Source organism: Labrus mixtus, chromosome 14, assembly GCF_963584025.1.
Source record: "Labrus mixtus chromosome 14, fLabMix1.1, whole genome shotgun sequence".
Taxonomy (NCBI): Eukaryota; Metazoa; Chordata; class Actinopteri; order Labriformes; family Labridae; genus Labrus; species Labrus mixtus.
In genome coordinates, this window is record NC_083625.1 from 22942765 (window position 1) to 23189977 (window position 247213).

Here is a 247213-nt window from a genome sequence, read left to right on the forward strand (position 1 = left end):
TTCCCATGTGCTGATAATCTCTCTGATGTTTGACACCTTCAACACGTTCATGAGCATGTGAGGTTTGAACGAGGAGACGCTGGTTCAGGGGTCACCCTGCTCTGTACCTTAACCAGAAATATATCATCTGGATAGAGATGCACCGATCCACTTTTTTTCAGTTCCGATCTGATTCCGATACATGTGTAGTGATACTGATATTTTTATTATCATAACTAATCGTGTAGGTGTTGTTGGTGGTTTTATGTGTGAGGCTACACAAAACTGTTTTAAAGGGAAGAGTAAGAGTGTGTACTTTTGATGTTACAGAAGGAGCTGTTTCATCTCGTCTGAGCGTCGTCATGGAGACGACTTCTTACAGTTCAATCTGAACGTCTTCAAAGTGAGACTGCGAGTTGAGAAGGCTTTAAGTGCCCGACCATATTTCTTGATCAGATAAGTAAATTACTTTAACATCGGACTTGATACCGATATTAGATCGGATCGGTCCCATCTTTAAATAGGGATGCGCAGATGCATCGGTTAAACATGTATCGTGGTAACAGACATCAGCTCGACCCTTTAACACTTCACCTTGACTCTTGTCACCTAGAATCAGACTTCTCCTCTTTCACACTTTCTATTAGGGATGCTCCTGTTCAACATTGGTATCGTCTCTGATGACAGACAGATGTTTATCTGTTATGCCAAATCAATTTAACGCTGACATCTAGAACACCTGACTGCTGATTGAGATAAGAGGTGTTTGATCGGGCAGATGAAGTCACCTGTCGAACAAACTCTGACTGGTTTTTAGCGTCAAAAAGTGGGAGAAAATGTTGCATTGTGGGAGTCTGACACCAAAAAGAAGTCATGACACAAACATCGGTATCGGCCCTGATGTTCCCCGTCGGTGCGTCTCTAATCTGCATTTATATATTTTGCATGTTTTATTCCGACTCGCGACATTCTGCTCAAACCACGACGTGAAGCACGACGCGGCTCGTCCTTCGTGTGAGCTGGCGACTCCGCTTCATTGAACGGTGAATAAACATGAGAGTTTTTTTTTTAAACTTCCTGCAAAGGAGAGTCAGATAGTCAGTGAAACGATCACACCACAGGAACGGCTTCACATGTCAGGTACTCAAGAGAGTGACTCATCCTTCCTGCTTCAGAGAAGCTCATACACAGATACGATCCCCGTCCTGCTCAGGGTGGATCTAAACTTATTTATCAAACCAGGCTGGTCACATTGAGATCCAGAACCTGGTTTTAAAGGTAGGCAGCACAAACACAGAGTTACACACAGAGACACAAAGTCAAAATCTTCTCTGAGAGTCAGAGAGACGTTCAAGCAGTCCAGCTCAAAGCATCGAGCATCATGCAGAATCTGCTTCCAGGTCATTTAATTTAGATTTTAAAACATTTAAGGACTCCGGCCCCTTGAGTTTTAAGTCGCTCTGCAACAGATTCCAGGCTGAGGCCGCAGAATACCCAGAAGCCTTTTCTCCAGTTTGTGTGCGAGCGTTTATACCTCGTGTTCTCTAGTTCACAGAAAGTGTTTTCATCTCTCTCCTTTTTAATCACCAAACTGAGAGCGAGTTATTCATGACCTCACCCCGCGCAGCAAAGTATCATTTAAGGTTAAAAAAAAAAAGGAGCCAGTTTGTTTAAAGAGTCGACGTAGACAAACTGAAGCATTAGAAGATGGTTAGAATGTTCACATGTAAGAGCGTTTTGTGTTACCCTGATATTTTGTGTCATAACGAAGCCGTGTGCGGTTTGTACAAGTTGCTGTTGCTGTCAGCGTTTTGAAAAAAAAAAAAAGAAGCTCGAGCAGGAGGTGAAGCCGGAAGCCGAGAAGAGAAGCGGCTGTGACTGTTAGAGCGTTTCCTGTGGTTACGTCACGTGGCCGTGGAGGCCTTCAAAAGGAGACGACTTCTTCTTCTTCAGCCGCTCAGAGGACGCACAGAAGACACCTGCCAGGCTGCCGGGCGGACGCCGCTGACGAGGAGAGACACAGAGCGCTGACGTTTGGGTGAAGTATCACGGCTGACATCCAGTGGTTTTATGCTTTTACATTGTTCTCGTTTTTTTTAATTTTGAATTTTGTCCTGTTTTAATGTCGGTCGATGGTTGATTTTTTTTTGCTTTAAATTTGACTTGATTAACTCTGAGTTTCTCTCATTAAACTCCTGGTCATATTCTCGACCTCTCGAGACGTCTGTTTGGAAATTAGGTGGAAAAACGTTGAATTTTTTTTGTATCTTTTGCTCTTTAAGTCTCACTGTCACGTCTTAAATGCATCTGTTCGATATTTGCGTTCATTTGAATCTGTCGCTGATGTAAAACTCAACGATCTGTCTTTTTAATGTGACGTCGAAAATGTACAAACTGATCCGTTTCTCCACAGAAAAGCTTACTCATGGTCGCCAAAATGGCTTCCTCAAGATAGCGCTTCCTCTGTCACATTTCCTCTGTCACATTCCCTTTCAGACTCAGCCTCATAAAAGTGCACAGAGGGGGGGGGGGGGGGTGTTGAGTCCTTTGGGTGGGGTTTTGTCTCGTTTTTTTAAAAGTGTTTTCTTAGATTTGAACAAACCTGTGTGTTAAAACTGTGAATGCAAATGTTTAAAGACGAATCAGGAAGTGTGTGTTTTCTGGGTGTAGTGCTGGGAGGTTTCAGTTCAGTGGGTTTTTGGGTTGGGGGAGGGGGGGTGGTGGTGTGTGTTGCAGGTGCAGAAGAAGAAGAAAGAAGTTGGACGAGGAGCGCTGGATGTACAGTGCAGTCATCCATAAAGTAGAAAGCACTACTAAACTCCTCACCAAAGTGTAGTGTTTCCTACTTTATGGATGAGTGTACTGTTTTCTTCAGGGAGAGAAAGAACCCGGACGTGGAGCCTGCTGTGCACGCCGTCTAAAAGGAGGAAGCTGCTTTGTCTCACGAGGCCGCACGCCACCCACAGTGTTGCCCCAGTCTGTCCACGTAGGCGGTGTGTGGCATGGAGCACAGATCACAGCGCCTTCTCATGCTTTTATCACAAGTTGATCTTTGTTGAAATGTCCTGAGAAAGAGAGAGATGATGCAGTGTGTGTGTGGTTTTAAATAAAGATTGAAGATTGAAAAAGCATTCTGTGGTCACTTCTGTTCTCGAGCAGCACAAACTGTGAGCGACAGCCAAGAGTTTCTGTGAAAATAGACGTTCTTTATTCCTGTAAAAAGATCCATCATGAAAGGAAACCATCACAAGTTCAAGTTCCACGAGTCACCTGTGTTCTACATCTTTAGTCACTGAAGCTCCGCCCACAAAGTCTGCACATGCAAAACAATCAAGAAACTGAAAAACATCATTAACAAAATATTTACACATGAGCTTCCAAAAGGGTGATAAAAATGTGAATATATAAAAAAGGGACATTGTACACTGGTTTTCAAACGATGAGTGCAGGAAAGACAAAAAAAAAAAAAAAAGCAACCAAATCAAAGAGGTTTTTCCCGCTCTGTATGAAAATATAACACAACACTGTTCATTATTTACACACGTCTCCTCCTCCTCCTCCTCCTCCTCCTCCCACTGCACGGAGCGTCTGCAGATCCAACACGGCAGACGGAGCAGCGTCCATCAACGCCCACATGACAGAAACATAAATAAGGCCGAACATGGATCACATTGGTATGCATGCAGTCAATAAACATCCTGTAAACAACATATTAAGACTAAACAAGGTCTTCTTGTAAGGCTAAATATGACGCGCTGAGCTAAAACCACGAGCTACATGAAGTCAGTCCACAGCCGAGCCGCCGCCGCCTACTCACTACACAGCAGGTCGAGGAATACTTTGTGCATTAAAGGCCGTCAAATACAATGAGAGTACAAATATTTTCTGTACATTTCGGCAACTTTTGAGCATTCACTCCCCCTATACAAAACACAAAGAAGAATATAGAAATAAATTAGATTTACAGTACAGCCTTAGTGTTGCTCTGTCCCGGCTCGCTCACGTGTAAAGTGTCTCTGCCGACCCGCCCTCACGTCCATCTCTCATCCTTGGCATCGTCGTGCTCGCTTCATTAGCACTGACGGACAAAACAATCACGACATTAAAGGAAACAATCAGACTGCGTCCAAACTGAAGCAGACTGAGTGATGGGTATGATGTTTAGGACCGGCCTCAGCCCGGGCTCGTCCTCCACGCTGCTGCTGCTGCTGGACGCTTGGTTTCTCGTTGCTATGCTAACAGGTCAGCACCTAAGATTTTGGCATATTCTGCTTTTTTTATTTCATTTTATTTATTTATTTTTTTTACAGCAGAGTCACAGGTGGCCCAGCGTTCATAAGAAACTACAAGTAAGAACCTGAGAAGTTACCTGAACAGCCCCGTATCACACTGCTGAAGTGAAAATCACTGCATGGCGTCTCTGAGCAGGAAGGTCGGGTCCACACACTCACGCCTAAACTGAAGAGCTGACTGTAGATACAGGACAGCTCTCTCAATGGGCTTTAGCTAACGCTACTCTGAATTAGCTTTATGAACAGTCTACAGTTTAATAATGTAAACATGTGGACACGTGAATAAATAAAAAGTTTCACCAGTACTCTTCATGGGCTCATGAACATGGCCGATCAGTGATTAGCTCGCCTAAAGCCGGCGCACACTGTACGATTTCAGACCCATTTAGACACGACCTATTCATTTCCGTCTTGTCTTCAAGTGCACTACTACTGCACACACTCTGAGAGCAGACCCATTAGACGATTCCCCGACTTCTGTACTTTTTTTTGTCCCGATTTTACCTGCACATACTGACAGACGTCACCATGACAACAGCAGGTATGCCTATTTAATCTGTCCTCCCTCTCATATCGAGAGAAACGTCGCAGACAGAACATTTGTTTTGAGTTAGCTGATAGTTAGCTCGTGTTTATCGGCGGTTAGTGTGAGAGAGAGCGAGCCTGTGGGAGTTTTCATTCACAGCTGTGAATACTCCGTCCTGTTTTAACTCGTTCTCTCAGGTCATACCCGACAATCAGGTCGTACAGTGTGAGCTCATAAATTGTCATGTGTCGTAAACGATTCAGTCGTACAGTGTGAGCAGACGCACTGTTCTGCAATCGTACGGTGTTTCACACACTACAAGTCAAATCTTTTACATGGAGGCAAAAGACAAAGTGACATGAAGAAGTTATTGCAGTCTATTATAGTGAGTGGTGATAAAAATGCTTCAATTCTACTGAGCGATGCTCCTCTTATTTAAACGTGTTAAATAAACATCCAACATGCTACGACCATACATCACTGAAGCGCTGCACGATCAGCATCACGCTGCACGTTTAGCATCAAGCTATATGTTTAGCATCATGCTGCATGATTAGCATCACGCTATATCTTTATCATCAAGCTGCATGTTTAGCATCCGCTGCACGTTTAGCATCACGCTGCACGTTTAGCATCACGCTGCACGTTTAGCATCACGCTGCATGATTAGCATCAAATTGCACGTTTAGCATCAAGTTGCACGGTTATCATCAAATTGCACGTTTAGCATCAAGTTGCACGGTTATCATCAAATTGCACGTTTAGCATCAAGTTGCACGTTTAGCATCAAGTTGCACGTTTAGCATCAGGCTGCCTAATCCAGAGCTCGTCATAATCTCAGAGGTCAAACACATACAAACATGAAATCCAGGAAATAAGAGCTGCAGAAGTGGCCTTACAATCATGGTACAGTGCACACAGGAGCTGCTGCTAGATAAATCAAAGTTATAGCCCAAAGTCTTTTTAGGAGCTTTACGTCCAAATCCGACAGTATTATACTTCAAATAGAAACATAAAGGAATAATAATAGCAGTGACATTATTAACGTCTGTCATGTTGCTTACAAGTCTTACGTCAGCGTAAATTAAATCCATTGATGCTCTGACGATACAGAGATAACTTTTACATACTGTGATGATCAGCGTCTGCAGCTTTTTGTTGTTTCATGGACCAAATGAGTGATTGAAAGAATTATAAAAGATTTTCAAGGAAGTCAACAGTTGCAGCCTCATTAGCTTGCAGATTAGCCTGCAGAGTACACAGCATCCCTCTATCTATCCCACACACTCAGAAAATACTTTGTATTGAATCTGGCTGTGAGTGTTGTCACAAACATGAAGAGTTCCTCTTAATGCCTCTGTTCACCAGTGGACCGGGCGGCTTCATCTACACGCACGCACGCACACGCACACGCACACACACACACACACACACACACACACACACACACACACACACACACACACACACACACACACACACACACACACACACACACACACACATCAGAGAAGGTCACACCTTCACATTCAGAGTCCACTGTGAACCTCCAACTACAAACTTAGATCAGATCTAACGAGCACACATCAAAGAGGATGATGATGATGAAGATGATGATGACTAACCTGCCATGATGTCACTTCATGCATCGTGGCCATGGTCAGGCAGGAGTCTAACACACATAAATAACTGTACAAAGTCACGTATAAATACTTCTGAAGAGGAGAAAACATGTGAGGGACAAGCGGACAGATATCTAAAAAAAACATCCAATCAGGATGGTTAGTGCATTTGTTTAAGTCCCACAGAGGAAGAGATGCTCGAATGAATAAAGTGGCACCAGTACGTGAACGTTAAAGCTAATGTCGTATTAGCCTCGTCTGCTCTGCTGTTCTATCTCCTTCTCTAACAGAGAGCTCCAAATAACCCTGATCCAGTTCATTAATGTTTCATATTCAGCATTAAAGCCGACACTGAGCAGAGAGTTTGTAAATGCTTAGATAATTAGGAAGTATTCAGAGAATATGTTTGCACACCTAAACATGCTTTCACACATGCTCTTGTGGTGCAGTAAGCTGCATCTCAACGTTTGAACATACTCTAAATGCATCAGCTGGTCTAGCAGGTGCTCTAAGGCAAAAGTACTATTTCTAAAGCATCAGTAATTAGATGTGATAGCTGCTAACCGCACAGACTACCGCGTGAGAGTGACAGAAAAAGTGCTTTCAGTGTGATGCGAGTACTTTGAGCCTCATTCTTTCTTGCTGGATCCCAGTTTTTTAAACAGCTTCTTGCCTTTGGAGAAAAAGCTTTTCTTCTTCTTGCCTTGGGCAGAGCAGTCTGTCTGTGTCAGGCTGTCTGCTGGGAGGGGGGCTGATGGGGGGCAGCAGGCCTCCGCTGCAGCCGGACCTGGAAGAGCCGGACCTGGAGCTGGGCCCAGGTCCGACGTGGGGCTGTCGGTCAGGGTCGTCGGTTCAGAAGGTAGGTCTGTGCGTGCAGTTGTTTCAGGAAAAGAGGGATCTGTTTGGGGGGGCGGAGCCTCCTCTTTCAGAGGGGGCCCAGGATCTGGTGGCTCTGAAGACGACGTGCAGGTCTCCTTCAGGAAGAAAGCAACAACATTAGGACAGGCATGATGAATGTTTTCTACAACTAACGACTTAAATAATGTAACCTTTGTGATAATAAAAACACAACACGAGTATGCACACAAAGGAGGAGGCAGAGGGTGTGACTCTCAACGTTTAAACCTTTGTTTAAAACAACCAGAGCCAGACTGAAGGTAAGTTCTGGATCCTACACAGAGGAGGAGTTCAGAACACTGAAGGTCGAGGGAGAAGGACGTTAAGCGCTCACTGAACAGGGGACGCTAGTTTTAAAAAAAGGGCTTTAATACACCTACAGAGAAAGACTTACGATCACGTCTCAAAGTGCACAGATCGTTTTTGTTTCTGCAAAAGGCCATGCAGGAAACGTTGAGGAAAAACAGAGGTGACAGTTAAAGAAACGGAAGAGAAAACAAAAGAAAGAAACATCTCAACGTTAGGTTTAGAATAAAAAGACACATATTGACAGTACAGTAGTGCATAACTCCGAGCTACCTGTGCCTCTTTCTTGGGTTCCGGTGCAGGCTGAGCAGAGACGAGCTCTGCTGGAGCGTCTTCTGGGACGGCCTGCAGGAAGTTAGAGGGGACTAAACCTCTTTGTCCATTCAAGTCTCCCTGGAAGAGAAATTATACATCAAGACATGAGGGCATTGGAAACAATACACACTGATGCATCGGGGGGTAAGGTTGGTGGGGCTCCCTCCTCTGGGTCTGCCTCACCCCCCCAAAGCTTGATCCTGCAAATGGCAAGTCCACTCCTGAGGGTCTGGGGGCTGCTGTTTCAAGACCCGACCAAAGACAAATGGTAGCATCAGCCTCTCCCTCCGTCCTACTCTACCTGACATTTTTTGTATCTTGTACTTTTTGCACATCTCATAGATTTAAATAACTGCGGTGCATTTTAATGTATAAATCATATTAAAGCTGTTTCAAGTCATCCTCCCGTTTTCCTTTGGTCCATATTTTATTGGTGCAGATTACAACTATGGCAGATCACACAGCTGCTTCACTCCCCAATGTGCACAGTAAGTAATTAAGTAAAGTTTATTCATATCGTACTTTTCACAGACAAAGGAAACAATCAAACATAGATCAGTAGGTTCACTGGTTGGACCTGATTACTCATAGGCCGGTCTAAACATTAATGTTTTTAACAGCTTTTTAAAAGACTCAAAAGTTTCAGAAAGACGTAGGGAGATGGGAAGGGAATTCCAGAGGATCGGTGCTAGGCCTCAAACACACGATCACCTCGACTCTTAAACTGTGTCTGCGGGACAGACAGCAGGTGTAAGGGTGTTTGACCTTAGTGCAAGGGTGGGTGAATACGGGCGATTGAGTTCTGACAGATATTCTGGGGGATAACGGTGAATATCTCTGAAAGTGAAGGATTTAATCCTATACGCCACAGGGAGCCACAGGGCTGTGAGGGCACGCTCATTGCCGCTTTAATTCTGATTCTGTTTGTCCATCTTTTCTTCTCTTGTATTAATTTTGTCCCTCAGGGGTCTATCATTTCTTATATTATTTGATGTATTTGAAGGTGTGTTGATACTTACGTAAAAGAAACCATCTTCGTCCATGTCACCGAACACATGTATGATGTCACCAGCACTGAAGGTCAGCTCGGCCTGAACGGTCATAAAACACGAGGCACATAAAGAACAAATGAATACACGTATGATACGCTCACTGTGAAAAAAAGACTTAATGTGTGTGACTGTCTGACCTCGACGTCAGTGTTGGGGGAGCTCTCCCGTGGATCATAATCAAAGATGGCGACCATCCTGCGAGCCCCTGGGGTGGGGTTTCCTGCAGCTGCAGGTGCAGCAGGGGTAGGAGCCTGACTGGGATCTATCAATCAAACAGAGAGGGGCGAACATGAAGTCTGACACCCTGATAATCAAAAGAGAGACACGCTCTCTGCATGTCCTCTCAGCTCAGCTGCATGCAGCTTGTCGTGCCTGCGACTCACTCAGCAGCGTGCGAAGCTGAGCAAGCGTCACACCACTGCAGTCTGACACTTCAAAAGAAGAACAGTGGGGGGGGGGTAGGGTAACGGGTGAGAGTTAGGATTAATTTTTTAACATCAATCACAGCAAACATCTGCAGTAGGATGAAGAGTCGATGATAAACTAAATGATGATGAGAGAACGCCACATGAACTGTGAAATGAAAAGAGGAGTTAGGAGGAGGGACTGCTTGACATGCACACCACGGGGTTCATGATGAACTTCAGTACATCAGATTGACACTTTGATTTATCATCAGACTCTCAGAAAAAAAGATGATCATGATGAGTGCTTTTTATAAAAATATTCCTCCAAACAATCAAACAGTCCCTGATGAGCATGACAGAAGGTGTTTATGTACAGCTCGAACATATTCACACGGTGGCCATTTTCCTCTGACATCACGCTCTGGTCCAGCAGAGATCGCCAAAAGGACGATATCCTACTGATGTGGAACAGGTTGCAAATGGGATAACTTTAGAGAATCTAATAAGTCGTTATGAGAAGATCACTTTCAGATTAATCAAATGAGATCCATTAAAGGAGGAGATCAATCATTATCACTTTGACCATTAATGATGTCATTGTTGGACTCCTGTTGAGTAGCGTTGTGAGATGTGTCGCTCCTGATTTATCTGATAATGGTGTAAGTAAAATCCTTAATTTCAGCCTCTGCCTGAAACACTTTATTTCACCTGCTGCCTCTGAAAGGCCCCTCCCTCCCCACTCTCCTCCAAGCCACTGTTTCCAGTCGCAGGGAAATTTTAATGAGCTTCTTGTGTCCTTGAAAGAGCTGCCGAGGTGGGTGTGTCTTACAACTTTTCTCTGACTCGTTCTGCAGACGTCAACCACATACGGGGATTACACCAACAACTGTATTGCGTGTGTTAAAAAAACGTTTCCGCGGTTTAGTGTGGAGCTTCCAACATCGTAACATTAAATGCATTTATTTAAATGTGGATCAGTAGGATTTTAGCAACAGCCAATAAAAGTTGTACGATCGGTGGTTGAGGTGGTCAGTGCAGACTTTATTGTCTTTGCAATTGATGATCAATTAGGAAACTGTGAAATACTAATGATCAGATTCACTGTTTATACAACTTGTAAACCGGAAAACAAAGTCAGACATAAAAGCATTTGAGCCTCCCAACCTTTAACACACTTGAAAATGGCCGCTGAGTGAATATGGTGGGCTAAACAAAAAAGAGCACAAAGAATGAAAAATAAATGTGTTAAATCTCATGCTGTTGTCCAGCAGACGTTGAAAAGGCTAATCATGCAGGTGCAAACAGAGCGTCAAACGCTAACGACAAACCTTGGCTGTCCGAGTCTAAACTCTCCTCCCATAGCGCTGCAGACTCCACTGGAAGAGAGATTAGGTGTGAGGGGGGGAAAGGCATAAGTAACTCAATGATATGAGAATAAGCAGGCCTGAGGATAAAGTATGTCTCAGTCAACACACACACACACACACACAAAGTCAAGGATGGAGATCTGAGGGGATGGATGCTTTCACAAAGTAATCTTTGGATGATTATGTAAGGCATCTGTGGCATTGAGGCAGAATTCTGGCAAAGCACACTGCTCAAAATAATTAAGGGAACACTTCAATCACTCATCGGATCTCGATGAATGGATTATACCATTTCGAAATATTTACCGATGTAGATTGTAGAATTTGTTGAGAACAAAATAAAGTTACAACGGTCGACGGAAACCAAAATCATCAACACATTAAGGGCTGGATTCAAAATCACACCGAAAAACAAAGTAAGACCTGAAATCACATCATAACATGACTATGATCCCCACATATGTCTGTATGCACTCCTGAAAAAAGGTCACTCCTGGGCACACTCTTTCTGAGTTGATGGATGGTGTCCTAGAGGATCTCCTCCCAGACCTGGATCAGGCCATCAGAGTGCTGGAGGTCATTTTGTAACGCTCTGGCTGAGCCCCTCTTGTTTCTCCTCGCACAAAGCAGCAGATAGCGGTCGTGCTGCCGTGCTGATGCACTTCTACGACCCTGTCCAGCTCTCCTGGTATCTCCTCCCTGCTCCTGAGAGTGTGTCTGGAGACATAGCACACCTTCTTACAACCTCTCATACGGATATGCTATCCTGGAGGAGCTGGACTACCTTTGCATCCTGATTGGGCCTCATGCTACCAATAGTGACGAGGACAGAAAACTAGAGAGGAATCAGTCAGGCAGGAGAAGGAGAGAGAAACTGTCTGTGGACACCACATGTAAAACAGTTCCCTTTGTGGTGGGTTGTCTTACTTTTTCCTCTTCATTGCACCTGTTGTCACTTTCATTTGCACCGAAGCAGCTGAAACTGATTCACCATCGCTTGAGCTTCCTAAATGGACACACTGAACTGACTCGCTGTTAAACTGTGATCATTAAGTGTTCCTTTAAGTTTTTGAGCAGTTTACTTTTATCTTACAATAATCAATAATAACCAAGATAAGGCCACATTCTGTTGCCATGTGTGCAATGAATTACATGAATATCCAATGAGAGCATGTGTAAATGTAAATCTGAATCAAAAGAATGAGGACCTGTGGAAAGATGTGGAGCCTTTGAGCCCTTAACTATAAAGTATAAGCCTCGGTCGTAATATGAGAATGTGAAGGTGCTTTACAGTACTTCACAGAGTTTACAGTTTTTTCCATACTACTGATTTCACTAACACAGTGGCTGACCTAAAAATCCCCCCAGGGTGCTGAGTGAGAAAGCAGCAACTGAAAGAGCAGAGGATTGAGTAAATGGAAGAGAAGCAAACCGGAGAAGAGAATAAAGGAGGGAGGCGAGAGGCCACACTCTGCAGCGAGACACACCTTTCTTGGATCGTCTCGGTTTCGGCGGTGGAACAGGGCGACGCGGAAGCTGTGCGTGTGTGCGAGTGCCTTAATGGAGTTTTAGAAAGGAACACCACAAAATAAAGTAAAAAAGAAACACAGAGGTGGAATATTTTGAGAGAAGCAGACAAGACAAAGTAGACAATGAGAAGCAAGTGAACAGCATTTTTTTTTTTATGACAACCAGTGAGCAGCAGACACAGCAGTGAGAACAAGTGGAAGTGAAAGGGTTAAACCATCTGTGTATACCACTCTGGGTAGAAGGCAGGAAACAGAAGCAAAGTGTGACTCGCCACAGACTTTGGCTTAGTGTTTTTAGACACCTGCATGAGAATACTTAGAATATGTCGATGGTTAGGATCCCCTTTACATCAACACAGTGAACAAGAATCTACATGTTTGAGCTCTCTGCTGACTCAAAGGTCAAAAGGTCAGGGATGCTTTAGCTGTTCTGCAATCAGAAGCAGATAAAAACATGTGCAGTGTTTCAGTTTTTAAAGTTGGCCAGCTCATAGAGAGTTAAATGAATTATTCATTAACACTTGTGCTGCTATTTTCACTTCCCACTTGAACATGAACAGCAGTGATATCATGAGTTAAACATTACAATATAAAACTCATGTAAAGCATTGCTACATGTGATAGTCTCTAGCGCTCAGAACAGATTTGATTGCACACCACTTTAAGAGATTTTAAAGAGATTTAGGTAGATGCTAGAATATTTATCAACCTACCTATCTTGTCCATGGAGGCAGCGGTGGACAAGAAGCCCTGCTGCAGTAGCTGCTGCCGCGTCTCCTCGTCCTCCACCTGGATCTCAGACACCATGTTACACGGCACAAAGCCCAGGCGACCACCAGACTCTCCTCGGTAGAACCCGTCTGGGTCTTTATCTCCAAAAACCTGGAGAGAGGAGTGTAAGAAATGTCACTTATCAACTGTTTCACACCCACACACACACAGGTTAGCATGCATAAATATTTTAGTTTTTTATGGTCATGTTTGAGGTGTTCGGGGACGCACTTTGATGATCTGTCCTTCGGTGAAGGGCAGCTCCTCCTCAGCAGCATCGGGATTGGGAGACATGGTCGAAGGATTGTAAGGGAAGAGGGCTACAAAGATCCGTATGTCGCTGTCCGCTTTTGTCTTTGTTGAATCAACACCACCTGCAGAGACAAGTTCATGCGACTATTAGCTTATATTTAATGTTTTTTTTAACTGGTTGTAATGTGGTACTACAGCCAGACGGCTGCTGTAAGACATCTGAAAACTGTTTGCAAACTACCATTTAATAACGAGAGAAGAAGAAAGCGTTAGGACTAGATGCTGGTAAAATGTGTGTGCTGCTGCCTGATGAGTTCTGGGCGGAACTCCTTTAACAAATATAAGAAATAAAGGTCTAGTGCAACAACTATGCAGTCATTTGAGAGTGAAGCACCCAGCAGGAGTTCCATCCAGAGAACAACAGACAGAGGTGAGCTTTATCACCAGAAGAAGAACGCTTATTATAAGTTCACAGTTTATCAAACAGGTATTTATGGTACACACTTGAAAATAAAATCGACAGAGTTGACAGTTGTGCTAGAGTTAATGGCTCTGTCTCTCTTCCCTTAAGTTCTACATTTCTGCAATTCATTTATCAGATGCTTTTATCCAAAGCGACGAACATCAGAGAGTAAGAACAACAAGCAAGGATCTAGAGAAAAGGAAACAACGTCAGGAAGTGCAAACAAACAGCAATAAGTCTGATGTGTCTGCATGTGTTTGCACAAACAACGACAGGAAGTCTTGATGATACTGGCATGTCATTGGTCACAGCTGAGCCAGGAGGTGGAACCTTTTAAAAGGGTTAATAGGGGGGCAGCGATAGACTAGTGGCTAAGATGCACGCCTCATGTACGGAGGCTATAGTCGTTGTCGCAGCGGTCGAAGGTCAGCTCTTTGCTGCACGTCATCCTCCCGCTCTCTCCTCCCAATGCTTCCTGTATCTCTCATCAGCTGTCCTCTCTAATACGGCAAAAATTGCCAAAAAATATAACTTTAACATTTTTTAAATAAAGTATGTTTTGCATGGAACCAAAGATGAAATCGTTTGCTCACTATTTGTAAAAACAATATTTTAATACCACTACCAGTGACATCTGAGGGTCCCTGCAATCCGTAGATGGATCAGCTTTGACAGAGAGCCAAACTGATAAATCCGATACCTTACATCTTGAAACATGAGCTTTATATTGTGTGCGTGCATTCTCCTCTCTTGATTCCCTCCCTTTGTAAGCTTGAGAAAATTAAATTCAATGTCATCACTGTCACACCACTTCTGTATTTTGCACACAGGCCAATGCATAGCTTGCAACACGCTCTGAAAATAGCTTAGCCGGGCCCGCCCCTCCCCCGCTGCCTGCAACCCGATGCTATGAACAGCGTTTGCAGAGCGCAGGCATGTCCTTAAAAGAGGTAATCAAGCTAAACCACTGATCCTGAGATTAGTGAGCTGTTTGACAAACGGGCACTCCTTCATGACCTGAAGGAACAAGCAACGGAGAAAGCAGCGTTCACGCCATTTTTTAAAATAGATTGGAGGACACATACAAGAGGCATAACAAATCACATTCAGTATGATCATCTGTCCCATGTCACAGCTCAGGCAAAGCAGCCTTTTTCATCAAACATGACTTGAAGCACTTCCTACAGCATGATATCCCTGAGGTCCTGCATGAGACTGATGAGGCTCAAAGCTTTACAACTGTTTGACAGCTAGCGACAATTTTGAAGAGCTGTAGTGACACTTTAAGCTGCACTGAAGAGACGAGTTCTCGATCTCATTAAGAGAGAATCAGCCCATCTGTGGCAAGAGTCACAGGCAGCACACTTTCACATCCTCACTGATATTCTAGTAGATAGGACTGAACTTCTCCCTGCACCCCCCCCCCCTTTTTTCACATGTATGCTTTTGCATTTGTGTGTAACAAGCAGAGCACCCACACATGTACCTCAGAGGTTTTTGGGGTTTGTTGAATTGAGAATGCAGCTTGTGAAGAAAAGAGAAAGAGAAAGAGAAGATGTGGTGGGAGGGGGGAGGGGGGCGGTTGGGGAGAGAGGAAGGCTTGCCCGTCCACTCTGTAGGCCGCTTGTTTGCTGGCTAATCGAGGTTACTATTTTAATGTCTGTCACTTCCTCCGGTCATGACAAGCCACTTTGGGTTAAGCCTGTTCTCAGCTTAGCGGGCTCTCTCCCACTTCATCACTGCAGCTACAGCACCTCCCCCTCCCTCCCCTACACAAGGTGCTAATCTGACCACCATCGTTTGAAAGAGTGGAAGACTTGCCAACAGAAACCAGAGGTGTGTCAGAAGCACTTTAACATCTAGCTGTTGCATCTTGAAGATTAGAGAGAGAGAAAGAGACTGAAGAAACAGGAAGACAAAACAGGAAGCGTCTGACCTCTGGGTTGCCTGGACTGCGGGCACCCTGGTTCAGCCTGGACTCCCCACGATGGACCCGCCTCAGCTGGAGGCATTTGGCTGGGCTCCTGCTCAAAGTATTAAAATAAGAAACAAGGCATTCAAAAAAGCTTCTACTACAGACACACAGTTACTGATAAGATGAAGGGGCATCTCAGGGTTCAAAGAAAACAAACAGCCACTGCAGCTGTTTCTTTTTTTACTTTCATATTCAATAACTAACTCCTTATAAAATGATTTGGCATAATATTTGTTAACTACAGGGCTCCGACTTATTTTTCATTTTTCGACTCAAATCCCCCAGACTACTTGGCAGGTTTTTCAGATCATTTTTGACATCAGAGTAAAAACAGCTTGATGAGTTTTGTGTAAATCTAAATGTATATTTACAGTCAGACTACTTATGTTGTTATGTTGCCAGACTTTGACTCTCATGACGCCAGCAGAAAATATTTTCTAATTGTGGCCAATCAATGCTGAACATCTCTGCACCAAAAAGAAGAAAAAACTAACAGAGCAATACTAGTATCATTTTCCCATAACTGATGAGTTAATATTTGTAATGCCCTGTATATATGCAGCTACCTAAACAGGAAAGAGGCGTTAGTCTGGTCACACAACAAGTTTTCCTTCAAATGTGTTTTTTGCATCCTCCGTGCAGGAGCCCTGTACTTATTTTATCAGTCAAGAGAACCCCCAGAGTTTCCTTCATGCTGCTAATTTAAAATAAAAAGGTTGTTTTTATCTTATGCTTTGTGGTGGTTTTAGTACAGCAGGAGTAAATACATCCACTATGACCTGATACAGAACACACTAAGAGTGCAGGAAGAGAGAGGGAGCTCAGATTCACTTCAGCCTTCATGAAATCCAATGTTTTTTGTTTTCCTTTATATCATCTAAATATGACACTAAATACACAGCCGAGCTCCCTCTGTCCTCTGCAGTGATGATGAGAGTAAAGGTGGGATGTCTAAGTGGTACTTCAGAGGGTTCGACCTACAGTGCTACAGGAGATAGGAGGCAGGGTTTGGCCTGCAGCAACATTTACCGGGAGATCTGCCTTCAGGCCTCGGCGGAGAGGAAGTCTGCAGTGCTCCACATTAGCCCCCTCTACCCACCACTCAGCACTCATCTGCTCCACCACCACCTCCCCAGGAGGGTACTGTGAAGGCCCCTCATTGTCGTCTGTGCCGTACTCCACGTCAATCTCCACCTCGCGACCAACAGGTGACCTCACAGTGCGTACGGTTTTGCTGACCGGGTAGGGTCTTGGCTGGGTAGGACCATAGCCAGGGTTGGCTGCTACAGCCACAGCCTTCTGACTCCTGAGCATGGCCTCCCTCCTAAGGCGGTCCCCTAGCCCTCTGAGCAGTGCTTTGCTGGTGGGGTTCAACTGGGGAGGACGGCGGGTTGAGACCCTACTGCTGGTTTGACCCTCGTATAAATTCTCATCTTCTTGTCCAGGATAGCTGATGGTGTCGACTGTGTCTGCATAGTGCACTCTATGCTGTGTTTTAGGCTTTACCTGCAGGGGTCCCTGTCTTAGTGAAGGCTCTTTGGCTAGAGACCTGGGGTCCCTGTTAAAGTGATGATGGGTAGGGGGGACATGTGAGTGTGGGTTAGGGTGATACAGGTGTTGCTGGGGGGCATGGTGAAGGTAGCCGGGCCGTGTCCGAGGCTGACTGTAGTGGCTTAAAGGCTCTTCTTGACTGCCATCGTCCTCCTCGATCACCTCGGGGATGCTGAACAGATGCTTGTTGTGGATCACCTGAGGAGGCAACTTAAGGATCCTCTCAAGAACCTCCTCATCACTGTCGGGAGTGTCCACTTTACGTGACTATGAGGACCACAAGTCAAGAATGCACGAGTGGGTCGATGAAGGTGGGGTGCGATATAATGTTTGGTACAAATGAGGGAGGTGCAGACAACACAGAGGGCAAACCAGCCATGCAAAGGAAAGAGAAAAGAAAGAGGAAGAAAAACAAAAACAATCTCAATCAAGCATCATAAAAAAATAACAAGAAACAAGAAGTGAGATCTAAACCATGCAAGACAAACGGGAAGAAACGCTGCTCACAAAGTGCATGTTTAAATGTAGTCGAGCATGGCAGCAAAACATGAGGAGCTATAATTCCCTTTACCCTTCTAGCTGCACAAGTGTAACCCCTGGCCTGTACTTCTCCAAGGTGGTCGGAGAACAGGTCCTCCTCCTCCTCCTCCAAGATGTCCGACAGATCAGAGCGGCTGTTGTCTGCGTTGTAGTCACTGGGAGGCTCCACGAGCCCTCTGCTGTAATCCTGTAAAAATAAAAGATATTCTTACACATTTTGTCCTCGATGTCTGTACCTAATGTTCCCTTTTTGAAGATCCTGCTTTCTTTAAACTGTCAAATTCATCGGTCATCGACCCCGTGAATCTCTGTCTGACACATCCTTGCAGCAGTAGTTTCAGCCATTAAAAATAACTACCTAGAAACAGTCAACCTTGTTGCTGGTGGTCTCCTTTGAAGAGGCTTCAATAACATTTTCAGTCCGTTCAATAACCAATTATGAATGACAAATTCTTCTTAGCTCAGATTTGTTTCTTTATAAATCTAAACCTGCCCACTTTTGCTGATTGAAACTCTCTTAAAAGGACTGACCGGTCCAGTCACAGTCCAGTTCCTGTAGAGCACTCCGCTGCTGCAACCCCCCATCCCCTCTATTATAAGATGACTGTTGTCACGGTACCTGTACAGTCACAGTAACAGTCCAGTCACAGTCCTGAACTTGATGAAGGCCACAAGCCGAAACGTGACGGTCTAATTTGTTAATAAAGTTGATCTTCGTACTACAAGTGTTGCTGGAGCTTTTTGACCTCTTCTAAGCCTTTCACTCTTCATACACCTTGGAAGTTGGTGAAGTTGTGCCAGAAAATCATCTGCTTCTTCAGTTCCTCTCCAATCACAGTTCAGTAACAGTCTACCAACAGTCCAGTAACAGTTCAGTAACAGTCCACCAACAGTCCAGTAACAGTTCAGTAACAGTCTACCAACAGTCCAGTAACAGTTCAGTAACAGTCTACCAACAGTCCAGTAACAGTTCAGTAACAGTCTACCAACAGTCCAGTAACAGTTCAGTAACAGTCTACCAACAGTCCAGTAACAGTTCAGTAACAGTCTACCAACAGTCCAGTAACAGTCCAGTAACAGTCCACCAACAGTCCAGTAACAGTCCAGTAACAGTCTACCAACAGTCCAGTAACAGTTCAGTAACAGTCTACCAACAGTCCAGTAACAGTTCAGTAACAGTCTACCAACAGTCCAGTAACAGTTCAGTAACAGTCTACCAACAGTCCAGTAACAGTCCAGTAACAGTCTACCAACAGTCCACCAACAGTCCAGTAACAGTCCAGTAACAGTCTACCAACAGTCCAGTAACAGTCCAGTAACAGTCTACCAACAGTCCACCAACAGTCCAGTAACAGTCCAGTAACAGTCTACCAACAGTCCAGTAACAGTCTACCAACAGTTCAGTAACAGTCCAGTAACAGTCTACCAACAGTCCAGTAACAGTTCAGTAACAGTCCACCAACAGTCCAGTAACAGTCTACCAACAGTCCAGTAACAGTCTACCAACAGTCCAGTAACAGTCTACCAACAGTCCAGTAACAGTCTACCAACAGTCCAGTAACAGTTCAGTAACAGTCCACCAACAGTCCAGTAACAGTTCAGTAACAGTCTACCAACAGTCCAGTAACAGTTCAGTAACAGTCCACCAACAGTCCAGTAACAGTTCAGTAACAGTCCACCAACAGTCCAGTAACAGTCTACCAACAGTCCACCAACAGTCCAGTAACAGTCTACCAACAGTCCAGTAACAGTCTACCAACAGTCCAGTAACAGTTCAGTAACAGTCCACCAACAGTCCAGTAACAGTCTACCAACAGTCCAGTAACAGTTCAGTAACAGTCCACCAACAGTCCAGTAACAGTCTACCAACAGTCCAGTAACAGTTCAGTAACAGTCCACCAACAGTCCAGTAACAGTCTACCAACAGTCCAGTAACAGTCTACCAACAGTCCAGTAACAGTCCAGTAACAGTTCAGTAACAGTCCACCAACAGTCCAGTAACAGTCCAGTAACAGTTCAGTAACAGTCTACCAACAGTCCAGTAACAGTCCAGTAACAGTTCAGTAACAGTCCACCAACAGTCCAGTAACAGTCCAGTAACAGTTCAGTAACAGTCCACCAACAGTCCAGTAACAGTCCAGTAACAGTTCAGTAACAGTCTACCAACAGTCCAGTAACAGTCCAGTAACAGTTCAGTAACAGTCCACCAACAGTCCAGTAACAGTTCAGTAACAGTCTACCAACAGTCCAGTAACAGTCCAGTAACAGTTCAGTAACAGTCCACCAACAGTCCAGTAACAGTCCAGTAACAGTTCAGTAACAGTCCACCAACAGTCCAGTAACAGTCCAGTAACAGTTCAGTAACAGTCTACCAACAGTCCAGTAACAGTCCAGTAACAGTTCAGTAACAGTCCACCAACAGTCCAGTAACAGTCCAGTAACAGTTCAGTAACAGTCCACCAACAGTCCAGTAACAGTCCAGTAACAGTCTACCAACAGTCTACCAACAGTCCAGTAACAGTCCAGTAACAGTCTACCAACAGTCTACCAACAGTCCAGTAACAGTCTACCAACAGTCTACCAACAGTCCAGTAACAGTCTACCAACAGTCCAGTAACAGTCCAGTAACAGTCTACCAACAGTCTACCAACAGTCCAGTAACAGTCCAGTAACAGTCTACCAACAGTCCAGTAACAGTCCAGTAACAGTCTACCAACAGTCCAGTAACAGTTCAGTAACAGTCCACCAACAGTCCAGTAACAGTCTACCAACAGTCCAGTAACAGTTCAGTAACAGTCCACCAACAGTCCAGTAACAGTCTACCAACAGTCAACCAACAGTCCAGTAACAGTCTACCAACAGTCCAGTAACAGTCCAGTAACAGTTCAGTAACAGTCTACCAGCAGTCCAGTAACAGTCCAGTAACAGTCCAGTAACAGTCCAGTAACAGTCCAGTAACAGTCTACCAACAGTCCAGTAACAGTCTACCAACAGTCCAGTAACAGTTCAGTAACAGTCTACCAACAGTCCAGTAACAGTCTACCAACAGTCCAGTAACAGTCCAGTAACAGTCCAGTAACAGTCCAGTAACAGTCTACCAACAGTCCAGTAACAGTCCAGTAACAGTCCAGTAACAGTCTACCAACAGTCCAGTAACAGTCTACCAACAGTCCAGTAACAGTTCAGTAACAGTCTACCAACAGTCCAGTAACAGTCTACCAACAGTCCAGTAACAGTCCAGTAACAGTCCAGTAACAGTCTACCAACAGTCCAGTAACAGTCCAGTAACAGTCCAGTAACAGTCTACCAACAGTCCAGTAACAGTCTACCAACAGTCCAGTAACAGTCCAGTAACAGTTCAGTAACAGTCTACCAACAGTCAACCAACAGTCCAGTAACAGTCTACCAACAGTCCAGTAACAGTTCAGTAACAGTCCACCAACAGTCCAGTAACAGTCTACCAACAGTCCAGTAACAGTCCAGTAACAGTCCAGTAACAGTCTACCAACAGTCCAGTAACAGTCTACCAACAGTCCAGTAACAGTCCACCAACAGTCTACCAACAGTCCAGTAACAGTCTACCAACAGTCCAGTAACAGTCTACCAACAGTCTACCAACAGTCCAGTAACAGTCCAGTAATAGTCTACCAACAGTCTACCAACAGTCCAGTAACAGTCCACCAACAGTCTACCAACAGTCCAGTAACAGTCTACCAACAGTCCAGTAACAGTCTACCAACAGTCTACCAACAGTCCAGTAACAGTCCACCAACAGTCTACCAACAGTCCAGTAACAGTCTACCAACAGTCCAGTAACAGTCTACCAACAGTCTACCAACAGTCCAGTAACAGTCTACCAACAGTCCAGTAACAGTCCACCAACAGTCTACCAACAGTCCAGTAACAGTCTACCAACAGTCCAGTAACAGTCTACCAACAGTCCAGTAACAGTCCACCAACAGTCTACCAACAGTCCAGTAACAGTCTACCAACAGTCCAGTAACAGTCTACCAACAGTCTACCAACAGTCCAGTAACAGTCCACCAACAGTCTACCAACAGTCCAGTAACAGTCTACCAACAGTCCAGTAACAGTCTACCAACAGTCCAGTAACAGTCCACCAACAGTCTACCAACAGTCCAGTAACAGTCTACCAACAGTCCAGTAACAGTCTACCAACAGTCTACCAACAGTCCAGTAACAGTCCAGTAACAGTCTACCAACAGTCTACCAACAGTCCAGTAACAGTCTACCAACAGTCCAGTAACAGTCTACCAACAGTCCAGTAACAGTCTACCAACAGTCCAGTAACAGTCTACCAACAGTCCAGTAACAGTCTACCAACAGTCTACCAACAGTCCAGTAACAGTCCAGTAACAGTCTACCAACAGTTCAGTAACAGTCTACCAACAGTTCAGTAACAGTCTACCAACAGTCTACCAACAGTCCAGTAACAGTCTACCAACAGTTCAGAAACAGTCTACCAACAGTCCAGTAACAGTCCAGTAACAGTCTACCAACAGTCCAGTAACAGTCCAGTAACAGTCCAGTAACAGTCTACCAACAGTTCAGTAACAGTCTACCAACAGTCTACCAACAGTCCAGTAACAGTCTACCAACAGTCCAGTAACAGTCTACCAACAGTCCAGTAACAGTCCAGTAACAGTCCAGTAACAGTCTACCAACAGTCCAGTAACAGTCTACCAACAGTCCAGTAACAGTCCACCAACAGTCCAGTAACAGTCCACCAACAGTCCAGTAACAGTCTACCAACAGTCCAGTAACAGTCCACCAACAGTCCAGTAACAGTCTACCAACAGTCCAGTAACAGTCTACCAACAGTCCAGTAACAGTCCAGTAACAGTCCAGTAACAGTCCAGTAACAGTCTACCAACAGTCTACCAACAGTCCAGTAACAGTCTACCAACAGTTCAGTAACAGTCCACCAACAGTCCAGTAACAGTTCAGTAACAGTCTACCAACAGTCTACCAACAGTCCAGTAACAGTCTACCAACAGTCCAGTAACAGTCCAGCAACAGTCTACCAACAGTCCAGTAACAGTCTACCAACAGTCCAGTAACAGTCCACCAACAGTCCAGTAACAGTCCACCAACAGTCCAGTAACAGTCTACCAACAGTCCAGTAACAGTCTACCAACAGTCCAGTAACAGTCTACCAACAGTCTACCAACAGTCCAGTAACAGTCCAGTAACAGTCCAGCAACAGTCCAGTAACAGTCTACCAACAGTCCAGTAACAGTCTACCAACAGTCCAGTAACAGTTCAGTAACAGTTCAGTAACAGTCTACCAACAGTCCAGTAACAGTCCAGTAACAGTCCAGCAACAGTCTACCAACAGTCCAGTAACAGTCTACCAACAGTCTACCAACAGTCTACCAACAGTCCAGTAACAGTCCAGTAACAGTCCAGCAACAGTCCAGTAACAGTCTACCAACAGTCCAGTAACAGTCTACCAACAGTCCAGTAACAGTTCAGTAACAGTCCAGTAACAGTCTACCAACAGTCCAGTAACAGTCTACCAACAGTCCAGTAACAGTTCAGTAACAGTTCAGTAACAGTTCAGTAACAGTCTACCAACAGTCCAGTAACAGTCTACCAACAGTCTACCAACAGTCCAGTAACAGTCTACCAACAGTCCAGTAACAGTCTACCAACAGTCCAGTAACAGTCTACCAACAGTCCAGTAACAGTCTACCAACAGTCCAGTAACAGTCCAGCAACAGTCCAGTAACAGTCTACCAACAGTCCAGTAACAGTCTACCAACAGTCCAGCAAAAGTCCAGTAACAGTTCAGTAACAGTCTACCAACAGTCCAGTAACAGTCCAGCAACAGTCCAGTAACAGTCTACCAACAGTCCAGTAACAGTCTACCAACAGTCCAGTAACAGTTCAGTAACAGTCTACCAACAGTCCAGTAACAGTTCAGTAACAGTCCACCAACAGTCCAGTAACAGTCTACCAACAGTCCAGTAACAGTCTACCAACAGTTCAGTAACAGTCTACCAACAGTCTACCAACAGTCCAGTAACAGTCTACCAACAGTCCAGTAACAGTCTACCAACAGTCCAGTAACAGTCCAGTAACAGTCCAGTAACAGTCTACCAACAGTCCAGTAACAGTCTACCAACAGTCCAGTAACAGTCCACCAACAGTCCAGTAACAGTCCACCAACAGTCCAGTAACAGTCTACCAACAGTCCAGTAACAGTCCACCAACAGTCCAGTAACAGTCTACCAACAGTCCAGTAACAGTCTACCAACAGTCCAGTAACAGTCCAGTAACAGTCCAGTAACAGTCTACCAACAGTCTACCAACAGTCCAGTAACAGTCTACCAACAGTCCAGTAACAGTCTACCAACAGTCCAGTAACAGTCCACCAACAGTCTACCAACAGTCCAGTAACAGTCTACCAACAGTCCAGTAACAGTCTACCAACAGTCTACCAACAGTCCAGTAACAGTCCACCAACAGTCTACCAACAGTCCAGTAACAGTCTACCAACAGTCCAGTAACAGTCTACCAACAGTCCAGTAACAGTCCACCAACAGTCTACCAACAGTCCAGTAACAGTCTACCAACAGTCCAGTAACAGTCTACCAACAGTCTACCAACAGTCCAGTAACAGTCCAGTAACAGTCTACCAACAGTCTACCAACAGTCCAGTAACAGTCTACCAACAGTCCAGTAACAGTCTACCAACAGTCCAGTAACAGTCTACCAACAGTCCAGTAACAGTCTACCAACAGTCCAGTAACAGTCTACCAACAGTCTACCAACAGTCCAGTAACAGTCCAGTAACAGTCTACCAACAGTTCAGTAACAGTCTACCAACAGTTCAGTAACAGTCTACCAACAGTCTACCAACAGTCCAGTAACAGTCTACCAACAGTTCAGAAACAGTCTACCAACAGTCCAGTAACAGTCCAGTAACAGTCTACCAACAGTCCAGTAACAGTCCAGTAACAGTCCAGTAACAGTCTACCAACAGTTCAGTAACAGTCTACCAACAGTCTACCAACAGTCCAGTAACAGTCTACCAACAGTCCAGTAACAGTCTACCAACAGTCCAGTAACAGTCCAGTAACAGTCCAGTAACAGTCTACCAACAGTCCAGTAACAGTCTACCAACAGTCCAGTAACAGTCCACCAACAGTCCAGTAACAGTCCACCAACAGTCCAGTAACAGTCTACCAACAGTCCAGTAACAGTCCACCAACAGTCCAGTAACAGTCTACCAACAGTCCAGTAACAGTCTACCAACAGTCCAGTAACAGTCCAGTAACAGTCCAGTAACAGTCCAGTAACAGTCTACCAACAGTCTACCAACAGTCCAGTAACAGTCTACCAACAGTTCAGTAACAGTCCACCAACAGTCCAGTAACAGTTCAGTAACAGTCTACCAACAGTCTACCAACAGTCCAGTAACAGTCTACCAACAGTCCAGTAACAGTCCAGCAACAGTCTACCAACAGTCCAGTAACAGTCTACCAACAGTCCAGTAACAGTCCACCAACAGTCCAGTAACAGTCCACCAACAGTCCAGTAACAGTCTACCAACAGTCCAGTAACAGTCTACCAACAGTCCAGTAACAGTCTACCAACAGTCTACCAACAGTCCAGTAACAGTCCAGTAACAGTCCAGCAACAGTCCAGTAACAGTCTACCAACAGTCCAGTAACAGTCTACCAACAGTCCAGTAACAGTTCAGTAACAGTTCAGTAACAGTCTACCAACAGTCCAGTAACAGTCCAGTAACAGTCCAGCAACAGTCCAGTAACAGTCTACCAACAGTCCAGTAACAGTCTACCAACAGTCCAGTAACAGTTCAGTAACAGTCCAGTAACAGTCTACCAACAGTCCAGTAACAGTCTACCAACAGTCTACCAACAGTCTACCAACAGTCCAGTAACAGTCCAGTAACAGTCCAGCAACAGTCCAGTAACAGTCTACCAACAGTCCAGTAACAGTCTACCAACAGTCCAGTAACAGTTCAGTAACAGTCCAGTAACAGTCTACCAACAGTCCAGTAACAGTCTACCAACAGTCCAGTAACAGTTCAGTAACAGTTCAGTAACAGTTCAGTAACAGTCTACCAACAGTCCAGTAACAGTCTACCAACAGTCTACCAACAGTCCAGTAACAGTCTACCAACAGTCCAGTAACAGTCTACCAACAGTCCAGTAACAGTCTACCAACAGTCCAGTAACAGTCTACCAACAGTCCAGTAACAGTCCAGCAACAGTCCAGTAACAGTCTACCAACAGTCCAGTAACAGTCTACCAACAGTCCAGCAAAAGTCCAGTAACAGTTCAGTAACAGTCTACCAACAGTCCAGTAACAGTCCAGCAACAGTCCAGTAACAGTCTACCAACAGTCCAGTAACAGTCTACCAACAGTCCAGTAACAGTTCAGTAACAGTCTACCAACAGTCCAGTAACAGTTCAGTAACAGTCCACCAACAGTCCAGTAACAGTCTACCAACAGTCCAGTAACAGTCTACCAACAGTTCAGTAACAGTCTACCAACAGTCTACCAACAGTCCAGTAACAGTCTACCAACAGTCCAGTAACAGTCTACCAACAGTCCAGTAACAGTCCAGTAACAGTCCAGTAACAGTCTACCAACAGTCCAGTAACAGTCTACCAACAGTCCAGTAACAGTCCACCAACAGTCCAGTAACAGTCCACCAACAGTCCAGTAACAGTCTACCAACAGTCCAGTAACAGTCCACCAACAGTCCAGTAACAGTCTACCAACAGTCCAGTAACAGTCTACCAACAGTCCAGTAACAGTCCAGTAACAGTCCAGTAACAGTCTACCAACAGTCTACCAACAGTCCAGTAACAGTCTACCAATAGTTCAGTAACAGTCCACCAACAGTCCAGTAACAGTTCAGTAACAGTCTACCAACAGTCTACCAACAGTCCAGTAACAGTCTACCAACAGTCCAGTAACAGTCCAGCAACAGTCTACCAACAGTCCAGTAACAGTCTACCAACAGTCCAGTAACAGTCCACCAACAGTCCAGTAACAGTCCACCAACAGTCCAGTAACAGTCCACCAACAGTCTACCAACAGTCCAGTAACAGTCTACCAACAGTCTACCAACAGTCCAGTAACAGTCCAGTAACAGTCCAGCAACAGTCCAGTAACAGTCTACCAACAGTCCAGTAACAGTCTACCAACAGTCCAGTAACAGTTCAGTAACAGTCTACCAACAGTCCAGTAACAGTCCAGCAACAGTCTACCAACAGTCCAGTAACAGTCTACCAACAGTCCAGTAACAGTCCAGCAACAGTCTACCAACAGTCCAGTAACAGTCTACCAACAGTCCAGTAACAGTCCAGTAACAGTCTACCAACAGTCCAGTAACAGTCTACCAACAGTCCAGTAACAGTCTACCAACAGTCCAGTAACAGTCCAGCAACAGTCTACCAACAGTCCAGTAACAGTCCACCAACAGTCCAGTAACAGTCTACCAACAGTCCAGTAACAGTCTACCAACAGTCCAGTAACAGTCTACCAACAGTCCAGTAACAGTCCAGTAACAGTCTACCAACAGTCCAGTAACAGTCCAGCAACAGTCCACCAACAGTCCAGTAACAGTCTACCAACAGTCCAGTAACAGTCCAGTAACAGTCTACCAACAGTCCAGTAACAGTCTACCAACAGTCCAGTAACAGTCCAGCAACAGTCCAGTAACAGTCTACCAACAGTCCAGTAACAGTCTACCAACAGTCCAGTAACAGTCTACCAACAGTCCAGTAACAGTCCAGCAACAGTCCAGTAACAGTCTACCAACAGTCCAGTAACAGTCTACCAACAGTCCAGTAACAGTTCAGTAACAGTCTACCAACAGTCCAGTAACAGTTCAGTAACAGTCCACCAACAGTCCAGTAACAGTCTACCAACAGTCCAGTAACAGTCCAGTAACAGTCTACCAACAGTCTACCAACAGTCCAGTAACAGTCTACCAACAGTCCAGTAACAGTCCACCAACAGTCCAGTAACAGTCTACCAACAGTCCAGTAACAGTCCACCAACAGTCCAGTAACAGTCCACCAACAGTCCAGTAACAGTCTACCAACAGTCCAGTAACAGTCTACCAACAGTCCAGTAACAGTCCAGAAACAGTCTACCAACAGTCCAGTAACAGTCTACCAACAGTCCAGTAACAGTCCAGCAACAGTCCAGTAACAGTCTACCAACAGTCCAGTAACAGTCTACCAACAGTCCAGTAACAGTCTACCAACAGTCCAGTAACAGTCTACCAACAGTCCAGTAACAGTCCAGTAACAGTCTACCAACAGTCCAGTAACAGTCTACCAACAGTCCAGTAACAGTCCAGTAACAGTCTACCAACAGTCCAGTAACAGTCCAGCAACAGTCCAGTAACAGTCTACCAACAGTCCAGTAACAGTCTACCAACAGTCCAGTAACAGTCTACCAACAGTCCAGTAACAGTCCAGCAACAGTCTACCAACAGTCCAGTAACAGTCTACCAACAGTCCAGTAACAGTCCAGCAACAGTCTACCAACAGTCCAGTAACAGTCTACCAACAGTCCAGTAACAGTCCAGTAACAGTCTACCAACAGTCCAGTAACAGTCTACCAACAGTCCAGTAACAGTCTACCAACAGTCCAGTAACAGTCTACCAACAGTCCAGTAACAGTCCAGCAACAGTCTACCAACAGTCCAGTAACAGTCCACCAACAGTCCAGTAACAGTCTACCAACAGTCCAGTAACAGTCTACCAACAGTCCAGTAACAGTCTACCAACAGTCCAGTAACAGTCCAGTAACAGTCTACCAACAGTCCAGCAACAGTCTACCAACAGTCCAGTAACAGTCCACCAACAGTCCAGTAACAGTCTACCAACAGTCCAGTAACAGTCTACCAACAGTCCAGTAACAGTCCAGTAACAGTCTACCAACAGTCCAGTAACAGTCTACCAACAGTCCAGTAACAGTCCAGCAACAGTCCAGTAACAGTCTACCAACAGTCCAGTAACAGTCTACCAACAGTCCAGTAACAGTCTACCAACAGTCCAGTAACAGTCCAGCAACAGTCCAGTAACAGTCTACCAACAGTCCAGTAACAGTCTACCAACAGTCCAGTAACAGTCCAGCAACAGTCTACCAACAGTCCAGTAACAGTCCAGCAACAGTCTACCAACAGTCCAGTAACAGTCTACCAACAGTCCAGTAACAGTCTACCAACAGTCCAGTAACAGTCCAGCAACAGTCTACCAACAGTCCAGTAACAGTCCACCAACAGTCCAGTAACAGTCTACCAACAGTCCAGTAACAGTCTACCAACAGTCCAGTAACAGTCCAGCAACAGTCTACCAACAGTCCAGTAACAGTCCACCAACAGTCCAGTAACAGTCTACCAACAGTCCAGTAACAGTCTACCAACAGTCCAGTAACAGTCTACCAACAGTCCAGTAACAGTCTACCAACAGTCCAGTAACAGTCCAGCAACAGTCTACCAACAGTCCAGTAACAGTCCACCAACAGTCCAGTAACAGTCTACCAACAGTCCAGTAACAGTCTACCAACAGTCCAGTAACAGTCCAGTAACAGTCTACCAACAGTCCAGTAACAGTCTACCAACAGTCCAGTAACAGTCCAGCAACAGTCCAGTAACAGTCTACCAACAGTCCAGTAACAGTCTACCAACAGTCCAGTAACAGTCCAGTAACAGTCTACCAACAGTCCAGTAACAGTCTACCAACAGTCCAGTAACAGTTCAGTAACAGTCTACCAACAGTCCAGTAACAGTCTACCAACAGTCCAGTAACAGTTCAGTAACAGTCCACCAACAGTCCAGTAACAGTCTACCAACAGTCCAGTAACAGTCCAGTAACAGTCTACCAACAGTCCAGTAACAGTCTACCAACAGTCTACCAACAGTCCAGTAACAGTCCAGTAACAGTCTACCAACAGTCCAGTAACAGTCCAGTAACAGTCTACCAACAGTCCAGTAACAGTCCAGTAACAGTCTACCAACAGTCCAGTAACAGTCTACCAACAGTCCAGTAACAGTCCAGTAACAGTCTACCAACAGTCTACCAACAGTCCAGTAACAGTCTACCAACAGTCCAGTAACAGTCCAGTAACAGTCTACCAACAGTCTACCAACAGTCCAGTAACAGTCTACCAACAGTCCAGTAACAGTCCAGCAACAGTCCAGTAACAGTCTACCAACAGTCCAGTAACAGTCCACCAACAGTCCAGTAACAGTCCACCAACAGTCCAGTAACAGTCTACCAACAGTCCAGTAACAGTCCACCAACAGTCCAGTAACAGTCTACCAACAGTCCAGTAACAGTCCAGCAACAGTCCAGTAACAGTCTACCAACAGTCCAGTAACAGTCCAGTAACAGTCCAGCAACAGTCCAGTAACAGTCTACCAACAGTCCAGTAACAGTCCAGTAACAGTCTACCAACAGTCCAGTAACAGTCCAGTAACAGTCCAGCAACAGTCCAGTAACAGTCTACCAACAGTCCAGTAACAGTCCAGTAACAGTCCAGTAACAGTCTACCAACAGTCCAGTAACAGTCCAGCAACAGTCTACCAACAGTCCAGTAACAGTCTACCAACAGTCCAGTAACAGTCTACCAACAGTCCAGCAACAGTCTACCAACAGTCCAGTAACAGTCTACCAACAGTCCAGCAACAGTCTACCAACAGTCCAGTAACAGTCTACCAACAGTCCAGTAACAGTTCAGTAACAGTCCACCAACAGTCCAGTAACAGTCCAGTAACAGTCTACCAACAGTCCAGTAACAGTTCAGTAACAGTCCACCAACAGTCCAGTAACAGTTCAGTAACAGTCTACCAACAGTCCAGTAACAGTTCAGTAACAGTCCACCAACAGTCCAGTAACAGTTCAGTAACAGTCTACCAACAGTCCAGTAACAGTCTACCAACAGTCCAGTAACAGTCCAGTAACAGTCTACCAACAGTCCAGTAACAGTCTACCAACAGTCCAGTAACAGTCCAGTAACAGTCCAGTAACAGTCTACCAACAGTCCACCAACAGTCCAGTAACAGTCCACCAACAGTCCAGTAACAGTCTACCAACAGTCCAGTAACAGTCTACCAACAGTCCAGTAACAGTTCAGTAACAGTCCAGTAACAGTCTACCAACAGTCCACCAACAGTCCAGTAACAGTCCACCAACAGTCCAGTAACAGTCCAGTAACAGTCTACCAACAGTCCAGTAACAGTCCAGTAACAGTCTACCAACAGTCCAGTAACAGTCCAGTAACAGTCTACCAACAGTCCAGTAACAGTCTACCAACAGTCCAGTAACAGTCCAGTAACAGTCTACCAACAGTCCAGTAACAGTCCAGCAACAGTCCAGCAACAGTCCAGTAACAGTCCAGTAACAGTCTACCAACAGTCCAGTAACAGTCCAGTAACAGTCTACCAACAGTCCAGTAAAAGTCCAGTAACAGTCCAGTAACAGTCCAGTAACAGTCCTGTAACAGTCCAGTAACAGTCCAGTAACAGTCTACCAACAGTCCAGTAACAGTCCAGTAACAGTCCAGTAACAGTCCAGTAACAGTCCTGTCTATAGCTTGAGAGATAACATGTTAAAACCTTGGTAAATTAAATCTGAGGGTGCCGGGGTGATTGTTGATCATCAGTTTAACACACAGTTCATATTGTGATTGGTGATTCATAGAATAGAAAATAGTTGATTGTCTTCCATTTCCTTATTTCGGTTTCACTGTGCAAGGACATACAATGGATGTGCACTTATGTAATCTAACTAATGTAATATTGTCATATTGAGACCCAAAGAAGAGTAGCTGCTGTTTAATCCAGAGGCTAACAAACAAACCAACAAACATTCTGGCACCTGTGAACCGCCTTTCAGCTCAGTCCTCACCATTGATCAGACTCAGTTAACTCTTAAAGTTACAGACCCTTCTGCAGTTTGCAGTTTCAAATGGTACTACACATTGTGACTGACCTGCTGCCTGCTGTAGAACTCTGGCTCCTGGTCCTGTCGTAAGAACTCTTCCATGGACACCAGACGGGTATTCTCTCGCTCCTCCTCTGCCTCGGACTCCAGCGGTGAAACAGGGCGTCGGTGGAGGTTAGTGTCCTGAGGGTTAAGGAGGTCTGTGATGGGGGCTTTGGGCGGAGTGGGGATGCGCTCAGGGATCTCGAGCTTGGCACTGGGGTCCTCGATGAACTGTGTGATGGATGGGAAAGGGCGTATTGTTCCAGGGCTGTCAGTGTCTCTGCGCTGCTGCAACGCTACTGCTGCTTCTGTTACTGCCGATGGTGCAGGAGCAGTAGGTGCTGCTACTGGACATGGTGGAGGCGCTGAGGTGATGGGGGAGGTCACATGAACCTGGAGACAAGAAATAGGGACAATTAAGCCCTATGAAATAGAAATGATCCATGCAGAACACAGATTTTAAAGTTTGGCAATGTCTGCCGAGAAAGAAAAATAATATTTAAGTATGTTTAATATAGAAGCTTGTTCACAATGGAGAAAGAAGATACCTATAGAAAGAGTAACTGAAATATGGGCATCATGTTTGTGTTCAGTTCAAATTTTAAAAGAACCTTCAAGTACAGAAGCTTATGTTTGAGTGGCACCTTGATTTTCTCCCCAATGACACCAAACAATACAGAATGACAAGCACCAGTGCCTTTTGGCCAAAAGCTTGAAACTAAAGACTAAACTTATCTCATATAAATGCCAGGATAGCATACCATGGGAGTAATGGTGGAGGCCATTGGTAATGAGGCCTCACACGTAGCCAAGGCAGCAGCAGAAGACGGGTTGGCCCAGGCCCTCACATATGAGGTGTATAAGAGACGATCTTCTGAGTGGAGAGCATTAGGAGGGTTGGCATCAGCCTCTATGACGAGGCCTGAGTAATGAGAGTCTGATGGCATAGAGCTGGGCAGCACAGAGACTTTGGCAGCAGAGTTCCCGTAGGACGGCGGAGGGGGCAGGTTGCTACAGCCTGCAGGGGTGCAGGGTAGGGGTGGCACGACTGGGGTGATGACGGCTGGACCTGACATGATGGCAGCCAGCTTAGAGGGCACATTGACAGGCATAGAGTCACAGGACTCCCCATGGGCAGACATTGTGCGGACAGTGAGATCCTGAGCTGCCTGCAGAGACTGGATCTGAGAGGGGCCCAGCAGGGCACTGCCGGCTGTTGGGGAAGACACCTCCAGCACCTTTGATAGGAGAACAACAGATACCTTTTTTAATTTACCACATCACAATGGCATTGAAAAACAATAGATCTTAAATTAAAACACAATGCATTGCTAGGTATAAAAGGAATGTTAAAGTGCAACAAAAAAGTTCTTGCCTTTTTCCTGTCAGCATAAATAGTGTATCCAGTTACACGCACTCCATTGGAGGTCCCAGCAGCATCTATAGTGACCGGCAGCCAGCTGACGAGGGCAATCCCAGGGGAGGGTCCCTGCTCCAGCTGCAAGTCCAGAGGAGCATCAGGGGGGCCTACAGGTATCCAACGCATCACAGCACAGCCAGGAACATGCAAAAGACAGAGAAATGTTTCAATGAAGGACCAAGTGATTAAATCATATTGAAGGTACAGTACTCAGAATAGGGGGATATTATCACGATGGGCATGTGACTCTACTGAGAATAAATAGTAACTAATAATCTAAAAGAACATTGAGAAATTCAGAAAACCGAATACCTGAGTTCCCAGACAGTTGGCATGAAACTTAAGCAAATTTGAAATATTATTTAGAGAAACACAAACCTGGAAAGACACTCATCACATGTAGTATGCATCTATAGGGGTCTGAGTTATTCAAGAAAAATATGTAAAACTGCATATTTTACTGCAATTACTTTTGGGAAGGAAGGAAAATATCAATATCTTTAGATTGAAAAGCTTCCTACAGTAACAGGACAGGACTCGTATCCTCGGTAGAAATGTTTGATGATGTTGGTGTGGAATCAGTCAACATGACCAATCCAGTCTCCTGTTTGACTTCCCTTTGATCCATCCTGTATCAAGGTGCTGTAGCTGTCTAACTAAGGAGAGGCAGGCTGGAGCAGCTCTCATGAACAAACAGATGTCCGTGTGGGAGATACAGAATCACCATCACTGATTATAGAACATCTAATTTGGAGGTTGTTGGAGTCAACAGCTCATTTGCTAACATAGGACTGTGCAGGGGGCCGGATAGCCTAGCAGCGCCCCTGTAGTCCTCATTGCGGCGGCCGTGGGTTCACATTTGGCCTTGGCCTTTGCTTCATGTCACCCCCCACTCTCTCCTCCCAGTGTTTCCTGTCTCTTGTCAGCTGTGCTATACAAAACCGCCCAAAAATACAACTTAAAAACAACAAAAACATGGAACTGGGCAAAGTGAAGAACCTGTGAGAGCAAAGATGAACCAGCAGTGGACTGTAAGACAGTCGCAGTTACATGTTTTACTTTCCTTTCATAAAACCATGAAACTTTGTATACTTTGTATATTGTCAAATTTGGGGAATCAAGCCATTTTCCGACATGGATCCAGGCTAATGGTGGCCATTTTATCTAATGATCATATCTCCTAGAATCCACATGAGATTACAGAAAAGATGGTGTCTACCTTTATGTTTGCATGGTCAGTGATTACAATGGTTCAACCTAATGAAATGTTTCAGTGAGTAGTTCATGGCAAAATAAGAGACTGTGTGAGAACTGAATCCCATTCTCTGAGAACGAGGGCTAGAATCTGGAATATTCTGTCAGAAACAACACATGGGAAACCAATTGGGACCTTGGATCCTCTCATTTGTAACTTACTAAGGTTACAAACTCACTCTCTCTCTCTCTACTTCAGAGACTATGCTTTAAGGATAATTAACCCTAACCCTTTTTTTGCCCAGAAACACTTTGAAATGCGGACTGAAGGTGCGGAGGATCCAACTGCTGATTTTAAGATTAGTGGAGGATTAGTAGCAACATCTTGAGGTAACACCTCTAATCTACACACACCTTCAAGCACACTTTACACAGCCATCAAAGGGAGTGCTGTACAGATACTGAGCATCAGTGACGAGTATCTTCTCTATTGAAACGTTTTGTTCAGTTGGTGACACTGGTGATGTCATGAGTTTGTAAATCAATGGGAGTAATTTGTGACTGTGGCATCTCTTAAGATGAACACCTGCTGCACAGAGCGGTTTACCAGGGAGGACAGTGTTGCACCATATATGCCTTTTCCATGGATTCAAGACATTTGAAACCATTTAACTTAACTCTTTCAGTTAATGTGATTTGCATAATTAGATGGACATAAGCTGAATTCAGGCATTTTTGCAAAAACCCCATTGGGGGAAATGTTCAGGGCCCCCAAAAACACAAGCATACCAAGTTTCACACTTATATGAAAAAGTAAACGTGAGTTTCACACATCAGCTAGACGTTGTAGGAACATTCGAGCATGGGAGGGGGTCACCATGTGGAACTTATGGTGAATGTGATCGCCTCAATGATCACAAACTTTAAGCACTGTAAATGTCTATAAAGTAAGCTGAAAACACTGTCACCACATGATGGTTAGAAGTAAAAAATATGTTAAGGAAATCGCTGGACCAAGCAGCTGAAGAAGATCCTTTATGTATCTACTAAGATCTAACTTTAGTCACTTATTCATGACCGATACATTATGTGTAAGGGCAGCTAGCATGTTAGAGAACATCTCATAATAAATAAACCACTGAATCCTGACCTGCCATCAGCGTATTGAAGGTGATTGTAGCGCTTCTGTGTTCACGTCGCTCCACAGGTAGCTCCCATGGCGTGCGGTGCGGCCGCGCCTCCACTTTGACTGTGTACTGCAGGCTCGGCAAGAGGTTATTGAGGCACAGCGAGTAGCAGCCAGCCTTCACCAGCTCACACTCCTCCTCATTCAAGGACACAATGTGCACATAGTTACTGTTACTGGGCAGCCAGGTCAGGTTGGCAGAGGTGGCAGTTATCCTTTCCACACGCAACTGCGTGGGCGCCACACAAACGTCCCGACCCACCAGCATGCTGCAGCGCAGCTGGTCTGAGAGGCCCTTCTCCGTCAGGCTCTGCACTGACACACGGTAGGCCTTGAGGTTTATGTCCAGCCGCTCAAGCACTGCTTTGGTCTGGGAACCGAAGGGCACATTGAGCCTCAACTCCTGGTCCACATACACATTATAGCTCCACACATTGCCCCACCCAGCCGGCACCAGCGGAGGGTCCCAGCCAATGATGATGCTCTTGGCAAGCTGCTTTATGAGGGTGAGTTTTCGTGGGTAAGGCACAACGTCCACTCCCACCTCCTCCAAATCCAAGTCCAGGCCGTTAGTGAGGGGGGCTGGGACAGCCAAGGCCGATGCTGAGTCTGAGGGGGCTGAGGCAGGGCCAGAGGGAGTATGGGCCTCTGTTCTTCCTGAGGCGCTGACGCCCAGGTGGAGGTGATGCTGGTGGCTGGCACTGTGCAGGCTGCTGTCTAGCAGGGAGTTGTGAGTAGCGTCTCCTGTCTCTGTGTGGTGGGCGCCGCTCATCACATCGTCGTCCGACACACGTTCCACAAAGTTAGAGGGGACCAGCCCTCTCCGACCGTCCATGAGCTCACCTGTAAGGGACACAAATGAAACAATGAATGCATTGTAAAGACAGAAATATTAGATTATAGAGTCAACAAGTCAAACTTCAGACTCACCTTCATAGAAGCCATCATCGTCCATGTCTCCGTACACGTAGATGTATTCTCCAGCAGTGAGAGGAAGCTCCACTTCAGGGTTGTCATTGGGACCATCATATGGATTATAGCTGTTGAAAAGAAATACAACAGGAAGTTATCTTCCTCAGATATTAACAGTCAGCTGATGAACTGAGTTTACTTACCTGTATCTTGCGATGAAAACCTGAAGCTTTGCCGCTCCTCTGCTGGCTGTGTAAGGTGCTGGCGCCATGTCGATGTCCAGCTCCTCCACTTCACTGGCAGTGTCCACCTGAAAACACCAAGAGCAAAAAGTGAATCTCACAAGTCTTTAGCCCATCCTTACACTGCCTGTGTTGTTTTAAGATCAACTTGTTTGGATTTTTTCCAACTTTAAAACTTGTGATCAAATGTGGTTATGAACACTTTAAAAAAGTCTGGACTGTGGGCTGTAAGTAGCTCTTGATTCCTGATCACAAAGTGGATCAAATCGGACTCAGTGTTGTAATTATTAGGAAAGGTATGGCCTCAAGAGTCCCCTCCTGTTTTCCAGAAGTAGTTATATCGACTATGCATGAGTGTTCACATGTTGAGTGACTATCACAGATGCAACGATCCACTCTAGTGACTATCAGTGAGTCACAGTGGTGACTACAGGATCACCTTGATGTTTTCACTCATAGCTGTTCCACTAAATACAATGAAAGAGATTTATTTATAGCTCGCTTGGGAAAACCTTTTTAAGGATAATCACTTACAACTACTACTGTGTAACCTTCATAATCCACAGAGGCGAGTGGATTATCTCGCTAAATATGAGCTTAATTGAACAGTGTGCAGACTAGAGGGAGAGACCACCAACCTGTCTGCTGTGCGAGACCACACCCTGACTCTAAAAAAACATGGCGACAGACTTGTGTCCTGACTGAGCAGAGGAAGCGTTGGTTTATATTCAGCTACAGTGTGTACTCGCGTGTGATGACAGAGAGGTTAAGGAGGGCTTTTTTAATCCATTAAATCCACACAATCAATGTGATCGTGCATGGCTGTCTTGGTAATCTTGATGAGCAATCTGCCTGCCTATGTGGATACAAAGAAAGAGCTGCAGGCAGGAGTTTCTGCACAGTGACATAAGCGGAGAGAACACAGAGAAGAAAGCAGCTTTTTTACAAACCTACAGCCAGGGTTTAAAGTTGACACAAATATGAAAATACACACAGTAAATGCAGGTAAAAGAAAAATCATTTCAAGAATGGCTGGAGGCTTTTAGTCGTACAGTGGCAGTCATTTAAATGTTTAAAGATGAAACTCAATTTAATACAGATTCCTCTTCACGATATTTAAAATCATGCAGCTCTTCAGCTTACAGATCGACTACTTTTAGAAGGGATTACTTTTGTAGCCTGTCGTTGTGTCTGATTTGTACGGAGTAATTCACAGCACACAGGATGCAGAGCTGCTGTTTCTATTCTGATCAACGTTTCACGGAGAGTCGAATGCGAGGCTGCTGAAGGAAAGAAGAACACAGTCTTCACAGGGTTGGCTCAGCAAAGAAACTACAACCTACAGCTTTCATCTTCAAAATCTATGTTTATGATAATCAGAGCTGTGTTGTAAAAGATGGTGGATTCATTAGGTCATTAATATCAGCAATGTCTTTTACTTCGTAATAATTTCTTCTCCTATAAGTTAAGATTTAAGTTTAAATATGAGTAATACGACAGTAACACGATTAGCTCTCAGGGAAACACAACACACAACTCCTGAAAACAGGAAGTTTCGTCTGAAATCATTGATTTTGTCATCGTTTTTTTTCTTTTTAGCTTTTTAAAGTCGGTAGTGTTTCATGTCTGAGCGTCTGTGTCAGAATATCACGAGGCAGAAGGAGATGTTTGAAAGTGATTCATTTCAATTGTTTAGAAATGATGAGTAACTAAATAAACCACTTGTAAAACGTGGATGACAATATTTTAAATGTATAATAAAACTCATTTCTGACGCTGTTTGGATGCCTAGTACAGTATAATGAAAAAAATATTAAATTATAATGTTGGAGGATGTTGTGGATTTATTTTGTACCTCGTGCGTTGGGCTTGATTTGTGTGGGCTGAGATGGGTGTCAGACTTGGGGGTGAGGTGTGTGGTCTCTGACTTGCTGGAGGTGGAGCCTGACTTGCTAACGCTGATGGTGGGCAGCTCTCTGTGCTTGGTGACGGGCGAGCGCTCCACCCTGGACAGCCCTGCAGCATGGGGGGTGGCCCCCATCCGCAGTGCAGCTGCCACATCTAGCAGGAGAGAGAGAGAGAGAGAGAGGAAGGGGATAAATACATAATCCAAAACTTTTACAGACAACCCCAGCCCCTCTCAGTGGTTAACCTGGAGCAAACCATGAGCAGCTAGGTGGGTGAGGTCACCGGTCGATATGCAGGAGGCGGCTCAAGGTTGACCCTGGCTGATTAAACAGTGGAGGAAAAATCCTTTCTCCATCTGTCTGAGGTCAGAGGTCACAACACCTTGTGTCACACCAGCACTGTTAAGGGGCTTAACTGGTTCATTTCTCACTGCAGACCACGAGCTGCGGCTCTCAAGAGTGTTTTAGAAAAGCTCTGTTTTAGAAAAGCTCTGTTAACGTGCTGGACTGTGACGGTGAGATGATGTGTGAGAACATGCCATGCTGACTGTGACAGTGCCTACAACCACAGAGACAGAACCGAGCGGATCATTACCCTCAGGGCAGGAGAGAGTGTCACCTCCCTCGAGACTCCAGAAAGCTATTTCACCCAGGGACACCATGTCCCATGAGCCCTCAGTGCAGTCTAAAAACACATGAACAGCATAGAAGAAACAGAGAGAGAAAGCTGGAGAAGCTACATTTGGACTGTTGGAAGCAGAATGAAAGGTTAAGGCCCCGTGTCCACCTAGCGTTTTATTCTGAACGCCAGCGTCTTTTTTCTATGATTTTCATTTTGATGAGGAGAGAGCGTTTGCAGCAGCAGGCGCCCAGCGTCTTTTCTCCAGGGCTCTGCCTTTTTTGTACAGCCGCTCCGAGCGCTCAAGTTGAAAATCTGTCAACTTTTCAGAAAGGTGCTGTTGACGTCACCGCGCGTTTTTGAAAATGTATGATATTCCCTGTATTTAGCCACCTACGGATTGTATCTTGTACCCACATCCTCCTCGCTCCGTGTCTGATGTCAAATATCAAACATGCAGTAAAAATTAACGGAGCAGTGTCGGTCATACAGCGGGTGTTGTCAACAGACTGTTGTCATAGAGACAGGATGGATGTTTAGAACTTTTATTCTCAACACTTCATGCAAACTCTTCCAAGCGCACAGCCAGCGCCTTTCTGCCTGGAAAAAAACACTAGGTAGACACGGGGCCTCAGAAGCATTATTTTGTCTGGAATCAAAGGAATGTATAACGCCTTTAATTAAAGCGTCAGTAAAGAAAGCCAACTTGGGAACTTGCAGCATTAAAACATAAAAGATCGAGCCTTGTATGTTTTACACAAAAGAAGACTTTTCCCAAGCGACGCAGTGATTCGTTCACAGGCTCCATTTAATGATGAGTTATAGAATCATGTTACAACTGAATGAAATATAAAAAGATGATAAAGTATGATTCTTGTTTTACCTTACATATCATAATGTATAACTCAATAAAGCTGGAATACAACCCGTGCTTCTCTTCTTAGGGTCATTAAGAGCCGACACTAAGCTAATTAGCATTTTGTTAATTAGCACTTAAAGAAAGGAGAGCATGACTTTTATATTTTAAATAAACACAAAACAAACATCAATTTATCCTAAAAGTTTGAAATATCCAGAGAAAAATATAAATTGACTACAATGTAAAACTGTAAAAATGTATCTGAAATGAAACTGAGACAGCCAATAGAATCCTCTCACGCTCAACCAAAAGCCATGGTCAAATTAAAACACTCTGGACTGTGCAGGCTTTTATTTTGGTGATTAAATCCACAACTTGGCGGCATGGCTCACCTCGTTCTGTAGTCAGGCCCACCCCATTGGTCAGAATAGAGATGCTGGGGTTGTTGAGGATGCTACAGCTGGCCAGGTCCACCTTCGATGCCTGCAGTCGAAACTTCTCCAGCTCTTGGGACAGCAGGCCAAACTGTTCGCTCTGACTGCGGCATTTCTCCTCCAGCTCACGCACCTTTGACTACACATGGCGTCACAGCCAGGGGACAAGAACACACGTAAAAATATCTTAAAAATATACAAAAATACATAAATAAATCTTTATATAATAAACATGAAAATCCCCCTTTTGAATACTATAACATACATTGTATGTGTACATGTGTGATGAAGCTTTAAATATGCGTAAAGAGGAGTGTTTTAATGTCGCTCTTCAGCCATAAGGAGCTATCTATTCCTGTTCGAGGTGCAATGGCCAACTCATGTAACGTTACAACTGCTCAATATTTGCCTCACCTTATACTCCACTTCACCTGCTTGTGTGGTATTTTGTCCAGAGTTGAGCACAGGGTGCACAAGTGGACAGGTTCAGTCAAATGAAGCGGTGCAGAGCAAGTTTTATTTTTAGTGTTTTTGGGGGAAAATGAGTCGTAGATGTTTAGTTTGGAACAGTGATGTATCAGAAGATATCAGAACCTGCTACGTTTGCGTTCACATTAATCTTCTCTGCAGTCTGCACCATCCAGACAAATAACTCACAAAGCTGATTGTTCACTCAGCAATGGCACAGATAATGTGACTCGCTGAGAGCATATTTATTCATCACCCCCCAACCACACATTTTAATAAGTATAATCATGGAGGGTGGGTAGCCTAGCCTAGCGGTTAGTGCCTGCCCCATGTGCGGAACGTGCAGCCTGGGTTTGAATCCGACCTGCATGTTGTTCCCCACTCTCCCTCTCTCCCTGATTTATGAGTCTATCCACTGTCCTATCTTTACAATAAAAATATCCTTTAGAAATATATTCACCTCCCCTCGACCGGTTTGCACGTTTTGCTTCTGCATGTTTATGAACCACAACAATAAGAAGAGCTTTTTCAAGCTGCCTACACAGCGTCAGAGCCTTTGACCTGCACTTCTGTTTGCCTTATATAGTCATAGCCTAGTTTATAAAAGGTCCCTTAATGAAACAGTGTCATGCAGACACCTCTTATACCTACATGACCACTAACTAGGTAGCTATGGAAACTAATCACAGGTAAACACAAACTACATTTCAGGACTGACCCTACTTACATAACACATATTAAACAATGGAGAGTTACAACATGTTGTTAGGTTACTGAGAACAAGGCGAGATAAACTGTTAGCTCAAAAACAAAAGAGTCCAACCTTCAGAGGAAAGAAAAAATGAAGGGGAAATAGAGACAGGTAGTTTTCTGGTAAGGTGGGAAATAGGAGTAAGAACACGTCAAAAAAGGGAATCAGAGGTTATGAGAAGTTTCATGTCGGGCTTCTGTCTTACACTGCGTTCACTACACAGCAGCAGGGTTTCTTTTCTGGAACACTACACAACTCTTGAGTTTCTATATGTGGCTTATTTCACTTCAGGTTGCGGTTTGGAGTTTCCTGGCAGGCCTCTGCACGAAACTGTGTGAACAACATTTCCTGTCAGCTCTCACCTCTGCAGAGCCGAAGTCTGCAGCCTGTTGTTATCTCGCCTCACTGAGCCGAGATGAAGACTCGTTAACAAAACAGCGTCCAGACTCGGCGATGAGTACAGTTTACAGTAATAAAGATTATATCTATCCAATCACAGCCCTCGTGATAAGTGTGCTCGGTGGAGCTTGGAGTGAGTGAGCGTTAACTGGCCTCATGCAACTACATTTACTTACAAACATCTTTCAAGGTCAATGTTTATACATGCATTAAACTTTAAAGTCACTCTGAACAATCCTGGTGAGCGCTGGATTACTCTGATCACATCACAAGTTATCTGTTCCTGCTCTAGCTGCACAGGGCACCCATTGATCCTCGACTTACGACTTACTTAAATACAGTGGGGAGAACCTACACAAATGCATCATACGGGTCTTTGTGGCTACATGTAGCATTTTGAAAGAGAGCAGGCCTGTTAGCCCTTCGTTCAGTGTAAGTATTTCTACATAACACGATTGGAGGATTTGAGTAAAAGCTGTTGGGTTTGGTGGTTCTATCTACAGGAGCTGGGGGGGGGGGGTTCATGACAGGAGCGTATATAGTTTGGAAAAGGAGATCTGGCAGGCTAGGTTAACAGTACCTGCATGCAGTCCAGTGTACTCTGGTTAGCAAAAAGGATAACACAAAAAAAAGATAACCAAGGTAAACACATGCTTGAGATAGAGTGGATCTGGGAAAAGAAAGAACATTAGATATAAAAATAGAAACACAGCAATCGGAGAGTTAGCTCTGTGAGAGGAATCAGGTAGGAATCAGTATCAGCACAGTGAGTGGTGGCCCCCTTCAACACCTGCTTCATGACTGCTCAATGATTATGATTTATTTTTAACTGATTGTGAAATTGCAGCGTGTTGACCTGGTGCCAAAGTTCAGATTCCCAGGAGGGGGGAGAGAGAGAGAGAGAGACTTTCTCCTCGTGTTTAAATAGAGACAGAAAGCGAGAGAAGCAAACCAACAGAGAGGAAACGAGCAGTCTTTAAAAAAACAGGAGCGACTATACTCTACCAGCTCCCTCCGCAACACAAGCTCAGTCACCTCCTACAATAAAAGGCAAACTTCATTTAGGGTGAATGACATTACAGCGTGGAACGCGTAGACACAGACAGAACACGTTCATATAAAGTCATCAAGTGTGGATTATGACATGTTTGAGGTCTCCCCCCCACCATTTAAAATCAGCAGCCAATCAGGAAGTAGGAGATCTAAATGACTGCCTCAGGTTCTTTTGAATTCAAAGTGTGTAACGCTCACATTGAGAACAAGTGAAAAGGTTACACATCAGCAGAGACGCCATCTGTTCTAACGGTTTTCACGGAGTGCTTTGCAACGTATTTTCTCCTGCAGCGTCTCTGTCAGGTGTTTGGATACGAGTTAAGAGGCCTTTGTTCTGTTCGAACATGCTGCTGCAGTGTCAATGGGACCTCCTTTGTCTGCTAAACACAGGACGATAATAAACTACATCTTAAGGAGATTCATGAATAATTAACTACTCTGTTCTGTAATCTGGTCGGACATGGAGTCAGTTGGACACACACTCCTCTCTCTGACGTTTGGGCCGAGTGTACTGATTTCTTCTCTCTTTTGTGTTTGTAATAACATTCATTCATTCTGCTCCAATTCATGAATTCCTGAAAGCCCCTCAGAGAGTAAAAGTAGAAAACTCATGAACTTGTTTCCTTCCTCTTTAGTCACTGTTTTATTACACACTCACCTCAAGCATCTGAACCACTCCCTCATGCTCCCGCTTGGCAAATAACTGAGCCTGGTGATAAATAAATACATTAACGTTAGTGTAACATTGGCTGTTCATTCATATGAGTCTAATTCATGATGCAGGACGCTCTGTTTAATTCAAAAGCTTAATTGGTGCTGAAAGGATGCCTCCTGCTGGACAAAACCCCAAATATCCCCAAATCAGTCTAAAAGCAGCCTCAGACACATGAGGGTTGGAACAATAAATAAATCTTGTGTGTGTGTAGAACAGAAGAGGTCATTACCCGCTGTAAGCGTTTGATCTCATCCTGTTTGAACTTAAGGATAGCCAGTGCCTGCTCATGTTCCAATTCCAACTGCTGCCTTCGCTCAGCGACCTCACGCATATGCTGTAACAAAGGATTTATTTTTGTTCAATCACAAAACAACAACAAAGTGACATCTACAACAACACAAACACAGAATTTTTGACACAAGCAGCACCTTTAGGACCTGCTCTAGGTTCTCCAGTTTGGCACGGAGTCTCTGGTTCTCCTCGAGAACTGAATTGTGTTGAGCGGTCACTTCAGAGAGATCTTCCCTCAGCTCCTCATTCTCAGCCCGAGTCTGAAATGTAACAGCAAGTTCTCTCATTTAGTGAGTTTGAATCATTATCTTTGTAACGTGGACATCTTGTTCCATAACTCTCTGGTCTTTCTTGACAAACTGGGCTCATTTCTAAAAACTTTGGACAAGCAGGAGGAACTGACCTGGTCGAGCAGCAGTGCCTTCCTCCTGAGGAGATCTGCCTCCTCCTTCAGTTGCTCATTTTTGCTTCGCTCATCCTCAAGCTGGCTCTCCTGTAACCAAAGCACAAGGTGACATTCAGGTAAAGACTCAGGAAAAAGTCCACTATTCTCATGTTGAATGCAGACTGGAGCACAACGAGAGAGAGAGAGAGAGTGTGTGAGAAGAAAACACTGGAGGAAGAGGAGTTCTTACCAAATCCAGACATCTCTTCTGACGCTTCTTTACTTCATGCTCAAGGTTTTCACATTCTTTTCTCTTCTTACTCAGCTCACTTTCCTGAACAAACATGAACACAATGAGAAGACAGTCTCACTTCATCCTTATTTTCAGTTCTATTATGACTAAATTTACTGCATCTTAAAAAGCAGGTTAAACTGTTATACATAAAGGAACAACATCAGAAACACAGACAGACACTCCACAGCTCGAGTGAAAGGAAGGCTGAAACAGTTCAGACACATCACACAAAGACACATCGAGTGCTGTGCAGAACGTAAGATAAATAATTATAATGAATATCATGAATGACAAGTGATGTGTGTTTACATTTTGCAATGCTGAGCACACCAGCTCTAGTTCTGTATTGACCTCCGACATCACAGCAATGAGGTATTGCAAGCTTAGCATCCTTTAATTATTCTAAATGCAGCTTACATACAGGAGCAGCATCGGAGAAATCAGCTTATTTCAGCATGGCCTCTGGGCCTCCATCAAGTATTACCACTGTGAGCGTGTGGGGGAGGCTGCAGGACACGCAGGCTAATTGTCGACCACCAGCAGCTGACTGGAGGAGAGAGACAGAACTCTCTGCGCTGATCGCTCAGCCAGACAATAACCATAATTAAACTGCAATCTGTGTGCTGTGCTGCTGATTTGCTTGATTGTTTATCAGTCATGGTACTAAAGAGCTGGGACTGAGCTCTCTTTATTGGGGGATGATTCTTTGTTGCTCCCTGACAGTCCTGACTGTGACGCTAACCTTTAAAGACGTTTGCACTCATTAGAACAGAAATGAATTCACAGCTGTTTCACAATAAAAGAAGAAACTTTTTACTGAACGTCTGATTAGTCCCTCTTCATTTTCTGTTTCCTATGAAGTCCCCACAAGTTGCTTTGCATTTGTTATTGTTGTCCTAACCACACACATAAGCACTGGGACTGGGACTTTTTAAAAAGTTTCTCAGATAAACATTTGGCAGATTGGCCTGCAGCGGATGAAAAAAATCTGCGATAACATTGTACAAAATTGCGATAAACAGTGGTGTAGTGGTGCCTAAAGAAGTGGGTATACTCTTAATCTTTCCCCATAATCGTTTTTAAGTGTCCGGTCCAGCAGAGGATAAACTGCCTCTGATATAAATGTGACATGTAAGCTAACATTACACTACTCCTGCATATTTAGTCAGAGTGCAGGCAGAGTGGCCAATTACAGGCAGAGAAGGCACATGGGAGGGTCACCCCTTCACCATCCTAACCCTAACCCTAACCCTACAATAATTAAAGCATCCCACTGAATATTGTCAACCAATCATTGGTGTGAATCAGATATTTAGAGGTTGGTATACCCTGGCCTGCACTACACCACTGGTGTAAATAAACAAAATAAAGAGTGCGTATTAGCTTTACCTCACAGTTTCTATTTCTATCTAACGCCTGTGTTTGCAACATGTCTCAACATATCCTCAAACTGTTTTTATTCTCCTCTAAATTGCCACTAATTAACCTGAGAGAGAGTCACTGATAGTTAGCTGTAGCTTCATACGACTACATTGAAAAGGTATGACAGCATGTTCATGACACACAGGCCTCTGGACAACATAGATACATATAAACATGCCGAGAGAGGCAGCGTTGTTTTTTTTATTAATCATGATAAATTCAGACTGTTGCGATGTGTTTAATGTGAATACTCATATAGTGATAGGGTTAAAAATGGTTATTATTATGCGTCTATTCAAAGTCTATTAACCTCTGGTGCACTTTGTTTTACTGTAACTCATTGAAGCCTCCTCCATGAAATGTTCTTTTCTGCATGTTCCCCTTCTAATCTAAATATATGATGCTCAAATAATTAAATAAAGTTCCTCCACATTCAGACTTTACTTCATTTGACCTTTTGCTTTGACCTTTTGTAGACTACTCTCCGTTTTGTCTGACTGTTGATGCTCTTTCTGTTATATTCCTGAGTTCCTGTCTTTGCTATGAAATAATTATAGTCGATTCCACATTCGTTGACATACAGCAGAACCCTCACTCATGTAAGCGACATACTCGCTCATTGCCTTTATCATTTTTGTGCAGATCTAATCAGGATTTTGGTAAAAAATAAAGAAAAAGCTGCGAGTGCAAAAATGATGCATTTGAGCACACCATGTGAGGACAGTTTGAAAACAGAACGTCATAGCAGCACATCAAATTCAAAGATCAACATCTGCACGTTAAAACAGCTCATTAAAAACTGAAATATCGGCTTCTTAGTGTGAGCACTGGGAGAGGAGTGGATACGAGCTGTGAAAATGTGCATGCACGGTGGAGGGCAGAGAGACATGCAGCTTTTTACTGTTACTATATAAAATCTAATGGATGTACGATGTCAGTGCTCTAACATACAAAAAAATCAACATCACTTAATGTGTCCAATCTCCACTTTTCATCCTGAAAGAGCTGAGAGGGAATGTGGCCTATGTAAGCCATGAGACCCTCTTGTAGAATCAGAGAGGGCAATATACTCTCCTGTTTCCAAGGGACCAGATCAAAATAATCCCAGCATTACATAACAAATCTGACCATAGTTTTTCCTTCAGTGGCAGGCAGCTCAAGCACAGCACAGCAGCACTGAATTAGAGCTTCGGTTTCACATGTAAACGCAGAGTGGAGAGCAAATGTTTGCAGGTGTTGTTCTCAAGTGGAGTCAAGGACTCTCATATAAAGGACTGATTTAAGATCTGAGCCTCTTCTTTACTTACTGAACCATTTAGATTTCACATCATTTTTTGTGTCTTTGCTATCTTAAACAGAATCCAATGCTTAAATTATACATCAAAAATAAAAGAATGGCATGTTAGCACTCAGTAAACGATGTGAGGCATCCGCTCCGTGTGGTAATGTCCAACGCTCTCACCAGAAACTGTAGGTGCTGCTCCTCTGTGTGGTCCTCCTGATGGGAGGGGGTCGGGCTGAGGCCCGGTTGGGGCGTCACTTGCAGCCCCGACTCCTCCTCCTCGCCGGGAGTCCTCTCACACCTGGATGGAGCTTCATCTAACACCACACACGGGGTCTCTCCTGCAACCTGAACAGGACATGCAGTCACATTCACAGAGATAATCTTCAACAGTTAAGATCTAAGGTAAGCACGGAAAAGCTCCGGTTCTTATGCTAAAAATGTGGAAAGCTGATTGTATGTGAGATTGTAATACTGCACAGTAATACTGAGAATCACCCCCCAATCCCTCCCACTGTGAGGGAGAGATTAGCAGCAAGCCTTCTTCCCAGTGGTCCCACTATAATCAATGAATAGGGGGAGGGGAGTCCCTCCAGCAACACATAAGCAGCAGACTTCTGTTCTCTAATTAGGTTGAAGGATAAAGACCTAAATGTTTGTGTTGCTTTTCATAAGCGATAACTACAGTACATTCATTATTATTTCTTTATAAATGGTATGATTGGTCCACCTCAGACCCAGGTGGGGGTCAGGCTGACATTGGTTCAGGGTTAAGAGTCGGGAATCAGGATCTAATTTTAGAGCAAACCTACTTATGCTCAGAGTAAAACTGTGCTAGTGCAGCCAAGGCCATGACCCAGTAACAGGATCAAGGGCGCTCTGCCACGTGCTGCAAAGGGGATCTCTCCTTTACCTTTTTGTAATTGTTAGTCACTGAAAGGTGTATCCCACAAGGAACAGGAACACTGTGAGGAAACACCTCCCACAGGGAGGAAATGATCGATATACTTTCTACAAAAATCCTTTATAGGAACGATCAAACCAACGCAAGAGTTAAAAGTGGAAGAGGTGAAGGAAACACTGTTTTTTTTAATGTTCTTCCTTATAAGGAAGATCAAATTTTCCGTTAGATTTACACATCACAGAATAAAAAACGAGTCTGTCACAAAGGAAATGAACTTCAACGCATCTTAAAAATGACTTTTACAGAAACAAACAGGTCTTAAAAATGTTTTTTATAGGCAGAGTATCGTCATTAAAGAGTCAATTGAGGGAAACTTTGAACCCAAAGAAAGGTCTGGTCCTGAAGGTTTTCTTTTCAAAGTGGGTTCAGAGCCTCGGTACAATTTTAGTACCAGTTAGGAACTGAAGCTTGATATGACCCGATATTAAAAAAAGGCTTGTTTTCCCAGTCATTTCAAGTCGTCTGTATAACTTGTACTAGCAGTTTGAAAACCCTGTGAAAGTTTCCTGGCGTGGATCCATCCATTGGTTTGATTGCTTTCCTTACAGGGGGTCAACCCAGAGCCGATCCAAGCTGACATGCAGGGGCTTAAAACCTGGAGGCTTGTCTCTTTTCACACGTGAAACTCCTCGCAGCAGGTGTGTTAGTTACCAAGACTCTGTGTGTTCAAGCAATTTGGTGGATACGGTAGACCTGGGTTGTGACAGTTTGGCAGTGGCTCAGCGGCCTGTCTGTGGAGTTAGGTGAGGCTGCCTGGTTTATCTTTTGGACAGGAGACCATATGGTGTTAGTAGTGGTGACGAAAGGCCGGCAGGAGGCACTAATTCCATTGGCCCCTTTACAAAAAACACACAGTGCACAGGAATGAGAGCTCTGGACAAGCGCTGTGCTGATTTTCTCTTCCTGGTGGTCATCCTGTCAAATCCATCACAAGCTAAGTCGTGCCAGGTGAGCTACACTTCCTGGCAAACTGCCCACGATTGTATTCGTCTGGTCACAGTTAAATCAGTCGGCCTCCCTGTGACTCTTCATTAGTCCGTAACACTTCATACCCATTGAGTGGGTCGGCTTAAGCGAGTGGAGTTTGCAGCTACAATCTGGCAGCCGTGAGACAGAAGAGTGTCACATTCAGAAAGTAGTGGAAAAACCTTTGTCTTTCTTCTACAGCGTTTACAATCTCTGCATTTAATAATCTTCACAGACACACCTGCCTGGCATCGAGAGTTGATGTTTGACCCAAGAAATAAAAAAATAATACTCATAATGACTTGATTTGTCTTGCACCTTTGCAGCACAAATAGAGACGCAATAAAAACTAATCTACGAGGATGTGGAGGAAAATGCATGGTTCCTGGTTTGAATCCCTGTCTGACACATGTGTGGGTTCTCTCCAGGTACTCCGGCTCCCTCCCACAGTCCAAAGACATGCTTGTTAGGGTAACTGGTGACTCTAAATTGTCCGTAGGTGTGAATGTGAGTGTGGCTGGTTGTCTGTCTCTACATGTCAGCCCTGTGATTGACTGACGAACAGTTAAGGGTGTAGCCGCCGAATCGGCTCCAGCTCCCTCCCCCCCTCCCCCCTGTGACCACGAACATGAAAAAGGTTAAAGATAATGGATGGATGGAGGAGGAAAGCGGGCGTAAAATCAGGAACAAATATAAAGAGTGTGATGTATTTCATAATATAAGTGAATCAAGTAAAGTCTTCTGTATTTAATGTTGTTTCTATTGTCTGAGTCTATGTGCCTGTATCTCTATGTGTTTCTTGTTTTCACCTGGTTTGACCCTCTGGGAGAAGATTCAGGTATCTCAGACTCTAGACCGACCCGCTATAAACGTTCATGTGTGCCGATGTCGTTTAACATTCTGAATGAGAGGTGATGTAGGATGATGTGCCAAAGGGGCTGTGCAATATGTCATCATGTGACTGCTGCAGGAAAGTAGCAATCGCTAACAACAATGCTAGCAGTTTAGTTTAGTCTCAGGTCTGTTCATGGAGTGTAATATTGGACCAAAAACGACTCGCTTTCATTTTTCTATGCCCCCAAAGAGGCTGATTACAAACCAGGCTGCTGTGAACTATAACATGGTAAACATTACTACGGTCATATTCATCCAACGGTGGAACTGTGTTAAATATCATCCTCATAGTGAAAAATCTCAGCCCAAGCAGGGCACAGTTCAGAGGTCTTTGGTGTGATGTGATTAGCTGCAGCAGGACTGTAGCTGTGAGACACCTGCCACTGGCTTGTTGAAACCACATTTTGAATTCAGCGCTCGAGTTTGCAGGAAAAACTGAAGCTAACAAACTTTAATCTGGAAGCAAAGGGGACGTGAAGTAGATTGAAGTATTTATTTACTAACAGCTGTTACACCTACAAGTTCAAGGTTCAAGGTTCAAGGTTCAAGGTAAACTTTATGGTTACTTTAAGTAACAAACAATGGAACTTGATGTAATTATCCTTTTATTCATCTGTAACCAAGGAAGGGTGAAGAGATGAGCTGGGTTCGATAGAGAGTAACGATACCTATTGCAACGCCTTGGCAGGAATCCATTATACACATGTACACACACAGTAACACACAGTATCTCTTAAGATGATACTGTGGTTGGGAGCTACTTTTAGCCTTTCATTTAAAAATGCTGTGTAGCTGATGGACCCTCAGTGATTCCCCCATTAGGCCCCCTCTCTGTTGACGATGAATAACAACAGGTTGGACCAATGTGCTCTCTGCTCTTGGCTCTTAACGGTCGAGCTGCAGAGCTGAAGTCTCTCTGTATTTTTCTTTCCCGGTTCGGCCGTTTAAAAGTGCATTTCAGTGATCGAGTAGACTTTAAAAAAAGGCAGAAAAGCATTCATTTAGTTTTGGAATGGTCGTCCTTAAGGTGTGTCTATGAGGTGAAAAATGTTAGTTTTCTCTTCCTTATTTATGTTGTATGTACAAGTTTACAGTAGTTTTATGAATCACTTCAAAGGTTCATGTGCCAACAAAGCAAACTTAAAAAACTCTGTTCAGATCAACCAGTAAAGGAAAAAAGATTCTGCTGATGGTCCTACAGCCAAACGTAATTTTCAATACTCTTGATACAATGGGCTTTTTGTCACATGTGCTGATACTGAAGCTGGGTTAGAGGTGCTATAGTTAGTAACAGCTTTAATGGTCCCATATTCTCTTCACCATGTTTCTCTAACTCTAATATGTGTCTCTAGTCTGTCTACAAATCCCCCAATTATAAGAAAAGTCCATCCTCTCTGTCTTTTGTCTGCTCCACTTTTCAGAAAATGTGTGCTCAAACAGGCCGTTTGGAGATGTTCCCTTCATGACATCACAAAGGGCAGTAACCCCTCCCCCAGGTGGGTGACACTCCCACAGCTAGGTGTTTGTTCTGCCCTCTGAGTCTGCCTTCTCACCGTAAACAATAGGGCATGGAGCGAGAAAGCCAGAGACACCCAAGTCCTTCCAGAGAGGGGGCGTGGTCAGACACAGCTCATTTACATATAAAGGTACAGACACAGAAACAGCCTGTTCTGAGCAGGGCTGAAATAGAGGGGTTTATAGACATGATCAAATACAGGATCAGAGTGGATTTAGAAGACACTTCACACACATGTTTTTAGGAGCTCTGAGAATTATTTAAACTGGTTGAAGAGGAGGAGGATATGTGACCTTTAAATCTAAAGTTTCAGTCACTTCAGCGATCTGTAGAGATGATCATAAAGGTATTTGATGTTTATCAGTTGAGTCCTTTTCTGTACATCATGTAACAGCACGCGGTCAGTGGATAATTAGGAGATATAACTTTGAGATATTATAATTTACTCGTACTGCCAGGATTCATGTGCAGGCCTTGTTGAGCTAATGAACAAAAACAAAGATTCAAAGAGTGAGCAAAGAGAAACATGAGTGCAGATACGATGCCAACATGTTTTCTCTGTTTATCAAACTTTCGTTCCCGATGTTGAGGCCAAAGAGGTCAAATTAGACCATCAATGACAATGATTTGGTTTGCTGAAGTTGGCTGCAACTCTGATTCAACATATGCTGACTCTAAAATTAAAATTAAATAATAATTAAATTGATGACTCAGCTAACAGTCATTAATAATCTACAGATAAAGGCTAAAGAAGGAGCTGGGATCAGATACCAAACACAACACTTCCTGACTTAAACATAGACGCAGCACTCTGAAAAGGGTTTACATTAACTCAGAGAATATTCATCTGCAAAGGAACATAGTTCTATTGAAGGTTAAATGAGTGAAAATGGGCTTTAACATCGAGCACCTGCTTATCATGCATGACTCAATAGTTCTAAGTTTGGCTAAGTATAAACGCATAACAACAATAACAGACGTTTATGTTTGGAGGAACGGTTCACGTTTACTGAATGTTTCAATGTTCAGTTAAATGTCACAGACTGCAGCTGATGGTCAGAGATCTCTGCAGCTACAAACTTCAGAAACACTTGTTCCTGTTGTGTCTCCACTCCAAAACTTAAAAAAAAATTAGATGTTCAAATAGACGTCATGATTAGAACCTTCCGTTCTCAGAGCTGAAATCTTTTCTCCGTTATATTGGTGCTTACTCTCAGAATCAGCAGAATGATTTCACTCATTGTTGGCTTCTTAGAATATTCATGAAAACATAATAATGATAATAGTTCTTCTTATTATAAAGCTAACACTGAAATCCTACAGGACGGTCAGAGAGGGTTGTGAATGATGGCTGTTGATGGAGCAGCCATGTCAAGAGATCTATCGTCATGTCGAGGCGGCGTCAGCAGCTGCGATGACGTTCTAGCTTTCAGGCTCACCTCTGCTCTACTCACATCTAATGTGTACACTTCAAAGCGATGTGGTCAACGTATACTAAAGGATCACGTACACCTTGGGCCCATGCGTACTAAAGCAGGTTCAGTTCTCATTCAGCGGGGCCCTGGATGCCATAAGCACATTGGTGTAATCCCTGCAGACTACCGAAACGGGTAACTGGATCACTTCTTTTAAAAGCACCTTAATGGATTGGCCTGGCCGTTGATTTTCCCTTTTTAATACAGAGCATATCGATGTCCACCAATCAAACGCTGTGCCACCCTGCTCCTAAATCTGTCGCTCTAAAATCTGGATGCTCCAAAATATGACCGTTATAAAACCCTGTTTCTGACAGGTTGCCCTTGACTAGGCCTCATGCACGTCCCGTCTTTCAAATGTGTAAAAAAGTGAAAGACTTTCAAAAGTGGCAGTCCAACCGAAGCTACCGCCGGATTTTATCACCGGATTTACTGAAATGAATATTACAAAATAACTGCTAAGAGAAATATCCCCCCGAGCTGTGTCGCTAAACTAACATGCAGAATGTAAGATAGAAATAATCTTTTAAATAAGCTGCTGGATTTACAATCTAACGCTCGTGCAACACTCACAAATTCCCTCACACTCCCGATTTGTCATGACACTGATTAGTTTTCGCAGTGTTAAGTCTTAACTTTGGGTCCTGCATGGCTTCAGTGTCACAGCCAAGCAGACGGGAGGTTAACCACGGAGACCTGCAAGGACCACTGACACCTCTACACACACACACAGTCAACAATATCAGAAGACCACCTACCCCTTTGGTGTGATTTGTGGTAACGTCAAGGCGTCCTCTGGCCTGCTAGTTATCCAGAGCAGGGCGAGATAGAAAAGTCTTTAGTGCGGCTGGAGTCTTACCTACCACCCAAAACCCTCTCACCGCTGCCACAGCAACAGAGAGCGGATTACTGGACTGTACCATTCTGTTGTTAGAGGGGATTAGAGTTCACACAACATGGCCCCTTTCTGGGTTTGCGCGTGTCACTGGCAGTGCGTGTGTGCGTCCCACAAACGAGAGATTACCACAATCGGCATTCTCATTTGTGCTCCACAGGCAGAACATCATAAATATGATGTATGCCTTTCTTCATGTGAACTCCTATTTAATATATTTAAGATGCACACCACATACATGACATTTTTCCTCTTTAGTAAAAGTTCAGTGGTTTAGTCTTCATCTTTTTCTCCTCTTTATTTTATTATCTATTTATATACGTTGAATTTGTGCTATTTTTGGGTCATTTTTACTTTTTTGGCCGGTGTAGGACATGTCAGAGTATCACTGACACATGAAGAACTTCCTCCAAGAACTCAATAAAAGAGACGGGATCAGTATAAAACACAGAGAGAGGATCAGATGGTGTGTGTGACTCCGGCATCTTTGATCAGGCCCAAGTTCAAGACTGGGAATCACTCATTATGGCTTGTGGCAGATTAGTATCGGGTCCAACGACAAGCGATTATATAACGGTGCAAAACAGCATTCATGCCAACATAAACACACAGCGTATTAGAAAAACTGAGTGGGCTGAACTCACATCACAAACTGTAATATATGGCAAACTTTCCTGTGGTACCAGCTCCTCCTACAGTCCTCCTACAGTCCTCTTAACCTCCTTTTAGTAACAAACGTAACCTTAAATAACCTGAAAGTATCACACTCTGTTATTTTATATTAAATGCATCACTTTGTTCTTTAAATCATCCAAATAAAAATGATCCTTCCTGCACTGTAAACATAATGAAATGTCACCTCTTTGTTATTGCTGCTTTAATCTCCTGCACAGTTGACTTGCTGTTATAAGCAGTGCAATAACATCAACACGGTAAGAGTCACTTGTCACCCACAGGGGGCAGTGCAGAGTTGAGCTGTGCTCTGATATGAGGGAGTGAACTAACCTGTGCTTCAACTTCTTTCTTCTCTTCCCCCTCCAACTCTTCCTTCTGAATGTCATCACTCCTCTCTGGTCCACCGGGGTCAGGAGGACTTTGGTTGTTCTGCTGTGTGGTTGAGGTGACGGACAGTTGTCTCTGGAGCCGTAGCACCTCCCTCTGAGATTCCCTCAGAAGCCTCTCGAATTCCTCCCTGCAAGCTGAAACAGGGGAGCCCTACAAGGACACATGGGATAGGACAGTAACATCTTCAATTTAGCACGGTATTCATTTCACTCACTTTATTTACTTAAAGTAGTAGAGCAAAGGATTAGAGACAAATGAGAGCAGAAAACAGAAAAAATAATAATTTTTGTTTGTCTATAATTTGAGAATAAAGTCAGACTTTCAGTTTGAATGTAAAGCAAAATTAAATTATTGTAGAATCAATTCTTTGACTTTCATTTCAACACATTTTCAATCACATGGCTGACACTTGCACTTATGAGTGGTACAGTATCTGATATGTTCTCTGGGGTCACACCAAAAATATCAATAAGGAGGCAAAGAGAAATGTTTAAAAAATATACATACTGTATATTATAGAGAATAAATTAAAAGAACGAGGACCAGAATCGACCCAGTTTAGAACATTCACAAAACATGTGATAAAATGGTTGCAAGCGCGATTTTGCACCTGTCACACAGGAAGTCTGTGTACAGGTATAATCTAGACAAGGCAGATTGACAGTTATGCCAGGCCAGGCGATGCTCAATATTATGATTTTAAATACCAAAATAATTTTTCTCTATAAATTCCAGGCACTTTAGTGAAAGACTGAGTTTGTCTTCATAGAGGTTATGAAAAGTAATTATTGTCACTGTATAATGAAAACTTCTTCTCAGCGTGTAGAAGAGCTCTTCACCATCCCTGCCCGTCAGCTTGACCACATGGTGAAAAAATGTTAAGGGTAAACATGGGATCAAACACAGACTCTCACTAGATCAATGCACAGCTCACCCTGTAAGACCCTTTATTATTAAAGCCAACAGATGTTCACATTCAGGAGAACGAGCCTCTATGTCACATGACCAGTCATTAAAAACAGGCAGTTAGAAAGGCAGCCTATTCCTGCACTGTCATGCAGTCATCAGCAGTGACGCAGCCTCTGTCGAGTGGGGCTTAGGGGAGTCAGGATGAGCAGTACACATGTTGTCCAGCAGAGGGGGAGCTTGAGGCGTTGTGAGAGAGGCAGGGATGATGATGGAGCATTGGGGCTTAAACTTGGTGGATAAGTGAAGATCAGAGTTATGTTAAAAACATCATTGGTCTATGAGAAATCTGCCCCCCGGTACGGCCGAAATCAGTGTCTACAGATGAAAGCAGGCTGAGTAAACTTTACCTTTGTGGTGCCGAGCCCTGCCTCCAGCTCTCTGTTTTCTTGCTGTAGGGCAGCGATCTCTTTGTCTTTTGACAGCAGTACATCGGCGTGCTGGGCAAGGTCACGAGCTCTCTGCCGGGCAAACGCCCTCTTGTACTGCTCCACCGACCCGGGCCTCATCAGTGACGGGGAATTGACCTGTAGAAGAGCAGGAAGGAAACACCGTTTAGTCACAGGAAAGGGTTTCAGAAGAAGAAGTCTGTAAACGTTGTTGTTGTTGTTGTTGTTGTTGTTGTTGTTGTTGTATATGTTTAAAATGAGAGAATAATTTGTGATTATAAAAATAAGGAGAGGTTAAAATATAACTAAGATTCATCAGCCGGCTGAAGACAGTAGTTACACTCAAAGAAAATCTAAATATCATAAAGTGGCAGCTGTCCTAAAAAAACACTCCAGAGAGGTTGTCAGATACCACTGTCAAGCTTCTGCCTGACTATTTTCAGAGGTTTTTGAGGAATTCATGTCTCTCACTTTGGCTAAAAGAAGAACCAAATTGGTTAGAAGAGGTCTAAAACCAGCTGTTTACCAGAAGCTCCTGAGCCACAAGTTTTGGACGTTTCTCTTAATATATATATTTATATGTACTGTATATATATGAGCAGCAGGACAAGAGGGGAGTGTAGCAGTGAGGGGTTCCTCCCTCTGTCTTTTAAACAGGTGCGCTCAAAGGTGCGGCCCTAAGTGAACCTGGAAGTCCTCTCTAAAGTCTGCTAAAGTGTGCAGTGTTTCTATTCGCCCCCCCCCGTCATAACCTCGGGGGCCACACTTTGGGAATCACTGGCTTAAGGGATTCATCCAGTGAATGACTAAATGTATAAGCTATGATTGTACTTTTTCTTTTTCATGTTTTTAAACTGTTCAGGTTGTCATCCCTGACCTTCTTAGATGAGTCTTCCTGGACTGTCTCCTGAAAACTGAGTATTCAAGTATTGTATCAAATTATTCAACACGAAGCTGCTGATAATCGTCAACAAGACTCCCACTTACCACATGCTGAATCACTCCATATAACTCGTTACCAGATATAACGGGTTTGAGAACGAGTCACTGGGTCAGAGTGACTCATTATTACTCTGATAAAACTGTTCAGGATATTTTTTCTTTGTGCCATACCACTCTGAGGTTGGCCTCCTGCAGTTTTCTCGCCCTGTCTTCCAGCCTCTTAGCGAGAACAGCCAGCTCTGTGTTCTTTCTCCGCAGCCGTCTGACCTTCTCCTCGGTCTCTGGGGCGCTGCTCTTCCTCTACACACACGGGAAACAAATACCATCATCGGACACTGCCTGCAGCAAGTAACACCGACACAGTCATGATAAACATTAAAGGCAAAATAAAGTAAGGGAGGCTTATTTATGGATAGAAAAAAGGAAACTGTCACAGTAATTATCCACTGATAAAATGAATAAAATGACTTGGTGAAGTAAAAATACCTATCTGAAACAATGCTCAGTATTAATGATTTGTTCCACCTTTCTTTGCACCTGGCCTACTTTCTAGGAAGCCTTTAGTCATGACAATAAACGTGGTTATTTTTAGTCTCACCAGCAGGCCATTCTCCTCCCTCAGTGTGGAACAAGTCTTCTCCAAATCATCCAGGGCTCGCAGGAGCTCAGAGTTCTGACGCACCAGGAACCCGTAGTCAGTGCCATTCTAGAAAAAAAACCAAGCAAACAAGAAACAGATACAGGGTTCAATACCAGCTTCGATACAAATTCAAGAGTATCAAGGTAACTTCTTTTAAAAAAACTCAAAAAAGGGATTGATGTTTTGTTCACGTCTGAATTATAGAAATGACTTCCACAGCTGTGGGCTAGTGTTTACATCGTGCTATCTAATAGTGTCAGACAAATGACCGCACAATGAAAAGGCTTTTCATTAGACCAGCTCACTCAGCCTTTCACTGGCACACAACTCCTATTACAACACACTAACTCAGCAGATGAGGGAGGAGAGCTGGGCTTGCATATTAGATATGGAGAGATGGAGAGAGATACACAGGGGATTTCCTATTTTACACTTTCATATATTAGTCACTTTAAATCAATGACTTGTCTGGGCGCAGATAGCCTAGCGGTTAGGACGCCGCCCCATGTGCAGAGGCAATAGTCCTTCACGTAGCAGCTGTGGGTTCAAATCTGATCTGACCTTTGCTGCAGATAATCTCCCACTCTCTACTCCTGAAATGTCCTCTCTCTCTTCAGCTATCTTAGCCTAGCAAAAAGGCCCAAAAACATCTTTAAAATGCATCCTTTGATGACATGCTCGTCTTTAAAATAAAAGGCTATATCCTTGCAGACAACAACTCAACTCAACATATACTTGGTTAGACTCTAGCTGCTCGGGACAGGAGACAAATAAACCTTCAGTTTTCTTCACTCTTGCTTTACTGAAGCGCTTATCTGGTGAAAGTAAGGATTTGTTGCAGGCCTCGAGTCTGAAGGTTTAGATGGTGGACTTAAATGTAATGCATATTTAATGACTGCAGTCAGCTGTCATGTATTGGCATTCATGAGGTTATTTATGGTGGAATACTCCTGGGGGTTTCACAAATTAGCTTGTTATCTTGAGAGCTGTTAGTGAAGCTGTCGATGTGGCAGACAGTGGACGTGGCAGAAAGTCAATGTGGTGATCACGTCTGTCAGTCACATTGGAAAACTCAGGTTGTTTTTTTAATTTGAGTGGAAGAGACGCCCCCCCACCTGTGAGTGTGACACCCAGGATAGCTTTAAATACATAAGAAGGAGTGCACATATTAATTTAAGGGCTGTAGTGACAGCAGAAGGACAAACGTGGATATTAGAAAGGCAGAGAGTAAGAGTGTGAACAAAATATCATCAGTAAAGAGAGTAAGTTAGGGTAAGGGTAAGTGTTTATTGTTTCGTTACATCACTGTCAAGAAGCTTCCTCCATGTGTTAATCACGTGTTGTAAGAAACGTATTCATGTGGGAAAAAAACTAAACCTTTATGACGAATAAAACATTGATGAAGAGGGAGAGACGAGAGAAGGGGCGAGCGGCCTTGTGCAGAGAGCAGAGTGCGTGTTTGTGTGTTTGGAGAACAGATTAATGTAATTTATGGATTCACTTTTTTAAAGACATTTTTTGGGCCTTTATTGGATCGGACAGCTGAATAGACACAGGAAATGTTGGGAGGAGAGTGTCGGGGACTACATGCAGCAAAGGGCCGAGGTCGGATTCAAACCCACGGCCGCTGCGCTGAAGACTAATACCGCCTTACATGGGTCGTGTCATAACCGCTAGGCTATCGACGGCCCAATTATGAATTCACTCTTTATGTGAAGAACAGATTAAAAATGCAGTGAATCTACCTGTAATGCAATCCTTCTGAGATTATGGATTTGTGTGATTTATTGGGTTGTATTTATAACAAAGACTGTAATGTTTTTTACTGTTTACTGTTTTTTTCTCACACACACACACACACACACACACACACACACACACACACACACACACACACACACACACACACACACACACACACACACACACACACACACACACACACACACACACACACACACACACACACACACACACACACACACACACACACACACACACACACACACACACACACACACACACACACACACACACACACACACACACACACACACACACACACACACACACACACACACACACACACACACCTCACAGCATGACAGCCGCACACAGATGGCTCCACATGTGAAGCACCAGTAAACCCGTCATAATGGACTCCATTATGTCTCTATAACACACTTGGGATCTCATTATCAATCTGAACAAGCCCGATGCCACATCGACACTTCTGTGACATCGCAAAGACTCATTTCTATATTAAAAAATCCAGATGAAATGCTGACCATGAGATTGTGTTGCCTTGGTAACAGCAGAGGATGAGCAATCTGGGAGCTCTCCGGGGGGTTTGGTGCTACTTTACCTGTTATTTAAGTCAACACTAATGACCAGCTGTTTACTAAACAGCAGCTGAGGCCTCTGTAAATTCATCTTCACTGTACAACTGTAAAGTGGTAACATTGAGTGAGAGGGCTGTCAATTGTCAATTCTTAGATTAAATACGAACATGTATCCAAACCTGGGGGAGAAAGTTCACATTCGAACTGTAATGAGTCGTTTAAATTCAGAATCTGAAGTCTATCAGCGCACCAGGCTGTCTGAAGTAGTTTGAAGAGGTTTTTAGTGAGTTGCAGATGTTTGCAAGGGGGGGGGGATGAAATGTGACAAAAAGTCTGTTTATTCATTCTCAGTAGGTGGTGGTAATGCACTGTTATGCAAAGCTAGTCATCTGCCATTAAACATCAAGAGAAGAAGACTAAGTTTGTTTATATGTTGCCAGTTAGCGTTGGTAAAATGCAAATATGACCCCATAAATATGAGTTTTCTTACATTGAGGACAAAAAGGAACAACAGAAACCTCAGTGTGTTGTGTTCAATGAAGTCCTGACACATGAACACATGATGTCATCAAAACTGAAACAGCGTTAGAAACCCAACACTCACATTTACATATATATACACTTAAGCTGTTTTCACATATTCACTCCTGAAGGACTGCTACGGAGATTCTCCTGACCTGCCTGTTCACATATGCTGCTCACAACGGAAGACAATCCTGGGGCGGGGGGTCTCCAGAGGTAAGTCATGACGTAAAAAAACAACACAGAAGTAGCGGACAAAGTAACAGAGTCAGCTATACGATGCAATAATGAGAATATTTGTCTTTCGATCAATGCTACGTGTAGTTGAACAGAATCACAATCTGAACTAAAGAGTGGAGAAGAACATACTGGAGAACAGGAAACATAATGCAGCAGGTTCATTAGAGCACAGAGATCGTAGCGGTCGTGTGTATACACTCACTCGGACTTGCTGTGGAAAAGATACTAGGGGTCAGGCAAGAGAAACACCGGGTGAAGTCTGAGTAAAAAATATGGCTGTTTGCATTCACATATACAGCTCCTCCTTGAAATCTCCTGAGTTTTTCAGGAAAAAGCTGTAAACCTAGGGGAAACACTGATTATTATAAAGACAAACCTGCTGGCTACTTTCAAAGACCACTGTTGTACTGTCAGGTTTTTAGATATTGACGTACGGTGATGTTTTGTGAGTTCTCTCCAAACAGCAAACATTTTCATTGAATACATTTTAATGGTTGAAAATGAAATTTAGAACTCATTACACCTCTTAGACCTCACAGCACAACCTAATGTCATTCGATGTCGGCTCAAATGCTACAAGTAGAGACTGGTGCTGCCTTTTTATTCTTGTAAATTGAAGCAGATCTGTTTCTATAAAGTGGGAATTCTTTAACAGCCAACAGACAGTTAGCCTCAGCTCCCACATGAGCCTTTGTGTCCTTGAGTCTTATTTTGTCATCAGTTAGAGGACTCAGCCGGTCCCAATGCCCCGGTCTTCCTCCCCGGAGAACGATACTAAAGCCTAATCAATCACCTCAGCGGAAGGCCAGCCAGAGTGAACTCAGCCTCCGCCGGCCTCCATTCTCATTCTAATGATCTTGGAGTTCATCCATGTCTTTAATTGTTTCCTGGGAATCACACTGAAACACAGGAAAGGCTTCTCTGTAGGCATGAGGCAATGAGACTTACATGCTCAATAAGAAACGCTCTTGTTTCTTTTGCTGAAACAAAAAAGAGCTGCAGGTGGTGAGATCCACTCGAGGCCTGTGCATTAGCATTCAGACAGTTCTCCTCTCTCACAGTAATGCTGGTTTTACACGGGTCTGGCTCACTTAGTAAGGCAGATGCAGCTCAGTAGCAGGACGGCAGGGGTCTGCACACAAACGTCTGTCAGGAGAGCCTGAGCCTAAGGCAGGGCAGACGGGCCTAATGGAGTCATTTCCCTGTGCTCTGTTTGAATCTGTCTGCAATAACTGTGGCTACAAGCAGATAACTGATGGAGTGCTGATTATAAATGACATCCTCACACACGCGCACTGCAGTGACACAGGACTTAGCATAATTGTACTATCTACGTCGTGCAGGGACTTGAAGACATCATCATATACAAATGTTTTCTAATCCATCATTGTACTGTTTCACAGAAATGTCAATATGGGACAATAATATGGGATAATTCTTTTGGACTGTTAAGCTGAGAGAAAGTTTATTCTTGGCCCCTAAAAACGACGACAGAATGTAACAGAAATTAAAAGTAAGTCTTGACGAAGCATTTCCTAAAATGAACTGCATAGTCAGCCAAAGCTGTCCACTCCCTCCATATTAGACTGAGTTGGTTGTCAGAGGTGTTGTGTGACTGCTGCTGTGAAAAGTAGTGTGGTGTATGTGCAGAGAAAGACCTCTTCTGCATTTGGGTCAGCTGTTCATCACAATGTCATTCTCTGGTTGCTTTCTTTACCTCAGAAGAGATGTTGAACACCTTTGGGTTTCTCAGATTACAACAACAAGAAGTTAGACTTAACGTCCCGTAACAGGTCAAGAGCCCCTTTCACATGATCACTTTGGACTCTATTTTTCATATAAGGGATCTCTAAGTGCCGTTGAACATTTTAAGTTTAAATTCCACAACGCTGCAGGTTCCTCCTGTGGAAGCGACCATTGCAATCTAAGAGCCTGTCTCCCATCACAGGGGTTTTAAAATCATAACTGAAATAAAAAATGTAGTTTACAAATTGCACATTAGAACAACCTCACACATAAACTTGTCTCTGTTTTAAACTGACGACAAAATGACACACACTAAAGGACATAAGTAGGATTTAACGTGTGTTCCAGTAGAAGCAACATACAACCTCACGTAAACTAAACCGTGATCGAATGGGTGCAACAGCTTTCTGTGGTGTTGCTTTGCAGCGAGAAACAACACAAACACAAGGTGGAACAAGTCCAGAAGAAAAATGGTGAGTGTGGTCAACCCAGGAAGAACAGGAGGATTTGAGCTAAAACGTATCATAGAAATATGCACTCTGCAATTAACCTAAAAGGCTTTAACAAGCGTCGTTTATTTACACTCTCTCATTATATTCTTCTCTCCTATTGGCTGTTGTTGTACTTCTCAAAGCAATGATGGAACAGTAAATCTGCCTAAAACTCCTGTAGTCTGAGCGTGTTGTAAGGACTCTCACTGAAGGGCAGACTCGAGCATCACAGGCTGTCACAGTTTGGCAACACAGCAGGTTGTTCCAGCACCGACATATGTTACTGACCTTGTTAGTAATGCAACCGAAGCAATGCAGTCACTTTAGTGCCATCTATCTTATGAGTAAGTTTTAGAGGTCAAACTCGAGTCCCAAACTATAATAAAAGACAAACAACATGAGGTATTACTAATTCTCTTCTTGAAATAATTAGATGTCTTATAACAAGCTGACACCGACAACACAGAGGACAGTGAAGAGAGCTGGCTAAATTGCCTCTTGATTATCTGGGTTAGTTGCTGTTTTAAAAGCCTCTGGGGGGACTGAAGCAAAATGGCTAAGGGGGTTTCCTGGAATTCCTCCCCCTACCTGGGCTGCGAATAAAGAAACCACAAGCAAATACAGAAACACACTGAAAAAAGAAAAAGTGTACCAACACGGCAATGTAAAAATATATCTTTAAGTATTATTTATGATCATTTGGCTGAATGAAAATCAGACAGAACTGCAAGTTGGTTAAAAGTCCTTTCTATTTAAAGGCTGTAAGGAAAAAGCTGATGTATTATTTCCGACACAATGGGGGATTTAAGTAACCTATCAACAACGATTTGAATAGATCATTAGATGTCCATGGCAGACTTATTCTTACATATTCATAAGGTCTCACAACCCGATTATCTCTTTGTCTGGTGAGCTTTTGTAAGGCGTATAAAAATGTCTACAGCCTGGTTTCACGGAAACACCATCCTCAGCATTTTTATCTGACAGCTAGAAATCCCCCCACCATACAAGGAGCCTCTGAGGAGACTGTGAGACAAAGACGCAGACATGTATGTCGGCACACACACACACACACACACACACACACACACACACACACACACACACACACACACACACACACACACACACACACACACACAACAAAAACAAATGATCATAGGGTCTGAATGAAGTGATAGTATCAGACCTCCAATTTAAGATTGATGCAGAGACTTTAAAGTTCAGTTTTGATGCAATAACAGGGTCTACTACTGAAGCAATACATCAGTACACCACTAATTACAACCCACTGTACACTGGGACTTTAAAAATACAGGAAAATATCTGCAAAGTTGGTTGCCAATGCTCCTTGCTCCTTTACTATTTCCATTGAAACAGCATAAATCTGACTCTTGTTGCAGCCTGGATGAAGAAAAATTACAATTTCTGTTTCCTGCATATTTCAAAGAAGCAGTAAGACATTCTAGGAGCATTAATGGAGTACAATAGTCAATGTTTTCATTGCAATATGAAGTCTGTTTGTATAACACCTACTGTTGGCTGCTTTTTTCAGAGAGGCGTCAGGATTTGTCCTTCAGTTTCTCAGATATTAAAACTTTGGGGTTAAGATCATCTCACTGTTTTGCCAAGGTTGTTCAGAAATAAATCAGAACTATTTTTTAAAAATGAACAGCCTGCGATTGCTTGCTGCTGGACCGCCTCCACTAGTGATGCTCAGAGGATTTGCATAAAAGATTCAGTCTGCTGAGTCTGGAAATGTGCCTTAATTAATCGGAGCCTTGTCTGCTCAAAGCAATAATGGAAGGGGAAAGGCCTCCTCCTCCTCCTAAACTCCACATGGTCAGGGAAACAACTGCTGTAAACCATTTTAATCTCAAGCAGAGGTGAGTAACAGAACCTAAGTACAGCAGTGAATAAGAACGACCCCCCTCCCACTGTGGATACGAATTGGATACTAATGGACTTCACAGTATCAGTGAAGCACGACATTTTACAGACAAATCAATGACTCTCTTTATCTCTCTCTCTCTGTCTCTCTCTCTCCAACATCAGGGGTTTTTCTAATGAGGTGTGCTGAAATGCTCTGCTGTCAAACATCCTCAGCCAACACCAGAAAAGGTTGGGGGCCTTGGGGCTGAGGCTGCAGGGGCGCTGGTAGCCTAGTGGTTAGTGCATGTGCCCTAAGTACGCAGGCTGTAGTCCCCCCAGCAGACGGCCCGGGTTTGAATCCGACCTGTGGTTTTTTTGCTGCATGTTATTCCCCACTCTCTATCTCTCTCTCTTCGATTTCTGACTCTATCCACTGTCCTATCTCTAAATGAAGGCGTAAAAAGCACAAAAATAAACCTTAAAAAAAGGAAGAGGCTGTGGTCCATTTTTACTCTGAGGCTACCTCTGTCCTTTGCAACCTACCTCCCTGTGCACATGGATTTGTCTCTGCAAAAATGCTCATAAATATTTATCGCACACGCCCAAGCCAAATCATTCCTTTATATAATCTTCTTAGTGATGAAGTCTAACTACAATCATCAAGGTAGAAATTTCCACCTTCACCATATGACAATAAACAAAACCTCTGCAAAGCGCTTAAACTGACTTGAGGTCTTGGCATTAAACACGTATTATAAGAGAGCAGGGAGGCTGCCAATAAAAAACTCCCTTTAAAAAACTACACACTAAGCTGCTTGTGGCCCGAGGTATTCTATAAGCAGCTTCTCTCTCCCTATACTCATATATAAGTCATGAAGAAGCCCTCTTAAGTGTCCTCTCCAATCCCCTCCTGTATTTATCACGACTCATCTCCCCCAGGGTACCTGATGGTGACAGATTAGGGGGTCTCTTCTGCAGCGCTGGAGAACAAAGAACCAGCACTAGACGCCCCTTTGCTCCCCTCAGGCGTCCAGCAAACTACCTCTTCCACCTCTTGTACAACCTCTCCTGCATTTGTGCAGAAATCACTTGTACTGACTGGAACTGCATGTTACTGTTTGTTCGTTAATGTATGCATAGAATACACAATGTGCATGCGTTTCTGAATATAACCTTTACAGGGGTGTAAACATTGGAAACAAGGAAGTAATTCTGCACAAATGAAGTGAGTCTCTATCGGCTTTAAATATGGGCAATAAACATTAGATCTTGTCATATCATAAAGTATACCTCAATGTCTCAGCCTACTGATCACGTGTCTATGACAGCTTGGAGCTTGTTTCTTAACAGTTATCACAAGTACAACACTACCACACATATTATTTAAAATCTTTACAGGCATGGCTGCCCTATCATCTCTAACTCCATAAATGAAAATGTCACAATCCCCCCCAAGGCTCTAATAAGGTGTCAGACATGCAGAGAACATCTGGCTCTTTCAAAAGTCAAAAGATGAACAGAAGGAGGTGCTGCAAAATTATTCTGTTTAATGCAGTGTCAGCAGAAACAAGGAGAGGGGTAACAGCATCGGGAAGATGATTTGTTTCTCCCTCCACCCAGCACAGGCTGAACCCAGAGAGCTTCAGAGGAAAATACCCCTTTATCTTGTCAAAGTAAATTACATATGCATACAGGCCCCTGACCCGCGCTGCTATCACACGAGCAGCAACAATTTAATTAACGGCCCAGCACAATAGACATACTTAAAATGTGTTTTACTGAATCTGTTTCACATTTAACATTTTAAACCACATAAGTCATCTTAATGGGGAAACAGGCATCATGTGGCTTCTTTAAGTGGGAGGCGGACATATTCAAGTGCATGCTAAATGTACACACTTTCTGCATTACAAAACTCTGCTTGGCTTATGCACTGCAATGGACTATTAAATCAAACAGTGGATAGTTTTACTCTGAAAACAAAGAGATTGAGACGTAACATGTAGCCTGTATCGTTAGCAGTGTCATCATTGTCTCATGTTCAGCAGCTTTAACGGCTGCAGAAAGTCGTCTAACCCCAGTTATGTCTCAGGTTTGATACGAATAAATCAATAAATCCATCTGACACCAAAACAACATCTCTTTCCTCGTCCATCTTCAAGTTAGCTTTTTAAGTTTAGAACCTTACAAACCTATCTCAACTAGCATGTAATACATGAGCCTCTCCAAAGTAGACATTTAGCCACAGCCTATAGTCATCATGATAACAGGTGAATACACATAGTCCACATGCTAACAGTTAGCTAACAACAGGCTGTAGACGCTAGCAGAGTCAGATTTGCACAAAATCTGGTAATATTACTGTTTGGCTTTACACGACATCTTTGCTGACTTCACCACCCTCTGATTGTCAACAAATGCACGTTGTCTTGGAGGCAGAGGTGTAAAAGCACTGTGTGTCTTATGACAAACCAAATTCCTACATATTGTTGCTTTAAAGAATATTTCAAAAGGGGTCCATTATTGAAAGTAATTGAGAAACACGGATCTAGAACAAAGCTGAGACATGAGGCTGAAGACACATAACACGTTCTTATTCTGGTTGGGCGAACCACACTTAGAGCCAGTTTCCTGAAGACAACACACACACGCACACGCACACACAGTCTAGGACAACAAAGCGGAGGATCGATTCAGTCAATAAGTCTCTGACAACAATGTGGCAGCACTCAAATTCATATGTCTGAACACAATTACAGGGCTCTGCCACAAACCTTTTCAGTGTCATATTCAATAAATGCACATCTGTCGTAGAGGCACTCCACTAATGAAATGCCTCAACGACCTTTCCTGACATTCAGTGGTTCAACTAAATGAGTCTCCATTTCCTCCTTTAGGCAAAAAGCATTTCCCATAATGGGGGGGGCACATGTAATCGAGGGTTAGAAATGTCACAGACTGCGATAAACCCTTGGTGGATGCCAAGTATGTAGTGGTCTGCATTCAGGCTTGGATGTAAATGTGAGGCTGGAGAGCTGGACACTCTTCGCATCAGATGAGCTTAAATTGCCAACAAAGGTTAACACAAACTATTTGACACCATGTAATTACTGTGTTGTTTATTGTTCCACAGTGAATTAGGTGTCGTAATTTAGGTTTATGGGAGTATTAGGAGGTGCAGTGAAGACAGAAGCAATGAAAGTGCACTTCAACAGAACCCATTTAGTTAATAAGGGCCATGGAGCACATGTGATGGTTGTCAGGATTGGTAAAGACAGATGACAGAAATATGATGTTGTGTAATAAATGTTTTATTTTATAGCTCATCTCATGTTCAATATATATCGTAGATTTTTCTTGTGTTTAAGTTAGGGCTTGTTGCAGCACTCATAACCAATTTGTATACCATCACGCAAGAATATGGCTTACATTTTTGTTTTGTTTTCATCATCAATTAAGTCTTTGTCATAAAAATGTTATATTGCAATACTGAGTTATGCTTGAGAGTTAATATATGTTTTCCGTGCTTCACATATACAGGAGGTATAAGGAGCGGTGTAAGGTTCTCACAGCTCGACAGAGCAGTGAAGACAACGTCCTGTTCCCTGTTCCCTGGAGAGAGTCTGCGTCTCGCTGCAGACTGACACACAGAGATGTTTGGGCTGGTACATGCTGGAGACCAACACTCCAGAGACCCCCCTCTCACTGCTCCATCAATTATTCACCAGTCACTACACGGCTGGCCAGAAACAACACTCCAACATTATACACATGTGCACACACATACATACAAATAAGATGCTGTAGCTAAAAAGGAGCCACAGCAATGGGAAGTATTCTTGCACGTTATTTAAACTGTATTGTTAAATGACATGACACTGGTTACTGTGTCCTTTTTAACTAGACTTTCTCTGATCAGTCTATTAATAGATTATGTGATATGCCTAAAATGTGTCTGTATCTGGAATGAGGATCAATAAAAAGCCCAGATTATAATGTGGTTGCAGCTCCTCCAGTGGGAGTGGGCTGTTAGTACGAAAACACGAGACATGTTCATTTCAAATTATACACTAGGCTGAATATTGGTCAATATTTACTAAACTTATATGAACTAAATTGTTGTTTTGTCAGTTGACTATTTAATGATTACTATTGTCTGCTGAAACATTGATATTACAATCTATTTAACCAATTCCCTTGGCCCCCGCTGCAACGTGGTAAGTTGTAAACAAGCACACTGAACTGAGCAGACCCTGAGCAAAATGAGCATCTCAGGCTGATGGATTAAATGTGCCTCCTTTGTGAAAACACACAACTTTCCCTTCATAACCCGTTACTTGTCGGGCTAGCTCCAGCATGTTAAACACCCACAACTATATATGCAGTAATAGATTTGTACCCAACCTGGCATCACTACAGCTTTTTACTCAGAGAAACTGTAGTGCACTTTTTTGCACTGTTACTTTTAGCTGGGTAAAACAGCTCCAGGATCTTTGCTGACCATCAGTTATGTCTTCATGTTCACAGCAGGGGAGATTTCTTTTACAGGGTTACAAAGTCGATATTTACAGGCGGTAAAACCAAGACGCTTATCAGATTGAGTGACAAGTATTCTTACGTTTGGGTTGTTTGACACGGCAGGAAAGGCCACACTAACAGGATTAACCAAAGTGGAGGTATCCCTGTATGAAGAGAAGCATCCAAATGTAAATGGAGAAGCTTGAGTATTTTGAGTAAAACAAACTTAAACATTCTTGAAACATCACCACTGTGGCCAGAAAATAATAAAGCATCAAGAATAACTGTGTTCATTGACAGACTGAGCAGCTACAATAGCTCAACTGTGTGTCAAAGCTACAGAGACCCAGAGAGAGACCACTTTCAAAAGATCCCAGACTGGCTGACTTTGCTTCATAAACACACAACCGCTCTATAAGCGGTCAATATGAAAAATAAGTGAGAAGAGACCCAGCATTTTGTTACCACACCATCTCTATGTAGCTCCATTTGGAACTCCTTGTGTGTAAAAACTAACAATCATTAAACAGGCTGCCATATGGTATCCAGACAGGTGTTAACGGGTTGGGATCACAGAGGACCACACAGTCAACAAGCTCATTAGCCTTCACAGGCGCCATGCTTCTCTTTTCATTGAGGTGAAAAGACCGACAGACAACTGCTGCTAATTTGTACTCACAGACGGGTTTCTCTATAAATGCATAAACAGGTTATTTATGACGGCTCTATCGACAGATACAACCTCGCCCACTGGATACTCATACCGGGCAAATGAACACATTTTACATCAACATCTTTAAGCCTTATCTCAATGCTCATAAGCTTTGAGGCCTCTCAATAACAGAAGACCAATTTGATGATACTATGAAGTAGCATGGGATCATGGGAGTTGGTGTCTTCATTGTCAAACAGCCAGCATTGCAGATGTTTGTCTATTTACAGAAATCACATTCATGACAACAAAGCTGTTTGAGCCATATTTAATTTTGTTACGTATTATTCCAATTAAAAAAGACCAGAAACATGTTAGCTAACATTAAGAGTTAATAGACCTCCCTCCTCCCTGTTCTGAAGTTTTAACAGCTGTTTACCATGTTGCCCATATGGACCAGGCACCAAACAGACACACAATCGTCAATCTCTCTCTTTCTTGATGTCAATGCTTGACCGCAAGTTTAACAAAAAGCTTTTTTCTACCCCAATGAGCATGCTTGTCTCCCTAAGAATCTCCATTCCTATCTTTTCAAAGTTTGTGTCTTTGTAGCCCCAGAATGCTAAAAACCTGCTGATACACATTTCTTATTATAGGAAGGTAAAAGAAGAAAAGGTAAAATGTGATTCTAACAGTCACAGCAAAACCAGCTATCTTCTACTCCATTTATAACCCAGCCAATTCCTGAGGGAATTAGTTGAGCTTGATACCATTTTCAGCTTCACTTTCACACACTTTCCCTTTGCCCTACACTACCTGCTTCTCGCAATGATGTTTCACTCTCCTTGATGAAGCATTTCGGAGAATAATTATATTCATTAAAATTCTTCCTGCAGTACAAACACAGACACACACCAAGCACCATCATCAATCATGGGTGGAAGTGATGATAGGAAAAACAAAAGGACAATCATGGTACCCCCACTATAAATAATGGTGTAATTATGAACAATCTGAGTGACAGCCCCCTGTGAAAAAGCACTCCAGCAGCCCCCCACTGGTCCAAAATGGGCAAATGATTATTCCAATGCATCACTTGATGCTCTCTTCCCAGCTTCTCTCGCAGCAGAGTTTCTCCCATGTTGTTGTCGACAATTTATTAAAGGTTTTTAATAAACCGTTATTGTTGTGGTTGGGTAATGTATTGTGGTGGTGGGTTGGAACAACAGGCTATGTTGCACACAGATTACTACCTTGGTTAAATGATGAAATTATGCCTCATTTATTGGATAAATTCAAACCAGCAAATAAAGGACAAGAAAGGAGTCAGGTTCTATTGTTGGCTGAACAAGGACAATATGGCTGGAAACTTTGAGCTGGCATTCATTTATAAACTGTAAATTAAAATATGATAGCCTACCCAAAGTAAGCTAAGAATAAGTGTAATTAACCTATGATTTAAAAGTGCACATACCAATACAGAATATTTTCCAGATAAAGAGGGTGAACACTCCTTACAATGGTGTCTCCACTGTTCATGTCAAATTGGCATCAATATATTACATGGAAAACTCAATGATTCCCCAGTGATTTTCTATTGGCTAACAGTAAGTGGATGTTCTGCACACACTAACAGGATACACATAGGTGTGAAATTGTGGACAAGGTCACAACTCGGCAGAATAACCCGCCAACCCTCTCTTCTAACAACATCCGCTGCAGCAACATTCCAGGGATGGTGTTTAGAACAAGTTTAGTGTTCGTGTAATCCAGCAAGAATGCACAATCCAACAACATCTTTTCAGATGTATCCTACATACTCCTGTTACTCTAAAATTTCTGTTTTCAAATTTGAATAACATCCTGATTTGAAGAAGAATGGTATTCTCTTCATACCCTATACTTCATAAACTAATCTTTGTCTTTACTTACAGAACATCAAAAACATTGTCTCTTCTATATGACTGAAGTATTCATCTTTATGCAGATGATACAATTCTTTATTGTTCTGCTGACTCTGTTCAGCTCACTGTCAATAAAGCACAACTCTCTCTACCCTTCGGAATTAACCAATTATCCATCACCCCAGTGCCTCATGCCAGCAAAACAAAATGCATCCTTTTCCAAGGTTAGAAATAATTATTTAACTATCCACACTTATTGTAGCAATATGAAATGAGTCATACTGTATACATATTTGGGATTTGGCTTGATCTTTCATTTGTAACAACTAACTGGAAAAAACTTTATTTTTGTATGGAAAAAGATCAACTTCCTGCTTAATTGTAGGAGTTAAATTGAAGTCTTTCTTTCAGTCCTTGATTATGATAAAATTATCCACAGACATGCTGCTGCTTTCACTCTCAAAATGCTAAACTTAGTGTACAACTCTGCTCTACCAGAGAATAAAGGGTAAGATGACGCTCATCATGAATTCTAAATAACAAAGCTAGATGGTGTTTGCCAAATCGGCGTGATAAAAAAGTATATCTTTTTATCTCTAAACCTCGTAAAATCTTACGACTACGGTCTCAACTGGACCACTTGACCATCGTGCTCTATGAACACTCTATGCTACAAGTCCTGTGTGTTTACTCTGAACATGGAAAATCCTCCATTACTTTTAGTGCTCCAAACATTGAATGATTTACAACTCGTCTCAAGATCATAAAAAATTTGATCGCAAACCACTTCATTTCAGTGTGCAACTGTTTTCACTAAATGCTGTACTTTCTAGTTTATTATAATAATTTTTTCTGAATCTTGACCGAACTTTAAAAGAAGGACAGTTCAACGGTTGTTTGAAGTATAAATAAAGGTTTGATTAGTTATTAGAGAGAGTACAGGATGCCGCCTGCATGCCTCAAGGACATTTACATGTCAACCATTAAGAATTGTTCTTGAAGACTCAAAAAAAAGTTTCACACCTACCTTGCGTATACCTTCTGCCTCAAAACCATTGAGATTTGCATAAAGGGAGTGGTGCCTTTTTCCCAACAGTGATGTAGAAGTCATATTGGCCGTGGTTGGGGCCGCCTTGTCTGGGAGCCCATTTTGCTTGTTATCTTGCTCTTCTGACTTCCTAAACTCCTGCTGAGCGTCGGCCACATCATGGCCCTCCATCTCTGCGGGTGCCAGTGCAGGCTCGGGCTGCTTGGGCCGAGTGCACAGGTCATACATCACTTTAGGTCAAAGTCACACAGCATGGATGGGATCAATATGACCAACTGATGTATCCAACTGAGACAGAGCCATCACAGACTTTTCATTTGTTAAAGGAGAGTAACAGGGATCAGCTGTGGCAGGTTGTGGCAAAATGAAGATTAAGTCATTGTCCTTTCTCTTTCCATCAGTTCATGAGAAGGAGGGTTTTTTCACAGTTGGGGAGAGGTATCTGAAACCCGGTGAAGAACTGTTTCAGCCATGATTGTCAAAAATCCAGCGTCAAGCCTAATATGTGCAAATCCCCATAAAGTGGGGTTTAGGCAAACAAAAACAGAGCAACTGAAGGTGTCACAGCTAGATGCTGTTTGCCATATATAAGAGAAACCAGTTAGATATAAACCAGCAGTCATAAAGTACCTCTTTCCTCCCTCTGCGGCAGTTTCTAAAATGAGGACAACCACTTCCAAAAAGGAGATTAAAGATCCTCGGCTTTCGCTTATGGAGGCAATTTAGTGAATGTGATCGTCCTGGTAGCATTCTTGAACATCCTGTGGTTTGTGTTTTAGATTTAGAGTCCTGCTCACCACACTGGACATGGCCAGTTTCTTCATGCCTTCATGCCCTGTCGTCCGATGTTTGTCACAAAAACATTTCCTGAAACGGGAGTCAGTCGACTTCTTACCCGACGAATCACTAAACAGGCGCATGCAGGCCCAACTGAAATAGCAAACAAGAAGAGACGTGCGATGGGGAGAAAAACAAGACAGCGATCGCACTAACAGGTCTCCAGTCCAGTCCCCGTTCTCTCAGTGAGGCTCAGATGTGGGTGGCATGTTGACTTTTCAGCCGTAGGTCTGTTGATGCTGCTGTGTCAAAAAGCATTTTATCCAGATTCAATAGGACTCGACAGTCTGCTTAATCCCATCTGAGTTACAGCGTCATAAAGGTGAAGAAAGAGGACGAAGGGAAAAATGTGTGTGTGTGTAAGACGGTGAGTGTCGCTGGGAGGAGGGGGTAGGGAGGACTGCTTCCCCTCATCCTATCACAAAAAGGCAGGCTTTGAGACGGGGCCCAATCATTACCGCGACTAGGGCTCGTTTCCATGGAGATGACGCTGGAATGATGTTGCCTGCCTATTGATCGTTCAAGAGGCAGTGCACACTGCAACACAGCGGAGGCTGCAGGAGCAGGCAGGGGAACAAGTGTGTCCAGTCCAGACTCATTTGAATGTTTTATTGCAGATGTCTGACAAGTTGATGAATGTTTTAGTAATGTATCCTTAGAAAAGGGACATTTACAAAAGGTAAAGCTGTAGTCTGCTGCTACAAAAGATAAACTACATCACCACTTAATTCTGGTTAACTAATTAACTTGACATTTAGCCCTACTCTGACTAATTATTAAGAAAGGAAAAGTAGTACAGCAGCTTCATAAATCCCCTTAACGAGCAGTGATCTGTTCATCTACTCGAGAAGAGGAGGATTGGTTTTTAAGTGATTTGTGATTGTGTCCGGTTAAGTTCTTACAAACTGTTAATCCTTTAAAAACACAAAGCTTTCTAATTCTATCTATGTAAACCATTTTAACAGAGCATTGTGTAACAGCTGCAGTTACTTACTGAAATTCTAAGTATAAAACAAATATCAATGAGAGCAATTATAACCTTTAAGTAATAAATTCCAAAGTGGAGGGAACCAAGATCACAGCTGTGCCCGCCTTTAAGCAATGTCTGTCTTCTATATTTTTAAATGGGCAGCAGCAGGACAAGACTTCACAGTTATAGGAAACAGCTACATCATATCCTGCTAACAACATTTGTATTGATGAAAACCTTATTTACAGTGTCCTGGTTGAGACAGGCAGCAGCACATTAAACAAGTTACAGACCCAAAACACAGATCAACATGTCCTGAGTCACAGAGCAGAAAGTCATCAGTCAAAGCATCTACACCCTGAGGCATCTTCCACCAACACCTTCAATCTACTTTTAAAAAGATTTACAGAGACCAGCTCCCCCAGATCCAGATCAATCTGCTGCAGGAGCAGCGTACCTGAAACTCCTTTTCCTCATCTCAAGACGCAATTTGGGAACAAACAACAAGAATGGCAGCCAAGAAGGAAGCATGAAGCTATAGCTGAGTAAGTGTAACCTTAAACATTAAGCATTGATTGATAAAAGCATAGAAGAGGGGAACTGTATTAAATGCGGATGGGTCATGGGATGGCCGACAGCTACACTACTGAATAAGGTCAGCGTGGTACACACAACGATAGGGACCGGATCAGTGCATCTCAACAGTGCATGGCAAGTTGAGAAAAGTTCAACTATAATCAACTCAAGTGGAAAAAGAAGTCATGTTGACACAAGCAGCAGCACTCTGGCCTTGCAGGTCTTTATCTGCTGATGTGATAGTGTTTCAGTCCTTCATCTTTCATATTTTTCACGATTTCTGATACTTTGTGCCCGCTCTGTTGTACTCACAAAACCTGAGGCTTGAAAGTGGGGTTGCTTTCTTTAAGTGGAGCAGTCTACCGGCTGTTCCTTTAAGGGCGCGGTCACACTGGCCATCTGTACCGTGCCATACTCAAGCACGACTGGCCCCCCGCTGCGCCATTCCCACGCTGGCCGGCATGGCCCGCGGTCACACTACACCGGATTATCCGTGTTTAAGCACGATTACCTCTTGTACGACGTAATACAACGCATGCACGCTTTATGTTATTATGAAGTTTGCTCAGTTGACAAACAGGCGGACTCAAGAGAGAGAGAGAGAGAGAGAGAGAGAGAGAGAGAGTTTACTGACTTTGCGGCTATTTTTCAGCCATTTTAATCAGACACAGCCATAAATAAATTAAAAAAATAAATAAAACTTCTGAAAATCTTCCTGAAGTTTTCCGTGCTGAGCTGCATGTCTGAACACAAACAGCTGAATGTTTCTCTCTTCACCCAGAGTTTCTCCTCCAGCCTCCTCGTATTTATTCTGCAGAAAGTCAGAGTGAGCTGATGTGAGAACGCAGCAGGATATAATCAGGAGAATTCACCTGGAGCGAGTGGGAGGGGGTGGTGATGTTTATTCCCTGTGATCGCTGCACGACCATAGACTGTCTGCACGCCACCTCTACCATCTCTGTGCTCTAATGAACCTGCTGCATTATGTTTCCTGTTCTCCAGTATGTTCTTCTCCACTCTTTAGTTCATGTTGTGACTGTTATTAAGGCAAAAACGGTTATGACTTTGTATTGCGGGCTTTGTCTGCCACATCGTTCTGTAAACGTCTGTATCAGCTCCTTTGATCATTTAAATTTAGCCTCTGACCTAGAACAGAGTACAACAACTAAACATCCAACAAACAACAAAATAAGCTCACATGACCACCGAGCATACAACAATGGAGTGCATGGCGTCATCAGCACCATATCTGTCACAAAGAGTTTTACTCATCCATCAGTTCAGTGGTATTAACTTCGTATCATACTGACATGGGCTAAATCAAAGGAACTTGAAGTTAGCTAACTGTTTGTCAAAGAAACCGTCACTCAGATACAGAGATGATTTATAAACAGCTGATGTGTCACTCTGCAGTCAGAAAGAAGCCTGGATTCTTTTGTTTCTCGGTTCATGAAATCAGGATACGATGTTTACGTGCACAAACACACTAACGGCATACTTTAAAAAAAGGATCCTCAAGTCCATGTAAACACACTCTTCGAAAACCTTTAAAACATATATAATTTTCTTGCAGGTTTCTTAATAATCCGGGGGCTTTACATACACAAGGATGTCTAATATGCATCTATGACTGATGTTTGGCAAGTGGGCACTCCTGTTGAGACAGTTGACGCTTTGATGAATAATTCATCTCCTTATATAAAAACAGGATCCAAAATTTAAGAGACTGAATCACACTGACCCACTTCTGCCACTCCAACAAGAGGCATAAACAGATCCACCCACATCCACACAGTCTGCATAGTTGTCCTCCCTCTCCTTCTCATCTGCCTTCACCAGGCTTAAAATCCTGTTTTTACATAGCTCGTCTAAAAATATCTATCTAAAAATAAAATACACTTGAAAAAAAATGTTGGCATTTACAAGCCAATCTCAAATAGAAGAGAGTTATTCAATAGTAAAATAAACCGTCCCCACTTGATTAAGCCACTTCAAATGTAAATACTACTAACAATACGACTTATTATTATGTATTATTATTATTATTATTATGTTATCTACTAAGAAGTCAAAATAAATTCCAACCAAGATATTTTTAAATATTACATCATCGAGTTTTGTTAAAGTTTAAACTTTTATATGATGACTAATTTGTCCTTTTTGTTGATTAAACACAAGATACACAGTTGTTGGCGTTATACCAGTTAGTGGTTTCCTGCTGCTCCAAACGAAACGTTTATGAGAACTTGGCGACGCATTAGAGCAAAGCATGGAGCAAAGTCGTAGGACACGACCTCCCCGGCAGCTCTTTCAAAGACACACCCACCCAGGAAGCTTCCACAGAGCTGGTCATGGCAAATCAGAGGAAAGTGGGCCATTCAAAGGGGGCTTTAAAGAGACTGCAGTCAAAACGAAGCATTTCAGGCAGGAGGGTATTCAAGGACGCCAGTATCAGATAAATACGTTTTTGAGCCACACATCTCGCTACTAAAAAGGTGTTCCAGAGTGACATAATTAATGCTGAAAGTGAGTTTAATGGATCTCCTTTAAGTAAACAAGGCACATGTAGTAACTGTGGGATACATTTGTACAACACAAATCCACCTGCGTTCAGGATTCTGTATGATTATGGAGCAAGACCACAAAAATCCTCAAGTGCATACTGGTGTAGTTTCTAAATTAACTGGAAATGCCAGCAGTAAAAGCTCTCTGTGGAATTCAAAATGTGAAACAGCTTACCTCCATGTTGCTGTCCATGCATTTGGAGGGCGGTGACCTGTGTGACCCAGAGGACTCAGAACAGTGGGGGGGCTGGCCGTCCCAGCCTGCATGGGCAGTGTTGGGCAGGTGACAACTTTTCAGAGAGCTGCTCTGACAAGTGTCCAGGACTGCAGCGGTGGTGCAGGGGTCAGCTGCACTGGGCGCCCTCCCTAAAGGCTGCCTTCGCTGATCATGTTTTGTTTTCTTCTTTGGAAAGTTTGAAACACTTTGGGATTTCTGCTGCCGAGCCCTGGACCAGGTCAGGAGAGGCTTTTTCTGGAGGAGATTACAGCTCTCTGCCTGAGTTGGTGTTCTGGAGTGTCCTGCTCTTTTCTTCCCCTGCAACAGTCGAACATGAGCCTCTAGCAGGTGGCAGAGAAAGATGGCCTTCTGTAGCTCAAATTCCTGTCTGTGATGCAATTTACGTCCTGCCTGCTCATTGTTTATCTTCTCACACAGCAACAGCAGCAACTGCTCCAGCTTTGAGTATGTTTCTCCACCGTACAAACAAAAAGCTTCTTTCCCTGTGGACTCAGTGTACTGTCCAGTGTCTTGAACGTTCAGCTCTTTAGCCAGCAGACTCCAGAGTCTGTTAGAGTGCCCATACGTTTGGCACCCTCGCCGAACCGTCAGATCCCTCACAACCCTCTGCTGTTCCTTCTCTGCTTCTTCCCGTAGGTGCCTGAGCTCCACACAGAAGAGTCCATGGGCCTGCTGTGTTCGGATTTTCTCTAGCTCCAGTTCAGCACGCAGCCTCTCTAGCTCTCGTCCAAAGTCCGTCTGGCCCTGGCATGGTTTCTTGGATGACAGTGCCAGAGGGTTATCCCTGTCTTTCCTCATGATGCCAGACAGTCACAGCACAACATGCAAGGAATGGCTGGACATATCGAAAAAAAGTTATGCAAGGGTGTGATGGGTGTTTAGAAGACATGCAGCATGCAATTATCACACCAGGTCGCTGGAAAGATGAGACAGTAGCGGGTGGGAGAAAAAGTGAGAAATGGTCAGTTTTTTTTGCCAAAATATTAGATGAATGTAGTCACAATGAATGCAGTGTTTCCAGCAGAGCCTGACCGATTTATTGACTTGCTTACATTATCTTCAAAAATGAGTCTATCATAGATATTTAATATGAGGAGATCAATGTTTGGGATGATCTGGACTGTTAAACGTTCTTTCACAAAAGTTATTTATTTGAAAAAAAAACATGTTTTCTGAGAACCGCTGCATGGTCTTATAGGTGCAAAATGACTGCGTATACACATAGAAAAGCTCTTTTTTCATTACAAGTGAATAATAAATTCAATGTTTCAGCCACCTTATTGGTAACCGGTTATATTTTCACATTCTCAGTCTCATCGGTCTGGCCTCAGTTTTCACCATGTTGAAAGAACAGATGGTTAATGAGTCGATCATATCTGTTAGATAGATGATTTAGAAGAAAAAGGAGAAGAGGGAAGTCACTAGGGCTGGGCGATATCAGGACAAAAAATCATATCTCGAAATGTTTTTGCTGAGTGGTGATACACGATATATCTTCATATTTTTTTATGGAGAGAAATTACAAAGGTTACACAGGTACTGTTATTCACAGCCTGCTGCACAGTGTCAAAATGTACATAACATTGTATTTTGGTATTTAGGCTATTTTAAAGTTTCTATCAGAGAGAGAGAGAGAGGTGGAGCAGAGTGAAGAGCCGCGATATTTTTGCCCCTGTGAAGTTTCACCTTCAATCTGAATGTGTCTCTTCAGCGGTAGTAACTAGTAACAGGCGTTAGAGGCCAGGCGGTATCAGAGGCCAGCCAGCGGGGGAGCGCAGCGCTGTGTGTGCATGTCAGACTGTCTGTATGTGGAGCTCATGCTGTGCTGTGCTTCCTCAATGCCGTAACGTGAATTCACAGACTGGGACACCAAGAAAACGCTGTTGCAGAATCAATATGAATGTATCTCGTTTAAAATATGTCGATAGATCTAAAAATTCTGATTTATTTCCCAGCCCTAGAAGTCCCCTGAAAGATTGGTCAGGGGAGCAGCAGTCACAATGAACACACAGATGAAAATGCGTGACTTCTTCACAAATTTTTTTAAAGAATTAGTCTCTGGAAACTCTCCCTAAGGCGAAGCCATATCTGCTAGAGAAAATACATCATTGTAAAGTGTAGTTAACTAGTCTGTACACAGGCAAAGCAAATCAAGACCGAATTTATACCTGGTATTCTGATATCCACACCTGACTTTATGGACATATAATGCAGATGAATGGCAGAACTAACGTTCTTTATAAACAGATGAGAACATATAAACAAACTGTCTTTATTCACTCAGCCAGCTGAGGACGCAACAAGTGACCTGCTGAACCTGTTCAAATGTACTGTTTCTCTGCTCCCTTTGAACCCTGTAATATTTACAGTCTATGGTTTGAACTTTGAACTCTGTAATATTTACAGTCTATGGTTTGAACTTTGACCCCTGTAATATTTACAGTCTATGGTTTGAACTTTGAACTCTGTAATATTTACAGTCTATGGTTTGAACTTTGAACTCTGTAATATTTACAGTCTATGGTTTGAACTCTGTAATATTTACAGTCTATGGTTTGAACTTTGAACTCTGTAATATTTACAGTCTATGGTTTGAACTCTGTAATATTTACAGTCTATGGTTTGAACTTTGAACCCACATAACACTATGTGGGCGCTAGGTCATATTGCAGAGGATGGGGGCTCTTGTTAATGGCTAATTAACTAGCCTAAATTAGCCAGCCTTTACGTGGTGAAGTAGCTGCTCTAAAAGTTCTACATTGAGTTAAATAACTTGAACATCAGGTAACATGAGTACAGCGTGTAAAGGTTTGCTAACACATCTTGTCAGCGAGTTTTAAGCTAACGGTTAACGGTTAAGTTTCCTAGCAACAGCTCGTGAAACTCACCTGTTAGGAGACTCACTCAAAGCTTCATATTTAACGTTTCATCAGTCAAGTCTTCCTCTTTTAACCGAGCTACTTTCACGAACAGTTTAATAAAATGTGTACCGACACCGAGAGGGGTAACGTTAATAGTTTAAGGGTCCACAGAGCCACGCAGGACGGGTTTGTTTATCTGTCAGTCAGCGGTGTCACGTTCACAGACACGTCACAAGCAGCGTCATCGTGCTGCGTTCATGGCCGCTCCGACTCCGCAGTAACCCTTGCAGTAAGACTGCAACTTGTAACGCAATTAGCCTATATAGCAATAATTTTGGGCCACCCGTTTTTGGGAGATATCTTAATTTTATATTTTATCTATAATTTAAAAAAAAAAGTTGTAATAATCAATAATATTTTAAGGCCAAACATAATCCTTTGTTCATGCCAAACATAATTCCTTACCCCCTACGCACACTAGCGACTAGTCTATATCTCAGGTAACAGATTGTGACACACTAAATTTAAAGTGATAATTCTTTGTTAGGAAGCAGAAGAAAATGATTCCCTCTCTAAATGTCAGGAAAAACCAAGAGGTCAATAATGCTTACGTTTTTTATTTAGATAAATATGATTTTTGATGATCAGCTGAAATAAAATGTAATCACCGTACAAAGATACATCGAAGAAAATAATGAATGTTTTGCAAAAAATTATGAATTAGTCACTTTTTTATATTAAGTTTACATCATAACTATTATCATTATATTGCAAAGTAAAGGTTGTAGTAAAAGTTACTAGATACCATACTACAACTAGATACCCTGAAGGCAACACAAAACCAAACAGACTTTAAAGATACTGATGACCACTAGTGGCGAAAGGCTAGTACTGCAGAAGTGTTAACCCTGATTAGAGGCATCATTGAATTGAATCTTCTTTTTTTACCATAAATGTTTAAATTTAGACTCAGAAAAGTTCAGTTATCCAAATTCAATTCTACGGTCCGCTCAGACCATGCATACATTTACAAACCAAAAAAAGATGGCGTCAGAGACAACAAACAAATCGGCCCTGTAGAAACTTTTTGTTCATTTAAGAGCGGTCTTAAAACATTGCTTTTCTCTCGTGCATTTGGTTGCTAGTTCATCTTTGTATGTGTGTGTGTGTACATATGGTTGGTGCACTCTATAGAAACAGGTGTATGTATGTGTGTGTTGTATGGGATGGTGCATGCTCCTTTTGCAAATGTGTTTTGTTTTAAAGTGAGCTCTTGAATCCATTTGTTCATTTTTGTATGCTTTGTTTTTTTGTTTTTTTTAAATTTAAACACGGTTGTATTGTGTTTGTTTATCTTTGTCTTTTGTAAAGCATATTGAGTTTATGTTTGTATGAAATATGCTATACAAATAAAACGACAGTAACCTCCCTAAGGTGGCCCTATCGGACACCCTGCTAACATTGCGTGCATTTTTGCTGTGAAAACCAAAGTCTGTCAATGAAAGTCAACAAAGAAAAATGAACAGGAATTATCCATCCATAGGAGAGAAAAAATAGGAAGTGGAGTATATGCATCGGGACACTGGTTGTTCTGGGGGGACAGGGCTTTCTCCATTGCCGCTCTGGAACTCACTCCCAAAAAACCCATCAGAGACCCCCTCCACCCCCCACCCCAACCTCACTCAACACCTTCAAGAACTCCCTAAAAATTTGCCTCTTCGCCATCGCCTACAACTACTCACAAACTCTGTCCTCATCCTCCTTCTCTGACATAATTTCTCTTTTGTTTTGTTGTTATTCTTTGTTAAGCGTCTTTAAATACTTAAAAAGTGCTATAGAAGAACAATGCATTTCTATCATTATTATCTTTAGACTTAGTAAGAAGTGGATTATCTGCTGCATTTTACAAAAACAACTGACGATTGTAATGAATTCCTTCACAATCCCAAATGTTCCGTCTGCATGTTGATATAATCAACAGGAATGTTCTGTGTCAGATGAGCCTGGGCCTTTCATACAATGCTTCCTGAGATTTTCCTTGTTTGGCAAAGGCAGTGATATTGAAATGTATAAATCCTCGGAGGTATGTACAGTACATACCTTTTCAATATCAGGTTGCCATAATCCATCAAAAAGGCAAACTACACCATGTTTGACCGCTGGGTGGTACCCATACAAACAGACGACAGGCTTCATTTTGGTCAGAGCATGACTTATTTTACGTAAAAATCAGTGTTCGTTTATTTTTCTACAGTGGGAGAATCTTTAATTGTTCGTTTGAGAGGGACTGAAATAGACAAAAAATGGAGAGAGACTCGGCTGTGTGTTATCAGGGTGTCCTTGGGCTGCTCCCTCTCTCATTTCCATCTCTGTCTGCTCATCACGTGTGGCAGACTGTTGGGAAGAGGCAGAAACAGAGAGGGAGAGAGAGAGAGACGGAGGGGGGGAGAGAGAGGGAGAGAGAGAAACAGAGAGAGAGACGGAGAGGGGGAATAAATCCCACTGCCTCTCTGCTACAGCTCCTTAATCATTCGACACAGTTTAGCTCCAACAGTGAGTTTTACATCTGCAGAAATTATATTCCCTGTAAGCAGATATTCTTAGGCCATCTTAAACTGATGCTGAACCCCCCAAAAACAGAACATTATAACCCATTAATGCTGCATTGTTCACAGAAGACAATGTAAACATAAAGTGTGTCCAACAGTTTAAAAACTGAGGTATCTGGATAGATCAGGATTTGTCTCAGGTCACACATGTCATGCTTACCTGGAAAAATAAGGTCTCAACTTGTATTTATTATATGGACAGATCCTGCCTAACAGGGCCAGACAGATAAAAGCTTGCCCATGCAGGCAGACAGGCGACAGATTTCGAACACATCATTGTGACCTGTATCGATTTTGATGAAGAATTAAGGCGGGGAAAAAAGTATTTTACACAGTGGCTGATCTAAAACCCTGCTGTGCAGAGATATTCAGCATGCCCTGGCCTCCAAAGTCCCTGGACCTTTAGAAAGTACTGCTGCCTCTAGCAGGGTCTTTTTTAAGGGTAGATCTTTTACCCTTAACCTTTTAGAACTAAATTTAGACCCTGGTTCCTGCGGTCGAAATGCACATAATTCCTCAAAAGGTCCCTAGTTCAGGGGGGATAGTTCCTCCAGTCGAAAAAGGGGCTATGGATGTGAGGACATGCACATGATAACACATTTCTATCCCTGTGTTTAAATTAAAATATGTTCCTGCACATCTGGCTGGCTTTGCATTTCTTGGGCTAACTCAGTATGATGCCATCTTTACGCCCAGCTCACAGACTTATACCCTTAATTTCTGCAAATCATCTGTATTGTTTCAGTATGACATCAAGCTTTGCACGTGCTGACTTTAAATATAACCCCTCTACTATAAAATTCAGATTTCATCACTTCTGATACGTTGATATCTTTAATTTTCGACTCTCGTGGTGTCGTCTGAGTTAACCTGATCCCACGCAGGAGTCAGGTGTCTTTTGAGGCCATTAACGTTTTTTGTCCTCTACATGATGTATCACCATCACTAATTTATAGTGTTACAGTATTTTAAAAAAAATCCCCATAATTGTTTTATTCCCCCACGCCCAATGACCAAAGGCGGTCTGGTGCTCTCTTACGCTCTTTAATGTCTGAGTCTTTTGAACCCTGTCTTTATCATCGTGACTCAGTGGGCATCCTGTCGTGCGATGGCACTCCCCTGCTCTGTCTGCACAGGACATGGAGCTGCAACTGAAAATGTTGTACCACGCCTCTTACCTCAACTTACCTTAACTTACCTCAGACATAATACACAGGAAGGTTATGTAATGCGAAGAAGCGTTTTGTAACTGACAACATCAGTTAAAAATGTTGGATCAAGTTGAGCTTATTTTATGCATGGAACTCATTCATGTTGCCTTTTTGAATCAACAAATTAAGGATTTAAGAAATAGAAGCAAAGCATTGACGAGAGTCAATGGAGGCCCAGAAACACATCACTAATCAGTGAGTTTAGACCAAACAGCAACCTCTGGTGTTTAAAAATGAAGCCGATTCTGAAGTGTAAAATCCTGCAGTTCCTCGAGTGTCCACTAGAGGCTGGCTGCAGAAGCACAGGAAGTCACATACACACCCATTCTAAAAAGCCTGTTTTTACAGCAGAGATTAACGTGTTTACAGCGTGGTTCAAAAAACCAAATAGATCTGATTAGCTCACGTCTCGATCAGCACACACTGTACGGGGGGGTGAATGTTTTGATGACTCGTCAGTTTTGATTTGATGAAGGATAAGAGTTATTCACAATAAGGTGTGACCTGATTGACAGGCGGGCGCGGTGTAACGGTTTGTCAGGAGGCTTAAAACCCTCCTCAGCTCCAGCTCTCAGCCTGTCATTAGGTTGAATGAAAGTTAGGGTGAGACAGCATTTCCAGCATGGAGGCCGCCATCGATGGGACTCCAGCACCTCCTGCAGGAACAGACGGGTGACGTCACTCAGGCTTCGTCTGTTAATGTTTACAGTGGGCACTTATTCCTAAACGCTCTTTCTTTAAGTCTAAGTGTTGACGTGTTTATTGGCAGAATTGGGTCATTGTTCAACACTTACGATACAAAATACCTCCAGTCTTCATGACCTATTTAAAAAAACTGTCTTAGACAAAGGCAGAAGTATGTCACCCTGCATTATCTGGGTCATGTTAAAACTAAAGACCCCTGCAACCTGAGATAACAGCATTGAGATAACGCATTACATAACTCGGTCTCGGACTGGGTGGACTCCACCAATGAAAGGTTAGTTTTTCACGTCATTACTGTGATTAGAAAGAAAATGCTTCTTTCTAAAAGAACGAATAACTTCAAACGTGAGTGACATGCACACAAGTTGATGACGTTTCACTGATATTTATGGTCTTGGTCTTGGTCTTGGTCTCGCCCTGCCTTAGTCTTGGTCTTGTCTTGGTCTCGATCTCTAAATGTCTTGGTCTTGTTTTGGTCTCGGAGCACTCAGGTCTTGGGTATGTCTTGGTCTCGATTGGTGTGGTCTTGACTACAACACTACTCGTGGTATCCTGGGGCTTTGGCTAGTTCTTTAAAAAATAGTGCTAACACACTGAAGCAAAAAATACGTTTTCAAGTCAAGACAAGTACCTGCTAAATCTGTTATCGATGCTGTGTTGTGTTGTGTTGTATTTTCTCAGTATCCTTGGGGTTCAGATTAGTGTAATACAATCTCAGTATTTTTGTACTGACCCCCCAGGAAGGAGCCCTGAATTGGTCCTTGGAAAAGCTTGTCAATGGCCGCAGACAGCCTGCACGTTTCTCCACGGCCCGGGAAGGATTAGCATTTGGAAGCAATTCCAGCAACACTTCAGAGAGGCCCCAGGCTTTTCCATCTGAGGACCCATGCAGTTGAAAGAACAGAGGAAAATCTTGAATGTCTGAAATATTACCACAACATGAGCTTCTTTGCAGCTCAATAGAGACTCTTTGGGCAACAAGTAAACAAGTGTGACTGCAGCGAATGATGGAACATGGACGACTTCTCTTTAGGGATGCAAAGTTCAGATCAAGATGTTGGTAATAAAAATGAGATTGTAACAATCACTACTTTGACTTTTAGGCTAAATTAAACCCATACTGATAACATTTCATGAGACTTAAACAATGTGCAGAAAACCAGTTCATGGTTGGCTTGCCTTGACTTTTCCGTCACTGGTGGATCTAGTATCATTCATCTGTCGCCAGTTCTTATTTGAACTGTTGGGTTTTAATACCTCTAAAGCGTTCCACAAACTACTGTTTTCATCGTCTGATGAACATAATAATCATAGTAATTTCTTGTCTTTTGCATTTCAGTTGTTGCTGTGTGGGCGAGACCTATCCACACACACACACACACACACACACACACACACACACACACACACACACACACACACACTGAAACACACACAGGACCGAGCTGAGCCCCAGCCCTGCGTCCCTCTGTGAGTGTGTGCAGAGATGAGCAAGACCGCACCTTCTGTGAGCGCTACCTGAAACTGGAGATGCAGGGGTACCAGTGAAGGGTTAGCTTTCATCCTCTTTTGTTTTGTCTTTGTTGTTGTTTGACCCCTCCTGCTTCTCTTAGATGGCGCAGACAGGTACAGGGGCGTTAGAATATTAACATAAAATACTGTGGTATTTATTGTTTTACGTAATCTCTATCACTGGACCCGGGTACTTATAGTCAGGCAGGGTTAAGCAGATGTAAGACCTTATACCAGGAGCGCATTAGAGACTTTCCTGCCTCATCTTCTACATCTACTTTCTGAGTTTGTTGTTTGACCTGTGGAATAATTCCTCTCCCTATTTGAGCTCTTGGGATGTTTTGTACTTTTTCTGGGGTGAGGAAGCCAAATTAATTTTTATTCAATTTTTGTTGTTGTGAGTGACGATAAATACTTTCATAACGGGTAAGTATTTTTTAATTAATTGGTTTTTCTTAATCTTCATAGTTTGACTATCATATTCATTTCTTAAATACTTCTGTGACATTTCAGTGAATGCTCATGTCTTTAAATCTATTTTTTCTCTGTCATTTAAGTTGCTCTTGCTTCAACTAAACCTTCAAAATAGAGCTCAGAAACAGGGGTCAACGAAGACATTTATGTTTTTATAATTTATTGTGCATGCCAGACATTTCATTTAAGGTCATACTGTATTATAAATGCTGATGTTTAACGACTGTTTCGTCCTTAAATGATGATTATTACTGAACAATGACATCCCCATATCTTCCAAAAATGTGTTTTTATTCTGTGATTTTTTGAAAACACCAAATAGACTCAGCAGAAAATCGTATATCTCACTAAAGGCTTTGTTTAACAATGCATCCTTCAAACAGCTTTATATTCTCTGAGTTTCTGTGCTAACTTCTTCGGTGTATCTCAGACATCGAGGGACATTGCGAGGCCGAGATCTTTCAGCTATTTCTCAGCGCAGGGCAGTGAGAAGGGAGGGGAAGCAGAGCCGACACACAAAAGGCGACATTATTCCCCAGCGGATCTGCGCTACATCCTCGTATGAATGGAGTATTGAAAAACATAACATTGGGGACTAGATTATTTTTCATCCCTCATAACTGAGCCATTTGTCCCGGAGTTTCGAGTGGTTTGTTGGTACAGTGTGCAAATGAGACGGCCATGGTTCTTGAGCTACTGTGCAGGTGTTAAAATCCCCACCTCCCAATAGGAAGCACAATGACCTCTCTGTGGGCGACTGGCCTTCTGGGCTGCACATTTTGAGACAATGCAACGGCCACTAAGGAAAAGGGCTGGGACAAGACAAACTCAAATTTGACAGCTTTCCTTCAGCCACTTTTTTAAAAGTCTTTTGTATCACATAATGACCCCATAAAAGTTGTAAATAACTGTATGTGTGCGGTGCTGTGAGTCAAGATTTGAACATCCACCCTTCAGCCCAGTCCCCCCGCGCTCACTCCAAGGAGACGAGAGGCGCCCCTGCAGTGTCATCAGGTGCCTAAACGTTTTGGAGGGTTCTAGTGACAGATTGCAGGAAGCAGCGTTTATGCCTGACGATGGGGACCACAGAAAGCAGAAATGTCTTTTTGTGCCCCCTGGGCTCGGAATGTCCACTATCTCGAGGGGCCAATATCAAATTCTCCCCTCATCATCCCCAATACACATTCCTGGGTAAGGTCAGGGGGAATTCTGCATCGGCCAAGAGACAAACAACCCGAGTGGATAGAGTCTGAAACCAGGTAGAGAGAGTGGGGAATGACATGCGGGGAAAGGAGCCACATCAGGTCGGCTTAGAGGACTACAGCCTCCGCACATGGGGCGCCAGACTAACCACTAGACTACCATCGCCCCTAGGTTTCTGCCTCTTAAAGGAAATTTTTCCTCGCCACTGTAACTTTGCTAAATGTTGATCATGGTGGAAAAATGTCCAAAGAGTTGGGTCTACTTTTTTTTAGTCCTGCTCCTTTTGTACATTTGTTATGAATCGGTGCTGTACGACTAAATATAGATGATACAGAATATCTGCACTGCCATAGTGACTCTCTCTCTATTTGTGTGATAATCACAGCTTTGCTGATATTCAGTACAACTGGATAACCTCTAACGTGATCATGCTAGTATACAATGTTTTCACAAGCAGCATACACTAGTCCATCCATCCATTATCTATACCACTTTTTCCCAGTTAGGGTCGTGGGGGACTGGACCTATTGTAATTGGGTGGTAGGGGTTCCCGTGACAGGTCACTAGTCAATCACAGGGCAGACATACAGACACACTCTCATAATTTATTGATTCATTGGATTTGGCCAATACAACGAGTTCTGCAGCTGATCGGGTCTGGACTGTTTCAAAGAAAACATTTTGTCCCAGCAATCTTGTAAAGTGTTAACACAGAGTCGCTCCTCATCACCTGAGTGTGTGGGTAGTTACTGCTTGATCTAAGGAGCCGTCTTGATCAAACTGTTTGCTGCGTTGTTAATTGAACACAACGTTAATCAATGATACTCCAGATATACCTCTTGAGAGGAAGTGGTAACAGTAGCATCCCCATTCCTCAGCGCTCATGGCAAACCTCACATTCTTGGACTTTGCTGTTGTATAAATACTACAGAAGTATTTGAATCCCGTTGCAGTGTGAGATAAATGTCATTCACTCCAGCTTCTCATTTGAAAAGAATGTAGGGAATCCACCGTCTGACCTCACTATCTTTCTCGGATCATTGAGTGATTGTTGGTGAATCCCCCAATAATCTTTGACAGAAGGAAAATCCCCTTGATTATCAGACCCCATGCCACAGGTGGCTGTCCCCTCCTCTGTAACACAAGAAATCACCAGCTGTTGGTGGTGCTGGAATGGGAAGGTCCGATAATACTGCGAACAGACTTCAACTTATTTGCTGCTGCCTGAGAGGTAAACAGCGGTCATTTTGTGCTTATAAAACAGCAGTGTAACTGGACTCTCTATTCCTGGTGGGGATTAGTTTTGACGGCACACTTCCTTGTCTGGAACATCTTGTGGGACTCTCACCGAGAATCTGTTACTGGTGTTTATATGTCTCTTTTTGTTTATAACTTCCTAACAGCTCTCCAATGTCCACAGGGAGCGATATGCATCACAAGGAAATTATTTATTTTTGAGCCACACACTAGCCGGCCTCACCCCAAGACTACCATCAATACCTACTACAACACATTAACAACAGCTGCAGGCGCCATTAGAGAAAACAATCCAATACTATAATTAGGCTACTCTGAACCAGGGCAGAAAATAGTGATTGTTTTCTGTGATAGTAGAAAGCTGTCTGCTACACTCAGGTCTGACCGTATGTGAATGTGTGTATTTGTAGGCGGATGGTCAGTCAGGCAACCATGCGAGGACAGCGTGCGGTGGAGAGCGAGTGCAGGTGCTGGAACCCAGCCGTCTGGCTCCTGGTTACCCTGCTGGGATCCCTCGTCTTCGTGGCCCTCAGTTTGCTGCTGCGACTTGGTGAGTGTCCCTCAAAGCTGCCTTCCAAACAGACCACCACTTGCGATTAGGAAAGTGCATTTTGATGGAGGTGTTCCTTGTTTTCTAGAGCCTGTATATTATCATCTGTATTTTGATATGGCCCCGTATGAATGTAATGTGAGTGTTAATGTTGCTGTGAGGACAGGCTCAAGTTTAACCCTTTGTAAAAAAAAAACAACAACAATGCACCCAGAAAATGCATGCTATCTAGTTTTAAAGTCCATCAGACCTGAAGAGAAACATAAATAAATCTCATCTCTCACCTGTGTTTGCTGAAGAGCTTCTGATAATAAATGGACACAGCTTCATTCAGTGTCTTCACCTCTTTAAATTGTAAGCATTTTGGTGGCTAATTGTCATTTAATAAATAACATTATTATCCTTATTGATCTGAAACAGTAGCCTGAAGTGGTAGCCACAAATTCATCCATAGTGGTTGTACATGACAACCTTCGCGTATGCCTCTACCCTAAAGTGGCAAAGAAGAAACACTTTCGATAGAACATCTTATCAAAAGCAAACTTTATCCTTCCCATAATGGGTCATTTCCATTTCCTGGCTCAGGATCAGAGGCTTGTTTTCATAAAGACTGAAAATCGGTTCCCAGCTTTGCAGAAGCATTCAACACGCTCACATGTTCTTGCCTTTAACCAAAAAAAAAAAAAACTTTTATTGCACACATGATATTACATCTTATGTGTCAGAGCGTATCCACATATTCTGGGCATAATAGTGCTCAGGAACCAGGTGTACCTGCAACTGAGCTCCCTGTAGATGAGTGCTTTTGTCCACTGTTACTGTCTGGTCTGTTTTACAAGCCCTGGAGGCATTTTGTAGAAAGCAGCAATCAATGGGCCTCACTGGACATGAGCCACAAATAAAGAGGAAGCATGTTTATTCAAATGTGATGACATTAGTGAATAGGTTCTGTCTCTTGATAAAGCCAACGAATGTGTCCCTTAATAGCTTTTTCTTTTTGCATGTCTTTCAGGAGACGTAAAAATAAGCAGACGAGCTGTATCCAGTAAGTAATCCGCCAAAACACATGATCTGACCCAAGATGTACCCTGCACATGATATCATAAACAGATGTGTTACAGACCCTTTGATCCTAAAACAAGAAGTTGTATGTGTAATGTACATGTTTCATTGTCTCAGACAAATGGGAGAAGCCTGTGAATTGACCCATATTGGGTGTGATGTTAAGAACAGTCCCTGGGGTGTTGAAACCTGAGACGTATTTCTTCAGGTGTTAGACTGACCTCCATACAAGTCCAGAATCTTCCAGTATGGGAAAACTATGTGTTGCGTCAAAACATCAGAGAAATGTGACAAACAAAGATGAAAGCTCAGATATGTATGGTGACCTTTGTTTTACAAATCCATCACCACCTTGGTTTTTGTGAGCCAGAAGTGAAAACATTTGGACAAGAGGCTGGATATTAATTTTTCTTTCTTTTTTTAGATGACATCATTGTAGCAACTTGTCAATTACCGGTAGCCACTGTATTTGACTCTAAATTTGACTTTGAAGGTCCAATCAGTAAGATATCTACTGAATGAAATGATACAGTGACCTTACTATATGATCAGACATTAAGGAAACATGTTATGTTGAAGTGCTGGCTTCTCTGACAACAATGCAGCAGCCAGTATGTCCTCCTTCTAACTTTAGATTCTGCTCCTGAATGATCTGGATTTGTTTGGACCAGAGAAGGTAGACGGTTTTAAGACACCAACACACAGCCGTTTTGGACGCCCCTCAGTTCTCCAGATATGAGAGCAGTTATCAGGTCAAACCAACAGGTGTTGCAGCGATGGAAGTGGGCAAGAGAAGTGGTTCAGATAGAAGTGACTGTACCCGACCTAAAAAGCCTCTGCATGTTTCTAATAAGCTCCACGAGCAGAAACGTGCTCAAACTAGGATCAATATTGGAGATGCTTTTGAAAAATGGAGAGAGGTTAGAACACAGAAAGGTTTACAGACCGATGCAGAGCTGGATAAACACTGAAGCTTCAGTGTCCACCACATGGCATCGACTCTAGAGAAGAGGGAGCGGGGGGAGACAGTTCTCTAATGTTTTGAATTTGGACTGCATTACGCATATTAAGCATATTATCATTAGACTAAAGCTGATGGGCTTTAGTAGAGGATTTCATGAGCCTATTGTTATTTGGCCAATTCAATTTTGAACCCATGGTAGCACTACACCAAACGTCAAATGATCAGCAAGATAAAAAAAAAGATCCTGTGGGAAACCAAGTATCACATATGACAACTACAAACTTATGTCTTAGTGGGGTTCTCTAAAGTCAAGGGATCTTTCAATTCTGCAAGCATGGCTTGAAACCAATAAGTATTAAGATAACACATCTTGTTTTACCTGCACTAAATGGTCTGAACATTCCTTCTGTTGTGGTTTCAGTCTGTGTCTCGTGTTACAGGAACATAGATAAAGTAGATATTTAGTAACTATCGAAGGCTAAATCTCCTTTAAATAATTGTTATCATAACTCTTTATCTCTCTCTGTCTCCTTTCTGTGCTGTTGCAGCCACTGGTGTACAACCCCCTGTGAAGACACAATACCAAGGTAAGCATAAGCTAGACACCTACCTCCACCTCCTACCCCCCCACGCCGACCTAGACACTTATGTTAAGAAAAACATGTCTGTATTCAGGCCATGGCAAGAAAACCTATCAGTTGCTGGCTGTGTGTCACTGAAAGAGAGTACAGAAGGTAGATCATTGCCTGGAGCGCTTTAAAACAAGGTCACTTTCCCAGCTCTCCTTTTTCCTAATCCCCAATTATTTGCTATGTAACCTCCCACCCTCCCGCATCCTTCTCACTCACTTCCAGAGAGTCATGTGGCTTATTGTGTCCAGAGGGATTTTTTTCTACTTGCTATTAACTGTCATTATATCAATCTTTCTTCTACTTTCCTCATAGAAAAATGTTGTTATATATTCCTCAGACAGTGGAGCTTAAATGAGCTTCAGACTTTCTGTATTGGTGCTGTCCTTAAAAAAAATTGAAATACAGGGAGCTAAAGTATAGCATTAGTTCTCCTTAGCTTGACTGTCTTGTTGGCGTCCCACAAGGCTCTATTCTCGGACCAATTCTATTCTCATTATGCATGAATGAGTAAGCCTAACGCATGTCAAAAAGATCAATACTCAAGAGTATGCAGATGATACAGTGATATCACCTGGTGCAAATATACGTAAAGCTAGCCTCTTCAGTTCTTACATCTGCAATGAGCCATGTTCAGGACAGGTTAGCTTAGCAATGTCTTCATGATACCAGATATCACAAAAAGTGCATTGTTTACAAATCAACCAGAAGAAAGCCCGCATTCAAACATGAGATGAATGGGGCAAGAAATTAGGGTTGAATTAATCCCCATTAGGAAAAACTATTTTGCCACCTGCCAATTCACACAAAAAACAATACACAACAAATACATAAATAACAAACACATTTAAAACCATTTGAGACATAATTTACAGAAATGAAGCAGAGCCATGGGTAGACATGTTTATTTAAATGTTGTACTGCTGCTTGAACAAAGGAGCCCCTGAGTTGTTTAGAAGAACACAGACATCACTAGCCGCTCACTGAAGGAGCATCACTGAGGCATCAATATTCGCTCACTGAAGGACCTTCAGAGTCCATTAAAAACACTGTGCAAAGGATTGCCTTTAAAGATCAGAACCGTTTGGTGCTCGTTCTCTTTTCTCAAAGGTAACCTCATCTTCTTGTTCTTTCTGCTGTTTTTATTTTCCCCTGCACCTGTGATGTGCATATAACCAGCCCTTTTCATAACTCCGACTTGTTCTCACGCTGTATCGGCACACTGATGTTCGGTAATGTGACCTGTGACCCAGGGGCGTGTCCAGACTTTTTTGACTGTGGAGGCCACACTGGGGCACTGACTTAATCCAGGGTGGCCTGAAGTGTGATGTGCACACAAACACACACAAATACATATGAATTTATAACCTTAAAATTATTTAAAATTTGCACTGTTTAATTGCAACAAAACATAGTTGTATTTAATAAGACAGAGTGCATTACTTAGCCAGACTTATGAAATAGATATTGATATGTCAAGAAAAATACTCGCAGCCCCCCAAAAAACCTATTAGTTGGTTGTCACACAAGTCCTGCTTCTGACAGGGCAAATAGCCAATCACTGTTTAGGATCTTTTGGGTAGCACCTTGGGTGGCCGATCAGATTTCTAGGGGGGTCCACGCAACCCATCTGGACACACCCCTGCTGTTCCTATCAATTAAACTGTTAAACACAAACATTGCTTTACTGAGATAGCAGTCATAATTTAAGAACCTGAACATCCTCATTCCACTTTAAAAGAATGAACAACACTGTGGTTGAACTGACTGAGAGCAGACTCTGACTGATGCTGTCTGCTTATCTCTCCAAAGTACAACTGATGAATGGAAACAACAGGTGTGAGGGCAGAGTGGAGGTGCGCCACAACGACTCTTGGGGCACGGTGTGCGATGATGAGTGGGACATGGTCGATGCCAATGTGGTGTGTCAGCAGCTGGGCTGTGGTGTGGCGGTGGCAGTGGGCAGCAGCTCAAAGTTTGGACAAGGCTCAGGATTCATCGTGCTGGATAATGTGGATTGCTCAGGGAGTGAAACTGACCTCAGCCAGTGCCGAAGTCTGGGCTGGGGCATCCACAACTGCTACCACTATGAGGACGTGGGTGTTACCTGCAGAGGTAAAGCAATTTATGCAACTGTTAGCTGAGCGAGATAATGACCAATCATTCCTCGTGTCATACCCTGCAATCAAAAAAGAACACAGTGAGTAATATTCCTGTTTCCTTTTCATTTTGCTGCCAGAACCAGCCGTGCCGGGGGCAAAGGGTTTTGAGGATCGCACCACACCTCCCGGAGAGAACTCTGCCTTACGTAAGTGTTCCCTGGTTTTATCTATGAGACCAGGCGACAGACAAACAGACACTCCAGTGGGATTCATTTATCCTCTTCAACAAAGCTCTTGTAGCATCTTTTAGCACTTTAGGTTTCTTTTTCTTCTCATCCCTCATTCTCAGTTTTCCATCACACACAATGCAGAGAGACAAAGTTAGCGACTAGCTGGTGAAAGTATTCTTCAGGCATTCATGGTTATTCTATGTAGTGTTGCGAAACTTTCACCAAATGTGACGCAACATCAAAGGTTTGTTTTGTAATACTGAGGATGGTATCTGTGGACATCTTCAGGTTCAATAGGACTCAAAGCCGCCCCCTTTTGTCTGCTGGGTCCGCCTTTGTTGTGGCCTCCCTTGTGTCTTTTTTTGTCTTCATTAATTCCCGAGAGGATCATTGAGAAACTTCAACACAATCCCATTTATTTAACCTGTGACGTGTGAAGCTAGTCCACCTGAGGCCTCAGGTGGACTAGCGTCAATGAAGGGTGTGTTTTTGTCTGGACCAATGCATAACATGACAACATCTGTGCTTAGGCCAAAATCAGACACGCACCTTAACTGTTTTTATCTTGAGTCACTATTTGTATCGTCTACGCAAAAGTTTTTATCGTTAACAGAAATAAAATGTCAAAAACATGTTTACTGAAACTACAATAATAACGAGGCTTTACAAAAAAAAGAACCAACTGAAACTGTTTTGTGTGTTTACAGATTGAAGTTAAATCAAATAAAATTACAGAGAAAAAATGTCCTTAGTTTTGGACAAACACACTGAGTGACACACTGGAAGCCAATGATCCAATCAAAGTCATCCTAACGTTATGTCCCGCCTTCTATCTTGTGATTGGTTCCATCACGTTTGAGTTGGAAATACATCACAACACTGCAGGTTGGAGATCTAAACTAACAAACCAGCATTAAAAATGAATTAACACTAAACTGAAATTGAAAACAAAAATCAAACTAATGAAAAATCCCAAACTACACAACAACCCTGGTTGAGGCCCACTCCAATTTCCTTTCTCTGTATCGACGTACATTGACTTTTCCCCTCAGTCTCACACAGTCATGCATTAAAACTAGCACTTATTAAAACTGTCTGGTAACCCCAAACCATCAAATCTTAAATGAAACATCAATAAAGAACAAAACCTTCAGAGTCTATAAACAAAAAGTTCAGAAATTTATTCAACATCAGTTGCTGTAACTTCCTCTCGCTCTCCCTCTTGGTTTAGGAGATGGCACCATCCGTCTAATGAACGGACAGAACTCCTGCCAGGGCCGTGTAGAGATCTACTTCCAGGGGAAATGGGGGACGGTGTGTGACGATGTGTGGCACATTGAGAACGCCATGGTGGTATGCCAACAGATAGGCTGCGGCGGTGCCATCTCTGCGCACACAAATTCCTACTTTGGCTTTGGCACCGGCCTGATTCTCTTGGACAACGTGAGGTGCAAAGGAAATGAGGCGGACCTGTACTCTTGCAACAACCTCGGCTGGGGCAAACACAACTGTGGCCACCATGAAGACGCTGGGGTCACCTGCGCAGGTATGCTTATCTCAGTCAGCTTTGCTGGATCTGCAGCTCAAAAACCTCCTTATTTATCTGATACTGGCGTCAGTAAAAACCCTCAATTCAGCCTCTGCCTGAAATGGCTTGTTTCAGCTGCTTCCTCTTTAAGGCCCCCTCCCAACGTGCCCACTTTCTTCTGGTTGGTCGGCTCTCTGGGGCTACTCTCCAGTGCTGGGGGAAGAGCTGTCACCAGTTAACGCAGAGGCTTTGAGCCGCCTCTTGAAATTCTTGGTTTCATTGGCAATTTGCAGAACAAGCTGGTTAGCGCCCTCTGCAGAATTAACCTGGGATTACTCCAACAAACATTTACCTCATGGTCTGAAACTTTGCCCTAGTTTAATTTTGACATCCAGCATAGTTAAACTATATGTGAGTTTTAAAAATGTTGATCATCAGAATAGGTCAGCTTTAACTTTAACCTTACGCATGGCTGAGACCAAAGAGAATGTCATTAGATTGCAAAGCATCTGAGCCCCTTAGTCTCAATAGGTGATGTTCACAAAACTGTACAAAATCAGGCTGAACCAGAGAATAGTAGCTCGCTATTTCAGTCAGAACCAAAGTGGTGCGTTAGCTAACACAGTAGCATTACCATCCAAAGAAACCCCATGAACACCATTTACTATAGTGGCTCTTCTTTACTGTGAACTTGTTTCTTACTTCTGTCAATATTCAAAATTAGGTTAGCCTAATTCAGTTATTCCCAATGCACACCATTTCTCATTGCTAGCAAACACGGTACATTTTGTGAGAGGACTTCCTGGTTTGTGTTAGGCTTAATCTACGTCGTGTGTCGATGTAACAAATTTGGAAGTTTCATGTTGCATTGTCACAATTAATTGCTTCCTCTTTAAAGGCCACTTGCCAGTTTCTTCGGTTTGGGACGTGTCACACTGAATTATTTTCATTTGCCAAAGGGGGACGGGGAGAAAAAGTTTAGTAACCACTGTCCTAATTGAAGAATATGTCAGGGAGTAATCTTGGGGCATAGATAAGTTATGCCAAATATATTTCATTTATTTTGGTGGAAACAAAAAAAGGACAATGAAAGAGATTGTTATGAAAGTAGTATGGTGTCTGTTGGTCACAAGTATTGTTAGTTCTAGTAAAAAGATGAATTGTGGATGTTGTCCTCTATATTAATTAAAATGTTGTGCTCTAACGTCTCCCTCTTTAGAAGTCTCCACTGTACCTCCTCCAGTCACAGAAGGCCAGAGTGGAATCCGTGTAACAGTCAACACTGAAGGTAAACAAACAGAATAAAACAGATCATCTGTAAGAGAGCACACACTGACTTTTACCTCTTGGATAAGATGGGTTTTATTCCATTTGATAAATTGAATGTGTAACTCTGCCAAATGACCACCAGGGGGAGACATTTCCCCCCAATTAAAAAAAGGGATTTATGAGAAAACATGCTTGTCTGCATCCTCACAAGAAGGTCATCCTAACAAGGTAGTCTGAGGCATCAAGTCACTTTGTCCTTTGATCATTTTCTGTCCAGCGACGGAGGAAATTCCAGTCACTGATTCACCGACTACAACTACCATGACAACAACTGCTCAGACAAAAGGTACAACAGTTCAACTGCTGCTTAAAAACAAATACAGTTATTTTAAATATCTGACTTTTAAGCGATGGAGTTTGTTTTCCCCTGTGCAGGCAGACCATCCATCCGTCTGGTGAACGGTAACAGCAGCTGCCAGGGCCGTGTGGAAGTCTTATTCCGAGGCCGGTGGGGGACGGTGTGTGATGACGGCTGGGACATGGACAACGCCAACGTGGTGTGCAGGATCCTTGGCTGTGGCCCGGCTATAACGGCCACAGACAAGGCCTACTTCGGCTATGGTCAAGGCCCGATCCTGCTTGACAATGTGCAGTGCAACGGCAACGAATGGGATCTGTCTCTGTGCTCACACCTGGGCTGGGGTCAGCACAACTGTGGCCATCACGAGGATGCCGGAGTGATATGTCTACGTAAGTCCTGACGGGATCGCTCGTACAGCACGGCGGGCAAAAGCAGGTTTAACTAGGGACACGTTCTTATTTAACAGAAACACTGAGCATTGGGAATGTCTGTATTACGAACCGCTATCTATGTTGACAGTGTCGGTCGGTGAGATGAATCTCTCTGATTGGCTGTTGGGAGGTTTCATTTCTCTCCAGCTCTCGACACAGGTTCAGGAAAGCCCCTTGAGCATGCCGCTGTAGTATCCATGCTTTCATCCATTAGTGCGGTTTCCCCTCATTTGTCGCCTCCGTCTCTTCTTTTCTTTTTACACTAAAAGACAACGCAAGCCCCATTTTCAACTTTTTATCAGACATTATTCTGGATTAGTAGGCGACCTATAATACAAGTGGTGACCGACAGCGGTGTGAAAATGGTCTTCTGGTATCAGAGAAACGGTCTACCACCGCCTGCTGTCATGGAGAGTTATTTCATCTCACGCGTGTGCAGAACATACGTGGTGGTTGATCGTTGGCTGTAGTCTTTGCGGTGTGTTCAAGTGCAACTTTTTGGCCAAGACATAAGGCGTCTGCTTGGTGTGTCAGAGAAACAATTCACGACAAGTTGCTCTTGAAAAAATGTTGCAGGAAGTGTATCTCTGTTTTGTGGCCTTAAAGAAGCTGAACCTGATATTTACTGAATATGTCCAGAAACCACCAGACGCATCACTCCTTTGTTCTTCTCTCCTCTGCCTTTCTCAGCTTTTGAATTCTACATCGGATACGGACGTGACTCCAAAGTAACGGAAAGGATACCCACAACCACCACAACCATCGTACCGCCCTCTGAAGGTAGCTTAAATACATACAGCACAAATCCACCTCTGTGTGTCAGTAAGGACTAAGAATCAGTATTTTAGTGACTCTTTTTGTTTTTACAGGAATGGTGCGACTGGTGGACGGCCAGCACCGCTGCGAGGGCCGGGTGGAGATGTTCTCCAATTCTGAATGGGGTACGGTATGTGATGATGCTTGGGACCTCCCTGACGCCAAGGTGGTGTGTCGCCAGATGGGCTGCGGAGACGCCGCCGTGGCTCGGGGGGAGGCGTTCTTCGGACCTGGTACGGGAACAATCCTGCTGGACAATCTGAAGTGCAGCGGTGAGGAGGCCTCGCTGAAGGAGTGCTCCCATATATCCTGGAAAATGCACAACTGTGACCACACCGAGGATGCCGGCGTCACCTGCTCACTGTCGTGATTTCAGCAGAAACACACTCCCATCTCCACTTTTGGGGAAGTGGGCGTGCAAATAGGACTTGTATACAATATGTAAATATCAGCTTTCAAAGTGCTAAAGAATTACCTCACCACCAACAACATACAAAATAACTAATATGACAATATAGGATTTCATACTATTAATTATCTATGCCTATTAAGCACTTTATAAGTAAATATATGATTTAAAAAGTTTTTATTTGGTAATTTGACGAGAAAACAACATTTTGAACTTTCTATATCGCCTGTTTTCAGCCCCAAATGTTAAAAAATATTTAATGTTTGTGATTCTCTGATGACACAGGAAGCTTTACCGGAGAAGAAATTTGACTTTTCTTTAGGATTAAAACAGAAACATTGAGAAAAATTAAACCCACAAATCAAAAGACATTAGCACTAAATATGTTTTTATCCTGTGAATATACGGTATATTGTGTTCTGCATATAAATGACGTGCTACCATGTTCTGTAAACCATCTGGAAAATAAATGTAACTTATAATCTTTTACATGTGACAAAATAAATGTTTGTATATTTTGATACCACTGTTCTGGTTTAAAATAGCAGAAGTTAAATCAGAGTCTACCCTCTCACGATACCAAACATGTAAAAACGTATTTTCTGATGCATCCTGGGAGATCAGAACAGAGCTGTGCTGTGGATTTAACGGACTATAAATGTTATGACTTAGGAAACGTTTTGCGTTTCGGTGCAGTGTCTATGACTGAACACCAGAGGGAGCCTGAATGTTGTCAGTGCTGTCACTGATTTCAGAGCAGGATGTTTTTGTCAGGCTGCATGGTACTGCAGTAGTTAGCGCTGTTGACTTACAGCGAGGATGTTCCTGGTTTGAATCCCCTTCTGACAGGAGCCTCTCTGTGTGGAGTCTGCATGTTCTCCTCGTGCATGTGTGGGTTCTCTCCAGGTACTCCGTCTTCCTCCCACAGTCCAAAGACATGCTCGTTAGGTTAACTGGTGACTCTAAATTGAGCCGTAGGTGTAAATGTGAGTGTGGCTGGTTGTCTGTCTCTAGATGTCAGCCCTGTGATTGGCTGGTGACCAGGGTGTAACCCCGCCTCTCACCCGCGACCCCGAATGAGAAAAAGTGGTATAGGTGATGGCTGGATGGAAGTTTTTGTTATTCCTACTGGATAGAAGTGGTTTACACTACAGTAAAATACTTTAAGCTCAGGTTAAAATCGTAATTTTGTCTGATGATGCATTAAAAATCCAATGAGATATTGAACCCTTTGGATAAATACATTCCAGACAGACACAACACGAACACCTCTTCTTTCTTTTAGCTCTTTATTTCGAACTTTTAATGAACAATTTTGTTACAAAAGAAGTCTTTTTTGTTGATACCAATTATTCTCTGGATGTCCGTTATACTTAAGAACATGTAGATAAAATTAAATAAAGGTTAGTCCAAGTGAACAAAACTGTGAGCAAACTTAACAGCTGATACGACAACGATTAGATAATATGTGAAAACAGGACAGAGTGAAATGTTCTTCTGAATGTGTCGACTTGAACACAACACACGTTTACGCACCAACATGGACAACAAGAACTCTTACTGATCATAACGGGGTTCAGATAAATGAATATATGTAATGTAATGGCTCATGAAACACAAACAGACCTGTTATCAGAGAGAGGGGTGACTCCCTTTATGGAGAAATTACCGTAAAACTTCTGATAAAAGCCCAGGCTATGTTATTCACTTCAGTCTATAAAATGACCCCGCTTTAGTTTGGGACAAGCGTCAAACCAAACTCGTGCACAGCAAAGATGGGAAAGATGGAATTGTATATTTACACCAGAAACAATATTTTACTGTGCACAAAAGTAGTATGTCAATATCAAAATTAAATGAATCACATGCGAGCATTATTCTGTGTTTCTTGGACAGATGTTGAAGTTCATCTTTGCTTTTTTTTGCTGCTATTTGTACTTATTTTTGATCCACAAATTATTTCAACGCTGATCGCGTAGGAGCAGGGGCGTGTCCACACTGTTTTTGACTTGGGTGACCCAACAGGGGCGCTGAGACGTCTGCAGCGCTGGACGTGGACTGAAGCGTGATGTGCGCACAAACACACACCAATAAATATCAATGATTCACCCTTTCTAACCTCACCAATCCTTTCTACTTTAGAACACAAGATAATGGCAACAGTAGCTTATTTTGTGGTGAGAGGCGTGTTCAAAGACACGATTTAGAGTACTTAAAAAAGTGCATGCACAGTGTCACTTACAATGTTCTGGTCCCGAGACATCGCCAGGTAGTTCATTGCAAGTAAGACAGAGTGCATTACTTTCACATGCGCCTGTCTTATGAAACAGAAATATGCTGCTTTGATATGTAAAGAAAACTAGTAAAAATAGACCTTGTAGTTGGTTTCAACATAAGTCCCGCCTCTGACAGGGCTATTAGCCAATCACATATTAAGAGTTTTGGGGTGGAACCTGGGGCGGCCAATCAAATTACTAGCGGCGGCCACGCCACCTCTGCACAGGAGCCTCTGACCGAGACCTGCCTTTGTTCGTCAAAACGTGCAGCATCACCAGGCAAGTGAAAGGGACTGGGCCTTAAAGTGGGAGGGGCTTCTATTAGAAGTTTTACGGTATACTGTGTAGCTGTAAGAGAACTTTAAGTGGGCTTTATGTGGGAACAGATAACACTTAGAGGTTTAATAGATACTGACATCTTCAATTACTATCTTGCAGGTATTATCAGGTGATAAAGGGAATAACACTTTTCTTTATATTGTAGCTACTCAGTGGTTATGCAGTTATCATGCTTTTCAATGAAACATAGAAATCTATCAGCATGTGATTTGACAAATGCAAAAAAGAGTGATGTGTAGAGTTAGAAAAACTATTTACATGTTTGGCAGGGACACAAATTAAGCGATAGAACTTCAGTTATGTGGAGTGGTGGAGTTTAAAGAAGTTCCAAAAATATATATATGTATAGCCTTTATATATCCAGGAAGTGTTGCTGTAAGTCGTGAGAAAGTGTGTGTGTGTGTGTGTGTGTGTGTGTGTGAGTGTGTGTGGGGGGGGGGGGAGGAAGAGAGAGCTCAAGTTTCAGTGTTCACTTGATGTTGCAGATCTTGACGGAGGTTCCCACTCCGAAGCCTGGAAAAAGAGGTTCAACAAACGTGGTCTCGAATCTGTGCAGCAGGGTCATGGTGTTTCCTATGCTATAAAACGCCAGCACGCCCGCCGCGTGGTCCAGGTACACGCCTATCCTCGGGGAGTGGGGGGCGTTGATGGCTTTGTCGACGCGGTTGTGCCAGGCGGAGTAGCCCGTGTCGGAGCAGAGCAGGCTCCAGGATTTGTCGTTATATCCCAGCAGGCACAGCGAGCCTTTGCCCTTCCTGCTGATGCTCTTGTAGGCCACGCCGATGGAGAACTCCCCGCTCCACTCGATCTCCCAGTAGAAGCGGCCTCCGGACAGCGCCTCCCTGCACAGCACCTGAGCGAAGCTGTCGAACCTCTCCGTGTTTTCTCCGTAGGGCTGCAGGTCTCTGGTGCGGATGACCTTCCTGCTGCTTTCGGAGATGTACAGCTCCTTGTAGGCTGTACACGGGTCCAGCTTCAGCTGGCAGAAGTCTGCAGGAGGAGAGATAATCATTTCATTAGTTTAAGGGGTTAATAACAGTCAGATAGGGCTTTCACATTTGCAGAAATTCAGGATAACTCAGGATGTTTGCCGGAGGAACTGCATATGTGAACGCAAACAGCCCAATTTGACTTCACCCGTAGCTTCTCCATTTTTTCCGCAGCAAATCCAAGTGAGCTGATGTGAGAACGCAGCAGGATATTCACCAGAGAATTCAGCTCAAGCCAATAGGAGGGGGGAGTGACGTTTCAATACTGTGACTGCTGCATAGTGTACAGTGTCTGCACTCGACCGCTACGATCTCCGGGCATGTAATTAACTGGCTGCATTATGTTTTCTATTCTCCAGAATGTTCTTCTCCATTCTTTTGTTGTAAATATTCTCATTACAGCATCCTGTCTGACGGTATAGACTCCCGCTGTGAGGAGCATATGTGAACAGACAGGTCAGGAGAATCTCCGGAGCAGTCCTCATGTAATTATCTAGTTATTTTCTGGAGTGCAGATGTGAAAACGGCTTTACATTTAATAATGACCTTTAGGATAATAGGATAATACTTTATTGATCCCCAGAGGGGAAATTCAGGAAATTTAGCACTTACTTACAGGAATTACTTACTTACAATTAAGGAGAATAAATCAAAGAGTCAAATAAGAACAAACACTGCACGACAACACCACCAAACTAATTCAAAAACATGCAAAACTTAATCAAACTGTACACTTCTTCCTCTTCTTCTTCTTCTTCTGTCTCCTATTAGCAGTAGCAACCAGCCTTGAGGTGCATTTGCGCCATCTACTGTGTTGGAGAGTTAATCAACTTCCCCTCTACTACACACACACACACGTGCAATTTCATTTAAAATACGTCCTTAAAAATGGAACCACAGCAGCAGAGACTTTTTGCAACAAGATTTGTTTCCCTGGCAAAACATTTAAAACATTTAAAACAAATGTTCATCCTCTCTTAGAAAACACAGACTCAGATGAATGTATAAAAGTGAAACATCACCTGCTCATCATTAATAAGTTTTCATTTTCTTTTTTCACTTTTTAAGCTTCTTGATGACGCCATAATTAGTGTTGAAGTACTCAGAATCGGTCTTGGTCTCAAGACCAATTTTTGAAGGTCCCGGTCTAGTATTAGAATCAAAGGCTTTTTTAATCTGTCTTGTCTCCGTCTTGGACTTGACCCGGATTTTAAATCAAGACCAACACTGACAGGCTATTGTTCCACGTCATTACTATGATTAGAAGGAAAACGCCTCTTTCTAAAAGAACCAATAACTTCAATTAATTTGTAGTTTCATTTTTATCCCCCTGTTTATGGCCGCAACTTTCCCAGCGTTATGGTCTAAGTGAGTGATACGCGTCACCTCTTGTCTCTCCGTCTCTACTCTGCGGTAAAAAAACGCTGCAAGGAGGCGGATCAAATAACTTACTAAAGCAAAACTACTACTACTACTGACTGTGTGTGACTCTGAGTCTGACCCGAGGAGGAGCTGTGCAGCAGCCAGTCTGCAGGGGGAGCTCTAAATACTTTGGCTTCACTCTCAGGCGGCTGTTACTAATACACAGTCTGTGGTACAGACATGACATGAAGAGACAGACGAGGGTTTTTTTAGAGGCAGTGTCTCGTCCTCTTGATTTTTACTGTCATTTTGTAAAGGATCATATATTTTGCTATTTACCTTTTGTAAATAAAATGTTTCCCTAAGCAAACAGCAGTTTCTAAATGGTTCATCTCAAGCCAAAGACGCACTTACACTTCACAAAATCTGCTCTGTTCTTCGGCTCGGGAGGAGGAGTGTTGTCCACTGTCATGACCTCCTTGCCTGAAAGATAAAGAAACACAGTTAGGTCGCTGCGAACTACACACACCCCGACACATGCCTGTAATGCCTGTGATGATGTGTTTCAACCTCAGACTCTATGATGCAATCGCTCTGTGCCGTGCCTTGCTCTACATTATCAACCTAAACAATCATTAACCTCCCACCTACAACCTTAAATAGCTGCAGGACGTGACAGCGCTCACCTCTGCTCCTTCTGTCCAACGTCCGGCTCTCTGTCGTGTACACGGGCACCTCGTTCACTAGAAGACGGAACACAATCGTATTAGAAAAACTTATCTTATTGTCCATACTGTAGATGTTTAGTGTTTTCTGCTGCTGAGCAGTCGAACCTGATTTAGAGATCTTCAGCAGCTCCTCTCGGCCAAACTCCTCCAGGCGATCCTTGATCTCAGCCACAGCTTTCCTCACCGCCCCGAAGGAGAAGTCGGGGTTCACAGTCACTTTGGGGATGAAGCCGTCATCAGTGGGCGTGCACAGGTAGTTGAAGTTCTGATGGGTAAAAGAAAAGCGGGAAAGATATACATCAAGATGAACTGTCTGAGAGAGAGTTGTCCAGGTGTTGACGGTCACATATCCTCCTCCTCTTCAACCAGTTTAAATAATTCTCAGAGCTCCTCAAAACATGTGTGTGAAGTTTCTTGTTCTAAATCCACTCTGATCCTGTATTTGATCATGTCTATAAACCCCTCTATTTCAGCCCTGCTCAGAACAGGCTGTTTCTGTGTCTGTACCTTTAAATATGTAAATGAGCTGTGTCTGACCACGCCCCCTCTCTGGAAGGGCTTTAGTGGACTTTGAATAATATGTGACCTTTAAACTTTATAAAGATCTCTGGACTCACAAACTGAGACACTTTGAATGGAAAATTGGATTTCACAGTTGTGAGTAATATAACAGCTGCCACTCACACCTCCTGTATTACTTGTTTAAAAATGACTGTGTCTGATGTATACAAAGGACTTAATTGTCTTGATTGATTGATTGTAATGATCATTATGATGATGAGAAAGGTGTCTCATTCAAAATCACAAAAAGGGAGCGTCTTGTCTGTTGGGTGGTTACAGAACAATTTACACAATCTTAAGGGTTCGGTCCCGGTCATGTGACCTCTTACGTCACACACCGTCATTTATTTTCTTCCACTTCCTCTCTGTGTCCTCGATGTCTTACAAAAAGTGAAAATATCTAAAAAAAATCCTCTTCAAATCAAAAGCACAAACCCACATTAGTGTTGTAGTACTCGAAATCTGTCTTTGGCCTCAAGACCGGTCGGCCATCGAAGGTCATTTTGTGAGGTTTCTGTAGTGATTGTGATTGCTGGATGAGCTCCTTTCTTATAATATCCTTTCTTATATTAATTAGACCATGAACTTTGTTATTTAGGCCATAACAAGTTGGCCATAAAGTATTTACATTGCAGTAAAAGCACTTTATTGAGTCGTGCGTCGGCTCAAAGCGGTCTGTTACCTGCAGAAAGTGGATGTGGTCCTCGGTGCTGTACAGCTGCTTGAGGCCCGTCTCCTTCTTCTTCAGCTCGTCGATCTCCTGTTCCAGCCTCTCGATCAAAGCCTCGGCCTGGTTGAAAGCCGCCTTCTCGTTGATTCCAATCAGCTTGGTGACCTCTGACCTCATCCTCTCAATGGAGCGGATCATGTCCTCGAACATCTTCTGACTCTCCACCATGGCTCTCTGAGCCGAGTTCTGCACAGAGGGGAAGATCAACAGATCAGTTTTACAAAACACGGCAACAGTCGACATCTTAGGCGAGGCAGTAGAAATGTATTCTGGGCCTGTACCCGTCAGTGACTTGTAGATGAGTAAAAACACTTTAAAATCTGTGATCTGGGAGCCAGCGCAGAGATTAGCTGGAGAGGTGCCAGTTCACTTCCTGAGCACTGCCGAGGTGCTCACGTCTTCTTTACCACTCTCCGTATGTTTCCCTTTCTGTATTTTATATTTTAGAAATTAAAAACCTCAAAAGGAGGATCTCTAAATCAGGTGACTTCACTGACCTTGAGTGAATCCACGGCCGTCTTCAGCTCGTCCAGCTCCTTCACCCTCTCCTGACATTTCTGTCTGATCTCAGCCTGGGAGATTCCCAGGAGTTTCTGCAGACAAAAAAAAAAATCATGCTACACTTTTTTGTTTTGTTTAGCATGCACGCCCACCCTTACTCTCTCTTAATTAATTTCTGCAGAAGTAGAAGTCGAACGGCATGCTGTTTTATTGTACCAGATTTCAAGCTTCACATTTGTAGCTCCAGTAAAAACATTCTTTCTCATGGAGGAATATCTGGGGAGGCCCTTCGTCTCGTCTAATAAACCCTGCTCAAAGAATATCTTCTTAATACCGCTGGCTTTCATCTCACAGGGAGAGTTGGTGGGGGAGAAAAATCTGTTATGGAATTCAGTTCACGTCAGGAATGTGAATCTACCGCTGCTTGACTTTTTAAAGAGATGTTTCAAGGTGCATGCAGCGCTGACATGCAGAATAGAGGGGCTTCTAATTCAGCCTTTACTCAAGCCCACCGACCCATTCTTCAAGATAAGCTTGAGGAATGTGGGGAATCTAGGGAGGGAGGGAGAACATGAGGAGGGGGATGGGAGTGAGAGAGAGAGAGAGAGAGAGAGAGAGCGGGAGATGGAGTGAGATGTGTGATTGAGGTTGTACATTTTTGGATGAGAGAAACCAGACTTCTGGAGTAAAAAAACTGAATTACAACTCCATCATGACCTTAAAAATTCCTTCAGGCTGCCATAAAAACACTCGTAGATAAATAACTCACGCAGAGAAGCCATCATTGAGATTTATCCTGCAGTATCTGTTGACACTCTTATCTGCTGCTTTACAGCCGAGGAGTCAGGTGAGTCATTTGAACATCCGTCGCCGTGGTAACGACAATGTGATTGGGCCTTGACTCCCCTCCCTGACATTCCTGCATCATTACTGATCCACTCCCACAGGTGGGAACCAAAAGAAGGAAGCAGACATGAAGTGTGTGTTTGTAGTTTCTGTGTGTTTATCCCACAGCTGGAAAACACAACATTCTCTGGGCAATGGAGTAAAAAAAAAAAAAGAAAAAAAAAATCCGCTTTCAAAAGGCGATAACTGCTTGGAGACACTCCCCCGGCGTTCCTGCAGCTAATCAGAGAGCTGGATTTGTTTTGGCGGTGAAAGGCTGCCAGTTTAGCTGATAGCGCTGGCGAAATGGGTCAAAGTACAGCTGCCAGTTTGAGAGCAGAGTTAGGGTAAAAAAAACAGCCTGTTTGCTTTCAGCTTCAAACGCTGACTACATATTTCTAATAAATCAAGGATTACACTTTTTTATTTTAAAGTTACTACGTCTGTAAACGTTCTCAGCGGTGGGCAGAGGAGCTTCAGCTTGTGGTTTCTCTCACGTAGCTGGATCTCTGCTTATCCGTCTGACCTGAAATCACACTTTCACTCTCTGAGACGTTGACAGAAGCTGATTTTTACGACCCCCCCGAATGACACGTTTCCTCTACCTATAAGGGTTCAGACTGCTAAGAGGATACACCTTTGAAAAACAGGACCATGGTGAACTGTCTGACCTGAAATCACAATGCTATCCCCCCTATGTTTAACTCTTTTTAAAGGATCCATCCTCAGACAGAGGGACAGAAATAATCCACTCACTCTCTCAGAAGCAGCCTGATGCGGACTTTAAAACACCCCCCTGAATCCTACCTTTCCTGCACCTTAACACGTTTAGTCTTTTTTTTAAATGATCCACCTCTAGAAACAGGATCTCTGCTTATCTTCCTGACCTGCTAATACTCCCTCGTTCTCTCATAAGCCAACTTGAAGTGATTTCTAAAGCATCTGAAGCATCATATTTCCGAGCTTTGGTTTATTTGATCCATCCCTAGAAGCAGGATCACTGTGTATCTGTCTGACCTGATGTAAGGCGTTCATTCATTTAGTTTTCTCACACCTCCACAACAATCTTCCTGACCGTGTATCACGCTCTTTAGTCTCTTAAAACCTTCTGAAAGCGTGTTTCAAAGAAATATTTCTAGAAACTGGGTCACGGCGTACCTTTTCTTTCTGAAGTCACACTTTTGTTCTCTAAACAGCTGACTGAAAAGTCTAATTCGAACACGTCCTGAACCAAACTTTCCCCCTCTATACTTTCATGGAACGAGGTCTATCAATCGAACAGGAACACCTCATATCTGTCTGACCATGTATAAAACATTCTCTGCAGATCCTGCCGGAAACAACTCTATCTGAACTTATGTAGTCTTTTTTTTAGAGGATAAATCTCCAGAAACAAGATCTCTGAATCTCACTTTCACTGTCTAAAAAGCAGACACACCTGAATGTATTATGTCTATTCTAAGGATCAGTCTCTACAAACAGTGTCACTGGTGACCTCTCTGAGCGGGAAATCACACTTTCATTCTCTAAAAAGAAGACTGGAATTGATTTTTCAAACCCTCCTGAACCACATTTGGTCTGTACCCATACTTAGTCAGTGTATTAAAAAGGATCAACCTTTAGACACAGGGTCTCCTCTGACCTTTGCTCCCACTTTCATTCTCTTAAAAGCTCCCTTGAAGAGGGTTTTATTTATGTCGGCTGTAAAATGTAAATATCTAGGACCAGGAGCCCTTCTTACCTGTTTCTCTCCCCTCTCAGCCTCAGCAGACACAATATCGTGACCCTTGTGTTCACTGACTGTGCAGATAGCACAGATACACATCTGGTCCGTCCGACAGAACAGCTCCAGGGACTTCTGGTGCTGCGGGCAGATCTTCCTGTCCAGGTTGGCCAGAGCGTCCACCAGCTTGTGCCTCTTGAAGGTGGCTGACTCGTAGTGAGGCTTTGAATGTTTCTCGCAGTAGGACGCCAGACAGTTGAGGCAGGATTTCAAAGCTTTCATTTTCTTCCCAGAGCAGAAATCACAGGCGACGTCGCCGGGCCCGGCGTAGATGTTCCCCTGGGAGGTGCTGAGGTTAAGGGTCAGCCCGCTCTTCTTGATCTTCTCCGCCACCATGCTCAGAGTAGCATTGGGCCTCAGGACAGGCCTCTGGGTGAAGGTGATCTTGCACTGGGGGCAGATGTAAATCCCTGTGTAGTCAGCTTCATTCCAGTAGCCGCTGATGCAGTCCATGCAGAAGCTGTGGCCACAGGGGATCGCCACAGGGTCCCTCAGGAGGGTCTGACACAGGGTGCAACTGAAGTAGTCTGGAGAAGTGTGGTCAGCCATTGTGATGGACTCACAACACAGTCAAGGCCTGAGGAAACACTCACAGAGAAAGCCAGGAGCAGAAAGAGCCGTCGTCGAGTGTGCCTGGGAGCCCGCCCTCCACGGTGTGTTACAGCCTGCCAGAGACAGGACCTACTTGTATTTCTGAATTCCAGAGGTTATTGATTGAAAGCAGACAAGGCCCTCCCCCTGTGCTGTGAGTGTATCGAGCCCTGCCCAGTTCAGATAAGCAGGTTGAGCAAGGAGGGAGAGAGAGGTGGAGAGAGAGGGAGGGAGGGAGGAGGGCAGACAGGAGAGTCAAAAGAGAGAGAGAGAGAGAGAGAGAGAGAGAGAGAGAATGAATGAAATGTAAAAAGCACAAGAAGTGTCAGCTAATGTGGAAACGAAAAGGCTTCCTCGCAGTTTCCTTTATTCTCACATTTCTCCTGTGGCTCATCATGTGGACGGATTGCGCACACACTTCTCGGCAGCTGGATTTCCACCTATTGTTGTCCCACAGAATCGCCATTGTCTCAAACCGGTTATAGTCGGACAAACATAAATGCTGCCTAAGGTACTGTAGGAATTTACGGGACCACCCAATAAACAAACACACACAGAGAGTCTCTGAGCCCAAGCACAGTTCCGAGGTAATTTCAAACATCATCACAGAAAAGATGTGAAAAAATAAGTTTCACTGTGCTGCAGGTTGTTTGTCCAAGAGCAGCAAGAGTTCAGAGCGGCCGTGTTTGCACTGAGTCCAGTCAGACCAGTCGGGTCACTCGTGTGTAACTGTAGATGTTTGTACAGCAGGAAGGAAATATTCACGGTTGACAAACACACATGCAAGGGTGTGTGTGTGTGTGTGTGTGTGTGTGTGTGTGTGTGTGTGTGCGCGTGTGTGTGTGTGTGTGTGTGTGCACCTGCAGAAAACATTCCTGCCAGCTCCAGGTGTGCTGCTACAATGCATGTTTTACATATTTTTTTTGTGCCTTGCCTCATCACAAGTTATGTTGCATGTTTTCATTCCTGGAAAGATCACCCATACCTAACCTGACCCTGACTCACTCTGCAGCACGTGGTGACATCACAGCCGCTAATTAGCATTTTAATGAGACCGTTTCAGAGGTTTCAACCAATACCAATGCACCCCCCCCCCCGACATTTTCATGCCACTTTGGTGAATTATGGCTTGAATTTAAAGTTTTGAAATGTATTTAGCATTTCCTGCATGATGTGTAATCATGCACTGATAAAAATATAGGTTAATCTGAGGCTGTAGGCTCCGCCCTCGATTCATATCTTGCATTACTTCATGCACTTGGTAGTTTCACCTCTCCATATTTGGTCGAGTTTCTGATAAGCCAGTTTTCCTTCCTTCCTGCAGAGTAAAGGGAGCGCTCGGTGCTTACAGATTAACGACCTGTTAGCAATAAGGACTGCGCCTGCAAACGCCCCGAGCTTTCAAATGGCTCTGTCATTGTTACTAACTCGACTGAGATATCTCAAACTGTAGCTGAGATTTTACACAGAAATATGGAAAACTTTCAGAGACTTGAATGACAGCAGAGACACTATATGAAACATATGACATCCTTTCTTTCTCTTCTATGCAGAATATTTGTAGACATAAACATTTTCATTTGAAGGAAACATAAGAAAAGGAAAGTGAATTTATAAAGGACAAAGCTACTTTAAAGTAAGATCATCTTTATGATTTCAGACAATTTCATGAGATTTAACAACAAGCCCTGTGTGAAAGTCTCTGTGTTCTTTGACGCAGCAGAAAGAGGCCGTGCAGTCTGGGAGAAAGGTCAGCCTTCGTAGCGGTGCAGAGAGCGAGCCTTCTGCACGCCAACAGGACCAAAGGAAGTAGGACGTCACCTCGCTGAGAGTGTGTATTAAAAACAGGAAGGCGTGATATAAGAATGAGTTCTGAGAAAACACTGAGCACATCTGTTGATGCCGGTAGAAACACAAACATTAAAGAGCGCCGAAGCAGAGATATGAAATGTTAATGAAAAGGCTGCACACCTTCAGGGTATGCATCGTGTTTACACTTCAGAAGCTCAGAGAGGAGAAGAGCAAAAAACAGACTAATACGTCCTAAAGAACAAACAAAAAGTAAAAGTACAAATTTTAATTCAGTCAAAATCTGGAAAGGCTCGTGGGTAAAAGTGTTTCTCAAGAAGGGATTAAAAAGAGGTCACTGGTCTCCTCCTGCAGGTCGTTGCACACTTTAGGAGCTCTCACAGTACTAAAAGGTCTGATGTGTGGCTGGGAGAATGTTGTTTTGCAACACAAACTTTCACATAGAGAGAAGGTCCCGTGGAGGTAATGCATGCCACACAGATGTGGTTCTCATCTTGTTTGCCCGTCTGATATGAATCTGCGCCGATTCTTTAAATGATGGTTCCAGCTGGTGCACACACATTGACCTGAACCGATGTTTATCTGAGAGTAAGGTGAAGTGTATGGGTAGGCAAACAAGTTCTTCTTCTCTATAACATTTTTTACATTTTGTTTTATGGGATCAAAGCGGGGTGAAAGGTCAGACCACGACAGAGCACATCGCATGAAACGTCCTTAAAAGCTGATGAAAACAAAGTTAGTATCAAGCGCCCAGTTGGAGACACTTTAACACTTAACGACAAGAGAACTCCTCTCTTTGTGAATATGTAAAATACCTCCATCGTCACAGCAACGCCATAAAAAAAACTCAGCAGGTCATAAAGAACTGTTTTCAGGTGAACACAAGCGTGCTTTGTTTATACAGGATCTACAGGACACCTATAGGAGGTTTCGTGTAATAAAATAAAAGTTGTGAATTATATCAAGATTTTGTTTGGAGGCGTGCAGAGGTGACACTTGAGTTGCAGTTAAGATGAACATTAGTTTGTAACTTACAGGGATTTCACACTTGCAGAAAACTCCTGAAAAACTCCTGATATTTACCGGAGGAGCTGCATGTGTGAACGCAAACGGACACATTTTTTACTCGGACTTCACCCGGAGTTTCTCCTGCCAGACCCCTAGTATTTATTCTGCAGAAAGTCACAGTGAGCTGATGCGAGACCGCAGCAGGATATTGAGCAAACAAGTGACCGAAACTCTGCAGAAGTTTCGAAACTTGTTAATGTTTTTACTGTCAGTGTGAAAGGATTCAGAAGTCGTTCGTTCACATAAATATAACATGCAGTCGTTGTTGAAAATGAGTGCAAACTTTTTTTCAAACGTAGTTAGTTGTTATAGTTTGAGTGAAACATTCAATTTTAACATCATTAAAAACTCATTTTAACCTGGTTTCATTTCGTCTCGGTTCACTTGCACTAAACAAAGTCTGACCCCTGCACCTGCTACATCTTGATGCTACTTTGAGTCTTGCATGTCGTCTTGTGATACTGTTGTTGACGGACAACAGACCCTTTAATGCCTGGCACTCAGCTCGGGCCCTGCTGGCTCCAAACAAAGGAATCTTTTAGACAGGCTTTCTCGGCCCCTCTGTTATCTGGACTATCAAGTGTAGTTGCATTCCTATCTCCATTTCTACAGCCCCGAAACTGCAATCTCGGCCGGGAGGTGTGTTGACTGTACGGTGGAACGTATTTGGCTCAGGAGAGGAAGAGTTCTCGTCATTGTTTGCTTTCACAGTTTTCAAAACACTTTTTTTTTTTTTTTTAAAGTTGATCTTGGGCCGAAGAGGTTCAGTTCAGGTGCAGAAAGAAAAACAGAAACCTGCTGAAGCTTAGCAATCACTTTTAACGAGATGCAAAGTAAATGTCGGTTGATAATTAACAGGTAGCAGGGTCACAGGTCAGGTGAAGGTCACAGCGATGTTACACAAACCAACACTCATTCTGATTTCAAGCTGCAGAGAAGAGCTGTGAGCCAGATAAACTAAGAACATTTAAGTCTTTTCATACCTTTAAAATCTCATTATTATCTTTTCTAAAATCGCCCTGTCGCTGCTTCCAACACTCTTCCTGTCCCCCTTTTTTTTTAAAATGTTATTTTCTTTATTAATCCCAGAGGGAAGTTCTGGTGTTTATTGAAAGACATGCTTCTCACACACATACGCCGACATACACAGACATACACAAACACGACCTGTGGACCTGCACTAGTGGAGGGATGTCAGAGTGGGGGCGCTGCTGCACAGGGAGCACACCAGAGCTGTGGGGGGTCGGTGCCTTGCTCAAGGACACCTCAGCGGCACTCGAGAAGTGAACTAGCTCCTCTCCAGCTACCAGACCGACTAGTGATGTAGTACTTGAGCTCGGTCCTTGTCTCAAGACCGATCTACCTAAATGTCTTGGTCTTGTCTCGGTCCTGGAGCACTCTGGTCTTGGGTATGTCTTGGTCTTGACCACTAAGACGACTTCCATATTTTGTTCTGCACCGAGACCGCTGACCTTCTGGCTCCCATCCCAAGTCCCTACAGACTGAGCTACCTGATGCCCCAAACGTCTTAGAGGTCTACCATCAGTAGTCCCATTAGAGTCAATACTGTCAATGTTATGTGTGTGATATGTGATGTGAAATCTCGTTCCTGTTTATATTGTGTGGGTGTGGTGTTGATACGGGAATAATGTGCCGGTGGGTTGGTGTATGAGAGCCTCTGTATGTGTTGATGAAAGCGTCTGAGTCACTTGATGTTGTATGTTTTGTGTTTGAGCCCCTTGAAGACGAGATTCATCTCATGGGACTATCAGTCAATACATTTACAAATGTACAATGAGGTCATAGCTGAGGTGAAGGTCAGGGCGATACAATGCAGCAACCTCCAGTGTAGAAAAATGAAGCTGATACTGAAGTGTAGAATCATGCAGTTCCTCGAGTGTCCACTAGAGGCTGGTTGCAGAAGCACAGGAAGTCAAATACACACCCATTCTAAAAAGCCTGTCTTTACAGCAGAGATGAACATGTTTACAGCCTGGTTAAAAAAAACCAAATAGTTCTGATTAGCTCATGTCTCGATCGACACACACTGTACAATGTTTTGATGAAGGATAAGAGTTAATTTACTAGAAGGTGCGTAGCTGGCCTGACTGACAGGCGGGCGCGATGTAACGGTTTGTGAAGAGGCTTAAAACCCGCCTCAGCTCCAGCTCTTAGCCTGACTGAAAGTTAGGCTGAGAGCTGGAGTGAACGAGAGGGGGAACAACTTTTTAAAACAACAACAACAACAACAAGGGCAAAGAAGAAAAACCAAACCATCAAAGAAGTGATCAAAGATTGAAGAATGTGTAACCTTTATAAAAAAAGGCGATAAACAAATATAAAACAGAGGTATGACTTGTGTTCGTCCTTTTTCTCTTTACCTTTAAGTGTGTTTACACTCCTGATTTGTGAGAAATGTTTGAAGCTTTTGTGTTTATTTATTTTTTATTCTTCAGTAAGTTACACCTTAAAATAAATCTTCTGTACAAAGATGAGTTGTGAGACGCCGGATAGCCGAGCGGTTACGTTGTGCAACCTCATGTACAGATGCTGCAGTTCTGGAAGGAGGGGCTCCAGATTCAACTCCGACCTTTTGAACTTTACTGCAAGTCGATCCATCGTCGCTCTCATGCGACTTTCCTCCTCTATCCACTGCCCGCCTCTACCATACATCCTGCACTCAGGGACGGTCACTCATTTTTCGACCAATTAAAAAGCTTTACGTTGTGTCCTGCATTCCATCTTGTGATTGGTTCTGTCCAGTTTCAGCATGAAATACGTCAGGGCACAACACTCTCTAAGTCCTGTTTCATGGTTTGGTACAATGAGCTAAAAGTTCAGCCTTCACTTTTGACGCAGTGATGTCATGTATTTGGACTTTTTGAGGGGAAGGGGGTGAAAAATAAACGAGTTCTACAAATCAGAAATCAAACCTGTTGAAGGAAGTCAAACCAAAAACATGCTGACTTTGAGTGTTTGACTCTGCATCACTTCACGTTTTTTTGACTATTCATCCTAATGAGATGAGTCACTGCTCATGGCGCTCCTCCAGAAACGTATCTATTTAGCCTGAGGTCAGTTTGTACTGCGAACACTTTGTCTTACACACTCATCAGTTAGAGCACAGTGTGACACATCTGTGGTTTCAGAGTTAACTTTACTCATCTATTCAAAGCATCGGTTCTCAACTGGTGGATCGGGACCCAAAAGTGGGTCGTGGAGCTGTTTTCAGTGGGTTGCGAACGTGTGCCTTTGGAAAAAAAATGTCTGTAAATGAGACATGACAGTGGAAAGACTTGGAAATGGGAGAGAGAGAGAGAGTGGGTGACATGCAGGAAAGGAGTCACAGGAGGGATTTGAACCCGGGCTGCCCTCGTCAAGGACTTAAGCCTCTGTACTGTACATGTAGCGCACAAACTAACCGCTAGGCCACAAGTGCCCCTGTATAGTGCTATCAATACATGTTTGTTTTGGTTCTTTGTTCCATTGTATGATTTGTACCGTGCGAGGTCCAAACTGCACAATTTTTCTTTAAAATAAATCTGATTGGTTGGAAAAGATCAGAATTTATGGTGGAGATTTCTCATAGAGGAGATGACTGTCGGTCCTGAGGGGTAGACAAGTTGAGAACTGCTGTTTTTAAAGGATGTAAACTCTACTAAAATCTTTCTAACCAGCCTCTTTCACACTTCGATTAATCTATCAGATCCTAAAGGCCGTCATCATGTCTGAATTTCTATGGTGTCAAAATTAAATTAAAAAAAAACTGTCATGATTTGGTTTTGTGTTTGAGTTTTATCCCAGTGTTGCTTGTTTCCCTTGTGTGTTAATGTTTCCTAGTTTTGTCTTCAGTGTTTTCTGTTTTATTTTGTCATTTATTATCCTCGTGTATCTCTGTGTTCTAGTGTGTTTTGTTAGACTCTTGAGTTCTGTGTGTCTTTAGTGTTTCATGATTTATTTTGTATTGTCCTCAGTGTTTCTGGTCTTGTGTTTCTCCCTGCCTTGATTGCCCTGATTGTCTTCACCTGTGTCGTTAGTCTCACCTGTGTTTGATTACCCCATGTCTATTTAGTCTCTGTGTTTCTTCCCTTGTGTTGTCAGTTCATTGTGTTGGTTGCTGTATGTGTTTGTCTGTGTCATTTGTTGCATGTCAGTTTACCTGTGGCTCCTTCTCTTGTTGGATTTTTTTGAAGTAAGTTTTTGTTTGCCCTTTGTTTAAAGAATAAATAGTTTTAGTGAATCCTGCATCTGGGTCCTCCTCTTCGTTTTTGCGATCCTTGACAAAAACACCGAGAAATAATGATGCAGCTGTCATCACTGGAGGCCAAACCTTAAATCTTCTGACCAAACATTGTATTCATCCTGCTCTGTAACTCACAGAGACATTCACTGTGTCCTTTACTTGCCCCGCCCTTGTTTGACGGGTTTCGGCTTAACCAGTTTAGCCTCCCACTCTGTTTACTCTATATAACCTGCACCCGTAGTACCTGTGAGATCACTCTGCCACTGTGCTGACTCAAGTCACGGACAGCCTTCAGAGCATCATCACAGTAAGAGAGGGAACACACAGCGCTACATTTCCACCATGTCGCACGACCACGAGGACTGCTACCTGTGTAAGGAGTCCCTCAGAGACCCCGTGTCCATCCCGTGTGGACACATCTTCTGCTCCGTCTGTCTGAAGACATACTGGGACCATGCTGATCATACAGGTTCCTACCTCTGCCCGCAGTGCAAGGTCAGCTACAGCAAGAGACCCGCCCCGAGACGTGTTGGAAGCCCCCGGCACTCCAGCCTGCCACGCAACTCCGAACCCTACCCACCTCCGCCTCCGTCCCCTGACTACAACTCTGCAGGACCCCAGGATGTAGCCTGTGACATCTGCATCGGCAAGAAGAACAAAGCCGTCAAGTCGTGCCTGATGTGCCTGGCCTCCTACTGCGAGAGGCATCTCAAGGCTCACTTTGAGGCGCCCACGTTCAAAAGGCACAAGCTGGTGGACGTGGTGGAAGTCCTGGACCGACACATCTGTCCACAGCATCAGAAAGGTCTGGAGCTGTTCTGTCGCACCGACCAGATGTGTATCTGTGTGCTGTGTACGGTGAAGGAACACAAAGGTCACGACATGGTGTCTGCTGAGCAGGAGCGAGCGGACGAGCAGGTAGGAAACTATTTATTTAAAGTGACAAAGCTGGTTTTTAGACTGTTTTAACATAGCGGTACTGAGAAGAATACTTAATGGGCGCTATGGGCCAAAAGTAATAAAGCTAAATCAAATCTGTAGATCCTTGACTGGCCACTTGAGGCCCACTCCAAGTGAAAAATGAGCCAATCCCCCTTTTATTTTTACGACTTAAAGAGGGGTGAGGCGACTTTAAGTAACAGGTAGGAGATGCTAGCTTCCTGAACGGTGTCACTTCAGCTTGTTCCCTTTTGGTTATGTTTTAACTTCCTAAGTGTTAAAAACTCTGGTCTGCTATCGCTGCAAATATCATCTCTTTCTTTTGGAAACATGATGTTTTATCAGCTAAATCTCCAGCTACATAATGAGCTACGGGCATAGACTGGGTAGCTTTGATAATTGAGCATATGCCAACCCATCAATTCTCTTCAGCGCTGTCCTCTGGCTCCAGAAAATCAAAAAAATGTGAGAAGCTCAAGGCTCCTAAATGGCAGTGGACCAATGTGTGATATTACAGTGACTACTTGAAATTATACTGTACGCTATTGGCCACACATATCATAGTTCACTGCACTCGTAAAAACACAGTGGCAGGTAATGCATGAAAGAGCAGTTAACAATAAATGAAACGAGCCCACAAACCAAAGCCCTGAAGCATTCCTTGAGACACGCCCTCGTGTTAACAAGACGGCTACCTGCACATACAACATCCAGGGTCAACATTCAGCCACACACTCTTATCGCAAAAACACAGTTAAGATGATTTCAAAAGCTTTGCCTGAACTTAAAAGCTGTAAATTTACCAGTTCATCCCAACCCTAACCAGGATCATGAGCTTTTAGATCGTGAATAAAGAATGAGATGGCTGATACAAGAGGTGGAAATGCGCTTCCTCTGCCTCAGAGAGAAAGAGTTAAGATCTCAGACATCTGTATAGGGAGCTCAGAGTAAGAGCCGCTACTTCTGTGCATCATTAGGAGCTAGCTGAGGGGGTCCTGGCATCTGATTCTGATGCCTCTTAGGTGCCAGCCTTTTATACTTACGCAGGCTCGTCAACCTGGGAGATCTGCAGGTGGACCCAAAACTCACTGCTGGGATTTTAAATGCACTCTGGCCTGGACACACCTTGAATTCTCCAGCAGAAGCTAAAAAAAAAGATGTAGAGGAGTGTCTAGATTCACTTTGTTCACCTGCTGCGACTGCCACACAGACCCAAGCATGCAGGGGAAGAATAGATGGATGGGTAGAGTGGTACACTGTCCATTGTGTTATGATCCGCTGTATCGACAATGTTTCTGTTTGTTTTCCCTCGTAGCAACGGTTGGGCGCAACCCAGGCGGAGATCCAGGAAAAGATTCATGACCGACTCAAGCAGATGGAGGAACTGAAACAAGCTGTGGACTCCCTCAAGGTTAGTACCCCATCATCCATCAGACTGATAAGACCAGACAAACCACTCCAGACTGAAAGCAAAGTGTTACTAGCTGCTCAGACAGCATTCCTCCGTGTCAGAGTGGTGACAGCATCTCTCATCGTGCTAGTGAAGCCGACGTCACGCCCGGTTGTATTGATTAATGGCGTACACTTGTGTTTCCTGTGCAGAACTCGGCCCAGAGAGCGCTGCAGGAGTGTGAGAAGATGTTTAGCGACATGATGCGCTCCATCGAGAGGATGCAGCAAGAGATGGCCAAGTTGATCACGTCCAACAAGAGAGCAGCGCTGAACAACGCGGAGGGCCACATGGAGCGTTTGAGCCACGAGATCGCCGATTTGAAGAGGAGAGACAACGAGATCACCCAGCTGTCTCGCACTGATGACCACATCCACTTCATCCAGGTAACAGACAACCTCCGACCAGAGCAAGTTCAAACGTGGTTCAGTGTCTTTAAATGTATCCAAACCATTTTCCTTCCAGTTACTAAAAACAAAGTCTTGAGTATCGGTTCCTAAAGCATTACCTTCTGATACTAGTGTCACAGATGGCATCATGGTTTCTAAGCATCTCATTATTATTGTTGTTTTTGCTGCTCTACATCAGTAGTTTCTGCTCTACAAGACTTGGAGTAGAAGAATCCATTTTTGTTTCTGTTTTTTACGTCCAGATAGCTGATGTTGCTTGAGGTCGTAGTGGAGGCGTTTTTAGGCACCCACATCCATATCGTAACAACTTTAAAACAACCTACTTTTGTTGCCGTTTGTTTTTTTTCTCAGAGCTTCCACATGCTGATTGCCCAGACCGAGGCAGAGGAGCTGCCAACCGTGAGCGTCAACCCCTACTTCACCTTTGGCCCCGTCACCAAGGCTGTGTCCGAGATGAAACAGCACCTGAATGAATTCAGCAACGATGAGCTGGTTAAGGTGGCCAAGACGGGTGAGTGTGACGACAGAAACAAGTCATTGTTTACTGTGCAAAAAACATGAGAGGAATGCGCATCAATCTACCACCATCATGTGAACGTATTTATTTTGTTTTTGCAGTTAACAAAATGACCTTCTGTGAGCTGGATGAAACCAAAAAGAGACAGTCAATAAAAAGTGAGTATTGTTTAAAACTAGGTGATATGACCTGATTGAAAGTTGGATGTAATATATGGTATTTGCAGTTTTACAATTTCCTTTGTTATTTGGAGCTTGAAATCAAGCAGCAACCTTCAGTGTTGAAATATGAAAACAGTGCTGAAGTGCAAAATCCTGCAGTTCGTCGAGTGTCCACTAGAGGCTGGCTGCAGACAAACAGGAAGTCACATACACACCCATTCTAAAAAGCCTGTTTTTACAGCAGAGATTAACATGTTTACAGCCTGGTTCAAAAAACCAAACAGGTCTGATTAGATCATGTCTCGATCGGCACACACTGTACGGGGGGTGAATGTTTTGATGACTCATCAGTTTTGATTTGATGAAGGATAAGAGTTATTCACAACAAGGCGTGTAGTTGACCTGATTGACAGGTGGGCACGGTGTAACGGTTTGTCAGGAGGTTTAAAACAGCCTGTCAGGTTGAGTGAAAGTTAGACTGAGACAGCATTTCCAACATGGAGACTGCCATCGATGGGACTCCAGCGCCCCCTGCAGGAACAGACGGGTGATGTCACTCAGGCTTCGTCTGTTAATGTTTACAGTCCATGCTTGAGATTCATCAGAGGGCGGCCTGAGGTCAAACAGTTCTACAGGGTTTCATGTTGTCTCATGAACACACTCTACTTGCACGCAGTTCAGAACAGCGTCTTAGACGATGACGGGATTTGTAGTTACCGTGACAACCAAAGCATCCGTGTTCATGACAATGATACAAACACTTTTCCTTTTAATCATTGTTGGACTAACACAAGAATCGTGCAATGATTGCTGTATTATTTCCTGTCATGAAGTGAAAGAAAGTTTCTACATTACTCTTAACTATCCCCATTCATTTATACATATATAACTGATTTCTGTTTATTTGTCCCAGATGTTGACCAACAGGCACCGGCCCTGAACAGGTCTCTCCCAGTCCAGGAACCTAAGCACCGGGACGATTTCCTGAAATGTGAGTGAGCTGTTATTTTTCTCTGATTGTGTTTTCCTGACTGACGCAGATCACCGCTCTCTTTGCTGGTTTCAGTGCCAATTAGATGCTGATGAGGTTCTCTGTCAGACCCTGTGGTTGACCACAAAATCTGATCATAGTCCCTACTGTATGTCCTACAGTGCTGACAGAGACCGGGGTTGCCTAACTGCAAATAAAACAGCTGGCAAAGCTTTGTGGTTTCATCTTAGTATGCATTATTTTTTACATGCATGAAGGAAATTAATTTGTCTGACCACTGATTAGAGAAATAGGGTTATATAAGATTATTCAATCAATGTTGGAATAATAAATATATATATAAACATTTGCACAAGAGGGGTTGAAAGGTCATGAGTCTGACACATGGACAGTATCTTGAAAGTTGCCTCGTTTTTCAGAATTTACAGCTCCTGTGAAGAACTTTTATTTTGTGAGTTTTGGCACCCCCTTGTGGACAAAGTGGGACATCTTATCTAGTTACAAACAGTCAAGCTTTAGACACCATGCGCGTCAATGTCATGTCTCCCTCACCAACAAATCGAAATCTGGTGGTCTCGCTTGCGTTTGTGGGTCATAAAGATGCATCAATATGCATTTCAGTCCGTTTCATTACAAACCAAAATACTCTTCGCAGGAGCTTTAAACTTGTCATGTGCCATAAACCTGCAGATTTCATGATGCCCAGCAGGGGGGCGACTCCAACATGAAGTCTGATTGTATCTAGTTGAGAAGATAGCCTTACTTCTCAGGTGATTTATTACTTCAGTTAAATGCTCAAATGAGTTCTTTTTCAATACAGCATGATGACATTTTGTAGATTATGGTCCCATTAAGGGTTAAATCCATAACGAGGCAGGGTGTCCTTCGGGGGCGGGGAAGCAAGAAGGTGATGGCCAAATGGACCAACCCACGATTGCAAAAGTGGCGTTCCCAAAAGTCTTAAATGCAGTCTCAGGTCTCACCTTATAATTACAGCTAATACACCTTGTTAGAGAAACTGTTTGTTTGTGATAAAACCCACAAACAGTGATTATACCTGTGGCATTCCAGATCATAGACCGGGCCGATCTAGCCGAGGCCACCGGGTGGCCCACCAACTGTGACCTTCAGAGGTGGAAGGCACACAGCAGGCAGGTGACGTCTAACCCCCGGGGGATTATTCTGATTTCTGTTTGCCAGCCAGAGGGTCTAATGCTTCTCCTTTCAGCCCTTCTTTTTGCAGAAGTTAGATAGACATGGGTGTGCAGAGGTGAGGGGTGCTTTGAGCTGCTCGGACCTGTGCTTCCTAACTCACATCTAACCCAAGAAATCTAACTTATACCTCCTCTTGAGACTTAAACGCCCAATTTATTTCCTCAGACGCCTGCCAGCTCACTCTGGACCCCAACACCGCCTACAGACAGCTCTACTTATCTCGAGGGAACAGGAAAGCTGCCCTCAAGAGAGACCCCCAGACCTACGGTGACCACCCTGCCAGGTTCGACTCCCTGCCTCAGGTCCTGTGCTCGGAGCCTCTCTCTGGAGGAGCTTACTACTGGGAGGTGGACTGGAGCGGGGAGGGGGCCGCCATCGGACTCGCCTACAAAGGCATCAAGAGGACGGGATACGGGGACAGCTGCCGCATAGGATACAACCGCAAGTCCTGGAGCCTGTTCTGCTCTGACTCCAGCTACTCGGCCCGACACAACAAAGACCAGCTGGAGGTCACCGGCCCCTACTCTCCTCGAATCGGGGTGTTCCTGGACCACGCCGGGGGGACCCTCTCTTTCTACGCCGTAGGGGACAACATGTCTCTCATCCACCGCTTTAAAACCCCCTTCAGTGAGGCTGTGTACGTGGGCTTCTGGGTCTGGTATGAGTCTTCCATCACCCTGCTGCAGCTGTGATAGAAATGAAACACTCACGATGATAAATGTACAGCTGTGATTTTTTGTTTTAGGTTTAGAGAACATAAATCACTTTTATCTGCTATGATGATTAATATATTATAATTCTTGTGTTGTTATCTTAAACTTCCTGTGAGATGTTTGGAGTATCAGGGAGCTTTGCTTTATGACTGTGAAGATTCTGTTAATGGTGAATAAAGAGAATGAGCATTTACACTTTTTAAAATGATGCCTTTAATTGATTGCAACATGTGATGTGATCATTTATAAATGTCAGGATACACTTATTTGTTTTCCAATAAAAATTTTATAACAAGGCTATAACGTGTAATATTTTGTACATTTGTTACGTCATGCTTCTATTAAAGTTTCACTCCGCAGCGTGGTGACCTCTCAGTCAGAAAATATGAAGAACCCGGAGATTCAAGCGAACTGGTCATTCATCTTAGCGTCATCTGACCGACATGGTTTGTAAGATACTGTCACCACAAAACTTCGAAGTTAGAGGTCCAATCATTAAGATGTGTAGTGAGTGAGATGATAAAGTGACCTTACTATATGATCAGACATTAAGGAAACATGCTATGTTGAAGTGCTGGCTTCTCTGACAACAATGCAGCAGCCAGTATGTCCTCCTTCTAACTTTAGATTCTGGTCCTGAATGATCTGGATTTGTTTGGACCAGAGGAGAAGAAGAGGCCATTTTGGACGCCCCTCGTTTTTGCAAAATAAACAGCAAGAAAAGAGAAAAGTAAAATGCATCAGTTGTTAGGACTGGTGAGTGAACAGTGTTGGTTTTGTGGCGGTCTGAGAGGGTTCAGAGGATTTCCACATGAGCAGGTGAGCTGTGACTGAGAGGCTCCTGAGTCTACAGGTAGAGTCTCTCTCTCTCACAACAGCAGATTGAAATGTTGGACATGATGTTTATTTCACTCTTTAGACATTTAACTTTGAGTTTAATATTTAAGTCTGGACACTTTGACATGTGTTGGAGATCGAACCCCAGACCATCTGGTCAAGGAACAACTGACTCTAAGCCACAGCCGCCCAGTGTTTGAAATATAAAGTAAAGCTCAGTCATTTTTTCACTCAGAATTTTTGATGTCAGGGTCTATAAAAATACTGAAGTATGAACATTTTGCCCTTCCTCTCCCTGATGACGTGACGGCAACTTCAAAAACTACCATGTGCCATGCCACCTCAGGAGCACCGGCATGCCCTGCTGTTCGTGGCATGCCAGTTTTACAGCTACATGTGCGCTTATAGTTTTGCAACATTGCTCCATGAAGACCTCCTTAAAAATCCTTCAGTATACGGTCATGTTCTGTGATGTGGTAACTCCCCATTTTTATGTGGAAATGTGTTTTTATCGAAACAAGCGACCAGCTCAAAGACAGTTACACTCCTCCGATGATTCATGAAAAGGTTTGTAACTTAGGGTGCTGCTCTAAAGAGTTGATATGTCAGAATACATCAACATTATAGGCTGTAAACTAATACATCTCTGTTGACTATAGTTTGATTCTTTTGGAAGAGTAAGTTGGTGTCAGGAAGGACAGAAAACTAACTGCTCTGACTTTGACGTCAAATTTACAGCAAATGCACAAAAGAGGTAGCTCCACATAAGTTTCTTCAAACTGAATTTAACATTATAACTACCTCTAGTGGAGAAATGTAGGCGATGCAGTGCTCAACCAGGCTGTTATCATCTGACACCTTCACCTCACTCTCTGGGGATGCTCCTCCTGTGGGAGTAGAAAACAACGTTTCATACACTGAACTGTTCTATCTTATATGAAACGACTAAGATGTAATTACTGCCAGTTCAGAGAACATCATACTGTATGATGAGTCAGCATTTAAACACAGGATCAGATGCAGATGAGTTTCAAAGGTTTATTTTGTGGAGGAATTTATTTACGTGATAATGATGTTAAACAAATCAGAATTATGTCAAATTAGTGTCAATGTTAGGCGTCTAAACTTACATCATGAATGCATCCACAGCAGGGGTACTTGACTCTCTAAACAAAAGGTAAAAAGGAAGGGAATCTAACAAAGTGTTGTATTCAAAATGATTCATATAATGCCAACAAAACAAGATAAAGCAAGGTGCATGTCCATTTTCCACTCACATTTAGGTTTCCTCTGTACCCTGCAGCAGGTCAGGATTGGTTTGGATGGAGAAGAGGAAATGACAGGCCTGAAGGCAGGCTTTTCAAATGTTGGGGGTGTGGCTTAAGCACGGTGCCAAGGTCAGGTGATGGTGATGCGAGACTTGTGATTTAATATTATTAATAAATATATATAATTAGCATATTGAGCTCCTACTCAGGTCTTTTACCTGCTCTTTTGTAACATAATATAACAAAGAGTAAGGTCCATTACCTGCTATTTGTGTAAAATATTTATGTTATAAATTTGTGCTATAAAATGAAGATTAATTGATGTGAAAATACAGACAGATAAATCTGGTTGCATAGTTTATTTATTTAGTGTTCTTGTTTTTTATTTGTATTATTATGATTATTAACTTTTTTGTATTAATCTTGTAAAACTAGCGCCCTTCTAAATACTCCGGTACAGTAGGTGGCAGTGTGCACCTTTAAAATGGGATTGCAATCCGCCAAAATACACAAAAACAGAAGAAGAAGAAAGGCGACCAATCCGAAGCCTTCATGATAGAAAAAGTTCTTGTTTCTTTCCGGACACAGTTTTCCTGCGCACCACGAGAAAGAAGCGCCGCATTTTCACATTTTGTCCAGTGTGGCTGCACAGGTGAGTGTAGATTCATACTTTATCTGTAAAAACAATACATAATACCTGGGTCTACATGTCCTGATTCCACATTATATTGACCCAATGTGTAACTATGGAGTGTGTGCGATGTGTAACGGCACTTAGAGAAGACCGATGAATGGAGTTAGCTAAAATGCTAACATAACATAAGCTAGCGTTAGCGTGACATGTACTCTGCTGTGTCGAGAAGCTAGCAGGAAAAAAAAAACTATGTACGGCTGTTATTTATTAAAAATTAATTGACTAACAATTGAATTAGAAGCGTATCATTAGGAAAATATCAACTATGCTATTTTAAAAGAAACAGGAATACGACAAACTGTCTCTTTAGCTTGTGTTGTGTCATCCGTGAAACTGTCACTATGACAACCGTTCAGATAAAACACATTAACTGGAAGTCTTAGGGACTTTATTTGTGGTTAAAAATATATAAATGTTGTGAGAAATGTCTTTCCCAGTAGAGTAGAGGATAGGACACTAAGGACAGTCACTTTATTGTCTTTGTATGAAAGAAGAAAACAAAGAAACCTTGTTGGCCACATGTTAGAATATATTTGTAGTCATGTGCATACACAAATATTATTTACATATTAAACTGCACTTACATCCTGGCTGTCAGGATGTTTTTATTGGTCTGTCCACTCATGATCACAATATAAATATCTTCACAACTATTATATAGACTACCATCAAACTTCTGCTGTCAGAACTTTAATGTTTCCAGGATTTTTACATTCATGTAAATTAATTATTAATTCATCTCTGTTGCACTTTGAGATTTTTTTCCAAAAATATAAAGTGCATTACAAATACAATTTTTTATTGTTATTATTATGCCTTTGAGTGCAGTGTCTTAACAGTAGGTTGTAGAGACTCTGCCATCTCTACAACCGTCTCCCCTCAGGCCACACATACAGATCTCTCACTTTCCGGACTAATCGAGCCATGTCAAGCTTTGCTCCCACATCCATCAGGCTCATGAACGAATGATCTATTTCTTATTTATTTTTAAGACCATTCATTTAACCGCTTATAACAATTATTTATGACCTATTTATCATGCTTTTAATAGAGCCACTTGTATGTGTGTGTTTCTGCTGTTGTTTTTTTTGTGTCTAGCTGTATGCACACTGATGCTCTTTTACACAAATGAAGTTCCTAACAGATAAATAAAGTTATTTCAATTGAATTTGAATAAGTTGCAATAAACAGTGGTACAGGCTTTCTTTACTCTTGTTTTTATATACATTTTAAACATGGCTCTGCTGTCTGTTCTTGACTTACAGATGGCGGCAACGAAGGTCCCAGAGGTTCGTGACATTACACGCATTGAGAGAATCGGTAAGCATCTCTTCTTTAAAAATTGGGACAGACTTATTATGTTTCAGGGTCGGTCAGCCTGATTGTATCTCGATGCAAATGCTGCATTAACTCGTTTTAAATGTTCTTGTGTTTCTTTGTTTGTAGGAGCACATTCTCACATTCGTGGCCTCGGTTTGGACGATGCTTTGGAGCCAAGACAGGTAACGTTTGTTCTTCAGTTTATGCAGGGGTGGACTTGTCCCTCTGTAGTTTACATCCAGGATCTAAAATTAAGTATGTTTATGAATTTGGCCTCAATGTTACCTGTTCCCCTGCAGGTGTCTCAGGGGATGGTCGGCCAGCTGGCCTCTCGTCGGGCGGCGGGGGTCATCCTGGAGATGATCAAAGATGGCCACATCGCTGGCAGAGCAGTGCTGATTGCTGGCCAACCTGGCACAGGAAAGACCGCCATTGCTATGGGTAAGGAGAACGCTGGCGGCTTTCCAGAACACAATATCGTCTCATCATCCTCCCTCTGGCAGTCGTACTGCTGCCCTGTGTTAATGTAACTGACTTAGGTTTTTTCTTTTTTTCCCCATGCAGGTATCGCTCAGTCTCTCGGCCCTGACACACCCTTCACAGCGCTGGCAGGCAGCGAGATCTTCTCTTTGGAGATGAGCAAGACGGAGGCTCTCAGCCAAGCTTTTAGAAAGGCCATCGGAGTCAGGATCAAGTGAGTGAGCGAACACAATCACTATTTGTGATTTTTATGAAAAGAACTGTTCATATAGTGGCTTTGTTTTCCAGAGAAGAGACGGAGATTATTGAAGGAGAGGTGGTGGAAATCCAGATTGATAGACCAGCCACTGGAACGGTAAGCTGCTGTAGCATTAGCTTTGAGTGCATATATAACTTACTGTTCATAAAGTCGTTCTTAACGCCTGCTTTGATCACAGAAAGCAGTATTTGTTAGAATGCAATGATTGCTGATAATACAGGGTACAAGGGAGTTGTATAATGGTTTTATAATTTGTCTGTCAGGGTGCCAAAGTGGGGAAACTGACTCTCAAAACGACTGAGATGGAGACGATATACGATCTGGGTAACAAGATGATTGACTGTCTCAGTAAAGAGAAGGTTCAAGCAGGGTGAGTTCATCTCTTGTTCTCTCTGTACATGAAACATCGGGTGTGTTAGGACTTTATTTTATAACCACAAACAATCTCAACTCTCTTTCCTTTCCTCTCAGGGATGTCATCACGATTGACAAAGCCACCGGAAAGATCAGCAAGTTAGGCCGTTCCTTCACCAGAGCCAGAGACTATGACGCCATGGGAGCTCAGGTAACGAGTCATATCAATAAATAAAAACTATGAAGTTTGGGGGATGCTATTCGAACATCTTTGATCATCATATATGTATGTAAAAAATGTATCTTCATTTTCATCTGCAAGTTTTCCTATTATTGCTGCTGCAGTCTATTATGACGACCTAAATATTACTTAAGACACGATCCATTTACATTTAATATTATGTGTTAGAATTACCTTTACTTAATTCACAGAACACCTCCCAGGAAAATGTCCCTCTCCTTATTATCTATGCCCTCCAATTATTCATGTCGCTGTGATTCTTCAGATCCAGAAAGAAAGTCTGAGGTTGTTTAAAATGATTAGAGTAAGATAACCATTCTCTCCTTGTTTAGCCTTTTAATAATGGTCGTTGTTGTCTCTGTAGACTCAGTTTGTCCAGTGTCCAGAGGGAGAGCTGCAGAAGAGGAAGGAGGTGGTCCACACCGTGTCCCTGCACGAGATCGACGTCATCAACAGTCGCACACAAGGCTTCCTGGCCCTCTTCTCCGGAGACACGGGGGAAATCAAGTCTGAGGTCCGAGAGCAGATCAATGCCAAAGTGTGCGAGTGGAGAGAAGAGGGCAAGGCAGAGATCATCCCCGGGGTACGTTTCATCCCTCTCTGTGTGTGTGTTTAATCTTTTCTGTGTGATTTAGGATAACTGATTTTCTCTGTTTGTGGTTTCAGGTGTTATTTATCGACGAGGTCCACATGCTGGACATGGAGTGCTTTTCCTTCCTGAACCGAGCCCTGGAGAGCGACTTGTCACCCGTCCTCATCATCGCCACTAACAGAGGCATCACTCGGTACTATTAACCCCTTCAGTTTCCCACCATCTGAATAACAAGCGTGACCTGCCGCTATCAACACTGAACACTGCACTCTTTACTCTCACAGCATCCGCGGCACAAACTACAAGAGCCCTCATGGCATCCCCATCGACCTGCTGGATCGCCTGCTCATCATCGCCACCTCCCCGTACACGGAGAAGGAGACGAGGCAGATCCTCAAGATCAGGTGAGAAGCTTTCATCATCGTCTCTCAGAACATCGATGTTCTGCTTCCTCCTCGTGTTATCAGCAGATATTAAAACCGGCATGGTTTGGTTTCAGGTGTGAGGAGGAGGATGTGGAGCTGAGCGACGAGGCTCACGCCGTCCTGACTCGCATCGGCATGGAGACATCGCTCCGCTACGCCATCCAGCTGATCAGCACCGCAGGACTGGTGTGTCGCAAACGCAAGGTTAGTGAAGTCTGATCAAACAGAAATGGTCAATTGAGTGATCCAGCAACAAAGGATTTAATCGTTATTAATAATGATTATCATATCATACTACGTCTACACATGCTGTTGATGAAAGGAGCTACGTGTCCCCCGAGTGTCATCAGAGGTTACATGAAGCGCTGTGATGAGACAGACTTGTTGTAACAGTAAAGGGAAACTTCAGTCTCTCTGTAGAGTCTGCAATCAGTGAGATGTGTAGTGAGTGAAATGATAAAGTGATCTTACTATATGATCAGACATTAAGGAAACATGTTATGTTGAAGTGCTGGCTTCTCTGACAACAATGCAGCAGCCAGTATGTCCTCCTTCTAACTTTAGATTCTGGTCCTGAATGATCTGGATTTGTTTGGACCAGAGAAGGTAGACGGTTTTAAGACACCCCCACATGGCCGTTTTGGACGCCCCTCGGTTTGCCAGATATGAGAGCAGTTATCAGGTCAAACCAACAGGTGTTGCAGTGATGGAAGCGGGCAAGAGAAGTGGTTCAGATAGAAGTGATTGTACCCGACCTAAAAAGCCTCTGCATGTTTGTAATAAGCTCCACGAGCAGAAACGTGCTCAAACTAGGATCAATATTGGAGATGTTTTTGAAAAATGGAGAGAGGTTAGAACACAGAAAGATTTACAGACTGATGCAGAGCTGGATAAACACTGAAGCTTCAGTGTCCACCACATGGTGACCTGTGTGAACATCAACTCTAGAGAGGAGGGGGCGGGGGGATACAGCTCTCTATAATGATTGGAATTTAGACTGCAGTACCCATTTTTAACACTAGGCGTCAGACTTACATATTACCCCTTAACCTCAGTATTCATGTGATCTTTGTTTGTTTTTTGTCTTCTTCAGGGAACAGAGGTCCAGGTGGAGGACATCAAGAGAGTCTACTCTCTGTTCCTGGATGAGAGCAGATCCTCTCAGTACATGAAGGAGTATCAGGACTCTTTCCTCTTCAATGAAACACGTGAGTTTTCTGCTCATCTGTTCTCTCTCTCTCTGGTAGAGTTAGATTTAGTCACTGCTTCGAATCACACACAGCTACGGTTAACTTTGAAGCTGCCTTCACAGCAGCACAAGTGAAAGTCAAGCAATGCATCAGAATGCTGAAACAGACTCTTACCCACGGGCTCCTGCTGCGATCTGCCGCCGTCTGTAAGAAGCTTTCAGTGTCGACGCGCTTGTTAAACTCCAAATATAAAGAAACAAATACAACACAGCAGAACACAGAGCGGCATGAGTTCAGCCGCCATGTCATGTCGAGTAAAAACAAAGTGTGTAAAACAGGTTTAAGATTTTTCTATCTTCTGTTATGATTAATGTGGATGTTTCTGTTCTTACATTTCAGAAACACCTCAGATGGACACCTCGTAATGAAGACGACCGCTTTGTTTTGATTCTGTTTAAAGTTTCTGTGTTGAGCGCCGTCCGAGGCGCGAGGCAGTTCACGGCTGGATTGGAGAGTACTTTGAAATTTTCCCCGTTAACATCAGTTCTACATGATTTGCAGATTTCATCCTCTTGGATTAGAAAGTTCACTCTGACTTACCCCGTATACTGTTCATCGTTGAGGCTTTGTGGCAGACCGCTCCACTCCTTCCGTGATCTATTTCTTCTTCTTGTTGAGTTTTTTTATTTTCTCGGTTTATTTTTATGAAAATAAATAAACAAGCTTTTCTAAGCAAACTGTGACGATTTGTTTTCTTGAATGCAGAAAAAACAGATTTGATTTGGGAATCTAAAATCAGACAATGATAAATATTTTTTTACGTCTCAGTCGAGCTTCTCTCTCTCCTGAACCTGAGAGAATCTGAACCTCCAGTTGATGGTTTAAACCTTTTCAAAACGGTCCCTGTATTTCTAAGGATTGCTGAAAAAAAAGGTGAATCAATTCAAGGCTTTCTGATTGTTTTTCTCAATCACATTTATCCAAAATGTTCACAAACATTTCTTAACTGCTAGACTGACTGCCTTAGTTATTTCTAACTTCTACATTTTAATTGTTCTCCGTCTCCTAATCAAGAGTTCATTCACATCTGATCTCATCAAGTCATTCCTGATTATTTGTCTTAGTCCTCCACACTAAGGGCTCGAGCAGAGATCTTTGTTTTCCACATCATATCGTACTACATTTTTTAGTCTAAAACAAAAAAAAAGATGAAAAACAGTCTTGTGCTTTATAAATGTTTCCACCAGGTGGAGCTGTAAGCTTGTTCTTTTAAGCAGTCAAACAAGATAACTGACACCCTAAAAATATCTCCCTCCGCCTGCATCATGTCGTTTATCACACAAGTCTTACTGTGTGTGTGTGCGTGAACTGTAAATGACTGCAGCTCCACACCCTTATCTCACACCCAGATACAGTAAAGTTGTTACCCTGCTCTGGCACACACACACACTTCCTCACACCTTGTATTTAGATAATTAATCACCAAGAAGTGAAAATCCCATCAACCCAACATCTTCATCAGTTCACTTTTAATTCATAAAAATGTTAGAAGATGAACACGGGCTGCTAACTTTAATTTTTAAACGCTACCAAAGAGGTCACAGTATTGTTAGATATGAACCAGCTTTCTCTGGCTAATGGCTGCTACAATTTACTTAAATGGTGATAAAACTGCAGTACATACGAGTTGGTTGTACACAACAGGAGTTCCTCAAATGAGAGAAATATAGAGGAAGGGGCGCCAGTGGCCTAGTGGTCAGTGTGCACACCCCAATGTACGGAGTCCTCGAAGTGGGCAGCCAAGGCTTGAACCTCACCCGTGGCTCCTTTTCTGCATGTTTTTCTGCATGTTATTCCGCTCTCTCTCTCTCTCTCCCTCTCCCTGATTTATCACTCTGTCCACTGCCCTGTTTCTACAGTAAAGGCATAAAAAGCTCAAAAATAAACCTTCAAAAATAAAAAGGGAATAAAACGATGTGAAAGATTAAAAGCATAAAGAGATAAAATATAAAAGATGTGACTCACATCACCATTTTTATTTTTAAAGATTGTGATCATGACATGATGTGTGATAAATAAACTAACACTAATGTATCCACAGTAGTGTTAGCTGAAGCTGTTAGCAACATGTTCCTCGTGAATCCAAAATAAAGTTGCAACTCTTCCTGTGAGGGAGGCCGATAGGGATCTGACGTCATTAAAAGTGTGTTAGCGCGTGATTAAAACGTTCTCACACTGAGGGAGAAAGTGTGACTTGTTTCTTATTTATTTTGATGAATTCAGATCTGCAATGTGTTCTTTGCTCTAAAGGAGGCGTTGGGGTGAAGTAGGTGCGTATAAGACATCAAACTATCACAAAGACATTTCACATTAAAATAAATCTGAGATGCCGACCGAGAGCCGTGTGCAGGATTTAGTCTTTGCGATGTGTTGATTATAAAAGCTCATACTGCGAATTGGATGACATTTCAGTGATTTAAATTAGATTCAATCATTCCCTTTAAACCTCAGCCTTGACTCCCAGTCTGCAGATATTACCCACAATCCTCCACCAAGAAGCTCCATTTCATTCATAAGCAATCAGCAGATTGATCATCGTTACCTGAGCACAGCGAGAGAGCAGCTCAGACTGTCTCCTGCGTGGAGATGAATATTTAATGTTCGGTGCTGGTGGGAGAGAGTCCTGCGTGGATTACCCTGCTGCTGCCTGCAGCCCGTAACCCCTCCATCCCCCACCCCATCTTCCACCACCCACACCCACCCACCCAGCCTCAGTCGGTCCCAGGAGGCTGCCGCCTACCAACACATCTGATGGATCCACTGGTCGGATTAAAGCTGGTATAAACTTCACCAGGGTTCAGCTGTTTGAATGCAAAACAGGGTGTGATTGGGATCAACTAGGGCTCAGAATCTCACTCAGCAATATGTAATATATGTAGGGAATAAAATGATAAAATGATGTCACTATTTTATTATTAATAATAATAATAATAATAATAATAATAATAATAATAATAATAAATTACATTTATATAGCGCTTTTCTAAATACTCAAAGACGCTTTGACAGGAAACAACAAAAAAAATTAAGCAAAAACTAAGAGAACAATACAACATAGAAGTCGTGTCGAGGGAAGAGGATAAGAGTCAGTGGTTGTAGGCGGTGATGAAAAGATGAGTTTTTAGGGATTTCTTGTAGGAAGTGAGTGTGGGGGAGTCTCTGATGTTTTTAGGGAGAGAGTTCCAGAGGGTGGGAGCTGCAATGGAGAAGGCCCTGTCCCCCCAGGACCGAAGGTTGGTCCTGCGGGGGGGACAGGAGGTTTGTATCCGCAGACCTGAGAGTGCGGGTGGGAGTGTGTCGGTGGAGGAGCTCAGACTGGTAGGGGGGAGCCAGGTTGTGGAGGGCTTTGTAGGTGATGATGAGGAGTTTGAAGTGGATACGCTGGGGGATGGGGAGCCAGTGGAGGTCATGAAGAACGGGGGTGATGTGATCTCGGGTGCTGGAGTGTGTGGGAAGTCGAGCAGCGGAGTTCTGAATGTATTGAAGTTTCTTGAGTGTTTTGGATGGTGAACCATAGAGGAGACTGTTGCAGTAGTCTAATCTGGAGGTGATGAATGCGTGGGTGAGGGTCTCGGCAGCTGAGAATGAGAGTGATGGGCGGAGGCGGGCGATGTTTCTGAGGTGGAAAAAGGCTGTTTTGGTGATTTGTTTAATGTGTTTGTCGTAGGAGAGGGTTTGGTCGAAGATGACACCAAGGTTACGGATATGGGGGGAAGGGAGCACTGTGGAGCCATCGATGGTTAGGGAGAAGTTGTTGGTGGATTTGATAATGGATTAGGGGCCGATGATAATGACTTCTGATTTGTCGCAGTTGAGTTTGAGAAAGTTGGTTTGAAGCCAGGATTTTATTTCTGTGATGCAGTCAGTGAGGATTGAGTGAGTGGCAGGAGTGATGACTTTGGTGGCGATGTGGAGCTGGATGTCGTCGGCAAAGCAGTGGAACTGGAGTCCATGGCGGCGGATGATGTGACCAAGGGGGAGCATGTACATGATGAAGAGGAGGGGACCTAGTACTGAACCTTGGGGAACACCTTGGGAGAGAGGAGCAGTGGGGGATTTGCAGTGGTTGATGCTGATGAACTGGTATCTGTCAGAGAGGTATGATTTGAGCCAGGAGAGTGCAGTGCCGGTGATGTTGAATGTGGTTTCAAGGCGGGAGAGAAGGATGGAATGGTTGATGGTGTCAAAAGCTGCGCTTAGGTCCAGTAGGATGAGGATGTTGAGGTTTCTGGCATCAGAGGAGAGGAGAAGGTCGTTGGTGATCTTGAGGAGAGCTGTTTCGGTGCTGTGGTGGGAATGGAAACCAGATTGGAATGATTCATAGAGGTCATTGGCAGAGAGGTGGATTTTGAGTTGTGAAGCAACACCACGTTCCAGAAGTTTTGAGAGAAAGGGGAATTTGGAGATGGGTCTGAAGTTGTTTGGGATGTCAGGATTGAGTCCAGGTTTTTTAAAAATGGGAGTGACAGCAGCAAGTTTGAGAGATGGTGGAACGGAACAATTATCTGCTCATTCAAATCTGCCTATCAGCTGTTTCAGTAAAGCTTTTAAGCATCTTCACAGTTTGCAACATTAGATTTTTATTTTTGTGTGAAAAGATTTGTAAATAAGACAAAAGAGATCCATCGTTTTGGTTTTGGATCGTCTTGTGTTACGATCATTTGAGCATTTTAAAAACACACATTGGATGGATGGATCGTGATACCTGCATCAGATTTTGTGTGTTCAGAGTTAAAAATGTGTCCTCATATTGGACAAACAGATGTTTTGTTTGTTTATCCTGGAGACGTTTTTTTTTTGCTGCAGTGTCTCTCTGAGTACAAATCACAGAGTCCAGCTCACACTCAGCTCGGGCCGCTCTGTGTGAGAGCAGATTTCTTGGACTGGTTCCTGCCCTTTGTCTCCACATCACCGTCCGCGGGCTACGAGGCTGCTCGGCATGCTAACATGTTGTGGCATTTTGCCTGCACACATTTGGGCGCCCTTTCTGCACCACGGTCAGGTCACAGCAGCGTTCTGAAAATGTCCTCCCATCACAGAGACAGAACCCCACCCTCCTTTCCCCCTAATATTTATAGACTTTTTATAACCAGCGGGAGCTTTTACACACAGTCAGGACGGATGTTCTTCTTTCATTGTTTTCAGCTGGGTCACAGTGACAGGCAGCAAAGATCTGCGCTCCATCGACTGTGTCAGAGGTCGTCTGACATTCTTACAGTCTAATGAGGCTTTCACTTTGAATGTCATTAGCTTAATGTAACAAAATCAATAACATCACTCATGAAATCTATCGACACGTTGCTCAATTTAATTGATTTGAAAAACTGTCAGCTAAAGCCGACATACATACAACATACTTTCACCTGTCAACCTGGAGTCACATTCAGTAATAATAATAATAATTCAATAATCCAAAAAGAAACCTTGATAAAGGACCCTCAGAGTCCTCTATAGGAGGCATGAACAGGTTTCCTTAAAGAGGACATATTATCCCCCTTTTCCACCTTTTCAAACAGCCCCCTGTGGTCTAAATGAAACATCTGTGCTGTGCTTTGGTTAAAATATAACATGAATCAAGCACCAGAGGAGGTTTGTGAGCCTGTATAAACCAGCTCTCTCAGAACGCTCCGTTTTGGTGTGTGTGTGTCTCTTTAAATGTAATGAGCCCCCCCTGAGTTTCCCCCGTAGACATCACTCCTTTGCTAGCAAGAATAAAAATAGCGGACCTACGCTAAAGTTTTGTTCTAAGCTGGGGGTGGAGTCCATGGGTGGAGAGACCAGGGGAGGGGAGGGGATTCTTTTAACAGAATCCCACTGTGACATCACAAGGAGAGCACATTTGAAACGTAGAAACATTTTGTGGGTCAGTAGACATTCAGGTTACCCAAATATATGTTCAAAAACACTGTAGAAGTGGATTTTTTATAATATGTCCCCCTTAAAACTAGGACTTGATGTTATCGTGCACAAATCAGTATACTTTAAAATCTTGATCAGTACACAGACTCAGTGCCTTTTAGAAAAACACTCCAACGTATGCTGAGTCTTTCTGTGATCAACCTGGACTTCTCTTGACTCATGCACCTCTTTGAAAGCAGGGTCTATTATGGAAAGGTCACGTTAGCTCTCAGTGCACAATAAAATATATTATTTTTTGGAGCTGCATGTATTCATCTGGAACAAACCCCTTTAGCATGTTGCCTTCATGTCCATTATATCGTTTTATTACCTCTTGTCACACTTTCTCTTTGAAGTCATGATTCCTTAAAGAGGATTTTTAGTCTTCCTGTGCCGTTCATGGATGGATGGTACTTTTCACTTTCCGAGGTTTCCAAAAAAAAAAAAATCTCAATCCTGTTTCTCTGACAGCCGCATGTAGAAGACTGGACCGTGTGACTCCTCTGGTGAAACGAGAGCACGAGGTCACAGGAAACTCACTCTATCTGCTTTCCTGTCCCTGCTGTCAAAATAACATACTGCAGTAAACAACAGGGACAGGGCCGTGTTCTGTGGACATGTAGAGACGGCATTCTACCTGATGAAAGTGATTGTGCTATTAGATCAACCTTTGAAACGTCTATTTTAAGGTTAAAAAGTGACATATCGTCGCTTTAACCTGAAAATATTGTGGGTGTTTGGGTTCCTTTTCCGACATGTCTGTTTAGTCACTGTGAAATTTCAGTTAATGATTCACTGCTTCGAAGTACAGGAACTTGTGCATTGTAATGATCAACATCTCCTACAGCGCTCTACAATGTTTTGAATTTGGACTGTAGTACCCATTTTAAACACTAGGTGTCAGAGTTACACATTGCTCCTTTAATGAGGAAAAACACGGAAACGTCATTTTTCTCAGTTGTCATATGTGTGTGTGTGATGTTTTTAAAAGTCTGTACGCTGCACACATCTGTGTAACCTGAAAGAACTTAATAATTGCCGGTGTGTGTGTGTGTACATACTGTATGTATGCTCCTCTGTCTCCATTCACACAGAGGTGTTTCCATTCATGGCTTCAGTCATTCACAAAGCCGCCTCACTGCCTCCGCTTCACGTGCCGGGCCCGTGAATGCAGATGCTGCTGTGCACACACGTGGGGACATCCACAAATAGCCTCTGGAAGTTTTTCTGAATCAGTTTATGCTGCAGTGGAAACAGAAAATCTAAATATGGAAACACAAGAGCTAAAAACAGCAACTAAAGCCAACCGACATCGTTCAGTGTTTGCCAAGTCAAGCATAATCTCATATTTAATTCAGAAAACTCGGCTATTCATAACTCACACTTTCTGCATGCTGAGCCCTCCGAGGCCCTCAACAAGCACAGCCCTGGTTACTATTCCACTGTCAATTTACATTACATCCTCGTTAGCAAGCATGCAAATCAGATTAATCCCTCACCGCTGGCGCAGTTTGAAACGAAGCCATCGCCTCAAGGCCTGATGGGAAACGAGGAGCGCTCATTAGCACGGGCTTCGGGGTGATGACGTCTTCTGCTAACGTGGCTCCACTGACAGCGGCCTCGACCGTTTCTCGCCATTCATGTCTCGTTGCGTCGTTCGTGTTGGCTCCTTCATTGACATTGCTCAGCCCACCATGAAAGCACATCTCTTATTCATTCCACATGGGCAGACAGTAAAGAGGAGGAGGACGTCTCATGCTTCCTCTGGAACATGTGTCGGCCTCATTAATGACACAGTAACGTATGCAGAGCTGTGCATTAATGCAGACTCTGACAGCTGAAGGTTATCGGCTCCTCGGGCTCAGCTGTCCATTCACACTGAAATAAGAGAGCAGAGAGAAGAGATGCTCAACAACTGGAAAGGAAGAAGAAGAGGGGGAGAAATCTCTCAGCTGTATGACGTCCAATCTGGGAGGCAATTATGTTTGAACTTTTTCCTCCAAAAACAAGCACTTGGGTGTTGATTTTCTTATTCTTCTTGTAAATATTTGTTGTGTCTTTTTGATTTTCTGTTAGAAATTAGGCACCAGAAACCCTCATTTTATAATTTTATAAGGAACATCTGCCAACAAGAACATCATTTGTTTGCAGCTTATTTTCTTTGCAATCTTTTCTTTCAATTTACAAGTTTTCAGAGCAGCCAGCATATTTTAGGCATGTACAATTTCATCCAGTTTATCTCTTTTGCTTTCTGTGTGATTTATAAATGAAATACATCGATTCCATAAACTTGGGCGGCAGTAGCTCAGTCTGTAGGGACTTGAGTTGGGAACGGGAGGGTCGCTGGTTCAAGTCCCGGTCTGGACCAAGTCTTGAAATTGGCCTGGTAGCTGGAGAGCTCCTGACCACTGATGAGGTACCCTTGAGCGAGACCTGAAACCCCCCACCAGCTCAGTAGTGCTCGCTGTGTGCAGCCCCCTCACTCTGACATCTCTCCATCAGTGCATGTCCACAGGATCCTGTTATGTGTGTAGCATGTTCAACAACAGATTGTAAATAGAATTTCCCCTCGTGGGTTTATTAAAGTATATCTTCATAACTCGATGTAAAAAACAAAACGCTGTATTCACATCGCAAAACCACATCTGGGTGATTGAATTGTTGTTGTTTCGCAGCTGATAGTTTTTGTGACGACAAGGTTGTTGATGATTTTCCCACCTTGAGGGATCCTTGTTACGTTCCCCCAGAAACAAAACCTGTGTGACTAGGGTTGAGAATTGGGGAACTAACAAAACACCACACTTGTCACAAAGGAGGTAGAAAGAAGAAGTGGGCCTTTGGTTTCTGCAAAGGTGGCAGTAAGAACATAGCCCCCCCACAGCCACCAACTTGTTCTACCGAAATGATGGACAAATGGAAAATTGGAGCTGAAACCAAAGAGAAGTGGGAGTCCCTGGACAGAGGCGGAATGTGATGGAATAGAAAACTATCACTTCAAACACTCACTCAACTCAACTCAACTCAACTCAACTCAACTCACATTTTCACTCTAGCAGAAACGCCAGCGAGCCGACTGATGGCGTCGACTCTCTGGAGACACACGACCAACTGAGCAGGAAAACCCCGGCCTCCCTTTAAAGCCTCCCAGCACAGCTGATCATCATCAGCCATCAGGTGAGGGAGAACATCACAGGTGCATTCAATAGCTCCTGATGAGCAAGGAAACATGCATAGTTCTTGGGAATCTGTCCAATGAAGCGGCTATTTTTCGCCGTTTTTTGCCACTTGATCTTTACAGAAGTCTCGGCTCATCATCATGTGCTGTTTTTTGAATATAAAATGAAATACCCTGAACTGAAACTAATTCCTCCCAGGTTTGATACCAAACATATAAAAACTCTTGGCTCATGGATCTCCCGCTCACATCAAAAGACTCAGTCGACATTTCAACATGTGTATCCAGGTGTGATCAGAGACTCCTGTAATGTTTCCACCACATTTAGTCCCGTGAAGGTGACTGCGTTCCTGCAGTGTGAGGCGGGTTGGAAAAAGTCGGCGGGTGTCTGCAGAGAGAGGTGAGAGATTCACAGCTGAGGTGTGATTCTGCACACTGCAGATACTTCTTCTTCCTCTGCAGCCTTTTTCTCTCATTTTGAGATTTATCATCACATCTCCTGTTTCTTACCCCTGAGCCGCCAACTCTGCATTAATCATCAGGTCGGCACACCGGCGTCTCCGCTGCCTACATCCAAACGTTTAGAGTCAAACTCAGACATGATTACACCGAGTGTGGCAGGGATTGCATCATATCTGTTATTCCAGCTCAGGAGGAAAGCATGTCACAAAAATTCTTTTTTTTCCTTCTTGTTGAATATAAAAATTCTCTGGAGAATCGTAAAAACTCGTGTTTCCTGTTAATACTCTGTTATTTTAAATCCCCAGACTAATTAAATGTGTTTGTGCGTGTTACCGCATCATAAATCTGTTGTATTCTCACTTCATACTGAGATGTTTGAATCTGTAATAGAGCCATGTTTGGCCTCTAATTCAAGTCTTTACATGATTTTAACTTGTTTACACCAAACTCTGATGAGTGGTTTGCCATCCTCAAATGAAGCTGCTTGATCTTCTTCACAAGAAAAGTTTTTATTTATGTATGACACTGTTTAACTGCCAGAATGCTTTGTACATGGAAACAAACTTTTTTATTCTGACGTTCATTATTTGAGTGACAGTGAACAGTGAGCAGAGGCGCTGCTAGTCAACAGGCAAGGCAGGCAACTAATTGGAGCCCCAGACCAGTAGGGGGCTCTCAAGGGCTGACAAACTTTAAACCAAAGCAGGGGCTCAAAATGTGCAAATTTCACAACGACAGTAGGAAACCTCCCAAAGGGGGCCCCATCTGACAGCACTCATCTCATATCGTACCGTACAGTACCGTATCGTAGTACACTGCAGTCAATTAGATTTGAGTATTGAACCTGACAATTGTCTAAAGCTTGATGATTCTAATAGGGCTTGGTATTTGATGAATAAAGGAACGAGAAAGCTTTAGCACTTTAATGTGTTGTTGCCATCATTTATATAAACTAATTTGTGAATTTTAAAAGAGCATGCAGTCCATGAAAGCTGCACAAAGTGTTCAGGATTAAATAGACTCATAGGTATTGGTTTAATGTCTAAATATGGATCATGTTTCTTTTACAAATACACTTCAGTTCATAAACATTGTTAAGATCCACAAATCTTTAAGTATGTTCATCATGAGTGTTTAATGTATAATATACAATATGACATTAATGCAAGAAATTGGTTAAATTACATTTATTAATTTTAAAAACAAACACAGGAAAAGTAACACTAATGGGGGGTAGAAAAGAGAAAGGATGATGTTATTCTTACATTTTAAAGTGTTTGTTTTTTACTTGGAATGAGAGCTGACTTTGTTCCCCCTGCGCTGAGTAAACTCTAAAACAACAGACTGCTTTTATTCCTCATGCACGGTAACATTTAAAAAATGGACAACATAATAAACAGTGCTGCTTTTAAACCCTGAACCGAGCTGACATTTTGAAGCTTCACTTCCACCTGCAGCTATTTTTCACCCTGATTTCACCCTCCGTGTCGCACAGAGTTTGTCCTCTGTGAGTTTGTGAGAAGTGCAAATGGAAATTCCAGCGCTCGCTAGAAAAGGGGGCTGCCCTTTTTCCTGCCTACGCCCGACTGTTTCCTGCCCGCTGCATGACTAGGTGTGTTGACTTTGAGATGGGAGCGTCTGACTTCTGGGGTTCGTGTTGGTCTGACTGTGGGAAAGGGTGTTGGTTTCTGCGGGTCAAGCACTAATTCTCCACTTTGAGCTTCCTCTATAGCTGCTGTGTAATCTTCTCCTCAAAGTGAGATCTGCTGAAAACGTAGCGCTGCTTAATTAAAGGCTTCGCATCCAACATTTCAAGTCTTCCTTTGTCACAGCGGCACTGTGCACTTAGTCTTTGTGTTTGTGCAGCCCTGTCATAGACAAGTCCATTAGTGCTATTAGCCTCTGTTCTGTAACTCTGCCCTTTCTATAATGAGCGTGCACACAGAGGGCCTTCAGCTGAGGACTTCCTCTCAAGGTAAATATCTTTCTTTCCTCCCCCCGATGGAGCCCTGTGTTGTGTCTTTGACATATCAGTGCGTCTGTAAACTGCTCTGGAGACTGCAAGATTACTCTCCAAACTGAGTCTCACAGAGGTCTGCCTCACTGCACCTGAACAATACAGCAGTTCATTCACAGACTCACTCCGGCCGTCTCTCCCTGCGATAAAAATCAAGTCTTTGTGAGACTCTGCGAGGACGAGAGGAGGAAAAACGGTGTCGTGTTCTCCTAAGTGGGGTGTTTTTTTGTAAATGAAAGCATGTGCATAAATGTAACACATTTAACCTGCTTTAACCGGATCAGTGTTGCAAGCATGGTGTATCTTTTTGGTATTGGTTTAAAATGGGACATGGACTATTCAAAACATGGACATATTAGTGTTTATAGTCTACAGTGTGAGGAAGAGGAACAAGTCAATAAACACAGTCCTAGAAACCTGGCTTAAAGAAGAGAAGGAAATCATAATCTCTGACCTTTTGACCTTTTAGTAGACAAAGTCGTGCACTTTGGTACATGTATGGTCAGTGCAGTGTGGTCTCCTCCTGGGGGATCCCGAGGCGTTACAAAACCAGAAGAGATATATAATCCCTCCAGCGAGTTCTGGGTCTACCCCTGGCTCTCCTCCCAGTTGGATGGAAGACCTCCTGTAGCGAGGTGAGGCGACCAGGAGGCCTCCTGATCAGATGCCTGAACCACCTCAGCTGGCTCCTTTTGATTCAAAGGAGCAGCGACTACTCAGAGCTCCCCCTGAATCTCTGTGCTCCTCACGCTCTCTCTAAGGATGAGCCAAGACACTCTCTGGAGGAAACTAATGTCGGCCGCGTGTATCTGCAATCTCATTCTTTCGGTCAAATAAAGCTCATGACCATAAGTGATGGTTGGAACGTAGATCAACTGGTAAATTGAGAGCACCAATCCGCCTGTCAATCCTGCGATCCATCTTACCCTCACTCGTTAACAAGACTGGTTTTGATCTGTTTTTTTTTTTTTATGTACCTATATTTGTGTTTGTGCATGTAAACATCATATTCTAAATTTCAGTAACCAGGCTGAGCCCTTATCCCAGTTTTGAGAAACCTGATTTTGCTACCTGGAGCCATGGTGATTTCCAAGGCTGTCTGTTCTTCAGGAAAGAAGCCCTGAAATCACGCATTATACTCGTAGTTTTTGTCTGTTTGTACGCATGTGTCTGGGTGGTGGAGGAGCGAGTACAGAGAGAAAATGGAAGTGAGTGTGTGTAGTCAGCCAATGTGTGTGTGAGTAACGTTGTTGATGTGTGACAGACTGAAGAGAAACAGAGACAACACTGAAGTGATTAAATAAGTTTATTTGATTTACAGACATGTACATTTTCTATCACAGTTCAGTTCTAGAATAATATCCTTTGATTTCTCAAACATCGCTCTTTTGTATTGACTTGCTCTAAAAATAAAAATTGCCTCTGTTTTCTGCTCAACATCAGAAAAAGGCTCTTTATACACGATTCTTGTATGACAAGAAATAGCACATTCTCAATACATCACTTCAGTGATTATTAACACAGAATTACGCAACACAACAGACGTTTACTCCTAAAAGGATCGGGGCTAAATCCACTACGTTTTGGCAAAAAGTGAAACTCGATTCTTGACCCATCTGACCCGAGCCAATGTCCCTTCTTATGATGGATGACAAAAAGTCAGCACTTACTGTGAGCATGAAGTGACAGACCTCTGCTGCAGAGGCCGTGGAGTTGATGCTTTAAAGAAATCCCTGAACAATAAGTGTGCAAAATGGTTTTATCAGTTATTTAAAAAAGAAAAGAAAACTCTAACAAGAACTACAAAAATGAATGCAGAAGTATCGCACCCTAAACATGTCAGAAATTGGTTGTCTGAAAAACAATCACACAGAAGTTCCTTTTGTGTGTTTTATGTGTGAGGAGTCTACGGTGGCTGATGAGGGCAAATACTCTGCAATGACCTAAAGGATAAGCATGAAGTGAAACTGGTTGCAAATTTTAAAAGCAAAAAACAAATACAACAATGGAAACATGCTGCAAATGCACTTTTGCAATCTCCTTTTCTAGTCAGAGTAAAAAAGCTCCAGAACGAGCGGGCTAATTAAACTGTAAAAAGCTAAGCGCTAACTGCACTAATTGAGCTAACTCGCAAACAGTAGCTAGACTTAGCATCAGTGGTTACTTCAGCTAAGCTATCTGTCCATCAGGAGCTGTTTCACCATCTTAAAATATAATGAAGTTTCACCTAAATCAGATCAGGGACTGAAGTGATTTTCTTTAAATCTGTCAAGATGTTTTTTTTTTTAACAGAAGTGGTGCTTGGCCCTCAGAGGAGCTCTGATCTATTTGTGTGTGTTGATGTTTTGGTCTGGTATCAATTAATAGCATTGTGCCCCAGTCTGTAGGGGTGTGTACAGAGGGGTGGCTAGGGGTGGTAGAGGGCCCCCCTAGAAATCTGATTGGCCACCCCAAAAATCCTAATCTGTGATTGGCTATTTGCCCTATCAGATGTGGAGCTTATGTTAAAACAAAGGCTGCAAGTTTTTCACTTCAGGCCACCACTACATGAGTCAATGCCCCAGTTGTCCCCCCATCAAAAAAGTCTTGACACGCCCCTGCCTGTAAGCTGTCCATCATAGAGCTGTTTTTGTCCGGCCTGCTACAGGCTTGGAGCCCATTCGTTGTAATAACTGGATGTTGGGCGTTTTGTCTGTTGCATCATTGAATGATTTGATGTTGTTGTTTTAGCTTTCTGCAGCTCACTTTTTCACCAGCAATGAATCTGTTGTGATTGTTTTGGATTTTGTGATTTTGAATTTGCAGCCGGTTTCTCTTAAAGAAGTCTTTAAAGCCTTTGCAGCGTGTTTGTCCCTCTGGGCTACCGTAGCAGTCCGATTCATGATCACAGTAAAACAGGGCGACTCTTAGTGATGTAAAAAGGTGTTGTGTTGTTTCATTGTGATACAAACGGAGGAACATTTCTAAACCCAATGACAAACAGCAAAGTGTAGTATACTCAAACATGAAACTTCCCTCGATAGATTATTCTTCATTATGGTAACAAACAAATAAATACATTGCATCCAAGCCATCATTTACAATATATTAATGTCGCTGCGTGATATAGCTTTATATTTCTCTATTGTAGTTATAAAAAAAAACTCATTTGGTAAAATTACAAAAAAAAAAACAAGTCGATAAAAGGAAGGTAAGAAGCTTAGTTCATTAAGATGTAGGTGTGTAAACACGTCAGGTTGGACGGAGTCACATTCAGAGCGCTCCACGCAGTCGGAGAAAAGCTAAAGCTAATGATCTGTAACAAGGACACAGCCCACACAGCACCCCACACACAGGCAGTGAGTCATGCTCGCACATCATTGCTACAAGAAGCATCTCGACGTCTCCCTTTCTTCCTCTGCTGAGGTCAGACTCCCCCCCCTCCTCCTCTTCCTCCTGATGTGTTTTCTCAAAGGTCTGCAAAGTGCTTTTTTTTCCCTTTAATGCACAAGTTTTTAAACCTTTGACTCCATCAGTGGCTTCAAGGTTTCTGTAAAACTGTAACCAACAGACTAAAGAAACGTCCTTCAAGGTAGCTTCAAATTAAAGTTATTTTTATGTACAAACAACTAACTAGGGTAGATTTGTATCCTCTTTATGGGGTTTTATATTTAATCAGTGTATTTGCAAATATGATACGGTTATTAAAGCATGAATATTGTCTAACCCAGGTTTTCCATATTGTGTACTATCCTGTCTTCTGTACATTTTACATCTTATGTCACAGGGACTCTGGACCCTGTGTTTCCTGCAGGGACATCTGAGATCCTGCCGGTCTGCTTTCAAAGGGGGATTCCTCGCTTATCAGTTATCAAAGATAATGAGCGCTCCCCATCAGTCCAACCTGCAGCGGAGGAATTTCCTGTTCCTGTCTTGGATTACGAATTCCCTCCGAAATAAACCGATCAGACGTGGAATGGGATATGTACAAAAGCGAGGCGAGGGGGACAATGGTTGCAATTGTAACCAGCATGGAGCGGACTGGAGTCCATCATTAAAAGCCACTCGGTCTCTGTGTGGGTTTTGTGTCCAGAAATTCAAAACCAATCATCAGAGAGCTGACCCCCTTTAAAGGGAAACCTCGCTCACTGATAAGGCAGTGTGTACAAAAAAGTTGGTTTCCTTTAAAAAACATGTTTCTATTGCTTCTACACGAGAACAAAAGTCCAGAGAGTAGCGTTAACTTTTGGGGAGGGGGGGAAAGAAGCATATACAATATAAATTATAAAACATTTCATCCAGTGTTCGCTTATTAAACTGCCCGGATTGCATCAACACCCCTCCTGAAACAATCATAGGCGGAAAAACCTCCAGTTTCAAAATCATACATCACGACAGAAAATATATAACAAGAAAAAAAAAAAAAATGGTGACAAGAAATAATGTGCAGAAATCTCTCATCTCCGTCATGCTCTGTGGTGCTGTCTGCGCTGATTTAAGTGCTAAAAGCTCAAAGTAAAATCACATGTGGGGGGGGGGGGGGGGGGGGGGGGCAAAGAAACAGCAGACAAAGCTCAAATTGTTAAGGCTGATTCACTGACCCCTCGACTGAAACACTATTTGGCTCCTGGTTGACAGCTGTGTTTACATGCACAGGTTTTATTGTAAGAAGACTGCATCTGCCATGTGAACAGGATGGAGGTCCACGATGTAAATACTGCACATTAGGATATGCAGGGTCGTCTGATAATGAGAAAAAACATGTCTGTAAAGGCAGAATATTGCAGCTTCTATCGTGACCCGGGGCTAAAGACGGGGCTTCATGAGTCCAGTTTTTAAAAATGACTTTTCTTCTACTGGCTGCTAACAGAAGCAGCTTAATCAAACTGAATTCATAACAAGGAGCGGGGTTATTTTGTGCATGTAAACACAGTCAGAGATGGAAGTCATGAGAGTGTCGGTGGTCAGTGCAAAGTCTGAAGGAATGTAATGACGCCATGGCACTTGGTGCGGATCAACAGCCAAGGAACAGACAGACAGACACATAGGAGACGTGAAGACAGACAGACAGACAGACAGACAGACGGGGCAGGTTCATGGTCAGCTTTCAGTAGTATGGCATCATGAGTCAGAGGGGGTCGCGAGGATCAGTGGATCCTCGCAGACAGAGGTGAGGAGGACACCAGCTGTCGTCCAGCAAACCGCTGTGCGACATCAACACACAGTCTGTGATCTGGAGGCGTTTCAAAGAGGGGCAAGACGCTCCCTTCAGTTTCAGTTCTGAGCGGCCTCCACGAGAAAAAAAGGAAGAGCAGCAGCAGAAGTATGAGGAGGAGGTGAGGGATGATCATGGAGGTGATGGCGGTGATGAGAACATGGGCGTGATTTCAAAGGCGTGGATCAGCTGCCCTGTTTTTAAAATTTTTTTTATCTCCAATTTGTCATCCTTGTCGAGTTTGGTTGCTCCTCCAGATTGCTCCTCATATGGCTGTCACCTGAAAAACAGAAAGAGAGACAGAGACAGAGACCGTGAGACAGAGGGACAGAGAGAGTGAGACAGACAGACAGAGTGAGACAGGCAATGAGGCAGACAGACAGACAGACAGAGAGAGTGAGACACAGACAGAGAGAGAGACACAGACAGAGAGTGAGACAGGCAATGAGGCAGACAGACAGACAGACAGACAAACAGACAGACAGACAGACAGAGAGAGTAAGACAGGCAGACGGAGTGAGACAGGCAATGAGGCAGACAGACAGAGAGAGAGAGAGAGAGAGAGAGAGAGAGAGAGTGTGAGAGGGAAGACACAGGAGAGTCCCGCCTCTCCACAGGACATTCTCATGTAATTAATGTTGAGATTGAAAGCTCCTGGGCCATCTGTTAGGACCTTCCTGATAACACCATGACCAGCCTGTGACCTAAATATGTCCAACATACCGACACATAAACAGTTTGTTTAGCGCAGACCCCCCCCCCCCCCCCCCCCACACACACACCCCACATCCCCAGTCTTTGAAACAGAGGGCTATAAGCTGCACAAACACAGAGCTGCTGTCAGATCCACAATCTGTAAGTTAGACAGATCAAATGTTTAACTCAACACATACACAAAGATTAACGATGGATGCTGATGAAGAATTATTATCAATCTGATCGTTTTGAGGCGTTTTAAACGCTTCAGTAAGAATACAGGCTGCATACGCTGATGTGAAAAACAAAACAAAACGTGTGTGAGCAGCGCAGCGTCAAACTTTAGATCATCTCTCACTAATCCAAAGTGTTCACATCATGACTCGAGTAAAAGATAAATAACATGTATGCACACATACTATTCATCCTTACACTTCCTGTTATTGTTAATTAAAGGTATAGTATGTAGACTAATTAAAAATGGACTAAACCCACGTCATATACTGTTTTTTGTTGAGTTCTTACATCAACTGAAATATTTCCAACAGTTATGAAATCCAGAGAAATCTGTAATTTTATAGTTGTAACAGGACGTGTCTTGTCGCAGCAGCCGCCATGATGAGCCGCCATGACAGACACAAAATGTTTATCGTTGCCATGGAAACACCGGATGTTGACCGCTGCATAAGCTAGCAGGAGCTGCTGCTGAAAGCTGCCGTACTGTTGCTGTATGTGCTGCTGTGATGAAAACATCATGTAAATTATACTCTGATACATTAACTCGTCTGTAAACATAATCTCTTCCTCAGGTCGGTTTCGCCCGGTCGTTTTGACTACGGTCAACTCAGAGTTCGTTTTCACCAGGGGGGAGTTGGGGGAGTAGCAGAGAGAACTCCCATGATTCCCCGCCAGCCTCGACGTCGTCTTTTGTTATCGTTTTTGACTGAGAGCCCTTTTAAAAGACACAAATAGTGAATTTAAACAGCACATGTTTTTCGAGATCAGCCACAAACACATCAGGGAGAACATCTACAGCCAGATGTGTCCGCCTCCAGGTCATTGAACATCCTCTTTAAAGCATCCAATCAGAGCAGCTCGTTAAGTTTTAGCTCTTTTTGTAACTTGTTCAGAGTAAAGGGAGCAGCAAACTTTAACGCCATTTTCCCCAGATCCGTTCATTTTTACAGTTTATTTGATGTTAAGTCCCCTGACAAGCAGGATCACTTCACTATTTAAAAGACCAAGACAAATATGTATGTGTAATCATTCTTGGCAATCAACTAGATGCTGATTCTGATAAACATAATAAATCTTTATTTTGCTGACATCTTCAAAAGTCTTCCAGCTGTGATACTTTAATGAACAGAGATTAAAAGAGCGATGAATGTGGCTCCAGAGAGGAGATCTACCCTCCCTTTGGAGGCCGTTAAGCCACGTTAGTGATCTTGTGTGATTGGTTTGGAGGGACGGCAGCGTGTCCCGCTGTGTGTTGTGGTCCGTCATCAGGCTGCCCTGAATGCTCCAGTACACAGACTACTACTGCTGCTACAACAGGATTAGCGCAGAGCTAACCCAGCTCACACTTTATCACACCTATCCATTCAAATACTCCGACATCATCATACCTGCACACATGCCGGTGTGTTCCAGAAAAACAACAAGAGCTAAATCATACAAACAAGGATAATAGCTTCACATAATAGCTTCACAGGAGGATTAGAGGATTCTGTAAAACATTGTGTTTTGTTCTGGAGCTGCAGATCCAATCCTCTCTGGGATGAACCACTTCCCTCAATTATTGCCGTCAGTCGGTGCTTTAAACTGTGAATTGTTTATGAGCCAAACATAAGAATTAAATCCCTCAAATGCCAGCCAGGCATCGAGATAATTAGGAGTTGTGGATGCTTTGATATGTGTGAGAGTGTCCTGCGTCCTCACAGCTTCTCTGTCACTGTGACGAGACTGTTGGTTTCTCAAACAAACAGAGAGGAGGTCTGAGAGGTCTGGCACGAAACTAAACTTCTGATCAAACCAAAGACTTGCAGTGGCTTTTAGCTGGGAAGAAGCCAATCATGACTCAACTCAGCTCATCGGAGATGCTGCAGATGTGGCTGTCTGCTCTTTTTGGAGAAACCAAGCACACACTGTTTAAAGAAGTGAATAAAGCCAGCAGGACATACATAGGTTTCTTGGAGGGATGTGCGACTTTTTGATCCAGTAGATTTCGCCTTTGAGCACCAGCATGAAACCAAAACAAACTTCTCTGGTGACACCTCCTCCATACTGAAGCCTCTGCTCTCCTCCAGAGACACCCCCCCAACCCCCCCATTCCCCTCACGTTTGCACGTAGGACTTTTAAAAAAGCATCATAATTAAGAGCCATTAAACGCAAGCGGCGGACAAAATGCTCCTTGGCTCGAGCTGTAATCTCCTGCATTGTTGTGTTAGCATGCTAATGTTAGTGCTCTTTAGTTAGCTCGTAGCTTCACATTGCATGTAAAGTGACACAGAATTACTGTGATCTAAACACTTATACACAAGGGGAGGAGCCGGCCGTCCCGTCCATGTCATTTTGGGCATCATTTACATTTAAAGGTACAGACACAGAAACAGTCTGTTCTGAGCAGGGCTGAAATAGAGGGGTTTATAGGCATGAACAAATACAGGATCAGAGTGGATTTAGAACAAGAAACTTCACAGACGTGTTTAGAGGAGCTCTGAGACTTATTTAAACTGGTTGAAGAGGAGGAGAAGATGTGACCTTTAATAGACTCGAGGATACACATGTCACAATGAGGCCTGGCTGTGCACTTCTGCATGTGTGTTTGGGTGTGTTTGTGTGTGTGTGTGTGTGTGTGTACTCTACGGACACTAAGCTCTCACTCTGCATATCTGACTGAGGACGTACTCGCCTGCAGCTGAATAAACACTTTGGACTGTTACATTTGGGGCGGCTGCCACTTCATCTAAGTTTTCTTTTTTAATTTCCTGAGCAGAACGGGATTGTGGTTACTGGATAAATGAGTGTGAAGCTCTGCTGTCAGATCTCCCGCTGATCTTTTGACAGCGGCCAGCCCGGGGACGTCCTCTGTTATCGTGCGGTGCCGGGTGAGTCTGGTCAGCACCGGCCGCTTCCTCCCTGCTGAGGAAGTTAATTGGATCTCTGTGTATCTGATCTCCGTCTGGGATTGCATCGCTGGAGATTAATAGCTTGCGATGTATAACAGCTTAGGCGATTACAGCTTCTCTTTATCCTCATTTATTCGGTGGTCGTGTGTCTTTTCTCTCTTACTTTGAAATCCCTCTCCTACACTCCACTTCTCATCAGATATACACTTTCTTTAATCAAAATATTCCCCTTAATAAACTGCACAGTGCGTCTTTTTTTCTGCCCCTTAAATTCAGCTTGTTGCCCCCCTGGGACTTGTGGTTGAACTGTGAACTGTATTGATCAGAGAGTCAGACCCAGGGGAGGAAATATTGCCTGTCCCTGATTGGATTATCCTCCAAAACAAATGTTGGAAATCAATCACCGCGGAGCGCCTCCATGTTTCACTTTAGAGTCAGTTCACAGGCGCATTCAACTCCGACCTCATGTGGCTGTAATCACTGTTCTCTATAATTAGCCCCGTTTGACAGCAGGACAAAAAGCTTTAGCTGCCGAGTGTGACACAGAGCGGATGAAACCCTCAGGCTGAGTGTCACAAACTGCTCCTGAAACCTGATCTGTGAGGCAGCCATGCAGGAGCCTTTCATGTCACCTGCCGTTAGCTGTGCATGCTAATGCCTCCCCGCCTGTGGTAATGACATTGCAGCACTTAAAAGACCAAACTGGTGGCTTTTTGCATACCATAGCCCATTAGCTGCAAATTGTGTGTCATTAATATTTCTGCAGACTGTTCTCCAAAGAATATGACTACTTTTAAGATCGATTTCCTGCCGTCGAGACAGCCACTGGATCCCATTCATCAGTGCTAGATGCAAATGAAGTCGCAGCGCTTTGGAAGTTGCTTGTGATGGGTGATCCATCAAACCATTACTTTTTTCCCCTAAAGTTAGGCTTTGTTAAGGGATGATGTTGCTGCATGCAGAAAGTGTTTGGAACAGACGTTGGCACATTAAGGATTATTCTGACTCTGCTGATTTAGTACAAATATAAAAACAAAAACAAAAAAAATAAGAAACAACACTTCTTACATCATCATTTAGTATTACTCATGATGATAGCCTTCACGATTAATGTGTACTCGAGTACGGTCTGCGGGAGATGTGAATGCAACCGTGCTCAAACAAGGAAGTGCACCGCTATATGACTTAATTCTTAAAAACAGCTCCTGTTGCTTTGGCTGAAAAAAACACATTTTAATTTCTAAAATAGTATTAATCTGATGCTATTTTGTCCCTTCAGGCTCCCCGTAGATAGTGGTCCTCAGTGTCTCCCTGTAGTCTCAGTGATGTAAAAGAAGGACACTGCTGCATCTTTGAATGTCTCATTTCACTTCAACAAACTCTCAGACAGCTCAGCTGACGAGTCCAAAGTAATATCCACCTTATGACATCACACATTGACCTTATGACATCACACATTGACCTTATGACATCACACATTGACCTTTGTTAACGTTCCTTTGAGCTGTTTGACCTCAGTTTGGGATCCCTAACCACTTCCTGTTTCTGTACTTAACTTCATGTCCTAACCTTCACTCTACAGGAAAGGCCTTACTTTATTTCAAAATAAAAGCAGGGTTGTAGCTGAACAGGATGTGAAGTGACCTTATTTAAAGGCAGTAAAAAAACAAACATTTGAAAAATGTGATCAATCGTGATTCACCATTAAAAAATAAGTGATTAATAACAATTTTGATTTTCTGGTATTATTTCGCATTAGACACAAATGTCCAAATGTATTACACAATGAGACAATAAAGCTGGACCTTGAACAATGCTTTTCATCTGTCGATGCTCAAATGTCAGAGTGTCCTCCAGAACGCACCTTGGAGGGATATTTTTACAACAGTCATAACTTACTGACTTATGATAGACAGATAGTTCACTGTTATGATTCAGAGAAAGTCCACCATGTTTTGTTTCTTTTCTTTAATATAAGAGCAGGTTGTGAACAGGAGGTGCTGCGGCTATGTTTAATGCGGTTGTAATGTTGGGTGATGACCGGGAGGAAACTACAACTCCCGCGTCATTTCCTCCCCAGCTGTTTGTGGGGGGGGGGGCTGCTGATTGAAAAACATGGCCGCACCTGGTCAGGACAAGATGGAACAGTCAACGCTACACCCTCTCATATCTCTTTCTTGACACAAACAAAAAAATTAATATCTGCACTCAATAAAAAAAGGAACAGACGGGCGGCTCAGGGGCAGAGGCACTGCTTGAGGCCCCAGACCAGCAGGGGGCCCCTGAGGGCTGACTAACTTAAACCAAAGCAATGTGCAAATTCTGCAATGACAGTAGGAGACCTCCCAAAGGGGGCCCCATCTGACAGCACTCCCTCACGCTGCCCTGCTAAGTGCACGTGTATTATTGCTGTGAAAATCAAAGTTTGTCAATGAAAGTCACCAATGAAAAATCAAGAGGAATTATCCGTCTATCAGAGAGAAAAAAGAAACAGGACGTAATGATTCAAGGGCCCCTACTTGATTTTTGCCAAGGGCCCCGACAGACTCTAGCATCACCACCGCTCAGGAGAGCTGAAGATGGCGTTCTTTGGACCGCCGCGGCATGACGCCTTCACCAAGGACCAGCGCTAAGCAACAACCGAGAAAAGAAAACCGCCTTGTTGTCACTCGCCGCTCTCCTAGATTTTTTTGTATCCTCCTGTTTGAAACTCTTCAGGAATTTGCACCTTTATACAAAATTTCCATCAAATCAAATGCTGCCTTCAAATACCGCACGGAGACGGCACATCATCACACTGCGTCCAACTCTGATCTCTAACCGTCCTATTAGAATTCTCACACACCTGCATTTCCAGGTATTCACAAGTCGGTGTCATTTTATCATGAAGAACCCTCGACCTCGCGGCTGACATTATTTATTCCTTCCACTCAAACTAAAGTTGCTACTGCTGCTTCCTGGGTGGTGTGTGAATGGTCAACGGAGGGTGAAGAGGACGTTTAAATCCTTACCGGGTTCTAATGACATGAAGGAGGGGATCCAACCTTGACCTTCTGGCTGACCATGATAACCTTTCACAACAAAGTCGCAGCACATTCCTCGTCCGTCTAATCAGTGAGTCAGACTGTAATCTTGTTTTCTCTTCACTTTGAACTTCAGTAGCTCCCCATTGTACCACCGAGCAGACTTGGCTGGTATGCTGCCAACTCTTTGCGTCTTTTCTTCCCTCCGTTAATAATTACAGAGGTTTTTTTGTTTTTTTTTATACTTTGTGTGTGTGAGTCTGATAAAGGCAGGAAGGCAGCGCCGGCCTTGATAAGACGCCAGATAGTCGGTCAAATAACTCCAACAACTTCTTGACATTCTCTGAGAACAATGGGGGGGGGAAACGGATCATAGATCAATCATCGTCTGTATCATCTTGTGTATCGACCGCAGCGTTCTGCGATGTCATAAAGCTTCTTATCAGAGCGTCTCTGGACGGATCTTGTTTAGTGATCTCTGTGCCTCGGACGCAACACGATGCTTTCTAATGAGAAGAGCGAGCACTATAAATGTTAATGTGCCGCCAGCGTCTCTGTGTTATCAGCTACTTCAACTGCTGAAAGTGTCATATTGGCTCTTTTGCAGTAAAGGTAATTTACCTGGTCATACCTTGACTGAGGAGGTGGGCAGAGTCAGCTGGCTCAACCTGAGGAGAGAGGAAGAGAACGAGGAGTTAGGAATGAACACATATATAACAGCAAGAGACAATACTTTCATGAGGTTGCAGAGATTCAAGGGACATTTGAAGATACTCAGAGAAAGGTCACCTCAATAATGAGAAATAACAGAGTAGTCATTTCTACTCCAGATAAAACGCTCACAATGCCTTCGCACTCTGCATGTTAAAATAGGTATTTCACAGAATAAGGAATGTACAGACATTAAAGACTTCCTGGAGAATGTTTTCATTACATTTGTATTCATTTATTTTGTGTCTAATCCCTCACTGTCTGACTGTGAGATCAGTGTGAAAATCTGGTTGAAAACTGGTTCAAATGGAGTCAGTCTGGGGAGCCGCTTAGCGGTTATGACGCTCTCCTCATGTACAGAGGCTATAGCCCTCAGCTCAGCAGCCGTGAGTTTGAATCTGACCTCGGCCCTTTGCTTCATGTCATCCCCCATTCTCTCCTCCCAAAATGTCGTGTCTCTCTTCAGCTGCCCAATCTAATAAAGGCAGTCAGTCCACCAAAGTCCTCCTTCAACCATTTTTTAACCGGCTCAAATAACATCCAAGTGTGAAAAAACACAACTGTGTCTGTAATTGTAGCATCGAAAAGGCGATGAAAATTGTGATTAATGTGCGATGTCTCTACAATCATCTTGACCCATTATGTTTTTCATAAAAAAATCTGAAATACGACGAGAGATAAGGCTTGAGAATCGTCTCAACAATTCATCAACATGTGTGTGAAAGTGAGGAATCGTGTGACAGGAAGATTTAGTTCAATCTGGTGTAAACGTAAACGTTTAATGTGCTTCTTCAAATAGTGAAGGGGGGGGGGGGCAGGAAACATTGTGAAAAGAGAGAGGGGGGATGACATGCAGCAAAGGCGGGGGGCGGATTTGAACCCGCGGCCGCTGCGACGATGACTTCAGCCTCTGTTCACGAGACATGCAACATAACTGCTAGGCCATCCGGCGCTCCAGAAGTTTCACTTTTTAACCAGATTTTGAGCGCCTTTGTAACGGTGGCCATGGTCGTCTACTGAACGTCTTTGAAACACTAAAATGCTCACTGGGAATTTTGAATATTTCAATTCAGACTATTCTGCTTTAGCGTAGCTTGTATGGAATCTGACGATAATTAAAGATATAAAAAAACATCTCAACCAGCGCTCTAGGCACCGGTGGACCGATTCCATTGCATCGTTCAGAAGCTACATGACTTTACGTTAGCAAACTTTTTGAGTTATTTTGTTTAATTTGGATTTGTTTTGTGAGTTTTTGTCTTTTTTATTTTTTTAAAAAAAAATTTTTGGGGGGGGGGGGGGGCTGCACGATGCTCAGTTCTGTTCTGTTAAGTGGAATGACTTTGTGACTCATCTTTCATATTTCACAGCCTCCGCTAAGCACTTTGAAATGCTTTTTGAAAAGTGCTTTATAAATAAAGCTTATTATTAAACATTTATTAGTCTTTTTTCCACCACTTTTCACCAATTTGACTCAATTTGGCCATCTGTCGAGCTCGACCTGTCACTCACCACTCTCCGCTCGGGGCTGGCCTGACCCTCACTGAGTCTGAACGGTCGGGGCAGAGTGGCCTCGCCGATGAGACAGATCTGCTCTCACACACCACTAAGTGTGAATATGGATCGGGTGAATGCACCGAGGAAGAGGAGGAGGAGGAGGGGGAGGAGGGGGGCACGCACTGAGCTATAAATGGCATCCCTGCAGCCAAAAAAAGCTAACAACCTAGAAATAATAAAGCACTCTTCAGGGCTGGAAATAGAACGGCGCGCTCCAGTGAGTAACTCGTTCGGCTCCGCTCCCTTCAGAAATAGTGCTGAGTATCTGAGGACACACTCGGAGGAGGAGGGAGAAAAAAAAAAAAAAAAACGCAGCCAGCAAAGTGGCCGGTAAAGGCGGGGGGGGGGGGGGGGGGGGGGGGGATTTATAAATTGGAGGCTTTATAGTGTGAATGGAAACTATAAATATGAGAGTCATGAAACTAGAGGAGTTGTACAGAGTTGGGGATGTTGTCATCTCTCTCTCTCCCTGAGGTGCTGTTTGACGCTTGTTACATAAGAGCTGCTGCTGTTTGACTTCTTTGGGATGTTTAGCACACACACACACACACACACACACACACACACACTCTCGTTGAGGTATGCAGGGGTATGTTTGCTCTGTGTAGATGTATGTATGGATGTTATCTGACAAGCTAGCGTATGATTAACCCACCTCTGGGTGAGGTATAAGAACAAAGGAACAAACAAGGAAAAGAACAAGATGAACGATCCTGACAGGACTGCTCAGAAATGTACCGTGAAGTTCACAATAACACTTTAAAACTTAAAAGGTCTCTAAGTAAGATGCTGAATTATCATCACTGTAGAAGCATAAATCCAGCAGGACCTCACTAACCAAGACCAAGACATACCAGAGACCAGAGAGCTCCGAGACCGAGACAAGACCAAGACATTTAGGGATCAGGACCAAGTCAAGACCATAAAAATCATCATCTTGTGTGTAGGGGGCGTGTCCCTCACTTAGACTGTAACAGCGGGAAGGTTGCGTCCTTAACCAAATAAATTGAAGATACATGTTTTTAGTGGCGTTGTCCTTCTAATCACTGTAACAAATTGGAAAAACGTCCATCAGTGGTGGTCTTGGCCGGTCCTGATTTAAAGTCCGTAGTCCGCCCAGTCTGAGGCCGAGACAAGACCGAGTAAAACTGCTTTCGAATTCCGAGACAAGACTGAGACCTCCAAAAAGTGGTCTCCAGAGCAAGACCTATTTCAAGTACTACAACACTAGTAGTAGTAGAAGGTTAAGTAGAAGTTGTTTTCCTCTATTCAGGATTGTATTAGTGAAAAAGGACAAAAAGAGAAACCCCTCAGTGTCTCTGTTTAACATCTCAGAGTGTTTTAACTCCGTCTGTGGTCCTATCAGCTCTGCAGCGTGCAGAGTGAGAGTCATAAAGGCGCGTGTGGTTGGATAAAGTTTGACTGAACATGTGCCATCTGCCCACACTGAGCAATAATGTGGTCAGATCGTTTGAACCACAAACTAGTATCTATTACTGGCACGACGGCAAGAGTGTGACTTTTCTTTAAGTCATTGTTTCTGCATTCTTTCCCCTTTTTTTTTTTTTCCTGGATCACACCCAACAGAAGCCACAGCCAGGACTTAGTGCTGCTTTTAAAGAGACCCCCGTTAAAGCTGTTCTTCAACATAACAGAGGAATTATTAACAGGCTGTGTGGAGGCTTGACCCCTCGGTTATTAAGTGTAGTAAATTCACTGAAACGTGACGTTGACTGTTTGCACATTTCCTTTTTTTTAAAGAAATATTCACCTCACAAACAGTCTCACTCTGTTGTAGTTTTTCTAAAATCTTGCACGTCTGTCTTTATGCAAGGCTTTGGCGTGGGAACACCCAGCAAAACAACTCCACGGGGTGAAGAAAAAAGCAATGCAGACAGACATCAGACTGCCATCCTGTCTAAAAACGTCATCTTCAACAGGAAGGAAGTCATTTCTGAGGGCGCTGGCACCAGGGGAGCAAGCCAGTGTGATAAAAAAGTAGGAAAAAATAGTCAAGAAAGAAACAAGAAGTCATGTCTCACCATCCGAGCGGGGGATGAGTGTGTTTGTTTTAGCCTTTTAAGGCCATGACCAGCCCTCTCGCTTCACGTCTTTTGGTGTTTGCAAGGGGAAAATATGAACGCACAGATGAGAGGGGCGGTAGCTGCTGAAAGTCTAAGTAAGCACACTTTAAGGAATTGATGGCTCAAACAGCTCGTGTCAGCTCGGGAGCACTTTTTGCTGACTTGGGCTTTCTCCCGGCTCGGTGGCCTTTCTGAGTCTTGCAACCTTGTTGGCATGTCTTGTCCCTGACACATGTCAAACCCCGGCGTCAGGGTTAAAGAGCATAACAGTGTCCAGATGAATTAATAACCACGTTTGTGTCTCAGACTAACAACAATATTTCAGCCTCTTGCACTTAGGTGGTGTGTTTGGCTTTTTGGAGTCAGTGGAGGACATCTGCAGTAAGTATTCAATATTTAAAGAGTGCATGACTAGATAACAAATGAAACAATGATGAGTTATGCAAACAATGTCTGAGTCACTTACTGTTTCTCGGCCTTCTCCCGGTCATCCAGGAAAAACAGCGCGGTGGCCAGGAAGAACATGCCCCCCAGGACGATGATGAAGGGGCAGAGCATGAGGGCATACCCCAGACTGAGGAACCTCCACAGGGCTGACGTAGCGTAGCTCTCCTGAAGGGCGTCTGAGATCTGCACGCAACAAACACACACGACAAAGGAAGAGGAGAGAGAGATTTATTAGAGATGGTCTCATAACCACACCATGAGATATGCCTTCAATACAGCCTACACTGCAACATCAGGCATGTGTCACCTCTCCAGGAAAAGGACCCCCCCTTACAGCTATAATATATCATAGCTTCAACTAGCATCAAGGCTCCTAGTGTAAGTATCCCTCAGTGAACGAGCCAGGCCAAAAGGACCATGATTCACTTATACGGCTTATTTAATTCAAAGATGATTACATGTGGTAGGAACCCAAAAGGAAACAGTTTCATGTTCAGAATCTGTTTCTCTGATACTTTCAGGAGACATCAGAGGAGGCTGCAAGTCAAGCTGTCAATCATTTCAAACATTTGTTTGTGAACAAGTATCAAAGGAAACTTTGAATCTGTCTCGAGAGGGTAAATTAGAATATTTATAGATTTTTTCAATAAATCAACAGCAGTTCTCAGAATCTCCCGTCACGCTCTCACACACCACACAAAGCCCTGCACACTCCCACTGGACGCTTCACCAGAGTCAGTTCTGCCTCTGTCATCATAGCAACAGACAAAAACCGACACTGCATGATGTAAGACGCCTCGGTTCTGTTTTAAAGCGAGGCCGCATTTCCCCGCTCTTACCGCTTGCCCGAGGCTTGAGTAACACTGCCTGCCTCAGTCTGTCGTGAACAAACAACAGCTGGAGAACAGTGGGTGTGAAGTGACCATTTCTGCCTCCCCGTGTCGCTCATGAAGCAGCTCACAAACACACATGCAGCACCGGACTGACAGTCGTGATGGAGAGGAGGCTGATGGTAGCTTTTAGCAGATTGTGAGGCTGTATGAAGAGGGGGAACCAGAGGGGGCTTCTCCTCTGTGTGTGTGTGTGTGTGTGTGTGAGCCACATAGGTCACTCTGGTAAGAGCACATTGATTATATGTTAGCGTCAGCAGAACGAGACCCGGAGAAATGCTGACAGGAGGATGTCGGAGGCATGTGTACAGTATGTGTTCATGTGTGTAAGAGCATGTGTGTGTGCATTGTGAGGAGAAAGATAAAAACAAAACTCAGTGTGTGTGGCCGGGGCAGAGTCCTTTCACCAGGTACAGGAAATTGCCCGGCAACTTGCATACTTCAGCTTAGCTAAAAATACACACTGCAGCACGTCTAATTATCCAACTAGAAAGCATTTCTTGGTGAGATCGCTCAGAGATTGTTCCCGGCGTTCCCCTGCCACCCACTCTGCCTGCGGCCATGTCCCACTCACATGTAGGAGAAGTCCATTACGCGTTTCTCCGGGGATTCTAACGTGACAGCTGACAAGGTCTACGAGCTGTTGGAGCGGTACAGATGTACTAAAACACTTCTCATTTTACACAACAGTAAGTGCAATCTGTGCGGCATTTAAGGAACAATATCTGCGGGCGTTTGTATAGTTTGGTGCATCGTCTGCTGGTCTGTTTGGTCGGCATGTCAAAATCCAAAATCAACCAAAAGGCACTGACTCATCGCTCACTTTCTCCTGTGGCTGCTAAGCAATAACCACCAGTCTGTTTTTCACCAGATTCTCCAGTTTTGCTCTCACACGGGATTGATGCCAGTCCACATGGGTGACTGTATATCTGCCTGAGCTGAAGTATGCGTCACGACACGTCCATCACACTGGCATGCTAAACCTCAGCGCAGGAATCGAGGCAGTGAGCGATGACGCACTTGGAGCTCTCTGGGGCTGACCGACCCCCGGACAGTCAGAGTCATGACCCCGGAGGCTGCTGGACGGAGAACCTGAGTGACTGACTGGCTCACTGAGGGGATATGTCTGGGTGACTCTTGGGGGTGTGTGTGTGTGTGTGTGTGTGAAGGCCGCAATATTCTGACAATTTAGAACTTCCTGGAAAACTGGAAAGCCTCCCTCTTCCTCAATCATATAAAAACACACCTGATAACAACTTTTATTAATATTTTTTTGACCTAGATGTTGAACTGTTTCGGTGATGATAGAGGATAGTAAGGAGTGGTGGAAAATATTCACATCAGTTGAATAAAATAGACCCAGGCTGAGTCACAGCGTTTCAAAGTTCGGTCTAAATGTGTCAATCGGAGGTTTGTACAATTCAAGATGACACTGAGGTTTTATTTGATCTGCAGGAAACAATACATCACAAGCTGTCGAGGCAGATTCTCTCCCAGAATTGTGAGTGTCTTTATGCCAGCTTTGTTCAGCCTTTTGAAGAGCTCGTCTGAACTGGGAAGTAACTTACAGCTCCTTTTATCCGCGCTGACAATAGTTGAACATTTCCATTTACGGAGGAAACAAAAGAACAACAAGACACTTTTAATGCTACTGTGTCTCCTGCCAGCCTGTCAGGCCCTGACAGGATCTGTTTGATTCACTAATCAAAGAGTTACACTTCACCTTTGTGAACATGACCCGGGCTGTGAGCCAGAGGTTCGACTGTGAGACGCAATGTAAACACACAACACCAAGGGAGACTATTCTCCAACAGATTTAGACTGGTATAAAACGTGAAGATCCGGCCTCCTTGATGCTATATGTTTGGGCGTATGTGTGCAGTGTGGGTGGTGAGGGGACTGTCCAATAGAGAGGGGGAGCGACTGTGACCTTGAGAGCATCTCTTAAAGGACCCTCTTTCGCCTCCCTGACCAATCAAAAATAGTAACGCCAGCCCCTCCTTGTGACCATGACTTTTACTAGAAAACGCCGCTGACAGCCTGAAGAGCAGTGGTGAAATCACACTTCAGTACACCAGCCCTCCTGAGACGTGTGCTAAAAGCTCCTCTTGTTCCTCACTTTGCACCGGCCCACTTAAAGCAAGAGCCGAGCCCGGTGTCTGAAAACATCCTGCGTATGAATGGGGTGCTTACAGACTTGCAGACAGCACGACGTTAAATATATCCCCCCTCAAACACACACCAATCACACAACAGAACTGCCTCGTGGAAAGTCTTACCAGGCCTATCAGGTACGGACTCCCTGCGTCACCCAGCAGATGAGAGGTGAAGCTCTGAAAGGCTACCGCAGTCGCTCTCCTCGTCGGGATGACGACAAACTGCAAAGAGAAAAACAGAGGGAGAAAAATACATGAGAGGATGTAAGATGATGAAGAGACAGAGCTACACGTTTCGCTCAGCATGTCTATAAACCGCTCAGCCCTGCTAAGAACAGGCTGTTTCTGTGTCTGTAGCTTTAAATGTAAATGAGCTGTGTCTGACCACGCCCCCTCTCTGGAAGGGGTGTCTCGGTCTTTCTCGCTCCTATTGTCCTATTGTTTACAGCAAGAAGGCAGACTCAGAGGGCAGAACAAACACCTAGCTGTGGGAGTGTCACCCACCTGGGGGAGGGGTTACTGCCCTTTGTGATGTCATGAAGGGAAAATCTCCAAACGGCCTGTTTGAGCACACATTTTCTGAAATGTGGAGCAGGCAAAAGACGGAGAGGATGGACTTTTCTCATCATTGGGGGGTTTGTATTCGGACTAGAGACACATATTAGTGTCAGAGAAACATGGTGAAGAGGATTTTACATTATGTGACCTTTAACAATCTAATTGGCCAACTAATTAATTAGCCATGAGCGTAGCCTGCATAGCTTTGATAACTTAGCATTTACTAACTCTTCTCTCCACTCCAGCTCCGCCCCCTTGTACAAACAGTATTTGGTAAAAGAAAACCTTAAAAAGGGAAAGAGCCATTGGGCTGCTGAGGCAGTTGACAAACCACTCGCTGACGTCAAGGTGGCTACATTCATTATTTATACAGTATATGATAAATCCATCTTTAATTAGACCTCTGTCTAATTAGATGACCAACTTCTGCTATAGTTAATTGCAGGAATTTCCAGCTACCCAGCAGATAAATATAGGTCTCACTACTTACCATTAAAATGTCTGCTGTTATGGCCCAGTTCAGGAAAAGCAGCGTCTCTCCTATGAAGATGCAGACCTAAAAAAAGAAGTAGATAAAAACAAAACGATTTAGTGGCTCTAATTAAGATCTGCCCTTTTTCCTCTGCACAAAAGACTGCTAACCAGACATGGAGCCAAAAGAGGAGGACGCAGATATTGCTGCAGTGTGTGGGAATCCACGGCTGAATAAAAGTGCTTTGGCTGCTGTGGTTTAAAAACATGTCATTATGCTGTGGCCCGATTATACACAGAGGTGCAGGCTTTCATTTTGGTTCCATTGAGCTGAAAACAGCACGGCATGATAAGGGCTGTTTATTCTCGTTCAAGCTGTATATTCAGTGGGGAAACATTTTGAACACTTCCTAAGTTTAGATGCAGCTGCAACATTTGAATTTATGTCCTACTTCTGCATGGGTGGAACAGACAATGTAAACTTGAAATACCACAGTGGAGTAGACAGCGCACTGCATGCTGGCTTCTGTATAAAAGCAGCTGCAGCTGGTGTTGCTTTTTGGCTACTTTCTTAAAAAAACAACCCCGGAGGGATTTGGTTGCAGTGGATTCTACTGTATCTGTATCGGCTGGTTTGGTCTGGCACGGTTTAACACGACGGGTTTGATGTGTGTTTCCTGCCAGGGGAATCACCCTTCTGCTGGCGTGTCAGACCTGCAGTACAGCACGGACAGCTTCAAAAGGAGTCTGACGGCGAGGGATGTAGACAGTTCTGCTGCGAGAGCTGCGAACCAGACACCGTGACCGACATGTTGAAGAGAGAAGCCTGACCCGCTCCTCAGATTAGCTGTGTCGACGAGACAACAGCTGCGAGGGGTCAAGACGGCCTCCGCAGAGCAACAGCGACCGTTACCGCCGCGTCACGCCTTATAATGATACACATCTGTCAGCGCTTTGCCATGAAACCCGAGTCCATCTCTTACAACTGCTGCTGTGCTGAACACTGAATTAACACTGTACAGTAGAGAAGTCTGAGAAGATGTGTACAGTTACAGTACAAAGCTCTTCTTCAGGTGATAAATGATCGTTTACAATACGATGTGACTGTGATGGATTATAAACTTCTTGCCACATTTGTGCAAGTGTGCGGGCATATCTCCTTCCACAGTTTGATTGAAGAAACTAATGTTGACATGCAATATAGAAATATAGCTTCAGTTATTTTAACGCTCGCTGGTATTGATAGCATTGCTTTATTGTAAGCGTCTCTGAATCATCGTGTTTTTACCTTTGCAGCTGGTCAAAGTGTCTTTAAGGAAACCTCTTTGAACAAACGGTGGAAAATGGAGGTTATGAGAACCTTTCAGAGCACGTTCGAGAAGGTGAATCAGACCCTCTATTCAAACATTTTTTTCCACACAGGTGTCTGTGATTAAACTTGAGTAAAGAGTGTCTCTACTCCCGCCGCCTCTGTCACGCAGCACTCGTCTCAAATCGAGTCGGACAGATCTGTAACGCTGTAATTAATATGGATACTTGTGAGGCGCTGCTCTAATTGGCTGAGTCACGCCCGTGTCAAACATGTGATAAATGTGTGCCCTTTGACCTCATCAGAGTTCATATTTGGATTCATTAAATCAAAATCACCTCCGGGGCGAGTCATTATGTGTGATTTAGGAAATACTTTGTGTAGTCGCTGTTAGAAACTACAGCGGGGCGTGTTAGTGACGAGTAGTTAAGAAGATAATAATCAGTGTTTCATTAAGTCTGTGGAGCTGCTCAGTTGTCAAGGTCATTCATAGATGATCCAAAGGTCACTGGACTTGGTTGAAGATGTTGGAGATGCCCCCCCCCCATCATCTTCTTCCATAAGTCTGACTGCCTTTGGATCAAGCTTTTTCATTTCTTAGTCCAGGAGCTGGTGTTTGCAGAGTATCGTGGTTTTATAAAAGCATTCACATCATGTTGTTTAACATCCTGAGAACGAGGCCAGACGAGCCAAAAACCAGCCAAGGTCGAAACATTCAGGACGCGGGAGCCAGTTTGCTATTTTTCCCTTTCACGCATGGGAAATATTTCCCAATCCTTCTCAGCTTTCCAGCTTCATTAGTTGTTCCGAGCGCGTTGCTATTCCTTTGTGTCTGATAAGAATGAGATATGTTTGCCGGGTGAGTCTGGCAGCGCAGAGGGCATTGTTTCAGGGCAGCGCTTGTTAAGTTGCACCCTTTCCTGCTTCATGAGGAAATTAGGAAGGGAAGATCTCTGCAGATTTGCCAGTGAGTCTTAACTTTTGGCCGTAGGAGGTTTTAACCTCTTTCACCTGCAGCAGCTCCCGAGGCGTCTCCATCATGTAAGCTGCATTTAAAATGTTTCATTATGAGGACAAACACAGACTCGCTGCCTCAGGCCTGAGTCGTCTTTATTCATGATGAGCTTCATCTAAACCTCCTCTTGTTAGAGTGGTTACCAGACTTTCCTTTCTGATTCTCTCTCCCTGAGGCTAATCCGTAATTAACATGCTAACATGCCCCCTTTGAGCGGGACATTTTTGATCCGGGACATGTTCATTTAGAGACGTAGGGAAGCTAGAGTGCTGCTGAAGTCGCCTTCCTGTGCGGCAGACAAAACATCAAAACACAAGAGAATAACTGGAAGTGACTCTTACATAAGCTCCCACGATGCTCTTCTTGGCCACCACGAAGATGAGGCAGATGAAGATGGCCGAGCCGAGCATGCTGACGGCGCACACCAGCGGGTCGGCTCGCTCGGTCTTCTGCCGGCAAAACCGTGTGGTGGCAGCTCCGATGACCACGCCCAACAGACCCGTGACACAGGTGATCGCACCGAAGATTAAGCTAGACGGAAGAGCAGAGAAAAGAGGGAACAAGTGTTATTGGATCTCCCAATTTAAATGATTTTGACCTTTCAGATTGTTGCAAAAAGGGTAAGGAGTTTAAATCTTATCCTAGATTGTTATGACAATTTTATTTTGCTTTATCCAGTGGACACGTTACTTTACTGTGCCTCACATATCACCTCTTTGAATCATTTGTTACGCATTTCTTAAGAATTCCTCTTACAACAACATCACAACATGATCCTTCTGAAGCTACATTAAACTGAGATCTTCACGCCTCGTTTCCACCGACATATGTGACAGGTGTTCACAGATCTGTAAATAAGCAAGTAAGTACACGAATGGATAGAAACCTGAAGGAAGCTACCTGAAGCCATGGGGGAGGGGCTTATTTTGTCTGTTTTAAACAAACTGATTTATTCAGTTTTAGCTCATTGTGACTCTGCTAAAATACGGTAAAGTTTGACATTAAATACAATCAGATTTGTCATAACAACAAAAATTTGCTTTACGATTAACATCAGCAGCGGAATCGAAAGAAATAGCATTTTGGCTGGTTAGCAGCCTGTTAGCTGAACTAGCACGGTCTCTCCGAAATTCAACGCAAAAGTAAAAAAAAAAAATTTAAGTAGTCGAGGCAAACTCTGGACCAAAATATTACTGAGGGGAGGAGTTTTGCAGGCACAAGTACTTCTCGTTGATTTGCCTCCGTACGTTTACGTAAATAGAAACTAGGTGTAAGTCTGATTAAAACATTTTTGCATGGAAATATTTAGCAGTAGCCATCCCAAGATGTTTAATGTAAAGCTTTCTTAGTTCCTCAAAGAATTCTTGGAATTTCTTTTCCTTAGTACTTGAAGTTTCCATCTAAAAACTCTCCTTTTGAAGGGGGATTTGGTGGGCTTATAGACCAGAACCTCTTTATCCCTGCAAGACATGCAAACACCTTTTACCCTACATGGTAGCATGTGGTAGGTCAAAAGGTTAACGGGCTGAAATTGGGATTCGTCCAAAACATACAAAGTTCCTTGCATGTTTTCAGACCATGTAGCAGGTTGAAGAAGCTGCAGCTGAGTTATGCACATGTAAAAATGATGTGTCTTGTTATGATAAGGATCTTTAACACAAACAGGATTCTTGTTTCAGATAACCAACTCAAACAGAAGCTGCAGAGACCTCCCATCCTGCACTCTGTGTTCAGTCATTCCACCCTCACCTGTCAGTGCTGCTGCAGATCTCTTTGGTGCAGGCCTCGGCTGTCTTCTGCACCACCTGGGCCCGAACCAGGTACAGAGGAATCCACATGCCAAACGCCCCCGTGGCAAAAGACACCGCCGCCGACGCCAGGGAGGAGAACACGTAGCTCCGACTAAAACAAGACATAGAAAATCATACTTGATTATCAGGGCTCGCAAAGGAAGAGAAATAAGATTCTGTTTTGTGTTCTGAAATCTCAAACATCTTCATCCTCTGAATCTTAAATCTGGTAAAAGACAGATGATAGGGAGTTTGAGAAAAGGATTAAAGCATCAGCTCAGAGGTGAGAAAACGAGACTCTGGAGCTCAATGGGAGGTACACTGATATACTGTATGCAGAGAAGGCTGACAGTTTTATGTGACGGACAAAAATAACACACTATTTTACGCTCTTCATGATTCCATTGGTGGTGAATGTGGCAGACTGTGTACAGCTCACCGTCACAGGGGGAGGCTCATACATGTTTGCTCTCCTGAAATAGTCCCCCATAAACCTGCATGGCTACATTAAAGTGGCTCTGTCATAGTTTATAACTTTAAAAAAGAGAGACATGTAGCCCACAGGTCGTATTAGAACAAGGCTCCACAGTGTCAAAGCTCCCTTCACAGTTCAGCAGAGCTCACTGTGTCTGCTGTTGACATTTCAATGCCTCTAATTGATACCATTGAAAGCTCCAATCAATCTTTAGTTGTGTAGCAGCAATTCATAACAAATGTTACCTCAAGACAAGAGCCGGTCTAAACCGGACTCTTTGTTGTTCATGCCGTGTTTAGTCTAACAACATATTTGTCTTGTCAGTTTTTTAATTCAGCCTTCAACTTGTTTTCAAGCTTTTTTAATGAATGTGTGGAAAGGTAGTTTATTTGCATGGACCGATGTCTCCTCTAGTACCTTCATCGTAGTCAGGATCATTTATTTTAAAGGGGACATACTATGAAAATCCACTTGTACAGTGTGTTTGAACATATATTTGGATAACCTGAGTGTCTACCGACCCACAAAATGTGAAATAAACCCATCCAGTCCTTTGTTTGTGGTCTGCATAAGTCTAAACACAGAGAAAAATGCTCCGTTTCAAATTTTCTCTCACACACACCAAAACGGAGTGTTCTGAGAGAGCTGGTTTATACAGGCTCACAAACCTCCTCTGGTGCTTGATTCATGTTATATTTTGACCAAAGCACAGCAAAGATGTTTCATTTAGACTTCAGGGGACTGTTTGAAAAGGTGGAGAAGGGGGATAATATGTCCTCTTAAAATAAAGTATTTTAATTTTTATTTTAGTATTCATGTTGAAAAACGATTCTTTTATCTTTGAAAGTTTGTGTTTTTAGTCTTGCCAATCTAACTTAGAGAGAAGTGTGGGCTTTCTTTTTTAAAGCTCATATGAGCGACTTTCAGTTTATGTTGATTTTGGCGCCCCCTGTGAACGAAGCATGGCCCCTTATATCTTTTTCCTTTACATTCTTTTGTTTCTAATAACTGACACTGCAGCATGCAGCTGGGAATAAAAGTGATGATTTTGTGGACATACATCCCGTCCCTGAACTATCAATCAATCCCCCAGTGTATTCCTTGCAGCTTACTTCTTGGCGAGCGCCTTCATGTCACAGCACCAGGAGGTGCGGTGCTTGATGCGCCCTCCCATCTGGTCGGCGCTGCCTCTCTTGGGCTCCGGCACGAAGACCAGGATCAGAGTCCCAGCAGTGATCCCTAAAACTGGGGACACCTGTGTGAAAAAAGAAAAGACCTGTAAGACCTCGGATTGTGGTAAGACATCACACTGACATGATGGTCAGAGTGGGCGGGGCTTGTAGCAGGGGCAGACATGAGACTGTGGACAAAGAACAGAGTGTTTACAATCTGAAAGGACGAGCAGTGACTGTGCTTGACGATACGCCTGAGATCCTATACAAGCCCTCTGCAGCTCAGGACATTCCCTCTGCTTACTCTGCTGGCACACCGAGTGTGTGTGTGTGTGTGTTTGTGTGTAAAAGCATTCAGGACTCTGAAAGAGCTTTTGGCTGCTTTGTGAGCACCAAGGTGAAACCCTCAAAGGTGCTCATCTGCTATTATGTTCACCATCATCTTTTATAGGTTGTGAGAGAGCCTGTCCCTTCATGTGCATGTATGTGTGTGTGTGTGTGTGTGTGTGTGTGTGTGTGTGTGTGTGTGTGTGTGCAGGGGAGAAACAAAGACACAAAACATGCTGGGATGTGTGGGAGAGGACTTCTCCGACTGATACAAATGCACACAGAAGCAAAAACCAATTTCATCTGTCAGGGGAAATTCATGATATTATGTTTCCTAGCTCATTTATATGCAAACGTATCGCAGAAATGTGTGTGTGTCCTCAGGTTTTTTTTTATTGAGGGAGTAATTTTGCAAAATGATGTGGCTCATAATGCGGCTCATAATGTGGCTCAACATAATGTTTATGGTCCCATCGGTGTGAGGATTACACCGATTATTTCCTCTCCCATATTGTGTCTCTCTTCTGCTTTTGTCGAGCGACTTTGTTTCATCAGCGTCCTCGGCGAAAGTCTTCTAAATTGCTTTTCACGCAGGATACAAAGCTCAGACTTCAAGGATATAATCCAATTTTTTTTTTCACTCAAGTCTGCACATGATAATTCAAAGAGACACCAGGAACCTGTGACCTCTGAGCCTGACGCTCTCAGGGCACGTTAAGACACTTCCTGTATGGAAGCTTTGCAATCAAACGATTTAGCTAATGCCCTCTGCTGCTCCTCATTTCTCCCCCTCCTCCTCTGTTCCTTCTTATCGTCCACTTTTTTTTGCCAAACAATGAAGGTGGCTGGAACATGTTGGGCGAAAACAAACGGAAGCGCTGTCGTGTTTTTTTCCTCAGAGCAGGATACTGCAGCACAGGCCCCGTTTCATGTCTGAATACTTGTTTTCCTCCACATGCCACAACGGTGATTAATTGGCTTTGAGATTGTTTTATTGGAATGTCATTGTGGCTGCTGTGGAAAAAAACAAAAAAAAACACGCCCCGCTCTTTGTGTGTTTTTACCGCTCCATCAAGACAAGAAGAAATGGACGTCCTGTTTTCCTGTTTCCTCAAACCTGCAGAGAGCTGTCATATCCAGGAATCTCCTCCAGCGGGACACGCTGAGGGAATGTTTAATGTCGACCTTTAAATGCCGGCAGGTTCCTCAGGTCATCATTTGTTTTTTAGGGATTTTAAAAGCTGACCCAGAAGGCAGCAGGGAGTCCTGTAAGAGCTTTTCATTGGTCCTCCCGCTCTCTCTCTCTTACAGCTGGTATGTCTTATAGAGCTGTTCACTGCCGACTGCTTTGTCTGAGGATTTCCAGTGAAAAGAGAGCTATGACAACAGTGATGTATACTCCTGATTTAACACGTGTAGCTGCTCCTGAGCATGCAGTAAACATGCTAATCCAGAACCATTAAGCAGATACATTTCTACAGAGACATGAAAATAGACTTTATTAACGGAGATCATCTCGGTTCACCTTGGGGCATTTTGTGAGCCAGTACTCGGAAACAAACGACTTAACTTGAGCTTATTTTAAGACCCAGCGAGGCGGTGATAGTTTCTATCAGGCTGCCTCCCAATACTCCTAGATTTCATGAAAAAAGGCTACTAACAGCATGAGACGCGAGCAAGCGTCAGCGACAAAATATGTTGTTTCTATTGTTTCCTATTGGAGTGTCCTATACATAGACGGACGAGTAACGAAGAAGAAGGAGACACTGATGCTTCTCAAACTCAGCAGTTAGCTTGTTGTACAAAGTGGAGATAGTGGTGCATAAATAATATCCACATCCATGATTGAGATGTTGAGCTTTGACTCGTGTAGGGTCACCGCGAGCCGTTTGTTTAAGTGAGTGTTGTGATCCTTCAAAATAAAAGCACCACATGTCATACTGTTTGCAAGGGGAAACTAAAATTCACATTGCAAAGAATGAAATATTTAACAGATGCAATGTGGACAGCGCTTGTTAGGTTGTCCTGATTCTTTTTGGGTAGCAGGAAGGTCTTGCAGCCCTCCAAGTGACTTTCAGACTCCAAACAGGAGTGCATGGCGCATGAACATTTCCAGAATGAACTTAGACAATGATACATGACGCATGGCTCCAGGTTCCAGAGTAGCCCACATCATCAAAAGTAATCCTGCAGCAGTTTTAAGATCTGTTAGAAGAGTTCAGTTTACTGCAACTCAAATAACAACTTCATGACAAGAAGTTCACAAAAAATTGCTGTTGATGATCTACACAAACTACATTTGAAGTCATATGCACAAAGCTTGAAAAATGGGACGTACACGTCACCTCCCACTTCTACTTCTTAAAGATTTCAACCACTGTCACAGAGCTGTTCCAAACTAGAGGTAGGGTCATCAGGATGTGGCCTTAGAGCCGTCTCTGGTTCACATTCACGATTCTACAGATGATTTTCTCCTTAAATACTTCTCAGGGCTCAGACGTCATAACCTCCCCACTTTCCATTGTTCTCCTTTGTTGAAAAAAAGACAGTGTTATTGTTGCAGCTGAAATGGTTAGCTGGTGGTTATTTCTCTGCGGCTGGTCCTGGACTCGTTGTTTGTCTGACATAATCACACATTGGGTCGACCTCATCACAATCCACAGTGCAGTTACAACCCCTTACAGCACCCTGGACATGTATTTAGTTTTGGGCACAGAGCGAATGTGTCTCCTTTGGTTGTTTTATTTAGTTCCAGCACCGACAAAAGAAGCTTTTCACAGGTTGAGGAACTACAGGCACCTTGTTTTTGTCACCGAGGACACCATTGATCCCGCTTCCCCCAGAGCTGACCTCCGTGTTTAAAGTGTAATGAAAGATAAATGTGTTTACAGCCACTGAGGAGGAAGCGACTGATAGCAGTCTTTTCAATAGAAATCCACTTTCCTCTCTGCAGAGTCATCGCATCAGAACTTTCCTTCTACGACATGCAGATATGTTTTTTCTGCTTAAGCGATATCAGAGGATGTGGAGTAAGCTGGATGTGAAAGGTTTTAGAAAGATTATTTTAAGAAAGGGGTTTTTTTTTGCAGGAGATTGGAGGCAGATGCTCATTCTGATGCGGGGAGTTGTCCAGCCCTTTCCTCTCTGCATGCTTTGTCACTTTCTGACAGCGTCGTGACCGGTGAACACCTGGTCATCCTTGTGTGTCCTCCGGGTGCGTCTGCCACCACTGACCCCACACACCCTTGTGCCATAATGAAAATAAATTGTCAAGCTGAATTTTAAAATGTATAAATTCATAACTTCATGACGTGAGTAAGGGACGATTCCCTCAACTCATGATACGATTCTGTCTCGATTTATTTTACAAAATGAGACTGAAGACAAATGATGAGTGGAAAAGATTCCTTTAGGGGCTGCAAACACGCTTGTGTGGTTTGGCCTTTTAATGTTTTTTTTTTCTCAACAATGGGAGGAGACTGGAGCTTCTCATCGTGCTGTGGATTAAATGCTGCATCATGTTGGTTGTGCTATTTGTGTAGTTCCCTGTCTTGTAATATTTGCACACAGTTTTTGTCTGTTATATTCTCTCCTCTTTCATTTTCTGTCTTGGGGAAGCCAAAATGTTTCCACACCTCCAATTTAAAAGACGGTGGTGCGTCCTCAATTTCTAAATCTTGCTCTACAGCTGCTGACGCTCACCATGTTATTGAGATTCATTTTTCAGAGTGTCAATCTTGACTCCTTTGAATCGATTTATATCGATTTTACGATTCATCTTCCCTAACGTGAGTTGCGTTGAAGTTCTAACGCTAGCTAACATGTTATTCATTGAAATACGATCATTTGATTCTCACAATTATCTTTTCACATTGTCACTTACGTTGCTACGTTACAACTTAAACCTGGATCACAACAAACTCTCCTCCCAGAGCGTGACATCAGAGGAAAGTAGCCTCGGTGGATATATTGTAAACTGAGCTCTGCATGAGGGGTTCTGCATCTGTCTCTGTGAGCATGTTTGTGTGTAAATGATGATGGTGCCCTTACCCTCAGCGCCCAGTGCCAGTCTCCTGCAGCCACCTTGGCGCTGGAGCCCAGGATGTAGCCCAAGCCGCTGCAGAAAGACAGAAAGACAGAAACACAACACATCATCACCTACATTTCTCTGACTCTGCCGCCCATCAGTCCGTGTTATATTTCAGTCTATGAGTCATTGTCCTGAGTTAGCTGAGTCTGTCATCTCACGCCTACAGTACACACATCCTGCTTGTAGTTTTGTTTAAGCCGTGTCGAGTGTTCGGGTGCTTGACACGGAGAGTTTGTGACAGTGGAACTGATCAAAGCACCGGTAGCGACTTGGCTAGCTGGTCTATTTGTGGACGTGTGATTTGTGCATGCGGTCACAAAGTGCAGGTGCAAAGTCGCCGCCCACGAGCGACCACAGAGCCGTGCTCACATTGTTGTCTTAGCCGCGGGCCGTTTGTTGTCCCAGTTCGATTGAATTTCACCACATTTTGTCTGGAGTTTAAGGGTGTTTCTGTGCGCCAGGAGAGGAAAGTGCTTTGAGGGAAATGTTGCTAGATCACATCAGATCAGATACAGAGGACCGCTATGCTGTGATAAGCCTCAGCTGCAAGATAAACATCAGCATTTAAAGGACAAAGAGGATTAAAACAGTGGAGATATGACGGTATGAGCAGCAAAGGAGTGATATAATCATATTCAAGCACTGTAATGACAAAGTTAATGCAAAGCTTTTTAGATGTCTCTGTAAACATTGAGACTTGGACTGCCAAGTACATTTACACACGAATTTGTCTTGGTGTATTGGTGCTAAACAATCAACAATGCAAGAATGACAAATGTTTGCTTGGGAAGATTTTCTACTATTAATTCTACTCTCTTACGTGATTACAAATGTTTTCAAGGCTTTTTAACCCTTTATTGTAGAGACAGGACCGTGCACAGAGTCGGAAAGCAGGGACAGAGAGAGCGAGGAACGACATGCGAGAAAGGAGCCACAAGTATTTTTGGCCGATTTTTCTCCTTTATTGGACACAACGGCTGACGAGAGACAGGAAACATTGGGAGGAGAGAGAGGGGGGATGACATGAAGCAAAGGGCCGGGGCGGAGGTTGCATTTGAAGCTACGGCCGCTGTAACGTGGACTATAGCCTCCAATAGATTGATAATCAGCGGCTTCTTATCAGGACTGGCTGCTGAAGGGCCAAAACATGTTTAACTGGCTTTACACAGGAAAACTCACATTTCTGCCCACTCAGAGCGCAGGGGGGGGGGGGGGGGATGGGTGGGGGGGGGGGGGCAGTCTACACTCCATGATTAGTTCTCCAAAAATAACAGCCCAGTATAAACGTCCTCAGACAGCAGATGATATTTCCAGTGAGTGACTAATCTTATCAGAGTCCACACAGAGAGTGTTTGGAAAGTTCAGCACCAACTCTAAAACACGGGCATGAAAAGGTCCGTTTGCATCAAACACACAAACACATAAACCGGAGGGGGCCACGTTTTTTTTTTTTTTTTTAAAGAATTGTGGGGGTGAGGGAGCAGGGGAATCCATTTCCTGTGACTCTGTTCTGATTCCTGAGGTCATTTCCTGGAAACGGTCATAACAACCTCTGAAAACAAGTGGGAGACTGGAAAAGGATGTTTAGCGGCGCTCTACCGAAGCCCACTCTTTCACCTTGTATTGTGTGTGTTGCCGGGCAGTTTAGGGTGACCCAAACATTTTTGGCTTGTGATAACAAAGCCACTCAGACGGCAATTTAGTTTGTTTCCTTTGCTTATTTGCACAAACTGTCTCTAATTTTCCATTAAAAAAACATATTATTAGCTTCATAACCATTCATCCGTGTGGTTTGCTCTGCAACGATAGTTTTTAACGACATGTTTTACATAATTTAAGTGTCGGAGAGCCTGCAGCTCATTGCTCGGATTGTGATTCTGCATGCAGCAGCTGGAAAATGTTCCAGCGTGCAGCAGCTCAGGCTCATGCTGTGAAACCCCGGATAGAACGATAAACCTCAAGTGGCTCCTGTGCCCCCTCCACCACCACATTCATCTTTTATTACTCTTTGTTTGTTTTCTCCCTGTGGCCCTTTTTCTGATTGAATGAACTGAAAAGGCTGGAGATTTGAGCTTAATAATACCTCCTACTCTCACACGCTGCAACTCCACATCTCCAAACAGCCTCCCTCTTTTTCTCCTTTAAGCTCCGCACACTCTCACACAGCCAATAGTTAAGTTCTGCCTTTCTTTCTGCAGAGGCCCTGAGCTCTTTGTGTGGCTGCTGATGCTGCAGAAAACAGAGAACACGATAGGAGCGAATCTGACCTTCTCTATGTGAGGAACATTTCAATTATCTGTGCTAATTTTCCTGATTCCACTGCACCTTTAAATCTAACACTCGACGAGCCAGCTGGACTGGAAGAAATGATTCACAGATTTCAAATAAGACCCTAAAGACAGTGTGATAAATATAGACAGTAGTCTGTTCTAATAGAACAGGATGTGTCTGGCTCTTACCTTCCCAGCGGGATGGCCAGGTAGAAAACAGAGAGCATCATGGTGCGGCTGTTGTTGGTGAACAAGTCTCCGATGATGGTGGGAGAGATGGAGGAGTAGCTGGACTCTCCGATACCCACGAGGCCCCTGGAGAGCACGAACAGCCAGTAATACTGCAGGGAAAGAAAAGACAGACGAGGTTAGCTATCCAGTTCTGCAGGAAAGTTTCAGTCAGACCTTACAGATATTTGTCACGGTCAGAGGTCGTCTTCCTGGAAGTGGAAAAACTGTAAAAGTCTACCGATAGCCTCGAGATACTTCCTCTGCAAATGTACAGATAACGTTTCTTCGTATAATCATTTTATACTCATGACAACAAGTTCAACAGTTTATGATACAAATACTAGATTTCAGCCCCTGAACTTTACAGACTCAGTTATGATTCACTATGAGTATCAGTCTAGTCAGGTTTAAGGTAAATATAGCACATTTGAGAGTCAGGTGCGGTTTCAGATTCCTCTATTTGTCTGATAATCTGAGGCACAGGACTGGACATGATAAAACAACAAGTCACTGATAACATCCCTTGTTTGTGGTGACTACTCAGAAGCTCAGTCCAAGGAAGATTTTGAGTTTCAGCTCTGATTTTTGTTGCACAAGGTCTAAAAAGTCTGGAGGAGGAAATCTTTGATCGACCAAAAGATTTATGACTAATGAATTCAATAGTGAGAGAGCATTTCATCATCAACATTTAAATCATCCATGGCCAATAATCTTCAATCAGATGTAATAGTATCTGATAGATAAAGAAGACCAAAGGCTCTAATAGGAGCGTGCACGCTGGCAGGGGGGCTCCTGTGTAGGCAGCTGGATTGTTAACTGTTTCCATGGCAACTACTACTCACTGGATATGAACTCACATGTCAGCTTGTGAGGCTGCAGAGAAATCTGCTTCTTCCCCTCACAGTGGAATGATACAACGGGACAAAAGATGGAAGTAGAAGTTGCACGTAGAGACAGCCATACAAAAAAAAAAATACAGTTTGTTAGCTTTTCTTCTGTGGAGATTTCTCCGCAAAATTTGATTTGTTTTTGCAGCAGGCCCTGACGATGTGAGTCTGTGGTGTGTGTGTGTGTGTGTGTGTGAGAGTGCGAGAAGGTTACACTCTGTGTGGGGTTTGTCAGCCGTGTGCAGAGATTAATGAAGGTGCAGTAAGAAGTGGAGGCAGAGCTAACGCTGTGATCCCTGCACTGACCCGAGCCCTCTGCTGTCACTCTGGACTTCGTGCTGGTGATGGGACGTCATGTCATTAGGTCGTACACACAGCCATAAATCATCCGCTTGTACGCACACACCTCCCTGTAAGACGAGACTTAAGAGATGCATCCAAACATAGCGTCTCTGCTGTGGTATTTACCCATATCATTTTCAGTATATGTGTGTTTACAGTCAACTGTTCTTCTTCTTCTTTTGTATTTATGAGCCACTGTGTTTATGATTTATCACCTCAGAGCGTTTACTGCTGCTGTGTTTTTTTCCCACATTGTTCCCACTGATTTACGGTCAGTCTATTTTCTCCTTTTCATGGCCGCGTCGTTTAGCGGCATCATGATGGCGGTTCCTTTTTGTTTGTGCGGTCTCAGTTTGTGTCATCGCCACTTGGAACTGAAATGCTAGCAGACGTGACAAACAGCTAAAAGCATCAGTGCCAGAAAGTGCCACAAAAATGAGGTTTGTTGGTTGTAGAGGCAGATGGAAAGCATGGAAGGGAAAGAAGAGAGCGAGGAGGTTAAGGAAAATCTACTCCTTGAGGCTGCTTCGAACTAATATTCAAACATGACATGAAATCTACAGCCATGCTAGCAGCTCTGAGAGGCTGCTACATAATCCACATAATATATTACATGTTGTATGAGCTGATTCCAGTGTAACTAACATACTAGCTATGACCTGCTATAGGACGCACTGTTGAATTAGTTAAAATATAAACAATATGAACTGTTTTATTTTAGCCTGTTAGTATGCTAATATCAGCAAATTAGCGTGCTAACTGATATGAGACAGGTTGAGGCAAATCTCCACCTGCGCACGGTTTATTCTCGATATCGGGGGAAAAGAACTCCTCTACAAACGACAACACAGCGTTGTCTCTGATTGGTGGAGCTTGCTGTTACCATGGCAATGTTTCCTGCCCCTCTGCACTGTATGCAATAACCGTGTTATTATGCCGCAGTGAATGTACTTTATATCTCCACAACACGAACAAGATATTAAAATCAGAATCAGAAATACTTTATTAATCCCAGAGGGAAATTCGATCGTTACAGTTTCTCCAAAATATACAGTATAGCAGTAGAAATATAGTAATAAAAATATGAATCAATATTAATCTAACGTCTAATATTAATCTTAATTAAAAACACTTGTATTAACAGTATAAACACGATAACAACTAATAAAGTTACATTTAAGGAGAAGCGATATCATTCGCAATGGATTGTCCAGACAAAAAAATAGGTAAACAGTTTTTTTTACCTTTGCCCTTTTCTCTGTTCTTTAACGCTGTTCTTGCGCCAAATCAAACGTACTATAGTCACGAGTGTTGGGGGTCACTGGTTGTCATGGTTATGGGCTTCAATCTCTTGATTTAAGGATTTTGTGAAATGTCAACGGAGGATTTGAACGAGGACATTTACTTCAGGAACCAGAGCCGCCCAAAAAGTGGGCTCTATTCTGCTAAAAGTCTAAGCTAAATTAGCATACATTAGCTTAGTTCTTATTTTAAAACCAATAACTAAAGTAAATAATTATATTAAACGCCAAATGATGCCACCTTAGCTATAAAAAGAGAAGTTTGGAAATCATAAGAAAGTGATAATTGACTGATGGAGAAGTGAGTGTTTTAGGCTACTTGACTTTATGTCTGTGTCTTATTTCTGTTACATTTGTTCTGAATTCGTTATGCGCTGCAAATCCTCCCAAAATGCCTCAGAGTGTCTTGCGGGCGTGATGATAGGACTCAGTTGTAAGTGGTCATTAACTTTTCATCACATGTCATGTCTCTTCTCTGTCTCAAGGCGACAGCAGCGCAGAGATGTTACATAAGACACATCTCGCCTTGTGTCATTTGACTGACACTTTCAGAGACATGACTTGAGGGCGGAGTTAAAGCTCTGGGCAGAAGACTGCGTCTGCCGAGGATCGCTCCTCATTTCTTCATCAGAAGCCAGGGGCATTTGTGGCATTTGTCAGAGTGGGAGACGGCCTTTCTTCAGCTTAGCCATAACCACCCTGAACGTATTTCCTGCTTATGTTGCCATCTCGCCTCCTGGCTAATGAGTCTATAGGGCACTCGAGTCAAAGGACGCCCTCCTGAGACCATCAACATCTCTGCGCTGTCATTTCCATCCGGAGCTCAGGGCTGAAGATCCGTGGCAGTGAAGGGGCTTACTCACTGCAGAGACGACACTGTGGGACGCCGCGACCCAGCTCTGCACACACGACATGTGCTGCATTAATTCAACTCCACAACCTCTAATGCCACATATCCCTGCCAGTCAAGCACCCTCAGACTGCCAGCTGTGAGATGTGTATTACTGTGTTGATTCTGATTGGTCAGTTTCAGCGCTGTAGGGTCTGTAAGGCCCCGTTCCACCTTTTCTGAGCTCCAGCGTCTGATTTCGATTGTTTTCAATGAGTAAAGAGCGTTTGCATCTAAAAGCGGCCGCCTGGAGTAAAAGCGCAGCGCCCAGCGTCTTTTTTCCAAGTGCTCTGGGGTTGTTAAAGCAGAAACAAAGAGTGTACCAAGACCCGTGCATCATCCCGTCAATGTTGCTTCCCTCCATAACAACCAGCCTGCCGTACTTCATCCCTTACTTCGACTGCATAAGAGGTCTGTCTACACCCACACATGCATATATAAGTATACAGTAAAGGGGCTTTTACTGTAATGTGATGGCTACTCTCTGCAGGATATCCCTCCCTCGTATCATCCCCCCCTCCAGAATAATGTTATTATTTAATGTGTCGGGTACCGCCCACCACACAGAGGGGCACTTCAGAAGATTTCAAATCTAAATACAGTTTTCAGGAGGCAGTGTAACGACACGGCCTTATCTACTAAAGCATTGTAATTGAGACAAGTCTGAAACATGGGCCTTCATTAGCTGATTGGCTGTTAGCCAGAGACAGAGAGAAAGCGAGACAGAGAGAGAGGGGGTGGGGGGTGGGGGAATAAAGAATGTGTACAAAGGCAAAGCGGGTGTTTAACTTAACAAGCGTATCATTTCATTCCAGCGGCTTTAACATGAAGCATATCCAGACCGTAACAGAATAATTACCTCGTCAGGGTATCACGGCTAATAGAAAAGAAAACGACTCTCGTTCAGAGCACATGTGTGGTGTGTTTTACCTCTCTGCTGATGAAGGAGCTCGACAGAGTCACAATGGACCAGAAGAAAATGCCACAGCTCAGGATGACCTTTCTGTTGAAGCGGTCGCCAAGGTAACCGAAGATGGGAGCTGCCACCATGAAGCTGCAGATGAAGACTGCGGAATGAAAAAAAAAAAAGGAGGAGAATTTTATGAAGGATCTATACAGTGACAGAGTGTTCATGATGTAGACATTTTTTAGACAGTCTTTACAGCACGGACATTTCCTAGAGACGAAGTACTTGTACTTGAGAGGAACTCAGTGTGTTTCCACTACTGGGACAAAGGTCTATATGAAGGTCTGGATACTTTATTTAACCCCCCAGATGTTCTCTGCCCTCGGGGTACTACTTCTCCAAAGTACAAGGAGTTTGTGGCGAGCCCTCGCAGCACTTGCAGAGTAAATGTGTGGCTTTTTTTCATTTGTAGGCGACAACAGCAGCAGACTCAAACAGAACCTTTAATCCTAGGAGAGACTTTTCAGAGGACAACATGTTCCTCCCGCTCATGGTGCTCTATGTTTCCACTGAAGACACTTAAGACCTGTTAAGTTCAGGACAATTATGTAGAGACCTTTGAGGGGTAAAGTCCCTGGTATTGAAAAGATCCGAGGCCTTTAGGGAGATAATTGATCATTGATCATTTGTAGCCTCATCTGGTGCAAATACAAAAGGTTAGCTATTACAGGCTTGCTAACCTGCTCTAATAGTATCATAGATGCTCTGAAAATATGAAATCTTCAGACTATTTTTTCCAGTTCTCAGTGTAAATCATAAAAGTTGCAGATAACATAAACATATGGTTGAAATGTATTGTATCACTACAGTTAAATGAACCTGAAGCAGATGATTAAAATCAATAAATTAAACACCAGCACTCGAAACGGAGAGGACAGAGGTGGCTATAAATAATTCCTCTGTATTAATATCTTACACTCAGCTTTATGTCCCAGTAAAAGAAACAAGAGTACTTTAACATGTGTCATCCGTAATTGCCCCGGCGCTGAGTGGACAAATAGGCCCTGGTCTCTGGGCTTTTAGTCAATATTTATGAGAAGGGGCCGACCCCAAACAGAGCTGAATTTTTAATGCCCTCGGTGGCGCGTTTTGTTTCTTTGCAGACGAGAAAGGGCAGAGATGTTACTCCTGACAGCGGTGAGGGGAGCTGGGGAGGCAGACCGAAGTGTTTTGACAGATCATCAGCATAAACAAACAGCAGGAGGAGAGGAGAGGACAGGAGAGGAGAGGAGAGGAGAGGAGGGGAGGGGAGAGGAGAGGAGGGGAGGGGAGAGGAGGGGAGGGGAGGGGAGAGGAGGGGAGGGGAGGGGAGGGGAGGGGAGAGGAGAGGAGGGGAGGAGAGGAGAGGAGAGGAGTGGAGAGGAGAGGACAGGAGAGGAGAGGAGAGGAGAGGAGAAGAGGAAAAGAGAGGAGAGGGGAGGGAAGGGGAGGGAAGGGAAGGGGAGGGGTGTTGCATAAGACACAAACATCACAGTCCCATAGATGCCGAGGCCAGCCAGCTGGATGAGGGACAATAATCAGATTATGGCATCACTGTAGTTTCAAACATTTCTATGACGTGGTAAAAGGAAAAATAAGGATTTAAAGTACTTGTGCAATCCTATTTTTGCAGAATAGTTACCAAAAATAGACCCGAAGTAATCATGTTGCATGATTGTTTGGTTACTGTATGAGTCCGTCATGCACTGTCCTACATAAAAAAAAACACATCAGAGCATCTGTGTTTATCTGACGTTCAGAATCGCTGACGAATGCTGACGTGGCACTTTTTTTTATATCATCTTTAATGTTGTCTTCTTTTGTTGTTGTTGTTCTTCTCTCATTTCTTTGATCGTGTTTGGCTCTAGAGTTTGTTCTGTGCAGGGTTATCTTTCTGTTTTTAAAGTTATTTAGGAACAAATTGAAAAAAGGTCTTCATGAGGCAAAGAATCAACAAGTAGACGCAGCATGCACACAAAACAGCAGACGGCATGTGAGTTCAGTGAGACTGCATCTTAAAAGCATGCTTCATTGAGGTATGGTGTTTCACTGTGCTGCTGCTGATTCATGCCTTTTGTCATTTAATATATTCTGAAACACGGCGACAACTTTTTGTAAGCTGACAAAAAGAAACCAGACCTCGAACACAGTCTCCACTTCTGGAATAAATCATCGGTCCAAGTTGAAACAGTTTTAATATCCAAGAACCACACGCTCTGATCAAATGAGTATGAGTGCACTGTGCCTTTATGAGAACCACTCTCCCATCCCAGAAATGAAAATGTAATCTACAATCTAATTTAAAACTCATTTAAATCATCATTAACAAATGAATCAATTACAGTTAGTGTTTTCACGGTGCTGCGATTACTTTATCTGCTCATTACACAGAACGAGTCTCTGGCTCCTCTTCTCTCTACAGAATGTTTCTCCCTCTCCGTCTCCATCTCCCTCGGTCCCCCCCTCCCTCTCTGTCCGCAGACTCCTTCAGCGTGCAGCGTTCAGGTGGCTGCGTGCTGTTGTGTGATGCTAAATGACTCTGATGACTCTCAGTGCAGGTCTGCCTCTCTAAAGAGCTTACACGGCTAACCCTGCAGTCACAGCAACGACACACACACACACACACACACACACACAGAGGAGGGTGTTCTGCGGTGCATTCAGGAGATAAGACTTGGGAGAGGTCCACAATCACCCACCACCAGTTGCTTCCATGAGGGATTCAAAGACAGAGATCATTACCATCATTGTTTGGCACCTTGTCCAAAAAAGCACATCCTGATCCTCAGATCGTTCACGAGCCTGTTTAAGGTCATAAGCAGGACCACACACACTCACCACTCTGTGCTATTTCATATTATTCAGACACATTGTATAAGGCTCATTATCACCTGTTAACAGTGTTAGCACAAGGGAACGAAGCCTGGCAGTGTGCGTCCATTTTTGATGCTTATTAACCTTTTCCTGCTTTCTGTGCAACAGAAGGGAACCTTACATTTATAATGGGTTGAAGCTGCTGTGGGGATTTTCTTATGAATGCCTATTAACCATCGAGAACCTGGAGTTGGCGAGAACCTGGCGTCAGGCATCGGAGCAAAGCATGTCTGTTTCTACAGTGTGCTGTGATCGCCTTCTCTGACACCTACTGTACCTCGCAGCATCAGCAGACATTAAAGCAGAACTATATGGAAACAATCAACCGTTTTGCTTATGGTAGTGTTGTAGTCAAGACCACACTAACTGAGACCAAGACATACCCAAGACCAGAGTGCGCCGAGATCAAGACAAGAGTGAGACATTTAGGGATCGAGACCGAGACCTTTAAAAAGTGGTCTCGAGACCAAGACTGATTTCGAGTACTACGACACTAGCTGATGGTCTTGTTTGCATAGTTTGGTCATAAAGACTTCAGAATGACTTTAGTCTGTATCATTATGAGCGACTCCTCTAAGGGGCTTTAACATCCTGCATGTTTGTCGTGTTTTACAGTTTAAGTATCTTGAAAGGACAAAGCATGTGTATGAGATAAAGACTTTCCACAGAAGCCGCTTTAAACTCTCAGAATAATAAGATGATGCTCTAGTGTCACACTTGACTTACAGATAAGATGTTCACTTGCCAAGAGGCAGCGGCGAGTGTTGACACCTTGTTCAAACAAACAGGCTCACCTCTCGACATAATCAGGGAGTGTTAGTTTCAATCCTTTTTATCGCATCACATCTTTTATGATCGGATTCCGACAACGTGCTGAGCTTTTAAAGATTTAGATGTGCCGAGGCTATCTGGATCGCCCTGATGCAGATTAGAGATTATACAAGATTTGAAATATGTCTTTGTTTAGGATTAAAAAAAAAGACAAATCTGCTGCATTCGAGGAAATGCATAAACTGTAAATTTCAAGAAAGGAAAATATGACAGATCACACAGGGTATTATGGATTTATAAAGGAGGAAAGTCCATCCATTTTCTTCCCTTTATCTGAGGTCGGGTCACTGTGGCAGCAAGCGCAGTAAATCAACCCAGACTTCCCTCTCTGCAGCAACGTTTTCCAGCTCCTCCTGGGGGATTCTGAGGCATTCCAGGCCAGACGGGATATATAATCCCTCCAGCAACTCTGGGTCTAGCCTGGGGTCTCCTCCGAGTTGGGCGTGCCCGGAAAACCTTCAGATGGAGGCGTCCAGGAGGCCTCCTGAGCAGATGCCCAAACTACCTCAACTGACTCCTTTCGATGTGAAGGAGCAGCGGCTCTACTCCGAGCTCCCCCCGAATGTCTGAACTCCTCACCCTCTCTCTAAAGCTGAGCCCAGACACCCTCCTGAGGAAACTCATTTCAGCCGCTTGTATCCGCGATTTTATTCTTTCTGTCACTTCCCAAAGCTCATGACCACAGGTGAGAGTTGGAACGAAGATTGACCAGTAAATCGAGAGCTTTGCCTTCAGGCTCAGCTCCTTCTTCAACACAACGGTCCGGCACAACGCTGAGCCAATCAAAAGGAGGAAAAGTGGTTCTTCTTTTTATTCTATAAAAAACAGCAGCTATCTTTAAAGGAACCTCTTCAATCGAGTAATACGAGAAAAAGAACCTACAAGATAAAATAGGAAACAGTAAAGGAAAACAGGAACACAAGGACAAAATAAAACAGGAAATAAAACTTCCCACGACTAAAAATCTAAACGAAACAGAAAAACTTGTGACAGAAACACTAGGACTCAAGACTGCGACAAAAACCAGTTGGAGCGATGTGCGTGATATGAGACAGACGCTGTCACTGAGACCGGATGCAGAGTCATCACATTTAACCTCCACGGAGGCTCATCTGCTCCCAGGCAACACCCCGTCACAATAAAAGCGGTGTTTAAAAAGATCCCTCTGTTCTCCTGTCAATCAGGATGCAAACTAAAGATCAAAACAAGAAATCTGTCACACTCAGAAACAACGCTTTCCTCCTCTGAGTGCAACTTCCTGCCTATAAGGTTTAGTTTGAACTCATTTATCCAAACTCTCTGTCTTTGTTAAACGCCAAAAAATACATCTCTAAGTTAAATTTATGGATTTTCTTTTATAACGCAAAAATCCACTCAGTGTGAGAAACACACAAATATGGACGGCTATAACATCCTGTCACCGTCCCTTCAGAGCCTGAGAACGTTTAGTGTACGATATCTAATCCACTTCAAAATGTTCAAATTCTACATCCAAACTTCTCCTCATATGTTCCAAACGGGCATTGTTCCTAATTAGCATAGGTAACCGCCCATTAATGCCCATAAAAGAGCATGAGTGCCAGGCACACATACACACATGCTGGTAGCAAAAAAAGGTTGTGGAGAAGCCTGACGGAGCGCTAAAATGGCGTCGGTGGAGCAACGGGGTCCTGACGGAGATAAAGCTTTAGCCGTTGTGAGGTGGAGGAACTACTGCAGGAGGTCAGCTGACTGAGGAATGGTTACACAGGAAGTCACAAAACAAGACGCAGGGTATGCAACATAATTCACGTATGTGAACTTAAGTTGTTTTTTAATATTTTAAAAGACCACTCTGATTTGTATGATCATAAAAATATATTTTAAAAATTGTATTAATTATAAAATGAAATATTGCAATGTAAATTTAGAATATTATACAGCTGTAGTTTTAATTTAAATGCAATAAGCGCAGCCATTTAACCCGAGCAGGTCAGCACTCAAAAGTGTGTAAGAGGGCTCTAAGAGTAAATTCTGTTCTTACCTGAGAATACATAAGAAAGAATCGGGGAATTGTAGGATTTAAGAACGACTTTGTTCTTCAGAGCGGTTGGTGAATGAGGCCCTTTGTGTTCTGACTATTGATAATGTGCATGCTGTCTGATTGTGCTGCGTGCAGAATAATGGGCACTGACGACCTGCTGTAAGATTTGTTTGGCTTCATTAGAAAGAATTGACTCTATGACAGGAATATAAATGTGTTCAGTCTGTTAAAGACGCTGCAGGAAAGACAAACAAACCAGCACTTCACAGATGCCGGGTCACACCCAAAAAATCACAGCGCCACAGTGAGTTTAATAAGTCTTAAAAAGGAAATAATGATTCACAACCCGGTGAGTAGAAGAGGATGTGTTAAATGCTGCCGACTTAAAGGGCCTTAATGAACAGGTAGCTGTCTGAATGAAGTGAGAAGGTTTGATTGACGTACAGTAAACAGCTCCTGGATGTGAATCATGTCAAAAATGCAGCCCATCTTCTCGAGTCACATTCCCGCACTGATCACCATTGTCTCCGTGTTTATATCCGCAGTGTTAGTGTGAGTGCCACAGCGCCAGCAGAGATAAGAACAGCTGGGCTAATCAGCACAGAAGTAATCTCTCATAAATAAAGAGCACATGTTACACATGTTGAGCAGGAAAAAGCCGCGGTTCACTGTGGATGTTTACTCTGCAGGCCAGAGGGGAGGTGAAGTTTTCATAACCTCGTTTAAAGAACAATGGTCAGCTTTGACGACTTTCTATCACAGTGGCCCACTCAAGCTGCTTTTTCAGAGTAGTAGAAGAAGGATGTCCTCCTGTTACTGAGCTCACCCTGTTTGCATTGAACAGTTTAGATGAGATTAGGAGAACAAAACACTGATAATTAGATTTTTTGTGTTGTTTGAGGCGGGTTATTCCTGAAGAGAATAGAATTTGAGTCCTTTGCACACATTTAAGACAGGAAGCATCAAAAAAGGTTAAAAGAACTTAATGTATATTCCTGTGTTTGTCACATTAATTGAAAAATATATTTATTTTAGTAAAGACAAGAAGAAGCTTTGTGCTGCTGTTTTTCTCAGATTATTCAGACACTCAATCACTATAATAAAGAGTATGACTTGATGTCAAAATTTTTCAGGAGGACTGTCCCTGAAATCCTCCTGATCTGGTTGTTCACACATGCACCTCACAGAGGGGGACTATCCCTGTCGGACGATTGAGGGAGCAGGAGCGGGGTCTCCTGAGGGAAGACATGACGAAGAACGTCACAGAAGTTGCTGATGAAGCAACGGAGTCCGCTACACGATGCTCTATTGAGAATATCTGTCTTTCTATCAATGCTACGTGTAGTTGAACAGAATCACAATCTGAACTAAAGAGTGGAGAAGAACATACTGGAGAACAGGAAACATAATGCAGTAGGTTCATTAGAGCACGGAGATCATAGAGGTGGCATGCAGACAGTCTATGGTCGTGCAGCGATCACAGGGAATAAACGTCACCACCCCCTCCCACTCGCTCCAGGTGAATTCTCCTGATTATATCCTGCTGCGTTCTCACATCAGCTCACTCTGACTTTCTGCAGAATAAATACGAGGAGGCTGGAGGAGAAACTCCGGATAAAGTTTGAGTGTTTGCGTTCTCACATGGAGCTCAGTCTGAAAACTTCAGGATATTTTTTAGGAGTTTTGTGCAAGTGTGAAAAGCACTAAAAGCTGGAAATTTCACAAGTAACAAAAGGTGTTCCACAGGGAACTGTTCTGGGCCCGGTCTTATTTACAATAACTCCATCTTATTTCCATCTTATTTCAACATAATAGATTTCTGAGGCTTGAACAGAAGTTGGAATATGATTCTTTTTATTTGATATCGTTAATTTGTCCTCCAGAAAAAGTCTCAGGAGGAAATGTAGATGTTATTTAGTTGTGGATGGTAGTAGAATGACTTAGGTGCCTCCTAGATTATAAATGTTACAGTTAGTAACAGTTGTTATATTTATTGACTGTTCAGGCTCCTTTTCTCCTGCTTTAGATGGCTTATCAGTTCCTCCCTTTAAGCCTATCTCTACAGTATGATGTCTTATCATGCTTGTAATTCTAACTATAAAGAACAGGGAATGCACTGATTACAGTGCTCACTGTTTGTGTTGTATTAAGAAGCGACAATGACAGCGTTACATAAACATTGACTTATGAGGAAGTGACTCAACCTCAGCCTTGAAAACAACGTAAACAAGCCCTACAGTATCTTCTCTGCCCGACATCCTGCCTTTATCGTCAGGCTTATGTCACATATTCCCCTTTATTAGCTCTACAAACACAGACGCCTCTGTTTTAAAAAGCTTTGTTTATCTCAACTCTTTCCTCCCTTTGGCTTCGAGTGATTGTCGATTCCACACCAGAGGAGCAACTTTAGAAAACAAGCTGTTTGGTTAATTAATGCCAAGGACATTGGAGACTCAATTATTATGTATAACCATCACAAAGCTGCACAGAGCCACGCGGTAAACATGGAGACGATTCACTGTCACCTCAGTGAGCTGTTTGAAGAGTTAAGGTCATTTATTAATGTTGCCTCTTCTGACTGCAGGAACCCCCTTTTGAGACCATGAAAGAAGAAGTGTTTTTTGTGTTTTAAAGCCTCCATGGAGTAGATGAATGAATCAGGATTCCTTCTTTATCTTTCTTATTCTCTTTGCAGACTGGACTTCATAAAAAAAAAAGTCTCTTACACTCCTCTGACAGAATAGATAACACACGAAGTGTAATGCATAAACTTAAAACTTCCCACAAAGACTTGAACGGATCCAGAATTTCCGTCAATTAAACAGTTGCTCAGGTTGGCGCACCAAAACCGGTTCTGCGGTTCTCGATAAAATTCCAAATAAGAAGCTGCACATTGTTTCTCACAGCCTGTCAGGGAGCAAATTACATCAATTACCACAGTCCAATAGTGCATTCCTCCAGAGGACAAAGAGTGTGAGAGAGACAGGTACAGGTAGGAGACACTGAGGTCAGGAGTATGATACTGAATATGCCCGATGGTAACCTCTTTCTGAAAACAGATCCAGAGAAAAGATGTAAAATATGTGATCAGGGAGCTCAAAACGGACAGTGTTTTTCCATCTCTATACAAACGGCTTAGAGAGATATAACACAATACTCAGTGCTCCGTCGACACCCACCCCCTCCCCTCTGTGCTCCCTCAAAACTCACGCCCCTAACCAACATACATTGTGTAGAAACTACACAATGTATGTAAACTCACAGTATAAACTCCATCCTCTGTGACGAGCTTTGAGAGGTAGAGAACGAGCAGGGAGACAGGGAGGCGCCTGATTGGTTCATCAGATTGGTACCTCGTGGCAGACATTGGTCAAAGTTTTTACAGGCTTACAACTGATACAGATGACAGATTTTCTTTGTTCCTTTTTCAGAGCACATGAGTTATTAATTTCTGTCAGGACCTAAAGACAATTTTAACCAAAATCTTAAAAAGAGGATCTGGGGAAAATGACCAACCCTGACTTTAAGTGTCTCTAATCTATTAACTCATTAATTCAATGATTACTTGTATATGGACGATTTAAGTTTGCCACACAAACCGCCGCAGCATGTTCAGCAGCTGAACCTACGTCTTTAACTTTCCTCTTGAACATGCTCCACATCCGATAGCAGACCCCACCACCCACCCCCGGACACACACACACACACACACACACACACACACACACACACACACACACACACACACACACACACACACACACACACACACACACACACACACACACACACACACACACACACACACACACACACACACACACACACACTTTTTTTCTCTTCTTCCACACACTGAGGCGGACTGGAAACACCGGACCTCCAGCTCTGGCTCTGATTGGCCGGCTGAACAAAAACCTCCTGGTATGACTCACCTCCTATGAATCACGGCTACTGTGAATAGAGCATGTGGAGGAGATGTAGACACACGTATGTAGAGTGAGTGTGTGTGTGTGTGTGTGTGTGTGTGTGTGTGTGTGTGATTGATATTCACTGAGCCTGTATGGATACATTTCCCTATGAAACACTGTGTTCCCGTGAAGAGAGCACCTGTGAGGCCCTGCATCCGGTTGTGGATACCAAATGATCAGCAGCTCATTTGAACGCCCCCCCCCCCCCCCCCCCCCCCCCACCCCCCCCCACCCCCCCCACCCCTCTCTATGAGGTGCATTTGTGATAATTCACCTTCCTCATGAAGGTGACTGACAGTGCTACAGTTTGATTTAGGGAAGATGAAAGTCCTTAGAAGCACCTTAATCCCCCACCGATGCGGGCGAACACAGAGTATTCTGCTGCTTTCAAGCGCTGCCTATAAGCTCCTTCCGCTGAGATTAGTCAGCTGAAGTAAATATGATTGTCACAGTTTAAGATGCTACTACTTCCAGATAAAGTGAGTTTTTTTATTTAATTTAGAAATCAAGTGGCACAGAGTTTCTTTATGCTGCAGCCAGAATGCAAAGTGGTGTAAAAACTCTTTCAGGGATGTTTTGGTGTTTAGCAATGTGTTATTAAGATTTTGTATTTTGTGTATTTCCCATTGCCACTGAACTATGAAACCTGTCCAGACAGATTGCATATAACTGGACAACAGCTTGAGGACTTCAAACGCTGGTCAGCTGCCATGTAGAGACAGAATTAGAGGAACAGGAGAAGTGTAGCCTCTGTGCAGGCCTGTACATGTCTACGGGACAGGCGTTGTCATTAGGCGCCATTTACAGCAGCACAGAGTGACACCGAGTGACCTCCCCACTGTGGACGGGGTGTGTGTGTTCAGGCATCAGCGTTCATCACTTCGCAAACATGCAGCTTCCATAAATACAACTTCTGTCTTCAGTGTCTGTTGACTCTGCTGCACCTTTGTGCCTCTGACCTCCTCGTCATAACGAGGTTATGTGGCTGCTGCGACTGGAGGGGATCGCAAGAGGTGTTCATATCTGATGAGTAACGTCTAAAAACTCCATAAAATTGTTCCAATAAATGTCTCAGGTCTAGGTTAATATTTGCTCTATTATCATACAGATTGAGTCATTAACTTTTAAATGCTTCCTGAATGGCCTGACATTGATTTTATTCACAGAAAAGTTTCAATATCACAAGTTTACCTGCTTCAAACTGATCGAAAAGTGCAAACAATACCTTGAACCATTGGGCAGAAGCAGTCCTACAGCACAAATATGTGGGTGTTTGCTGCTGCAGCTATTTTTGGGTGCCACCTCTTTGTGTCACCATGTTATTGTGGTGACTCACGGGTTTGATGGTGCAATACTTTGTGCAATGTGAGAACTACACTTATCATAACTCTGAAGGTTACCAGTTCAAACATTTTAATGAACAGGTAGCCCCATCCCTACGGACGGCTGTCAAAGATCTCATCATGTAGAGAATGTTTCTCAAACTATATGCAGTAAAAAAAAAAGGTTGGAGAGTCTCACAGGTGCATTTAAAGGAAATGGATCCACAAACATCAACTGGATAAATCTGTGCACAGCGTCGGACTGTCACTACTGGATTTGGCATGAGCTGCTGGCTGACACATCTGAGACTACACCACTCAATCTGCAGCCAAACAAGATTCTGCTGTTTTCTTAATAGGGCAAACCCTTTCAGAATAAACGCATAGACTTTTGATTCTTAATAAGAAACGTTTAGGTTCTTTTTTTGTATTACGGCATGTTGTCACCAGGGCCGCATGTCGACTTTTTGACTGAGGTGACATTACAGTATTTGTGTGCGCATCCTTAATCTATCTCTGTCCGATGTTATATTTATACGTATCCTTGTACTTAGACAATCAAGGGTTGCCAATCACATTTCAGAGGGGTCCCATGTCATCCCTACCACCCCTTTGGACTCCCCCCTGGCTGCTACTGATTATTATGGGTTGTGTACTGTTATGTACGTGGAAAACTTTGAAGTAGGACATGTGAAGCATTCATTTAAAAGGAAGTTAAAAGGCAGATGAATCAGTTTCCATGAAGAATTATATAGCGAGAAGTCAAAAATCTCAGTTGTAGAAAGTAAAATATATTATAATGTTTAGATTTATGTCCTTTTCTAAATGTTGTGTAAAACTCCTCTTTCTGTTGGATTTTTGAGTATTAAATTATTTGTGTTACAGTTTGCTATTACATCTCCAATGACTCCGCATTATGCAAATTAGCCATTCCAGTATTAAAAGGTTGAAATGGGGATGCCAGAAAGCCAACAGTTATGTCAAACACACCATGAATACAGAGGCTAGTCCTCATTGCAGCAGCATAGTCCCCCCACCCTCTCCTTCCAACATTTCATGTCTCACTTCGGCTGTCCCATCAAATAATGGAAAATAGGCCCAAAAAATAACTGGGGGGGAAAAAAGGTTGAAATGTTTGTCAGGTTCACTGTTGAACTGAGGCTATGAAGACTTTGTGGCGCGTATTTGTTTTAAGAGAATGCATCCTGGAGGGTTTACATCGTCTCGGGTGTATAATCTTTGCACAACAGTCAATCTCATTCTGTTTACTGGAGTTGTGGGTCTCATAAAAAGCTGCTCTGCATCCATATAGAGCAGAGTAATTCACTGCTCTCTCTCTCTGCCTGTGTGCTACCATATTCAAATGAAATAAGGATGAGAATCAATCAATATTCATTACTGCAGAGGTTTGGATTCAATGTCAAATAGTCTGCAAAGAGAAGAAATGCACCACAACAGAGAGCGGAGGAAGGAGGAAGCTAAGAGCATTGTCTTCCCTTCAGTCATCACCTTGTAATGAATGGAGCTCAGGGCACTTTAGGAACACTGTGTTTGCATGAACACAGGAGTGGCATCTTTGTTTCTGTTTCCTCTAATGATTAATGGGGCTGCCTGGTAAAGGTGTGACACATAACTTTGGTCTGAGTAGGACACCAAATCCGAGCAACGCTGCCGAACTCAAGACGTTCTCATTCATCTTTCCTCCGCCTGCTGGATTCCCCTTCATGTGACGTCCGAAAACATTTCTGCATTCCTCACATTTCTGATCACCGCTAATTCCCTGCGTTCAGACTTCACCGGTGTTGGATTACCGAAGTGCTGGCTGCTGTTTGATAAATGCCACATGCAGCCTGGGAAATACCCGCGCAGCTCTCTCTCTCTCGGGTTCTCATGCCTCTTTCTGTCAAACTCAGCAGCTAATTCCCTCAGAAGCTGCCACCAAGCGTTATCTAATGTCAACCTAAACCCTTTTTGTATTATTCGATCCCTGAAAGTCTCTGAAAGCTGATTGCCTGTCATCGCAGCTGCAGCAGACCTCTTCACTACCTGCTCAGTGTGCGGGCTGCTGCAGCTGTGGGGAATTACATGCAGCTACAAATACCACACGGGCTCGCAAGAGTGTGCAGGAACATCATCTTTAGCACATTACCAGCAAATTTTGTAAGTGAACACAGGTGGTGGAAATAAAGAAAGGTGCTTGAGTCTGTTTTAAAAACAAGAAACTACAGTGAGAAGAACCCTGTATTTGAACATGCTACACTCACATAGGCAGAAACAGGATCCTATGGACGTGCACTAATGGAGAGATGTCATAGCGAGGGGGCTGCACATGCAAGAGCGCTCAGGCGGTTTGGTGTTTGGTCCAAAGGCACCTCAGCAGTGCTCAGGAAGTGGACTGGCACCTCACCGGCTACCAGACCAATTTCCAGACTTGGTCCGCACAGGGACTTGAGCCGGCGACCCTCTGGTTCCAACCCAAGTCCCTACAGACGGAGCTACCCCTGTTTACACGCAGCATTAAAGTCATTTTCTGGGGCTGTCATTGGGTAATTAGCTGCCTCGTCAGCGGTATTCATCCCGCAAATTGCATGCCGTTCCTCCCTCGTTGTCTGCCTATCATCGTTCTGCTTCCGTTTTAAATATGATTCTCCTTCTGCCTTTATAGTTCCTTCATGCCAATGTTTCATATGCCCCTCCCCCTCCCCCTCCCGATCACCACCCGTCTTCACAGAATCATCATCCATCAATTCTTCACCCATCCGGTCTCAACAAGGAATCAGCTCCACCACCACCAGGTTCTGGACTCCATGGGGGGGATTTATTCTGTTGACGCTCAGAATTGACATTCTTCAAACAGATCAACCACCCCATGGAGTCCGAGCGCCAAAGACCTTCTGTCAAGACACATTTCCATGTTATGTATTGTAATAAATCATTGTCTGTCTCTCCTGAACTAATGTTGCATCTTCTAATAATATTGTTGAACTCTCTTCTACACTGACTTTCAAATGTGCAATTATTGTGATGTGTAGACGAGCAGATGAACATCAAAAACGTGATCAGTGACACCGACACAGTCTGGAGAAATGGTCAAAACAGAAAAATGTGCTGTTTTTCATTAGGAACATATGTGGCATGAACACATTTTTACTACCTCAGGCCACGTTTCAGGAGGCTTTCATGCAGAATTGAATCTGAACGAACGAGCAAGCTGCAGCCTTAACTTTGACCTTGACCTCCAGAGTTCTGTTCGAGCGGAGCGTGTGTGTTTTACTAGCAGGGGGCGTGCTGGTTGTGTGTGTGTGTGTGTGTGTGTGTGTGTGTGTGTGTTTCTAATTGATCTGTTGTTGTCAAAGGAGCATAAAGAGTGAAGCAGCCTCCCCTGGCGTCAGCCAATCGATCAGTTTGCAGCCTCTTTTTCTCTGAGAAAATCCTGTTTCCACTAATGCTCGATCACTCCCATGACGGCTAAAAAAGACGATGAAATAACATCCCTATTTTCAGATCTGTTTGTGCGGCGTCTGCGGAGCTTAAAAATAAGAGGCGATTAGAGATCTGATAGGATATTAAGATGAAGAGGGGTTGACAGCATGCTTGTCTAAATGGCCTTAAAACCCTGATTGCATCGGCAGTCACTCGTCGCCAGTGCTGTTGGTTCGTCGACGGGAAGTGAGGGGGAAGGAGAAGGGGTGCCAATCATCGCCCAACAGCTGCCCTCCTCTGAGACATGGCCTATAAAAACAGCCTGAGACAGAGACACACACACACACACACACACACGCTGGGATGTAGACACATCACCAGGTCATGCTTCTATTCTCGTCTCAGCAGGAGAAAGAGGCCGCTGAACACCATCGCAATGTAATTATTTGGCTTTGGGAATCAATAGCGGAGAAGATTAAACCCTGGTGCCATGCATGACATGAGGGAGGAAGTCACAGGTGGCTTTTTCTACTCTGCCTGTTTCCCTTTATCCCAGTGTCTCCTATAACTCCTGTAAGGTGCCAGAGGGAGCGACAACAAGGCAACGACAGCTGCCAAACTGCTGATAGAGAGAGAGGCAGAGAGAGAGAGAGGAGGTACAGAGGGATACCAACCAGGGCAGGAGACAAAATAGGAGCAGCTGTGAGCGGCCAAAACAGCTGATCAAGCACTCATAACTCCACTTCCCACTGTGTCAGAGTAAATCAGAGAGGCCTCCATACTACAGGAGACATTTTCTGATTGACAATGAATATAAACCAACATAATGGGGTCATAAAATCTCTCTTTGTTTTTGTTTAAATTACACAGAATCTGGTTACAGTTTGCATGTGACTGGGAGGACCACCAGAACTCCAGAAGTCCAGCTCTACTCCTTCATTTCTTCTTCTGTGGTGCCTTCTTAAAACCCTGTATTATTCATTATTACCCTAATCAATCCCGTATTTAATGGCCTTTTTCTTGAGATTATTATATTTTTGTTTACACACTATTTGCCACAGTGAGTTGCGTTTACTTGGACTTGAGTATCCCCATTTTCAAATTTGAAAGAAAACAGGATACTGTGGCATGTATACGCCTTACCACGGTGTCTGACAGCTGCTGACTACCTGTGCAGATGCAGCGTCAGCCAAGGGACACATCAGCAAAACAAACATGGCGGCGGCAACAAGAGCGTCTTATTTCTGGAGCGGCGAAAAAGCTCGCAATAAGCCGCAGTGGTCTCAATTTTGTCCAATTTTATATTTGCTTTGTGAATGCACTCGATGTCATAATGTCTGTCCCAACCGAGCAGCAACATGACAACAGGGTATATATCGATTTAACACACTGGCAGCAACCAATGTTGTGACTGTTCCTCAAGGTTTCTGCAAGCTACGCTAACGTAGGCTATGTTTTTTTACATGTTTATTATTTGTGTTTGTTTATTATATTTATTTCCAACAGTTTTAACATGTGGGTCCCAAACTGTTCATTAATTGATTTGAATAAACTGTCCCTGGAAAAAAAGGCTGAGTGATTGCTGCTAGCTGAAAGTAGTTGAAAACTATAGCTAACATATATTTATAGGCTAGCCTGAGAAAACAGGTAAATCATAGGTTGCAGGCAACCCTCAGTAACAGCAACATCTGTGCAGTACAATGTTTATTTCTTGTGGTTCAGGTTTAAACTCTTTCTGATGTGTTAGCGTAGCTGCAGTCCTGTACAGCACCTGTGGCCTCATTCCTCCCAGCTCCCAAAGACGTCTGAGTGGCAGACTGACACCATGTTAAGACTGGGGCTATGTCGGCTGGTTTGTGTGTGTGTGTGTGTGCATGTGTGTGTGCGTGCGTATGTTCTGGTGTCATGTTACAGACAAGGTGGGCAGCCACGCACACACAGAACACAGACGGTCTGCGGGCTGTTTTGAGCGCCGGCTCCTTAAAAAGTCGCTGCCCTACACTGTACATTCAGTCTGACTGACCCCAGTCAGTCCCACACTAAAGTAGTGATGGATAATTCTGCTGTTATTTTGGGACTTTTCTAAAGTGGATAAAATGCACCTTGGGGACTCGTGGGACTAGTGGAAATGTCAAAAACTGCCGTTCCTTCAGTGGCCACTTGAGGCTTGCTCCAAAAGTGAGGCAATCCCCATTGGGCCCCATAATAAAATGTCCAACTTAAAGGAAGAATTACATCTGTTCACAGGCTGTTACAAAAATACATTTTGTCTCTACAGCCAATAGCTCTTTTCGTTCCTTCAGTACAGGGATTCCACCAGTATTTTAAGGAAACCACTTGGTTTTCTTTCAACTGAATGTGGAGTCAGCCGCAGTCCAAGCACCCTCTCTGCTCTCTTTGTCGGGTAACCTACTTGTAGAAATGTGAACCTTCCCTTAAGACTTCTTTTCCGATTTACCTCAAGGCAATAACCTTAGCATGTTCATGTAGGAGGGTGAGGTCTTTTCACAGATTGTTTTCCATCGAGTGAACAAACCCCCCTCCATCACAAACCAAAGGTAATACCATCCAGGTGAAGCCCCTCTCGCCTTTTTTCTCTTTCCATTAACCTTTGGTGCCATGCGAACCCTCGGGAGGGGTCCTGTCCACAGCTGCGTGTGCGTGTCATTCACCTCAGATAGCCGCAGCCTGAGGGCCTTTTAGCACAGCGACCTGTCATTTCAAGTGTGAGAGCAGAGTGTCCCCGTGCTCTGACAGGTCTGCTGAGCTCAGGTGAGACCCTCCCCGCATTGCTGATGGACGGGCCAGAGAGCTCCAGGCTCAGTCATCATGCCTCTACCCCAAACCTGACTGACAGCTTCTAACACCTCATCCTCTTACACACAGAGAGCTGAGACCTCTTACCTCAGGCAGTATTGACACACGCGCACTCACACACACACATGCATAGATGAACACATACCTCCAGTCAGTTTGTGTTGTGAAAGCTGCTTTGATGGGGCTGATGTTGCCAAATAATAAAAATAACTGTTGTGCGGAGGCTGCGCTCACCACAAGGTATTTTCCATGTGTTGTCCTTTAGCATGACTACACCGGTTTACACCAATGCTCTGCAGAAAGCATTCATGTCTTCACGTGCAATGCAGTCCCAAAACATATGTTAGTTTTCCTGCTGCAAAAGCTTTCTCTTTTTTTTTTTTCTAGAAATCCTTTTGAATATCTAGGGGCTGTACCTGCCTCAGAATTGGTCAGTTGAATCAGAAATTGCTGCTCAAGGCAACTCTCTATTTCACTGCTTGTGGGAATGTGCTGAGATCCAAAAGTTTTGGAGGTCTGTGTTATCTCTTATCTCTCAGATCACTTCTTCTCCAATAACGTTAAGTCCTAAGCTGTGCATATTTGGTCGGTTTCCTGATGACTGTACTCTTTCTAAAAGAGAGAGGGTAATGGTGGACCTATGTTTATTACAGGCGAGGCGTTCATTTGCGCTCTGTTGGAAAAATGTATGTAGTCCCTCTCTTGGACGTTGGTTAAAAGAATTATCAGCAAGTCTGGCTCTTGAAAAACGTACATGTATAGTAAGGAAGAAAGCTTCAGAGTTTGATAAAATTTGGGAGTTTTTAATTTGTTTAAATTAAAAAAATTGTTAAAAATGCTGACTTGGACAATGTATTGAAAGCTTGATTGTGAACTGTTACTAGTACGAGAAATATGTGTCAAATGTGTCTGTTTATGTTTATTATTTTTCATTGGTATTGTACAAATTACTTTTATTATTCTTGTGTTATTGATGTACTGCCACATGTTCTATTTTGGGAGGGTTGTTTTATGTCATACTTTTGTAACATGCATATACATGTATTGTACATGTCCTGATAAATTTCAATAAAAATATGTTTATAAAAAAAAGAAAAGAAATTGCTGCTCAAAACATGGTAATGTTTTGGTCATGGTACTGTTTAAAAAAAAAAACAATCTTTCAACCAGATGACGGATTTTAGTCAGGGAGTGAACTAAAGTTATTGGTAACTTGGCAAGCAGCCCCCGGGCAAAGAAGCCCTGCCAAAGAGTGTTGGAAAAACACAGATTTCAAGCATGCAACGGCTTTTTCAAGTGTTTTAACTGGTTGCAGCTAGCTGGTTTGTTTGAAGAGGAGAGGAGGAGGCCATATATTATGGAACATCCACTTTACCAAGTTTTTCTAACACTCATGTGTCTGTAGTCTGTCTACAAACCTCCCGAGAAAAGTCCATCCTCTCCGTCTTTTGCCTGCTCCACTTTTCAGAAAATGTGTGCTTAAACAGGCCGTTTGGAGATTTTCCCTTCATGACATCACAAAGGGCAGTAACCCCTCCCCCAGGTGGGTGACACTCCCACAGCTAGGTGTTTGTTCTGCCCTCTGAGTCTGCCTTCTCACCGTAAACAATAGGACATGGAGCGAGAAAGCCTGAGACACCCAAGCCCTTCCAGAGAGGGGGCGTGGTCAGACACAGCTCATTTACATTTAAAGGTACAGACACAGAAACAGCCTGTTCTGAGCAGGGCTGAAATAGAGGGGTTTATAGGCATGATCAAATACAGGATCAGAGTGGATTTAGAACAAGAAACTTCACACACATGTTTTGAGGAGCTCTGAGACTAATTTTAATTGGTTGAAGAAGAGGAGGAGAATATGTGGCCTATAAATCTCTGACTTTTCAGTTTAGTAACTTTAAAAACAGGCCAGGGAGGGTCTCATTTCTCAACTGGATAATGACCTATAAGCTGAATAGTACTTAATCATTTAAAAAAGATAACATTATTTAACACCATGCCCAGATTGTCAGCTTATTCTAAGAAATCTTCACTTAATAAGTCTAAAACGGACATTTTTGGATTGCAGTAATCAAAATGCAAACCCTGCAGCAGGTCTGCAGGGTTCCTTCACTGCTCACTCAGGCTAATATTTCCCAAAGAAAACAACCCGTCAGTAAGTTTTAGATATGGGAAATTTTTCATTCGAGTAATCCCGATCAGGAGCCAAAGAAAAGTTTTAAAACCATCGTTTCCTCCGAGCAGGGTTCATACAGAGATTCTGACTCACACTGCTGTTTGTTCTGGATCATGCGAAGTGTGGTCAGTGTTTTTTTCAAAAGTGTGAGGGTGACCTGGCAGCAGAGAAACAGAGAGCGAGAGAAAAAACCTCCACACACACAACTCCTGCACTGACTGTAAAACACCTTCGTGGGCAGTTTGTGTTCCCAGGTGGACTGAAGCTGCCAGAACGGAGGCAGTGAGGAGGGCAGAGCCGGCCTGGTCTGCAGGTGCTCACAGAGGCAGGGATTGTTCCCTCTGGAGACGGATGTGGGGGGCTGGGAGAAACCAGAAGTTGTGTATCGTAAACATATACACGCACACACACTGAGACTCTCCCTTCAAGCGCTCTGATTACGTCAACCTCCTAACCTCTTCTTCACACCTAGGCTCTCCGTCTGCGCCCACCCGCTCTCACAGCTCGCGGCCCCCAACTCCCAGCATTCCTCAGGCCGGTGTGAGGAAGAGGTCGCTGCCTGGGGATCAGGGGCCAAGCGGAGTCTGAACCACAACAGGTTGGAACAGGCCGAGATAAACAAACAAACAGCAGCCGTCCTCTTTAGCCATGCTAACTGTGTGTCTCAGAGAAATGCAGGCACAGAGAGCAAAACAGCCACACATGCCCCTCTATTAACAAACTGTGTGTGAGCGCATGAGCCAATACAAACAGAATTAAGAGCAAAACAGCCCTCTTAACTTCCTGTTTCTGGTTAACATTTTATACAAATCTCTGCAGCACGAGCCGTTAAGAACACCTGCAAGCTTCAGGGTTTCACAAAAACTTGCACCATGCTGGTTAAAAAACAAACAAATTAATTACAAGGCTTGAGCTGCAACTTAAAGACCTGGTGAACAAGCACAAAATATAATTTGAATTATATGTAATTCTAACAATGCAAAAGAGGGATTCTGCACTGAGAATATCAGACTTGGACTGGATCAGATGTCTGCACTCAGACTTTACCGTCTGCACACCCCTGCAGTGTAAGAAATATAAATATTTAACATGTAGATAAACTCAGCTAAACTCTGCATTGGTTTATGCAATAAACAAATAAAAGACAATACAAGAAACGACTGCACAACAATGCTCCTTTGTGTGTGTGTGTGTGATTCACCACTCGCTCTAAAACTAATAATGCATGTTTTATTCTACGCAGCGGCATCATTAGCGGTCTGTACAGATCTCACATGAAGGATAGAGGGAAATGGATTTCTTTGAAACACCAGAAGCTTTCAATTTTTTTCAACCAATGCTGCAAAATCCAATAAAAACATTTTTAAAAAAGCTCAAGAAGGAGAAACACAAGAACTCTAGATTCTTCATTCTACAGTCAAACAGGGTGTAAACGACATTTTGGAGATCATGAAACGCTGTATTTATCCTAAAGCTAACAGAAGTTATAACACTGATTTATTTTTTCCTGCAGGATATTTTTGTCCTGAACACACCATTCAGCTCGCCTCAAGTCGGTCTTAGAACGTCAACGTGAAGGAGGAAAACACTGGGCTGTATTCTTCCCCTCCTCAAACTTCAACCTGACCACTCGGCCTCAATGGGACTTTGTGTGCAGGTTTGTGTTTGAATGAGTCGGAGGCTACATGCAGACAAGACCAGGTCCTGTCCTGACATGAGAGGTCTTTGCATGGTATCTCCCTAAAAGGTGAATTCATTGGGGTGCACAGAGTGGAACAGGAAACCCTGCCCTGAGTCCTCAGACGCTCCGAGTACATGCATGCAGCCTGCCTGGCTACCAGCTATGTTTTCCTTTCTGTTGATCTGCTGCTGCTGTGAGGAAGTCTCAACTCAACATGTTATAAACTGCTGCAAAGTAAATATTACCCGCTTCCAATTAAAGCTATAAGATGGAACAACCTGCACTGAATGGGCAAAATAAGGAAAGGCCTTGTGTAGTTTTTTGAAGTTTGGTACTAACTGTACACAATTCCAAATGTTTCCAGAAAAGTACAAAGCAGGAAAATGTATTAAAAGTTAAAGTACTTTTCTTATTGTGGCCTCAACATGCAGACAATAACAAATTTGATCCCTCGTTACTTCACAACTGATGTCCAGTTAATGCTCCACTTTATTACTAAATTTCACATGACCTCCTTTCACAAAAGCACTGCACTCCTGGAAGTTTCTGACAATTTCAAGGAAGGGTGCAAAAGTCCAATCTATAAAAACCTGACCCGGTTAAAATGGCTGTATGAAGTCAGTATGAGCGACCGCCACTTGCTCACCACGACCAGGTGATCAGGACAATGACGTCATCCACGTTGTGTGGAGCTTCTCTGCTTTTCACTCTACTGCTCCTTGCTCTAGTCCTCTTTGTTTTCCACTTTTGTATTTGTCTTGAAGGAACACACTTTACACGATGCAGTGAAATGAATCCAGAAACTGTCCCAGTACATAAGAGACCTCCGCGTCCTGCACGCCCACCCATCTGCCACCTCCCCTGCAAAGTGTTTCTCACACAGATAATATTTCACAAGCCCTTTTTTAGACTGCTTTTACCACAAAAGTGCCAAAACTAAGCTCAGCCGCTATCACGTCTTTGTACGTTCACATTGATTTAATGTCGGCGTAATATCTGTGTCCCAGTCTGTGAGTTCATATTGTGTCTCGGCGTTGCAGAAGCACGACACAGCTGGAGCTTCAGACATCGCTGGGCTTCCCTGCCGGCTCAGCTGACCCCGTCTCTCCTCTGTAACGCCCTCTGTTACTACCTCTGAAGACCATACAGAGGGGGGATGACGTCATCCCAATATTACGCCTCCACAACATTCAGACTGAAGGAGATACGTTACAGGGACGTCAATGTATGGCAGCTTGAAGCTACAGTGAGGTTCATGTGTGAAAGGCATGTTCCTGAAGATATCAGGGCGTGGACGTTCTGAAATGATCTAGAACGTGTCAGGAGTTCATGTGTCAAAGAGGGCTTTGGAGATATGATTAACAACGAGAATCAGCATCTGTTTTTGGATCGCTCTCTTACACAACCTGCAGGGAGGAAAGATGAGACTGTTTTTATGTGCTTTCTTTGGTTTCTTTTTTAAGAGATGTGAGGCAGTACTTAATCATTGGTGGAACTCTCCGTGTGGGCAGGTCGAGCCTCTGGCTTTCATTGTTCCAGCCAATTTTAGACAACAACTAAACATCAGAGTCAGACAATAATTGCCCTCATCACACGGAGAATGCGTTCAGAAGGATCGCTAAGATTTTTCACACGTGTAATTATGGGATTAAAGGAGACTCACCTGTTTGCAACAAGCCGATCCCGCTGTCTGACACTCCGTAGTGCCGCTGGATGTCTTGAAGGACGCCTGAAAACAGAGACAGAGAGAGAGGACGTTAACGTGGTTTCATAGTCCTTATAACAAGCATTTAAAGACTCCACTCTATTTGATTCATAGCTACGTTAATCGTCAGTCTTTTCTGGCGTGTTGTTATTCCCGGAGATGATTGATAGAGAGCTATTATTCACCTTACATCCCAGAAGAGTAATATATGATCCTTGATAAGTGCTCTCCTGGCTGCCATACAACGAGTTCACTGCAGGTTGTTGTATAGGGATCATTTCTGGTGTTACATTTTCAAACACACCTTCAGATAAACACACAGAAGCACGTTCATAACACACACACACACACACACACACACACACACACACACACACACACACACACACACCGCACTCTCTCCACCATTTTCATGTGAACATCTGTGTGGAGCAGCTCCAGCACCGAGCCTGGAGTTGATTTTGGTTTCACCAGATGAGACTTTGTGCAGCCGACGCTGAATATTTCAGTCACACAGACTCACAGGAAAAACCTAAACATTGCTCGCTGAGAAAGCACATGCTCTCCTGCACTCGTCTCAATCCTGTTACTGTAACCTGAGAGCAGGAATGGAGAATCGTCACATTCTGAGCATGTCTGTGATGCCTTAATGAAGTGACCGACACCAGGTGCTCAGTCGAACACATGAGAGCAGCTGAAGATCGGCTCATCACAACATCACGTATCAGAGTGTGTTTCATTTGGCTGCGCTGTAAAGCACACATGAGAAATGTCATAAAGTTTTTTAACACATCATAAAGATCAGATGATGAAGATGAAGCTCAGGCGAAGATCAACCAGACAATTTTTACGCTCCAGTTAACAAGAAGCAACAAGTCTCATCAAATGAAGTCTGCTCCCTCATGAGGGCGGCAGCCTGTAAAGGTTCAAAGTCGTAGTTTCTAACTGAAGAGATAAATTAGAAGGAATAACACATGTCTGAAGTGAATATCTTTGCAGCCCAGATGTACCGGGTTGTGCTTGGTGGTGCTGGCTGACTCTCTCTGTGGAGCTGGCAGCTCTCATGAGCTGTGTTGAAATCCCCAGAACATGAAGATGGAGCAGCAGCAGCAGCATGACTAACGCTTTATGGAGCTGCCGCGTCTGATCGGTCTGCTGCTCTCCTCTCCTGAGCTGCTGCTGCAGAGTAACCCGAGGTAACCTGAACTCTACAGCGCACCTGAGCCTCGGTGACTTTCTGAAATACCTACAAAGGTAATAGGTTTAGATTCTGCTCCTGAATGCTCTGGATTTGTTTGGACCAGAGAAGGTAGGCAGTTTTAAGGCACCCCAACACGGCCGTTTTGGACGCCCCTCGGTTTGCCAGATATGAGAGCAGTTATCAGGTCAACAGGTGTTGCAGCGATGGAAGCGGGCAAGAGAAGTGGTTCAGATAGAAGTGATTGTACCCGACCTAAAAAGCCTCTGCATGTTTCTAATAAGCTCCACGAGCAGAAACGTGCTCAAACTAGGATCAATATTGGAGATGCTTTTGAAAAATGGAGAGAGTTTAGAACACAGAAAGGTTTACAGACTGATGCAGAGCTGGATAAACACTGAAGCTTCAGTGTTCACCACATGGCAACCTGCGTGAGCATCAACTCTAGATCCCGTTTTCTCAAGGATGGTGCATTATAGAGGAGGATGAAAATGATCACAGTCATACCGACGATCAGCTGCACCCAGATTAATAGACAAGGTTACTTCTCCCTGGCTTAGTGTTGGCACGGCTCGCCTAGTTGTCAACACAGAGACACGGCATGTTTTATGGCAGGTTAGACTGAGATCAGAGCGGAGACATACGTCAGATTCCTATCACCTGAGTCAAAGCACCTGCTCACATTCTCACACTGCACATAGCATTCCTGTTAAAGCCCAACTCTCACACCTCTGTGACCTGTTTCTCTTTCATAATGTAGTGGTGAAAAAGGTGCTGGTCATCTCCCGGTTTCGCTGAAACTCATCGACACATATCAGGAACTATAGACTATGAATTCCTTTAATACATTTGACCTGCTGCACAAGGTCAGCTTCCACATGTGGTTGCTGTGTTCCCTGTTAGCAGTTCTCACAGCAGTCTGAGCGCACAATTATTTGGCAATTATGCCGCAAACTGCCCCGAGGCAGGTAAGAGTCAATTTACATTTCTACTGCAGGCAAATCTCAGCTCAAGTCAGGGTGTTAGTGAAGAAATCAGATCCCATTTTGTCGCACCTCGAGGGTAAAATTAATTCTCTTGTCAAGAAGGGACACACAATAAAAAAAAGTGGGACACAAACACACACTTGTATCCTCTTAAAAATCCTGGAAGTTGACATCGCTACATCTCCTTGCACACACACTGGTTGTGACAGCGACTCCTCGCCCCCTGTCAGGCCTGTCACACAGCGACAACAGCGTTTAACAGTGTACTGTTCGACTGCAGCTGTACTCTAATTAGCCTGGATGAAGTGCACACACACACACACACACACACACACACACACACACACACACACACACACACACACACACACACTTGACACATACACACAGCCTGCTGGGAGGGGGATTCCTGCACCAGATGGTGGAGCGTCCCTCCTGGACAGAGTCTGGATTGTCTGAGCCACACCCGTCTACACTTGGCACACAATTGCAAGACAATTAATAAAGGTGGAGCTGAAAAATCGGACTTACTGTAAGATTAGGATGGAGGTTAGTTTCTGTGTGATAGAGAATATACAGCTCTGCTCTGACAAGATCTGCTACATATCCTACTGAAGTTATAAGATATAAAACAAATTTTTATGTGCAGCTGAATAATCCTCCGCTGAAGTTAAGTGATCAAAGCAGCAGTTTTTATTGTACTTGATTCAGGAGCGCTGAGCTGTGTAACCATACTGAGCTAATCTGTGACGGATTACAGGCGGCCCGCAGCTCTGTGTTTGTGCAGCAGACTGATTCTCTGACGGGGAACCAGACACTCAAACCTTGCCCCTTAAACTTTTACAAAAGTATTGTCGCTCAGTCGACTGCTGGTCTGCTTCCTGTTGGACAGGCAGGTGACAAACACCGGCGGTTAGCTTGTGCTAGCGTGTGTTAGCTTGCAGTGTAGGTACAAGCAGTAAACGTACACACTACATCCTGCAGTGTGTGAGGGCTTCTGGGGGGCGATGATCCCAGGAGGAGGGGCCCAGTTTGAATTTTGTGTTTAAGTTTTCCTCTTTGACATTTTCCCTGCTTGGCCTTTAAGCAGATTTTTCTTATCTGATCCTAAGAAGCTCAGATTTATGAGTTTGTATTTTATTAGAGAAAATGTAACGGTCATGAGCTATTAGCACAAAGAGGTTCAGTAATCTGCTCACTGGTGATGTATTACAACCTCAGCCCAAACTGGCAGCACCCCGTTCTGTTGCCATGGCGATGCAGTACGAGCACTCACCCAAAAAATAAAAATAAAGGTCAAGAGACCACAAAGCATCTCAGCCCTGACAAATCTCTCAGCTGCCTTTTTTCCGATACTGAGTGATGTTTCCACTGTGCAGCATAAATCCTCAATTACACAGGAAATTAAACGATACCAGAAATAAAGAACAGAGCATGACAACACAGCAGTAGTATAAAGAGGGTACGTTTCATTACAGCTAAATATCAGGTCACTGTCGTTGTAGCAACGCTGCAAATGTGACCCAGCAGATCCATTAAAGTGAGCAGTAATGAGTTCCTCAGTCTCGATCCTCCGGGGGGGGTCTGAGCTCATCTGAGCGTGACGTCGGACAGAAACACGGCAGGAATGTGGATCTTCCAGACGGCGCGCAGCAATAACTGCAGCTCCCTCCATCTTCATGTAAGGTAAAAGAACTCACAGGTACTCTGTAGGCCACTCCCTCTGACACACATGTACACACAGGACACTAAACCGTGTGCGTCAGAAGCATGTGTGTGGGACAATTTAAAGGGAAGTCTAGGTGTCCTCCTCCGTAACATTTTCAATAGAGATGTCATTTCCTGCATTCGGATGCATTTAAACATGTTTTGATACTTTTTCTGGCTGTAGCATGACCCCAGACTGGATCACCTGAAAGAGACCCGTTTACTGAGTAACTGTCCTGGACAAACACTCAGAATAAAAGCATTGTTTGATATGCAGGAAGTCGTATCATAGAAAAACAAATAAATCGGCCTTTTACTTTGAAAACTATACCAGAGTCATGTCAGATGCATGCTGGGTGCTGCATATCCGCTTTCTGCTCACAGTGCTCGACAACTCTCTGTACTTTACTCGTCTAGTTCACCGTTCCACAAAGATATGACACTTTCCCACTTTGTCTTTGTAAGACATTTGTATTTGATTCTTTTTCCCTCTTCGTTTGTTTTGCCCTCAAAAATCAGGAAGTCATGATTTAGGGGAGAGTGGGGAAGTTACTCTCCTGTGGATCAAACGCTACCAGGTGACGGCTGAGCTTAGGATGTCTGATGAAAAGTTATTAGACATCAAGGTTTGTATACTAGCAAGGACTTCTGTGAATGTAAGGGCTTTTTCACTTAGCCGTGGTGACTTGACAGACATTTGTGTGAGTGGATGTTTAGAGTTGAGCTGAAATCAGGCCCTTTCATGTGATGCTGAACTGTAGAGTCAGTGTGTCTGCAGACAGTCACAGTGGTCACCAACAGACACTCAATCCAGCCTCTCATAGAGTCTGCCTTTATTACAAGACTTTCAGTCGGGCAGCAGTAGAAATGACTCAAGATAGTGAATGTGAACGTTTCACAAATGCTGCTTTTAGGGCGACGTTCATTCACATGAATGCTGCTTTCTGTAGTCTCTGCTGCAAAGACAAGGCAGACGATTTATTGGCTTTACTGGCTGGAGTTTGTGAGTCAGTGTAAATCAATCAAGCTTCAGAAAACTGAGGATGTTTTTATCTGCAGCATCATGATTGCAATAAAACCTTGTTCTCCAGTATGCTCTCCACTCTTTAGCTGATGTCACGTCTTACCTCAGGAGACTCCCCCCCCCCCCGCCTGACAGAGATAGTCTCCCACTGTGAGGAGCATATGAATAACCAGGTCAGGAGAATATCCAGAGCACTACTCCTGAAATGATCTAGATATTTTCAGGAGTGCAGATGTGAATACGGCTTTATAGAAGAAGACTCATAACCCCCCTCTGACTTCACCTATTGTGTCTTCAAGTTCAGCATTCTGCTGGTCTCCATCTTTTTTTTGGAACCAGAAGTGACCATATTTGTACAACAGTAGACGGCTGTCATATTGTCAATCATTCCCGACCCATTGACAAGTGCTCCGCGTCCCACTTTAGGGTCCCAAGCCACCAGTTGAGAACCACTCCTCTGAATAACACACTGACCTCACCAAAGAGGATCTTTCTGTTATTATTTCAGGTTAATTTGCTCTTCAGCCTTCAGTTAAAACATCATGATGTCACATTCAGGAAACGTCTAAACGAGGAAACGGCATGCTGTTTTTGCAAAGCCAGCTTTTGTGCACTGACGCATGCTGCCATCATTACTCCTCTGGGACCACCACACACACACACACACACACACACACACACACACACACACACACACACACACACACACACACACACACACACACACACACACACACACACACACACACACACACACACACACACACACACACACACACACACACACACACACACACACACACACACACACACACACACAAACTGAAAACTCCATCAGCTTTATGAGGAGAGATTTCATGTCAAATCCCCAACAGAGACTCAAGGATCTCCGGCCCCCCTCTTGGATCTATTTCTGCTCAGAGAAACTAGGCTAAGAGGAAGGAGAGGACGGCGGCCCAAATTAACGGTGATGAGTGTCGGAGAGACGGGGAGAGAGGAGAGGGGTCATGAGGATGAGAGAAAGACGAGGTTTGTGCTACAAACAGACAAACAGTCTGGGTTGGATTTGTCTTGTACATTTCCATTGTTTATATATAAAAAATATGTGTGTGTGTGTGTGTGTGTGTGTGTGTGTGTGTGTGTGTGTGTGTGTGTGTGTGTGTGTGTTCCCCTTTCCCCTGGTTTCAGTGTGTGTGTTTGTGTGTGTCTGAGGGAGAGGGAGCCAATAGATGGAAGTCGTTCATTCTGGCCCGAGTGTGACGGGTAGTGGTAAACCGCTGTGCTGATGTGGCCCGATCCTTCCCCTTCATTCCAGTCGAGGGGTGATCCCTTTTCATGTCAGAGCCGTCAGTATAAATACTCTGGGAAAGGAAGCGGGGGGACGTAATGAGCGAGGAGAAAGTGCATCTTTTCTGCTTGTTTTGAGAGCAATTTCTGGATTTGAGCGAGCAGAGAGCCTCAGACTTCAGCGAGGAGAAAGCTGACCACAAATATGCCCGACTGTGGCCGACGGGCTCCTGACCGACTGCTCTCCTCCCTTGCCATGTGGCCGCAGTGGGCGGGGGAGCGCTTTTTCCATTCCACTTCCTCTCCCCGCCACACAGAGAGGAAACGTGCTGCAGATGTCTGGGAAACAGTGAGGAGCCGCCTGCACGGGAAGACTTTTAGTGTTTGTACCAGAGAGCGAAAAGAGAAAGAGACGGGGAGTGTGAGTGTGCTGGAAAGTTCAAGTCGAACACATGAAACCACTTGTACTTCAGATGTACTTTAGGATTTTACATAACCCCTCCACCGACAAGCATAAGCCCGACATACCATACGGTTGTATAAAATCCGTGGCTGTCAGCTCACACTGTGAGACTGAATCGTTCACGACTTACGACCAAAGGTCACGATTTATGTGCTCACACTGAACGAGTGAAATCAGGACGGAGCATTCACAGATGTCAGTAAGAAAGTCAGATCTATGTGTATTTCCACTGCAGCTCAAATACGGCCACTCAGCAAAAACGCTCTCACTCTCTTATCACCGATAAACACAAGCTAACTAGCCGCTTAATCATAAGAAATATTTCCTGTCAGCTGGAGGGCTGCAGGTATTTCCTGCCAACTTTTCTTCCTTGATTGGAATAGAAAGACAGATTATACAGGCATGACTGCTGTTGCTATGGTGATTTCAGACGTTGTCCGTCAGTTTGTGCAGGCACTATGAGGGAAAAAAGGTCCTGAAATTGACGAATCAGCTTTTGGTCGTACAACCAAAATAACCAATATGCAAGAAAGTCATGGAGCGGTCGGGAGCAGATCGGGCGTCCTGCCTCAGCGTACGCTACATGAATAATCAATCAATCATTATTTGTATAGCGCCATTTTATAAAAAGTGTTATCTCGAGGTCCTTTACAAAAGAGCATATGTGATAACATGCAGGAAGGATTTCTCCTTTGTATTCCTTGTGTTCCTGTTGTCCACACTTCCTTGCTGCTGAGGTGGAGGTCGGAGCAGGCCGTGCATGAATGAGGACGGCGGTGGTTGTGGGGACGATACAGTCAGAGTTTAGTTAACTTTAGTTAGTTAACTTTCCTCCGAGCTAAGATCAAAACTGATTGTGAAGCTTAACTGTTGCAATGACTCCAACATACATCTGAACTTCATAAACAGGTCAGAACAAAGTGTGTTACTATAAACGATTTCACTTCATGTTCCTGAAGGATGGACGCCGTATCAAGCTTCTTACAGTGATACTAATACACCACTTTGATACAGCAAGCTGAATAAACTCAAATCATAATTCCTGCCGCTGTGTGAGGATAAAATGCTTTTCACTTGAGACAGCTTTCGCTCTAATCTTTGAAATGTGTGAACACCAAATTGGGTCAAAATCTAATTAGATCTCTTTAGAAGCCTGCAGGTTTGCCAGATCAACCACTTTGATTAATAGGACTTTTTTTTTTCATCCTCATTTTCTTTCACTAATCAAAAGCTGGAATTCAGCGGAGGGGCTGCGGTGCATTAGGCCCCGCCAGAACGTGCTAAATATTTGATGGTAGTGGAGAGGTTGCATAGCGAGGCGTCGAGGGAGGAGACTAAACCTATAGCTCATCAATAATAGATCCAGGGCTGGCCCACTTGTGTGAAGGAGATAATGCTTCAGACGTATTGGAAAGGAGAGGCAGTGAGGCGCAGCAAAGGTATTTGAGACGAGATGAGGCCGTCTGACTGCCAGGGGATCTCGGCGCGCTGTACTCGTTCACACCAGAGTCTCTCAGGAATACTGAACAGCCGTTGAACTCAACCCTTGAATGTGGAGCGTTATTTACGGGGAGTTTTGAAAAGCAGCCACGTTGAACCGGAGAGAATCACAGAGAGAGGCTCAGACTGTGTCCGGTTTGATTTCATGGAGAAGTGATTCAGTCAGTGTCCCTTTCACAGAGCCGTGAAAAAAATGCTCCGAGGTTCACAAACCATTTAAACATAATCCCAGAAAACAGTAGTACGCAAAGACAAAAAAAAAAAAAAAGCATCCACAGGGGCATTAAGCCTTTTACACAACATGAGCCGTCTGGATTTTTCCACTTTAAAGCAGCATTTAGAAGCAGAGTGAAAAAAAAGAGCTCTTAACTTTTCAAACGGGCATCGTCACCAAAGGTCATCGGAGGAAACAACCCCACAAACACTCAGGTTTAAGCACTCTGATGATGCTGCTTATGACATAACAACACTAAGCTAGCAGCTGTGTGAGGCTGCACAGCTCCGCTTTGAGCTAAATGCTAACATGCTGCTCACAATGACTCAACAAACTGATATTGAGTAAGCTGTTTTCACACATGCACTCCTGAGAATATCTGGATCATTTCAGGAGGACTGCTCCGGAGATTCTCCTGACCTGGCTGTCCACATATAGATGTGCACTATACCGGGTAGATGGCGTTTATCGTGTCTCACTTCAGTACACTATCACTTCATTTTGTAGTGCTAAATGGCGTTACTAAGTGGCAAATGTTTAATGCTAATTTTTTCATTTCATGCACGAGCTAAAGTAAGGAATGTCAGAGTTATTATCAGCGAAGAAATATGAGGGATGTTTTGTTTTTCTGATGAGCTCACTTCTCTTTGACTTCCTTATGAGGTAAGTAGGAAGCAGTGAATGCAATGCCTCAGTTTAGCACGTTAGCATGTTAACAATTTGATTTTGATTTTTAAGACAGTACGCCAACCTGCTGCACGGCCTGTACTCATACCAGCATCATTGTGTCTTTTTTGGACAGATGTTGAGGTAATGTTTGCATCTTGCAGCCTATGAAGCCACACCAGGCTAGTAAAAGGGACCTGGATGTAAATCATGATGGCCTTTGTCGTTGGGAGCCCTATAGAAACATTTATGAAATCATCAAAGTTACTGGAATTCGTCCTCTGGGGTATTCAGATGTCTGTACTGAAATGTGTACTAATGCATCTTGTGTTTGTAACAATGTTTCACTGACTGTGGCAAAACTTGATGTGCTTCTCCAGGGAGCCTCCAACTAAAGATCCATCCTCAGGGGAACATGAATGTCTGTAAAAATAAATGAAACTAAGACAGAAACGTAGTGAAAGTGATGCACCCAGAAATATACACACACACAGAACCACACACACAAACACACCAACTAATCCTGCTGTGCTAATTTTAATTACAGAAATGCAGTTATGTCATGTGGGGACAACTTGTCCATTGAAAGAGCAGAACAGTCACTAATATAACTCTTTGCATGTCAATGTGTGTGTGTGTGTGTGTGTCAGCCCATGAATTATAAAACTCCTGTCAGTAATCCCAGCAGTGCCTTTTTACATAACAGTATGGAGGATTAAAGTCATTATGGAGTGTTTTTTAATGAGATTTCATTGCTCCTCTCTTACTTTCCTTTCTCTCTGGTTTGATGCTGATTTGGAGAATCCACTGGGGGGGGGGATTTAACATCTTGCTGAATAATTATCATAAACTGTACGCACATTCAAGACACGCGCTTACATTGTCGTACTTAATGATCCAGACAAGACTTTTTTTTGTGAATCATCCAAACAAAGAGCAGCATAAAGCACTGCTGATGAATTCTTTACATTTCTGCTTTCAGAAGATTTCAGTGCTCGCGACTTGACTTTGCTCGCAGGGCGAGCTGTTAGGAATAACGATGAGATGCCCTCAGGCTATGATACAGTCCACACCTCAATGCTGCTTCTATGAAGAAAAAAAACCCAGAAGGTGCACGGCGACCTGAAGCCAAAATAAGAAGAAGAAAATAAAATTGGTGCAGATTTAGAATTTTCAGCTCAATTTAGCATCAAACAGTAAGAGCGGCTGCTATCTTTTCTCAACACTCACAGGGCGTCAGATGCATGAAATGGAGAATTAAGGGGTATACAGGGACCCAGCTGGTTCAGTAAGGATGAAATATATAGACCAATTAATTTTTTTATTTATCGTCAAGACAGAAAAAGACGAGGATTCTTTTTCTTAACTGTGAATTTCTGCTTATTTGCATTCAAAAAACAAATCTGTATAAATACCATGATATACAATAAAAAGAAACTAATGGGATGCAACCAATAACCTTGTGGTTAGTGGGCGCCCTGTGTACCGAGGCTGTAGTCCTCAAAGGGGTCAGCCCGGTTCGAATCCGACCTGTGGCTCCTTTCCCTCATGTCATTTCCCTGTCATTCTTCTCTCTCTCTCTGATTTCTAACTCTATCAGCTGTCCTATCTCTGAAATAAAGGCACAACAAGCCCTAAAATGAACCTTAAAAAAACTATTACAAAACACAAAAAGAAGTACTAAATGTTCCTTGTGTGCACATAAAACTTTAAAACAAATTGGTTTAAATTGATTCATTTTCAAAAATGTAATTAGGGATGAAAGTTTCACCCATCGAGAACGAGAATAAAAGTCCAAGCCAATAGGAAGCAAAGCTCTCTAGGTTTATTGCCCGACTACGTCGCCTCATCCCTGCAGGGAAAAAGCATCCATTTTGTTACAGGCTGGTACGTGGAGGTTAAGGATGACTGATGAAGGTAGGGCACTCTGCCATTTTGATTCTTTATGTGCACAGTGATACATCTGTCATAAATTAATTTGTTTCTACTCCCACACAGCCATCACAGCTCCAACTGGGCCACGGCTGCAGAGACACTCCTTTTAGTACAATGAACTATACATACTGTTTTAAGACACCCCCACCCGACCGTTTTGGACGCCCCTCGGTTTGCCAGATATGAGAGCAGTTATCAGGTCAAACCAACAGGTGTTGCAGTGATGGAAGCGGGCAAGAGAAGTGGTTCAGATAGAAGTGATTGTACCCGACCTAAAAAGCCTCTGCATGTTTCTAATAAGCTCCACGAGCAGAAACGTGCTCAAACTAGGATCAATATTGGAGATGCTTTTGAAAAATGGAGAGAGGTTAGAACACAGAAAGGTTTACAGACCGATGCAGAGCTGGATAAACACTGAAGCTTCAGTGTCCACCACATGGTGACCTGTGTGAACATCAACTCTAGAGAGGAGGGGGGGAGACAGCTCTCTATAATGTTTAGAATTTAGACTGCAGTACCCATTTTAAACACTACAGGTCAGAGTTACATACTGCTCCTTTAATGCTACAAAGACTCGTGGGAGTCTAAAAGCATTTTCAGTCTGAGGTGCTGTCAAGGTGACCTCTTAATGCACACATCACTCAAAAAGCAATCCTGTCCATGTCACTCTCACACTGACTTGATTTACAGAGGAAGTAGAGAGGACGAGAAGGGACTAGGAGTGACACTATGGGACCACACATTTTGTTCTCAGTTGACAAGCAGCTGGTAGCCACTTTTCCAATCACAGGTAGCCACTTCCCAAAAAATGATACCCAGCTTTATCCCCCATTTTAACCCAAGAAGGACGATAATTGACAGAGAACCAAGAGTCTAAATCCTCTTATTATACAGTCTCTGGAATGAAGCCACTAATTTCAAACTCAATATCAGCCCCTCTTTTTTTTTGGAGGAGAGTTTAGTTAAATTGGAGGGGTTCATCCTTCACTGTCTCATGAATTAGAAATGCCTCTCATGACTTCCTCTGCTGTTTCATCAAACACTCTGAGAAACCCAAATGTGTCTCTTTGCACAAACTTATGAAAAATGACCTCACAGGCACGACCATCGTTATAAGCATGACGATGTGTTCGAACTCATGTTGTATGACAAGAACTGGGCGACTGCGTTTGGCAAACTGACCTTCATAACTCAGTCAGATCCTTTAATCTCAAGGTGTGGGTTCGATGCCTTCTCTTAGCGTGGGAAAAAAAACCTACAGAGGCATCCTTTTTGTTTCTCTCTCACTTCCTCCACATACCTGACCTGCTTCATTAAAGAACAACCCACATACCTACAGCACAGCACACAGCCTCGGGCCTCATGCAACCCGTCAGCCAGTCATTCGATACACTTAGAAATATGCCGAGAAGCCTTCCTGATGGTCTGCTTGAGATTTCCTTTAACAAGATCGATGACAACACACACGGCACGTGGGACATTTCCTGATAAAGGTCACAGAAAATCGATGTCTGGAATTGCAATTTAACCTCAAACATCCACTTGGTTCTCAAGAGGTTCAACCTGTTGGGTATTTTTCCAGTGATATGAATACGTGCTGATATCTTTCTGAACTGTTGTTATGACAAGCCGCCTGCAGATTTATGTTTTCAAACATGCAGCAGTAAACCTTGGTGGAGCTGTAATAGCCCACGCTGTGCAGTGAGGTGTAACCAACCATCCTGGTGTTTAAACTGCACCGCAGAAACAAACTCATAAACGGAGCCTGTCATTGTCTCATCGGCTAATTATCCCACAGTGCAGCTAAAAACAAAACAAGCACAGGAAAGGATTCTCTCCTGCTAATCAAGCTGCTAAATTAGCCAGAATTTAGACGAGTGGTTTGGCTGATTTGGAGACAACCTGCAACCCAACATTCAGATAAGTACCTGCTTAATGACGGTGACAACACTAAGAGTTCTTCAGCGACCGATACTGGTGTCGGAAATGCCTCTGAAAGTACCAAAGTGGCAGTATCAGGAGGATGAAATAAAGAACTAGTCTTTAACAATGTTTGTTTTACACCTACATTAAGTGCAGGTTCAGAATGCCAAAGAAGACCTGTGAACTGAGAGTGTAACTCAAGTCAAGGAGGCAAAATGTTAGCATTCAGAGCTTTCAAATCAGGCTGTATTATTGGAGAACAAGCGCTCTTTTAGCGTCCATGTTGCATTCTCATATTTTTACCACTTAAACGCAAACCATTCCTGTACACAAAATGACTTGACGAGTTCCATTTTTTTTTTCCCATTTGAAGGCTGCAGAAGTGTGAAGAAGCTGTTTGTTCGCTCTTTCTCTGTACTTGGATTCTTTCTCGTTTATACAGGGTTAATATTTAAATAATTAATATGATCATATAATTATTTTTTAAGCATCAGGAGGACTGGGTATCAGAATCCTTATAAGGATTGAAAAAGGTTTTGAACATCTCAAAACAGCAGACGTCTTGCAAACACAAAGCCACTTTCACATTCTCCAAAAGAATCACACTATAAGGGCTGCATTATGTGTGTGTGTGTGTGTGTGTGTGTGTGTGTGTGTGTGTGTGTGTGTGTGTGTGTGTTTGTTTGTGTGGGTGCACCTCTGACCTGGGGCGTTAACAGAAAGCCTTTGACAGAGGTCAGCGCCCTCATTGAACCGCTGCTTCCTCTCACAAACACAGTTACACATACGCCAAACACAGTAATGAAAATCCTTCCTGCAATCTCATCCAGCAACGGACAACATGACAGACGTCCACAAATCAAATCAAATAAAGAGCTGACGAAACATGTGAGGCGGCAGGAATGCACACACACACACACACACACACAAACAAACACAAACACAAACACAAACACACACACACACACACACACACACACAGAAGGTCTTATCCCGGGCCTGATTGGTAGATATAAAAGATTGCATAATCCCACCACCAGACTCCAGTATTGACTCTATCACATGTAAATGGGTGGGAAAGATTATATTTTCCTTGGGCAGGAAGGCTTCTCAAATCTGGGTTTGCTGTAAATAAGACCTCTAAATATTATTATAGAGAGCTTCCGGGGAGCTGCAGGCTAATATCCCCGCTTCAGCTGCAGGTCTGCTTTCACAACCTGTGACCATGTGAGCGGGTCAATATTGGATTCCAATCCTCCGCAGAACAACTTGTTAATGTGTCGGAGAGAAATCCAATCTCAGTGTTGTCTCGGGATGTTCCGGTTTCATCACTTGTGACAAATTTCCAAGCTGCCGCTGTGCTGATCAATATTCGGGGGGTGCAACAGGGTACAAATTGTGGTCTGTTTCCATTTCCTCCAGCATGTATCAGTGGTGTCTGCCAAAGCACCGGACTCAGAGAAACATTTCACCATGACCTTCGCTTGGGTCTTTATTTATTAATATATATTGTGTAAAACTCCTCTTGGATTTGATGTGAGGTTTGAATGTCACTGAGTGCTTGGAGGAAAGGGAAACGTACCCTGTAGTCCAAGCAGAGTAAAAGTCATCTGTCTGACTGTGTTTTTGACTGTTGCTCTGGAAAACAAAACATTCTTGACATGATTTGTTGAAACTCGGGATTCTTACTAAATCTGGATAATGCAACTGAGAGAAACCTAAATGATTTTGAAGTTCACATATGATGTAAAATCCTCTTCACCATGTTTCTCTAACACTAATATGTGTCTGTAGTCCGTCTACAAACCCCCCAATGATGAGAAAAGTCCATCCTCTCCATCTTTTGCATGCTCCACTTTTCAGAAAATGTGTGCTCAAACAGGCTGTTTGGAGATTTTCCCTTCATGACATCACAAAGGGCAGTAACCCCTCCCCCAGGTGGGTGACACTCCCACAGCTAGGTGTTTGTTCTGCCCTCTGAGTCTGCCTTCTCACTGTAAACAATAGGACATGGAGCGAGAAAGCCCGAGACACCCAAGTCCTTCCAGAGAGGGGGCGTGGTCAGACACAGCTCATTTACATTTAAAGGTACAGACACAGAAACAGCCTGTTCTGAGCAGGGCTGAAATAGAGGGGTTTATAGACATGATCAAATACAAGATCAGAGTGGATTTAGAACAAGACACTTCACACACATGTTTTTTTTTATCAAATCAAGAGGAATTCATAATTTTAAAGTTGTAATGGCGTTGTAATGTGTCTTGTTGTGGCTGCAGTGACAGACTTTATAGCGTCCTATGCCTTGCCCTGATAGATACTCGTCTGTGGATAATCATAAAAGTTGGAAATCAGGGAGTGATGGAACCACATCTTTCCCATCGAGCTGTTATTTAACATTATGTCCTTCCTGTAATCTCAGCGTCTGCCTGAAGAGATGTTTCTTCATGTCAACTCTGCACTTTTCTTAGATAACCACACAGGAAGGGATGGGGTCTTTTGACCGTGCGGGGGCGTAAGCAAACGGCCTGGATGGCTTGTGACTAATCTTGGCGTCACTCCAAAGTGTCTTCAAAGTGGACTGAACTGACACACAGCGTGTTTATCTCAGACGTGTAATCTTAAACAAACTCGTCGGTGGAGGACACAACACCAAAGACAACACCTCCAACCCCGTCCTTATGTCCACACACGCTCCTCTGATGACAAAGAGGAGGTCAGTGATTATCACCTCCTCGAGTCAAAGATCAACAGGAGGCTTGAGTAAGCACTGTTGTCTTTTACAAGTTTACTCGTCAAGCTGCTGGAAGTCTGGGCATAAGAAACAGACACAGGCGCTCTTTGTAGAAAGAGACACTCAAATCTTCATCTGATGGTTGATTGTTTTATCAACGTGATGGGAAACTGTTTTAAATGAAGGTGTGGGGTTTTCTTTACATGCACTGAGTGATTACTCCTTTATCCATAAGGAGAGTGCCATCTGCATATATGGGCTTTCTTAACTTGTTTTACGTCTTAAGATACTTTTAGAAAGTCTTTGCTTTAAGATTTTGTTGTACTCGAATTCGGTCTTGGTCTCCAGACCACTTTCTGAAGGTCTCGGTCTTGGAATCAACAGCATTTTTACTCGGTCTTGTCTCGGACTCAGACTGGGCGGACTCCGGATTTTAAATCAGGACCACCACTGAAAGGCTCTTTTTACACGTTATTACTGAGATTAGAAGGAAAACGCCTCTTTCTAAAAGAACACATAACTGCATTCTTCATTAAAAATTAGATTTATTATCCCACGGTGTCTTAGTCTTGTCTTGGTCTCGGAGCACTCTGGTTTCAGGTATGTCTTGGTCTCTGTCAGTGTGGTCTTGACTACAACACTACTTGGGTAATTGGGCATGTAATAGTGAAGAACTACAGGTGATATCAAGGCTAAAAGCATCCACAAATATTAGACTGAAAATAAATGTTTTAACTGTCAACAAAACCTTGTTTATAAAACATCTGATTTATCATGTGACAATGTCTAAAGACTGTGTGGGCGTGGCAGGGCAAGAGTTAAATTGACTGTCTGAGCACAAATCAATGACAGATGTGTCAGTCATTGTGTTTGAGTGACAATTAGAGGAGGGGTCATGTGTATATAGCATTTAGAGCTCATCAGTGTAAAAATCCTGTTCATGCTGTCCATAGTGGACTTGATTATTAGCCATGAGGTCATAACCATCACAGGTAGACTGACCACGAGCTGCCTGAGTGTGAAGCGATGGTTTATGCTCCTGTAGGAGACACAAGTTTGTCTGACATCAACCCCATTTTCAGAAAATCATGGTTTATTCACGATATAGGGGGAAAAAACTACATTACACACAATCCTACAGTGTTAGAGCGACGTCTCTGATTGGTGGAGCCCGCTGTAAGACTTTTCCTTCCAGACAGATTTCAGAATTATTGAACCTTAAACACACATGAACGTCTCTGCCAAATTCAAACCAAACATCAGGAAGTTCTATAGAAACTTTAATGAAAAGTGAGAACTGATATTGATATATAAAACTGTTTAGACGTTTGCTGTTTCGTACATGCATGACCCTTCATCGCATAATTAGATGGCCATGGTGGGTTGGGTTGGGTTGTCCGCTGGCTTTTATGATTTTTCATCACATCCCTTCTTCTTTCCCCTCGTGCTTAATTTAATTGTTACTCCTCCCGACCCCTGGTCCAGCTTGATGAGGCATCACAGGGGATTTTAAAAACGAACGCTGCAGTACCCCACCCCGAGACAGAACGCAGAAAACTGCTCATTAGCCGACTTATTGCTACAAGAGGAATAACATATTGGAAGCAAATTGCAGCAATCATGCACTAAAGGTTTAAGTACCTTCATTAGGCGACTACTAAAAGATGTGTCGCTGCTGTAACTCCAACTGATGAAGGTGTTTGTGAGCAGATCATGGAAATGCACCTGTCCCTTTCACCTCCTGTACCATCGTCCCCTCAAAGACCAGTTTTAAAGACATCCAGTCATGAGCAGCAGTGAGTATGAATAGACTCTCCAGAACACATGTAATGACCTCAAAACCGTGATGAGCGACGGAGGATGCAGGATTGGGTCTGTGCCAAAATAACAGCTGTACTGAGGAGAAGAGTCAGAGAACTGCCGCCCCTAAGAAGAGCCATGAAACACAGGCGAGAGGGTTCACAGGGTGAAAGCTGCAGCGAGGGGGAAAGCGTCTGCACGATGGTTAAAAAATCTGCAGGAGCCACATGAAAGGGCCTGAACTGGCAGGAGGAAGAAGCTGCGTCTAATTCCACCGGTTACTATTACAGACGTCGGCTAAATCGGAGCCTAAAGAACACACAGACTGTTTTCTCACAGCAGTGGGAACGGCACGCAAGGATACAGACATAAAGAGCTTAGGGGGAAATCTGTGAGAAACCTGTCTGGAAGAGCCCGCCCGGTGGAATATCACGCCATGTGCTGAAAAAGTCGATTTAACATACGTAGAGTTCGCTCAATATTCTGCTTTCAATTGAAACTGAATTGACGTCAGGATTTCAAAACAGATGTGTTGTCTTTCAAAGAGACGTTTTATGCAGCACAGTGCAGTTCGTCTAATGCAGAACAGCTCCACATCACACGGAAAGAAAAAGGCAGCAGCCCTATAAAGTCAATTACAAGAGGCCGCTCCACCGTTTTAATGTCGTTGCCGTTGTTTTGGGACCTTTAATGTGAACGCTGTAAAACGAGGGAGGGTGAAATGTGGAGAAGAGTGAAGGCTGAAACATGCAACTAGAAGCTTAACCCTGAAATCTACACACACAGACATGCAGCCTCTCACACAGGTCGGTTGTGGGAAGACGCTCTCCGTGCTTCTGCTGAAACATTCATGTTACCCGGAAGATCTGCAGGCGTGTGTTTCTACAATCTATTTGCATAGAAGTTAATTTAGCTGCAAACTGCCAGACAGAAACCAGCTCTGTCTCTTCCCTCTTCTTCTTTCCTACCCTCTGTGGTTCCCTTTCCTGCATCCTGAGCTCTCCTACCTCAGACAGAACTCTTTGTCTTAAGAAAACAGGCAGGAGAAGACTTGTGATGACGATCAGAACAAAGGTGGCAACAGCACCTTCATTTTATATTACCCTTAGTACAGCTGCAGTAATTGTGTAAAAAAAAAAAAAAAAAAAAAAGAGTCTGGTAAAAGTAGAACTGATTCAACTTCTTTACAGAAGTAAGTGTAAAAATAGATGCTCTGAAGTGTAAAAAAAGAAAATAACAGTCCACGTAGGAGAGCCTTACAGGCTGTTTCTGTGCAAAGACACAGAAAGGTTTTGCTTTCACATTTGAAGATAAAAAAAACGGCTAATTACGTTGAAATTACGAGGTAGTTACGTTATGAATGTTTGCTCTGTTTTTCTGAATTAACGGGATAAAGTTCATCAAAGTCCCGACAGCAGCTTCTCTCAGACTTCCCCAGAGTGTTCAGTTTAACACATTTCATATGTTGCTTTAAGTGTCAGAGAGACACTCGTGTCTTTAGATTATGTTACACAGGAAACACAAACCTCGCTCTGATCTGTCAGGATCAGCTGAGAGACTATATTTGCTGTCATGTGTGAATGCAGTATGCTAACATACAAAGCTAACTGAATCTTCCACTACTCAATACTCAATTTAAAAACAATTTACAATTTACAAACATTTATGTTGTCTTACCCTGTGAATTAAATGTCTAATAATTGAATTATTTATGGAACCATCTTCAAGTATTGCTTCGTTTTGTTCTTCATTTATTTTATTAATTTATTTTTTCCTCTCTCTTCTTGCTCCTTGTACCAGTATGCATGAGTTTGAATTATGGTAGACTAATGTGAAAACAGAGAATAGGGGAATAGGATTCATCCTGACTGGGTTTTTAACTGGGATGGGTGGGAGCGGGAATGGTGTTTACAAAAGATGACCACAGTACAATGTGTTCTTATCCTCTGTGCAAACCAATAAAGAGATTTTGGGGAAAAAAACAATTGCATTTAAAAAATATATAATTAAATATGACCTAATGTACAAATCATTGTTGACTGTTTCACTTTCATCCATGTGGACATTTCTCCCCGTCAGTCCCCGGCGACACACTCTCAGAAGTTACACTTCCTTCTTTCATCGTCTCGTCTTGCCACATCTCTTTCCTCATGTCATGTCCGTCACGCATGATAAACACTAAAAGATAAACCGAGGAGTCCTCTCCTTTTTGTCTAATCTGTCCAGGTTTCAAACAGTGTTGATGTTGGGAATGCTGAACAACAAAGCAGAATAAACATATTTGATAATTCCCTTTAAATGAATTACAGCTCAAGTGATGATGCTATTTTGAAAATGTAAGGAGTAAGTAAAGGTGTTTGTGTTGAAATGTAGGGGGGTCAAAATAAAGAATACCAGTGAAGTAAATGCCTGAAGCTCGCTCTAAACCAGGTGAAGAAAGTCTTGGGACTGATTGACTTGTCACTTGTGTTAAAGAGGAAATGCTAATGCAGAGGAATGACCTTAAGCACAGCGGTGACGAGTCGCCACAAAGGAGGTGGACATAAAGCAATCAGGAGTTAATCTGCATAGCCAGTCAGACTGGATGGATGGCCGCCGGTCTTTCTTACAGTTTGACAAAGAGCTTGTCTTAAGAGGATTATTTACTGCCCGGTCATCTGTGCTCATATGCAGGATGCCATGAGTTCACATGCAAAGGTCCTCGAACTGTCCAATGGGAGGGGACTTCTTTGGAGGTATCCTTGAAATGACAGCTTGGGCCTGGTGGACGCTCTAATCTGCAGCTCCCCAACATTTCTGTTTACTGCAGATTACGCTGCAGTCGGTGCCCCTCCAAATTACCCGAATTCTGGCTGAGAAGGGGGGGTTGTCTCAAGGGGGGGTGGTCGACACACCTCCGACTGTCACACCTCAGGGTTTACTTCTTACCAGGCAAATAAGTTTAAGTGCAGAGTGTCTGCAGCACATATCCTCATATTCTGTGAGAAAAACACTTAATCCCCTCTTTATGATAAGCTGTCGGGGAGCTCGGACTGTCTGCTGAGGGACCACAGACCCACCAACAACAGGATTTAAGGTTACAAAGCCACCTCAAATTAAATTAAGCACAGTGGCCTTCTAAATCTTACAGCTCTTATGCACTCTAAAAAAATGGAAAATAAATGGCTGTGGATTAAATGGCTGCTTCTAAAGACACATGAGACCCAAGAAAGCATCGTAAGTCATCCTCCACCTCCTCCTCCTCCTCCTCCTCCTCCTCCTCCTCCTCTACAATATTGCATGGACTGATCACAATCATATTTCCCAGCATGCCTCAGCAGGGTGCCCTCAAATATCCCAGACGCTCCCCATTTCTGCCATGTCTGCTTCACAGACAGTCGTAAAAATCAGCGCAGGCTTCTGAAGGAGCACTCCAGGTCAGGTCTGACCCACCAGCCGAACAGCTGAGTCCAACACACTGCTGTCTCACCCCCCCCCCCCCCCCTCTCTCTCTTCAGCACCCCTCAAACTCAATGGTGGTCTCCTCCTCTGAGCCTGTTCACAATAAGATTTGGTGCATGTGTTCCCTGACATTAAACAGATCACTGTGTCCGTGCCAATCCACAACACAGAAATTGAAGAAATGTGAACTGCTTGTAGCCTCGCGACGATGACATTTTAACGAGCTGCATGACGAGAGTGAAAGAGATATTTTAAATCCACTCTAAGAGGGATGGAAGGAGCGTAACGTTCACATATTCATTTTCTTACATGACAGTAAACTTCCTCTCCGGACTGAAAGATAATCGCTTTTAGAAATCTGTAGGATGATGTTATCAATATATTGTGATTTTTTTACACAGCTGCTCACAATTTCATCAGTTTACTGATTTACAAATCTTTGACTTTTCATTCCTTCTTCCAGATGAGCGCCTCAACTAACTCCTGAAAACAAGCTCAGAGTGGTCAAATAGTTTAGAGGTGAAGAAAAGAGCGCCAGAGATCAGCTGGTTTTGTCTGAACGGTGAACAGTGAAGGATCACTTTGACACTCGCTTCTTTCACTTTGACACTCGCTTCTTTCACTTTTAGCCTCTTGTAATGTTGTTCCAGTTCTGCGTTTGCGTGCGTTGACTGATCGATAAATAAAAGTGAAGATTGGACGGTCAACACGTGCATCCACTCTGTTTTCCCAGCTGATGATAAGAATCTCTTGACTTTATTTTACTACTCATTATGAATCCATGCTGGGATCTTAAACATCTCTGAAGCATCACTACTTGCAGAATGATGATTTTCATATCAACATCTTGTATGAAACATATTGACAGTTCGTCTAAAACAACCTCCCGTCAAGTGTTGGAATGATAAGCAGCAGTTGGTCTGTGTAGATATTTGACGTGTGTGTGCGTGTGTGTGGCTTCACCTCTGACACTGGAGGATTAACAGAAAGATCTGAGTGTTTGACCCGGCTGCTGTGCATGGCCGGCTGTAGTTTTCCCATCATTGTTGTGGAGCAGAAAGGCCCCGGTGTCTGGAATGGTCACCCTCTGTCTCTGTGACAATGCTTTAGTATCCACACACACTACAGTAATGGCCGCTGGTACAAAGACCTTTTGACGCTGTGGGGGGAACTGCATCACTCCCGCCTGCATTCTGCGTCCACTTCTCCCTCTGACTGCCTGCCACTGCAGCAGCGGCCCCTCCCCTCTCTCATTCAGCCCCTCTTTCTCTAAAGTGTTTGTGTGTGCATGTGTGTGTGCATGTGCATGTGTGTGTGTGTGCGCTCATGCTTGGCTAATTGACATTAAGATCTATGAGCTGGGATGCGCATTGGGTACCTGGGAGTGAAAAGGTTTGAATGAGACGAAGGAGCAGAGAGAAGAGAGATTAGAGACGAGGAGAAGAAGAGGCAGAGAGCAGTGGAGAAGGAGGTAGTGTCGGGCTGCACAAATAAATCACATTTTCATCACAACTACTGTATGAACATACATAAGAAACTCTTCTCTAAAAAGGTCTGACAAAAAAACCCCAGAGACAAACATTTTTATCTCCACATGGGAACTTCTGAGCGATCAGATGCAGCCCTTGATAAACGAGCCACACATTCAAATCACATCAAGCCCCCGCGAGCTGCTAGAAACCCTCATGATGAGCTTGGTGGAGGCTGTGAGATTAGCTTGCATGTTGGCTGGCTAATCCATCGAGTTACAGAAGGAAAGAGGAGCGAGAAAACTGTGGATGAGGACGACCTTCGGGTGAAAATTAGCAGCACTTAGCAGCAAATTTAGAATTATAATAGATGCAGGAGAGAGACAAACTACATGCTAAACAGGAGGAAGATATTCAACTGTTAATGCACGCTTACATGTCCCATTTTGACAAAAACTAAAACCACCAGGAGATCTCATCCAACAGCACTGTAGTGATGTTATAGAGATATCACACGGCTCTAGATTACTCCCCTCCCCTCACACACACACACACACACTTGGAGAAAACACCCTGTACTAGCAACACAGATGTGCTGTTTTCAACACCTAATTACTACTGTGCTGTAGCTCACACAGCAGGAGAGGAGAGGAGAGAGGAGAAGAGAGGAGAGGAGAGGAGAGGAGAGGAGAGGAGAGGAGAGGAGAGGAGAGCAGAGGAGAGGGGAGGGGAGGAGAGGAGAGGAGAGGAGAGCAGAGGAGAGGGGAGGAGAGGAGAAGAGAGGAGAGGAGAGGAGAGGGGAGGAGAGTGGAGAGGAGAGGAGAGGAGAGGAGAGGAGAGGAGAGGAGAGCAGAGGAGAGGAGAGGGGAGGGGAGGAGAGGAGAAGAGAGGAGAGGAGAGGAGAGGGGAGGAGAGGAGAGGAGAGGAGAGCAGAGGAGAGGGGAGGAGAGGAGAAGAGAGGAGAGGAGAGGGGAGGGGAGGGGAAGAGAGGAGACGAGAGGAGAGGAGAGGGGAGGGGAGGAGAGGAGAGGAGAGGAGAAGAGAGGAGAGGAGAGGAGAGGAGAGGGGAGGAGAGAGGAGAGGAGAGGGGAGGAGAGAGGAGAGGAGAGGAGAGGAGAGAGGAGAGGAGAGGAGAGGAGAGGAGAGGAGATTAAAGAGAGATAGGAGGAGAAAGGAAGCAGGGAGGGGAGATCCGCTCAGTTTTGTTGGATGCACATGGTTGCTGCTCCTCGTTTTGTGCGAGGCTCCGACGCACATGCTGCCCATGCATAATGCAAACCAGTCCAGCAGCGATCAGGTGGCAGGGTCTCGTAGAGGGAGGGGACCCCCTCTGCACCACATGCACCAAGCACAACGTCTCTCCCCACGAGGGTTAGCCCGCACGCTGCTGCTGCTGCAGCCACCACACCCCCTCCTCCACCCCATCATCCTGCACTCTCCTCCTCTCCTTGTCCACTCTCTCCTCCTCTCTCTCTCTCTCTCTCTGCTGCCACTGCACAGAAAGCGCTCTGAGGATTTTCTGCCCATGAGATAGCAGCGGCAGGATGATGATTGAGAGGAGGAGAGAGTTGATTTTGAGCCCCTTTAATGAGGGCTTTCCTCTGATCAAAGCTTTAGGAGGTGTAAGGAGAGCGGAGTACAAATCGTTACTGTAAAAGCAGACTGGACGAGGATGGAGAGGATAATCTATCCACCATGACTCGGTGGCTCTTGGAGATGCTAAGATTAGATATCTACATCCACACATTCTTGTTGTGGCTGTAGCGCGAGCAGCTTAAGACTCATTGAGACGCCCGAGGCTCTGTAGATCCACTCTGTGACAGTGGACAGACCGGACCTGAAGCATGCAGGGTGGAGAGCTGCAGGCATGCATGTGGCTATACTTCAGTGTACACATTGTCCTGCTTCAATTAGCCACACCTCCCTTCTGCCACAGGCTACTGAATGAAATGATATGGCTACACCTCCTTTATCAGATTCAGTCATCTTAATGTTGGATCATTAAAAACACTTCGGCAGATAAGGGAGTCAAAAGATTGAATCAAAGATTTCTGCCACCAAAGTGACTCTCTAACCAGGACAGCATCTCCTTATATAGAACAGCCCACTCTCCACACGAGCACGCTTTCCTCCATTCTCCATCCTGCAGCATTATCTTTAACCCATTCAGTGCCGAGGTTTAAAGCCCAAGAAGCCTTAACAAGCAGCTCTGATGCAGCTTCTAGTTCTCAAATCGTCCTCAAACAAAGGTGAAGACAATCTGTTGTCCTGTAGTTCAATATGAAACTCTCATATTTGTGCACTTTCACTTAATTTAGTAGAATTATCCTTTTTTTTTTAAACTAAGTTTAATACAAATCTGGGGTGCAGACATATTCAGCAATTAAATGTTTTCCTCACATTAAAGGAATAAAAATACACATTCTGCTTCACATCTGATTTTTGTTTGAATGTATTTTAGTAAATCGTGTTCACAGTGAATTCAACTGTTCAATTAGTGGGCTCAAAAAACGAAATCTTACCAATTTAACACACCTCAAAAAGTATCTACAATTAAAACAATCACATCATGACCTCATCAGAATCAAACGGCTCAAATAAACTCATAAATCACATTTTTAAACACTCACTGCACTCTGAAAATAAGATCTGCTCTGTGTCACACATACAGTGACTAAAATGGGAATACACTTGAGGAGGATTAACACCACACACACACACACCGAAATGTTTGACTAAATCTCTCCCAGAAATAATGACCTATTCCTCACAGTGACACACTCCCTCTCTCTCTCTATATCTCTCATTTTGCAGTCTCTTATACTGACACCACACACAGTTACTCTCTCTCTCACACTCACACACACACACACACACACACACACACACACACACACACACACACAGTTACTCTCTCTCTCACACACACACACACACACACACACACACACACACACACACACACACACACACACACACACACACACACACTCGCTCACTCAGCGCGAGAGCTTGCAGCCAGGTTTGAGGATGATGGAGAGTTGATCTCCTTAATTGATCGATCTGCAATTATCCTGCAGCCCCGGGTTAAAATCATTACTGTCAGCCGTTTTTTTTCTCGAGTGTTAGCAGACATTTAGGTTATCTTGTTTTAAAGTGAGCACAACACACACAGTCTTTAACAGTCAAATAAAAGCCCCTAACAAGCTTGTGTCCACTGCGCTTTGGAGAAACCCATTGTTCCGCCTCCTTCAGCTGAGGTGAGCAGTCCGCTTCACACCTCTCCAGCGCGTAAGAATGAATAAATGTGCTCCTCTTCATGTGTCAAATATTCTGATCTAATCAAAAAAGAAGAGAAAGAGAGGTGTCTTACCGGCCACTGTGTATCTATCCATGTAATTGAGGACGTTTCCAAAGCTGAGGATCCCGGCAGCAGCAGCCGGTGAGCGGCATTTGAGCAGCGCGGCGCGGAATTTGTGGCCCGGCTTGCACGGGTGCAGGTCCGGGTTGGATTTCAGTCCGGGACTCATGCTGCCGGACAGCGTGCGCACCTCGTCCAAACTGCTGCAGCCTTCAATCTCGCACCCGTCTCTGTCCACGCACATTTTCTTGCACGAAAGATCCAGCGCAGGTATTACAGTAAACCAAAAATAAAAGAAAGAGGAGACAGATCAAATGGAGAGGAGAGGAGTTGTAGAAGGAGCGGACTGAGCGCTGGGCTGTGATTGAAGGAGGAATTAGTCGCAGTGGGATTGTTGTCTCAAGTGTTGAAGCGCAGGAGCGGCTCTGCTCGGGTTCATATTTTTGTAGCAGTGCGCGGCGGTGACGGACAGACTGTGCGCTACTCTGTATGTTTTTTTTTTATTCTTCTGGAGGACCTGGTGCTATAGTGCAGGGGGTGTGACCTCGCGGTGAAACTCCTCCTCCCGTGAAGCCCTGCAGCGAATGATGTGAGCCGCACCTGATACTAGAGCTGCAGTTGGAAAAGCCTTTCTGTTATTTAAAGAAACTGGCAGTGGTGGAAAATGGGTGGGTGGGTGTGACTTCATTTATTTATATATTTATCAGTCCACATTGATCACAATTGTAAGGCTGCTTAAAGAGAAATGAACACTGTTATTAAATAGAAATAGGTCACTTGTAGGACTAGTGGCATATTTATTCCCCTCTGCTGTTTTATTTTTAGTAAAGGTCCCAAACATTTCTTTGAATTTGTCTTTATTAGTAGATTTATTCTCTCTGTAAAGCTGCTGACATGTGACACAACCCTACTGTTTCTTGTTCCCTGAGTGATTCCTCGCAGGTTCAGATCAGACAACAGCATGCTTGTAAGTTTTTTTTTTTCTTAAGGAAGAATTCAGGTTGATGCATCTATTTATAGAGCAAAAAATAATGTTCATCAAAGTGCATCCAAGAGAGACGACATTGTGAGAGATTGTTTGATTGACATTTGCAGAAAAGGAAACAGATTTAATTGGAACAAAGTAAAAAAGTATAACATGTATAAAAATGGGTCAAAACAATGAATGAACAGAACCACAGGAGGGCTAATGAATCAAACTAATCTCTGATCAGAGTGTGAGCAGTCAGTGAGGAGTGGACGGGTCAGCTGATCAGAGCTGTTTGGAGGTAGAGTAAGGGGTGCTGATGTAACCTGATGTAACCTCCTGATTTTTATCACTAAATAAAAGAATCTTAACATCAATCCTGAACTTCACAGATCAGACCAGTAGAGATATGATCGCTCTTATTCATATCAATACGTTGTTGTGCTACTTCAGTTTGAAACATGGAAGATAAAGCTGTCAATAAAAACAACAATGGTGACTTGTCATCGGATTGATTATTTTATAGAGAGTCGAAACATTGAGAAGAGATGTGATCCCATATAATCCAATAGATATAGTATATATACCACACCATACCATACAGTACGGTACAGGGGTGTGGCATGGCACACCAGGGCATGGTGCATCGAGTTATGGTAGAAGTAGTGTACGATACAATACAAAACAATCTAGAATATGATTCAGTATGATGCAATCAGATGGGAGTCAATATAACACAGTATGAAAATATTAAATCTTATTTCACATGTAAGGAAGGAGAGGAAATAATATATGAAACAATTCTCGAACAGACAGGAAAGACTTTAATGTTGTAAGTGATCAAAGATAAGAGACCCTGAGTTCATCTGATCATCACACTTTGATCCAGATTCACTGATAACACCGACAGTTTGATCTGAGGCCGTTAACATTCAGTGACTGAGGTGTTGCTGTAAAGATTAATGACACATTAAGTGTTGACAAAGACCTACCTGGACCCTGTAACAGTCTGGTGTACTGCTGGTTTTCATTTCCCTAAAGAGGACAGACTGTAAGCATTGTCATTGATCGCCATATGATGATTGAAACCTCATCCTTTGTTTTCTGAGAACTTCTCCTGAATGGATGATTAATCTGTGAAACAGAAGTGTTTAAGGGTAGACTGTATGACACGTCGTAATCATCATGTGGACAGGGTTGCATGACTCCTTACATAACTTATCACGCTGCATACAAAGTGTATTAAACCTCATGTTGTGTGGTGAGTTAGGAGAAGAATCTGTTGTTTAGATGAATTACTGTACAGGATTAGACTGCTTTTATGATAAACTGGTTTTGGTCAGGTGTGCAGGAACTTATTCTTTCAAGGTGTGTGGGAATGAAATGTGAAATCTTACTTCATTAGAACTCACCTGTCTCCGGGCTTTCCCGTCAAAACCAAAGGACTTCCCCTGCAGTGATGTTGACATTCAATAGAAACTGAAGGAAACCACTAGAGTAGCTCAGACTGCAGGAATTTTAAAATGCTTCCCTATTTTGAAGTCTTGTAACATCACACACATCAGAAGAATCTGAACAGATCTTCTTCTCCATAATCTCAAGCAATCGGCCGATATCTTTCTTTGATCTATGATTGATCTGTAGAGATAGATAGATATAGATGTAAATATTTATTGTGTTGATCCCTCAAAGGCAGATATCAAACACTTGTGAAAAAGATAACTCATGAAGACAAGATTTTCACTCAACTGGAAAGTAATGGTGCGTGAATGTACGTGCATCAACACTCGACACTCTGGAGAGTGAAGATGCTTGCTGTAATCCATATAGCGCCCTCTGCTGGTGAAAGAGAACTGCTAGTGTAATACAATGAAATTCAAAGGAAAATGTTATTTGACTGGTGAATAAATCGAGTAATCCCAGCGCATAACTGCAATCAAATTAGCCGATACTGATAATCACTGGATATTCTAATATCGGCCGATATTATTGGCTGGCTGATTAATCGGTCGGGCTCTACTCACACTACAAGATATGAAAACTTCAGGATTTTACTAAGATTATCGTGCCCGGTAGAGGAGATCTTTAATGAGATGAGCTGTGGTAGTATCACTGCGGTCGTAATATCACAGTGTGACTGAAAAAGAAGACGATCCGTTTTTGAATGGTTGGGAAATGTCCAATCCTGCATGCAGATGAGAGCTACACCATCTGTGTTCTGTAAGAAAAGAGCCAAAACATCTCCAGCTAATTGTTTCGCTGTTCCACTGTGTACACACACACTATTCGGACTTTGCCAAGACTGGAATCCAACATTGTCTCCAACATAATCACAGAAAAAGGAGTAAATGTAAATCTGAAGCGAGAGGGAACTGGACCAGAAAGGTGTGAGGACAGGCAAAAACGCAGATATGTTGTTGATTTGGCACAAGCACAGAGTCTGACGATGAGTTTTAAAGAAAAGCGGGCGTTTTAAGGGCCTCTTCAGATTTCTCTAAAAGCCTGAGGTGACATTATTATTCAAAATATTCCTAAGACGGCCGTTCCCTCTCACAGCAGCCTCAGGTTGGGATGCTGTTATAAAGTTATACAAAGCAGCTGCTGTGTCTCTGTTTAAAAATCCTATAAACAAAGAATCTGACAAACTTTAATCGTTGCACAGCTGTTGATCACCAACTGAAGAGGCAGTCGAATTCCTGAGGGACGTTAGGCCGTAATTGGTTAAAAGAGACATATTTCATAAATCCTTTGTGACCAAAAGGGATAGCCTTTAATCAAGTTGTAACGTACATTATCATTTGATGGTACACAATCAAGCCCCCAGGAAGTGCGCCGACCACTTAAGCCATTTTAACATGGTGGCCACACCTGGTACTGCAGCTGTGATGTCATTGGGCCCAAAACGATTTTTTCCCCATAAGCTCATATTGGGGAAGAGTCGTCTATAAAACAGTGGAAACATTTTTTTAGAGGCACATTAACTTACTGATACGAACACTTAAATAACCCTTTTAAAATCATCAGGTCTTAAAAGTTGTAAAAGCAGTTAAAGTCAAGTTCAGAGATATTAAGTGAGCATGCTCTATGGGCCCAGTAACGTGGAAGGTCCGGCTACTTTTACACACAGAAGTCAGACTTTTTTGCTTCATTCACCACTGAGCAGCTTTAATTGGAAATAACAAGGCTCCGCCTCTAGTGCTGTGATCCAATCTATAATGCATCCATGTATGGTGTAGATTCCTAGCAAAAGTTAAGTTACCTTACTAATATCACGTCAGCTAGCCAATGGTGATGTAAGCTAGCAAACTTTTGTTAACTTACAACAATTTAAGCCATCTAACAGATATGTTAGCTTACAAATAATAATGCACGCTAGCAAGGAGCTAGCTAAAAGATATGTAAGCTAGTTTACAGTTGGGCTAACAAGCAGTAATGTAAGCTAGCTATCATTAAGGCTGTGTCCAAAACTGCATATTTTTATAGTATATCACTAAATATGACGTCACATTGAGTATAGTACGATCTGAAATCCTATACTCTGAAATTTTTGTGTATTCCAAATGCTGTTTGTATTCTAGTTTTTGAGCACATATGTTTTTGAGTCATACTAAACCGCCCCAAAATGCATTGCGGCTCTCAGACTATCCAATGGCGGAGCACCATGCGACTTGCGGCATTAAATTAAAGGAACTGTAAGCCTACTGTAATTCATCTGGTCAAATAAAAATGAACTATATCGATGACTACGTAGCTAAATTAGCAATGAACATGTGTTTATTGTTGTTGAATTTATGCTGTCATGCTAGTTTGATGCTAACTTATCCAACAGTAATCATAGTTAGCCAAGAGGGAACAGTTGATATGTTATGGTTTAAATAAACAGTAATGTCGCTAGCTTTCAATAATCCGTTCTGTATTTATCATTTGCTGACTTATAGCAGACAAGGTGAAAGTATACAATTCCCTATTATACAAGTTACAACAGCAGTCCAACATTATATCTGAGCTGCCCATCCTGAGCATGACGAAAGCAGGAACTGTGAATGAGATGTACGCCTGTGGAAAATAGTCACCATACTTCACTAAAAAACCAACGCAAACAGCCATAAGGGGAATATCCTTTAAGTAAAAAAAGATCACAGTTTGTGTTATAGTGAAAGACTGAAACACTCTCAGAGGAATATGAAACGTAAAGAACGAGGGAGGCTGAATCCTGGCATCAGTTTGAGAGTAGGCCGGGTGCTCGCCTGGCTGTGATCTGCAGGCATTCTGAATGAAATGAGAGCATTCTGTTTGTAAAAACCTAAAGCCGCTGATGGCATTTGTTTCTCTGAGCTACTTCTGAGGCAATCAACCAATTTCCTCTCAATGACTTTGAAGTCAGAAATCCTCTTGGTTTAAATCTGGAAAGCATGATGCAAACAGTGCAGCCTGGCAGCCTCGGCAGAAAATGATCAAGTGATACTGACAAGAATTCCTTTTGTAATGCTGCACACTGACATCCAGGATAAGAGGATGCAGGAAAAGAGGAGAAGAGGGGCTGGACCAGGCAGTGGTCTCATGCAGAGGGGCTTCGGAGGGAGCCCCAGTAAACAGTTGTTCCTGTCTCCCTCTGTGGAGCCCCTCCTCCTTCTCTCTTTCTTTGGGATGTGCTTGATATGCTGCTCATGTCTGTGGGATCCTGTGTGTTTTTCCATCGTTCAGAATGGCTCAGTGGGACTGGATCTATTTCTCTCACTCTGGAGTTTTTCTGCGATGTGGCCCGGAGCCACTGAGTCACTGCCCCAGCCTTCCTTCCTGTCTCAGTGCAGGGCTGACCCTGCAGTGCAGGATGGGAGATAACCTGCTAATCGCCGGGGCCCAGTGCCTGCGGGCCGATAAGGGTGACGCTTTTTTTGCATTCTCACATGTGGCTGCCAATGAAAAGTTTAAATGTCCCTCTGACACATGTCTATCAGCTGTTTCTGTGGTAAAGACGTCTCCACCTAATAAGTTCAACACCACCCTCAGCATAGCCAAAAATGATGTCACAGTAAATGTCTATTACAACTAAGAGTGCAGATTTAATGGATTTTCTCTAAGAGTTGAGTGGGTTTGTTTTTGGTGACAGTTCCTTCAAATGCAGCACAATGAAGCTATTGCAAGAATAAAAAATGCAAATAGAAATGAATGCAAATAAATGTTTGTTTATGGTTTTTATCCCACACAAGCACCAGTAGATAGCTTTCTGTTTTTACACCTCTAAACTGTTAATCTCCTTTGAAAGTAAACTGAAGACCTATACTATAGCACATAACCTTCACTACTTTACAGACTCCTTTGATCCACTTTAGGTTATGTGTCTGTTGTTTGTCCCCCTTCTTGCTGGGATGCAGAAAGTCAGAGTGTCTCTCTTACAGGTTTTACATTCGATAAAACTTTCTTTTTGAACTCGGAAAGCAAATGTGAACTTTATCATGATACCCCTTGTGTACATCTATTCCTCAACGGTGGGAGCGCCTACTTTGAACCAATGTTCTCGTACTTACTGGCAATAGTATACCAAGTCATTTTTTGTCATTAATATTCACATTTTCTTACAATATATAACCTTTTATCATTGTCTTTACATTGGGTTTATCTATATTCACTTTTTTAAATTCTTTGTTTTTATGATTTTATTACCGCCTGTTTGAGTCTTTAACGATTTGATCTGTTGTGTGAAGCACTTTGGGCTGCATGCTTTGTTTAATGTATGGAAAGTTCTTTAATAATAAAGTTGAGTTAAAAAGTTATGATGTTTCCTTCTGATTGGTGTTGTTTTTCTAATTTATGTAAATATCTATTTTAATCTCTTATTCTTCTGTGAATTTGAATTCATTTGGAGTGCAACACACAAAACAAAATGTTGGCAATTAAAACAATCAAGGAGTTTCTGACACACAGTAATCACCAGACACACACACTGGGTATCTCCCTCAGTCACGTATACATCCACAGACATACATTCCCTTTTCCTGTACAAAGGAACCAGTGTCCCCGTTTCCCTGAGTACATGATGTACCGCTCATTAAAGATCCGGAGGGGAATGAACAGGCCTCCTCTATGTTTTGTTAACCCAAGAAAAACAAAACATCCTTTTCCTCGAAGTAAGAAGTTTTAAAATTGTCTTCTTCTTGTATTTCAGAGCATTGTACCTGAACGTCTCTCAGAATATTGTACCTGAACGTCTAACAGAGCATTGTACCTGAACATCTCTCAGAGCATTGTACCTGAACGTCTAACAGAACATTGCACCTGAACGTCTCTCAGAGCATTGTACCTGAACATCTCTCAGAGCATTGTACCTGAACGTCTCTCAGAGCATTGCACCTGAACGTCTCTCAGAGCATGGTACCTGAACGTCTCTCAGAGCATTGTACCTGAACGTCTCTCAGAGCATTGCACCTGAATGTCTCACAGAACATTGCACCTGAACGTCTAACAGAGTATTGTACCTGAACGTCAGTCAGAGCATTGCACCTGAACGTCTAACAGAGCATTGTACCTGAACGTCTCTCAGAGCATTGCACCTGAACGTCTAACAGAGAATTGCACCTGAACGTCTAACAGAGCATTGTACCTGAACGTCTTACAGAACATTGCACCTGAACGTCTAACAGAGCATTGCACCTGAACGTCTCTCAGAGCATTGCACCTGAACATCTAACAGAACATTGCACCTGAACATCTCTCAGAGCATTGCACCTGAACGTCTAACAGAGCATTGTACCTGAACGTCTAACAGAGCATTGTACCTGAACGTCTAACAGAACATTGCACCTGAACATCTCTCAGAGCATTGCACCTGAACGTCTAACAGAGCATTGTACCTGAACGTCTAACAGAGCATTGCACCTGAACATCTCTCAGAGCATTGTACCTGAACGTCTAACAGAGAATTGCACCTGAACGTCTCACAGAGCATTGTACCTGAACGTCTAACAGAGCATTGCACCTGAACGTCTAACAGAGCATTGCACCTGAACGTCTAACAGAGCATTGTGCCTGAACGTCTCATGTCTTCTAAGTTTTATTCCCTGACAAACAGGATGTGCTGGTTCACCACAGTCACAGATAGATAGTGACTCATCTGATGACTTTTGATGAGCTGTTTACTGTTTGGAACAGAAACCAGAAAATACAAACTTCCACCGATTATTGCCAGAATATTTGAATGATCCAAACAGGAAAAAGGAGACTCTCAAGAAACACTTTATAATTCTCTGTATGAAAAAGTTATTCAGCCAAATTCAGCAGCACAGCCTGTCTTAGTGTCAAGCTGTCAACACTGACTTTAACAGTGAGACCACTGATACCTAGTGGACCACCCCTCGTCCGCTCTCCTCTCATACGTTTGTTTTTCGGAGCCGGAGCCGTCTCAGCTTTGCCAGTCTTGAGGTGTGGGCTCTGCCATTCTGACCTCTCCTCGTCTGCTGTGACCTCCTGACCTCATGACTGTCTCTGACTCTGACACTAGCTCGCTGTAGCCACCGGCTGCACCCCCACCCCCCAGCACCCTCCTCCTGCTGCTGTGTACTCCCAAACTCAAGCAGCAGAGAGTCTGAGCAGCTGAGGATTTGAATAGATCTGGGTTGATGTCTTTAGTCCTTCCAAGTCTGATCTGGGGGCTATGGAGTGGAGCGCAGCAGCAGCAGCAGGAGGCAGAGCGACTAAATATAGTTTTCTGAGGCAGAGACGGCGTCCTTTATCTGCTCATTTAATTATTTATCCGACAGCTCCATCCATGGTCGAGGGTCATCTGTCTCAGTTGATCTGACCGGGAGGTAAAACCAGCTCAGACTCCTCTGTCCTCCTGCATTTTCATCATGTTGATCTCCTTAGTTTGAATCCTTTTCTTCAACTGCATTCCTTAAAAAAAAAACACGTACATAAAGCTCTGCCTAATTGGAGAAATTTGAGCTGCATTGTGGCTGAGTCTGACTTGCAGGGAGCGCTGTAGCTCTTATTTTTAGACTCTATTGGTCTTTGTAATTACCCCATTGCCGTGGCTGTGTCTGTAAATCAGCTCTCTCCAGCCCAGCGGCCAGCGAGCCTTTTGAATCAGGAATGCTAAATACATAGGACCAGAATGTGCCCATGCCATTATGGAGCAAACCTCAGATTTGGCTGCAGTTACTTTGTCATGCAGAGTCGTACTCCACGCTGCAGACTGCATCATTTGCATGACAGTGAGAGAACAGAGTCATCGATCTTCATCTCAGCCTTGTGTTCAAAATAAAAGTCAAACACTAAAATGACTCATCATCATTCACACTGTTGATATATTAGCTGAAAGTGACGGACATCTGGCTGTGTTCAGTGAGACAAGATGTGTCTGAGGTCAGTAAGAAGAAGCAGTTCTGTCTCGTAATTATTTACAAGAAAAAAACGTTTTATTTAGAAAATAAAATAAATTACTCTTAGGCAGGAACCGGGATGCATAGTTCAGGTTTATTACATTTAGACTAGTTCTTTAAAGGCCCTGACACACCAAGGAGCTCGTCGGTTGTCGGTCGTAGTTGAATCAGTGTCGGGGGTCGGTGAGAGGAATCTCTCTGATTGGCTGTTCAGAGGTTTCATTTCTCTCCAGCTCTCGACACAGGTTCAGGAAAGCCCCTTGAGCATGCCTCTGTAGTCTCCATGCTTTCACCCATTAGTGCTGTTTCTCCTCATTTGTCTCCTCCGCCTCTTTTTTTCTTTTTACACTAAAAGACCAAGGACTGACAACACCAGCGCCATTTTCAATGAGGAGTTTTTGGATTGTGTTAATGAAGGCGCCCCCTGTGGACAAAGCAATCCATTACCTGTCAGTCCTTTAGAAGTGTTTCCTGATGAAAATCTTATCCTGCTTTCTTTTAAAGAATCTTTGCTGTGGAAATGTATTTTAATCAGGGTGCAGTTTAATAGAATAGAATAAATCTTTATTGTCCACCAAAGGAAGCTGATAGACTCTCCACATACATCAACATCAACAGCTACATCATGAAAAACATTCAGGCAGACAAGCAGAGCAGCTACAGTTACACATTAAACACATCCTGGTTCAGATCTTATCTGTCATGTCTATTGCACTCAGGATAAATCAAGTCTTAAATACATTTTTAGTCGCCTCACCTGACGCCAACCTAGCCATAACAGGCTTTAAAAAAATGACTAATCGGACTAATTAATTTTCTTCACTGGCAACAAAGAGACGTCGATATTAAATGACATCCTGTTTCACAAACAGCTAAAATAAACCTCACATGATGTTTGAGATATTACAGTTTCAATTTAACTAAAGAATGACGTCCTTCTTCACATTTTCCCTCATTGTGATACTTCATAGTTTGTACTCACAGTTAACAGGCCTTTGTGTTACTTAATGCCAACCATTAAAATAAATCTTGAACGTGTCTATTTCGTTTTGCAGAATCATCCCCGACAGCACAGTTTATCATTTCCCTCGTTTTTTGTGTGTCCCCATCAAATAGCCAAAGTATTCCCTCTCCTTTCTTTATGTGCAAGAACAGAGCTTCATTCTGTCTCCTGAATCTTCACGGTAAAGTAGGATTTGTTTATTGGCCCCCACTCAGCTGCGATGAAGATAGGAAGGCCCCTGTGATGTAATAGTCAGTATCAGGGGGCAGTCCGGAGGGTGGAGATAGCTCTTCCTCTCTATGTCGTCATGTCAGTGCAGCAGTGTGCTCCCGATAAGGAAGAGTGCAACTTCACATCCACAAATGTGGTCTGACGCCCCTTATCACCGCCCCGCTGCTCGCCTGTGGACGGCTGACAAGAACGCAAACAGGCAGCAGATAAGCTGTCCTCCTCTGTTACTGTAAATAAGTTAAATTCTCATGAATTATTTCTGGTTTATTATGATTGATAGCATGACAGCATTATGATTTTACGCTGACTGCTCCCATGTTGTTGAGCGTGTTGTTTTGTGTGACTGTGTATGACGCATGGATGTTTTCAGGACTGAAATGCTCCCTATCCCTGAGTAAACAGCGACTGTATCCGCTCCCCTCCCGGCTCCTGGCTGCCTCATTGATCGCTCTGCACAATTTATTAGCCATTGTGACAGTTTCCTGTACAGCCAGGGTCGACGGGGGAAAAAGGAGAGGTATGCAGATAAAGCGCTCAGAAACATTGTGCACAATACCCATTGTGTTTTAATTGCAGGTTGAACTGTTACCTCCAGAATGTTTTCCACATACCTTTGACTGTGCGTGTGTCTGCGTCTGTGTTTGCTTGTTATTTGAAATACACTTCCTGCTGCCACAGAGTATTCCCTTAGCATGCTGAGTGATCGACTAACTTCTGGAAAGTTACACGCTCAAGTGTGAAATACTCAAAAACAAGAGGAAATACCAGCTAACACCACAGCACAGCGATTAAACCTTAAACAATGGTTAAAACAGCCTTGAACTAGCTTTCCTTAACCTGTTTATGTCAAATACTGTCGACTTCTCTGGGAAATATTTGCTCAGAAATGTCATAAATCAACAAATAAATGCTCATACAATCATTTGAAGGCAATGCAGTTCGATTACTGCATGACCTCGTGTGTGAAAATAGACAGGACACTGACCTTTGACATCCCCTGCTAGCTTTGCTCCACTACAAAACAATGGGGACACGCAATGACACGCTACAGTCAGGATTTGCCAAGGGATGCTTGGCGCCTCTGCAGCAACAGTCTAAACAGCTCAGAAATCGGATTGACAAGCGGCTGTCATACTGTACTAAAGTTTGCCGATACGCCCTGTTTGTCCGGTCTGTGCTAATCTTTGACGAGAGCAAGCCGGGCTTAAGATGCTGAAGGTTGAGAGTATCACGTTCCATGAACTCAGCAGAGGTCACAAGCTTCACAGCTTCAAACTCACGCTCACACTTGAGAGAATATTAAAAGTAAACACTCAGAAAGAACGAAAGTTTCACTCACATGGTTGGCTCAACGTCATGCAGGCCTCTAGAAGACACAACGTGTTTATCAGGAGATCCTGAGCTCATATCGTCCAAGAGAAAAGGTTGATGGGTAATGAAAGGGTTAATACTGGATTTCAGTCTGTGCTGCAGCTCCCGTTACATTCCTGCCACTTTTAAGCTTTGATATCAAACAGATGCCTCCGCTACACTTTATGAAAACTGATAAAGAAGAAGGCCTGCGCTCAGAGAAACACAAAGTAATAACACCTGTGAAACTTCACTGAGCATGAGTTAGTGTCACAAATATCTGTTTGCCATATGTTGGCATGTTCGGCGACGCCTGCGAGCGAGTTCAGGCAGTCCACTCGAGCTGCACTGATTTCACACTTGACATGCGTCATTATGCAAAATCACCTGACAACACCTCCGTCCAATTAGTGCTCTATTGAGGCTGCAAGATTTCTGCTCTCTCCCTCTTTGCTCTTTCATCGCCCGCTCTGACCTGCACCAGTTCTGCACTCTCGCTCAGCAAACCATGCATCCAGCATCCACCTTTAGACTCTGACGGGGGGGGGGGGGTTAAAGATATCATCCCATCACTCCTCTCATTTCTGCATGTTAATTAAAGCTGCGAGCAGGGATGCCATGGAGCCTAGACGCTGAACAAAGACTATTTTCTGCTGCTGCCACAAGTATTTCAATAAATACAAGTTGGGTGAGTTGTCTGCCTGAAATGTTATAATAAATGTGCACTTGGCAAAAATAAGTTGTTTTGAAGAATATGGAGTATGCATTTCAGTTGACTTTGCAGCTAAAGGATGTACCCTGCACTACATGTCAGGTTTATAATATGATAAAAGCTTTTTTACTCGTGCAGTATGTTCAGTAAATGGGCCTTTAAGCTCCTGTGAGGACTTCTGAATGTGGTAATGAAACAGACTGAAATCAACTTTGATTCATTTTTTTCACCTCAAGAACCATACCAGACCGTCAGAAAAAAACACGGACTATTTCTGCAGGGTCATTTTTTATGCCTGTTGCTGCCGCTGGGTCTGTGTCACATGAGACAATTTGCAGCACCCTGAAGAAAGCGCCTTTTATTACATTTTCTACAACAAATATTCACAATGAGGGAGAGGTTTTTTTTATGCCTTTATTTTAGAGACAGGACAGTGGTTAGAGTCAGAAATCAAGGAAAGGAGAGAGTGGAGAATGACATGGGGGGGGAAAGGAGCTACAAATTAGACCTGAACCCAGGGGAGACGGCGTGGAGGAGCACAGCCTCTGCACATGAGGCGCGTGTACTAACCACGAGTCTGCCAGCACCCACACAAGGCGAGAGAGTTTTGACATTTCAAAGAAATCAGTAGCAGATTTTCTGTCAGTTTAGTTTGTCAGATTTTCACAAAGTATACATTTATCTCATTAAATGAGATGGTTAGTGTTAGGGTTAGCATCGCAGCAGAGTTCACCTGGTAGCTTGATTCCATCTGCAGTCGGTAGACACACGAACGATACAAAACATGATTAAGAGTTAATAAAACCAGATAACACCAAAGCCACATTCCCTTACCCTAAAACCTACCACCCTCAGAAAGTAAAGGCCGTCTTGGAAGACGCTCAGCATGCAGAGTTTAGACTCCTGCAGACAGGGAGGAGGTTCACTTCTGTTAGGAGGGTCAAATCTAACAGATACCTGAGGTTTGTTCCATCAGCTGTTGGGTTTGTTAAATAATCTGTAGGCATTGTTGCCTGTACACTTTAAATATGTACTGTTTGTCTTATCTCACTCACATCCATCATGATGATATCCATGGTAGTTTTGTTTTATATGTATGTATTTATGTCTTTGTGCGGTTTTGAGGATGTGTTGCCTGTGTGGACCTCTGTTGCAATCCAAATCCACCCTGCACACCCACAAAGCACATAAAACACACACACACACACGCACGCACACATGCACACACGCACAAACACACGAGAGTCAGAAAACATACATATCAGTGTGAGTACATATCAATTTTTTTTCATAGCGATAAAAAGAATAACAAATATTTCACCAGGTTGTTTATTTAAATTGTCTGGCAATTTATTTTCTCACTGAAACCCTAATTATTTCCGTCACATCATTACAGTGAGATCATTACATGTAATGGTACCACCCGAGACACAGAGGCATATTAAAGACCATTACAGTAAATCTGCACACTCGGTGTTTTCTGCCCCGGCGTCTGCAGACATCAACATTTTCAGAGCAGTTCTGTTGGAGGTCCCAGTGAACATCTGGCAAATCTATCAGGCTTCACTAACTGGAGACAGCAGCCATTCCTGTTTTTATAGTGATGCAGCTGCGCCATCTAGTGGAGACATTTAGAAAGACGTGTATTAAGTCATTTATTTAGTCATTTGTGATAAATAGAAACACTACTCCGGGTTTTTAACATGCATATTCAGAGTTTTGAGATCCTTCCAGGGTAGATGCTATAAATTGAGAAGTCCAATTTAAATATCTAATGGATTTTAAGCAGCTTCAAGCCGACTGCAAGAGAGGAGAATAAAAATCCTTCATTTTTAATTTGTACATGAAGTAAAGACGGAGATTTGAGCATATGTTCTGGTCCAGCCCAGGGGCCTCTCTGGTGCTCATTATGAGGCAGCAGCTGCATACTGGCTGGTACATTCATAGAGGCAGAGGTTAATCTGATGGTTACTTGGATGAATTCAGCTCATTCTGCACACGCAGGGTTCATTTATGTACTACACTGAGCCGTAGAAGGGGGATTGCAGCACAAACTGGCCACATGAGGTTAAGTGGAAAGCTGTGTGTCAGCAAAAATCTGGAAAATCATTAAGAAAAGAAAAACAAGAGGAGATGAACCGTACCTGGCTGGTTTGAGATGCTGGTGTCAGCAAAGCTATTGTCACTGGCAGACAGGTAAACGTTTCTTTGACTGTTTTAAAATGTAACATGCAAATAACTCGGTTAACGTCTGTGATGAAGAACCCTTGCTAAGTTTGGTAAAGTCCGAAAGATATTGGCCCTTTCTGAAAAGCCGCAGTTCAGTATGGAGTGTGGACTTCAGTAGACTCAGACTGAACCCTCGTGGTCATTCAGTCGGCATTTTTTGCGTCCACCTCAGTAGACTGAACATTTCAGGATGATTGCAAACTTTTTTGTGCAGTATGGATTGGATGCATCCTTTCAGGAAATTGGTCGTATTTTAACTTCCACAATGCTGTGCGAAATTAAATGTAAAACGTCACTTAAAGGTTCTATATGTAACTTTTTACATGTATAAATCGTTTTTTTATCGCCCATTAATAAGCGAATGGTTAACTGATGTGAAAAAGTAGATGTTCACTGTCTATCTGTGTTGCCTGTATAAATTTTTTCCCCGGGTCGTATTTTCCACGAAAGCTCCAGGAAGTGACATTTTATGCACGTTCTCAACGTCCTCCTCACTCCGCTCTGCTTACAGAGATCAACAGTACAAACTCATCACACACTCCCGGTCTTTACCTCCACAGCCAGAGGCCGTCTTCCACACACTTCTATCCGCCCTAGGAGCTCTCAAAGGCGGACAAACTCATCACACACTCATGCTCTCAGCCAGTGCCTGCAGAGACTGTCATTTGTAGGATGGAGAATGAATACAGACACACAGACTCCTTCACAGACTTTCACATGTGTATGACCACTTACCTACTCTGGAAACATTATGCCGGTAAATATCCAGTGTTTCGCGGCCAATGATGATGTGTACGTACGAGCATGTATGACAAGCACAAAGGAGAGTGAGCAACAGGTAACTGGTGCAGTTCGCTGCCATGCGGTATCACTACAAACGCAGTAATTTTAAAAGTTACATATAGCCCCTTTAACATACGCCTCTGAATCAAAACAAACAAACGGATGCGGCCAGTTTCGGGTAACGCGCCTTTCAAATGTTAAGTTGTTGAATTGTTTCCATGCAATGTGAAGTTTTGTTTTATTTTCTGAGCCATCGTGCATATCACATCTGAGTTGAAGTGTCAATAACATGAGGCGGGCTAATGACGGCACTTCCACACTGAATGAATCAGACGAAGTTGGAACAAATATCGACTTACTGTGCGTGCCTACTGAACAGTAGGTCCTAACAGGATACAGTACGGAGAGAAGGGACCGTCTACTGTCAGACTGTGGAGGCACTTTGCAAT

At 43.4% G+C, this 247213-nt stretch overlaps 6 protein-coding genes and 1 long non-coding RNA gene across 15 annotated transcripts; 4 read left to right on the top strand and 3 right to left on the bottom strand.

The window, feature by feature from the left end:
* Window positions 1-3164: 3164 nt before the first annotated feature.
* LOC132988455 (RIMS-binding protein 2-like) lies at window positions 3165-81975 on the bottom strand. Of its 8 annotated transcripts, none has more exons than XR_009675813.1 (33): window positions 81802-81975; window positions 78851-79829; window positions 58352-58459; window positions 57925-58053; window positions 56773-56949; window positions 55397-55606; window positions 47862-48029; window positions 44933-45016; window positions 44701-44790; window positions 44435-44557; window positions 44236-44340; window positions 43950-44000; window positions 43244-43276; window positions 40579-40759; window positions 38657-38862; window positions 36763-36869; window positions 36578-36687; window positions 35612-36490; window positions 33223-33374; window positions 32609-33085; window positions 31854-32240; window positions 17876-18031; window positions 16783-17571; window positions 15715-15802; window positions 13295-13437; window positions 13006-13174; window positions 12251-12319; window positions 10725-10772; window positions 9127-9251; window positions 8957-9028; window positions 7896-8015; window positions 5405-7393; window positions 3165-5367 (listed from the first exon to the last, which is right to left on the bottom strand). XR_009675813.1 is itself a non-coding variant. In XM_061055868.1 (33 exons), the coding sequence occupies exons 2-32, from the start codon at window positions 79709-79711 to the stop codon at window positions 7713-7715; spliced, it is 6450 nt and encodes a 2149-aa protein (XP_060911851.1). In that variant the 5' UTR covers window positions 79712-79829; window positions 81802-81975; the 3' UTR covers window positions 7253-7393; window positions 7711-7712. The 8 variants fall into 8 exon arrangements, 7 of the variants coding, with proteins under 7 accessions (XP_060911846.1, XP_060911847.1, XP_060911853.1 ...); XM_061055868.1 differs by lacking the exon at window positions 3165-5367 and adding an exon at window positions 7711-7745 and having other exon boundaries at window positions 7253-7393; XM_061055863.1 differs by having other exon boundaries at window positions 3165-7393.
* A 5879-nt stretch (window positions 81976-87854) lies between these two features.
* On the top strand, window positions 87855-101619 carry LOC132988456 (scavenger receptor cysteine-rich domain-containing group B protein). The gene is made up of 12 exons (XM_061055871.1): window positions 87855-88237; window positions 91156-91295; window positions 92308-92340; window positions 93870-93908; window positions 95763-96065; window positions 96190-96258; window positions 97514-97828; window positions 99030-99098; window positions 99357-99425; window positions 99515-99829; window positions 100562-100651; window positions 100741-101619. Exons 2-12 carry the CDS (start codon window positions 91160-91162, stop codon window positions 101055-101057), a joined length of 1755 nt encoding a protein of 584 aa, XP_060911854.1. The 5' UTR covers window positions 87855-88237; window positions 91156-91159; the 3' UTR covers window positions 101058-101619.
* A 749-nt stretch (window positions 101620-102368) lies between these two features.
* On the bottom strand, window positions 102369-111967 carry ftr82 (finTRIM family, member 82). Its single transcript, XM_061055872.1, has 8 exons — window positions 111209-111967; window positions 108579-108674; window positions 108034-108267; window positions 106896-107055; window positions 106749-106805; window positions 106477-106545; window positions 104135-104701; window positions 102369-104103 (listed from the first exon to the last, which is right to left on the bottom strand). Exons 1-7 carry the CDS (start codon window positions 111797-111799, stop codon window positions 104181-104183), a joined length of 1728 nt encoding a protein of 575 aa, XP_060911855.1. The 5' UTR covers window positions 111800-111967; the 3' UTR covers window positions 102369-104103; window positions 104135-104180.
* A 6869-nt stretch (window positions 111968-118836) lies between these two features.
* On the top strand, window positions 118837-125654 carry ftr83 (finTRIM family, member 83). The gene is made up of 7 exons (XM_061055873.1): window positions 118837-119879; window positions 121216-121311; window positions 121503-121736; window positions 122112-122271; window positions 122379-122435; window positions 123352-123429; window positions 124810-125654. The coding sequence occupies exons 1-7, from the start codon at window positions 119304-119306 to the stop codon at window positions 125334-125336; spliced, it is 1728 nt and encodes a 575-aa protein (XP_060911856.1). The 5' UTR covers window positions 118837-119303; the 3' UTR covers window positions 125337-125654.
* A 2345-nt stretch (window positions 125655-127999) lies between these two features.
* ruvbl2 (RuvB-like AAA ATPase 2) lies at window positions 128000-133760 on the top strand. Its single transcript, XM_061055875.1, has 14 exons — window positions 128000-128114; window positions 129422-129476; window positions 129603-129658; window positions 129776-129917; window positions 130041-130170; window positions 130245-130311; window positions 130479-130585; window positions 130687-130780; window positions 131175-131393; window positions 131477-131595; window positions 131687-131806; window positions 131902-132031; window positions 132921-133035; window positions 133417-133760. Exons 2-14 carry the CDS (start codon window positions 129422-129424, stop codon window positions 133440-133442), a joined length of 1380 nt encoding a protein of 459 aa, XP_060911858.1. The 5' UTR covers window positions 128000-128114; the 3' UTR covers window positions 133443-133760.
* Window positions 133761-142260: 8500 nt separating this feature from the next.
* On the top strand, window positions 142261-142956 carry LOC132988815 (uncharacterized). Its single transcript, XR_009675872.1, has 2 exons — window positions 142261-142550; window positions 142693-142956. It is a non-coding gene; the product is annotated as an uncharacterized LOC132988815 (long non-coding RNA).
* Window positions 142957-148570: 5614 nt separating this feature from the next.
* spns2 (SPNS lysolipid transporter 2, sphingosine-1-phosphate) lies at window positions 148571-231724 on the bottom strand. 2 transcript variants are annotated; one of them, XM_061055876.1, is made up of 13 exons: window positions 231124-231724; window positions 205365-205430; window positions 182574-182710; window positions 178183-178334; window positions 175684-175750; window positions 171247-171389; window positions 169619-169771; window positions 168211-168400; window positions 165565-165630; window positions 164640-164738; window positions 161490-161653; window positions 157303-157339; window positions 148571-150103 (listed from the first exon to the last, which is right to left on the bottom strand). In XM_061055876.1, exons 1-13 carry the CDS (start codon window positions 231353-231355, stop codon window positions 150089-150091), a joined length of 1521 nt encoding a protein of 506 aa, XP_060911859.1. In that variant the 5' UTR covers window positions 231356-231724; the 3' UTR covers window positions 148571-150088. The 2 variants fall into 2 exon arrangements, with proteins under 2 accessions (XP_060911859.1, XP_060911860.1); XM_061055877.1 differs by having other exon boundaries at window positions 157293-157339.
* Window positions 231725-247213: the final 15489 nt, after the last annotated feature.

Coding starts and splice junctions, on each gene's coding strand:
- ruvbl2 (XM_061055875.1), top strand. CDS start 129,422: ATGGCGGCAACGAAGGTCCCAGAGGTTCGTGACATTACACGCATTGAG. Junction 129,477..129,602: donor TACACGCATTGAGAGAATCG/GTAAGCATCTCT, acceptor CTTTGTTTGTAG/GAGCACATTCTCACATTCGT. Junction 130,781..131,174: donor ATGACGCCATGGGAGCTCAG/GTAACGAGTCAT, acceptor TTGTCTCTGTAG/ACTCAGTTTGTCCAGTGTCC.
- LOC132988455 (XM_061055863.1), bottom strand. CDS start 79,711: ATGAGGAAAGACAGGGATAACCCTCTGGCACTGTCATCCAAGAAACCA. Junction 33,086..33,222: donor TTTATGCTGACAGGAAAAAG/GCAAGAACTTTT, acceptor CTCCTATCAAAG/GTGCTGGAGGTGTCTTCCCC. Junction 18,032..31,853: donor AGTTCTACAGCAGGCAGCAG/GTCAGTCACAAT, acceptor TTATTTTTACAG/GATTACAGCAGAGGGCTCGT.
- spns2 (XM_061055876.1), bottom strand. CDS start 231,355: ATGTGCGTGGACAGAGACGGGTGCGAGATTGAAGGCTGCAGCAGTTTG. Junction 205,431..231,123: donor GGATAGATACACAGTGGCCG/GTAAGACACCTC, acceptor CTCTGTTTTCAG/GCGTCCTTCAAGACATCCAG. Junction 168,401..169,618: donor ATCTGCAGCAGCACTGACAG/GTGAGGGTGGAA, acceptor TCTTCCGTCTAG/CTTAATCTTCGGTGCGATCA.
- ftr83 (XM_061055873.1), top strand. CDS start 119,304: ATGTCGCACGACCACGAGGACTGCTACCTGTGTAAGGAGTCCCTCAGA. Junction 122,272..122,378: donor GGTTAAGGTGGCCAAGACGG/GTGAGTGTGACG, acceptor TTGTTTTTGCAG/TTAACAAAATGACCTTCTGT. Junction 122,436..123,351: donor AAAGAGACAGTCAATAAAAA/GTGAGTATTGTT, acceptor TATTTGTCCCAG/ATGTTGACCAACAGGCACCG.
- ftr82 (XM_061055872.1), bottom strand. CDS start 111,799: ATGGCTGACCACACTTCTCCAGACTACTTCAGTTGCACCCTGTGTCAG. Junction 107,056..108,033: donor ACCACATCCACTTTCTGCAG/GTAACAGACCGC, acceptor TTTACCCATCAG/AACTTCAACTACCTGTGCAC. Junction 106,546..106,748: donor GTTGGACAGAAGGAGCAGAG/GTGAGCGCTGTC, acceptor TTTATCTTTCAG/GCAAGGAGGTCATGACAGTG.
- LOC132988456 (XM_061055871.1), top strand. CDS start 91,160: ATGGTCAGTCAGGCAACCATGCGAGGACAGCGTGCGGTGGAGAGCGAG. Junction 92,341..93,869: donor AAGCAGACGAGCTGTATCCA/GTAAGTAATCCG, acceptor GTGCTGTTGCAG/CCACTGGTGTACAACCCCCT. Junction 96,259..97,513: donor CGGAGAGAACTCTGCCTTAC/GTAAGTGTTCCC, acceptor CTCTTGGTTTAG/GAGATGGCACCATCCGTCTA.